The sequence below is a fragment of the Oncorhynchus keta genome, chromosome 27 (assembly GCF_023373465.1).
Source record: "Oncorhynchus keta strain PuntledgeMale-10-30-2019 chromosome 27, Oket_V2, whole genome shotgun sequence".
Lineage (NCBI taxonomy): Eukaryota > Metazoa > Chordata > Actinopteri > Salmoniformes > Salmonidae > Oncorhynchus > Oncorhynchus keta.
Window position 1 is genome coordinate 29406454 of NC_068447.1, and position 288358 is coordinate 29694811.

General features: G+C 43.0%; 12 protein-coding genes and 1 pseudogene across 34 annotated transcripts; 8 read left to right on the plus strand and 5 right to left on the minus strand.

The window, feature by feature from the left end:
- Window positions 1-12261: 12261 nt before the first annotated feature.
- On the minus strand, window positions 12262-18708 carry LOC118359733 (polyhomeotic-like protein 2). 4 transcript variants are annotated; one of them, XM_035738390.2, is made up of 7 exons: window positions 18574-18708; window positions 17675-17886; window positions 17312-17441; window positions 15415-15526; window positions 14432-14558; window positions 14012-14285; window positions 12262-13699 (listed from the first exon to the last, which is right to left on the minus strand). In XM_035738390.2, the coding sequence occupies exons 2-7, from the start codon at window positions 17825-17827 to the stop codon at window positions 13545-13547; spliced, it is 951 nt and encodes a 316-aa protein (XP_035594283.1). In that variant the 5' UTR covers window positions 17828-17886; window positions 18574-18708; the 3' UTR covers window positions 12262-13544. The 4 variants fall into 4 exon arrangements, with proteins under 4 accessions (XP_035594283.1, XP_035594282.1, XP_035594280.1 ...); XM_035738389.2 differs by having other exon boundaries at window positions 17675-17883; window positions 18574-18677; XM_035738387.1 differs by having other exon boundaries at window positions 18513-18669.
- A 58580-nt stretch (window positions 18709-77288) lies between these two features.
- On the plus strand, window positions 77289-96152 carry LOC118359441 (solute carrier family 2, facilitated glucose transporter member 1-like; annotated as a pseudogene).
- Window positions 96153-113614: 17462 nt separating this feature from the next.
- On the plus strand, window positions 113615-123839 carry LOC118359734 (targeting protein for Xklp2-like). 4 transcript variants are annotated; one of them, XM_035738392.2, is made up of 17 exons: window positions 113615-113780; window positions 114100-114223; window positions 114888-115031; window positions 115130-115262; window positions 117196-117282; window positions 117406-117447; window positions 117722-117835; window positions 118134-118243; window positions 119119-119264; window positions 119431-119599; window positions 119730-119868; window positions 120196-120415; window positions 120660-120926; window positions 121244-121390; window positions 121594-121705; window positions 122163-122350; window positions 123016-123839. In XM_035738392.2, the coding sequence occupies exons 2-17, from the start codon at window positions 114121-114123 to the stop codon at window positions 123124-123126; spliced, it is 2232 nt and encodes a 743-aa protein (XP_035594285.1). In that variant the 5' UTR covers window positions 113615-113780; window positions 114100-114120; the 3' UTR covers window positions 123127-123839. The 4 variants fall into 4 exon arrangements, with proteins under 4 accessions (XP_035594285.1, XP_035594287.1, XP_035594288.1 ...); XM_035738394.2 differs by having other exon boundaries at window positions 122184-122350; XM_035738393.2 differs by having other exon boundaries at window positions 113616-113780; window positions 114891-115031.
- An 11711-nt stretch (window positions 123840-135550) lies between these two features.
- Window positions 135551-144796, plus strand: mylk2 (myosin light chain kinase 2). Of its 2 annotated transcripts, none has more exons than XM_035738396.1 (17): window positions 135551-135704; window positions 135853-136162; window positions 136480-136592; window positions 136753-136831; window positions 136916-137097; window positions 137273-137351; window positions 139235-139577; window positions 139752-139939; window positions 140081-140186; window positions 140310-140403; window positions 140470-140579; window positions 140938-141079; window positions 141278-141348; window positions 141462-141590; window positions 141844-141996; window positions 142095-142227; window positions 142444-144796. In XM_035738396.1, exons 2-17 carry the CDS (start codon window positions 135901-135903, stop codon window positions 142549-142551), a joined length of 2292 nt encoding a protein of 763 aa, XP_035594289.1. In that variant the 5' UTR covers window positions 135551-135704; window positions 135853-135900; the 3' UTR covers window positions 142552-144796. The 2 variants fall into 2 exon arrangements, with proteins under 2 accessions (XP_035594289.1, XP_035594290.1); XM_035738397.1 differs by having other exon boundaries at window positions 139259-139577.
- On the minus strand, window positions 143118-148840 carry LOC118359736 (zinc finger protein PLAGL2-like). Its single transcript, XM_035738398.2, has 2 exons — window positions 147750-148840; window positions 143118-146897 (listed from the first exon to the last, which is right to left on the minus strand). Exon 2 carries the CDS (start codon window positions 146374-146376, stop codon window positions 145102-145104), a length of 1275 nt encoding a protein of 424 aa, XP_035594291.1. The 5' UTR covers window positions 146377-146897; window positions 147750-148840; the 3' UTR covers window positions 143118-145101.
- Window positions 148841-151909: 3069 nt separating this feature from the next.
- On the plus strand, window positions 151910-168613 carry LOC118359737 (polycomb group protein ASXL1-like). 4 transcript variants are annotated; one of them, XM_052482116.1, is made up of 12 exons: window positions 151910-152679; window positions 155908-155990; window positions 158264-158381; window positions 158533-158692; window positions 159370-159500; window positions 159717-159801; window positions 160712-160834; window positions 161555-161721; window positions 163453-163549; window positions 163901-164006; window positions 164155-165148; window positions 165457-168613. In XM_052482116.1, the coding sequence occupies exons 1-12, from the start codon at window positions 152623-152625 to the stop codon at window positions 168145-168147; spliced, it is 4812 nt and encodes a 1603-aa protein (XP_052338076.1). In that variant the 5' UTR covers window positions 151910-152622; the 3' UTR covers window positions 168148-168613. The 4 variants fall into 4 exon arrangements, with proteins under 4 accessions (XP_052338076.1, XP_052338078.1, XP_052338077.1 ...); XM_052482118.1 differs by lacking the exon at window positions 160712-160834 and having other exon boundaries at window positions 151912-152679; XM_052482117.1 differs by lacking the exons at window positions 151910-152679; window positions 155908-155990 and adding an exon at window positions 156026-158087.
- Window positions 168614-168795: 182 nt separating this feature from the next.
- pcmtd2a (protein-L-isoaspartate (D-aspartate) O-methyltransferase domain containing 2a) lies at window positions 168796-175994 on the minus strand. 3 transcript variants are annotated; one of them, XM_035738403.2, is made up of 6 exons: window positions 175648-175994; window positions 174601-174907; window positions 174184-174286; window positions 173695-173866; window positions 170975-171098; window positions 168796-170468 (listed from the first exon to the last, which is right to left on the minus strand). In XM_035738403.2, exons 2-6 carry the CDS (start codon window positions 174905-174907, stop codon window positions 170026-170028), a joined length of 1149 nt encoding a protein of 382 aa, XP_035594296.1. In that variant the 5' UTR covers window positions 175648-175994; the 3' UTR covers window positions 168796-170025. The 3 variants fall into 3 exon arrangements, with proteins under 3 accessions (XP_035594296.1, XP_035594294.1, XP_035594295.1); XM_035738401.2 differs by having other exon boundaries at window positions 174601-174916; window positions 175832-175993; XM_035738402.2 differs by having other exon boundaries at window positions 174601-174916; window positions 175648-175992.
- An 8697-nt stretch (window positions 175995-184691) lies between these two features.
- Window positions 184692-200047, minus strand: LOC118359740 (myelin transcription factor 1-like). 4 transcript variants are annotated; one of them, XM_052482120.1, is made up of 23 exons: window positions 199614-200047; window positions 196219-196313; window positions 195945-195999; window positions 195753-195783; window positions 195437-195502; window positions 194688-194920; window positions 193450-194514; window positions 193219-193338; window positions 193013-193103; window positions 192782-192907; window positions 192263-192477; window positions 189878-190086; window positions 189263-189481; window positions 188791-188945; window positions 188506-188568; window positions 188125-188193; window positions 187630-187692; window positions 187431-187514; window positions 187040-187264; window positions 186651-186742; window positions 186315-186418; window positions 186011-186154; window positions 184692-185867 (listed from the first exon to the last, which is right to left on the minus strand). In XM_052482120.1, exons 3-23 carry the CDS (start codon window positions 195997-195999, stop codon window positions 185727-185729), a joined length of 3570 nt encoding a protein of 1189 aa, XP_052338080.1. In that variant the 5' UTR covers window positions 196219-196313; window positions 199614-200047; the 3' UTR covers window positions 184692-185726. The 4 variants fall into 4 exon arrangements, with proteins under 4 accessions (XP_052338080.1, XP_035594302.1, XP_052338081.1 ...); XM_035738409.2 differs by having other exon boundaries at window positions 184692-185870; window positions 199614-200043; XM_052482121.1 differs by having other exon boundaries at window positions 184692-185870; window positions 195437-195499; window positions 199614-200001.
- Window positions 200048-207189: 7142 nt separating this feature from the next.
- Window positions 207190-213577, plus strand: LOC118359741 (protein-serine O-palmitoleoyltransferase porcupine-like). Of its 4 annotated transcripts, none has more exons than XM_052482123.1 (14): window positions 207190-207337; window positions 207413-207490; window positions 209501-209660; window positions 209915-210110; window positions 210208-210251; window positions 210410-210591; window positions 210869-210999; window positions 211316-211440; window positions 211631-211732; window positions 211873-211949; window positions 212167-212230; window positions 212334-212419; window positions 212624-212734; window positions 212870-213577. In XM_052482123.1, exons 3-14 carry the CDS (start codon window positions 209528-209530, stop codon window positions 212969-212971), a joined length of 1353 nt encoding a protein of 450 aa, XP_052338083.1. In that variant the 5' UTR covers window positions 207190-207337; window positions 207413-207490; window positions 209501-209527; the 3' UTR covers window positions 212972-213577. The 4 variants fall into 4 exon arrangements, with proteins under 4 accessions (XP_052338083.1, XP_052338086.1, XP_052338084.1 ...); XM_052482126.1 differs by having other exon boundaries at window positions 209918-210110; XM_052482124.1 differs by having other exon boundaries at window positions 207219-207337; window positions 207416-207490.
- Window positions 213578-215769: 2192 nt separating this feature from the next.
- Window positions 215770-218709, plus strand: LOC118359442 (organic solute transporter subunit alpha-like). The gene is made up of 8 exons (XM_052482127.1): window positions 215770-215844; window positions 215924-216028; window positions 216430-216581; window positions 216684-216757; window positions 216888-217043; window positions 217275-217386; window positions 217577-217829; window positions 217984-218709. Exons 2-8 carry the CDS (start codon window positions 215962-215964, stop codon window positions 218406-218408), a joined length of 1239 nt encoding a protein of 412 aa, XP_052338087.1. The 5' UTR covers window positions 215770-215844; window positions 215924-215961; the 3' UTR covers window positions 218409-218709.
- A 1800-nt stretch (window positions 218710-220509) lies between these two features.
- Window positions 220510-225821, plus strand: LOC118359742 (histone-lysine N-methyltransferase SUV39H1-like). The gene is made up of 6 exons (XM_035738414.1): window positions 220510-220612; window positions 221241-221386; window positions 222107-222769; window positions 222985-223131; window positions 223512-223641; window positions 224676-225821. Exons 1-6 carry the CDS (start codon window positions 220594-220596, stop codon window positions 224807-224809), a joined length of 1239 nt encoding a protein of 412 aa, XP_035594307.1. The 5' UTR covers window positions 220510-220593; the 3' UTR covers window positions 224810-225821.
- Window positions 225822-231993: 6172 nt separating this feature from the next.
- Window positions 231994-243446, minus strand: LOC118359443 (probable G-protein coupled receptor 173). Its single transcript, XM_035737964.2, has 2 exons — window positions 242424-243446; window positions 231994-233395 (listed from the first exon to the last, which is right to left on the minus strand). The coding sequence occupies exon 2, from the start codon at window positions 233163-233165 to the stop codon at window positions 232002-232004; it is 1164 nt and encodes a 387-aa protein (XP_035593857.1). The 5' UTR covers window positions 233166-233395; window positions 242424-243446; the 3' UTR covers window positions 231994-232001.
- Window positions 243447-250824: 7378 nt separating this feature from the next.
- On the plus strand, window positions 250825-270900 carry LOC118359744 (forkhead box protein P3-like). Of its 5 annotated transcripts, none has more exons than XM_035738416.2 (14): window positions 250825-250882; window positions 252235-252274; window positions 259029-259200; window positions 259478-259552; window positions 259738-259858; window positions 268004-268172; window positions 268449-268553; window positions 268644-268731; window positions 268891-268965; window positions 269119-269287; window positions 269512-269588; window positions 269905-270006; window positions 270116-270237; window positions 270388-270900. In XM_035738416.2, the coding sequence occupies exons 3-14, from the start codon at window positions 259036-259038 to the stop codon at window positions 270443-270445; spliced, it is 1326 nt and encodes a 441-aa protein (XP_035594309.1). In that variant the 5' UTR covers window positions 250825-250882; window positions 252235-252274; window positions 259029-259035; the 3' UTR covers window positions 270446-270900. The 5 variants fall into 5 exon arrangements, with proteins under 5 accessions (XP_035594309.1, XP_052338088.1, XP_035594308.1 ...); XM_052482128.1 differs by having other exon boundaries at window positions 269122-269287; XM_035738415.2 differs by lacking the exon at window positions 252235-252274 and having other exon boundaries at window positions 250835-250882.
- The last annotated feature ends 17458 nt before the right edge of the window (window positions 270901-288358 follow it).

Below are 288358 nucleotides of genomic sequence, written 5' to 3' on the forward strand. Positions count from 1 at the left end.
ACAGGCCAGTACATCAGGAGACGTGGAGGAGGCCAACAACCCAGCAGCAGGACCGCTACCTCTGCCTTTGTGCAAGGAGGAACAGGAGGAGCACTGCCAGAGCCCTGCAAAATGACCTCCAGCAGGCCACAAATGTGCATGTGTCTGGTATGAGGGCCCGACGTCCACAGGTGGGGGTTGTGCTTACAGCCCAACACCGTACAGGACGTTTGGCATTTGCCAGAGAACACCAAGATTGATAAATTCGCCACTGGCGCCCTGTGCTCTTCACAGATGAAAGCAGGTTCACATTGAGCACATGTGACAGACGTGACAGTCTGGAGACGCCGTGGAGAACGTTCTGCTGCCTGCAACATCCTCCAGCATGATCGGTTTGGCGGTGGGTCAGTCATGGTGTGGGGTGGCATTTCTTTGGGGGGGCCGCACAGCCCTCCATGTGCTCGCCAGAGGTAGCCTGACTGCCATTAGGTACCGAGATGAGATCCTCAGACTCCTTGTGAGACCATATGTTGGTGCGGTTGGCCCTGGGTACCTCGTAATGCAAGACAATGCTAGACCTCATGTGGCTGGAGTGTGTCAGCAGTTCCTGCAAGAGGAAGGCATTGATGCTACGGACTGGCCCGCCCGTTCCCCAGACCTGAATCCAATTGAGCACATCTGGGACATCATGTCTCGCTCCATCCACCAACGCCACGTTGCACCACAGACTGTCCAGGAGTTGGCGGATTCTTTAGTCCAGGTCTGTGAGGACATCTCTCAGGAGACCATCCTCCACCTCATCAGGAGCATGCCCAGGCGTTGTAGGGAGGTCATACAGGCACGTGGAGGCCACACACACTACTGAGCCTCATTTTGACTTGTTTTAAGGACATTACATCAAAGCTGGATCAGCCTGTAGTGTGGTTTTCCACTTTCATTTTGAGTGTGACTCCAAATCCAGACCTCCATGGGTTGATAAATTTGATTTCCATTGATAATATTTGTGTGATTTTGTTGTCAGCACATTCAACTATGTAAAGAAAAAAGTATTTAATAAGAATATTTCATTCATTCAGATCTAGGATGTGTTATTTTAGTGTTCCCTTTATTTTTTGGAGCAGTGTATATAAATATAAAATAGTAATTAGTAATTGGTTGCCCATACAGTGACCCAGTTAACATAATCAGTTTAGAAAGGTGCAACATTACCCTTGAATAAATATTGTTGGAATTGAGTGCATATTACATATGTCATTCAAATGTAATCCTTCTTCCAAAGCAACATATACAGGCAGTGGTAATCTTGGCACCCCAAACCAAATCTCAGCTACAGTGGCTGTCACGTGAAGAGGTGAATTATAATTTGTCTCTAGCTGGTGTAAATCCTCATCCTCAATGCTGTAAGTACATCACTTCAACCAGAGGCAAACCTAATGGCTTGGTGGAAGTAGAGAGAGACAGTGTGATAGATTAGTGTTACAGAGAGACATTATTACATGTCAAACGTACATGGCCAATTTCTAATTAGAGCACATCTACAATCATCAACGAGTATTTCTCCATATATCTCTAATGGTCACACCAACCATGTGCAATTAAGAGAATGGTATAGATGGTTGATTTGTGTAGTGAATCAATTTGCCCTCCCCCTGTTTGTCGTGAACTGATTTGATTGCTGAGGATGAGAGCTGAGCTTAAGGGTTCCCTCCTCTCCTAGACGTTCTCCAACATGGCTTTACAGCAGAATCTCTGCAGATTATGACATCACATCCCCTAGTTGGCGGACAGGGAATAGAATCACCCGTTCAGGGATCACCGGATGGGATTAAGTGTGGGTAGATAGCAATGGACAGTACATTTGATTGCATTAGCACCTGGGATTGACAGTGTTCTGGTTTGTTTTGCTATTGGTTTGTATTGCTATAGACTGCCATGTGCTTGATGCAACAATATTTTGGTTCAATGTCATGTTTACTTTTGAAAAGATATTAGGCACTGTTGTGTTAATCAGACACTTCTTGTCCACTAACCAATGTATCCTCATCTGCCAAGGAATGCTTAGTTAGGTAAAGTCTTTGATTGAGGAAAATACTTTAAGAGGTGCAATATCTATAAGATAACTGGAGACCAACTTGAATGTATTTTTCATCCACAGGTTGCAGGAGGAATAACACTAGACAATTGTTTTCCCCGCAGCATCGCTAGTCTCTCGAATATCTTTCCGACACTGATGCTGTACAAGCTATGGGAGGAAGGGAAGGTGGCCTTCTTGGATGACTCTCTGGAGAAGTATGCAGCAAACTTCACCATCAAAAACCTGCTGGGGAAGTGGCGGGATGATGTGGATGTGAAGGTTGGTTCAGAGATACCCAGCCTCACTCAAACCTCTGTCACCCTGATGGCCGGACAGCTCTCCTGTAAAGGCACTCTTCCTCATCATGACTTGCTTACCCTGGCCATTACTTGATTAGAGAAGAGAGAGGCTATACTTAGAGGTTAATGAGCTCCTGTCTTGTTAGCCTTTTCTCCTGACCAGATCCCTCTGTATGTGCTGTATTGTACTCTACTGTACTTTCACTGGATTAAACCTGAGGAAAGTTCCCTTGTACATTCCTTTGACTCCAGAACTCAAACTCAAATTTGTGTTTCCATTTCAGGGTTACCGAGGCAGCTTCGGGCAACAAATCGACTGTGGGGTGGAGACACAGAGGTTGCTATAGATCTGTTACAGGATGATGTCCTAATGGCAGACCCAAGCACCAAGTAGGGTACACCTAATTCCCCTTCCTGTCAACATCTTTTCCAGTACATTTTTGTAAAGGGTGGTTGGCCATGGTGATTCTGGGGGCTTACAGCCGGTCCCTCCTCTAACAGGACACCCTAAAGACCCTGCTGACCCCTCTGTTCCGCTGTCACAAGGGCTACTTCACCAACTACACTGGCACACCCTGGGAGGTCAATGAGCAGCTGGGCTATGCGGTGGTCCGTAAGGACGCAGAACAGGACGGCTACGCCGCCACCTTCTCCCTGGTTCTCCGGTTGAAGGTGGGCCTTGTGGTGCTGATGGCCGGAGTGAGGCCGCCAGCAGCAGACAGGGACCTGGTCATGCAGGCCTCCTTGTGTCTTTTTGCCAAATGTCTAATGCTGTTCTTGCCCAGGTAAGTACCAATCCTACTTAGGGAGAATTTAGCTTTAATAAAAATGTACTGCAAGGTCATTGTAGGAAATGAAAACTCAAACAAAAATCATTAAAAAAAGAGACATTGTAAACTGACATAAAATAACTTGAGAAATCTGTTTGAAAAGATACATAAAATAAAAACCATAATCAATTAGATTCAGTTTTAGTATTTTTTTCATCTTAGTTTTGGGCTAAAATCTAATGAGGTTTTTAAGCTTTAAAAAAAGCTTCTGAAGCTGGCAGGGTAAATGCTGCCAGGAGATTGCCATGTTTCAAATAGGCCTAGCTTGTGCATAACGGCCGAGATCAGTAAAGCATGTTGGGGGGTGATGAAACAACAGAAGCCCATTCATTTTCAATGACAAATCGAAGCTCACTATAGCTTCAAGCCCCTACTGGATTGGCTATTGATAAATAGCACTACCTAGCATTCTAGCTAGCTTGCTAGAACCCACAAGAGGGTGACGCTTGCGTTGCTCTCAGAATAGCCAATTAGCGGAAAGAGAGAAGATGGCGATGCGTACTGTAACGGTTTTGACTTGAGGTTATTATTTATAGGGGTGCCAGGTAGGTTGTGCCTACCAGAGAAAACATTGGTTTTTCCTTTTAGTTTGGGTGGGAATGAGTCCCATCTGGTCCGTCAAGTCTACACCAATACAAAGGACTTATGTAAAAGTCAGGATGGAAATAAACTTTTCATAAACCCTTAAAACATTGGAAAGAACTTCAAAAACAACTATATTCTGTTGCGTGGGTTGTATTAGCAACAAGAATGATTACACACACACATATAATAATATCACAATGAGTTCTGGTTCCTCCAGAAATGTCCTGTACCTCGGGCCTAAAAAGAGTCCAGCCCGGTAAAGGAGTTCAGTGAACTCAAGTGACTTTTGTCACGCGATGTTTGTCCGTTCATTCAGTGTAGCGTAAACCCAGTACTAAACATACAATCAATATAACAATTATTTTACCACAGAACTTAAAGCGTATCAACTCTTACTAAGTCCTCAACTACAACTAACTACATCAATCATCACAGTATACCTCACATCAAAACAAATGAAATACCGTATACAAAAAGTTGAACAAATCCTCATGCACGTCTCCATCACAACCCCACTTTTGCGTAGCTGATGCTGGCTATTTAATTTGGAATTAAAGGGAACGCGCCCTATTGGAAGGAGCTGCACTGAGACGGTTCAGAAAACTTAAGGGCCGTCACAGTACAGACGGTAATTTATCTTACTCCAAGTAACCTAAACTTTTATCCTTCTCAAACTGACATAAATGTAACAAAACTCGGTTTATAGTTAACACAACAGAGAACAACACTCAGTAAACTGCTAATTTAATCTGAAACTTGGCTAAAGGGAAGAAAGATATGTGTGAAAAAGCACTCAGCTAATAACCCTGATCCTTCTTGGATGGGTACTTCTAATGTAACTCTATGGCAGCACCCAAGGGGCTTGAATTTTCAAGCTCTACCATTAGACTTGGCGGTGATGTAGTGTCCCCATGAATGACAGAGCCCTGAGCCAATAACAGTGCAACTCTCCGTATATTTTCTGCCCTGAATGACAGGTCGCCAGTCCATACACCTGAGAGACACCGCCACCAGACAAGTTAGCCCCTTCCTCCACAATAAACTACTGTTCTAGATTTTAATTGTGGTGTTATGGTTTACAAGTTGACTTCTGTTAATACATTTATGAAGCATCTTTCTATAGAGAGGGTAGAGTTGAGATTGTATATGATTTTCCTTTCTATTTTGTATATATGGACATGAAGTTTGTAAATCAGTGCCAGGGGGATATGAAACTAGTTGAAGAGGAAAGCATTTCTACGTTTTGTGAGGACTACAATGCAGATCTTGTATTCGTGCAAGAGACACATTCATGCAAAGAGGACTATATTTTTGGGAAAAATCAGTAAGGCAGTGAAATTTTCTGGGCCCACGTGATTAATCATTCAACTGGGGTTGCAATTTTAGCACACAATTTTAACTGTTTTTTTTTACTCAAATGGAAACCAATGGACATTGGCTAGTGGACATATCATTTTTGTTGTGTAATGTACAGTATCAGTCAAAGTTTGGATACACCTACTCATTCAAGGGTTTTATATTTGTACTATTTTCTACATTGTAGAATAAAAAACAACAACTATGAAATACACATATGGAATCATGTAGCAACCAAAAAAGTGTTAAACAAATCAAAATATATTTTAGATTCTTCAAAGTAGCTACCCTTTGCCTTGATAACACCTTTGCACAACCTTGGCATTCTCTCAACCAGCTTCACCTGGCATGCTTTTCCAACAGTCTTGAAGGAGTTCCCACATATGATGAGCACTTGTTGGCTGTTTTTCCTTCACTCTACGGTCCAACTCATCCCAAACCATTTCAACTGGGTTGAGGTCGGGTGATTGTGGAGGCCAGGTCATCTGATGCAGCACTCCATCAATCTCCTTCTTGGTCAAATAGCCCTTACACAGCCTGGAGGTGTGTTGGAACATTGTTATTTTGAAAAACGAATGATAGTCCCACTAACCGCAAACCAGATGGGATGGCGTATCGCTGCAAAATGCTGTGGTAGCCATGCTGGTTAAGTGTGCCTTGAATTCTAAATAGATCACTGACGGTGTCAACAGCAAAGCATCCTCACACCATCACACATCCTCCTCCATGCTTCATGGAACCAAAAATCTCAAATTGGGACTCATCAGACCAAAAGACAGATTTCCATTGTTTGTGTTTCTTGGCCCAGGCAGGTCTCTTCTTATTGGTGTCCTTTATATATTCCGGAGTTCTAAATTGAGCAGCTGCTGAAAAATGAGCTCCTGTATATATTGAGATTTAAATGGTTTTTTAGAGTGAAGTACATCGAAAAAATCAAGAGAAAACTGCAAGACTCAATAGAAGACAAAACAAGGAACAAACCAAAAAAGACAGGCTTTTGAAAAATTAACTATTTTTCATAAAATTGTACAGTTATCTTAGCTAGCTGAATTGCTAGCAGAATTGTTTACTTGTTGCTAAGCAGTTGCTAGGGACTCTCCTGGAAGAAGCTAGCTAGCTTACAAAGAATAACAACAAAAAATATCTAGTTAACAGAAGAAAGGAAGACAAAATAAGGACAAAAGAAGGACAGAAGAAAAGGAAAAGAAAGAGGACAACAAAGTGAAACAGTCAGCACTTCTATTGCAACTTCGTATTTCGTCGTCCTAACGTAGTCTACACTGCTATCTGCCCAGCAGCTAGCCAGCTAGCAAACGTCCACCGTCTACCGAATAGCAGCACTGTAGAAACTATTACACTCAACTGAACGACTTGATTAGTGTAGTGTTAGCTAGCTACATAGTTGTCTTTGCTGTCTTCGTATCCAAGATAATTGTGTAGTTTAGAGCGTGTAGTCTTAGAGTGATTATCTTAATTTACCGAGGTTAGCTAGCCAGCTATTTGTCGTCCTTAACGTAGGAGACACTGCTAGCTAGCCAACAGCTAGCCAACGTCTACTGAATAGAACTTCCGCACTCAACAACCCGGTCGCATTCCGCTTCGCTCCACAGGTAGTATCACATTTTCATTTCATTTCATCACAGCACAACGGTTTGATTTGTTTGATCGTAGCTAGCTACATAGCTAGCTACATAGCCGTCTATGTATCAAAGATAATTGTGTAGTCTAGAGCGATTTTCTAGGTTAGCTAGCCAGCTATTGTCGTTCTTTTAACGCAACGTAACGTAATCAACACTGCTAGCTAGCCAGCTAGCCCCCGAATAGCAGCACTGTAGAAACTATTACACTCAACGGAACGACTTGATTAGTGTAGTGTTAACAACGCAGCCACTGCCAGCTAGCCTACAAAGTCAACAACGCAGCCACTGCCAGCTAGCCTACTTCAGCAGTACTGTATCATTTTAATCATTTTAGTCAATAAGATTCTTGCTACGTAAGCTTAACTTTCTGAACATTTGAGACGTGTAGTCCACTTGTCATTCCAATCTCCTTGCATTAGCGTAGCCTCTTCTGTAGCCTGTCAACTATGTGTCTGTCTATCCCTGTTCTCTCCTCTCTGCACAGACCATACAAACGCTCCACACCGCGTGGCCGCGGCCACCCTAATCTGGTGGTCCCAGCACGCACGACCCACGTGGAGTTCCAGGTCTCCGGTAGCCTCTGGAACTGCCGATCTGCGGCCAACAAGGCAGAGTTCATCTCAGCCTATGCCTCCCTCCAGTCCCTCGACTTCTTGGCACTGACGGAAACATGGATCACCACAGATAACACTGCTACTCCTACTGCTCTCTCCTCGTCCGCCCACGTGTTCTCGCACACCCCGAGAGCTTCTGGTCAGCGGGGTGGTGGCACTGGGATCCTCATCTCTCCCAAGTGGTCATTCTCTCTTTCTCCCCTTACCCATCTGTCTATCGCCTCCTTTGAATTTCATGCTGTCACAGTTACCAGCCCTTTCAAGCTTAACATCCTTATCATTTATAGCCCTCCAGGTCCCCTCGGAGAGTTCATCAATGAGCTTGATGTCTTGATAAGCTCCTTTCCTGAGGACGGCTCACCTCTCACAGTTCTGGGCGACTTTAACCTCCCCACGTCTACCTTTGACTCATTCCTTTCTGCCTCCTTCTTTCCACTCCTCTCCTCTTTTGACCTCACCCTCTCACCTTCCCCCCCTACTCACAAGGCAGGCAATACGCTCGACCTCATCTTTACTAGATGCTGTTCTTCCACTAACCTCATTGCAACTCCCCTCCAAGTCTCCGACCACTACCTTGTATCCTTTTCCCTCTCGCTCTCATCCAACACTTCCCACACTGCCCCTGCTCGGATGGTATCGCGCCGTCCCAACCTTCGCTCTCTCTCCCCCGCTACTCTCTCCTCTTCCATCCTATCATCTCTTCCCTCTGCTCAAACCTTCTCCAACCTATCTCCTGATTCTGCCTCCTCAACCCTCCTCTCCTCCCTTTCTGCATCCTTTGACTCTCTATGTCCCCTATCTTCCAGGCCGGCTCGGTCCTCCCCTCCCGCTCCGTGGCTCGACGACTCATTGCGAGCTCACAGAACAGGGCTCCGGGCAGCCGAGCGGAAATGGAGGAAAACTCGCCTCCCTGCGGACCTGGCATCCTTTCACTCCCTCCTCTCTACATTTTCCTCCTCTGTCTCTGCTGCTAAAGCCACTTTCTACCACTCTAAATTCCAAGCATCTGCCTCTAACCCTAGGAAGCTCTTTGCCACCTTCTCCTCCCTCCTGAATCCTCCTCCCCTCCCCCCTCCTCCCTCTCTGCAGATGACTTCGTCAACCATTTTGAAAAGAAGGTCGACGACATCCGAACCTCGTTTGCTAAGTCAAACGACACCGCTGGTTCTGCTCACACTGCCCTACCCTGTGCTCTGACCTCTTTCTCCCCTCTCTCTCCAGATGAAATCTCGCGTCTTGTGACGGCCGGCCGCCCAACAACCTGCCCGCTCGACCCTATCCCCTCCTCTCTTCTCCAGACCATTTCCGGAGACCTTCTCCCTTACCTCACCTCGCTCATCAACTCATCCCTGACCGCTGGCTACGTCCCTTCCGTCTTCAAGAGAGCGAGAGTTGCACCCCCTTCTGAAAAAACCTACACTCGATCCCTCCGATGTCAACAACTACAGACCAGTATCCCTTCTTTCTTTTCTCTCCAAAACTCTTGAACGTGCCGTCCTTGGCCAGCTCTCCCGCTATCTCTCTCAGAATGACCTTCTTGATCCAAATCAGTCAGGTTTCAAGACTAGTCATTCAACTGAGACTGCTCTTCTCTGTATCACGGAGGCGCTCCGCACCGCTAAAGCTAACTCTCTCTCCTCTGCTCTCATCCTTCTAGACCTATCGGCTGCCTTCGATACTGTGAACCATCAGATCCTCCTCTCCACCCTCTCCGAGTTGGGCATCTCCGGCGCGGCCCACGCTTGGATTGCGTCCTACCTGACAGGTCGCTCCTACCAGGTGGCGTGGCGAGAATCTGTCTCCTCACCACGCGCTCTCACCACTGGTGTCCCCCAGGGCTCTGTTCTAGGCCCTCTCCTATTCTCGCTATACACCAAGTCACTTGGCTCTGTCATAACCTCACATGGTCTCTCCTATCATTGCTATGCAGACGACACACAATTAATCTTCTCCTTTCCTCCTTCTGATGACCAGGTGGCGAATCGCATCTCTGCATGTCTGGCAGACATATCAGTGTGGATGACGGATCACCACCTCAAGCTGAACCTCGGCAAGACGGAGCTGCTCTTCCTCCCGGGGAAGGACTGCCCGTTCCATGATCTCGCCATCACGGTTGACAACTCCATTGTGTCCTCCTCCCAGAGCGCTAAGAACCTTGGCGTGACCCTGGACAACGCCCTGTCGTTCTCAACTAACATCAAGGCGGTGGCCCGTTCCTGTAGATTCATGCTCTACAACATCCGCAGAGTACGACCCTGCCTCACACAGGAAGCGGCGCAGGTCCTAATCCAGGCACTTGTCATCTCCCGTCTGGATTACTGCAACTCGCTGTTGGCTGGGCTCCCTGCCTGTGCCATTAAACCCCTACAACTCATCCAGAACGTCGCAGCCCGTCTGGTGTTCAACCTTCCCAAGTTCTCCCACGTCACCCCGCTCCTCCGCTCTCTCCACTGGCTTCCAGTTGAAGCTCGCATCCGCTACAAGACCATGGTGCTTGCCTACGGAGCTGTGAGGGGAACGGCACCTCAGTACCTCCAGGCTCTGATCAGGCCCTACACCCAAACAAGGGCACTGCGTTCATCCACCTCTGGCCTGCTCGCCTCCCTACCACTGAGGAAGTACAGTTCCCGCTCAGCCCAGTCAAAACTGTTCGCTGCTCTGGCCCCCCAATGGTGGAACAAACTCCCTCACGACGCCAGGACAGCGGAGTCAATCACCACCTTCCGGAGACACCTGAAACCCCACCTCTTTAAGGAATACCTAGGATAGGATAAGTAATCCTTCCCCCCCCCTTTTAAGATTTAGATGCACTATTGTAAAGTGACTGTTCCACTGGATGTCATAAGGTGAATGCACCAATTTGTAAGTCGCTCTGGATAAGAGCGTCTGTTAAATGACTTAAATGTAAATGTAAATGTTTGACATATTATTTTACAACACTGATTCCACAATTGAATGTCAGTAGGTCATACATCTCTTTATTTTATTAGGAAATATGTTCATACACAAATCAAAATGCACCATTTTTATTATCTGATTTGGAAAACCATTTATAATAATTAAAACGTATGCAAAACAAAATGTTTAAAAAATGTAATCGCTACATGTCTGTATTTGATTTGGTCTGTATTTATCCCTCTGGTTGTTCTGATTTTTTTTGTGTTTTGCATGTTACTGTTTAATAAAATAAAAAAAATAGTAGATTACCACTAGCTAACAGTGAATAAATCTGCTAGGTACTTAAGCTAGCCAAAGGGCGCACAGAGCGTGAACAATGGCAGCAGCAAACCCTAAACCACCAGTGTTCGGTCAATAACGACAAGGTTATTATTTTGATTATTTTGAGTACATTGATGAGAGAGACACAAGTAAATGTATTGTCATGTGAGATGGTAGCCTGTGTGGTATAGAGTTCACCTGAACAGCATTAACAAAGAAGAATTCAAATAATTAGAGGAAAAAGACTAAGTGAAACAGCCATCAGGTAGCTACATATCAACTATGCAAATGGGTACCTCTTCCCGCGGACAACAGAACAGAAACCTGGAAACCTCAAATCAATGAGTATAGACAGTGCATTAGGAAAGTATTCAGACCCCTTGACTTTTTCCACATTTTCTTACGATACAGCCTTATTCTAAAATGGATTAAATAGTTTCCCCCCTCATTAATCTACACACAATACCCCATAATGACTAAGCAAAAACAGGTTTTTTGATTTTTTTTGCAATGCTTACACAAATAAGCTGTTTTTCATTTTTTATACATTTGCAAAAATATAAAAACCTGTCTTTGCTTTGTAATTATTGGGTATTGTGTGTAGATTGATGAGGAACATTTTAGAGTAAGGCTGTAACGTAAAATGTGAAAAAAGTCAAGGGGTCTGAATACTTTCCGAATGCATTGTATTTCTCTGTTGCGGTTTTTCCAAAACCACTCCTAGAGAGTGAGCTGGGCACTACTATGCACATGATGCTGCTGCAATGATCAATTTTTGTATTCTATTTTCTCCATAGGAAGCAGACTTCATATTCTCTCTGGAAGTGAAGGGACCGTTAAGCAGAATCTTCATTTGGCGCAGACCAACACAGTGGCTGTGTGTGCCAAGTCTTCTCTAACCGAAGAATTCATGCCTTTGTACCAGGCTAGGTGAGTTGAAGCTGCACTCCATAACATTTTCCACTAGGGGCACTCATGACTAAAACTGGATCAGGGATCCGCAGTTTGGGGTCCAGGTTGGAAACCATGCTAATTAGCAACTAAACTCCCAGACTAATTTTAAAGGAAGTTTGTGGGAGTCACGAGAAGAGGGAGTAACCCGAGGATTGATTGGTATTTTCACATTTATCTTCAAAAGGCTAATAGTGCGGTCTAGTTCATTTGCTGATTAGTGGATTCTTACTGTAATATTGTGAGCACCGATAAATACAGCGCATGCTTGTGTAAATACTGAAGAATAATCTGTAGTAATTTGAATGGTTGTGAACATTTGTGGCTGCCCATCCTCATGACTCTGAGATCTGCATGTTTGCTGCTTGTACCTGCTGTTGAAATAGACAGCTGCCAACCTTTCTAAAATAAGACAGTCTAGATATATTATTTTTCTATACAAATTGTCATCTTCTTCCATAATGTCTGATTGAAAAATATTAATCTTCAATTGCTGTTCTCACGTGTCTTATTTTTATAATACAGTAGAGGAGCATATTTGTGAAAGATATTATTCTATTTTTAAAATCAGCTAGTTGAATAGTTCTTATTAACTGATTATTTGTATGGGATACACCACTCAAAATGTATTTCAATTAAACATTCAAACAGTCAAATCTTTATCTGGATTTGTCACAATTGAATATATTTGTAATAAATGACAGTATGGTCTGGTGAAGAAGAGTAAACACATACCATTTAAATGTTTATTTTTTAAGTACAAAATGTGGTATGAGAGAACTAGTTCCATAACTACAAATACTCAACCAACAAGTTTAGAACTTGAAAAACACGTGAGTTTCTAATGCTAAACATCAGATAAACATGATGCTGCTTTGGTTTAAGCGTTACAACAGGCTTCAATAGTCTATAAATGCCTACTAGACATGTTGCAGTGATGATCAAAAATAAACTAAATTCAGAGCGATTTAAATCTAATAACACCTGCTTTTCCTTGTGTGAACTAACCCTTTAATTCAATACGGAGTACAAAATGGAATGGTGATGGTCTGGTAAATCGATTCCTTTATCATTTTAACCCACCAGTCTATTCAAAATGTCACTGAGGTATTTCATCCACAACAGGTGAGGAAAAATTAAACCTTAATAGTACATCACACAGAATAATTCAAAGTTGGAATGAGAGTTACTTTTTCTGGCTTTCACACAGAGTTCATAATAGTAAATCCATTTCTATTAGCCCTGATTTCTGGAGGCCAGGGTCACGACTGAGGCCAGTTAGGACAGACAATTACATATTGTTTCAGCTTGTCCCTTTGAAAATGGCCTTCACAGAAGTAGGAAGAATATTGAGAAAGTGAACAAAGTAATTCCAATTTACAATCCTCAAAACTGGTTCTGTAGAGAAAATACCAGACATTTTTTTAAAGGATGCAATAATTTGAGAATATTTTGTTGAATTTATATATATATATATATAAAATACTTAATTACAACATTCCAAGGCATGAACTGTAAAATACAGTCCTAGGCAGGTTTTCAATCACTTTCCACCAAGACCAAAATGCCCTAAACAACAACTTCCAGTCAAGAACCAAAAATATATTATCTATGGAAAAGTTATACGATGCAACTACCTCACAATTGTTAGAAACTGACTACGAGTAATGGCATTTCCTTACTTAAGTACCACGTTGTCCACTTAAGAGTCTGGCTGGGTGAGCTACTTGTGCACAGTACAACATCCACAGTACAACTCATACAGTAGCAAACTGTTCCTGCATGGCATGGGAGACAGTCCAGAGTCAAAGCTCTAAAATTCAATAGCGCTGTCTATATCCTGTGGACCATCATCTTCTATGGGACAGAGACACAACCGTCGTCCATCCGCCACCACCCTGGAACGCACCTGCAAGAGCAGTAGGCTTGAGCATGGTCGGAGTTGAGGACAGAGAACATTGCAGAAAAAGACCGTGTGTAGCGACTCCAGAGAGGGGCTACGAGTCTCTCAGCACACTGATCTGGGCAAAGATCTTGAGTGCGGGCCCCAGTTTAATGTTCATTGTGCCCATAAGGTGGTCCTCTTTAAGCAGCAGCAAGGACTGGCCGTCGATCTCCTGGGAGCGGAACTCCTCGGCTATCGCCAGGCAACCTGGGAACAAATCAAACAGCCACTGCATTGCTAGGAAAGAGATTGGAAGCAAGCATTTCACCGTACTGTTTTACACCTGCTGTATCATGTGCAAAATAAACATTAACTTCAACCTCTAAATAAAGTTTGATTTCATTTGGATTTGAACTAAGTTTGTTGGCTGAAGTAGGTGTTTTACTACAGGGCTAAAACAAAAGCCTGCACAACTCCAATACCAAGGTTGGTGACCACTGCTGTATGGGGCTGCTACTCCACCATTTTGGCTGATATTAAGCATCTGTTGGGGTATGTGGAAAATGTGGCAATGCCAACCTGGCAGGGAGCAGATGAACCCGTAGACGTCCTCCACGTTCCACTTGGCTGGATCGCTGGGCAGGAAGTGCTTTGTGAGGTTTTGTCCACAGCCTTCCATGTGCTCGGGCCCTCTGTCCACCTGGGGCCTGTGAACACCGGAGCTGGCAGCAGACAGGGGGGGCGAAGGAGGACCCTCGTAGCTAGACATGTCCGAACACTGGCTGGACTCCCCGTGAGAGGGGTGGCTGGACGTCAACGATCCACCCCCAGTTTGTTGGCCAGTGGTGGGAGTCTGAAAGCACAGGAAGGGTTTAGCTTTTAAGTGATCATATAGGACAGGTCCTGCTTCAACCTGCCTTGCAAAGAGGGCATCAATGGAAATACATTTTTAAAGTCATACTGCATTTATTCTCTATATTTTGAACAGTGCCATTTCACCCGTTTTTTGGTTTCTGAACTTGAGTTCTGTTGGTTTCCATCCAACATTCTTTGCTTCTTCAGTTTCTCCATGGTGGTTTGTCGATTTGGAAAGAGGCCCATTCGCTTTGTACAGCCCACATTATACCTGCACAAAAATGAAATTGTGTGTGGGGGTGGAGAATGGACAATGTATCAACAAGTAGCTTGGGTAATCAAGTATGTCAGAAGCTGAGCAAGCCATTTAATTGTGGGTCTACATTTGTCAGAGAAACAAATTATAGGCTAAAGTAAAGAACAAGCCATTTATTTGTTATTTCTACACATATAAATGTGTACTACTGCTATAATTACTACAGCAACAACTGCTGACAAACATGTCATTCAGAAAGCCAGCGTTGTATTATTTAGACCAGGGGTTCCTAAACTTTTCCAACAATATTGGAAAAAATCCTGCTTCCACCCTGCACACACCATGTCTATTTCTATGGGCACAAGCACTGTTCATGACAACTTGTTGATGTTGAGATTTGTAAGTTTGAAGGTTATTTAGTGCAATTCTTACACATCGTCATGGGGTGCAAATATCCTCTTGCAATTCTATACATTTTGCCAAGTCTATAGTGTATTCATGTGGTACTGTATTTGAGTGACAAAAAAAAAGACAAAAACAGCTGACATGGGCTAGTTGATCTGGACATTTCTGATAGAGCTATTTAACTTAACGTATACAATAACTAACATGACAAGAGGAAATGATGCACTAGCCAATTTCAAAATTGCACATTCTACTATTACAACTTTCAAGAGTAAGTTTAAAGCTGGTACGCCCCCTACAGTTTGTGAACCACTGCATTAGACCACATCTAAGGAAGATGTTTTAAAATGGGAAAAGGAAATTGGTTCGAATAGTCCCTCCCTGTTGCAGTCTGTATCCTTCCATTTGGTGCCTAATGAATACACCTCAGATTTCAGTCCCAGCATGTTCTCTACCCAAGCCTTACCGTTTGGCACATACGGTGGAGCAGAACCTCTTGGATCTCTTGAAGTTGTAGGCAAAGTCCACTCTGCCACATAGCTCACACGTCAGGGTGGGCTCCTCCTGCTGCTTCAGCTCTGCCCAGCAAAACAGATACACATCAACAAACAGGAACCAGGGATGCAATGGTTAAAAATACAGTTGGTATAAACACTGAATCCCAGTTGACATGGCAGGCAGTGAGTGGCATGGTTACATGGCTCAGACATTTGTACAGTATGTGCCACATATCAAGGCACTTATCAAAGTGCCAATTTGTGCCAACAATGAGCCAATGAAATTCCAGCTGAAGTGAGATTATGAAGCCAGGTAGCCAATGACACAATAAGAAACTTGTAGTTCTGGTTTTAGAGTGGGCCAAGCAAGATGTCCTCCTTGGGCTGCACAATAAGGGCAAAATCATTATTATAAAAAATGTAACCAAATATTGCAATTGGGATTTGACTTGCTGACGGGCCACCTCCAGGTGGTGAAGGTAGGAAACAATATCTCCACTTCACTGATGCTTAACACGGGGGCCCCACAATGATGCATGCTCAGCCTTCTCCTGTACTCCCTGTTCACCCATGACTGCGTGGCCAGCTCAATCCTCAAGTTCAGACGACAACAGTAATAGGCCCGATTACCAACAATGACGAGAGCCTACAGGGGAGGTGAGGGCCCGGGCAGAGTGGTGTCAGGAAAATAACTTCTCCCTCAACAAAATTAAAAGTGTAGGAGAAAAACTTCAAGTTCCTCAGCATACACGTCACTGAAAATCTGAAATGGTCCACACAGAGTGTGGTGAAGGCACAATAGTGCCTCTTCAACCTCAGGAGGCTGAGGAAATGTGTCTTGGCCCCCCTAAGACCCTCAAACTTCTACAGAAAGACAATTGAGAGCATCCGGTCAGGCTGCATCACCACCTGGTACAGCAACCGCACCGACCGCAAAGCTCTCCAGAGGGTGGTGCGGTCTGCCCAACGTATCCCCAGGGACACACTGCCTGCCCTTCAAGACACCTACAGCACCGATGTCACAGGATGGCCAAAAAGATCATCAAGGACATCAACCACCCGGGCCACGGCCTGTTCACCTGCTAACATCCAGAAGGCGAGGTCAGTACAAGTGCATCAAAGCTGGGACAGAGACAAAAAAAAAAACTGCTTCTCTCTCAAGGCCATCAGACTTAAATAGCCATCACTAGCTGGCTACCACCTGGTTACTCATCCCTGCACCTTAGAGGCTGCTGCCCTATATACATGGAATCACTGTACACTTCAATAATGGAACACTAGTCACTTTAATAAATGTTTACATACTGCTTTACTCATCTCATATGTATATATTGTGTTCTATTCTACTGTATTTTAGTCAATACCTCTGACATTGCTCGTCCTAATATTTATACATTTCTTAATTACTTTATTTTACTTTTAGATTGGTGTATTGTTAGATACTTTGCACTGTTGGAGCTAGGAAAACAAGCATTTCGCTACACCCACAATAACATCTGGTAAATATGTGTATGTGACCAACACTTGGGTGAACTGGAATCATAAAAATAGCCATTTACATTAAAACAAAAAGTAGAATCGTTCTTGTTTGGAACAATGTGTTGACTGCACTTGACCTATAAGAACATCATGCACATTTATAGTGTATCTAACAGCGAAGAAGAACTACACTGCTTGAGTGAGTGGGGAGGGCTTTATATGTGAGAAGCAGCCGCAAGAAGAGGGAGAGAGACAAAAAACGGATTAAACAAAATATTGCATGCGATATGAACTCTTTCAATATGGATATTGCACATGTCAGTATTGCAATTTTGATGTGAATTTGATTCATTGTGCAGCCCTATGTCCTCCAGGCTGGCCCTTTACCTTCGTGTGATAAGTCCTCCATCTCAGAGTCTGTGGTGCTGTTGGAGGAGGTCGTTTTCTCTGAGTCGGAAAGTGTTTGCTGTTTGTGTTTCTTCAGGTTCTCGATCAGCAATGCCAACGGACGTTCCACCTAAAAGGACAGACACTTTAGACATGCTGCTTTACCCCCATAGTAAAATGCTGAACAGTACAGAATGGAGGGTTTAGTCAAATGTTGTCCACTAGAGGGAAGTGCACTCCTTCTCGTGGACAGGGCTAACTGTGTCCTTATGGTTCAGTTGAAAGCCCACCTTACATATTGTGTGTTTCTGAACAGCCATGTGCCCAGTGGGTGGAAAGCTTCTTCATTATCTTACTACTTACAGGGAAAGGCTCGGCTCCCTCCTGGATCACAAATCCCTCAATGACGTGGGTGAGGATCTGGGGTTTCACTATTGCCTGGGGCGGTTTGCTCTCGCCATTATGAGGGGTGCTGCCGGTCACCGTGGGCGCATTGTTCCCATTCCCCGAGGTCATGACTGGAAGCGAGCCTGCACCTGGTTGCGCATTCAGCCCCTCAGCGTCTCCCTTACCTGCTGGGAATAATAATATTCGAACGCGAGTAAATAAAATTATATATTGATATGTCAAATGACTGACATCATGCAAGAGTCGGTACTGATGTATACAAAAATAAAATGGTTCAAAGTGAATGACCACTCATGTCGTTGATTAATCTGTTAACATTTTATACAGTGGAGAATATTTTCAGCAGAATATCTGGACCACTTAGTAAATTGTTTGTTTACTTTTCTTCCCACTTAATTCTACACCTAGGCCAACAAAAAAACAATTAGTTGTATTTCATACAATGAATGTGTACTATAACAACTAAATGATATTACACGATTTGATTATCCCAAATTCGTATTGTTAATCCATTATAACAAAAAGCAAAGGTTTCGTCGACATCTGCTTGAAAAGTAAATGTGACCACATTTTAACACTAACTTAAATTGAGAAACCTGCCACAAGAAATTACAAATATAGGGGATCTGATAACTGATTCAAACGCCCCGACAATGGTCAACACGGAGCGAAAGAACACCCTTTTGTTCCAATGCTCCAAACAACCTTTCCTTTCATATCCTCTCTGCCGAGGCAACATGAAGCAAACAAATCATGTGCTCAAAAATCTCAAATATTCCGTGGAAATACGCACCCGTTACATCAGTAGAAGTTACACAAGCAATGCAATCATTCCAACGTTTTAACGTGCTTACTTCTGTTTGTTCGGTCGCTATTACCCCTGCAGCAAGCACACAGTACACACTTTAATCGCTTTGTATGCGGGAAGTGAATAGGAAATAAAGCGCCCCCACCATTGGCCCGTGCTATTTGGAATGTGATCCAATGGCGGCGAGTATCTCAAACGGACTTCCTCTCTGATTGGTTGGACTATTTTCACCTCCCACTCATTTCAAGTTTAATCTACCACATTATTTGAGAAATATAGTGTCAAAACAGAAGTGAAAGTCTATGTAAAAATACAATTTTCCTTGATTAGAGACAAATCATTGGAATGGGAATTGTTGAAAGATGGATTTTCTCAACTTTTGAGCTATGGCCCTAGAGGTAGGGCCTCTAATGTTTTCATATCTTATCATTATATATATAAAAAAAACGACATAAATGGTAAAGACAATGTTCATTGTATGTCAGACAAGCAGACATGCTGGGCCTTGAGAATTAGTCCAAGGCACCACTGGTCTTGCTAGATCAAGGCTATAACATGGACCACCTAATAATAACACTTTAGGGTTAGTGCCCTGATCACATGGTGGTCTAACTCGAAGTAGCCAAGTTGCACTGTTGGACACTCTTCAGTATACGCTGAGTAACAGCCTCCTGGCCCTTTGAAAGTACTGTATATCACAGGAGGTTGGTGGCAAGTTTTGGGAAGGACAGGCTTGTGGTAATGGCTGGGGCAGTATAGGTGAAATGGTATCAAATTCATCAAACATGGTTTCCATGTGTTTGATGCCATTCCATTCGCTCCGTTCCAGTCATTATTTTGAGCCATCCTCCCCTCAGAAGCCTCCACTGCTGTATATTATTCATGTTTGAATGTGGATGGGCCTTGCGCGTATACACCTGCCAGACATTACAAGTGCTCCTTTCTTCCCCCTAGCCCATGGGGAGAATGACAAAGCCCGGCCCCTCTCCCCTAATTATGGCTAAAGCTGTCGCGTTCCCCCAAGGGGCAGGGCAGAACAATGGACTCTGGGGCGTGACAGATTTAGTCTTCCGCTTGAGGGGAGTGCTGGAGTGGGGATGGCCATTGTGCCTGGGCTGCCTAGGCCTACAGACGGAATGAGTCTGAGGGAGGGAGGGAGTGTGAACCCCTCTCTGCCATGTGGGTGGACCTTCACATTACTGTATCAAATTGAACAGCGTCAGGGCTTCTGGTCATCCATAAGTCCAATGACTTTGAAATGCAACCTTATGTGAAATATTAAATATACAGTAATATCTACCTCCAGTGTGTGCGGTGGGGCTGCTGGGGTCTGATGGGCATTACTCAGTAGTGATGACCTCAAGGGGCTGTTGGCTGCTGTACGAGGGAAGTTAAACTGTTCTCCGTGACTACCTCAGATGTGGGCAGCTCCTTGCTGGCACTGTCCTGAACCAGCTGAGAGTCCGGGGCAGAAACTGTTGGCTGGATCTGGAGGTTGACTGCAGCTAGCTTCCCTAGCTTAGTATTGTTTCCGGTTCCGGTTGGAGCGAGCGGTCGCATTCGCACTTCGCTCTGCAGGTTGTATAACTTTTTCATTACATTTCATTATAGTACAACGGTTGATTTGTCTAATCTTAGCAATTCTTCTTAGCTAGCTACATAGCCGTCCTTGTATCAGAGATAATTGCATAATTATCGTATTTCGTCGCCCTAACGTAGCCTTCACTGCTATTCGCCCAGGAGCTAGCTAACGCTAGCTAACGCACACTAGCTAACGCACACAGATTAGCATCACTGTAGTGCTATTCACTCAACTGTACGACTTGATTAGTTTACTGTTAGCTAGCTACATAATCTTAGCCATTCTTCTTAGCTAGCTACATAGCCGTCCTTGTATCAGAGATAATTGCATAATTATCGTATTTTGTATTTCGTCGCCCTAACGTAGCCTTCACTGCTTTTCGCCCAGGAGCTAGCAACGCTAGCTAACGCACACAGATTAGCATCACTGTAGTGCTATTCACTCAACTGTACGAGTTGATTAGTTCAGTGTTAGCTAGCTACATAGCGGTCTTTGTTTCCAAGATAATTGTGTAGTTTAGTGTGTGTAGCCTTGGAGTGATTATCTTAATTCACTGAGGTTCGCTAGCCAGCTATTTGTCGTCCTTAACGTAGGAGACTCTGCTAGCTAGCCAACAGCTAACAGCTAGCCAACGTCACCACACACACGTCTACTGATTCGAATTCAATCACCGGTCAGGGAGTATCACATTTTCATTTCATTACAGTACAACGGTTTGATTTGTTTGATCGTAGCTAGCTACTTAGCTAGCTACATAGCCGTCTTTGTTTCAAAGATAATTGTGTAGTCTAGACCGATTTCCTAGGTTAGCTAGCCAGCTATTGTCGTTCTTTTAACTCAACGTAACGTAATCAACACTGCTAGCTAGCCCCCGAATAGCAGCACTGTAGAAATTATTACACTCAACGGAACGACTTGATTAGTGTAGTGCCAACAACGCAGCTACTGCCAGCTAGCCTACTTCAGCAGTACTGTATCATTTTAATCATTCTAGTCAATAAGATTCTTGCTACGTAAGCTTAACTTTCTGAACATTCGAGACGTGTAGTCCACTTGTCATTCCAATTTCCTTGCATTAGCGTAGCCTCTTCTGTAGCCTGTAAACTATGTGTCTGTCTATCCCTGTTCTCTCCTCTCTGCACAGACCATACAAACGCTCCACACCGCGTGGCCGCGACCACCCTAACCTGGTGGTCCCAGCGCGTACGACCCACGTGGAGTTCCAGGTCTCCGGTAGCCTCTGGAACTGCCGATCTGCGGCCAACAAGGCAGAGTTCATCTCAGCCTATGCCTCCCTCCAGTCCCTTGACTTCTTGGCACTGACGGAAACATGGATCACCACAGATAACACTGCTACTCCTACTGCTCTCTCCTCGTCCGCCCACGTGTTCTCGCACACCCCGAGAGCTTCTGGTCAGCGGGGTGGTGGCACCGGGATCCTCATCTCTCCCAAGTGGTCTTTCTCTCTTTCTCCCCTTACCCATCTGTCTATTGCCTCCTTTGAATTCCATGCTGTCACAGTTACCAGCCCTTTCAAGCTTAACATCCTTATCATTTATCGCCCTCCAGGTTCCCTCGGAGAGTTCATCAATGAGCTTGATGCCTTGATAAGCTCCTTTCCTGAGGACGGCTCACCTCTCACAGTTCTGGGCGACTTTAACCTCCCCACGTCTACCTTTGACTCATTCCTCTCTGCCTCCTTCTTTCCACTCCTCTCCTCTTTGACCTCACCCTCTCACCTTCCCCCTACTCACAAGGCAGGCAATACGCTTGACCTCATCTTTACTAGATGCTGTTCTTCCACTAACCTCATTGCAACTCCCCTCCAAGTCTCCGACCACTACCTTGTATCCTTTTCCCTCTCGCTCTCATCCAACACTTCCCACACTGCCCCTACTCGGATGGTATCGCGCCGTCCCAACCTTCGCTCTCTCTCCCCCGCTACTCTCTCCTCTTCCATCCTATCATCTCTTCCCTCTGCTCAAACTTTCTCCAACCTATCTCCTGATTCTGCCTCCTCAACCCTCCTCTCCTCCCTTACTGCATCCTTTGACTCCCTATGTCCCCTATCCTCCAGGCCGGCTCGGTCCTCCCCTCCCGCTCCGTGGCTCGACGACTCATTGCGAGCTCACAGAACAGGGCTCCGGGCAGCCGAGCGGAAATGGAGGAAAACTCGCCTCCCTGCGGACCTGGCATCCTTTCACTCCCTCCTCTCTACATTTTCCTCCTCTGTCTCTGCTGCTAAAGCCACTTTCTACCATTCTAAATTCCAAGCATCTGCCTCTAACCCTAGGAAGCTCTTTGCCACCTTCTCCTCCCTCCTGAATCCTCCCCCCCTCCCTCCTCCCTCTCTGCAGATGACTTCGTCAACCATTTTGAAAAGAAGGTCGATGACATCCGATCCTCGTTTGCTAAGTCAAACGACACCGCTGGTTCTGCTCACACTGCCCTACCCTATGCTCTGACCTCTTTCTCCCTCTCTCTCCAGATGAAATCTCGCGTCTTGTGACGGCCGGCCGCCCAACAACCTGCCCGCCTGACCCTATCCCCTCCTCTCTTCTCCAGACCATTTCCGGAGACCTTCTCCCTTACCTCACCTCGCTCATCAACTCATCCCTGACCGCTGGCTACGTCCCTCCCGTCTTCAAGAGAGCGAGAGTTGCACCCCTTCTGAAAAAACCTACACTCGATCCCTCCGATGTCAACAACTACAGACCAGTATCCCTTCTCTCTTTTCTCTCCAAAACTCTTGAGCGTGCCGTCCTTGGCCAGCTCTACCGCTATCTCTCTCAGAATGACCTTCTTGATCCAAATCAGTCAGGTTTCAAGACTAGTCATTCAACTGAGACTGCTCTTCTCTGTATCACGGAGGCGCTCCGCACTGCTAAAGCTAACTCTCTCTCCTCTGCTCTCATCCTTCTAGACCTATCGGCTGCCTTCGATACTGTGAACCATCAGATCCTCCTCTCCACCCTCTCCGAGTTGGGCATCTCCGGCGCGGCCCACGCTTGATTGCGTCCTACCTGACAGGTCGCTCCTACCAGGTGGCGTGGCGAGAATCTGTCTCCTCACCACGCGCTCTCACCACTGGTGTCCCCAGGGCTCTGTTCTAGGCCCTCTCTTATTCTCGCTATACACCAAGTCACTTGGCTCTGTCATAACCTCACATGGTCTCTCCTATCATTGCTATGCAGACGACACACAATTAATCTTCTCCTTTCCCCCTTCTGATGACCAGGTGGCGAATCGCATCTCTGCATGTCTGGCAGACATATCAGTGTGGATGACGGATCACCACCTCAAGCTGAACCTCAGCAAGACGGAGCTCCTCTTCCTCCCGGGAAGGACTGCCTGTTCCATGATCTCGCCATCACGGTTGACAACTCCATTGTGTCCTCCTCCCAGAGCGCTAAGAACCTTGGCGTGATCCTGGACAACACCCTGACGTTCTCAACTAACATCAAGGCGGTGTCCCGTTCCTGTAGGTTCATGCTCTACAACATCCGCAGAGTACGACCCTGCCTCACACAGGAAGCGGCGCAGGTCCTAATCCAGGCACTTGTCATCTCCCGTCTTGATTACTGCAACTCGCTGTTGGCTGGGCTCCCTGCCTGTGCCATTAAACCCCTACAACTCATCCAGAACGCCGCAGCCCGTCTGGTGTTCAACCTTCCCAAGTTCTCTCACGTCACCCCGCTCCTCCGCTCTCTCCACTGGCTTCCAGTTGAAGCTCGCATCCGCTACAAGACCATGGTGCTCGCCACGGAGCTGTGAGGGGAACGGCACCTCAGTACCTCCAGGCTCTGATCAGGCCCTACACCCAAACAAGGGCACTGCGTTCATCCACCTCTGGCCTGCTCGCCTCCCTACCACTGAGGAAGTACAGTTCCCGCTCAGCCCAGTCAAAACTGTTCGCTGCTCTGGCCCCCAATGGTGGAACAAACTCCCTCACGACGCCAGGACAGCGGAGTCAATCACCACCTTCCGGAGACACCTGAAACCCCACCTCTTCAAGGAATACCTAGGATAGGGTAAGTAAGGGTAAGTAATCCTTCTCACCCCCCTTCTCCCCCAACAAGATTTAGATGCAAGTGGCTGTTCCACTGGTTGTCATAAGGTGTATGCACCAATTTGTAAGTCGCTCTGGATAAGAGCGTCTGCTAAATGACTTAAATGTAATGTAAATGTATTGGGCAGAGGGGCAGCCTGGGTCTGGCACATTGTGGGTAAGGATCTGCTGGCTGGGAACAGGAGCATAAACAGGGGGTTTGGGCAGCACAGGGACAAGGCCCTGCTTGGGCTGGTGCTGGATAAACAGGGCCTGTAGCATCTGGGCTTTAGAGTGGCTGTGGATGGAGGATGTGTACAGCACTAGGGCCTGGCCCCTCAGAGGAAGCTGCTGGGTCTGGTGATGCTGGAACAAACTGCTGCTGTTTATGCTGCTGCAGGATCTGGTGTGTCTGGATTTATGTGTACTCTGTAAAAACAACGCAAATCAACATTAGTCTTTGCTTTAAACTAAGAAATGTCAGGTTTCTTTCACAAAACGAACAATAAACTACAAACAGTCCTTGTACACAATTATAAATTGATCACATTGAGTTAGGATTTGGCCCCAAGTGTGTATGCCTATAAAGCCCCAGGTATATTGTACAATGGTTACCACAGCAATAACTTCCCAAACAGACAGACACCCCCGGGGATGTTTAGTCTTGGCTTTAGTCGGTGAAGCCTGGACTGAGGCTTCCGCTCATAGAAAGTGTTTATAAACCAAACAGTAGATGCCCTGAGGCCTAACACATTATCATGGTCTATGGAATTTAAAGATAATAAACATCTGGGGATAAAGATAAAGATTTAACTGCTTTTAATAAACTGATACTTCAGCTAGCAATATCCTTGTGTAGCCATCCAATGCATACTTCTAACTACCCCCATCCTCGCATAGATTGCTGGGTAACGTAGTCTTCATGTTATTAAGAAATAACACATATTCCTTCCTTTAAAAAAACACATTTTCTCTGTAACTAAACATGTCACATATCAAATCGCACATTTGTTTACTCAACCTGCATAACATACAATTTAGGATCTCATAGGATCGCAGTGCAACTTCTCTCTGCACACACCCTTGCTGCATCCAGGTTCCTGTAGTGATGTCTCAGAGTCATACATGATCTCCAGGTTTCAGTTCAGATAAATGTCTTGCACTGTTGTCATGTCGCTGTTTTTGTTTGTCTTTGTTTTTCCCTTTGCGAGTTTGACTTGTGAGTACCTCTGGGTGTTAGCCTGTCCTCATGGATGGGTAGGTTGGTTCTGATGCAATGTCCCATCAACATTTGTCTGTTCTGCAGCTGTGCGCTGCGGTAGATCAGACTTTTTAGGAAATTCTCCTTTCCATCGTGTGCCTTTTTCATCAGACCTTTGACAATTTTGACTGAACTCTCTGCTAAGCCGTTGGACCTTGGGTAGCTGGGGCTGGAGGTGTTGTGTCGGAATCCCTCGTTGTAAGCGAACGATCAGAATTAGGAACTTGAGAACTGCCATTGCATAATCCAAAATCACCAGGCTGTATTGGTGCCCTCGGATGCTCTTGGGTAGAGGTCCCACCAGGTCTATTGCGATCCTGCTGAAAGGGACTGAAATAATCGGTAGGAGAATTAAGGGGCTGATAAAGTGTGGTTTTGGAGCCACCTGCTGGTACTCCAGGCTACTGCGGCAGTAATCTTCCACTGCTCTCTTCACACCTGGCCAGTAAAATCATGCCTTGATCTGGTCTAAGGTCTTCTCCACCCCTAGGTGAGCCCCAAGAAGGTGTGAGTGTGCCAACTGCAGGGCAGATTGTACAAAGGGATGGAGCACCAACAACAATGCCATACATTCATCATTCTTCTTCATGACCTGATACAGCAATTTCTTCTTTATAGAAAAATGGGGGTAGGTGATCTGACTTACCCCCTCCATGGGCTTTCCATCCACTAAGGTCACCTGCTGGAGAGCGCTGGCCAGGTTAGGATCCTACAATTGGGCCGTGCAGAACCGGACCGCTAGGAAGGCGTGCTCTGGCGCCACCTCATGATCCATCGGGAACATGTCTTCCAGACTCACCACACCTTCCTCCAGTCTTGCTTCACCCAAGTCACCCTCAGAGAGGGGTTCTGTTGACGCCTGGGGGTCCACTTCCTGGAATCCACACATCCGGTCATCCCTCCTTCTGGCATCCCTCCCACCTCTCTGGCTTCCTCGTCCCTTCTGGTACCCCATGTCTCTGGACATACTGGTCCACAGACATACCGGTCCACAATAAGGACCGGCACAGGCAGGTTTGGGACGACTCCCACTGGCCCTATGTGTTGTTCCTTAGTGGTCTGTAGGTGGATGAGTGTGGTAGGGTAGTCCTTGGTCTCACCGTGTATGCATGTGATGGCCACAGTGTCAGACAGGTTCGGGGACTGGGCAAAGTCAGGATTGATCAGGGTCACCATACTCCCGGAGTCCAAAAGTGCTGTGGTGTCCTTTCTGTTGGCTCTTACCGGGGTGACAGGGGAAGGACCACTCTCCTTAGCCCAGCATGCCATCAGCAAGCCGCAGAGACTCCCGGTGGCTACCTTAGTGGCTAAGGCATCGGCATACATCGCGGTATGGACAGTTCCAGGTGATGTGTCCCTGCTCGACACACTTGTAGTTCTTCCTGTTGTCCAGGTTCAGGAAGGGGCGTTGTCTCTGGGAGCTGGCTGTTGTTGGGGGTTCCGGCATGGTCCTTGGCCTGGGTCGCAGCGTTGTCCTCCGCCCTTTTCCGCTCCATTGGGTGAGTGGAGGGTTCAGCCTTCCGTGGTTGTCCGCTGTGCAGGACCTCCAAAGCCACCTGTTGACCTTCCACCAGTTCCACCAGCTGATCTGCGCTCTGTGGGTTAGCTTGCTAACGTTTTAGCTTTGAACTGGATAGAGCGTAGAAATGTATCTATGACCACTTTCTCGATAGGTGTGAGCTTCAGTGGTTCAGCAGTTAGCCAGCTCTTGGCCAGCCTAATTAGGGTGTAACCATACCGGCTCAGGATTTCCTTTTTCAGCCCCTTGTAATGCATCTCCTGGTCAGCCGTCAGATCCTGATAGGTCTTCTGTGCTGCGCCTGACAAGAAGAGTGCTAGCAGGCTGGCCCATTGCTCATGGGGTCATTTCTCCATAGCCACCATCCTCTCAAAGGCTTGGAGGTAAGCCTTGATGTCGTCAGCCTCTGTCAGCTTCAGTATAAACCTACTGAGTTTGGAACAAGAGACTGCTGCGCCTGCAACCACACCAGCCTGGGCGGCTGTCAGCTGGCCGAGTCCAGCTCACAGGAGAGCGGTCTGCTGACGCTGTTCCTCCAGCAGCTACCGATGCATAGCCTGCTGCGCTAGGTTTGCCTCCACCAGCTGTTACACCAATGCTTCCATTGTGCTCTGTGTCTGTTTAGTTATTGAGCTTGGTTTGCCCGCATTCTCCACCACATCTAGCAGGCTTAAGGGGGGTGGGGTTTCCACATCACCAAGTTCAATAACCAAAAACGCACACAAAGCACAACTAGAACACAAATGGGGAATTTATTAGGGAAAATTGCACACTGTAGGAAAGGGGGAATTCAGCAACCAGTTCACAGTCTGTTCTCGTTGTCCGTTCCATTCTCCAGGGGTAATCCTAAAATTCGGCTCCTCAGCCAAACCAGTTCGGTACACAGTGGAAGGGGGTGGGCAATTACACAGCTAATTCTCTCTTCTCACACTCTCCATAACACTCTCAGTCCTCTCCCAATAAGTGCAGCCCGCTTCCTCTTTTATCCCCAAGCACTCCATGACTTAATGATGCAAAGGCTTGACTCGTTGGGGCAGGAAGTCCATATAAGGCACGGGGGTGGAGCCAGCAGGCTGCAAGATATCTCCCTTCAATCACCACTCCCCCCACCTCTCCCTGCCATCTGCCACAATATTTAAAATCAAATACTTTTACTCAAGTAGAATTTTACTGGGTGACTTTCAACTTTTACTTGACTATTGGGTACTTTTTCCACCACTGACATTTTTGGGGCTGCCTCTCGTCCCAGCCGTGCTGCCTCCTCATACCACCGCCTCTCGGCTTTCGCTCCCTCCAGCTCTGCCTTGGGGCGGCGATATTCTCCCGGCTGTACCCAGGGTCCCTTGCCATCCAAGATCTCCTCCCATGTCCAGGAGTCTGGAGATCGCTGCTGCTGCCGGTTACCACGCTGCTTGGTCCTTTGGTGGTGGGTGATTCTGTAACAGTTGTCCTCCTCCTCCTCCTCTGACGAGGAGGAGTAGTAGGAAGGATCAGAGGACCAAGGAGCAGCGTGGTAAGTGTTCATGATATTTATTATAACTCAGAACACTAAAGAACAAAAACAATAAAGTGACTACGAACTAAATGAAACAGTCCTATACGGTGAATATACAAAAACACAGTACAGAAAGTATTCACCCACAACTCAAAGGTGAAACCAGGCTACCTAAGTATGGTTCTCAATCAGGGTCAACGAATGACCGCTGCCTCTGATTGAGATCCATACCAGGCCAAACACAGAAATCCCAAATTATAGAAAAAATAACATAGACTGCCCACCCCAACTCACGCCCTGACCATACTAAAACAAAGACAAAACAAAGGAACTAAGGTCAGAACATGACAATCAAAATATATTGATGCACCGATATGACATTTTTGGCTGATACCGATATCCGATATTTTTCTTGCCAAAAAAACCTGATATCGATGTAAAAAAATGTTTGCGTCCTTTTAAGCATTCTATTACAGTTAAATTGTTAACACACTGTCAAGACGTGCCCTGGGGGGAGGATCATAGCCCCCCTCTCTCTCTCGCTCCACAGTTTTATAACCTTACGACAGGTCATAAATACCTGGTAGAAACTGGCATGCAGCATTGAGAGAGTATAAGATAACAAAGTCCCTCTCTTGGCCAAACTCCTAATCCCCAACATGGGAGAATTAAACAATATTTCTACTTGTGAGAATGTGGGAGTGGTCCGTGGACACTTAGGGGACAGTCATGACGAGTGTGTTTCATTTGGTGATCTCATGAAGGACAGGAAACACACATAACTGTTTCTCTTCAAGTGTACATTTCCCAGCTGTTAGGTTTACATCTAAATATTGTGAAACATATGCGATTAATCATGAAGCTATTTGTGAAAAGATGTAATGTGATGTTAACCTTCTAAATGAGAGTATGGGGTTTCATATAAAGTTAACCAAATCAATGGCCACGCCCATGTGAGCGTAGACATCAGGTTGAGAGCTTCAAATTCCTTGGTGTCCCCATCAACAACAAACTAGAATGGTCCAAACACACCAAGACAGTCGTGAAGAGGGCACAACAAAGCCTATTCCCCCTCAGGAAACTAAAAAGATTTGGCATGGGTCCTGAGATCCTCAAAAGGTTCTACAGCTGCAACATCGAGAGCATCCTGGCCAGTTGCATCACTGTCTGATACGGTAATTGCTCGGCCTCCAACCGCAAGGCAGTTCAGAGGGTAGTGCGTACAGCCCAGTACATCACTGGGGCAAAGCTGCCTGCCATTAAGGACATCGACACCAGGCGGTGTCAGAGGAAGGCCCTGAAAATTGTCAAAGACCCCAGCCACCCCAGTCATAGACTTTTCTCTCTACTATCGCATGGCAAGCGGTACCGGAGTGCCAAGTCTAGGACAAAAAGGCTTCTCAACAGTTTTTACCCCCAAGCCATAAGACTCCTGAACAGGAAACCAAATGGTTACCCAGACTATCTGCATTGTGTCCCCCCTAACCCCTCTTTTTACACTACTGCTACTCCTTGTTCATCATATATGCATAGTCACTTTAACCATACCCACATACCTCATTAAGCCTGACTAACCGGTGTCTGTCTATAGCCTTGCTAGTCTTATTTTCAAATGTCTTTTTACTGTTGTTTTATTTCTTTACTTACCTACACACACACACACACACACACACACACACACACACACACACACACACACACACACACACACACACACACACACACACACACACACACACACACACACACACACACAGTAAGCATTTCACTGTAAGGTCTACCTACACCTCTTGTATTCGGCGCAAGTGATGAATAAACTTTGATTTGATTTGATTACAGTGGCGTCATGGAACCAGCCTTTTCTACTGAAGTGTATTAAACCCACACCTGATGAAATTCACATTAGACTAGAAAACATGTAGCTGAAGCTACGTGTGAAATGGTTTAAAACTACAAGATCGGAGACCATAAAGCTGTAGTTTGGCTACACTGGCTGGAAATGGATAAACTGAGACTATCGATCACTACAGAATAAGAGCAAATCTTAGATGTATAATTACTAGTCTGCAGCTAGAAATTACACAAGCCTAGAACAAGAATACCGACAACCGACGAAGCATCTATCTATTGGAACATTTCCGAATGGTACTCTAAAGTATCCATTCTAACCACCTACAACCACGAAAGACATTGTGACATCTGGGAAAGTTAACCAGAGACTCTGAGACTCTCTTGAAAAAGCCAAACCTTGACCCAGAAAATATAAAAAACTATCGGCCTATATCGAAGCTTCCATTCCTCTCAAAAATCTTAGAAAAGGCTGTTGCGCAGCAACTCACTGCCTTCCTGAAGACAAACAATGTATACGAAATGCTTCAGTCTGGTTTTAGACCCCATCATAGCACTGAGACTGCACTTGTGAAGGTGGTAAATTATATTTTAATGGCATCAGACTGAGGCTCTGCATCTGTCCTCGTGCTCCTAGACCTTAGTGCTGCTTTTGATACCATCGATCACCACATTCTTTTGGAGAGATTGGAAACCCAAATTGGTCTACACGGACAAGTTCTGGCCTGGTTTAGATCTTATCTGTTGGAAAGATATCAGTTTGTCTCTGTGAATGGTTTGTCCTCTGACAAATCAACTGTACATTTTGGTGTTCCTCAATGCTCCGTTTCAGGACCACTATTGTTTTCACTCAATATTTTACCTCTTGGGGATGTAATTTGAAAACATAATGTTAACTTTCACTGCTATGCAGATGACACACAGCTGTACATTTCAATGAAACATGGTGAAGCCCCAAAATTGCCCTCGCTAGATGCATGTGTTTCAGACATAAGGAAGTGGATGGCTGCAAACTTTCTACTTTTAAACTCGGACAAAACAGAGATGCTTGTTCTAGGTCCCAAGAAACAAAGAGATCTTCTGTTGAATCTGACAATTAATCTTAATGGTTGTACAGTCGTCTCAAATAAAACTGTGAAGGACCTCGGCGTTACTCTGGACCCTGATCTCTCTTTTGAAGAACATATCTACGTAACATTGCAAAAATCAGAAACGTTCTGTCCAAAAATGATGCAGAAAAATGTATCCATGCTTTTATCACTTCTAGGTTAGACTACTGCAATGCTCTACTTTCCGGCTACCCGGATAAAGCACTAAATAAACTTCCATTAGTGCTAAATACGGCTGCTAGAATCTTGACTAGAACCAAAATATTTGATCATATTACTCCAGTGCTAGCCTCCCTACACTGGCTTCCTGTCAAGGCAAGGGCTGATTTCAAGGTTTTACTGCTAACCTACAAAGCATTACATGGGCTTGCTCCTACCTATCTCTCTGATCTGGTCCTGCCGTACATACCTACACGTACGCTACGGTCACAAGACACAGGCCTCCTAATTGTCCCTAGAATTTCTAAGCAAACAGCTGGAGGCAGGGCTTTCTCCTATAGAGCTCAATTTTTATGGAATGGTCTGCCTACCCATGTGAGCGACGCAAACTCGGTCTCAACCTTTAAGTCTTTACTGAAGACTCATCTCTTCAGTGGGTCATATGATTGAGTGTAGTCTGGCCCAGGAGTGTGAAGGTGAACGGGAAGGCTCTGGAGCAACGAACCGCCCTTGCTGTCTCTGCCTGGCCGGTTCCCCTCTTTCTACTGGGATTCTCTGCCTCTAACCCTATTACAGGGGCTGAGTCACTGGCTTACTAGGGCTCTTTCATACCGTCCCTAAGAGGGGTGCGTCACTTGAGTGGGTTGAGTCACTGATGTGATCTTCCTGTCTGGGTTGGCGGCCCCCCTTGGGTTGTGCCGTGGCGGAGATCTTTGTGGGCTATACTCGACCTTGTCTCAGGATGGTAAGTTGGTGGTTGAAAATATCCCTCTAGTGGTGTGGGGGCTGTGCTTTGGCAAAGTGGGTGGGGTTATATCCTTCCTGTTTGGCCCTGTCCGGGGGTGCCATCCGATGGGGCCACAGTGTCTCCTGACCCCTCCTGTCTCATTTATGCTGCACTAGTTTATGTGTCGGGGAGCTAGGGTCAGTTTGTTATTTCTGGAGTACTTGTCCTGTCCTATCCGGGGTCCTGTGTGAATTTAAGTATGCTCTCTCTGATTCTCTCTTTCTCTCTCTCTCTCTCTCGGAGGACCTGAGTCCTAGGACCATGCCTCAGGACTACCTGACATGATGACTCCTTGCTGTCCCCAGTCCACCTGGCCGTGCTGCTGCTCCAGTTTCAACTGTTCTGCCTGTGATTATTATTATTTGACCATGCTGGTCATTTATGAACATTTGAACATCTTGGCCATGTTCTGTTATAATCTCCACCCGGCACAGCCAGAAGAGGACTGGCTACCCCATATAGCCTGGTTCCTCTCTAGGTTTCTTCCTAGGTTTTGGCCTTTCTAGGGAGTTTTTCCTAGTCACCGTGCTTCTACACCTGCATTGCTTGCTGTTTGGGGTTTTAGGCTGGTTTTCTGTACAGCACTTTGAGATATCAGCTGATGTACGAAGGGCTATATAAATACATTTGATTTGATGAACCCTACAGAATGATCGAGGATTCCAACAGAGAAGACAACAACGAGATAGAGGAGTAAATATAGATACATTGCAATTATTCTCGAAGTGGCCGTGCATGTGCAAAGGATTAGCATTTAAATTAATGTAATTATAGACTGTGTGCAGTGAATCCACTTGGTCTTTTCCGCTCTTTCTCAGGCCCCATCCCTTTCCTTTGACTAACAAGCCGTCATATCAGCTTAACCCACTAGGGACTTTTCTATCATTGTTCGTAACCAATATGTACTGTTTGTTTGTTATGTAATTCTGTGTGATTATTTAGTTAGTTAGTAAATAAATAAATAATTAAGCCAATTTGTATATTGCTGATTCATTATGGAAACAACGTTTTGTGCAGATAACCATTAATTTTCTGACGTTTGGAATGAGACTAATAAGGTAACGATTCAGAATTCATTAATAGAAGACTAATTGATCAGATATTAAAATATCTGAAGAGTTACATTCGGAAAATTATAACTTTGTAATCAACATTTCCCGTGGTGCCCCGACTTCCTAGTTAATGTTTACATGATTAGTTTAATCACGTAATAATTAAACCTAGAGTACTGATTTGATATACAGTTGAAGTTGGAAGTTTACATACACCTTAGCCAAATACATTTACACTCAGTTTTTCACAATTCCTGACATTTAATACTAGTAAAAATTCCCTGTCTTAGGTCAGTTAGGATCACCACTCACATAATTGAATAGATCATGCTAAACGAGGTTGGAATGTTGTTATATAAAATCAACAAAAGGCAATAATTTGTTAATTTGACAAAAATCTGTTGAAATCACACTGGATGTATTATACTTTAGAATTGCATTGGGGGCATACTTATTTCACTGTACTGCCTTACCTATGGATTGTGGATCAATGACATGAGGTATCAGTCTACTCAGTGACACCCAGAGATCATTAGCATCGTAGCTCTTATTGCGGGACTCTGAAACAACTGTGAATTGAGACACATTTATTGTCAACCTATGTGTATTGAACACTATCCCCGAGGAAAAACAATACTGCGTGGATGGTTTGGAGTCTGATAACTCTGAGGAGGACGTTGGGGAAAAAATATCTTGGGTATTGAGTAGACTGTTACCCCATTTCATTGATCCCCAATCCTTAGGTAAAGCTGTACAGTGCAATATGAATGTCAATACACACAATGGGCTGACTGGGGAGGTGATTTCACACAGTCACTGTCCCGCGATAATTATTGTGGCTAGCTTCACAACACATAACCCGGTCAGGTCACTCCTCACTAGCCAGATGAAGCTAGCTGGCTGCTTATAACGTTAGGTTTGGGCAACAGGGTTGAGTAGCTGCCTAGCTATTTATTTTTCATGAACTAAAGTTACATTTCAATTGGCAAACAACAAGTGGCTACCTAGCTAATACTTACTCACAAGGATTCCAAATTCATTGCTAAGATTAGTGAAAATGACTGCAGTTTCTACTGGTCATTGTTTTCAGGTTGGTTGTATTGTTGCTAGCTAGGTACCCCAAAGCTAGCTACCCCAGAAGTTGTGGTCGAACAAATAATGCTTAATTACCAACGCGGTATTGTAAACACATTGTTTGTGGCCGGTGTTTGCTTGTTTGCAGACTTTTTGTACAGCTTTGACAGTACTACTGATAGTAGTGGTGAGGCTTGCACATGCAAATTCATAACACCCAACTATCTATAATATAACTGTTATTTGATGTGTCAAAATTAAAAGCGAATTTAACACGACAAGTAGTGTTATTGTCAAATATGTTATTTGACATGTATCTTTTTTGACACGCAAAGACCCAAATGGCATTCCATAGTATGTCGTGAAGCTAATAGCAGTGAGCTATTACTGTGTAACTCCGGCAGGGCAACATCTGAACAATAGCGCACTTGGTAACATTAGTGTGTACCGGTGCTCAACCAGTCACGAAAGCCATCACCCACGACAGAACGGTTGATTGTCAAGGGCAATGAATCTCATTATCTTGGCATTAATGGATTTTGTCTTTGTTGTCTCGCTGAAATTTTCTTACTCTTTCAAATGACTGCTCGACTTGTTGACTGCTCGATCCACACTGCAGACATTGTGGGCTAGGTTAGGCATACTGTGTTGCAGCGCAAAATTTTATGTGGCGTCATAACGTCATGTACCTACGTTATATAGGTATGCACGTCAGCTTTGACATCGGTTTATCACAACAGCGTTAAACTAGACAGCGGCCGATACCGATGTTGGCATTTTTAGCTAATATCGTCCGATTCCGATATGTTCACCAATATATCGTGCATCCCTATAAGAAATGCTCCATGGTCGAATTCGTATTGATAAAAGGAATCACTTGAAGCCATTACATATGGTCAGTTCTTTCAGTTTTGACCAAACGATTTTGTTGTTAGTTTGCGCCTCCTTTTCAAAAAGGCCCGCCTTGGGGGAGGGATGGGGGCCAGACCACGAAGCACCGCCCAACACAAGTTGTAGGCTTTCAGAGACTGGAAACAAATGGTCTGCTTGTATATTTAGCAATGAATCCAAATATCGCTGAAATGGCTCTATCGAACAAGGACAATCATATCTACATGCACAAAAAAGTATAGTGCAATTAGTATAACATAGAGCCTTCGCGAAATGCCATAAAGCAGGACTACATTTATTTTTAGATCTCACCCCCCGCAGTATACTTTTGGTTTTACACATATCAATAAATAATCAAATCCAGCACACAATGTTCCATACATGAACCAATTGAGCCTGTTAAAATAACCCAACAAACACAACTAAATCAAAAGCAAATACCACCAAACAATTTAAAGAAAAACAGTAGCGCAACTATCGTGGCATGCATTTTTATCAAAAACAGAGAATCCTGCCTCTGATCTATTGATTTTGGTCCCTGAGATGGGGGGGGGGTTTCCTGTGCGCACATGGTGGCAGAGAGGAAGATGTGCTGCGCTGAATGGCGTGCACCCAGCCAACCCCCATCTGGTATTAGCTGATTTGGAGTACCTTAGCTCGGTTGTGAAGACCCATGGGTCAGGCCTCCGCTGCAAGCTTGTCCTCCTCACCTTTAGCTTCACTACGGAAACAGTCTGGTTCTGCTTAGAGCTTCTTAAAGCTACACTGCTGCAGGAAGGAGGTGATTGTGTAAGACAGTGTTTGGGAGATCCGCTTTATCCCAACTTCTAATTAGATCCACATGAGGAAAAAATTGAGCGGAGAGATTCAGCACAAAACTGTCAACATTTCTAAAGAATTCTACCAATAACAAGAAGGACGGAATTGGATCACTGTCTGCACATAGTGTTGCATACTGGACACAGGCAGTAGAGGTTGAATGTTGATGTTGATGGACTATTGGAAATCTAGTTAAAGTCAAGGAACTCTTCATATTAGAATTATGCTGAGTGTACTGCTGCTGCTGCTGTGTTTTGAAGCTGTCATTCCTCTTGCCATTAAGATACTTTTAGGATTCATCTCTGCCATGTTTGCTCAGTATAGGAGCTGTTACTGGGGTCTGGCTGAGGCTTTCTGACTGATTAGGCTATTTCCCCTTTAAGTCCTGTAATAATAATCCATTTCCTCTGTTAGTGGGTTCACGTGGATAGGGCTGTCTGTCTAATGAAGGGCTGGCATGCATTTACAGAAAAGCCTTTGGATAGGTCTGACAGACAGCCCTGTCCCTGGTGATGTGGTTAGGAAATACTGTAGAACTCAAAAGGCCCTATAGTGGAGACGAGGTTATGGAAGTGCCTTTTGACAAAATGATGAAAGAACGCGTGAAATGTGATGTCTATATCACAAAAGTAAAAAATCAACAGCAGAATGATTCTCTTTTGAATGTGGACACTCATGTTGCTTAACACTTCTCCAAATCTATTCAGCATGGCACAGAAATAGCAGCTCTGGCTGCAGCCACATGCACTACAGTTGTCATGTTTATGAAAACCCATGCTTCTCTGTTATGCTAACCTAATAATGTGTTTGAGCATGGAAGTCCTGACCAGGGTGCTTTGAATGCTATCTACCTGGGTTGACTGCTGACAGCTGTCAAACTGTGTCTCACACTCACCAGGTGGGCACTCAGCTCCATGTGACCCTCACCCTTCTGCCCGCCCTCTGAAGGGGCCTACAGGGGCCCCAGCTGGGCTCCCTGTGGCCCCAGGGTGGGACTCCTGAGCTGGCCAGCCAGGGAGAGCTGGGCCTCTCCAGACATCTGTTTGAGATACAGGCCCTGGAGCTGAGAGGAGGAGGAGGGAGCCTCCTGCTGGCTACGGATGGCAATGTTCTGCACCTGTGGGAATCAGGGTATTTAGAGCGACAATATAGTGTCCATGGTATGTGTGTGGTGAGGATGTGTGTTGTGTGATAATGTGTGTAGCTGTGTCTGTGCATACAGTATGTGTGCTCATTGAGGTTGTGAGTGCACATGGATGTGCATGTTGTGGGGTGAATATTACCTTGCACTATTAGACTGTTGGTTGATGGCGACTGTACGGAGGCCTCTGATTGGACAGTGGCAACAGCTGCAGTTGGGGTGAAGATGAGCTGGGGGGACAAAGAACAACAAATATTGGCACTAACACTGCTCCAAATCAGGACCAGCTAATCCCTCAGCCAAGGTTGTGTTATCCCACTGTGCTAAGACAAAAAATAACAACAGTAACAAAGCTCTTTCAACTGGATCTCGCACTCCATGAACTACATGGCTAAGGCATTTTCTTCCATGGCAGCAATTTTATTTTGAATAAGGCCAGTCATGTGCAGCATTGTACCTATTGTGTTACTCTGATCTAAAAATGGATAGCAACTCAGTGGCACTTGATGGTTACAGATTGCAACATTGTCAAAAAAAAACATTACTCCAAAAATCATACGAGGAACCTCAATATTTCTATCAGGAAAAATATGACTGACACTCAAGTCTTGAGTTTTGTTTTCCACCTAAATTAGCCTCTGCTGTGCCACAGTTCTATACCCTGGCCACATGAAGGAAAACATCATATTGAATCATATGGAAAACAAAAACTAGATGGGGTAGACAGAGTAAGGAAAGTTTTCAGAAAATAAAGCCATATCCAAACTTTCCATCACTATTCAGATGAAGGGTGCCCATCCAGTCATGTGGAGAGGAGATGACTATTGACCTTGGAGAAATAGGAATGAGAAATGTGGAGTGTGTGTGCGTGTGTGCCATTTCCTTACAATCTGAGCCCGCAGATACATCTGAGCTTGGCTGGTGGTGAGGGCGGGACTGGAGGCGTTGCCCAGGAGCATGGCCTGCTGGAGGATACATGTGGGGGCAGAGCTAACATTTTGGGCTCTGCTGATTAGCTGGGCTGCTGCTGGAGGCGTGGCCAGGTTTACCTGGGAGAGGAGGAAGGAAGTGTACTGTTATGACTATACTAACACAATTCCAAACATATTTCTTCAGCACAATATGTTAATGTAATGAACGTTTTGTAAGATTGCCCCTTCATGAACACGCCCTATATATAATCAGTCACAGAAAGTCCTGAAAAAGACACAGAGATGCAGGAACAAACTTACAGACATGGACATGCAGCACACACCAAGATAAACAAGAATACAAGCAGGCAGAAACTGGGACAGTCATTGAACTCAGTGGACTAGCTACAGACAAAGACAGCTATATCACAACAGTTCTACTTACAGTGGTCTGTGTGGAACCTGTCTGCTAAGAAGTGTTCCCACTCAGATTGTAGCTCTGTCGTCCTGCCACTATGGTAACCTGGGAAACGTAGGAAATGAAATGGTTCCAATATCAAAACCATCAATAGATAATTTGTGCCACCCTGCAATATACTAAATATTCATTGATGTTGTCCCTTATAAGTAGGCCATGCTATAGATTAGCGTCCTGTCCAGAGAATGTACTTGTAAGCTGCCTCAGGCTACAGAAACAGGACACGAGCTAATGCTCTATGGACTATTCTGGCTCTGAATGGCTCTACATACTTAATTACTTATATTTGCCACTACATAGGGAAAATCCAATACAGGCCAGAGTAATGGACAGTTTTAGCCCCCAAGTGTAGCCTACGCTTCTCTAATGGAGGGTAAAGACCTTCATAAGGTGTAAGATGAGTGTGCCACCAGGGAGGGACTGACACGTCGGCCATCAAGAGCCCATGTTGACCAGCCTGTCACGCCCTGACCTTCGAGATCCTTATTTATTCTCTATGTTTGGTTAGGTCTGTGTGTGACTCGGGTGGGAGAATCTATGTTTTCTATTTCTTTGTTGTTTTTGCCTAGTGTGGTTCCCAATCAGAGGCAGCTGTCTATCGTTGTCTCTGATTGGGGATCATAAGTTGTGATTTTCCATTTGGGTTTTGTGAGGAGTTATTTTCTGTTTAGCTGTTTTGTTGCCTGACAGAACTGTGCACTTTCGTTTTTTCTACTTTGTTATTTTGTTGCGGTGTTCAGTTAATTAAAAATCACGCTGCACCTTGGTCTCCTTCTTCAACCCACGAGAGCTGTTACCCAGCCAGGCCTCATACTGATGGAGAACCAATTCATGTTATGTTGGGGGAAAATATACGGGAGTCTTAAGTTGGCTAGTTGTGAGCAACCAGTAGTTCTCTTTAGCTATAGCTGTAATGGGGCTCATACATGCTTATAGCAAGTTATAAAGCATTATAGCCCAATTTGTAAGTCGCTCTGGATAAGAGCGTCTGCTAAATGACTTAAATGTAAATGTAATTATGCCGGCAGGCTGTGAAGTGTTACTGCTATAATGACTGCTGTCAATGCTGGACTGTCCATTGTTTTAATCAATGTTGTTAGGAGGATAGATACGCGATTCACTGACCACTGATCAGATAGGTTCATTATTAACCATCCCTACTGAGCACAGGCGGCCGGCGGCACCGTAGCCCTCTCCTGCAGTCAAATGACCATATTGCCCTCTAGTGGCCTCATGTGTAACGTTATTCATATTTTTCATAATTTCATAATTAATTTCATAATTAAACATACATACAAATGTTAAAAATCAAACTATTTTTGTTATATTTCAGTCTTCTGTGATATATATAAAGTGTAATGTTGGGATTCAAATGCTAATGTAATACATTTCAACTCTATATCCGACATGGTAAAGGTTTCCTCTTATTTTAAGCCCATAATCATGTGTGTGAGGTGTATACTTTTGTTTCAAAGTAGATTTATTTAAGACTACCAAGACACTCTGTGACCCTGATTTAGCCCACTGCAGTAAAATGTTAATGGGGAGGACGGCCTCATAGAAATGGCTGGAATGAAATAAATTGAATGGTATCGCACACATCAAACACATGTTTTCCATGTGGTTGATACCATTCCATTTACTCCATTCCAGCCATCTAAACAAAAGTCGATGCCTTGAACCCCAGGATAGTGAGACAGAGACATAGGCAAGGACTCCATTCTCCATTCAACTGACGTGTTAACTTAGACGTACTGCGAGAGTTATCATCTCTGTGTGTTTAGAAAATGGCCGACCTTTGTATTCCTGTTTCTGGACCTTCCCTCGTTTCCCCAAACAAAACAAAACCCTTTCTTTCTAACAAGGTACTGTATATGAAGTATGCTGTGGGTCCCTTGACACTGGTATATGCCTTGTAGTCTCCCAGCTATACATACATTCTCCCTCTGAGCTTTGACAGTGATGAGAGAGAGAGAGAGAGAGAGAGAGGTACTGTAACAATGTACAAACAAATGCAGTGTACAAAAGAGGGCTCTCCATCCATCCATCCATCCACACATTAGCCCACAGGAAGCATTGCCATCGCAGATAAAAATGGAGAGAAGGAAGGCAGCGTGGGGAAGTATTTTTGGCATTCTGTCAGCTAGCAAGTCAATAGCGCACACAACCTATGCCTTGTTTAAAAAATGTCCCTTAAAACCATAAACGCTATAAATGACATGTCACTGTCACACTGTTTTTGAATAGGTTTGTTAGGCTCAAAGAGCACCCCCTATTAGTAAGGTCATTAATATGCACCCTATTTCTAAATAACTTCGAAACAACTAATGCTCTAACAAATACAGACAGACACACACACACAAACACCTGCTGCACAGCGACTAGACTTTGGAACTGAGCGTTGCTTAGTTGCTGCTGCTGTTGGAGGGCTGCTGTCTGTAACATGAAGTGTTGCTGCTGGGCTGCGTACATCTGCTGCAAGTACTGGACTGTCTATGATGCGCCTGTTGCATCACCTGCAAAGAGAGAGGGATAGAAAGAGAGAGCGAGAGAAACAGAAAGAAAGAATGACAGATAAAGAATGAGGGGAGAGAAAGAAAAAACGAAAGAAGGAAAGAAGGAGCATAATAAATATGGAGGCAGGATTTTACATTACATTTAGCACACATCACAGTCGTAGTAAGTACATTACTCCTCAATAAAGAAGTTATCAGCAAAGTCATTTCTAGTTGGAAAAGAGGAACAGCGCAGCAGATAGCTTAGCGAAAAAGAGCATTGGGCCAGTAAACAATAGGTCACTGGTTCAAATCCCAGAGCTGACTAGATGGAAAATCTGTTGATGGCCCCTAGCTAATTGCTCCTGTAAGTTGCACCATATAAGAGTGTCTGCTAAATGACAAAATTATATGAAAGATGGATAATAAGCATAGAGATATGAGTCCTCAACTGGCAGCTTCATTAAATAGTACCTGTGAAACACCAGTCTCAATGTCAACAGTGAAGAGGTGACTCTGGGATGCTGTTCTTCTAGGCAGAGTTGCAAAGAAAAAGACATATCTCAGACTGGCCAATAAAAAGAAAAGATTAAGATGGGAAAAAGAACACAGACACTGGACAGAGGAACTCTGCCTAGAAGGCCAGTGTCGCCTCTTCACTGTTGTCATTGAGACTGGTGTTTTGCGGGTACTATTTAATGAAGCCGTTAAGGACTTGTGAGGCGTCTGTTTCTCAAACTAGACACTCTAATGTACTTGTCCTCTTGCTCAGTTGTGCACCGGGGCATCCGACTCCTCTTTCTATTCTGGTTAGGGCCAGTTTGCGCTGTTCTGTGAAGGGAGTAGTAGATAGCGTTTAACGAGATCTGCAGTTTCTTGGCAATTTCTCGCATGGAATAGCCTTCAAGAATAGAAGAATAGACGAGTTTCAGAAGAAAGTTGTTTGTTTCTGGCCATTTTGAGCCTGTAAATGAACCCACAAATGCTGATGCTCCAGATACTCGGGGCGGCAGGGTAGCCTAGTGGTTAGAGCGTTGGACTAGTAACCGAAAGGTTCGAATCCCCGAGCTGACAAGGTGACAAATCTGTCGTTCTGCCCCTGAACAGGCAGTTAACCCACTGTTCCTAGGCCATCATTGAAAATAAGAATTTGTTCTTATCTGACTTGCCTAGTAAAATAAAGGTAAATTATTTTTTTTTAAATGTAAAAAAAATACTCAACTAGTCTAAAGAAGGCCATTTTTTTGCATCTTTAATCAGGACAACAGTTTTCAGGTCTGCTAACATAATTGAAAATGGGTTTTCTAATGATCACCTTTTAAAATAATAAACTTGGATTAGCTAACACAATGTGCCATTAGCACACAGGAGTGATGGTTGCTGATAATGGGCCTCTGTACTCCTATGACGATATTCCATAAAAAAATCAACAATGTCCAGCTACAATAGTAATTTACAACATTAACAATGTCTACACTGTATTTCGGATCAATTTGATGTTATTTCAATGGACAAAATTTTTGATTTTCTTTAAAAAACAAGGACATTTCTAAGTGACCCCAAACTTTTGAACGGTAGTGTATATATATATAAAAAAATAAATGTTCCTTTTTCAGGACCCTGTCTTTCAAAAATAATTAATAAAAATCCAAATAACTTCACAGATCTTCATTGTAAAGGGTTTCAACACTATTTCCCATGCTTGTTCAATGAACCATAAATAATTAATGAACATGCACCTGTGGAACGGTCGTTAAGACACTAACAGCTTACAGAGGGTAGGCAATTAAGGTCACAGTTATGAAAACGTAGGACACTAAAGAGGCCTTTCTACTGACTCTGAAGAACACCAAAAGAAAGATGCCCAGGGTCCCTGCTCATCTGTGTGAACGTGCCTTAGGCATGGTGCAAGGAGGCATGAGGACTGCAGATGTGGCCAGGGAAATAAATTGCAATGTCCTGCAATGGCCTCGCAAAGGCAGACCACATGTAACAACACCTTCACAGGATCGGTACATCTGAACATCACACCTGCGGGACAGGTACAGGATGGCAACAACAACTGCCCGAGGAACGAACAATCCCTCCATCAGTGCTCAGACTGTCCGCAATAGGCTGAGAGAGGCTGGACTGAGGGCTTGTAGGCCTCTTGTAAGGCAAGTCCTCACCAGACATCACCGGCAACAACGTCGCCTATGGGCACTAAACCACCATTGCTGGACCAGACAGGACTGGCAAAAAGTGCTCTTCACTGACGAGTCGCGGTTTTGTCTTACCAGGGTTGATGGCCGGATTCGCGTTTATCGTCGAAGGAATGAGCGTTAAAGCCAAGGCCTGTACTATGGAGCGAGATGGATTTGGAGGTGGACGGTCCGTCATGGTCTGGGGCGGTGTGTCATAGCATCATCGGACTGAGCTTGTTGTCATTGCCTGCAATCTCAACGCTGTGCATTACAGGGAAGACATCCTCCTCCCTCATGTGATACCCTTCCTGCAGGCTCATCCTGACATGACCCTCCAGCATGACAGTGCCACCAGCCATACTGCTCGTTCTGTGCGTGATTTCCTACAAGACAGGAATGTCTGCCATGGCCAGTGAAGAGCCCGGATCTCAATCCAATTGAGCATGTCTGGGACCTGTTGGATCGCAGGGTGAGGGCTAGGGCCATTCCCCCCTGAAATGTCCTGGAACTTCCAGGTTCCTTTGGTGGAAGAGTGGGGTAACATCTCACAGCAAGAACTTGCAAATCTGGTGCAGTCCATGAGGAGGAGATGCACTGCCGTACTTAATGCAGCTGGTGGCCACACCAGATACTGACTGTTACTTTTGATTTTGAACCCCCCTTTGTTCAGGGACACATTATTCAATTTATGTTAGTCACATGTCTGTGGAACTTGTTCAGTTTGTCTCAGTTGATGAATCATGTTATGTTCATACAAATATTCACACATGTTAAGTTTTTTAATTAATTAATTTTATTTGACCTTTATTTAACCTAGTAGGCCAGTTGAGAAAGAATTCTCATTTACAACTGCGACCTGGCCAAGATAAAGCAGTGCGACAAAAACAAAAACACATAGTTACACATAAACAAACGTACAGTCAATAACACAAAATAAAAATTTTGAAAAATCTATGTACAGTCTGTGCAAATGTAGAAGACTAGGGAGGTAGGCAATAAATAGGCCCGAGGGGCAAAAATAATTACAATTTAGCATTAAATCTTGAGTGATCGATGTGCAGATGATGATGTGCAAGTAGAGATACTGGGGTGCAAAAGAGCAAGTGGGTAAGTTATAATATGGGGATGAGGTAGTCGGTGTGCTATTTACAGATTGGCTGTGTACAGGTACAGTGATCGGTAAGCTGCTCAGACAGCTGTTGCTTAAAGTTACAGAGGGAGTTATAAGACTCCAGCTTCAGAGATTTTTGCAATTTGTTCCAGTCACTGGCAGCAGATAACTGGAAGGACAGGCGGCCAAAGGAAGTGCTGGCTTTGGGGATGACTAGTGAAATATACCTGCTGGAGCACGTGCTACGGGTGGGTGTTGCTATGGTGACCAGTGAGCAAAGATAAGGCGGGACTTTAGCTAGCAAAGACTTATAGATGACCTGGAGCCAGTGGGTTTGGCGACGGATATGTAGTGAGGGCCAGCCAACGAGAGCATACAGGTCGCAGTGGTAGGGCTTTGGTAATAAAATGCATGGCACTGTGATAGACTGCATCCAGTATACTTAGTAGAGTGTTGGGGGCTATTTTTTAAATGGCATCGCCAAAGTCAAGGATCGGTAGGATAGTCAGTTTTACGAGGGTATGTTTGGCGGCATGAGTGAAGGAGGCCTTGTTGCAAAATAGGAAGCAGATTCTAGATTTAATTTTGGATTGGAGATGCTTAATATGAGTCTGGAAGGAGAGTTTACAGTCTAACCAGACACCTAGGTATTTGTAGTTGTCCACATATTCTAAGTCAGAACCGTCAAGAGTAGTGATGCTAGTCGGGCGGGAGGGTGCAGGCAGCAATTGGTTGAAGAGCATGCACTTAGTTTTACTAGCATTTAAAAGCAGTTGGAGGCCACGGAAGGAGTGTTGTATGGCATTGCAGCTCGTCTGGAGGTTAGGGGGTGTCCAAAGAAGGGCCAGATGTATACAGAATGGTGTCATCTGCGTAGAGGTGGATCAGAGAATCACCAGCAGCAAGATCAACATCATTGATGTATGCAGAGAAAAGACTCGGCCCGAGAATTGAACCCTGTGGCACCTCCATAGAGACTGCCAGAAATCCGGACAACAGGCTATCCGATTTGACACACTGAACTCTGTCTGAGAAGTAGTTGGTGAACCAAGCAAGACAGTCATTTGAGAAGCCAAGGGATTCGAGTTGGCCGATAAGAATGTGGTGATTGACAGAATTTAATGCCTTGGCCAGGTTCGATGAATACAGCTGCACAGTACTGTCTTTTATCGGTGGCGGTTATGATATCGTTTAGGACCTTGAGCGTGGCTGAGGTGCACCCATGACCAGCTCAGAAACCAGATTGCATAGAGGAGAAGTTACGGTGGGATTCGAAATGGTCGCTGATCTGTTTGTTAACTTGGCTTTCGGAGACCTTAGAAAGGCAGGGTAGGATAGATATCGGTCTGTAACAGTTTGGGTCTAGAGTGTCACCCTTTGAGGGTGAGGGGGATGACCACAGCAGCTTTCCATTCTTTGGGGATCTCAGAATATGAGAGATGTATTGTCTCTAGAGACACAATTTAAAGGAGAGTCTGTTGAAACCCCCACAGACGGGTCGGTAGACCAGTCATGAAGGATCGGCGGGGCGCCGTGTCAGCAGCAATGGGTCCAGGCCAATTGGCAAAAGAGGTAATTGGAGCCCAGGGATTGCTTGATGGAATCTCTTCGGCTAGCCGGGAGATGGGCCTAGTTCGAGGCTAGCCCCAGGCTAACTGGTGCTTTCTTCGGAACAGAGACATTAGACGGAGTAAAGGTTCAGACCTTGCAGTAGGAATCCGGAGAAGTGGTAGAGAAAAGCAGTCCGATATGCTCTGGGTAGATTTCGCGCTGTGCAGGCTGGCAGGAGTTGTCTGGGTTGAGGCAGCCAGTCCGGGTTAACGGTGATGACCACTAGCAGTAGCTAACTGACTACTAGCTAGTAGCTAGTTAGCTGGCTAGCAGGAGAGTATGTTCAGTCCGTAGATGGAAAATGAGATTTAAAAAAGAATACAAATAATTACAACATATATACGAATAAAAAAATGAGGGTCGGGACAAGACAATTAAAACAGACATCCCCACTGCTATGCCATCTTGGATAAGTTTGCTGAAAATAAATGCAGTTGAGTTTATATATATACATACATACAGTACCAGTCAAAAGTCTGGACACACCTACTCATTCAAGGGTTTTTCTTTATTTAGACTATTTCTACATTGTAGAATAATAGTGATGATATCAAAACTATGGAAAAAACGCATATGGAATCATGTACTAAAAAAAGTGTTAAACAAATCTAAATAGATTTTATACTTGAGATCCTTCAAATTAGTGTTGGAGAATAATCAGAATTAGTTGGTAACATAGGTAAGATGTTTTATATTCATCATATGTTTGTAAGTTACTTCTCATCAGAATGTGTTTGTATAATACTGTGGCAGGGTTGCAGTATCTGTTCTCTGTCAAGACTAAGTTATTTGGGCCGGAGAGAGGGGAGAGGTCAAGCGTGTATCTCTTGGCTCCACAATGTCTGTGTGCCAGTCAATGTGTCTCTGTGATCTTGTCACAAGATAGGATGGATTTGATATATGCCTGTTGATATGGAGGATTTGTTTAGGTTCTGAGTTTGAGAAAAGATAATAGTTTAGGAGACAAAGCTGAACGATAAATTATGCCGATGCTGTCTGGCTATGTGTGTCTTTGCTATAAAGGATCTCAGTTGTAATGTGTAAGGGACTCTCAGAGAATTCATTGATAGACACTGAATTGATCTGAGAGTCACAGGGTTGTGATGGAGCTCATATAATTAAAGATGGACTTTGTGATAACTAACTCTGACTTGTGTGTGGTTTGCTCTCATGATTTGGTAAATAAAGGAAATTTCCACGACATTTGGCGACGAGGATGGGATGTGAATCTTCACTCTGTGACCGTTCCTGACGATCTAGGTAAATAAATCGTGCACGAGGGATACCCTAAACTTGGGATCCTAGGGAAACCACACTTCGGGAACGAAGCAGATGGACCAACCTTTGATCTGAGAGGAAGCGAGCCGAGTGGATACCACAACTCGAACTGAGTTTTTTTTAAAGAAAAAGGTGAGCGAACCACACACAGATTTAAAGTCAAGTTTTTTAATTATGCCTGTTACGTATACTCTGAGCGTGAATTCCTTTGTAAGGAAGGCACCTTGGCGGCGTGAGGGTTAGTGGACTCAAAAGATACTCTGCCACTGTCTGGTTGCCAGTGACCAAGAGCCGTCCTGACACTGAATTGATCACAGTGGGGATTTGGTGAGGTCTGTCGGGGTGAGGGGCCAAAGGGACTGTGCATTCTAGGTGAAAACATGGCATTTGGTGAAGCCCTATTGGAAGAAGGACCTCATTTTGTGCGTCTGTGTGATTGTCTAAATGACCCTCAGAGGTGGTGAATTCCAATTATTTTAAATGTGCTAGCCAGGTATGCCCTGGGTTACTCTGTGTGAGTATTTTGTTATGGGATCACTAGGTAATAGTTGTCGGACTGATCTGTGTGAGCGGGGTAGGTTGACTCTGTGTGGGCAAACCTTTTTATGTTCTGATGTTCTGTGTGGACGTCTGACCAGTTCTGTGTGAACATCTGACCAATCCTGTGTGGGTGATCCTTAAAGTTCTGTGTGAGTACCTAAGATTTCTTAAGTTTTATATGGATTTAGTGAATTATTTGAAATTATGATCAATTGTATGTGTGTATAATCAATTACTAGAGATTTGATAAAGTAATGCTGAGAATGATTAGATACAATTTAAACCACCCATTCGTAGACGTACGTAGGTTTTGAGTTGGTATCTTAAATGGATAATTTGATAAAGATGAGGTTTTAAGCACTATTAAAATAATCTACAAACTCTGGGAAATTGAGCTCTAGAAACTGATTAGAGTGTGTCCACTTTTGGTTATCTTACCCTAACGATGTAACTATAAAACGCATATAGGATTATCTCCGTCTGGGTGAAACATTGGAAATGTAACTGCCCTTAAGGTCTGAACATGTTATATTTTTTCTTCCCAGTATGAGAGAAGTTGTGGAATTTATTGAATAAACTGAATAAAGTTAGAGAGAATTAAGAGGGAATCCCAGTCAATGCGCTGACTGAATTCTGAGTTTTTGATTGTAAAATAATCTATTTGTATATTTTGCCTGGAAAGTTATGGTCGCTAGTGTTTGTATAAGATATAAACTGAACGTTTTAATAGCTTGTCTGGTTCAAATTGATAGAAGGGATAAATTGAACGTTTTCAATCGATTGTTTAGGTTAAATTGATAGACTAATTCAACTTAAAATAATTGACAGAAACAGATCAAATGATAATGTTTTTATACTGTTGCTAAAAAGCCCAGCAATGGAACAGTAAAGTGAATAATTATTATGATCAAATTGAATAAATTATGTGCATTGATACTAGAGATTGAGATCAAACATAATACTTTGGCTAGTTCAATTATCTTTTTTCAAACCACAGACTGGGAACAGGGACATTTTTATTAAAAAACTCAGCAAAAAAGGAAATGTCCTCTCACTGTCAACTGTGTTTATTTTCAGCAAACTTAAAATGTGTAAATATTTGTATAAATATAACAAGATTCAACAACTGAGACATAAAATGAACAAGTTCCACAGATATGTGACTAACATAAATGGAATAATGTGTCCCTGACCAAAGGGGGATCAAAATCAAAAGTAACAGTCAGTATCTGGTGTGGCCACCAGCTGCATTAAGTACTGCAGTGCATCTCCTCCTCATGGACTGCACCACATTTGCCAGTTCTTGCTGTGAGATGTTACCCCACTCTTCAACCAAGGTACCTGCAAGTTCCCAGACATTTCTGTGTTGAATGGCCCTAGCTCTCACCCTGCGATCCAACAGGTCCCAGATGTGCTCAATGGGATTGAGATCCGGGCTCTTCGCTGGCCATGGCAGAACACTGACATTCCTGTATTGCAGGAAATCACGCACAGAACGAGCAGTATGGCTAGTGGCATTGTCATGCTGGAGGGTCATGTCAGGATGAGCCTGCAGGAAGGGTACCACGTGAGGGAGGAGGATGTCTTCCCTGTAATGCACAGCATTGACATTGCCTACAATGACAACAAGCTCAGTCCGATGATGCTATGACACACCGCCTGTTATGAGAATTATGTTCTCAAGGTTCATAAACCAATTCAATTATACTACTCAGTATGCAACCTAGAATTTGTAAGATACTGGTCGAATGAAACAGACGGAGGCCCAGCTAAAATAGTCAAAAAGGTTTATTCACGAGAGCGCTGGTATGTTGTACAAAACCATTCATTTTAAACTGGCTTCTTACGAACATACTTTCACACACAAACATCAGGTATCCTACACACATACTGTCTCCTTACTCCGCCAATATAGATTAGGGAAGGCCGTGAGACCAAATCTCTCAGTGGCCCCCAGCCAAGGTCGGCACCGAATCTTGCTCAGACAGTCTGTGTTTAAGATACTATAATTTACATATTGTACAGATATATTGTTATACCCTAATTCTAATTAAAACTACACTCACGGATATATAATTCCACTGACTAAAACCACACACATCATTAGAATAATCTCATGATTCTAATCAATTTCATACAATCATATGGTTTCAGGGTGGAATATTCTAACCGTTCATTTAAACATATAAATCCCATTAACACCGCCCCAGGTCATGACGGACCCTCCACCTCCAAATCGATCCCGCTCCAGAGTACTGGCCTCGGTGTAAAGCTCATTCCCTTCAACAATAAAAAGCAAATCCGACCATCACCCCTGGTGAGACAAAACCGCGGCTTGAAGAGCACTTTTTGCCAGTCCTGTCTGGTCCAGCAACGGTGGGTTTGTGCCCATAGGCGATGTTGTTGCCGGTGATGTCTGGTGAGGACCTGCCTTACAACAGGGCTACAAGCCCTCTGTCCAGCCTCTCTCAGCCTATTGCGGACAGTCTGAGCACTGATGGAGGGATTGTGTATTCCTGGTGTAATTCGGGCAGTTGTTGTTGCCATCCTGTACCTGTCCTGCAGGTGTGATGTTCGGATGTACCGATCCTGTGCAGGTGTTATTAAACGTGGTCTGCCACTGCGAGGACGATCAGCTGTCCGTCCTGTCTCCCTGTAGCACTGTCTTAGGCGTCTCACAGTACGGACATTGCAATTTATTGCCCTGACCACATCTGCAGTCCTTATGCCTCCTTGCAGCATGCCTGAGGCACGTTCACGCAGATGAGCAGGGATCCTGGGCATTTTTCTTTTGGTGTTCTTCAGAGTCAGTAGAAAGGCCTCTTGAGTGTCCTAAGTTTTCATAACTGTGACCTTAATTCCCTACCGTCTGTAAGCTGTTAGTGTCTTAACGACCGTTCCACATGTGCATGTTCATTAATTGTTTATTGGTCATTGAACAAGCATGGGAAACAGTGTTTAAACCCTTTACAATGAAGATCTGTGAAGTACAAATTATCTTTGAAAGACAGGGTCCTGAAAAAGGGACGTTTCTTTTTTTGCTGAGTTTATGTAATCACTATAGACAAAACATTAGCACACCTTAGAAAGAGGTGAGATGTCTACTACCAAACTGCATAGGGCTTCATATTATATCTTTATTAAAAGCGGCAATATCCCATTTAATTTGCTTGGTGAATGATTGGTTTGAAGAGTGCGGTCCTATAGGCTGTTTGCACAGCGGCCTGCAGTGTCAGTTGATGACAGAGGTGGTAGGGGATGAATGGGAGCTCTGACACACAAACACACACAGACCCTGTGGGATCCAGCCAGGATCAGACAGCTGCCTCTGTCTCTCCCTGCTGCTGTACCACCACCGGCCCTTCAGCCACTCAGATTCCCTCCACTACCAGGTCCATAGGACCAGAGGACCATGTCCACCACAGACGGGGTCAAGACCCCCATCCCTGGCCCCACAGAAGCCACCAGGCTGGTCAGGGGGCCAAGCCAAGAACAGGTAATGGCCCTTCCCGGGGATTCATTTAATCTCTTACAGCTTTTTCATATCATATCTTTTTTTAAAAGGTGTGGGTGGTAACAAGCTAGAGTTTTTTTGGTAGAAAGTGTTTTTATGTTTAAGTATTCCTAGGGGAATGATATTGCCTCATGTTGATGAGCTCGACTGATTGTTTGGGGGTTATCAAAAATGATTTTAATATTGTATTGTGTTACAGCGTTTATTGTGTGTAAGTAGTTGTGTTTTTGCAATACAAAGAAGATTTCATGGCTACATAGATACAGCCGTCTCGGTTGATATAGACCATAGCGCGGTAGCTGGTGTGATTGTGGTATAATCTGATTACAGTATGGTACTGCACGTATGAAGCTGATGACTGAAATTAGGCATGCGCATACTGCGTAATCCCGTTATAGCAGGCTAGTTATGACCTAGCTAGGACCTATTTGTACAATGTATTATATTATGTGTATCCTATCTGCAGCTCTACATTAACTTTTTATCCGACTACAGCATAAACGACATGGCTGGTAGCCTGGAACAATGCTGAGCAATATGTAATCTAATCACAAGTATAGTCCATTAGTGCCACTGAGATGTATTTGTCTGGGGGCCATATTGCTCTTACCTTAATCTGCTAAGAATAGAATAGAATTAATTTTTGTATAGCCTCTGATGGATGAAATGTTTTGAAGTCAATGTCATGACAGAATTTTGGATGAGAAAAAGTACTCTATACTGAATAAAAATATAAACACAACATGTAAAGTGTTGGTCCCATATTTCATGAGCTGAAATAAAATACATCTTCCATGCGCACAAAAAGCTTAGTTCTCTCAAATGTTGTGCGTTAATTTCCTTACATCCCTATTAGTGAGTATTTCACCTTTGCCAAGATAATTCATCCACCTGACAGGTGTGGCATATTAAGAAGATGATTAAACAGCATTACCATTACAAAGGTGCACCTTGTGCTGTGGACAATAAAAGGCCACTCTAAAATGTGAGTTTTGTCACACAACACAATGCCACAGATGTTGCAAGTTTTGAGGGAGCACAATTGGCATGCCTACTGCATCAATGTCCACCAGAGCTGTTGCCAGATAATTGAATGTTAATTTATCTACCATAAACTGCCTCCAACTTCATTAAAATATTTGGCAGTGTGTCCAACTGGCCTCACAACCACAGACCATGTGTATTCATGCCAGCCCAGGACTTCCACATCTGGCTTCTTCACCTGTGGGATGGTCTGAGACCAGTCACCCGGACGGCTGATGAAACTGAGGAGTATTTCAGTCTGTAATAAAGTTTTTTTGTAAGGAAAAACTAATTCTGATTGACTGGGACTAGCTCCAGTGGGTGGGACTATGCCCTCCCAGGTCTACCCATTCTCACATGTTTATTCTACAATTTAGACGTTTTCTGCAATTCCATTTCATCTACTCTTAATATTTAGGAACACAAATTGTGTTTCATGTAGCCTTGTGTTTATCTGTCATCATGTGATAGAGCTGTGAGCGTTAAAGGGAAGTATTTGATTTGGCATCAAAGTAATGGGGAGTTGCTGATTGGCTGATTGGAGGATTTTTGCTTCATAATCTGATAAAGATAACAGAAGAAGGGAGTGTGTGTGTGAACAGTGACCTATCGTGAAATCGTACACCACTACATGCTGTGTACCACTCACTGGCTATGTTGCTCCACCTGTTGCTCCATTCCCTAAATGCATTGACCCTTATCCTGACCTGATACAGCCAAACCTATTTATTGTCCTTAAAAACACATCTGTTTCATTGTATGACGCTTATTATGAAAACCATGTTTTTGAGTTTCTAATAATCTGAAATTAGATTGAATCGAATATATAAGGAAAGTAAATGTTCAATTTTCTAATTTTACTTACTACTGCGGCAAGATCCTATTTTCACATACAAATTAGTTTTATGGCAAACTGTAAATTTGCAGCAACTTGTGATCTTCTGGAAAACAATTCTTGGAAACATTCTATTCGCTGCAAACTCAGCGTGAAAATGCAAATTAGATCTGGTTTTTGGTTACTGTGTGTTAAACATTTAAATGTATCTCCATAAATCAAATCACATGAACTTACTTCAAAGAGAAGAAAAATGTACATCCTAAATGTGGTAAATATACTCAATTCTTTCTGTCTTCAACAGAAAAATACAACTGCAAATACAACTTGAAATCATCAGCATGGTGTCACATCCTGACCTTAGTTCCTTTTTTATGTCTCTGTTTTAGTTTGGTCAGGGCGTGAGTTCAAATCAAATCAAATCAAAGTTTATTTGTCACATACACATGGTTAGCAGATCTTAATGCGAGTGTAGCGAAATGCTTGTGCTTCTAGTTCTGACAATGCAGTAATAACCAACAAGTAATCTAGCTAACAATTCCAAACTAATGTAAGAAATAACACGTAAAAAACTAAAAAAAACTGCATAGTTTCCTAGGAACGCGAAGCGAGGCGGCCATCTCTGTCGGCGCCGGAAGTACTGTTACATAACTGTAACTATTGCAGCAGCAATGCATTTTTGGCAATGATGTTCTACACTGCCTTTTTTTGTGTCCCACATTTATTTATATATAACAAAAAAAAGTGTTAACAACCCAATATTGTTAATCTACCAGGTTGTCACAAAATACATACAATATAATAGTTAATCAATTGTCACGCCCTGACCTTAGTATTCTTTGTTTTCTTTCTTATTTTGGTTAGGTCAGGGTGTGACATGGGTGATATGTGTGTTTTTGTCTTATTCTAGGGTGTTTTACTGTCATGGGGTTTTTGTAGATTTATGGGGTTGTTTTCATCTAGGTGTTTATGTTGGTCTATGGTTGCCTAGGTTGGATCTCAATTGGAGGCAGGTATTTATCGTTGTCTCTGATTGGGAACCATATTTAGGCAGCCATCTTCTTTGGGTATTTCATGGGTTATTGTCTATGTTATGTTGCATGTTAGCACAGTGTTTATATAGCGGTCACGGTCATCCTAATCGTTTTGTTGTTTAAGTGTTCTTCATTCAATAAAGAAGAATGTATTCTAACCACGCTGCGCTTTGGTCCCCTCCATACGACAATCGTGACATTAATAAATGTGGAGAAATAGAAGACCTGCAAAAATGGCTGTTAGAGCTCACTTTGCCATGCATGAGCCCTAGTTAGAGTCCCTGTTGCAGCTTTCACTTTCTTCTGCTACATTGCTGGCAGCGTTGAGATCACGTCTAGCTCACATCTAGTTATGTGATCTAGTGTTGGAAAGTATTCTGTTTTTCAACATTGTGTTGGGTGTTCTTACATTGATATATCTAATGAACAATGGATAAGTAACAATGGATTTGACAGATAGAAATAGTCACTACAGATGTGATCAAGCCTTGCTGTACATCAAAGTTGCCTGAAGCTGAATGGAAAGTACTATGCCCTGACCAGTTATTCAGGAGAAAATCCTCTGTAACTAGACATTTACATAAGTTAACTTACCAGTGTGGACCCAAAACAAACACATTATACCTGTTTAAAGTGCGATTAAAACCATGGTGTTACTGAAGCTTATCTAATCTAATAACCTGACAATGATCCACATCATCTGGGTAGACGATGTGTTATGCAGCAAGACACAACTAACCTTTTTTTAGGGTGAAAACCAGTAATATAAATCACTGTTGTAAGTAGTAAGTAGTAAGGAGTACGTTTTAAGTTCCTCGGCATACACATCACAGACAAACTGAATTGGTCCACTCACACAGACAGCATCGTGAAGAAGGTGCAGCAGCGCCTCTTCAACCTCAGGAGGCTGAAGAAATTCGGCTTGTCACCAAAAGCACTCACAAACTTCTACAGATGCACAATCGAGAGCATCCTGGCGGGCTGTATCACCGCCTGGTCCGCCCACAACCGTAAGGCTCTCCAGGGGGTAGTGAGGTCTGCACAACGCATCACCGGGGGCAAACTACCTGCCCTCCAGGACACATTTACATTTACATTGAAGTCATTTAGCAGACGCTCTTATCCAGAGCGACTTACAAATTGGTGCATTCACCTTATGACATCCAGTGGAACAGCCACTTTACAATAGTGCATCTAAATCTTTTAAGGGGGGTGAGAAGGATTACTTTATCCTATCCTAGGTATTCCTTAAAGAGGTGGGGTTTCAGGTGTCTCCGGAAGGTGGTGATTGACTCCGCTGTCCTGGCGTCGTGAGGGAGTGTGTTCCACCATTGGGGAGCCAGAGCAGCGAACAGTTTTGACTGGGCTGAGCGGGAACTGTACTTCCTCAGTGGTAGGGAGGCGAGCAGGCCAGAGGTGGATGAACGCAGTGCCATTGTTTGGGTGTAGGGCCTGATCAGAGCCTGGAACTGAGGTGCCGTTCCCCTCACTCCGTAGGCAAGCACCATGGTCTTGTAGCGGATGCCTTCAACTGGAAGCCAGTGGAGAGAGCGGAGGAGCCGTGACACCACACCACCCGATGTTACAGGAAGGCCATAAAGATCATCAAGGACAACAACCACCCGAGCCACTGCCTGTTCACCCCGCTATCATCCAGAAGGCGAGGTCAGTACAGGTGCATCAAAGCTGGGACCGAGAGACTGAAAAACAGCTTCTATCTCAAGACCAGCAGACTGTTAAACAGCCACCACTAACATTGAGTGGCTGCTGCCAACACACTGACACTGACTCAACTCCAGCCACTTTAATAATGGGAATTGATGGGAAATGATGTAAAATATATCACTAGCCACTTTAAACAATGCTACCTAATATAATGTTACATACCCTACATTATTCATCTCATATGCATACGTATATACTGTACTCTATATCATCGACTGCATCCTTATGTAATACATGTATCACTAGCCACTTTAACTATGCCACTTTGTTTACATACTCATCTCATATGTATATACTGTACTCGATACCATCTACTGTATCTTGCCTATGCTGCTCTGTACCATCACTCATTCATATATCTTTATGTACATATTCTTTATCCCCTTACACTGTGTATAAGACAGTAGTTTTGGAATTGTTAGTTAGATTACTTGTTGGTTATTACTGCATTGTCGGAACTAGAAGCACAAGCATTTCGCTACACTCGCATTAACATCTGCTAACCATGTGTATGTGACAAATAAAATTTGATTTGATTTGATTTTATATATCCTGTTCTGACCTAATAAGATGAATGTAGGATTGATTTCCTGCGGCCTAGAATTGAGGCCTTTCCCAGTCATAAAGGACGAAACTCGGCCCCTCTTGGTTATCATTGCCGAAGATAGGGTTAGGGGCTATACAATGCATTCGGAAATTATTCAGACCCCTTTACTTTTTCCACATTTTGTTACATTACAGCCTTATTCTACAATGGGATAAATCGTTTTTTTCCCTCATCAATCTCAGCTATCATAGCACAGGTAAATGCATCTTAAAAAATGCTACTCTCTTATTTTGAAATAAATTGTCTTCGTAGCATGTTTTTATTATGACCTTTCTAGACAAAATATGAATGGATTTCTTTGTGATTGTGTATATTAAATGTATATATTAGACTAGCAGCTATTGGTAGGCTACTCATCGAGTCCCAGCTATTCTACTCTTAGTATGCATATGGTGCAGGAAACATCACATGCGTATATTCCCCAGCCCTTTACAATATGAATATGATGGAAAATAACAGAATACAATAGAAATGATATTTTCCCAAAATCGGTATTTGCTGATTGTCATCAGTAGTCATGGAGCTGTGGTTATTCTAGGAAAACATTGTATTTTGAAAGAGAGACCATCTGTAAAATATTTTGTGTTTCGTGGCAAAACTAGGCTCATTAAAAACTGTGGAATATGCTTTTCCGGAGAGGGTATAGCAATCAAAATGTCTGGCTTGCATTTGGAAAAGTAAACAAGCACCAGCAAGCTTCTCAAAGACGCCCTCTGGTGGTCGAACTATCATTAAAGGCAACAGTGGCTGACAGTAAAGACTATGCCGCCATGCATTCCTCCATGCCATATAATTCCCCAGCTTCCCACAAGCTGTGTTATTAAAACCATGGTGTTACTGAAGTTTATATATCTAATATCCTGAATGTATGTCACAACTTTTAAAGGAAACCCCACTTTATGTAAATAAGGTATTTCTGTTTGTTTTTTTCAATACATTTTCTTTGTCATTATTGGGTATTGGGTGTAGATTGATGAAGATTTATTTTTTGGCCTTATCCATTTTGTATATTGCCTGGTTTCTACAGTTAATATAACTGTCATAATCTTGTTGTAGATTTGTCCTTCTGAATCTGGCCAGGTAGCGATCCCTTTTCCTTATGAGGACTAAGATCTGGGAAATGATCTCCCTGACCGCTGTTAGATTCGAATTTGACTCTGACAGCTGGTGCTTAAAGTTAGTGAGGGAGATGAATCTCCAGCTTCAGTGATTTTTGCAGTTCGTTCCAGTCATTGGCAGCAGAGAACTGTAAGGAAAGGTGGCCGAAGGAGGAATTGGCTTTGGGGGTGACCAGTGAAATATACCTGCTGGAGCGCGGGTGGGTGCTGCTATAGTGACCAGTGAGCTGAGATAAGGCGGGGCTTTACCTAGCAACGACTTATAGATGACCTTGAGCCAGTAGGTTTGGCGAAGGATATGAAGCGAGGGCCAGCCATTGAGCGCATACAGGTCGCAGTGGTGGGTAGTATTATGGGGCTTTGGTGACACAACGGATGGCACTGTGATAGACTGCATCCAATTTTCTGAGTAGTGTTGGGGGCTATTTTGTAAATGACATTGCCGAAGTCAAGGATCGGTAGGATAGTCAGTTTTACGAGGGTATGGTTAGCAGCATGAGAGAAGGATGCTTTGTTGCAAAATAGGAAGCCGATTCTAGATTTAATTTTGGATTGGAGATGCTTAATGTGAGTCTGGAAGGATAGTTTACAGTCTAACCAGACACCTATGCCTTGTTAATTTGTGGAATTTCTTTCCTTCTTAATGCTTTTAAGCCAATCAGTTGTGTTGTGACAAGGTAGGAGTGGTATACAGAAGATGGCCCTACTTGGTAAAAGACCAAGTCCATATTATGGCAAGAACAGCTCAAGTAAGCAAAGAGAAATGACAGTCCATCATCACTTTAAGACATGTAGGTCAGTCAATTCTGACATTTTCAGGAACTTCGAAAGGAGTGATCTATCAGCCAGAGTGTTACCAGCTACAATCTCTGTATACTGCTATTGTGCCCATGAGCTTCGCCCAGCCTGTGATGTGTATGTTGTGTGTCAAGTTAAGTCACTGACACTTTCAGTTCAAATGACCAATAAAGCAAGTATGGTAAAATTAAGGCCAGGCTGACTATGGTATCTGTGCGTGTAATGTATCTAGTCCCAAATGGTCTACATGGTTCTAAGAAGTTCTAGTGAAGTTGAGTCTTTCAAGTTTCCATTAAGGTTGTACTATTGGTTATCGATGACAATGTGGAAGAAGTAGATGCTATTTTACATGGGGTCAATGAAAATGTGACTGACTACCTCAATTCGGTCTTACAGTATGTAGCAACATTTGAAATGGTGTTTTACATTGGATAGAAGTAGAGACTCTGAGCTACAAAATGGTATACTTCAGTTGAGGAACCATGGAAAGTAATTTTGCTTTGAAAGTTAAACATGTAACCCCACTTGAGAAAATGGCCCCACCAATTTCTTTAAGGATTCACGTGAGGACTTGTGCTAAACAGAGTGAGTAGGGTAGTAAACAACAAAAGATTTCATGACTAAAAGTGGTAAAAGTAACAGCCTACAATAATCAAATCAAAGTTTGTCACATGCACAGGATATAGGTGTAAACTGTGCAGTGAAATGGTTACTTGCATATTTGCGTAGTAGCAATATCAAAAATAATGTCTCAATGTACAGTACCAGTCATAAGTTTGGACACCTATTCATTGAAGGGTTTTTCTTTATTTGTAATATTTTCTACATTGTAGAATAATAGTGAAGACATCAAACTATGAAATAACAGATATGGAATCATGTAGTAACCATAAAAGTGCCTTTGCCTTGATGACAACATTGCACACACTTGGCATTCTCTCAACCAGCTTCATGAGGTAGTCACCTGGAATGCATTTCAACCAGTGTGCTTTGTTACTATGAAATAACACATGTATCTAACAGCCAAAGATATTAGCACTGAAAATGACTAACTACACTAGCTTACAGTTAGCTAGCAAGCGGTTGTTAGCTAGCTAACGCTCAAGCTAACATTTGCAAGCTACCCAATTATGATACGACAAACTATTTAACCTCAACGACCATCACATGCATAATTCGTAGTGATTGTTCAGTCAGCCAAAACACCCTTGATCAGAATAACGTTAGCCATTTTCCACTCGTCAGTCACTCAGTCACACTAGAACTAGAGTACTTGCAAATATTCTGGTGAACCTCACGTGCTGGTGGCGGGTAAATTAACCCACTGGCTGGGTCAAATATCCATAACCCAGCACCAACAACCAAACCTTGTTGTATTTACAGAAAACAACCCAACGATTGACCCAATGCCTGCAACCCAGCAATTGGGTCATCCAAACAACTCTTACATCTCAAAGCCATGCATGCAAGAAGCCTTACCCTGTCATGTGTACACATACTGTATTTCTCTGTCCTCAGTTTGATTGAAGGCCTATATCTGTATTTTTGCCTTATACCTGATTGCTTCTAGAAAGTGAGAAGGAACAACACATGATCAGGATGAGCTAGCTACTAGTTTAAAGTGATGAAATATCTCATTCTTACAAAGAATGAATATATGGGCTACATTTATGAGAATACACGCATTGAGGTGCTTCAACACCTGCATTGCTTGCTGTTTTAGGTTGGTTAGGTTTCTGTACAGCACTTTGAGATATCAGCTGATGTACGAAGGAATTATATAAATAAATTTGATTTGACTTAGAAATCTTGAAGACGATACACTCATTTATCACTCAAAATAAGTGTTGCGTGAGTGCACCACAAACATATTTCCAGGGTGTTGATGCATCCTCCTCCCAAGCCTCTTCCAACACATCGGGAAGGGAAAGGTATCCATCTGTCAGAATTAAGGTTTGCTTTGATGTCAAATCATATCATATTGTTGCTAGCTAGCTACCTTAGCTGCTGTGTCCAATTCTGTACTACCATTAAAAGGGGGACACATCACAAGCCAACTTCACTGGCATTTCAGGGTCGTAATGCATCAGGACCTGTTCAGATGATATGAGCCGTTTTGCCTCCAGAAATGCATTTTCACACTGCTCTGTCCACCGCCATGTCCTATTCTATTCCAGGAGCTGATATAGAGGCTGGAGTACTGCTGAAAGGTTTGGAAGGAATCTTCTGTAGTAATTGATCAGTCCCATGAAAGATCTCACTTCTGATATTTTGTGGTCGTGGTGCCTGTACCACTGCCTCAATTTTGTCCTGTGTTTTGTGCAATCCATTGCAGTCCATTTCATGTCCACAGAAGACAAGCTTGTCTTTGAAGAACTCACACTTCTGTAAATTTACCTGTAGACCATACTCTTTCAGTCTTTTCAGGACCTCTTTCAGGTTAGCCAGGTGCTCTGTCGGTGCGTCCTGTTATGATCATGTCATCCAGGATACACTGGGTTCCTGGGATTCCTTGCAAAATCTGGTCAATAGTTCATTGCCAAATGGCTGGGGCTGATGCAATGCCAAAAACCAGGCGGTTATACCTGTATAGACCTTTGTGTTTATTGTCAGGTACTGTTTGGAGCTCTCTTCAACCGGTAGCTGCAGGTAAGCCTGTTTCTGATCGATTTTACTGAAGTGTTTCCCACCAGCTAGTGCAGCAAAGATGTCATCCAGATGTGGTAGGGGGTATTGGTCCACATGCAACATTGAATTCAGTTACCTTGAAGTCCCCACACATTCTAACAGACCCGTCTTTCTTCACAATAGGAACTATGGGTGTGGTCCATTCGCTTCTGTCCACTTTCGTCAGGAGCCCTGTATCCTGCAAGCGATCGATTTCCGCTTCCACCTTTGGTCTCAGGGAGTATGGAACAGATCTGGCTTTGCAGAATTTTGGGGTTGCGTCATCTCTTAGTAGAAGTTTTGCTGTGAAGCCTTTTACTGTTCCCATCTGAAAACTGTGTTGTATTTCTTCCGCAAGTGTTCCAGTGTTTGGTCTGTGCCTTTCTCTTTGGACTGGAACATGTGGAGCATTTAAGTCACACCAGTTCAGCTTTATTTTTGAAAGCCATTCCCTGCCAAATAATGGGGGGCCAGTTCCAGGCACCACATACAGCTGTAACTGCTGTGTTTGCCCCCCATAACGCACTCTGACCTGCAACGCCCCCATTGGGCTCAATCTCTCTCCTGAGTAGGTCTTCAGCAACACATTTGTGTTCTTCAGCTTGAAATCATAGACACTGCAGATCCTGTGTCCAGCTCCATTTTGAGGTTTGCCTTCGATATCTGGTGTCACCCATATTATGCTACTGCTGGGAGAAGTCACTGTTAACTCCATTGTACCAATTAATCGTTCATCTGAATCACTGCCACTGTTCTCTGCTAGTGCATTCACAGACCCTTTAATTTTCTCGGTTTTCCTTTTGTGACTGAATTTTGCTTTGCATGCTCTTTGAATGTGCCCCCTTCTACTGCATTTGTCACAAATTTCCTCTTTGAAACGGCAGTCCTCTGCTCTGTGACCATCTCTGTCACACCTGTTGCATTTTTCGGCCACACGGGGTCGCTGTCGGCTGCATGAACTTGTGCAGGGAAATTTGTGACAGGTCAGTACTTCTTTTACTTTGCAACGCAAATGCATCTTTAGTCGCGATTTCCATAGCCACAGCAATTTCAACCGCCTTTGCAAACGTGAGCTCTGATTCTGTGAGCAAACGTTTTTGAATGTCATGGGCAGTGTTCTATGTTATTCTGGTACTAACTCGTTTGAGTAAATGTGAAGCTCCAGTTCAATTACTTTAATTCAGAGTCTTTCTTATTATATAAATGAGTACTAAGTGTTAAATAACTACAATGGCGACCAGGATGATTACCTGCAGTGTGCATCACGAATACAGATTGAGCTCGTAGGAAGAGGAATATTTTGACTATGTAGCACAACAGCTAGCAAGCAGTGAAGACGAGGGGAGAGCTGACGAGAACGAGGCGGCAGATCAAAGACCCGTGGAGCCAGAGGTAAAGAGAACCGCTAGCATCGGGAAAATAGATGTGTTTGACGACACGCAAGAAAACTGGGAAACTTACATTGAACGACTGGAACAGTACTTCATTGCAAATGACATTGCTGATAACAAGAGAGTGCCAGCGTTGTTGAGTTTAATTGGTCCAAAAACATACAGTTTGCTAAGAGATTTGACTGCCCCTCTGAAGCCCTCAAATAAAACATTCACAGAGATTGTGGAGATATTGCAAAATCACCTATCCCCCAAACCACTCCTCATCGCAGAACGTTTTCGTTTCCACAAGAGAGATCAGAATGAGGGGGAGGGTGTTAGTACATATGTAGCAGAGTTGAAGAAACTGTCTGAACATTGCCAGTTTGGAGAGAACCTAAATGACACATTAAGGGATCGATTTGTTTGTGGACTGAAACAGAACAACACTGCACATGACCAAGGGTGCTCCATCCTTAAAGGGGACATCAGTAATTAACAGAACTTTTCTCCCACATTCACCGTAATCATGTTCCCCTCCACACTTGGCACGTCTTTCCCTCCTTTACATTGAAAAGCTCCATTACCCACTCTTTCGCATTTAAAACACCACAATCTCTGACATTGAAACTAAGGAATCCTATCTGTACTTTTCTTGTCCCATAACCTTCTCAAACCTCAGGAGCATTGATAGGCTTTCATTTCTTTGACCCACTTGGCCTCAATCACTCTTCCTCCCTTCAAATTTTCTATAATATCATCTATGGACATAGATATTGGGACCCCAGTAATGACTCCAATCTAGCATAAGCACCAATGACATGGGTTTTTATTTTATTTGTATTTTTTTGCCCCTTTTTCTCCCCAATATCGTGGTATCCAATTGGTAGTTAGTCTTGTCCCATCGCTGTAACTCCCATACGGACTCAGGAGATGCGAAGGTCGAGAGCCGTGCGTCCTCCGAAACACGACCCAGCCAAGCCGCACTGCTTCTTGTGACACAATGCTCGCTTAACCCGGAAGCCAGCCGCACCAATATGTCGGAGGAAACACCGTACACCTGGCTACCGTGTCAGCGTGCATGTGCCCGGGCCTGCCACAGGAGTCACTAGAGCGTGATGGGACAAAGACATCCCGGCCGACCAAACCCTCCCCTAAACTGGACGACGCTGGGCCAATTGTGCGCCACCCCATGGGTCTCCTGGTCGCGGCCAGTTGCGACAGATCCTGGACTTGAACCAGGATCTCTAGTGGCACAGCACCTTAGACCATTGCGCCACTCGGGAGGCCCACCAGGGACATGGCTTTTAAGCTTATTCCCATTAAGCTATTCAATTTTCAGAATCTTCTCTTGCTGAGCCTGGCTTTCACAAATATTAACAATCTACCATTTCCAATGAACTGAGCTAATTTGACTTTCTACTGTCGACCATGCTTGTCCTTGACCATCATCCTCCTGCTCCATACTATCAGAACTGACACCCATATTGTTCACATTCCAGCACAGCTGTTGCTTCACTGACTTTTTCTCAATTTCCTCCATTTTGTCCGCAGTACTCGCCGCCATTTCCCCTTAACAGCTCACGGAATCTCCGCCAGTTCTTTTGTGTCCCTGACCTGTATGAAGCTACCCACAATAAGGATTAGCTTCTGGTAAACTGTTTGCCACTAGTGGCAATAAATGTTGCTGCCACAGGTTTGCCACAGATTCAAATAGAATCTTGAGAGAATTGTCTGCCACAAAAAAAACTCCGGTGAACTGTTTGCCACTAGTGGAATTAACTATTATTGTTGCCAAAGGTTCGCTGCAGATTCACCACTAGTGGCGAACATTTGCAACATTTTTGGCACACGTTTTAGGTTTGCAGCAAATTTGCCACAAACTTGCGTGAAGTTTGCATCAAATTTATTTTTGTAAGGATTGGCTATAGATATAGATGCATGATTGTATTTATACAGTCAAATTAATTGGGATTTCATCATAATGTAGCTTTCCAATATTGTTTGAATAGCTCAATGTTAATATATTCTTATTTTCTGTATTAAATTGCCAGTGTACGTGGCAATATTGTATTAATGTGCAAGACATTTTCTACAATGGCTTTCTGTTCCATGGTGTTCTGTTGGACCAGTATTTGGTCCTGCTTTCCTGTGCTCAAAGTTATAGGTGCTATTCTACACAAGATGGCAGCAGCATACACAAGATGGCAGCAGCATACAGTACTGCTACCAGGTTCCCCTAATAGCTCTGCATAAGTCTATGGAAGGTTGCTGGGGTGCTGCATAAGGGGCCTGTGTTCAAACATTTTCTCACATTGAAAGCAAAGGATCACTTGCTGTGTTCCGACAATGCTTAGTTAAACATCTATTTTCATCTACATCCCTCAAACACAATGACTTCAAATAAATATGCAAATGTCCCATTTGCTGATATGCAAAACTCACCACCTTTCTTTTCACATCCCCTTTAGAGCAACTTCCTGTTGTTTTTATAGGGGCTTGACCAACGTTTTCGATCTTTTCATCTAGGAACCATTTGAACTTTTTTAAGGATTGTTCTGAACTTTCACTCTCGTGGATGGGATTTTATCTCCATCTCTGTTCGATAACTTTAGAAAGATCCTTCAAGGCTGGAACAAGTTATTTTACTGTCACATGTAGATTTCCAGTTGCTGGTGTCAGTCATTAAAATTCCAAAGCTGATGAAGCAGATTCTCCATTTCATTACATAGATTGGTCAGCACATTTACCAGCTTGTCCCTAGCTATGACTCATTGCACTGAATGACTGGTAAAATTCAGGGTGACAGCCTGTTCTCCTATTTGTCCCAGTGGCAGGAAACAAAGAGGCAAAGTTGTCCTAATTGGGAAAGGGAATAATGGCCCTACAGTATTTCGCCAACAGAGCAAACTGAGTACTCTTGCCACATAATTGTGGCTTGAAACTGCATGCACTGTGCTGATGTCATGTCACCATCTTTGTGGGAGTGATGGGTTCCATTTGACACCCCACTTTCATGCTGTGCAACGAACCTTTCGACAGTGTCAACCTCTATTACAAAATGGTACCCTTGATGACAGGGACAAGAGCAGGAGAGAAAGTGAATGTGGGGGTACTTGTTTTGGGTACACTGGTGTCGTGTCTTTGGCTGTGCCGGATTAAGTGATATGACATGCTGTTCTATAAAATAATTTCTCCGTAATTAATATCACCTGATTGAGCTAATCATGTAAATGTAATTAACGAGAGTCGGGGCACCACAAAATAATATTTATAGAGCTGTTATCTTCCAAATAAACTCTTAAAGACCTAGTAATATTTTACATCAATAGCAGTCAATATTTATCGACACCTTAATTCAGTCTCATCTGAAAGTTGTAAATTCTTGGTTATCTGCACGAACCCTGGCTAACAAGTTGAATCAGCAGTACAAAATTGGGTTTAATTATTTATTTACTAAATACCTAACTAATTACACATAAATCATAACTTAATGAATAATTATGTCATAAAGGAAAACGTCCCTAGCGGGCGGAACAGATATGACAGCTTGTTACACAAAAGAAAAGGGGCTGGGTTTGAGTGAAAGAGCGGGAAGAATGAGGAACAAAGGGCGAAGCTGTGCTATCGTAAATACAGTATCTTATACATTCTAAATTACCGCCCATTTGGAACAGGAAAATGCAATAAATATTTACTCTGAGCTGCGCTTCGGTAGGTTGGTGGTAGATGGAAGGCCGTGTTGCCAAACCGAGTCCTTTGAAGAATGACTCTGGTGGTCAATTGGTTACGTTGCAGTAACGTCGTCGTGTGGTAGACAGTAGACTGTCTGTTCCTTCCTAACCTGCGTTTGCAGCTGTTGTTGCTAACTCAACAGCTAGGAGGTATCACTTCTGTAGTGAATAAGAGTTCAAAGTTCATGCCATTCGCAACCAAAGCTCACGCTGATGTTGGCTTCGTTCTGTAGTTATTATCTGAACCATTCTGACATCGAACCGTCATCCTCGGAACCGGAGGTTATATTGTCGTCAAGGCTTTATATAGGAAGGGTGAGGAGGGCGTGTTTGAAAAGTTTTATAGCCCATGTCCCTTCACAGGGGCAGGCCACTGATTGAGCAGCCCTAACCTTATGAAAACCCAAATCTCACATTTAAGAAGCTAAAATCAAGTTTCATCCCATCACGAATAATTTCATATAAAAACATTTAAATTGGACAACAATTTAGAATCCGATACCTCTGTGTAGACATTCCACTGTAGATTTTGTCATCTTATCATTGATAAGAATGTCTTGGATGACAACCGAACATCGTATTCATTAAGTACCACCACATATGTTCAATTGGTTGGATTACCAGAATATAGTTAATTTCCCCCCACCTTCTGATGTTCCCAGAATCTCTATGTTAACCAAGGGTTTTGCAAATCTAACATCAGTAGGGTAGAGAGAGGAAAAAGGGTGGAAGAGGAATTTGACTGTCATAAACCTACCCACAGGCCAACGTCATGACACTGAGTCTTTTGCCGCCACCAACCTCCGGATCAGGTCTTGATCTTCCTGTTTGAACTCAGTGAACTGGCAGATCCCATCCCATTCAACTTTACAGTAGGTCCAGGACAGAGAGAGAGAGTGTCAGAAATGATGGCAGGCAAGGCTACCCAGTAAAAAGTTAAAATCGCCACTACTGTACAATATGCTTGCTAGGCACTGGTTTAAAAGAGTGAATAACCGTAGTTGTTTTGAGGGGAAAAGTCCTTGCACCAGCCTTCCTCAATATTTGTGCTCTGCCATGCCACCTATACATCTTCCTTGACTGTTCTACCCATGGCCTTGTGTGTATTTACTAGGCCTACTTTCATGATTTATTAATTGTGCATAGTGTCTCAAAGCACTTATACCATGTGTCTTTTCTCTGTACTCTGGATTGGCCGGTTTGGATGTCTGTCTCCTGTGCTAGGCTGGGATTGGAGGCAGGATGGAGGCAGGATGCTGGATTAGGCAGCGGGAGTAGGTGGGTGTCAGAGCAGGCAGGTGGGGAGGGGGATCAGGTTCCCGTCATGTGAAGTTGAGTCATCCTGGAGGCAGGGAGTATTCCCATGAGCCAGCAGCACTATGGAGGTCACATGACTGTCTGGATTAGGTGTCATGTTTGTAGCCGAGCTCATCCTCTCTCAAGGGAAGTCGAGGTGGCCATCGGCCAGTTCACACCCAGCCTCAGCCCTCACCAACAACAACTGCAAGACAAAAGTGTGTGTTTCAAACTCGCATTGGTCTCACATGCAAGATGTTCAGCAAAAACAATTGCGCTGGTGCAAAGTTTGAAGTTCTATTTTTTTTCAGAGGGAATCAAATTAAACACAAAGGTAAAATAAACGTTAGGATTGAGGTTAAATGAAAACAATATGGTTTAGCTTTAAGAAATGATTCCCTTCTGAAAATGATAGGTGGCAACTTTGCACAAGTGTAAATGCTTAGTAAATCTGGTCCTAAGACCTGTATGTTACATCCTACCACAGCATCATCCCAGTGTCAGAGGTGCTGGTATCAAAGCATTTCCTTAAAATAGCAACTGTACCCAGGGTGATTACAGTCAGCACTAGGAACTGTCCAGATAAGCACTCTCTCACCTGTACTTAGATGAGAGAAACAATGCGACACTGCCAGGACAGGTGAGAGGGAGGGACAGACATATATTATCAAATGATCCTGGAACAAATGAGTAATGTCATTATTATGAAAGTGCAGACCTTGTTCTTCCTTGTGAACATCAGATGGCTGCCCTAGCTTGTTCTGCTATCCCGGTGAGAGAGTCAGGCTCGTTCATTCCAAATAAAGCTTTTTAGAAGTTTTGTCTCGTCATGAAAAAGCTCTTTGTTTGGCTAGCACACAACTTGGTAAAAACGTAATGGGCTCTCTCTATAACTGTAGCCTCTGTGTGGTGGAAGTCCTTTCAGTGGTAGATGACGCCATGCAGATATTGGATTGCAAACGCCCATTGTGCTCTCCACCCTACTGTTTCCATTCTAGCATTGTGGCCCGTAGTGGGTGTAATGACCCAATACACAAAATATTTATCACAGAAAAAATATATAGCTGCAGTAATAAGTCAAATGTTATTTGGGGGAATTTGTTTACAGGACAAAATGACTAAACTAGACATTGCTTAGCTTATTATGTACGCAGGTGTAGTAGTAGTTCACCAACCAACTAACATGTAAACAGCAATAAGGAAGTCATTTCCTTTCTCTGACTACTAGGCCATACTGTTGTGGATGTGGTCTGTTTATTGTATTTTCTTATCCTGAACTGTTGCTATGTTCACAATGTGTTGCTGTGTTTATCATTGTTGGTCCATCAGTCAGTCAGTCATGGTCGGCTAACTAACTAAGGTGACCCTTGCGAATCCATTAGTCCTATTATCATGACAGAGGAGGACCCCGTGTCTTGCATGCAAGGGCTATCTATATCTTCACTGGTTACAGCACAACCAAAGCAGAAACCCATTCAATAACAACCAGTCTGGTAGGTGGAAAATGGGATTCCTGTTTCTGCTAAATGACTCATTACCTGTCAGTTCTGTCTTTCATTATATACTGTACTAGTTTAATACAAAGCAAACTATCAGCTGTACTGTTTTGTATAAATGTATTTTCCAAACCTGGATGTTTTTGATCATGTTGTTTGGCTTTTGACACAAGGTGTTCGCAATGGCTTGTATTCAAGAATTCTCTTTTGATATATTAAACAATACTGATCCCACCAAACCTCCACCCATTCTTTCTTTTAACATTATTGTTTATGTTCACTTTTAAAAAGTATTGATTAAGTCATATGGACCCAAGTTTTGCATTAATTTGCTCTTGGAGCTGTAGTCTTTGCACGTAGGTCTTTCCTGCACCTCGCGAAAGATGTTTTCTTGATTTTGGGACAGCTCCCTACTGTCAGGAACAAATGTTGGCGTCAATACAGCCAATGATCTCAACACATTTACCCTTTCTGTGGAAAAGTAGTGTACTTCAGTCCCATTTTTTTATTAGTAGTAAGACCAAACCTATTGATATTTTTGTCCTATAGTTAATGTTCCTCTGGTGGCTTTGACCTGTAAACCAGATCTACTCAATGTCCCATCCCTCCACTTGCAAAGCTCCAATCCAGTGTTATTGCTGTGCGTGTCTTTTTGAAGTGTCTTGTACCCATTTATGGAATTGGCCTGTTTTCCTTTTTAATACAAGCAATGACCATTGTTACATTTTACATTTTAGTAATTTAGCAGACACTCTTATCCAGAGCACCTTACAGTTAGTGCCTTCATCTTAAGGTGGCTAGGTGGGACAACCACATCACAGGCATACAGTAGTAAGTATACATTTCCTCAAAGTAGCTATCAGCAAAGTCAGAGCAAAGAGGGGGCGATTCAAGTGCAAGTGCTGTTTTATTTTTTAGGGGGAGGGGTTGAGGTGAGGGGGATTATTTCAGATATTCTTTGAAGAGGTAGGGTTTTAGGTGCTTTCGGAAGATGGGCAAGGACGCTGCTGTCCTAGCTTCAGGTTCCACCATTGGGGTGCCAGGACAGAGAAGAGCTTGGACTGGGCTGAGCAGGAGCTGGCCTCCCGTGGGGGTGGGAGGTCCAAGAGACCTGAGGTGGCAGAAATTATGTGCCTGGGTTGGGGTGTAGGGTTTGAGCATAGTGGTAGGGAGAGACAGTTCCTCTTGCTGCTCCGTAGGCAAGCACCATGGTCTTGTAGTGGATGCGAGCTTTGACTGGAAGCCAATGGAATGTGCGGAGGATCTGGGTAGCATGGGAGAACTTGGGAAGGTTGAAAGCCAGTCTGGTTATAGCATTCTGGATAAGTTGCAGGGGTTTGATGGCACAAGCGGGGAACCCAGCCAGCGTGTTACAGTAGTCCAGACGGGAGATGACAACTGCCTGGATTAGGACCTGTGTGAGGTAGGGTCGTACTCTACGGATGTTGTAGAGCATGAACCTGCAGGAGCGAGTCACTGCTTTGATGTTTGCAGAGAACGTGACCCTGGTGTTGTCCAGGGTCACGACAAGGTTCTTTGCACTCTGGGAAGGCGACACTGTAGAGTTGTCAACCAGGATGGAGAGGTCTTTGAGCAGGCAGGTCTTCTCTGGGAGGAAGAGCAGCTCCGTCTTGTTGATCTTGAGGTGGTGGAACGACATCCAAGCTGAGATACCAGTCGCCTCCTGGGTGTCAGGAGGGAAGGAGAAAAGTAGTTTTGTCATCCACATAGCAATGATGGGAGAGGATATGACAAAGCTGAGTGACTTGGTGTAGAGAGGGAAGAGGAGAGGACCTAGAACCAAGCCCTGGTGGAGACCAATAGTGAGTATTCTTTCCACGTCACATGGTAGGATGCAATCAAAGAGTGTGCAGAGCCTGAGACGCCCAGCCCTGAGAGCGTGGAGAGGAGGATCTGATGTTTCACGGTGTCGAAGGCGGCGGCTAGATCTAGGAGGATAAAAATAGGAGAGTCAGCTTCGACAGTGCGGAGAGCCTCTGTGACACAGAGAAGAGCATTCTCGGTTGAGTGACCCGTCTTGAAGCCTGCCTGGTTAGAGTCAAGAAGATCATTCTGAGAGGGATAACGAGAGAATTGATCAGAGACCGTGTACAATAGTGAAAATTCACTTTGTCTGAGAAATACAATGAATTAATGTAGATGGTCTATGACCCTAATATGATGTACTATCTATTATTGTTTGAAGGCTATAGGCCCATTATCATGTCTAGTTGGTATAGCCAAGGTTGAGAGCCCTGCGTCACCACCCGGAATACTATAAGATGCACGTGCCTAGGTTAAATGTCATGCAATTATTAAGAGGCTCTGGAACAAAGAGCTAATATCTTGCAATGTCCTTCTCAATGTCCTAGCATTAAATAATTTAGTTAACCTTAGCTCAGAGAAGCACAGTTGGAGACCGAGCATACATGCTATGTATATTGCTAATAACATTTACTGCTAGACACTTCACCTAATAATAAGTAGTAGTCCTCAGAAATGTGAGGACTACGGTTCGTATCCATTTAAAGATAATCTGATTTATTACAGTTATGCAATAAGAACACATTTAACAAATGGTACATATCAGAAATCTTTGAGAAAAAGAATACAAAATGTCCTAAGTCTTAGCAGCATAGTGGTGTATTTTCTATGACATACAAATGTACATCAGGAGATCGGTTTTCCTAAGACTCCATAATCAATGTTTAAACCCAGTTTTTATTATTATTCCAAGAGCGCCAAATCCCAGCATCTCCAGTCTAATTAGCATCACTTTGCATGGCCCAAAACATTAAAACAAAGACATGAAAACAACACACAAATTCTTGGATCTAGTCATCACAACTCTTGTCTAAATTATACAGGCACATCCCTGTGTCGCTCCTCTTTGGCGCAGGTCCTAATCCAGGCACTTGTCATCTCCCGTCTGGACTACTGCAACTCGCTGTTGGCTGGGCTCCCTGCCTGTGCCATTAAACCCCTACAACTCATCCAGAACGCCGCAGCCCGTCTGGTGTTCAACCTTCCCAAGTTCTCTCACGTCACCCCGCTCCTCCGCTCTCTCCACTGGCTTCCAGTTGAAGCTCGCATCCACTACAAGACCATGGTGCTTGCCTACGGAGCTGTGAGGGGAACGGCACCTCAGTACCTCCAGGCTCTGATCAGGCCCTACACCCAAACAAGGGCACTGCGTTCATCCACCTCTGGCCTGCTCGCCTCCCTACCACTGAGGAAGTACAGTTCCCGCTCAGCCCAGTCTAAACTGTTCGCTGCTCTGGCCCCCCAATGGTGGAACAAACTCCCTCACGACGCCAGGACAGCGGAGTCAATCACCACCTTCCGGAGACACCTGAAACCCCACCTCTTTAAGGAATACCTAGGATAGGATAAGTAATCCTTCTCACCCCCCCCTTTAAGATTTAGATGCACTATTGTAAAGTGACTATTCTACTGGATGTCATAAGGTGAATGCACCAATTTGTAAGTCGCTCTGGATAAGAGCGTCTGCTAAATGACTTAAATGTAATGTAAATGTAAAATGTTTTAACTAGTCGCCATCCGACAAACAGAATAACGGTTACTCTAACAATAAATCCATAGCACTTACCATACAATGAAACATGTCAAAATTCATAGCTCTTTATGAACTCTTGAAACAATCCAAACATGACAATCTAATTGTTTTAATTAATTTAGTTGGTTCAAGTTGCATCAGTCTTCACCCCTCCTGGCTTCTGTGACCCTAGAACCTCTGTGGTAATGTCTCTTCATTGAGACTGCCACATAAGGTGTTTGACCCCTGTGATAGCCCAAGGATGGTGTCATTCTACCAATACTCAGCGTCAGCAATTCACTAGGCGTATCTTCGCCACTGGCCATCATCGTTCACATTTGTTCACTCTCTTTATATTTCCACTACAACCGCATGCTCAAGTGTTTTGGAAAGAACCTAAAGAAGGGATACAGGTCTATAGTTTTTGACATCAGATGAGTCGAGTGTTGGTTTCTTGAGGAGGGGATTAACTCGGGCCATTTTGAAGTCAGAGGGGACGCAACCAGTGGTCCGGGATGAGTTGATGAAACAGGAGGGAGAAGGATTTAGCAGAAGGGAGAGATGATAGGATAGAAGACGATGGAGTGGTGGGAGAGATTGTGACAGCTCATGACCATCTGGGTAGGGGCTGAGTGGCTAGGGTTGGTGGAAAGGGAGACAAAGGGAAACAAAATAGGGATCAGGGGGGTTGCAGTGAGAATACTAGGTGAACAGCCTCTAGTATTGCTTGCCTTGTGAGCGTATTGCTTGCCTTGTGAGCGTATTGCTTGCCTTGTGAGTTGGAGGGGATTGGGAAAGGGTGAGGTCAAAAGAGTGGAAAGATAATCGAAGGCAGACGTCTATAGAGGTTGAATTCGCCATGAAACAAAGAGTGATGTGCCATTGTAAGGAAATTAGCTTTTCAAGGTGTCAAACTCATTGAGGAACTCTCTAAGGGCACCTATTGGGTGATCGAAGACAACAATGTTAAGCTTTAGTGGACAAGTGACAGCATTGAATTCAAATGAGGAAATGGACAGTTGAGAGAAGGAGAAAATAAAACCTCTTCACTTAGGAGAAATTAGTAGCCCTGTGCCACCACTGCGGCGACCAGATGCACTTGGATGATGAGAGAAAACGTAGTCTGATGAAGAGAGCAGCTGGATTAGCAGTGTTCTCTGGGGTGATCCATGTCTCCGTCAGGGCCAAACATTCAAGGGACTGAGGGGCAGCATAGGCTGAGATGAACTCAACATTCTTGACCACAGATTGGCAGTTCCAAACGCTGCCAGGGACCCATAATTCCACATGGATTGTGTGCGCAGGGTACAATACATTTACATTTACATTTAAGTCATTTAGCAGGTTGCAGCCAATGTGTGTGGAGTGTCTGTAAAGCCTATAGGGAGAAGAGCAAACGGGTATAGAACACACACATAGTTGCAAAGCTACAAAAGTGTCATTAATTTTCAGGCATTTTCAAGACTGAGAATTTACAGTCACCTCGGGCTCCATATTCACATAGTTATATCCATAATGTTCATTATTTGTTTTAAAAGTGGACATTGCCAGGCCACTGACAGTAACATGATGCCGTAGCCTACGCAAACAGATTTTAAGAGTCTATATGAAACATGTAATGTTCATGTGAGGGACAGTTGCTCCTCCTGATGTTAAACAGGTGTAACGAAATTCCTCTTCTTCAGAGGAGGAGTAGAGTAGCAAGGATCAGACCAATGTGCAGCGTGTCCATAATTATATATTTAATAAATCAACAGAACACTGAACAAAAGTACAAACAAACAACCGAAACAGTCCGTATGGTGAAACACTAACACAGGATACAACCACCCACAAAACACAATAGAAAACAGGCTACCTAAATATGGCTCCCAATCAGAGACAACGACTGACACCTGCATCTGATTCAGGACCATACTAGGCCAAACACATAGAAATATAACAGAACAAAACATCGAAAAACAACACAGAATGCCCACCGCAACTCACGCCCTGACCAACAAAAATAAAGACATAAAAAAGGAACTAAGGTCAGAACATGACAACAGGCTCACTTCCAAAAATATTTACAATGCCAATCTTGTATTAGTGGTGTGGCTAATTTGGCAAAGAGGTAGATTTATGTGTTCAGAAAATATTTTGATATCATGCCATCACAGATCTGGCATGTGAGGGCTGTGGCACCCATCTTAAAAATTAAAGGTTGAATAAAAAAATAAATAAACACATCCAGGAAAGAGCAGCTTAGCATTACCACGATGCAGGGAGTAAACAGCATACGACTGACAAGAACAACTCCTATGGAAATTTAGCCGTGTTTTCAACATTATAATTTCTTGCAGTTCTACACTTTTTGTCCAAGGGGTGAAGAGGAAATTGTACAGTTTTAAAGCATACGTCCTGCCAATGTCCTGCCATTCACAGATCACTGCACCTGCACATAGCCCATCTGTAAACAGCCCATCTGTAAACAGCCCATCTGTGAACAGCCCATCTATCTACCTACCTCATCCCCATACAGTATGTATTTATCTTGCTCCTTTGCACCCCAGTATCTCTACTTGCACATTCATCTTCTGCACATCTTCTGCCAGGTCGCAGTTGCAAATGAGAACTTGTTCTCAACTAGCCTACCTGGTTAAATAAAGGTCAAATGAAAAACCATGAGTTATGCAATATTCATATGATATCTGAGTGAGCGTGACAAACAAAATCAATTGGGGCCCACTGGAGGTCAGGGCCCCTGGGCACATGCCTTGCATACTCGGTTAGTAATTCTGCCACTACCAGGTTTAGATTGCTAGGTGAGTCTAGCCAGCTATCTATAAAATGTTCGTTGACATTGCCTAATTAAGTGACTATCAGTGACTGACGCAAGAGAATAACTGCTGCTTTTTCATTTTATTTTTGTTTGGGGTCCCCTAGCGGATGGTTGTTGCTTATGTCTAGAAACGGCACTGCTCAAGACATTGCTGCCAGTACGACTGTTCCTGTCAGTCGTGTGCTGTTTACTCCTGCATCAACGTTCATGCCAAGCTGCTCATTCAAGGATTTGTTTATTTATTTTAGTCAGTCAACCTGTATTATGCTGGCCCAAAACAATGTAGGGAATGTTCTGATCAGTGGTATAGTGGTTGGTAAACACACATAAAACACCCTAGTGACATCTTATCAGAACAATCTGACATTTAGAAAAATCCAGAATAATTATTGTGGGAGTTTGTATATGAATTAAAAGCTCCATCACCTATTTTGGAAGATATCTGCCATGGAGCCAGACCTGCGATTGGCACAATATCTAAATATTTTTATACAATATGTGCCAAATTTGGTGCTTTTATCTCAAAACTGAACAAGTATTATGCTTAGTCACCCCAAGATATGGTCTGATTCATATGTCCTCACTGCTTGAACATTTAATGAATCTAATCCCCAAGTAACTCAACAATGGCCATGTTCCTAAATCAACGCTATGCTACTATTCACTTCCACCAGAGCACATGCCACTCAGTTACTTTCAAACCAGCCCTACATCTAAACAGCTTGTCTGTCTTTATCATTGAACTTCAAATCAAATGTTCACCTTACAGTGAAATGCTTGCTTATGAGCCCTTAACCAACAATGCTTTAAGAAGTTATGAAAAATAAGTGTTAAGTAAAATATTGATATAGGTAAAAATAATAGAAAATAAAAGTAACAAATAATTAAACAGCAGCAGTAAAATAACAATAGCGAGGCAAATACAGGGGGTACCCGTACAGAGTCAATGTGTGGCTAGTCGAGGTAATTGAGGTAATATGTACATGTAGGTAGAGTTAAAGTGACTATGCATAGATAATAAACGGAGAGTAGCAGCATTGTAAAAGAGGGTTCTGGGTAGCCATTTGATTAGCTGTTCAGGAGTCTTATGGCTTGGGGGTAGAAGCTGGTAAGAAGCCTCTTGGACCTAGACTTGGCGCTCCGGTACCGCTTGCCGTGCGGTAGCAGAGAGAACAGTCCATGACTAGGGTGGCTGGAGTCTTTGACAATTCTCGGGCCTTCCTCTGACACCATCCGGTATAGTGGTCCTGGATGGCAGGAAGCTTGGCCCCAGTGATGTACTGCGCTGCACGCACTACCATCTGTAGTGCCATGAGGTCGGAGGCCGAGCGGTTGCCATGCCAGGCAGTGGTGCAACCTGTCAGGATGCTCTCGATGGTGCAGCTGTAGAACTTCATAACAATTTCATGAAAGACATTTGATGAAGGTAGGCTTTATCAAGCCTTTATTTCACCTCATGGATATGCCTCCTTTAATGTATAATACCTTCTGCATACATTGAAGGCTTTACCTTTTTAAAGTAGCCTAACAATACATAATATTACAGTAATAAGTTAGTTACTAATGGATAATTGAATTGCTAATCTATTAACAAGTACTCTTGCCTTAGATACTAGAATTACTTTTTCAAAGTAGCACATGCAACATATAGCTCTGTCCATCAGAACTTTCTTCTACAGTAGTACGCAATGATCTACGTCATCTGCCGAGCTATCCACAGCCAATAATAATCATATTTTACGAACAGGCTCTCTCCCACTCCTCGGAATCGTTCGCTCCGAAGATGCCGACAGTCAATAACATTGAAAGCTGATTGAATAATATTAACCGGTTTATGTTCAATAAGAACGTATCAATGGGAACCTATAACGAACGGTAGGTACACTCGCGTATCATATAATAGATAAGTAAAGACCGCATAATGAAATTGTAATAATGAATTGTGGATTTTCAATGTTTTTTAAAACTTTAATATCCGTATTTACAAAGGCTAACGATGGTGTAGTAAGCACTGGATTGTAGTTTCCCCACTGGAGATAAAAGGATACTAGAAGACTCTTCTGCATAATTGTGTCCTGTCTTCTGCGAGGTATCCCGACAACCATCGATACTTCGTTGATCAATCACCATGGAAGGCGAAGGAAAGGTAATGACAAAGAGAGACCCAGAAACTGGTCAAATTAGCCGAGTAGCCAAAGTATGCTGATGGGCAAAGATAGTCTTGTTAGCATGTACAGTTTGGTTTGTCTACATGATTTATGGATAGTCTACTAATGTTAACTTTTTTTGCAGAGTATATGGAATAGCCTGGGCAGCACTTGGGCGCATGCCATGAAACGACCCGACACAAAGGATGTTTGTAATGTAAACATTTGACAATAACTAATGTGGTTGGGTTAGGGTTCAACGGGATGGTTAAATTTGTTTGTGGGACCAAAGTCTCAAACTTGCATATCAGTCTAAACTGGATCCTTATACTTAAAGCAGAGTCTGATGGATTGTTTATTTTGTGAATTACATAAAACGAAATGCTTACAATTATTTACTTTATTTGAGGTTGACCAAGTGTCAAAACATCTACAGTTGAAGTCGGAAGTTTACAAACACTTAGGTCGGAGTCATTAAAACTCGTTTTTCAACCACTCCACAAATTTCTTGTTAACAAACTATAGTTTTGGCAAGTCGGTTAGGACATCTACTTTGTGCATGACACAAGTCATTTTTCCAACAATTGTTTACAGACAGATTATTTCACTTATAATTCACTGTATCACAATTCCAGTGGGTCAGAAGTTTACATACACTAAGTTGACTGTGCCTTTAAACAGCTTGGAAAATTATAGAAAATGATGTCATGGCTTTAGAAGCTTCTGATAAGCTAATTGACATCATTTGATGTACCTGTGGATGTAATTCAAGGCCTACCTTCAAACTCTGTCTCTTTGCTTGACATCATTGGAAAATCAAAAGGACTCAGCCAAGACAAGAAAACAAATTGTAGACCTCCACTAGTCTGGTTCATCCTTGGGAGCAATTTCCAAACGCCTGAAGGTACCACGTTCATCTGTACAAACAATAGTACGCAAGTATAAACACCATGGGACCACGCAGCCGTCATACCGCTCAGGAGGAGACACATTCTGTCTCCTAGAGATGAATGTACTTTGGTGTGAAAGTGCAAATCAATCCCAGAACAACAGCAAAGGACCTTGTGAAGATGCTGGAGGAAACCGGTACAAAAGTGTCTATATCCACAGTAAAATTAGTCTTATATCGACATAACCTGAAAGGCCGCTCAGCAAGGAAGACGCCACTGCTCCAAAACCGCCATAAAAAAGCCAGACTACGGTTTGCAACTGCACATGGGGACAAAGATCGCACTTTTTGGAGAAATGTCCTCTGGTCTGATGAAACAAAAATAGAACTGGTTGGCCATAATTACAATCGTTATGTTTGGAGGAAAAAGGGGGAGGCTTGCAAGCCGAAGAACACCTTCCCAACCGTGAAGCATGGGGGTGGCAGCATCATGTTGTGGGGGTGCTTTGCTGCAGGAGGGACTGATGCACTTCACAACATAGATGGCATCATGAGGACGGAAAATTATGTGGATATATGTGGATATATTGGAGCAGCATCTCAAGGCATCAGTCAGGAATTTAAAATCAGGAATTTAAAGCTTTAAAGCATACTTCCAAAGTTGTGGCAAAATGGCTTAAGGACAACACAGTTAGTATTGGAGTGGCCATCACAAAGCCCTGACCTCAATCCTATAGAACACTTGTGGGCAGAACTGAAAAAGCGTGTGCAGCAAGGAGGCTTACAAACCTGACTCCGTTACACCAGCTCTGACAGGAGGAATGGGCCAAAATTCACCCAACTTATTGTGGGAAGCTTGTGGAAGGCTACCTGAAACGTTTGACCCAAATGAATTATTCTGACATTTCACATTCTTAAAATAAAGTGGTGATCCTAACTGGCCTTAGACAGAGAATTTTTACTTGGATTAAATGTCAGGGATTGTGAAACTGAGTTTAAATGTATTTGGCTAAGGTGTATGTAAACCTCCGACTATATGTGTGCGTGTTGCCGTCCTATGTCAATGGTGCTTGCATCTCTTCTGACTGACAACATTTTAAACAAATCATGTTATTTTATTACTTATTGCTCACCCTGAGAAATTATAGGCATAATCCTAGTTAGATAAACACCTTATGTTATAATCACCAGTATTCCACTTCATCATCCTTATTCGGTGCATTCGGAAAGTATAATAAGTCAAAGACCCTTTGACTTTCTCCACATTTTGTTACGTTACAGCCTTATTCTAAAATGGATTAAAAATAAATAAAAAACGCAATCTACAAACAATACCCCATAATGAGAAAGAAATCAAGTTTTTTTTTTAGACATTTTGCAAATAATTTAACTTCAGACTCTTAACTCAGTACTTTGTTTCAGCACCTTTGGCAAAGATTACAGCCTCGAGTCTTCGGTATGACGCTACAAGCTTGGGACACCTGTTTTTGGGGAGTTTCTCCCGTTTCTTCTCTGCAGAGCCTCTCAAGCTCTGTCAGGTTGGATGGGGAGTGTCGCTGCACAGCTATTTTCAGGTCTCTCCAGAGATTTTCAAGTCTGGGCTCTGGCTGGACCACTCAGGGACATTCAGAGACTTGTCCCGAAGTTGTCCTAAGTTGCACCGGTCTGAGGTCCTGAGGCCTCTGGAGCAGGTTTTCTTCAAGGATCTCTCAGTACTTTTCTCCGTTCATCTTTCCTTCGATCCTGACTAGTCTCCCAGTCCCTGCCACTGAAAAACAATCCCACATCATGATGCTGCCACAATGCTTCACCTTAGGGATGGTGCGAGGTTTCCTTATTTTGACTGGGCAGCCAGCTCTAGGAAGAGTACTCTTCCATTTAAGAATGATGGAGGGCACAGTTCTTGGACCTTCAATGCTGCAGAAATGGTTTTGTACCCTTCCCCAGATCTGTGCCTCGACACAATCCTGTCTCGGAGCTCTACGGACATTTCCTTCGACCTCATGGCTTGTTTTTTTGCTCTGATATGCACTGTAAACAGGATGCACTTGTGCTCAATTTCGAGTCCCATAGCAAAGGGTCTGATGTTTACCTTTCCGGCAAAGCCCCCCCCCCCCACACATCAAATTTTATTTGTCACACACATGGTTAGCAGATGTTAATGTGAATGTAGCGAAATGCTTGTGCTTCTAGTTCCGACAATGCAGTAATAACCAACGAGTAATCTAACCTAACAATTCCACAACAACTACCTTATACACACACAAGTGTAAAGGGATAAAGAATATGTACATAAAGATATATGAATGAGTGATGGTACAGAACGGCATAGGCAAGATGCAGTAGATGGTATCGAGTACAGTATATGAGATGAGTAATGTAGGGTATGTAAACATTATATTAAGTGGCATTGGTTAAAGTGGCTAGTGATACATTTTTTACATCAATTTTCCATTATTAAAGTGGCTAGAGATTTGAGTCTGTATGTTGGCAGCAGCCACTCAATGTTAGTGGTGGCTGTTTAACAGTCTGATGGCTTTGAGATAGAAGCTGTTTTTCCGTCTCTCGGCCCCTGCTTTGATGCACCTGTACTGACCTCTCCTTCTGGATGATAGCGGGATGAACAGGCAGTGGCTAGGGTGGTTGTTGTCCTTGATGATCTTTATGGCCTTCCTGTGACATCGGGTGGTGTAAGTGTCCAGGAGGGCGGGTAGTTTGCCTCCGGTGATGCGTTGTGCAGACCTCACTACCCTCTGGAGAGCCTTACGGTTGTGGGCGGAGCAGTTGCCGTACCAGGTGGTGATAAAGCCTGACAGGATGCTCTCGATTGTGCATCTGTAAAAGTTTGTGCTTTTGGGGACACGCCAAATTTCTTCAGCCTCCTGAGGTTGAAGAGGCGCAGCTGCGCCTTCTTCACCACGCTGTCTGTGTGGGTGGACCAATTCAGTTTGTGATGTGTACGCCGAGGAACTTAACTTTCTACCCTCTCCACTACTGTCCCGTCGATGTGGATAGGGGACTGCTCCCTCTGCTGTTTCCTGAAGTCCACGATCATCTCCTTTGTTTTGTTGACGTTGAGTGTGAGGTTATTTTCCTGACACCACACTCCGAGGGCCCTCACCTCTTCCCTGTAGGCCGTCTCGTCGTTGTTGGTAATCAAGCCTGCCACTGTAGTGTCGTCCGCAAACTTGACGATTGAGTTGGAGGCGTGCGTGGCCACACAGTCGTGGGTGAACGGGGAGTACAGGAGAGGGCTCAGAACGCACCCTTGTGGGGCCCCAGTGTTGAAGATCAGCGGGTTGGAGATGTTGTTACCTACCCTCACCACCTGGGGGCAGCCCTTCAGGAAGTCCAGTACCCAGTTGCACAGGGCGGGGTCGAGACCCAGGGGGTGCTGGGCCATGTTGACTACAATGCTTCCCACAGTTGTGTCATGTTGGCTGGATGTCCTTTGGGTGGTGGACCATTCTTGATACACACAGGAAACTGTTGAGCGTGAAAAACCTGGATTCACTTGTCATGGAAAAAGCAGTTGTTCCTAATGCTTTGTACACTCAGTGTATATTGCTGTTGAACTGGATGGTTAAATTTGTCTGTGGGACCAAAGTCTCAACTGGCTCCTGATACCTAAAGCAGAGTCTGATGGTTTGTATATTTTGTGAATTACATGAGGTGAAATGCTTAGACAGAGATTCATGTCGATGTGAGTTTGAGGGAAACTTAGTGTGACTGCAACTATTTCACATCTTGGAGGGGGTGTCACTCACTAAGAAGAGCCTACGCACTTAGGTGTGATTCTTACGTAAGTTTAAGTGTTCGCGTGTGGCTTTGCACCGTGTGGCCTGTGTAAGCAAGCTGTCCTGTTAGCTTGCCTTGGTTCTGATGTTCCTCATTCCTTAAGGGGATTATACTGAATGGACCACCAGTCTCAGCCAGTGCTTACCATAGTGTCACAATGGTGGTGCACCTGCGAAGCTCAAGGATATGACAGTTGTCCAGATCAATTAATACTTTTAATAAAGCGGATACTCTTTGTGAACAGTTTAGTCTTCAGATGTATTGTTCCAACATTAGACATTGCTAGAACATTTGTCATCAACAGTTCCTAAGGGGATTACACTGAACGGACCACCTGTGTAAGCCAAGTGTTACCGTAGAGTCACTATCACTTGTAAGTATGTTAACACAGAGTCCAAGTCAGGTCTCAATTTCTTGTGCACATTTATTAAGTCTTAGTCCCAATTCACCTGTCATCTCATCCAAGTCCAAGACCTCTTAAATAAAAATCAGATTAGGCTAAATATACCCTCTCTCAAAGATAGTAAAAAAATATATATATATTACTTGTAGGCTAATGCTTTAATGCATGTGTTCTGAAGGCAGATGGAACACTTTAGCTATTCTTTGTTAAACTGAAGAGATCTTTGTTTTTCCTCTGTGCCCACAGGGGTTGACGCTCCAGCTGATGATGGCAGTGGGAACAGCTGTGATTGGCTCGCTGCAGTTTGGCTACAACACAGGGGTCATCAATGCTCCCCAAAAGGTGAGTGAGAAAAAGAGTTTCAAATGGCACCCTAATCCCTATATGGTGCACTATTTTTGGACAGAGCCATAGAGGCCCTGTATAGAGAATCAAGTTACATTTTTTTATGCATATTCTATGTTTGTGATCCTTAGAAGCCTGTCCAAATCCATTGAATGCGAAAACAGTATTGTTCCTATTCTTTCTTGATACCTCTGACTAGCTCAGCAGGTTAAGATGTTCCTCAGAGATGCATGGCGCTCATAGATCTCCTTCCCAAAGGTGCCGTAATGCATGTTCCGACAGATTGCATCTCATCTCTCCAGCAGGAGCCCTGCCAGGTCAATCGAAGGTGATACATCACATACATGTAGGATCTTTGACTGACGTGGTGAGACTCGCTGGTGAGATGCAGTCCTTCTACTGAATTTAACACTTGGCTAAGTGACAGTCTGGCAGATATACTGGAGAGACTCTGGTACTGTATGTACTTCACGCCAGCAGCTTCTTAAGAAAGTTCCTCGAGGTTTCGCTGATGCCTGCTCTGTAAATAAGAATTTTCCTGAAATCCCAGTTGGAGGAGTCACAGATTTCCATCTTATTCCAGGAAGCCTTCAACTGGGAAGTTTGGGAAAGGTTTACCATTGTGATCAATTCACTTGTGGTGTGTCCATTACACCTGGTAGAGATAACAAGGATTACTGTCAAATACACAGGATTTAAGGGGAGGCTAGAGGAGTGTAATTGAGTTGTCCGATGAAACGAATGTCTTTTGCATCCCTCTGATTTTTTAAGTTGACATTGTGCACCAATATAGCATTTTAAAAGCCGGTTATATTAAATGAAGTGCCCTTCTATAAATCTCATTCAGCATTTTGACATGTCCTTCTGTGTGACTTCTGGGAACATCTTAACCCACTTAACGAAAAATGTTACCATGTCATTGGATTTAAGTTCAAAGTTGGGTGAAAAAAAAAGATTAAATTAACTATTTTGGTTGAAACATGCTCCAATGTTTTGTCACGATCATTTGGACAAATCACAATATTGCAGATGTTTGCATTGTTCCAATTTCGGAAGGGGAGGGGACATTTGACACAAACTTGCAAAGAGGGGGGGGGTGGAGCGTCCACCCTACTTCTGCTCCTCGTTCTAGTATCTTTTATAACACATCTGCCCCTAGAATTTAAACAAGCACCTGACTCAATTATGCAAGATTTTAGTTCTGGGTAATACCTATAATTTCACTGTATTGTTGGTAATTTACTATAAAGTGAAATGTGACTGTGTATGTATGTATGATCATTATATTATTTAACGTCTCCATCAACCTTCAATGATGACTATAGTTTATGTATATTCTTCATGTGTTATGTTGTATTGTACCGTAGATCATCGAAGGCTTCCTGAATGACACGTGGAACAGCAGGTACTCTGAGCCCATCCCTACTACTTCCCTAACCACCCTGTGGTCCATATCCGTGGCCATCTTCTCTGTTGGGGGCATTTTCGGCTCCTTCTCCGTGGGCCTCTTTGTCAACCGCCTGGGCAGGTAAAACTGCAGTGTTAATGTATTTTAGGCTGGTATTCATATTAAAAGGTGATTTTAGCATGTAAATCTTGGTGGGCCAAACTCAACAACAAAAAATGTGATGCATGCCAACAAGACCCACGACACAACACAACACTAAACAATACATTAATTACTGTCAAGGGTGTGTACAGGAGGCGGAGTCAGGTGCAGGACAGCAGAGTGTAGTGAACAGGTGCACTTTAATTCCGTTCCAGAAAATATAGCACATAAACACAATAACGTGCCAAAAACACGGAACATGGCAAAAGTAAAGCGCCCGACAATAATCCACATCACAAACAAACAATTACACACAAAGACATGAGGACTAAATACATTCAGTAATTATGGAATGAACACCAGGTGTGTAATGCAACAAGACAAAACCAATGAGATATGAGAAATGGAGCGGCGATGGCTAGACTGCCAGTAACGGCGAACACCGGCCGAACGCCGGCCGAACAAGGGGAGAAGCCAACTTCAGTGGAAGTCGTGACAGGGCCCCCTCTCCCCCTTGACGCGCTGCTCCAGTGGCGTGCCGACACCGGCCTCGTGGACGACCCGGAGGGCGAGGCGCAGGGCGATCCTGCCGGCAACGGTGAAACTCCCACAGCAGTTCGGGGTCCAAGACATCCGCAACTGGAACCCAACACCTCTCCTCCGGACCGTACCCCTCCCATTCCACGAGGTACTGAAGGCCCCCTGCCTGACACAAATCCAGGATGGAATGAACGGAGTACGCCGGGGCCCCCTCGATATCCAGAGGGATCTCCCGCACCTCAGACTCCTGGAGCGGACCAGCCACCACCGGCCCGAGGAGAGACACATGGAACGAGGGGTTAATACAGTAATCAGAGGGAAGCTGTAATCTGTAACACACCTCGCTCACCCTCCTCAGGACTTTGAATGGCCCCACAAACCGCGGACCCAGCTTCCGGCAGGGCAGGCGGGGGGACAGGTTTCGGGTTGAGAGCCAGACCCGGTCTCACTGCGGTGACAGTCCGCACTGTTCTTTTGGCGAAGCACAGCTCGCTGGAGGTGAACATGGGCGGCCTCCCATGTCTCCTCCGTGTGCCTGACTCAGTCATCCACTGCAGGAGCCTCGGTCTGACCCTGATGCCATGCCGCCAGAACCGGCTGGTACCACAATACGCACTGAAAGGGGGAGAGGTTAGTGGAGGAGTGGCGACACGAGTTCTGTGCCATCTCGGCCCAGGGCATGAACGCCACCCACTCCCCGGGCCGGTCCTGGCAATAGGACCGCAGAAACCTGCCCACATCCTGGTTGACTCTCTCTGCCCGTTACACTCGGGGTGAAAACCTGATGATCGAGACCCCCAGACGATCCATGAACGCCTTCCAAACTCTCTATGTGAAATGGGGACCCCGATCAGACACTATATCCTCAGGCACCCCGTAGTGCTCGGAAAACGTGAGTAAACAGGGTTTCCGCAGTCTGTAGGTTCGTAGGAAGCCCGGGCAGAGGGAGGAGACGAAAGGACTTAGAGAAACGATCCACAACAACCAAGATAGTAGTGTTTCCCTGCAAAAGAGGCAGATCGGTTAAAAAATCCACAGATAGGTGTGACCAAGGTCGTTGTGGAACGGGTAAGGGGTGTAGCTTACCTCTGGGCAGGTGTCTCGGAGCCTTACACTGGGCACACACTGAGCAGGAGGAGACATAAACCCTCACGTCCTTAGCACTGTCCGACCGATCCCCGGATGACCAGAGGGAGACGCGTGGGCCCAAGAGATCATCTGGTCATGGACAGCAGACGGAATGTACACACGCCCTACGGGACACTGGAGGGAAGCGCGCTCTGTACACAACACCTGCTCAATGTCCGCATCCAGATCCCACACGACCGGTGCTACCAGGCAGGAGGCCGGGAGTATGGGAGTCTGATCCATGGGCCGCTCCTCTGTGTCATACAGTCTGGACAGTGCGTATGCCTTCTTATTCTGGGAACCTGGCCTGTAGGATAAGGTAAACAGAAAACGAGTAAAAAAACATGGCCCACTTTGCCTGACAATGATTCAGTATCCTCGCTTTCCGGATGTACTCCAGGTTGCGGTGGTCAGTCCAGATGAGAAAAGTGTGTTTAGCCCCGTCAAGCCATTGTCTCCATGCCTTCAACGCTTAAACGCAGCCAAAAGCTTCCGGTCCCCCACATCATAGTTGCGCTCCGCTGGGCTGAGCTTCTTTGAGAAGAAAGCACAGGGGCGGAGTTGTGATAGCGTACCCAAGCACTGTGAGAGCACGCTTCCTATCCCAGCCTCGGACACGTCCACCTCCACTATGAATGACAAAGAGGGATCCGGATGGGCCGGCACGGGAGCCGAAGTAAACAGAGCGCTTAGCTGCCCAAAAGCCCTGTCCGCCTCAGCCGACCACCGCAACCGTACAGGACCCCCCTTCAGCAGTGAGGTAATGGGAGTGTCCACCTGGCCAAAACCCCAGATAAATCTCCGGTAGTAATTGGCAAACCCTAAATATCGCTGCACCTACTTTATAATGATGGGAGTCTGCCAATTATGCATGGCTGCAATGCGGTCACTACATCTCCACCCCTAATGTGGAAATGCGGTATCCTAGGAAGGAGACGGACTGCTGAAAGAACAGGCATTTCTTGGCCTTGACATACAGGTCGTGCTCCAACAGTCGTCCAAATACCTTGCGTACCAAGGACACATGCTCGGCGTGTGTAGCGGAGTATATCAGAATGTCATCGATATACACCACAACACCCCGCCCGTGCAGGTCCCTTGTCTACAAAGTATTGGAAAACTGATGGAGCATTCATCAACCTGTATGGCATGACTAAGTACTCATAATGGCCTGAGGTGGTATTAAACGCTGTCTTCCACTCGTCCCCCTCCCGGATATGCACCTGGTTATACGCACTCCTGAGATCCAGTTTTGTGAGGAAGAGCGAAACAGTTCATTCAGCCTCATTTACTGCCTTTTAAAAAAACATAGCTGACATGTCTGCCGTGCTTAAACAAATGTGGTTTCTACTGACAATTGAGATGTACAAACTATGGCATAAGGTGATGACGAGTGGATAAGAGGCAAACCGTATTTTCGATTAAGACATTAACCTGTTGCAACGAGCCATCCCGGATCCGGGATCGTGAATACAGCCTCAAGCTCATTACCATAACGCAACGTTAACTATTCATGAAAATCGCAAATGAAATAAAATCAATATGCTTGCTCTCAAGCTTAGATTTTTGTTAACACTGTCATCTCAGATTTTCAAAATATGCTTCTTAACCTTTGCAAAACAAGCATTTGTGTAACACTATTGATATCTAGTGTAGCATTTAGCGTAGCATTTAGCGTTAGCATTCAGCAAGCAACATTTTCACAAAAAACAGAAAAACATTCAAATAAAATCATGTACCTTTGAAGAACTTCAGATGTTTTCAATGAGACTCTCAGTTAGATAGCAAATGTTCAGTTTTTACAAAAATATTATTTGTTTCGGACAAATCGCTCCGTTTTCTGCGTCACGTTTAGCTATGAAAGAAACCTGTATCCAGGATTGTGTAAATCTATCCGCAAGCTCATTAGCATAACGCAACGTTAACATTCATGAAAATCGCAAATGAAATTAAATAAATCTATTTGCTCTCAAGCTTAGCCTTTTGTTAACAACACTGTCATCTCAGATTTTCAAAAATATGCTTCTCAACCATTGCAAAACAAGCATTTGTGTAACACTATTGATAGCCTAGCATAGTATTATGCCTGACATGCCTGACATTCAGCAAGCAACATTTTCACAAAAACCAGAAAAACATTCAAATAAAATCATTTACCTTTGAAGAACTTTGAAGAACTTCAGATGTTTTCAATGAGGAGACTCTCAGTTAGATTGCAAATGTTCAGTTTTTACAAAAAGATTATTTGTGTTGACAAATCGCTCCGTTTTCTCCATCACGTTTGGGTAAGAAAAAAATGAAAATTAAGTCATTAAAACGTGAACTTTTTTCCAAATTAACTCCATAATATCGACCGAAACATGGCAAACCGATGTTTAGAATCAATCCTCAAGGTGTTTTTCACATATCTATCGACGATAAATCCATCGTGGCAGTTGACTTTTTCTTCTGAAGAAATGGAACGCACATGGACCTAGAGATTACGCAATAATTTCGACACAGGACACCGGGCGGACCCCTGGTAAATGTAGTCTCTTATGGTCAATCTTCCAATGATATGCCTACAAATACGTCACAATGCTGCAGACATCTTGGACGAACATTTCTCTAAAACAGGCTATAGGCTACATGTGCACCATCAAGTCAGAACAGTAGGCTGTTATGAGGGACGAAATGGATCAAATTATTAGGGTGAGGCACATGGGCTAACAGCTTACTACACAACATACACTTAGTATTACTTTCTTGGCTACAGTACATATGTCCCTGGCATATTACATCATTCATGCAGCAGCATACAATACATTTTTGGACTCACTTTGTTGTGCTGTGCTCACTTGAACAGGAAGGTGGCCCGGCAGTCCTTCTTGTGGGCTCCAGAAAGAGGTCCAAAATTCAGTTGGTTAACAGTCATTTTATTTTCCCAGTCGGAGCTGGTTCCCAGTTGTCTTGAACTGAAGTCTGAGATTTCCCGGTTCTGAGTTTCCAGTTGATTTGAATGCGAAAGAAACTGATGTTGGATTGACAGCATGGCAAATGTTTTCAAACTTTTCTGGCCCATGGCGTTACTCCTTTATTCGTGATATCCAATTGGTAGTTACAATCTTCTCTCATCGCTGCAACTCCCCTACCGACTTGGCGAAGGTCAAGAGCCAAGCCGCACTGCTTCTTGACACACTGCTCGCTTAACCCGGAAGCCAGCCACACAATGTGTCGGAGGAAACAATCGACCTGACAACTGAGGTCAGCTTGCAGAAGCTCGGCTCGCCACAAGGAGTCGCTAGAGCGCAATGAGACAAAGACATCCCGGCCTGCAAAACCCTCCCCTAACCCGGATGACACTGGACCAATGGTCACTGCCGGCTGTGACACAGCCTGGGATCGAACCCCGAGCTGCAGTGGCGCCTTAGCACTTATTCTTGAATTTGCAATTTCCAACTTGTGTAATGTTTATGTCCAATGGCCGATGAGCACCTATACGCTTTATCTATAATTTCTCTTCATATGACAAGGATTGAAAAAGTTTTGCCAGTAGATTGTCGACTTGATTCATGATGAATGCTAGCTAAGATTTTTAAAGTATGATGTTGACATGATCAGTCCAATCAAGGCTACTGTAGATATAATGTGATTTGATGTCATTTTAACTGTGGCCAATGACCTTGAGCCTTCTTGGATTGGCACTTCTAATGTAAGTCTATGGCAGCACCCAGGGGGCTTGTATTTTCTAGCTCTACCCATAGATTTTGCGGTGACGTAGTGTCCCCATGAGTGACAGAACATTGAGCCAATCACGGCGCAACTAGAGAACTGGCTGTCTCACCACCACAAAAAAGCACTGAGCTAGGCTGAATCACCTGCAAAAAAGAGACCATGTTTGTATGCGTCTTTATTAACTCAATTATTATATATTTTTTTACATTGTTTGCAAACTGATATGTGACACGTATTAATGGCAAAATAATATGCTAAACAGGCAAAAAAACAATATATATATATATATATATTAGCTAAACAGGTGGGGTTCCCACCTGCCATGAATGATGCGTCGCCGCTGGTGGTAATCATGGGTAATTTGGGTTTGTTGTGCTGTCCTATGCACCTCAACAACAGTATAGCGTTGTTGTGCCTTTAGGAAGTGAAGACGACCTCTGTGAATGATTTGCAGGAGAAACTCGATGCTTATTGCCAACGTGCTGGCGTTCATCTCCGCCGGGTTCGTGGGCTTCTCAAAGCTGGCGGCGTCGTGGGAGATGCTGATTATCGGGCGCTTCATTGTGGGGCTCTACTGCGGCCTGTCCACTGGCTTCGTACCCATGTACGTGGGGGGGAGATTGCTCCCACCTCGCTCCGCGGGGCGCTGGGCACTCTGCACCAGTTGGGCATCGTCCTTGGCATCCTCATGGCACAGGTAGGCACTGGCCGTCGGGTGACTTTAAAGCTAGTGATACAGCACAGTACTCAAGTACCCTCACAACCTTACCACAGTGTATTTCCATGGTAGTTTATCTTTCATTGACAGCATAATTACAGTGTAGTTAAATATTGTTTCTTACAGGTGTTTGGGATCGAGTCGATCATGGGGAACTCCACTCTGTGGCCCTTCCTGCTGGGCTTCACATTCATCCCAGCCATGCTGCAGTGTATCCTGTTACCCTTCTGCCCCGAGAGCCCCCGCTTCCTCCTAATCAACCGCAACGAGGAGCTCAAGGCCAGAGAAGGTAAGCCTCTGACCAGCTACTGCTACACCCTACACCCCTCAAACTCAACTCTGGACCTCAAAGCCAGTTCCACTGCATTTTTTCATTGTTCCCCTTTTATTCAGGGACTGATTTAGACCTGGGACACCAGGTGTGTGTAATTAATTATCAGGTAAAACAGAAAACCAGCAGGCTCCAGACCCCGTATGGTAACACAAGGTCACGAAAAGCAAGAGAGCTCTTGGGTGTGCTGGCTTTTGTTGCAGCCCTGCTCTAACACACCATTGAACTTGTCAAGGTCCTGACCAGAAGCTTATTAATAGAATCTAGTGTGTTAGATTAAGACTGTAACAAAGGGCTTCACCTCGAGTAGCTCTCCAGGAGGGAATGGAGCTGAGTTTATTTCCCTGCAGTGCTGGAGAAGCTGCGAGGCACTGAGGAGGTGGGCGCCGACATGCAGGAGATGAAGGAGGAGGCCAGGCAGATGATGAAGGAGAAGAAGGTGACCATCCTGGAGCTGTTCCGCTCGCCGCTCTATCACCAGCCCATCTTCATCGCCGTCATGCTCCAGCTCTCCCAGCAGTTGTCTGGCATCAACGCTGTGAGTGTGGGACACTCTGGGAGACGCACACTGACTTGCAAATACACACATGCTAACTCGGGCACAAACACACACACACACACACACTTCAAACTATATGGTCCAGTCAATTATTACATTTTTGTGCAGGTTTTCTACTACTCCACCAGGATCTTTGAGAAGGCGGGAGTCTCTCAGCCAGTCTATGCTACGATTGGTGCCGGAGTGGTCAATACAGCCTTCACTGTTGTGTCTGTAAGTCAGAAACACTGTACAACATCCATAAACAGGAGCCCAGTCCCAGTGATCATATGAGCATCTCAACAATGAGTATTACGATTTTTGGGTGGGAATGGAATTTATCAAATATGATTATTGTTTCCATTATGATATATTCTGAGATAAATGTATAGTCCATCTGACTGTAACAGAAATTAATCCACTTCCCAACCCCCACAAACACCACCGTTCTTCTCTTCTTCCTCTCTCTCTTTATTTAGCTATTCGTCGTGGAGCGTGCTGGGCGAAGATCCCTTCACCTCACTGGGTTGCTGGGGATGGCATTCTCAGCTGTCCTGATGACAATCGCTATGGCACTACTGGTATGTATAATGGCGCAATAAACATTTTTTTTATATCACTGGATTTGCGTATATCATATTTTATGTAGACGACTACCTCAGCCAGCCTCCTCCACTGATGTTCCCCTGTGTTTTTCCTCAGGACCAGCTGCCATGGATGTCCTACGTCAGCATCGTAGCCATCTTTAGCTTTGTGGCCTTCTTTGAGATCGGCCCAGGCCCCATCCCCTGGTTCATCGTGGCTGAGCTCTTCAGCCAAGGTCCTCGGCCCTCTGCCTTTGCCGTTGCTGGATTCTCCAACTGGTCGGCTAACTTCATAGTGGGCATGACCTTCCAATACGTTGAGGTAAGAAAAAAAACTCTCAGATTTTGGGGTTATTGCCTTGATGGCTCTATTACATATGTACCGGTATATCAATTATTACAAACCGTGTAGTTTGTGTCCTGGGTGCTGATTGGCTGAAACAGCATATCAGCCGTGTCTATATCCAACAATATACCACAGTTATGAGACAAAAATAGTTGTTTCCTATTCTATTTATGTTGGTAACCAGTTTTATAATAGCAATAATGCATCTTGGTTTGTGGTATGACATAGCGTCGTGCCTAAGAACAGCTCTTAGCCGTGGTATATTAGCCATACTGCTTAAATATACCACACCCCCTCTGGCCTTTTTACTTAAATATACGCAGAGTATACAAAAGATTAAGAACACCTGCTTTTCGATGACATAGACTGACCAGACGAATCCAGGTAAAAGCTATGATCCTTTATTGATGTTACTTGTTAAATCCCCTTCAATTAGTGTAGATGAAGGGGAGGAAACAGGTTAAATATGGATTTTTAAGCCTTGAGACAATTGTGACATTGATTGCGTATGTGTGCCATTCAGAGGGTGAATGGGCAAGGCAAAAAATGTAAGTGCCTTTGAACGGGGTATGGTAGTAGGTACCAATCACATCTGTCTGTCTCAAGAACTGCAACGCTTCTGGAGTTTTTTCAACAGTTTCCTGTGTGTGTCATGAATGGTCCACCACCTAAAAGACATTCAGTCAACTTGACACAACTGTGGAAATCATTGGAGTCAACATGAGCCAGCATCCCTGTGGAAGGCTTTCAACACTTTTTAGAGTCCCATGTCCCGTCGAATTGAGGCTGTTCTGAGGGCTAAAGGGGGTGGGGGTGCAACTCAATATTAGGAAGGGGTTCCTAATGTTTGGTTTACTCAATGTACATTGATAGTACAGTATATATTATATACCTGTAGTTTATAATAGCCCTGATGACTTCCATTTTCAATTTGAATTTGAAGTCCAATTTATGAATGGAAAAATGTGAAAATAATGTTACTTTCTGTCTTCTCTGTAGCAACTGTGTGGCCCCTACGTCTTCATCATCTTCACTGTGCTACTGCTGGGCTTCTTCATCTTCACTTATTTCAAGGTGCCCGAAACCAAGGGACGGTCGTTTGACGAGATCTCAGCCGGCTTCCGCCATGAGGCCGGACAGTCAGGGGAAAAGTACGCTCCTGATGAGATGAACAGCCTTGGGGGAGCCGACTCTCAACTCTAAGATCTCCGACAACACCCCCAACCTCCTTCAATACTACTGATAGACTGGGTGGGCAACATACGCCTGGGCATTTCTAGTTTAGGGACGAGTGCCACTCCTATAGGCCTTCAGAGTCCCACCTCTCCTGCTCTCTGTGGTAAACTGATGACTGCAGTATGCATGGGGTTCCAGGAGGGCGCAATGAGAGACTGCAAATTCACAATAGAGATGTGTAGAGATCGCAACGTTGTATGTTTCATTATGGTGTCTGTGGCAGCATGGGCAGCACCATTGAGGCCAACTCCATTTTAAAGTAGTACATTTTCTTCTTTTGATGTTTAAAAAAAGTGAAATGCTATTGTGATTTACCACCACCTGCAGTGCTGTAGTCTTGAAACAAATCTGGGGTGTCATTCATTTATTATGTCAACCAGATGGCTGTGATATAGCTTAAAAGCCTGTTACAAACTAGACAAAACAATTTGAAGACAATGCTCTGATCATTGAGAGAATCTCAATTGCATTGTCCTCGCGTCCTCTCGTCTCCTTTTCAAAATCCATTGGAAGAGGTCAGAGGCGAGGGACCTCTGACTTTTTCATCCAATGGGTTTTGAGAAGGAAGAGAGGAGAGAGAACGCAATTGAGATTCTCCCATTGGCCTTCCCCACCCAGCTGACTACTTTAAAATGGTGGAAGACCTCAATGGCACTTGGTTATTTCCAAGTAGCGATCTCTATACATCTCTATAGTATTCACGGGAAGTAGAGGCTCTCCTTGTAAACCCTTGGGTAATATTGGCAGATATCCATATCAGAGATGGAAGAGAAAGCGAGACATCTCACAGGCAAATTCTTTCATCTCCGATCGGGTGGCGCAAACGGGGGAGAGGGGAATAAGTAGACCAGAGCCAGCTGTTATAAAAGGGCATTTAAGACATCTTCATTATCTTGTTGGTTTAAATCCTCATCAGCCTGAAAGGGAAAATAGCTCTCTATCCTCTTTTGGTCTCTTCCTGCAGCTTAAAAGGGCTGACTTGGTTGCTATTAAGATAACAAAGTGAAACACTGAATTAAACAATGCTTTCCATTCCACTTATCCAATCCTTAATATCACCACAGACTATGCAGTTAGTGAGACACATTCTCAATTCCAACTGTTCATCCACAATTTACTTCAGCAAACTCTGACAATAAAAACAAAAACCCCCGACCAATCTTATTGACAAAAGGTTATAACAAGGCACCATATCCCTGACCAAGCCGAGATATTGTAAAATGTATGTCAATATTTGACTTATTTGTGTCTTGGCTCTTCTGTTACTGAGGAGCAATATGAACAATCTTTGCTAAAGCATTCTATTTACGCCATGAGAAATTAATGAATTATGAAGCCAACTCTATTCATGGTGGTTTGATTTATATATCCCTCAATTATTTTCTTTATTTGGTGAAGTGTTATATTGTATCTTAATATATGACTCTGGTAGGAGTGCTTGTATGTAATGGAATACCAACGGTAATGTCTTTTTAATCCCTTTATTTAATTAATTAACTTCATTTCAAGTTTTACAATAGTCGTGATCTTTGCACAAAACCTTCCTTCGACTAAGTGGGACTTAGTAGTTTTAGCACACCATTCCCTGAAAATAACCTTACATTTTCTAAACCACTTTTGGCATAATAATACTGCACATTTGGTTTGAAATGAAATGTCAAACTATACTAGCAACAGTGGTATAGTGGAGGGTAAACGCAAGTAAACACAGTTTACCCAGCTTTTTTTGCCCAACAGTTTACCATGGTCTTGTCAAATTGTTGAACTAGATCACATTTTATAATTATTTAATCTGTTTTTTTCTCTCAACACAATTGATTTACAGTATATAAAACAATAAAATAGAAACTTTTAAATTATATTGCATAATTAGATAATGTCAACTAACCAGGCCTATCAAGTGTATTATTGAACTATATTTATATTATTTCTGTATCTGCCCTTTGATCTGTTTAACAAATTGTAGCTGTTCGTTGATCCTCAATGTTACTTTTGAAATATGCATTTAAATGAATGAAATCTCGCGTCTTGTGACGGCCGGCCGCCCAACAACCTGCCCGCTTGACCCTATCCCCTCCTCTCTTCTCCAGACCATTTCCGGAGACCTTCTCCCTAACTCTCTCTCCTCTGCTCTCATCCTTCTAGACCTATCGGCTGCCTTCGATACTGTGAACCATCAGATCCTCCTCTCCACCCTCTCCGAGTTGGGCATCTCCGGCGCGGCCCACGCTTGGATTGCGTCCTACCTGACAGGTCGCTCCTACCAGGTGGCGTGGCGAGAATCTGTCTCCTCACCACGCGCTCTCACCACTGCTGTCCCCCAGGGCTCTGTTCTAGGCCCTCTCCTATTCTCGCTATACACCAAGTCACTTGGTTCTGTCATAACCTCACATGGTCTCTCCTATCATTGCTATGCAGACGACACACAATTAATCTTCTCCTTTCCCCCTTCTGATGACCAGGTGGCGAATCGCATCTCTGCATGTCTGGCAGACATATCAGTGTGGATGACGGATCACCACCTCAAGCTGAACCTCGGCAAGACGGAGCTGCTCTTCCTCCCGGGGAAGGACTGCCCGTTCCATGATCTCGCCATCACGGTTGACAACTCCATTGTGTCCTCCTCCCAGAGCGCTAAGAACCTTGGCGTGATCCTGGACAACACCCTGTCGTTCTCAACTAACATCAAGGCGGTGGCCCGTTCCTGTAGGTTCATGCTCTACGACATCCGCAGAGTACGACCCTGCCTCACACAGGAAGCGGCGCAGGTCCTAATCCAGGCACTTGTCATCTCCCGTCTGGATTACTGCAAAGAGCTGTTGGCTGGGCTCCCTGCCTGTGCCATTAAACCCCTACAACTCATCCAGAACGCTGCAGCCCGTCTGGTGTTCAATCTTCCCAAGTTCTCTCACGTCACCCCGCTCCTCCGCTCTCTCCACTGGCTTCCAGTTGAAGCTCGCATCTGCTACAAGACCATGGTGCTTGCCTACGGAGCTGTGAGGGGAACGGCACCTCAGTACCTCCAGGCTCTGATCAGGCCCTACACCCAAACAAGGGCACTGCGTTCATCCACCTCTGGCCTGCTCGCCTCCCTACCACTGAGGAAGTACAGTTCCCGCTCAGCCCAGTCAAAACTGTTCGCTGCTCTGGCCCCCAATGGTGGAACAAACTCCCTCACGACGCCAGGACAGCGGAGTCAATCACCACCTTCCGGAGACACCTGAAACCCCACCTCTTTAAGGAATACCTAGGATAGGATAAGTAATCCTTCTCACCCCCCCCCCCCTTTTAAGATTTAGATGCACTATTGTAAAGTGACTGTTCCACTGGATGTCATAAGGTGAATGCACCAATTTGTAAGTCGCTCTGGATAAGAGCGTCTGCTAAATGACTTAAATGTAAATGTAAATGTGTTCACCACCCCAATATAAACGCAGCAAAAAAAGAAACGTCCTCTCACTGTCAATTGCATTTATATTCAGCAAACTTAACATGTGTAAATATTTGTATGAACATAAGATTCAACAACTGAGACAAACTGAACAAGTTCCACAGACATGTGACTAACAAAAATGGAATGTGTCCCTGAACAAAGGGGGTGTCAAAAGTACCAGTCAGTATCTGGTGTGGCCACCAGCTGCATTAAGTACTGCAGTGTATCTCCTCCTCATGGACTGCAGCAGATTTGCCATTTTTTTCTGTGAGATGTTACCCCACTCTTCCACCAAGACATTTCTGTGGGGAATGGCCCTAGCCCTCACCCTCGGATCCAACAGGTCCCAGATGTGCTCAATGGGATTGAGATCGGTGCTCTTCGCTGGCCATGGCAGAACACTGATATTCCGGTCTTGCAGAAAATCACGCACAGAACCAGCAGTATGGCTGGTGACATTGTCATGCTGGAGGGCCATGTCAGGATGAGCCTGCAGGAAGAGTACCACATGAGGGAGGAGGTCTTCCCTGTAATGCACAGCGTTGAGATTGCCTGCAATGATAACAAGCTCAGTCCGATGATGCTGGGACACACCGCCCCAGACCATGACGGACCGTCCACCTCCAAATCAATCCCTCTCCATAGTACAGGCCTCTGTGTAGCGCTCATTCCTTTGACAATAAATGCAAATCCGACCGTCGCCCCTGGTGAGACAAAACCGCGACACGTCAGTGAAGATAACTTTTTGCCAGTCCTGTCGGGTCCAGCGACGGTTGGTTTGTGCCCATAGGCGACGTTGTTGCCGGTGATGTCTGGTGAGGACCTGCCTTACAACAGGCCTACAAACCCTCAGTCCAGCCTCTCTCAGCCTATTGCGGACAGTCTGAGCACTGATGAAGGGATTGTGCGTTCCTGGTGTAACTCGGACAGTTGTTGCCATCCTGTATTTGTCCCGTAGGTCTGATGTTCGGATGTACAGATCCTGTGCAGGCTTTGTTACACGACGTCTGCCACTGCGAGGACGACTAGCTGTCCATCTTGTCTCCCTGTAGCGCTGTCTTAGGCATCTCACAGTATGGACATTTATTGCCCTGGCCTCATCTGCAGTCCTCATGCCTCCTTGCAGCATGCCTAACCACATTCACGCAGATGAGCAGGGACCCTGGGCATCTTTCTTTTGGTGTTTTTCAGAGTCAGTAGAAAGGCCTCTTTAGTGTCCTAAGCTTTCATAACTGACCTTAATTGCCTACCGTCTGTAAGCTGTTAGTGTCTTAATGACCGTTCCACAGGTGCATGTTCATTAATTGTTTATGGTTCATTGAACAAGCATGGGAACAGTGTTTAAACCCTTTACAAGATTTTACGAATTATCTTTGAAAGACAGGGTACTGAAAAAAAAAATGTTTTTGCTGAGTTTATAATAATACAATGGGGTGTTCACAGGGTAACCTTAACAAATGAAATATTGAGCAATAAAACCTTTTATTACGGTATTTTCTCATCTATACACCATAGACTAAGTATCAACATTCGTAAGAAGGACAATGATATCAGCAAATGTGAATATATACTTTTACTAGTAAATGTTACATACACTCCACTTGAACCTATGTATTTTAGAGGGTGACTTCTTTGTGATGACAAATGGAGATTTGTAGTGTGTCCTCTGATTTTCAGAAGTATAGCTACTGTAGTCTTTCAATCATCTGAGGCAAAACATTTAGGAATTTACTGATTTTATCTTAGTCTTTGATCAATACAATGTATCATAATTTCCCTACTTGTTTCAAGCTGTGTGTGTCCATGCATGCATGTAATTGTGTCCCTCTTTCTCTTGTGTGTTTCTGTACACACGCCACCAGTTACTAGGCAATTGACTTTTCTTTAGTATTGAACACTTCCTGTAAATAACATAACATTTAAATAATTGTAGTTGTATAACCAGAACAAAAGAAAATCCCATGTAAGCTCTAACTTGTCAATTATAGAGTGGGGACATATATCATTTATAAAACAAATCATTTATTAGTGAGCTGTACAAATTTACTGTATAATAAAGATACAATCTATGTGTTGTGTCTAGTGGTTGGGGGTTTAGATTTTTAGCTTTCTGTTTTTTACATAAAAATGTGCCAAGACTGCTATATTCAGTTTTTCCCCTTTTTATGAGGTATTGTATAGCTGGATATTTGGCTCAATAAAAACAAGCTGCACCCAGGGAACCATGTTCATGGTTGTGTCTTTTCTGTTCAACACATTTAAACAGAGTTGAAAGTTATCCAAATAATATCATATAAAACTGTATTTTTGCTGTACAATTTTGACATATTTTTATCAAATTGTATTGGTTACACACATGGTTAGCAGATGTTAATGCGAGTGTAGAGAAATGCTTGTGCTTCTAGTTTCGACCATGCGGTAATATCTAACAAGTAATCTAACAATTTCACAACAACTACCTTTTACACACAAGTGTAAAGGAATTAATAAGAATATATACTGTGCCATACAGCAGGTCAGCCACCAGGGGGAGACTCGTCGAGGCCTGGTGACAGACGGAGTATACATCACGAGGCGATGGCTCCATCTGCTGGACGTGCCAGGTCTCGACGGGCTCTGCGGGCAGGACTATTTGGGGCTGATTGGGAGTTGGTGAGTAAATCAAGGGTTGATTGCTCACCAGCTGTACAAGTCCCATAAAGCTGCCAGAAGGGCAGCACACAGGAGGAGACTGGGGGAAGAAGGACTCCCGTATAGTTGGGGATGGTTACAGAGGTAACAGGAGTGAGTTCACAGGAAACAGCAAGACCCAGAAGACGGTATCCCGGAGAGGGTCTCATGAACTATTATTTTTAATAAACACCTTTGAAACTGAGCTAATCTTACTCTGTCCGTGTCTGATCTGTGTAAACGTTTTGACCCAACCCCCTGGTCTGCCACAGTACATATAAATATATGGATGAGCGATGGCCGAACAGCATAGGCAAGATACAGTATATACATATGAGGAGTAATATAGGGTATGTAAACATTATATAAAGTGGCATTGTTTAAAGTGACTAGTGATATGTTTATTACATCAAATTTGTAATAATTAAAGTGGCTAGAGATTTGAGTCAGTATGTTGGCAGCAGCCACTCAATGTTAGTGATGGCTCTTTACAGTTTTTTCCAACTGCTTACACACAATCTTTTCATGTCACACGATTTTTGAAACCTCTCACTCAAAGTGCAAAACTACACATCAAATATCCAAAACCATAAGCTATTTCTCAGCCTTTGACTTAGTTGTCAATTGCATAAAACACTTTTTTCAAAACACTACACACAATTCTTTACCTAAAACACATATCTAACAGGAAGTGACTTGCTTTCCTTTTTCCAAACCCAACCAATCAAAATGCTACAATTATTCACCAGGTCACACACTCCTCACATGTGCAAACACTAACAGCTTAACTGATCACTTACCATTCACTGCTTTACTGTAGTATAGGCCAAAGGTCAGATTACCTGTTTTGAATAATGGACAGAGAGCAAGAGGAGTAGGAGGAAGAGGAAGAAGATGACGAAGGCAAAGAAGAGAAGGAAGGAAAGCCATCTATGATGAGATTAGGGCAACACTTGTTGATCATGTGATCAACCACAGTTTGACCATGAGAGAGGCTGGACTGAGAGTCCAGCCCAACTTGAGTCGATTTACAGTGGCGTCCATAATTCGAACCTTCAGAAATGAGAACAGGTATGCAACTATATAATGACTATTTTAGCATTACAGTAATGTACTGTAAAATATGTATGACTGCATAGTATTGCATAAACATTTGTAACTCTAAGCCATCCATTTACTGCACTGCATTGAATGAATGAGGTTGGTTATCATGCTGTACTACATTTTTTTGTACATTGTTTACAGTTCCTATGCTGAACACATACTGTGTTTGAATTCTGTACAGAGTGGAAAGGCAAAGACATCATCGAGGACGAGGACGCTTGTTTATAGATGTACAAGAAACTGTAATTATAAATATGGTTTTGGCCAACAATGCAATTAGTATTCGAGAGATAAGAGAGCATATCTTGAATAATGACACCATATTTAACAACATCAATGCTGTAAGCCTGTCGACCATACAACGCATCCTCCAACGGCACCGAGTGACGATGAAACAACTTTACAAGGTGCCATTTGACAGAAACTCTGACAGAGTCAAGAATATGCAACATAAATTTGTAGAGGTACGTATGCAACAGTACTTCAGACATACCATATTTACTCATCTGTATATCCTTTTGTCTGTTACAGAGAGTATTGGAGCTGGATGCCCATGTAAATGTAAATTAATTTATGTGGATGAGGTTGGCTTCAACCTCATCAAAACCAGGCGCCGCTGAAATAATGTAATAGGACAGAGGACAATTAGCAATGTCCCTGGACAGCGTGGGGATAATATAACTATGTGTGCTGCCATCACTCAAAACGGGGTCCTCCATTATAATGTCACACTGGGTCCGTACAACACCGGCCATATGCTCACTTTTCTGGATGCAATTTACACAATGCTTGTCCCTGATCCAGATCAGGAGCCTGCTAGATTTGTCGTTTTATGGGACAATGTTAGTTTTCACCGGGCTGTTCTGGTCCAAAACTGGTTTGCCACCCATCCACAATTTGTAGTTTTGTACCTACCCCCATATTCACCTTTTCTAAATCCCATAGAGGAATTCTTCTCAGCCTGGTGCTGGAAAGTGTATGATCGTCAACCCTATGCCCGGATGCCGCTTCTCCAGGCAATGGAGGACGCATGTGGGGACATAGAGGTTGCCTCTGTCCAAGGTTGGATACGCCATGCTAGGAGATACTTCCCTCCATGTTTGGCAAGAGAAAACGTATCTTGTTATGTGGAAGAAGTATTGTGGCCAGACCCAGGCCGGAGAAGAGATGAAGCATAACTTAGCACTGGTAACTGCCCCCCCCCCATACCAATTCCTAGACTACCCCCCCGGGACCCCACACAAACAATTGTGTTCTTTACTGTATTATAAAGAATATACTTTTGGTTTACATATGTTTATGGTTTTGTTGTATGCTACAGTATACAGCAGTAATGTTTGGCCTAATAAATATATTTTGTTTCTACATTGCATTGGTGTTTACAGTGTACTTGTTACCCCTCTCAGTAGATGACTTTCACTGTAGAACATTGTATTGAAATGTAGATATAGGCCTATGAAATACCAAAGAGCATTAGATTTAGAACAACAGTGTTTACATGATATATCCAAAAATGTACTATTATGAAAGCAGTTTGACCGGTTTGCCATTTAATGCAAATGCTTCATTATGAACATGTGTTTATGGTATTTTGAATGCAGTGGTACATTTTGAAGGAGATGTGAGGCATTTTACATTTTGTGTGTGCAGTTTTGGGAATTGTGTGTAGAGTTTTGAAGAAAACGAGACAGTTTTGAAAACATGTGTAAGCAGTTGGAAAAAACTGTAACAGTCTGATGGCCTTGAGATAGATGCTGCTTTTCAGTCTCTCGGTCCCAGCTTTGATGCACCTGTACTGACCCTGCCTTCTGGTGTAGGTGTTCTGGAAGGCAGGTAGTTTGCCCCAGGTGATGCGTTGTGCAGACCTCACTACCCTCTGGAGAGCCTTACGGTTATGGGTGGTGCAGTTGTCATACCAGGCGGTGATACAGCCCGACAGGATGCTCTCGATTGTGCATCTGTAAAGGTTTGTGAGTGTTTTTTGTGACAAGCCGAATTCCTTCAGCCTCCTGAGGTTGAAGAGGCGCTGTTGCGCCTTCTTCCCCACGCTGTCTGTGTGGGTGGACCATTTCAGTTTGTCCATGATGTGTATGCCGAGGAACGTAAAGTCCACGATCATCTCCTTTGTTTTGTGGACGTTGAGTGTGAGGTTATTTTCCTGACACCACACTCCGAGGGCCGTCACCTCCTCCCTGTAGGCCGTCTCGTCTTTGTTGGTAATCAAGCCTACTACTGTAGTGTCGTTTGCAAACTTGATGATTGAGTTGGAGGCGTGTATGGCCACTCAGTCATGGGTACCACCTGGGGGCGTCCCGTCAGAAAGTCCAGGACCCACTTGCACAGTGCGGGGTCGAGACCCAGGGTCTCGAGCTTAATGACGAGTTTGGAGGGTACTATGGTGTTAAATGCTGAGCTGTAGTCAATGAACAGCATTCTTACATAGGTATTCCTCTTGTCCAGATGGGTTAGGGCAGTGGGATTGTGATTGCGTCATCTGTGGACCTATTGGAGTGGGTCTAGGGTGTCAGGTAGGGTGGAGGTGATATGATCTTTGACTAGTCTCTCAAAGCACTTCATGATGACGGAAGTGAGTGCTACGATAGTCGTTTAGCTCAGTTACCTTAGCTTTCTTGGGAACAGGAACAATGGTGGCCCTCTTGAAGCATGTGGGAACAGCAGACTGGGATAGGGATTGATTGAATATGTCCGTAAACACACCAGCCAGCTGGTCCCGCTTAATTAATTAGGGTCGATTTCAAGTTTTCATAACAATCGGAAATCTGTATTTTTGGGTGACAATTTGCCAATTTTTTAAAATGTTTTATACCTTTATTTAACTAGGCAAGTCAGTTAAGAACACAATCTTATTTTCAATGATGGCCTAGGAACGGTGGGTTAACTGCCTTGTACAGGGGCAGAATGACAGATTTTCACCTTGTCAGCTCGGGGGATTCAATCTTGCAACCTTACAGTTAACTAGTCCAATGCAATAACGACCTGCCTCTCTCTCGTTGCACTCCACAAGGAGACTGACTGCCTGTTATGCAAATGCAGTAAGCCAAGGTAAGTTGCTAGCTAGCATTAAACTTATCTTATAAAAAAAATATCAATCATAATCACTAGTTAACTACACATGGTTAATGGTATTACTAGATATTATCTAGCGTGTCCTGCGTTGCATATAATCTGACTGACCATACAAGTATCTAAGTATCTGACTGAGCGGTGGTAGGCAGAAGCAGGCACGTAAACATTCATTCAAACAGCACTTTCGTGCATTTTGCCAGCAGCTCTTCGTTGTGCGTCAAGCATTGCGCTGTTTATGACTTCAAGCCTATCAACTCCCGAGATGAGGCTGGTGTAACCGAAGTGAAATGGCTGGCTAGTTAGCGTGCGCTAATAGGTTTCACACGTCACTCGCTCTGAGCCTGTGGTTGTTCCCCTTGCTCTGCATGGGTAACGCTGCTTCGATGGTGGCTGTTGTTGTGTTGCTGGTTCGAGCCCAGGGAGGAGCGAGGAGAGGGACGGAAGCTATACTGTTACACTGGCAATACTAAAGTGCCTATAAAAACATCCAATAGTCAAAGGTTAATGAAATACAAATGGTATAGAGGGACATAGTCCTATAATTCCTATAATAACTACAACCTAAAACTTCTTACCTGGGAATATTGAAGACTCAAGTTAAAAGGAACCACCAGCTTTCATATGTTCTCATGTTCTGAGCAAGGAACTGAAATGTTACCTTTCTTACATAGCACATATTGCACTTTTACTTTCTTCTCCAACACTTTTTGTTTTTACATTATTTAAACCAAATTGAACATGTTTCATTATTTACTTGAGGCTGAATTGATTTTATTGATGTATTATATTAAGTTAAAATAAGTGTTCATTCAGTATTGTTGTAATTGTCATTATTACAAATAATTACAAAATAAATCAAAATCGGCCGAATAATCGGTATCAGCTTTTTTGGTCCTCCGATAATCGGTATCTGCGTTGAAAAATCATAATCGGTTGACCTCTACTCTATACTGATGCTTAGCCTTGCGGAGGGAATAGCTACACTGTTTGTATTCAGTCATGTTTCCGGTCACCTTGCCCTGATTAAAAGCAGTGGTTCGAGCTTTCAGTTTTGCCCGAATGCTGCCATCAATCCACGGTTTCTGGTTTGGGAAGGTTTTAATGGTCGCGGTGGGTACAAGATCATCGATGCACTTGCTACTAAACTTGCTCACTGAATCAGTGTATACATCAATGTTGTTGTTCGACGCTATCCGGAACATATCCCAGTCCAGGTGATCGAAGCAATCTTGACGCGTGGAATCAGATTGGTCTGACCAGCATTGAACAGACCTGAGCATGGGTGTATCCTGTTTTAGTTTCTGTCGAGGGGGGATATACACGACTGTGATTATAATCGAAGAAAATTCTCTTGGTAGATAATGCGGTCTGCATTTGTTTGTAAGAAATTCTAGGTCAGGTGAACAAAAGGACTTAAGTTCCTGTATGTTGTTATGATCACACCACGACTTGTTAATCATAAGGTATACACCCCTGCCCTTCTTCTTACCAGAGAGATGTTTGTTTCTGTCGGCGCGATCAGTGAAGAAACCAGGTGGCTGTACCGACTCTGATAACGTATCCCAAGTGAGCCATGTTTCCGTGAAACAGAGAATGTTACAATCTCTGAAAGGCAACCCATGTTCGGATTTTGCCTTCCTTGTTGTCAAGAGACTGGACATTGGCGAGTAGTATAGTCGGGAGCGGTGGGCGATGTGCCCGTCTATGGAGCCTGACCAGAAAACCGCTCTGTCTGCCCCTTCTGCGGCGCCTTTGTTTTGGGTCGCCTGCTGGGATCCAATCCATTGTCCTCGGTGGTGGACCGAACAGAGGATCTGCTTCGGGAAAGTCATATTCCTGGTCATAATTTTGGTAAATTGACATTGCTCTTATATCCAATAGTTCCTCCCGGCTGTATGTAAAAAGACTTAAGATTTCCTGGGGTAGCAGTGTAAGAAATAATACATGAAAAAAAATACTGCATAGTTTCCTAAGAACGCTAAGCATAGATTAAGGACGATCCAACTTGTAGTGACCTGGTATACTTATTTTAAGTATTATGTTTATAAATAGATCGCAGTATCACCGCAATATGGAATTTGCTTTCCGCTATATCTAGCCCTTAAAATGTCTGCCATATAACTGTGCTCAAGAGAAGCCTCAGGTAGCTTACGCCAGGTGCATTCATGTAATGTTATTTTTAAGTTACAATTAAATACTAAAAGGTACTTACGTGTCCGAAGTCATCGATCTAAGAAGTATCCTAAGATACTAATATACACTACATTGATACTAATATACTCTACAAAAGTATGTGGGCACCCCTTCAAATTAGTGGATTCGGCTATTTCCACCTTCCAACAAAACAGTTCATCACATTTCTGCCCTGCTCGAGCTGCCCCGGTCAACTGTAAGTGCTGTTATTGTGACGTGGAAACGTCTAGGAGCAACAAGGGCTCAGCCGCCAAGTAGTAGGCCACACAAGATCAAGAAGAGCGTAGTGCGTAAAAATCATCTGTCCTCCGATGCTCATCGGATATGGCAGGGCTTGCAAACTATTACAGACAACAAAGGGAAGCACAGCCGCGAGCTGCACAGTGACATGAGCCTATCAAAACGAGCTAAATTACTTCTATGCTCGCTTCGAGGCAAGCAACACTGAAGCATGCATGAGAGCATCAGATGCTCAGGACGACTGTGTGATCACCTCTCCATAGCCAATGTGAGTACGGCCTTGAAACTGGTAAACATTCACAAGGCCGCAGGGCCAGACAGATTACAGGTGTCTTCACTGACATTTTCAACCTGTCCCTGACTGAGTCTGCAATACCAACATGTTTCAAGCAGACCACCATAGTCCCTGTGCTCAAGAACACTAAGGTAACCTGTCTAAATGACTACCGACCGATAGCACTCACGTCTATAGCCAGGAAGTGCTTTGAAAGGCTGGTCATGACTCACATCAACATCATTATCCCAGAAACTCTAGACGCACTCCAATTTGCATAACGCCCCAACAGATCCACAGATGATGCAATCTCTATTGCACTCCACACCGCCCTTTCCCACCTAGACAAAAGGAACACCTACGTGAGAATGCTATTCATTGACTACATGCTTTCCACCTGGCTACTCCTACCCCGGTCAACAGCACTGCACCCCCAACAGCAACTCGCCCAAGCCTTCCCCATTTCTCCTTCTCCCAAATCCATTCAGCTGATGTTCTGAAAGAGCTGAAAAATCTGGACCCCTACAAATCAGCCGGGCTAGACAATCTGGACCCTTTCTTTCTAAAATTATCTGCCGAAATTGTTGCCACCCCTATTACTAGCCTGTTCAACCTCTCTTTCGTGTTGTCTGAGATTCCCAAAGATTGGAAAGCAGCTGCGGTCACCCCCTCTTCAAAGGGGGACACTCTTGACCCAAACTGCTACAGACCTATATCTATCCTACCATGCCTTTCTAAGGTCTTGAAAGCCAAGTCAACAAACAGATTACCGACCATTTCGAATCTCACCATACCTTCTCTGCTATGCAATCTGGTTTCAGAGCTGGTCATGGGTGCACCTCAGCCACGCTCAAGGTCCTAAACGATATCTTAACCGCCATCGATAAGAAACATTACTGTGCAGCCGTGTTCATTGATCTGGCCAAGGCTTTCGACTCTGTCAACCACCACATCCTCATCGGCAGACTCGACAGCCTTGGTTTCTCAAATGATTGCCTCGCCTGGTTCACCAACTACTTCTCTGATAGAGTTCAGTGTGTCAAATCGGAGGGTCTGCTGTCCGGACCTCTGGCAGTCTCTATGGGGGTGCCACAGGGTTCAATTCTTGGACCGACTCTCTTCTCTGTATACATCAATGAGGTCGCTCTTGCTGCTGGTGAGTCCCTGATCCACCTCTACGCAGACGACACCATTCTGTATACTTCCGGCCCTTCTTTGGACACTGTGTAAACAACCCTCCAGGCAAGCTTCAATGCCATACAACTCTCTTTCCGTGGCCTCCAATTGCTCTTAAATACAAGTAAAACTAAATGCATGCTCTTCAACCGATCGCTACCTGCACCTACCCGCCTGTCCAACATCACTACTCTGGACGGCTCTGACTTAGAATACGTGGACAACTACAAATACTTAGGTGTCTGGTTAGACTGTAAACTCTCCTTCCAGACCCATATCAAACATCTCCAATCCAAAGTTAAATCTAGAATTGGCTTCCTATTTCGCAACAAAGCATCCTTCACTCATGCTGCCAAACATACCCTTGTAAAACTGACCATCCTACCAATCCTCGACTTTGGCGATGTCATTTACAAAATAGCCTCCAATACCCTACTCAACAAATTGGATGCAGTCTATCACAGTGCAATCCGTTTTGTCACCAAAGCCCCATATACTACCCACCACTGCGACCTGTACGCTCTCGTTGGCTGGCCCTCGCTTCATACTCGTCGCCAAACCCACTGGCTCCATGTCATCTACAAGACCCTGCTAGGTAAAGTCCCCCCTTATCTTAGCTCGCTGGTCACCATAGCATCTCCCACCTGTAGCACACGCTCCAGCAGGTATATCTCTCTAGTCACCCCCAAAACCAATTATTTCTTTGGCCGCCTCTCCTTCCAGTTCTCTGCTGCCAATGACTGGAACGAACTACAAAAATCTCTGAAACTGGAAACACTTATCTCCCTCACTAGCTTTAAGCACCAACTGTCAGAGCATCTTACAGATTACTGCACCTGTACATAGCCCACCTATAATTTAGCCCAAACAACTACCTCTTTCCCAACTGTATTTAATTAATTTATTTATTTTGCTCCTTTGCACCCCATTATTTTTATTTCTACTTTGCACATTCTTCCATTGCAAAACTACCATTCCAGTGTTTTACTTGCTATATTGTATTTACTTTGCCACCATGGCCTTTTTGCCTTTACCTCCCTTCTCACCTAATTTGCTCACATTGTATATAGACTTGTTTATACTGTATTATTGACTGTATGTTTGTTTTACTCCATGTGTAACTCTGTGTCGTTGTATCTGTCGAACTGCTTTGCTTTATCTTGGCCAGGTGGCAATTGTAAATGAGAACTTGTTCTCAACTTGCCTACCTGGTTAAATAAAGGTGAAATAAAAATAGTGCCCTCAAAGCTCATCACTAAGCTAAGGACCCTGGGACTAAACTCCTCCCTCTGCAACTGGATCCTAGACTTCCTGACGGGCCGCCCCCAGGTGGTAAGGGTAGGTAACAACACATCTACCACACTGATCCTCAACACGGGGTAAGTGCTCAGTCCCATCCTGCACTCCCTGTTCACTCATGACTGCATGGCCAAGCACGACTCCAACACCATCATTACTTTTGCCAACGACACAACAGTGGTAGGCCTGATCACAGACAACGATGAGACAGCCTATAGGGAGAAGGTCAGAGACCTGGCTGTGTGGTGCCAGGATAACAACCTCTCCCTCAATATGATCAAGACAAAGGAGATGATTGTGGACTACATCACCAACAACTTTCATGGTCCAAACACATCAAGACAGTTGTGAAGAGGGCACGACAAAGCCTATTCCCCCTCAGGAGAAAGAAAAGATTTGTCAAGAGTCCTAAGATCCTAAAAAAGTTCTACAACTGCACCATCAAGAGCATCCTGACTGTTTGCATCACTGACTGGTATGGCAACTGCTCGGCCTCCGACGGCCCAGTACATCACATACTGGGGCACAACTCAGCAGACAGACCTCATCTTATCGTGTGACGCCTCATCTATGGTGTGGGGGTGGTTCTATCACACCAGATGGAGAATGGAGCTTTACATTCACTATTGTGACTGACCATAAGCCTTTGAGTTCTATGTTCCATGAACAAAAGCCAGTACCACAAATAGTATCTCCAAGAGTTCATCGTTGGGCTGTGTGGCTCAGGGCCTACGAGTACAGAATAATCTACAAGCCAGGTAGATACCATGGGAACGCTAATGCTCTGAGTAGACTGCCCGTTCCAGAAATCATCGCTCAGGAAGGAGAAAATTAGCAAGAAAATCGCTATCACAAGTGCATTAATTTATCCTGAAAGGAATGCCTACAGTGACAGAGCCTGAGATAATGCCTTACTACGCTCGCCTCTTGGCCTTGAGTGTTCGAGATGGGTGTGTACGTACTATGGGGTTCAAGAGTAGTTATCCCACCACAAGGGCGGAGTATGCTACTGTAGTTGTTGCTCCGGTCGCATCCAGGTACATCGAGAATGAAAGGCCAAGCAAGGTGACCAAAGATGGACAAGGATGTGGAAAATGAGGTCAGCCTGTGTACAGATTGTCAGAGTAACAGGAAGTCACCCCCCACCGTGCCATTACATCCATGGAAATGGCCAGGAAACCCATGGACATGACTACATGTGGACTACGCTGGATCCTTCCTAGGAAAAATATTCCTTGTGCTGATCAATTCTCATTCAAAGTGGATGAATGTTACCCCATGAGCACATCACCATCACACGCTATGATTGAGAAGTTGAGATAAAGCTTCAGTGTCATGGGATTGCCTCAAATGTTGGTTAGCGACAATGCTACTTGTTTCACAAGCACACAAGTTTCATGAAGCAAAATGGAATTCAGCATGTAACGTCATCATCCCCTTTTCACCCATCTTCAAATGGATTAGCAGAACGTGCGGTTCAGAACTTGAAATCAAATCAAATCAAATATATTTATATAGCCCTTCTTTCATCAGCTGATATTTCAAAGTGCTGTACAGAAACCCACCTGAAACCCCAAACAGCAAGCAATGCAGGTGTAGAAGCATGGTGGCTAGGAAAAACTCCCTAGAATGGCCAGAACCTAGGAAGAAACCTAGAGAGGAAGCAGGCTATGAGGGGTGGCCAGTCCTCTTCTGGCTGTGCCGGTTGGAGATTATAACCGAACATGGCCAAGATGTTCAAATGTTCATAAATGACCAGCATGGTCAAATAATAACAATCACAGTAGTTGTCGAGGGTGCAACAAGTCAGCACCTCAGGAGTAAATGTCAGTTGGCTTTTCATAGCCGATCATTTAGAGTATCCCTACCGCTCCTGCTGTCTCTAGAGAGTTGAAAACAGCAGGTCTGGGACAGGTAGCACGTCCGGTGAACAGGTCAGGGTTCCATAGCCGCAGGCAGAACAGTTGAAATTGGAGCAGCAGCACGGCCAGGTGGACTGGGGACAGCAAGGAGTCATCATGCCAGGTAGTCCTGAGGCATGGTCCTCGGGCTCAGGTCCTCCGAGAGAGAGAAAGAGAGAATAAGAGAGAGCATACTTAGACAGGAACCCAGACAGGAAGGTCACGTCAGTGACTCAACCCACTCAAGTGACGCACCACTCCTAGGGACGGCATGGAAGAGCACCAGTAAGCCAGTGACTCAGCCCCTGTAATACGGTTAGAGGCAGAGAATCCCAGTGGAGAGAGGGGAACCGGCCAGGCAGAGACAGCAAGGGCAGTTCGTTGCTCCAGAGCCTTTCCGTTCACCTTCACACTCCTGGGCCAGACTACACTCAATCATATGACCTACTAAAGAGATGAGTCTTCAGTAAAGACTTAAAGGTTGAGACCGAGTCTGCGTCTCTCACATGGGTAGGCAGACCATTCCATCAAAATTGAGCTCTATAGGAGAAAGCCCTTCCTCCAGCTGTTTGCTTAGAAATTCTAGGGACAATTAGGAGGCCTGCATCTTGTGACCGTAGCATATGTGTAGGTATGTACGGCAGGACCAAATCGGAAAGATAGGTAGGAGCAAGCCCATGCAATGGTTTGTAGGTTAGCAGTAAAACCTTGAAATCCGCCCTGGCCTTAACAGGAAGCCAGTGTAGGGAGGCTAGCACTGGAGTAATATGATTTTTAAAAATGTTCTAGTCAGGAGAGTGGCAGTGGTGTGGATAGGGGGGGGCAATGCAATTAGTCTGGGTAGCCATTTGACTAGATGTTCAGGAGTTTTATGGTTTGGGGGTAGAGGCTGTTTAGAAGCCTCTTGGACCTAGACTCGGCGCTCCGGTACCGCTTGCCGTGGGGTAGCAGAGGGAACAGGCTGTGACTAGGGTAGCTGGAGACTTTGACCATTTTTAGGGCCTTCCTCTGACACCTCCTGGTATGGAGGTCTTGGATGGCAGGAAGCTTGGCCCCGGTGATGTACTGGTCAGTTCGCACTACCCTCTGTAGTGCCTTGCGGTCGGAGGCCGAGCAGGTTCCATACCAGGCAGTGATGCAATCAGTCAGGATGCTCTCGATGGTGCAGCAGTAGAACCTTTTGAGGATCTGAGGACATATGCCAAATCTTTTCAGTCTCCTGAGGGGGAATAGGTTTTGTTGTGCCCGCTTCACGACTGTCTTGGTGTGCTTGGACCATGTTAGTTTGTTGGTGATGTGGACACCAAGGAACTTGAAGCTCTCAACCTGCTCCACTGAAGCTCCGTCGATGAGAATTGGGGGCGTGCTAGGTCCACGCAACTTATTATGTGACTTGTTAATCACATTTTTACTCCGGAACTTAATTAGGCTTGCCATAACGAAGAGGTTGAATACTAATTTTTAAACCTCCAATATGTAACTTTTTGGGAGATCTGATCAAATTTACATAGAAATTTGTTTTATAGATATGTCATTCTCATTGAAAGTAAGTCTAAGGAATGGTCGATTTGTTCTATGCACACAATTTCTATACTTGCCGGTTTTAAGTTTCATTTTGGCATCTTTTACTTACGGGTTTTGTACACTAGCTTCAAACAGTTTGAAAATACAATTGTTTTTGGTAATGAAAAGATATTTCACAGAGGTTTAGACAGCAATTCTCCACACTATACTTGCTTGTTTTGTCACATACACTGAAATTAGGCAAACTATTTGAATTTTAGCAATCAGGAAATGGCGGAGAGATTTCTTCATAGTGAATCTTTAATTAATTAGTTTTAAAAAATCTAAAAACCGAATTCCACTTTGACGTTATGGGTTATTGTGTGAAGGCAAGTGACAAAAAAAATGCTGAATGCTGAATTGAATGTCATTGACAAAACAGAAAGGTGTCAATGTTTTTCTTCTTTTTTACAAACATCCTTTCTGAATTTTAAAGTAATCCAATAAGTAATCTACTATTTCAAAAGTATCTGTAATCTGATTACAATATTTGTGCTTACATTTGTGATTACAATATTTAAAAATCAGATGTAGAGGTTATTCCTCCTAAATGAGCAAAATATAACTAAATGAAAAAGGATAGAATGTGGGTAGAGAAAAAAACTAAACAATACGGCCAGAGATGGATTGTTTTAAAGTTTTGGGGCGGCAGGTAGCCTAGTGGTTAAAGCGTTGGACAAGTAACCGAAAGTTTGAAGGATCGAATCTCCGAGCTGACAAGGTACAAATCTGTCGTTCTGCCCCTGAACAAGGCAGCTAACCCACTGTTCCTAAGCCGTCTTTGAAAATAAGAATTTGTTCTTAACTAACTTGCCTTGTTAAATAAATACAAAAGTTACAGAAACTCCTCACGTGACAGGAAATATAACTTGAGTGTGACGTAGACAACCGGGAGCCAATGGAAAACCGATTGATCTGGACGAGGTTGTTGATTGGCTGGTTCAAATGGCGAGAAACTTTAAACGGTTACGCCAAACCTCATTTGTTATTTTGCGCTCGCGACGGTGCAGTTCAGCTGACTGCTCACTCGTTTTCCATTACGCGTTGGTTGTGTTTAAGAGGTACGTTATAGTATTTTGTATTTGAATGGACATCTCTTTTGTATCTAATTTACCCACATAATTTAAACAACAGTGAACTTACAATAGCTAGCTAACGTTACCTGGTAGACTAATGCTAACTAACATTACTTTTCATAGCTAACTTCAATACACAATTTATGGTATTAATTTGGATTTTATATAGCTCTCGCGTGTTTACTGTAATAACTTGTATTTTGTCGCTACTCAGTTAAATGTGTTTGAATGAATAACCTAAGCTAACTAACTTTGATAGCCCCATTTGAACAACTCGCAACATGCATCTAATCTGCTTGTTTAGGTGGAGACAATAGGTGCTGAGATGGCGCAGAGTGAATCGGCTAGTCACTACGAATTCGATGCACCGTCACATGTCATTGATTTCCAAGCATTGGATACGGAGGACAACGCAGATATTTGGTTTGGTAAGATGGTTAGCAACCTATGCTTGCGTGCTTGTGAACAATATTTTGAATATCACTTAATTCTACGTGGGCCTCAAGTAGAATTCAATGAAATTAAAAATGTGAGTGCACAAGTGATCGTTTGGCTCAGTTGCTCAGGAACGTTTCTTCTAACGACTTCAAGTCAAAGTTGAATAAAAGTATATTTGAATTTGACCTGTTTTGCGTGTGTTTGGTCCTTTTTCAGGTAGAAATGAGACAATGAGCACAAGATTAAAATGCATGCAGGAGACTCACTCATGGGTGTAGAGCTCCTGCACATGCTTCAGGTGATCCCAGTCTTAATGACCTACCAGGCTTTGAAACGTTTATGTAATTACACTTTCTGGTGGAAATATGGTCTCACAATCCTACCTGCAGAAGGACCAACTGCATGGGTTCAGTCAATTAAGTTAACCATTTTATCCAATATACTGGCTTGTAGCGGTCCTGAGAACTTTAGCTGACTGAATGCAATTCAACTTCAGGCCTCCAGGCTAGTAAGAATGGTGCTTCCTGGGATGAATGCATGTATTTCAATGTTTGTCAGCATGCTCCAATGGGGGCCGACTACATGCTTTTGACGTGGCAAACTTGCCAAATTCTTGAATATCCACAATGTGTTCCTGAATCATTTTATGCTCAGCAGACCAATGTGATGGTCAGGATGAGAGACTGTTTGGCCGTCTTGCCACCCCAAACAGAAACAACATACCATTTGGTGCGACCCCCAAAGCACACTTGCCCAGGGCGATTGTCTCTCCCAGGGTGAAAGAGAACTCAGACTCGGGTTGGTACTTCAGACAGTTGTGATCTATCTAGGCCAGATACATTCACAAGTTGCCTGACTATTGTGTAATGTGCTAATTACTCATGTTTCCACAATAGAAGCCCCAAGCACGTCCTCAGTACCCGCCACAGCAGGTGCTCAGAGCACGTATTCCAACATTGTCACATCCTGGGGAAATAGGCCAGCACCGGTAGCTGCCCCACCAAAGGGACCGCCTGCCCGAACACACAGGTATTTTGTTTCTAGAACACTTAGCTAACATCTTGTTTGAGAGTTCTGTGAGGCTCCACATTGAGTTTTCACAAACCCATAGATCATTTATTGTAGCTTTTGTCCTGCTACATTTATGGAAATTCAGAATATTTTGTTTATTGCAAAAGTTAAAAGGAAAGATCACAAGGATAAAAAGGTTTACTCTAATGTATTGTCTCTGTTCCGAAACGAGTTTCTGCCTGTTTAGCTGTAGACCAGTCCAGGAATAAATTAAGTTCTAGTTGTCTTTGACCGACAGTGGGGGGGGGGGAGTATTTGATCCCCTGCTGATTTTGTACATTTGCCCACTGACAAATAATTTTAATGGTAGGTTTATTTGAACAGTGAGACATAATAACAAAAAAAATTCCAGGAAACGCATGTCAAATGTTATAGACTGATTTGCATTTTAATGAGGGAAATATTTGACCCCTCTGCAAAACATGACTTAGTACTTGGTGGCAAAACCCTTGTTGGAAATCAGAGGTTTCTTGTAGTTGGCCACCAGGTTTCTTGTAGTTGGCCACCAGGTTTCTTGTAGTTGGCCACCAGGTTTCTTGTAGTTGGCCACCAGGTTTCTTGTAGTTGGCCACCAGGTTTCTTGTAGTTGGCCACCAGGTTTCTTGTAGTTGGCCACCAGGTTTTCACATCTCAGGAGGTATTTTGTCCCACTCCTCTTTGCAGACCCTCCACAGATTTTCTATGGCATTATGGTCTGGAGACTGGCTAGGCCACTCCAGGACCTTAATGTGCTTCTTCTTGAGCCACTCCTTTGTTGCCTTGGCTGTATGTTTTGGGTCATTGTCATGCTGGAATACCCATCCACGACCCATTTTCAATGCCCTTGCTAAGGGAATGAGGTTCTCACCCAAGATTTGACGGTACATGGCCCCGTCCATCGTCCCTTTGATGCGGTGAAGTTGTCCTGTCCCCTTAGCAGAAACATCCCCAAAGCACAATGTTTGCATATTTGATGGTGTTCTTGGGGCCACAGGCATCATTCCGACTCCTCCAAACACGGCGAGTTGAGTTGATGCCAAAGAGCTCCATTTTGGTCTCATCTGACGGCAACACTCTCACCCAGTTGTCCTCTGAATCATTCAGATGTTCATTGGGAATGTGTATGTGCTTTCTTGAGCAGGGGGACCTTGCGGGGGCTGCAGGATTTCAGTCCTTCACAGCGTAGTGTTACCAATTGTGTTCTTGGTAACTGGTCCCAGCTGCCTTGAGATCATTGTCAAGATCCTCCCATGTAGTTCTGGGCTGATTCCTCACCATTCTCATGATCATTGCAGCTCCATGAGGTGAGATCTTGCATGGAGCCCCAGGCCGAGGGAGATTGACAGTTCTTTTGTGTTTCTTCCATTTGTGAATAATCTCACCAACTGTTGTCACCTTCTCACCAAACTGCTTAGCGATGGTCTTGTAGCCCATTTCAGCCGTGTGTAGGTCTACAATCTTGTCCCTGACATCCTTGGAGAGCTCTTTGGTCTTGGCCATGGTGGAGAGTTTGGAATCTTGATTGCTTCTGTGGACAGTTTTATTTTATGCAGGTAACAAACTGAGATTAGGAGCACTCTCTTTAAGAGTGTGCTCCTAATCTCAGTTTGTTACCTATATAAAAGACACCTGGGAGCCAGAAATCTTTCTGATTGAGAGGGGGTCAAATACTTATTTCCCTCATTAAAATGCAAATCAATTTATAACATTTTTGACAGGTGTTTTTCTGGATTTGTTATTCTCTCACTGTTCAAATAAACCTACCATTAAAATTATAGCCTGATCATTTCTTTGTCCGTGGGCAGACGTACAAAATCAGCAGGGGATCAAATAATTTTTCCCTCACTAACTTGTCAGCATTAGACCAACCAACTGTATGCTTCCAAGTGGCAATCCTGTTTCTTCACTGAAGGGTGTTAAAACGCAAAGATGCAGCCAGCAATGAGGAAGGACAGCACATGGCCCCTGAAGCCGCACCACCTGTTAAGAAGCTGAAAAGGTCTGTAAACATTTGCACTATCCTACCACCTGTCTATTGTTATCATGAGCAACTTTGTGCCTAGGATTATTAAATCTAGCCCTGGATGTAATAATGGTAGTCATCAGTCTTAACTGTTTACAGCTCAAACCCAACTGCTGTAAGAACCTTTCGCCCACGTCGAAGGTAAACAACTGGCTTCCCCCTTTCCACCATGGTGAAAATGTTTAGGGGGGGCTGTTTCGGCATGGTCGAAACTCTTCATTTTTGGGATTGGAATTATAAACAAACATTGTCTGTTGGTCAATAGTGACTGTGCCAATGTATTGTTTTTTCACATGCAGTTTTGTCCCCTTTGCATGGAATACGCTTTTGGTGTAAGGACTGTTTAATAATTAACCTTGACCAATTGTCTTGTGGAGAAAAGTAACCCGACTGTCTTGGTTTGTCTGTTTCCCAGGAGCTTATTACTACCCCCCAGACGCAGTGGTGGTGGTGTCCGTTCTAGTGTGCGACTCAACCCCAGAGCAGCCAACCAGGCCCGGCCCGCTGCAGCTGCTGCAAACACCACACAGTAAGGCATTCTATCTCTAATGGATTCAGCAATTAGCCAAGGAGGCACCATGACCTGACATTGGTGCCCGACAAGCCTGTCAGTCCTTTCGTCCATGGCTACGTTAAGGAATTTGAGTTTACATTTCCTTGGGCACATCCAACAGTGTTATAGCCCTAGCATTAACACCTTGTGCAACTAACCAAGTGTTTGCACATATGGCTAGGACAAAAGCCTCCACAACCAGTAGTTCTCTAGGACCAGGATTGTAGAATACTGCCTTTGAAGGTTAATATCCCTACATTGTGTGTTCACCCAGGCATAAGAGCTCTGAGCAGCAGGAGATGGTGACCATCAAGACTCTTCAGAAGGAGGTGGCTGACAAGCGGAAGAGGAACATGGCCAGCTACAGGGCAGCCTTGGCAGGCAGTAAGTAACCCTTTCTTACTACGAGTGTAGCGTTGCAAGTCTTCCTGACTTAACCTCTCTGGGATAGGCGGGATGCTTGCGTCACACTTGGCCAGTAGCCAGGGAAAATGCAGAGTGCCAAATAAGACTATAAAAAATCTAACTTTCATTAAATCACACTTGTAAGACACCAAATTAAAGCTACTTGTTGTCAATCCAGCCAACATGTCAGATTTCAAAAAGGCTTTTCAGCGAAAGCATGAAATGCGATTATCTGATGGCACAACAGTAAACAAAGAGTAGCCTATTTCAACCCTGCAGGTGCGACACAACGCATAAATAAAATATAAATCATGCTTTACCTTTGCAGAGCTTCTTTTGTTGGCATTCCAATATGTCCCATAAACACCACAAATGGTCCTTTTGTTCGATTAATTCCGTCGCAATTTATCAAAAATTTCCATTTTATGTGGCGGGTTTGATCCAGAAAAACACAGCTTCCAATTTGCGCAATGTCACTACAAAACATTGCAAAAGTTACCTGTAAACTTTGCCAAAACATTTCAAACTACTTTTGGTAGGAACTGCAAACACATACCCTTAGAAATCTGGTTCCCCAATAAACTCATTGAATAGACAGTAACTTAAAAAAAATAATCTGAATGGTTTGTCCTCTGGGTTATGCCTGCTACATAAGTTCTGTTATACTCAGACATGATTCAAACAGTTTTAGAAACTTCTGGGTGTTTTCTATCCAAACTAATAACATGCGTATGTTTATATTCTGGGGATGAGTAGCAGGAAGTTGAATTTGGGCACGCTATTTATCCAAAAGTGAAAATGCTGCCCCCTATCCCAAAAGTTGTTATTAAGAGGGATTTCATCTTATCATTCAGGTCAGCTCCCTAAGAAGCTGGCTCTGGCCACCACCGTACCCAAAGAGTTCAACTTCAGCACAGATGGACGTGTCAAGGCGGGCACTGCATCAACCCACAGGGAGGTGGACTTCACTGCTCAGCTCCGCAAGCACCCGTCCTCCCCCGTAAGTAGCTTGCCTTCTGTTTGGCCACATCTCTGATATGGCTGTTAAAAGGATGGTTCACACAAGCAAATATGTAATTTTCCACTTACCTGGGTTGTTAATTCACCAGACATATTTTGGATTATTTGTTTATTTTAATTCATCTCCTGAATTATTTCCTTCTCAGACGAAGGCGCCAAAGGGTGCCACTGTCCCCAAGCCCTTCAACCTGTCCACTGGCAGCAAGAAGGTGGAGGACCCTGTCCCCTTCATGCCCATGGCCCAACAGATCGAGCTTTTCCAGAAACGGACTCCGACCCGCTACCACCTTCGTAGTCGACAGAGCCAAGAGAGGGGTGCGTATGGTAGCTTTGGCATTGTTGTACATTACAGATGAGTGGCTTTCACATAGCATGGCTGGGATTCATGAGAAGTGTGATGTTGGAGGGGGGGTGGCAACAAATTACAATCTATTATCTTCTTCAGGCCCGTCGCCTGTGAAGAGTGAGCAGCTTAAGATCACCCACCCTCACACCCCTCAGCTGATGACCCGACAGAGGAGCCGTCCCACGGCGATCAAGAGCAGCGCTCAACTGGAGGCTGAGGAGCTCCAGAAACTCCAACAGTGAATCCACACTTAAGGCTTATTCACACTATCCTTGTACCCTCTGCATAGTAGTTATTAGTCTGTTGGGTTACTTTTACCTGTGTGTACTCCCAATGAGACTTGAACAAAGCCAAAATGTTTACTGGTGCTCCAGCTCATCCATAGTCCAACAACCTTCAGCTTGAGGCCTGTTCAGGAGGACAGAACTTTCAGATAGTAATACATTGTGTAGAACCAATATGATTGTTTGACCAGGGAATTGTCTCTACTTATTCTATTGCTATTTGCAATGTTCAGAACACTGTCATTTAATACATTAATCCACCCCTGTCCTGTATATTCCAGGTTTAAGTTCAAGGCCCTGGGGCTGAACAGGAAGATCCTGGAGGGGGCACTGAACCCCAAGAAGCCTACTGTGAAGGAGTCCACGCACCCAGAGGTATTCCATATGCACATGGACAAAAGACTTGCGGAGCGGCAAGCCAGCAAGAAGCCAGATGAGCCTGAGGAGCAGCACACCTTCCACTCCCGCCCGCTGCCTGTCAGGATCCTAGAGGAGGTGGTGGTGAGTGCTACATGACCAACATGTTTTAACTGGATTGTCATTACTTTTTACACTGGATTGGTTGTACAGTTTGTTTCATGTCTGCTATTTAAGCAAAGGAGAACCGAAGAATGGCACCCAGGCTAGTAGTATGAGGCGTTCCATACTATCTATTTAAAACGTTCTGGTACTGGTGGAACACTGACTGTATTTAAGATGTGATGGCTCCGTTATTAATGGTCTACCCACACCTTTTGGGTCACAGGGTGTCCCGGAAAAGAAGGTGCAGTGTCCCACTGTTCCAGAGTCTCCTGCATGGGCCCTGAAGAGGAAGTGCATGGACAGAAAAGTGGAGGAGGTGAAACCCCCAGCCCCGCTCAAGGCCCATGCCGTGCCCCACTTTGGCCTGCCCTTTCTGCCTAAGCTCCAGGACAAGACCCAGGTGGAGGTGTGCCCCTTCTCTTTTGAAGAGCGGGAGCGTGAGAGGCGGGTGCTGAAAGAGAAGAGGCTGGAGGAGCTGAGGCATGAAGAGGTAGCCCCACTAACTGCCTTAAAATTGTTCAGATTTCTCCTCTCGTATCATTTGCCTTACATTCTATCAATATGGGTAGACCTGATGAATGATGCCACTAATGGCATTACAGATGCAGTTGCCTGTCATTAGATGGCGGTGAGAGGTCTTTATTTTTGAGCTCTTTGTAAGACTTCAAAATCATTTGTTTGGGATAAAGAATCATAGCCTTTTGCTGCAAGTCGTAGAGCTAGGAAATGTTGTCCTAACTAGGTGTTGGTCTGACAATATAGCCTAAATGGTTGTCCGTTAATTATTTAATGTTCTTAACCCCTCAGGCACCAACGTTCAAGGCCCAGCCACTGCCAGACTTCCATGCAGTGGTCCTGCCAGAGAGAAAGGTGGTTGAGCCCACCAAGCCTGAGCCCTTCAAGCTGCTCCTCGACGAGCGGGGAGCCGCCAAGAATGACCGCTGGGAGCAGATGGTAAGACGACCCTTTATTGAATTCATGACCTTCTGTTTGAAATGTCATGCTGTTGCTTTCATACTTTGACCGTATACAGTGCAAGGAATAACTAATGGTTTGATTCTGGCACCGAGTATGTCAGTCTTCATGCATGTTTACAACAAATAGTACAAAATCCTATTCCCTGCCCCCATACAGTATTTCCTCTGTTTTGTTCTCAGATGAAGGAGGAACAGAAGCACCAGGCAGAGGCAGCCACCTTCAAAGCTCGACCAAACACTGCAATTCACAAAGAGCCGTTCATGCCCAAGAAAGAGAACCGCTCAGTCCTGGGTACGTATGACCACCACTGCCTGCTGCGCACCTCTGCTTTCTGCACTATGGTGGCCATGGACAACCCTGGTCCTGAACCTGTTAGACTTCTTTATTCAACCCCTGAAATGTTGCCACCATTTTTATTTAAGGGATTCCAACAATTTGTCACCCTGAGCAGTTCTGTTGGATCATTACCCATGTATCAGTTGAACTGGAGCATATTTCTTCCACCACTACGAATAACTGTCTTGTTTTTCTTAAGTCTCTAATTGCTGGATCAGGGTTGCCTACTCCCTTACATGGGCTTTGTTTGGGAAACACTGAGCTTGGCTTCTGCACCCCTAACCCTTTTCTTTTTGCTTCCCACCTTTTCCTTTCCAATTTTTCTCCCACCTTTGAGAACACCTCACCACCCAAACCCTTTTCACCCCCACCCTCTTTCTATTCCAACCCCTTTTCCTTGGCACTCTTTTAGAAGAAATTAATAATTCCGTAGTTCCAGAGGTCTTCCAGCTATCCACAGAGCGCCGTGCCAAGGAGCGGCTGGAGTTTGAGCGGGCGGTGAGCGAAAAGGAGGCGTTGAGGGCCCGCCTGGAGGAGGTGCAGCGGATGGAGCTGGAGGAGTGCGAGAAGGAGAAAATGGCCAGGCTACGCCAAGAGCAGGTAACTACGAAAACCTTAGACCAGCCCCCAAAAAAAAGTTGGTTATGCACTTACAATAACTTTTATTTTACACTTATTTAACTAGGCAAGTCTGGTAAAAACAAAGTCTTATTTTCAATGATGGCCTAGGAAGAATGGGTTAACTGCCTGTTCAGGGGCAGGACAACAGATTTTTGTCCCTTGTCAGCTCGGGGATTTGATCTTGCAACCTTCCGGTTACTAGTCCAATTTACAGTAAAATGGCTAATGGGAATCCAAACAGGAGGAAACAATTGTTGCAGCGTGGTAACACTTGGTGTCCATAGACTATTTATAAACCAGAGCTATTGAAATTAATCTTTTTCTCTACCTGGGGTGCTGGCTTTTGTTCCAGCACACACTCCTGGGGTATTATTCCTTGGCACAAGCTAGGGTATAATCTAGGAGGGACTACCTGAACCTCTTCATGAAACGGTTGTCTGTTACTAAATGTTTACCCTAATTCATACGTCTCTGGTGTCTGCTCCAGCACCAACACACCTGATACAACTAATTAATTGCCCTTTGATATAGTTGAATTGGGTGTTAATGTTTGACTTGTTGGAACAGACGCCCTGCTTGGACCTTGACGTAAACGGGTGCGTGTGATTTGAAGTGCGTCTTAATGTCCCCTCTCTGTCCCTCAGGTCCACAAAGCCCAGCCCATCAGACGCTACAAACTGCTGGAGCTGAAGAAGAGCGACGTCACACTCACTGTGCCCCAGTCCCCCAACTTTTCTGACCGTTTCCGCATGTAATGGCTGAGGGAAAGATTTTGTGTATATATCTCTGTGCTCCGTTTTGTCTGCCTTCTTAATTAGTTTGTAGCTGTACATTAACTGCGGTTGTGAATTTGTCCACTAGTGTTTTACCTTGACGAAAGGGTCTGAATCCATTTTTCTCAACCTGTTCTTGTCTATACTTTCATCAGCCTTGATTCAGAAAAGTACATTTGACACGTTTTCAGTTGCAGGTGGTTTTTAACCAAAAATAATAATCTCAAGAGCTGGTGAAATCCTACGTTTTGCCCTTAGTGAGGATTTCCTTTGCCATTTTAGCTACTAGGCATGCAGTTCCTAACCTCAGATGGAACGACACATTTCTATGTGACGTGGCCACGTAGTTCTACACAAGGCATTTCTCACGTGATGTGAAACGCATGTGTTGTAATCTTTCTGAATATTCGCTTGCTTTTGGAGAACCGCCTGCAACTGAACATAAGATACTTTTGTGCTCAATTTGGAAGTAATGTATTGTCAAGTGCAAGTTTTGAAAATGTGCTTCTGACCCCTTTCTACTAGGCAAAGTGTAACGCTATTATGGGACAATTCACAAATGTATTGTATAGCGAAGTAACTACTTCTAATCCCATTTTCTCATTCCCATCTTAATTGTACATGGCCTGTACTTGTTTGTTCTGATTTACTGTCCAATTTCAATTATGTATAATAAAGTTTACTTTTAATGTAAAGATTTAGTTCATACACCAGAATTGACATCCTTTACCATCTTTAGAAGTAAATCTGCATACTAAACCAGATTTTAAAGAGCAATGTCATAGTTTTTTAATGAGTTACAGTTCATGAGAAAATCAGTCAAATGAAATGTATTCACAAGGTCCTAATCTATGGTTTCACATGACTGGGAATATAGATATGCATCTGGTCAGATATACAGTGCTTTAAAATAAATGGGTGTCGGGATCTTGTCACAGTATTTTTGTTCGTTGACTGTTCCATCACTAATGCAATTGTGTCCACTTATTCCTGCCCATACCATAACCCCACCTCCACCATGGGATGACATCAGCAAACCGCTCGCACGCATGACGCCATAGACGTGCTCTGCAGTTGAGGCCGGTTGGACATACAGCCACCTTAATGACCGACTTGTAGAGAAATTATCATTAAATTGGCAGCGGGTCTAGTGGCCATTCCTGCAGTCAGTATGCCAATTTCATTCTTATGAGATGTCTGTGGAATTGTGTTGTGGCAATTCTTGGATGCCCAAAACTATAGACTGTCTTCATCAAACACTGTTTCATGACACTTCAGTGACATGGCAGGAGATGTTTTGAAACAATTACTGCTTTGCGTACAAGCCAGTGAATTATAAGCGTTACAGCTGGATGAGTCGACGGACGTGGCCAGGCGGGCACAGCTGGTATGTCCTTTTATGGTGCGTCAATTAACCCTTGTATAGTCTAAACATTCTGTATACACTCCTTGTCCTCGGGGTCAAAAATGACCTTTCACTAAACCCCTCAAAGCGGATTAGTTGAATTTTAAACCCCAAATCTAATCGTATGAAGAAACAACCTGTCATCAAACTTTGAATATCTGGGTTTAATCACTCGTTTATTACAACACACCTGTCATTGTTTTCTTTAAAGTAGAGGATTATTATTATTGCTAAAGGTACTGCATAGGTGTAAACATTTTTTTGCAAGAGATAGCACTTGTATAGCCTAAGAAAGTAGTTGTTTTGAAAGCATTTTATTGAAGGGAAACAACAGTCTTGAACTTTGTTGCCAACATAGTGATATATACTGTACAATGAGGAATTCAACTACAAAATACTAGTCTTCTGTTATTTTAACCATTGCCCCCACCCACAAGCTGTATAAACGAGAATAAGATACAAAAAATCTTAAGGAGCTGCTGGCTGAGTTCATAAGAGGTGAAGAAATTGTCACAAGTGACATTGTGCCCCCTCAGTCCATCTGTCACATCAAGCACAACCTGCATCCCCTGGTTCTGCTCTGGGCCTCCACTGGTCGGCTTCCCTGTGTAGACATGCATCTTCCAAGTGTACCTGGATTGCGCGTCACAGGCCACCCATATCTTGATGCCATTCTTTGCTGGCTTGCTGGGCATATACCGCTGGAAAGGAGAGTGACCTTTTGACAAAAGAGATTACTATCAGTAATTAGTATCAGTGTCATAGAAAACAATCACATAAATCAATATTACAGCAATACATAATACAATGACAATCACTTACACTACAGATATAAAAATGTTCCTCTGAATGGAACCATTTGCTCATCCACTGTTATTTCAGGCTCAGGGTTGTAGAGGTATGGCAGACGCTCCACCCACTTCTCCCAGATCTCTCTTATGGCCGCCAGTTTATCTCACACGTCTTGCAGGTCTTGTCTCACAGTTATCAAATCGTAGCATTCTTGAGAAAGTGTGAAAGACTTTCAGTGGAATCGTGGCACAGAAAATCGCCCTTCCACTCGGCATCCCAGAGACTACATGTAGCCTTGCCTTGGGACCTATACAAACCCGCTAAGATTAGCAGCCCTATGTAGGCATGCAGGTCAATCATTTTCCAGTTGTCTCTATATTTACAGAAACCCTCCATATCTGTCATCTCCAGGATGATTTTTTTGATGGCTAGTGTGATGAACATGTAGAATGTTGAGGCGATGTCCTGGGCATGGGCAACTGCATGTCTTGTGGGCCCTAGGGTCATCTTTATGACATTTTGTGCTGCCATCCTGCCCTGGTTGTCATATGGTGACAAGGAAATTTTGTTTTATTTTGTCTGTGAACTTGGGTCATGTGTGGGGTCATGGAGGGGAGGTGCTGCACATGCACAAGAAAGTTTTAGTTTTGTCTGAGTTCAATCAGTAGCACACATAATCTAAATTTCTCATTGTGCGTGTGTGTTTTTGTGGTGTGTAAATTATTTTATAACTGCCGGGTCAAAAATGACCCTAAGACAATCTTTGTACTAGAGGTCGACCGATTATGATTTTTCAATGCCGATACCTAGAGGTCGACCGATTATGATTTTTCAATGCCGATACCAATACCAATTATTGGAGGATCAAAAAAGCCGGTACCGATTAATCGACCGATTTTTAAAAAATGTATTTATTTGTAATAATGACAATTACAACAATACTGAATGAACACTTATTTTAACTTAATATAATACATCAATGAAATCAATTTAGCCTCAAGTAAATAAGGAAACATGTTCAATTTGGTTTAAATAATGTAAAAACAAAGTGTTGGAGAAGAAAGTAAAAGTGCAATATGTTCCATGTAAAATATGTGCCATGTAAGAAAGCTAACGTTTCAGTTCCTTGCTGAGAACATATCAAAGCTGGTGGTTCTTTTTAACACGAGTCTTCAATATTCCCAGGTAAGAAGTTTTAGGTTGTAGTTATTATAGGAATTATAGGACTATTTCCCTCTATACCATTTGTATTTCATTAACCTTTGACTATTGGATGTTCTTATTGGCACTTTAGTATTGCCAGTGTAACAGTATAGCTTCCGTCCCTCTCCTCGCTCCTCCCTGGGCTCGAACCAGCAACACAACAACAGCCACCATCGAAGCAGCGTTACCCATACAGAGCAAGGGGAACTACCACAGGCTCAGAGCGAGTGACGTGTGAAACCTGTTAGCGCGCGCTAACTAGCCAGCCATTTCACTTCGGTTACACCAGCCTCATTTCAGGAGTTGATAGGCTTGAAGTCATAAACAGCGCAATGCTTGACGCACAACGAAGAGCTGCTGGCAAAACGCACGAAAGTGCTGTTTGAATGAATGTTTACGTGCCTGCTTCTGCCTACTACCGCTCAGTCAGATACTTGTATGCTCAGTGAGATTATATGCAACGCAGAACACGCTAGATAATATATTTTTATTTCACCTTTATTTAACCAGGTAGGCAAGTTGAGAACAAGTTCTCATTTACAATTGCGACCTGGCCAAGATAAAGCAAAGCAGTTCGACAGATACAACGACACAGAGTTACACATGGAGTAAAACAAACATACAGTCAATAATACAGTATAAACAAGTCTATATACAATTTGAGCAAATTAGGTGAGAAGGGAGGTAAAGGCAAAAAAGGCCATGGTGGCAAAGTAAATACAATATAGCAAGTAAAACACTGGAATGGTAGTTTTGCAATGGAAGAATGTGCAAAGTAGAAATAAAAATAATGGGGTGCAAAGGAGCAAAATAAATAAATTAATTAAATACAGTTGGGAAAGAGGTAGTTGTTTGGGCTAAATTATAGGTGGGCTATGTACAGGTGCAGTAATCTGTAAAATGCTCTGACAGTTGGTGCTTAAAGCTAGTGAGGGAGATAAGTGTTTCCAGTTTCAGAGATTTTTGTAGTTCGTTCCAGTCATTGGCAGCAGAGAACTGGAAGGAGAGGCGGCCAAAGAAATAATTGGTTTTGGGGGTGACTAGAGAGATATACCTGCTGGAGCGTGTGCTACAGGTGGGAGATGCTATGGTGACTAGCGAGCTGAGATAAGGGGGGACTTTACCTAGCAGGGTCTTGTAGATGACATGGAGCCAGTGGGTTTGGCGACGAGTATGACGAGTATGAAGCGAGGGCCAGCCAACGAGAGTGTACAGGTCGCAATGGTGGGTAGTATATGGGGCTTTGGTGACAAAACGGATTGCACTGTGATAGACTGCATCCAATTTGTTGAGTAGGGTATTGGAGGCTATTTTGTAAATGACATCGCCAAAGTCGAGGATTGGTAGGATGGTCAGTTTTACAAGGGTATGTTTGGCAGCATGAGTGAAGGATGCTTTGTTGCGAAATAGGAAGCCAATTCTAGATTTAACTTTGGATTGGAGATGTTTGATATGGGTCTGTAAGGAGTTTACAGTCTAACCAGACACCTAAGTATTTGTAGTTGTCCACGTATTCTAAGTCAGAGTCGTCCAGAGTAGTGATGTTGGACAGGCGGGTAGGTGCAGGTAGCGATCGGTTGAAGAGCATGCATTTAGTTTTACTTGTGTTTAAGAGCAATTGGAGGCCACGGAAAGAGAGTTGTATGGCATTGAAGCTTGCCTGGAGGGTTGTTTACACAGTGTCCAAAGAAGGGCCGGAAGTATACAGAATGGTGTCGTCTGCGTAGAGGTGGATCAGGGACTCACCAGCAGCAAGAGCGACCTCATTGATGTATACAGAGAAGAGAGTCGGTCCAAGAATTGAACCCTGTGGCACCCCCATAGAGACTGCCAGAGGTCCGGACAGCAGACCCTCCGATTTGACACACTGAACTCTATCAGAGAAGTAGTTGGTGAACCAGGCGAGGCAATCATTTGAGAAACCAAGGCTGTCGAGTCTGCCGATGAGGATGTGGTGGTTGACAGAGTCGAAAGCCTTGGCCAGATCAATGAATACGGCTGCACAGTAATGTTTCTTATCGATGGCGGTTAAGATATCGTTTAGGACCTTGAGCGTGGCTGAGGTGCACCCATGACCAGCTCTGAAACCAGATTGCATAGCAGAGAAGGTATGGTGAGATTCAAAATGGTTGGTAATCTGTTTGCTGACTTGGCTTTCGAAGACCTTAGAAAGGCATGGTAGGATAGATATAGGTCTGTAGCAGTTTGGGTCAAGAGTGTCCCCCCCTTTGAAGAGGGGGATGACCGCAGCTGCTTTCCAATCTTTGGGAATCTCAGACGACACGAAAGAGAGGTTGAACAGGCTAGTAATAGGGGTGGCAACAATTTCTTCAGATAATTTTAGAAAGAAAGGGTCCAGATTGTCTAGCCCGGCTGATTTGTAGGGGTCCAGATTTTTCAGCTCTTTCAGAACATCAACTGAATGGATTTGGGAGAATGAGAAATGGGGAAGGCTTGGGCGAGTTGCTGTTGGGGGTGCAGTGCTGTTGACCGGGGTAGGAGTAGCCAGGTGGAAAGCATGGCCAGCCGTAGAAAAATGCTTATTGAAATTCTCAATTATGGTGGATTTATCAGTGGTGACAGTGTTTCCTATCTTCAGTGCAGTGGGCAGCTGGGAGGAGGTGTTCTTATTCTCCATGGACTTTACAGTGTCCCAGAACTTTTTTGAGTTAGTGTTGCAGGAAGCAAATTTCTGCTTGAAAAAGCTAGCCTTGGCTGTTCTAACTGCCTGTGTATAACGGTTTCTAGCTTCCCTGAACAGCTGCATATCACGGGGGCTGTTCGATGCTAATGCAGAACGCCATAGGATGTTTTTGTGTTGGTTAAGGGCAGTCAGGTCTGGGGAGAACCAAGGGCTATATCTGTTCCTGGTTCTAAATTTCTTGAAAGGGGCATGTTTATTTAAGATGGTTAGGAAGGCATTTTAAAAAAATATCCAGGCATCCTCTACTGACGGGATGAGATCAATATCCTTCCAGGATACCCCGGCCAGGCCGATTAGAAAGGCCTGCTCGCTGAAGTGTTTCAGGGAGCGTTTTACAGTGATGAGTGGAGGTCGTTTGACCGCTGACCCATTACGGATGCAGGCAATGAGGCAGTGATCGCTGAGATCTTGGTTGAAGACAGCAGAGGTGTATTTAGAGGGGAAGTTGTTTAGGATGATATCTATGAGGGTGCCCGTGTTTAAGGCTTTGAGGGGGTACCTGGTAGGTTCATTGATCATTTGAGTGAGATTGAGGGCATCAAGTTTAGATTGTAGGATGGCTAGGGTGTTAAGCATGTTCCAGTTTAGGTCGCCTAGCAGCACGAGCTCTGAAGATAGATGGGGGGCAATCAGTTCACATATGGTGTCCAGAGCACAGCTGGGGGCAGAGGGTGGTCTATAGCAGGCGGCAACGGTGAGAGACTTGTTTTTAGAGAGGTGGATTTTTAAAAGTAGAAGTTCAAATTGTTTGGGTACAGACCTGGATAGTAGGGCAGAACTCTGCAGGCTATCTTTGCAGTAGATTGCAACACCGCCCCCTTTGGTAGTTCTATCTTGTCTGAAAATGTAATTTGGAATTAAAATTTCAGAATTTTTGGTGGTCTTCCTAAACCAGGATTCAGACACAGCTAGAACATCCGGGTTGGCAGAGTGTGCTAAAGCAGTGAATAGAACAAACTTAGGGAGAAGGCTTCTAATGTTAACATGCATGAAACCAAGGCTATTACGGTTACAGAAGTCATCAAAAGAGAGCGCCTGGGGAATAGGAGTGGAGCTAGGCACTGCAGGGCCTGGATTCACCTCTACATCGCCAGAGGAACATAGGAGGAGAAGAATAAGGGTATGGCTAAAAGCAATAAGAATTGGTCGTCTAGAACGTCTGGAACAGAGAGTAAAAGGAGGTTTCTGGGGGCGATAAAATAGCATCAAGGTATAATGTACAGACAAAGGTATGGTAGGATGTGAATACAGTGGAGGTAAACCTAGGTATTGAGTGATGAAGAGAGAGATATTGTCTCTAGAAACATAATTGAAACCAGGAGATATCATTGCATGTGTGGGTGGTGGAACTAATACATTGGATAATGTATAGTGAGCAGGACTAGAGGCTCTACAGTGAAATAAGCCAATAAACACTAACCAGAACAGCAATGGACAAGACATATTGACATTAAGGAGAGGCATCCTTAGTCGAGTGATCAAAAGAGTCCAGTGAGTGGAGTGGTTGGTTTGGGGGTCACGGCGATTTAGACAGCTAGCCAGGACATCGGTAGCAAGCTAGCATAGGATGGAGGTCTGTTGTTAGCCACCTCTTGCGTTCCGTCAGTAGATTAATGGGGTTCCGTGTGGTAGAGGGGATTAGTCCAAATCACACAACAACAAAAATAAAATAAAAACAATATATATAGTTAGAGGCCCAAGAAGAAACATAATAATAATAAAAATAAATAAATTGTCTGATTGTCTATTCTGAGAGCAGCCGGTAAGACAGCTAACGGTTAGCAGGCCGCAGATGGGCGTTCAGGTAACCTCGCGACGGAGGAGCCAGCCGGATCTCCTTCGGGTTGATAACGTCGGCAGTCCAGTTGTGAAGGCCCGGTGGGGCTCCGCGTAGGCAGTAAAACGGGTCCGGATAGGTGACTGTAGCCCAGGAGTGATTGACGGAGCTCAGGAGTGATTGACGGAGCTGGCTAGCTCCGGAGTAATTGATGTTTGCTCCGGAATCGACGAGCAGATAGACACACGGATAGCAGCTAGCTAGCTGTGAGATCCGGGAATGAATGTCCAGAGAGCAGTTGAAATCCAAGGACATGGAGAGAAAATTGGTCCGGTATGTTCCGTTCCGAGCCGCTGCGCCCGTACAAAACTGGCGATAGATTTTCGAGCTAAAGGATAGCTGATGACCACAAACCGTGGTTAGCTGAATTACTAACGATTTGCCAGTAAAGAACCTAACTAGCTTCTGAACTAGCTTCTGATTAGCTTCTAGCTAGCTCCTGGCTAGCTTCTGGTTAGTTTCTGGCTAGCTTCTTGGAGTTTCTGGCTAGCTTCTGGCTAGCTTCTTGGAGGATTGCAGATTTGAGGTAAATAATACTTATTTATAAATATAAATTGGTGAGGCGGGTTGCAGGTTGCATATAGTAACATCATCAACCATGTGTAGTTAACTAGTGATTATGATTGATTGTTTTTTATAAGATAAGTTTAATGCTAGCTAGCAATTTACATTGGTTTACTGCATTCGCGTAACAGGCAGTCAGTCTCCTTGTGGAGTGCAACGAGAGAGAGGCAGGTCGTTATTGCGTTGGACTAGTTAACTGTAAGGTTGCAAGATTGGATCAGTTAACAGTTAACTCACCGTTCCTAGGCCGTCATTGAAAATAAGAATGTGTTTTTAACTGACTTGCCTAGTTAAATAAAGGTATAAAAAATATTTTTAAAAAACAACAACAAAAAATTGGAGTGGTAACGCACGTGAAAGCAGTTGCTCCCGACGCCACTTGGGTACACTGCAGCATCCACCGAGAGGCTCTTGCTGCCAAGGGAATGCCTGACAGCTTGAAAGACGTTTTGGACACTACAGTGAAAATGGTTAGCTTTGTTAAAGCAAGGCCCCTGAACTCTCGTGTATTTTCTGCATTATGGGCAGCGACCATGTAACACTTTTACAACGTACAGAAGTGCACTGGATGTCTTGCTCCCAGGCAGACAAAATAACTTTTTTGCCCGCTTTGAGGACAATACAGTGCCACTGACACGGCCCGCAACCAGAACATGCGGACTCTCCTTCACTGCAGCCGACGTGAGGAAAACATTTAAACGTGTCAACCCTCGCAAGGCTGCAGGCCCAGACGGCATCCCCAGCCGCGCCCTCAGAGCATGCGCAGACCAGCTGGCTGGTGTGTTTACGGACATATTCAATCAATCCCTATCCCAGTCTGTTGTTCCCACATGCTTCAAGAGGGCCACCATTGTTACTGTTCACAAGAAAGCTAAGGTAACTGAGCTAAACGAGCTAGCACTCACTTCCGTCATCATGAAGTGCTTTGAGAGACTAGTCAAGGACCATATCACCTCCACCCTACCTGACACCCTAGACCCACTCCAATTTGCTTACCGCCCAAATAGGTCCACAGACGATGCAATCTCAACCACACTGCACACTGCCCTAACCCATCTGGACAAGAGGAATACCTATGTGAGAATGCTGTTCATCGACTACAGCTCGGCATAACACCATAGTGCCCTCCAAGCTCGTCATCAAGCTCGAGACCCTGGGTCTCGACCCCGCCCTGTGCAACTGGGTACTGGACTTCCTGACGGGCCGCCCCCAGGTGGTGAGGGTAGGCAACAACATCTCCACCCCGCTGATCCTCAACACTGGGGTCCCACAAGGGTGCGTTCTGAGCCCTCTCCTGTACTCCCTGTTCACCCACGACTGCGTGGCCACGCACGCCTCCAACTCCATCATCAAGTTTGTGGACGACACAACAGTGGTAGGCTTGATTACCAACAATGACGAGACGGCCTACAGGGAAGAGGTGAGGGCCCTCGAAGTGTGGTGTCTGGAAAATAACCTCACAATCAACGTCAACAAAACTAAGGAGATGATTGTGGACTTCAGGAAACAGCAGAGGGAACACCCCCCTATCCACATCGATGGAACAGTAGTGTTTTAAGAACGCCATAGGTTTTAAGTTCCTCGGCGTACACATCACATACAAACTGAATTGGTCCACCAGCAGCAGCGCCTCTTCAACCTCAGGAGGCTGAGGAAATTCGGCTTGTGACCAAAAGCACTCACAAACTTCTATCAGTATCACCGCCTGGTACGGCAACTGCTCCGCCCACAACCATAAGGCTCTCCAGAGGGTAGTGAGGTCTGCACAACGCATCACCGGGGGCAAACTACCTGCCCTCCAGGACACCTACACCACCCGATGTCACAGGAAGGCCATAAAGATCATCAGGGACAACAACCACCCGAGCCACTGCCTTTTCACCCCGCTATCATCCAGAAGGCGAGGTCAGTACAGGTGCATCAAAGCTGGGACCGAGAGATTGAAAAACAGCTTCTATCTCAAGGCCATCAGACTGTTAAACAGCCACCACTAACATTGAGTGGCTGCTGCCAACACACTGACTCAACTCCAGCCACTTTAATAATGGGAATTGATCGGAAATGATGTAAAATATATCACTAGCCACAAAATGCTACCTAATATAATGTTTACATACCCTACATTATTCATCTCATATGTATACGTATATACTGTACTCTATGTCATCTACTGCATCTTTATGTAATACATGTATCACTAGCCACTTTAACTATGTCACTTTGTTTACATACTCATCTCATATGTATATACTGTACTCAATACCATCTACTGTATCTTGCCTATGCCGCTCTGTACCATCACTCATTCATATATCTTTATGTACATATTCTTTATCCCCTTACACTTGTGTCTATAAGTTAGTAGTTTTGGAATTGTTAGCTAGATTACTTGTTGGTTATTACTGCATTGTCGGAACTAGAAGCACAAGCATTTCGCTACACTCACATTAACATCTGCTAACCATGTGTATGTGAAAAATACATTTTGATTTGATTTGATTTTATCAAGGGGCAAAGTATTGAGAGACGAGCTTAAAGTTTTCTTTACTGACCATAATTTTCAATTGTCTGACTGCTTGCATGATGACGAGTTTCTCACACCACTGGCCTAACTGGGTGATGTTTTTACTTGCCTGAATGATCTGAATCTTGGATTACAGGGACTCTCCGCAACTATATTCAATGTACGGGACAAAATTGAGGCTATGATTAAGAAGTTGGAGCTCTTTTCTGTCTGTATTAACAAGTACAATATACAGGTCTTTTCATCGTTGCATGATTTTTTGTGTTTTTCAAATTAACTTAGCTCACGGACAATGTCAATGTGATATAGCGAAGCACCTGAGTGAGCTGGGTGCTCAATTACGCAGGTACTTTCCCAAAATGGACAACACAAACAACTGGATTCGTTATCCCTTTCATGCCCTGCCTCCAGTCCACTTACTGATATCTGAACAAGAGAGCCTCATCGAAATTGCAACAAGCGGTTCTGTGAAAACTGAATTAAAAAATGTCTGGATAGGGCTGAGCTCAGAGTTTCCTGCCTTGGAAAGTCGCGCTGTTAAGACACTGATGCCCTTTGCAACCACGTACCTATGTGAGAGTGGATTCTCTGCCCTCACTAGCATGAAAACTAAATACAGGCACAGACTGTGTGTGGAAAATGATTTATGTGCATCCTTTCAAGCACACCCACAATTTTTGATGAACAAATAAGGTTTTATATGTAAGATGCCTAAATAAAAAGCAAAATTATTGATTATTATTATATTATTATTTGTGCCCTGGTCCAATAAGATCTCTCACTTCCCACGAGCCGGGTTGTGACAAAAACTCACACTCATTCTTATGTTTAATAAATGTATAGTGTGTGTGTGGCAGGCTTACAATGATGGCAACAAAAAAAAACATTTGACAGTGTGCTGACCCTGGTGCTAGAGGGGGGTACGCAGCTGGAGGTTGAATGTTTGAAGGGGTACGGGACTATACAAAGTTTGGGTAGACTAACCATCGTGGGGACCAGAGGTTGAGACACTGGTTGGATGGAGGCCAAACTGTGTCATTTCAGTAATCAGCTCATTGGGAATAGTTTAATTGGGGAACCGTATCTGATAGTTTAGTGAGACTATTAACACGCCAATAAATATGCAAATTAGGAGTCTGGTCCAAGCCTGGAAAGGATTGGTTGCAACTTGATTAGCCAAGACCCAGACATTTGGATCACTGCCTTTTATGCCCAAATAAAAAAAGAATTGTGTGCACATGCTCTCCTTCATCAGAGGAACTGCGTATGTCCTCTTGACGTCTGTCTGGCCTGACATGCATACCTTCATTATCTTCTACTGTTTCGCAACCCTCGGCGCCCTTGCCCCTCGCTTGCCTATTTCTGGACCATGAGGCTGTCGCTGGAAGAGATAACGGAGCAAACCAGCTCACTGTGGCATTCTGCTCTCTGGACAGGACCAACCCCTACTCTCTGACTCTCACCAATACTGGTCTTTCTTGATCTGAGATTCTTCCTACTCTGCCTTCTACAGCTTTCATTGATCTAAGAGGTAGGTACAATTTTAAGAGCTCTGAGAGGAGGCCTGAAGAGTGCCAACCTTTATATTTTTGGAGGGAGCTGTTACCAACTGTACTGACTTTTATAATCTGTAACCAGCCTTTTCATTTCTTGAGGATAACTCTGCCTATGTCTTCTAGTCTAGAGGCTTGTGTTTTGCGGAGGCCTATTGAGGACCACTGTTCATCATGGGTTCCGTGCGGTGTACGCCACCTGTCCCACTCCCCACAAACCTACCTGTCCTAGAGGCCAAAGTAGATGACTTGAGTCACAAGTTAGATGAGCTCCTCTCCAGACAAATAGGTTCCTGTTCCATCTGCTCCACCTGCAGTCTGCACAGCGGCCAGCCAGAGGCAACAGAAAGGCAGCTTGTGGCCCAGTCCAGGCTGCTAGAGAACTTTGAGAGGAAGATCGGTGAGATGCAGAGGACCTTAGAGGCCCTGGCCAAAGGTAACGTTCAATCGATCTGAAATGACACATGGAAGTATTGTATTGTTATTGACAAGCTAAGTTTGACTGAGCTCACTACAGGATTGACCCATGGTTTAGTATTTCAATGTCTCAACCAATACCGTGTATCTGCATTAAAGTTTCACACTGCATTTCAAAGGAGATTAATAACTGTGAAGTGGACATGAATTACAATGATTTTGCTCACACAATGTTGATGTTACAACAACATCCATGCTACTGTGAAGATGCCAGAGGCTTGTAGGAATTGTGTCCAATTTCCTTTGAGGATAATTCCATTTTGTCTTGTAAATGAGGTCTGGCGCAAAGGAAATCCCACACCTGCCAGGAAGCTGCCCCAGCCCCACCCATTGAGCCATCACCTAGAACAGTATATCTGCCAGCCAAGACCTCACTAGTCACTTCTAAGGTACTTTGAGTCTGTTTCCTTATTGTGTGAATGGTTGTGTATACACTGCATTGTCTTTTTCCATGTTGATACATGTCAACATGGGAAACATGTATATCTAAATGACAATACATAAAGCAACCGTTTTAGTCTGTCCGGTGCTATGTTCTCTCATGGTCAGGATGAGATCTCGGATCAGTTGGAGACAAACAGACAGCAGGATAAGACACAACACACTCCTACCACCCCAGCAAAGAAAGGTAACTATTCATACTCAATGAGCTCCAGGCAAAATGTAGGTGACCATAATCCAGGGTGGATTCAATTGGTGTGTTATTTGATAGAGACGGATGCAAAGAAAACATTGACACGGCTGGCAGTAGCAGTTTTCCCATCAATGGCGGACACTCAAAAGATTTTGACTCAGACAAGGACCACAGTGACGAAGAACCAAGCGGTGACATCCATCGAGGAGTCACTTAGGACAGCATCTCTGCCAGTCAGTGATTCATTAAGCACGGAAAAGGTACTCTTATAATATGTTTCTTCATTGTGTCAATGGTTTTGTGTATACATTGCATGGATATGTGTCTACTTCATATCTCTAATTGGCAAAACATAAAACAAGCCTTTTAGTTGATGATTGGTCAGTGGCACACCTTGTGATATGCTCAAGCTGCCTCTGTTTCTCTCATGCTCAGGCTGAGACCCTGAATCAGTTTGAGACGAACAGACACCAGGAAACAAAGCAACAGACTCCTATCGCTCCTGCAAAGAAAGGTAACTCACTTCCATTTTAGTGGTATGACTATAGTCATGTCATACTCTGTGAGCTCAAGACCTACATTTGGCTAGATTGAGCTGACCAACATTCATGGATTCAATGGGTGTTTATGAGTTATATGATAGATAGGAACACAGAAAGCATTGCCATATGAATGGATAGACATACAGTTGAAGTCGGAAGTTTACATACACCTTAGCCAAATACATTTAAACGTTTTTCACAATTCCTGACATTTAATCCTAGTAGAAATACCCTGTCTTAGGTCAGTTAGGATCACCACTTTATTGTAAGAATGTGAAATGTCAGAATAATAGCAGAGAGAATGATTTATTTCAGCTTTTCTTTCATCACATTCCCAGTGGGTCAGAAGTTTACATACACTCAATTAGTATTTGGTAGCATTTCTATTAAATTGTTTAACTTGGGTCAAACATTTCAGGTAGCCTTCCACAAGCTTCCCTCAATAAGTTGGGTGAATTTTGGCCCATTCCTCCTGACAGAGCTGGTGTAACTGAGTCAGGTTTCTAGGCCTCCTTGCTCACACATGCTTTTTCAGTTCTACCCATACATTTTCTATGGAATTGAGGTCAGGGCTTTGTGATGGCCACTCCAATACCTTGACTTTGTTGTCCTTAAGCCATTTTGCCACAACTTTGGAAGTATGCTTGGGGTCATTGTCTATTTGGAAGACCCATTTGCGACCAAGCTTTAACTTCCTGACAGATGTCTTGAGATATTGCTTCAATATACAGTATCCACATAATTTTCCTACCTCATGATGCCATCTATTTTGTGAAGTGCCTCAGTCCCTTCCTGCAGCAAAGCACCCCCACAACATGATGCTGCCAACCCTGTGCTTCATGGTCGAGAGGGTGTTCTTCAGCTTGCAAGCCTCCCGCTTTTTCCTCCAAACATAACGATGGTCATTATGGCCAAACAGTTCTATTTTTGTTTCATCAGACCAGAAAACATTTATCCAAAAAGTATGATCTTTGTCCCCATGTGCAGTTGCAAACCGTAGTCTGGCTTTTTTATGGTGGTTTTGGAGCAGTGGCTTCTTCCTTGCTGAGCAGCCTTTCAGGTTATGTCAATATAGGACTCATTTTACTGTGGATATAGATACTTTTGTACCCGTTTCCTTCAGCATCTTCACAAGGTCATTTGCTGTTGTTCTGGGATTGATTTTCACTTTTCACACCAAAGTACGTTCATCTCGAGGAGACAGAGTGCGTCTCCTTCCTGAGTGGTATGATGGCTGCGTGGTCCCATGGTGTTTATACTTGCGTAATTTTGTTTGTACAGATGAACGTGGTACCTTCAGGCGTTTGGAAATTGCTCCCAAGGATGAACCAGACTTGTGGAGGTCTACAATTTGTTTTCTGAGATCTTGGCTGACTTCTTTTAATTTTACATTTACATTTACATTTAAGTCATTTAGCAGACGCTCTTATCCAGAGCGACTTACAATTTTCCAATAATGTCAAGCAAAGAGGAACTGAGTTTGAAGGTAGGCCTTGAAATACATCCACAGGTACACCTGCAATTGACTCAAATTATGTAAATTAGTCTATCAGAAATTTCTAAAGCCATGACATCATTTTCTGGAATTTTCCAAGCTGTTTAAAGGCACAGTCAACTTAGTGTATGTAAACCTCTGACCCACTGGAATTGTGATACAGTGAATTATAAGTGAAATAATCTGTCTGTAAACAATTGTTGGAAAAATTACTTGTGTCATGCACAAAGTAGATGTCCTAACCGACTTGCCAAAACTATAGTTTGTTAACAAAAAAATGTGGAATGGTTGAAAAACGAGTTTTAATGACTCCAACCTAAGAGTATGTAAACTTCAGACTATAACTGTATATTAATTAAGGGGTGTCTGCTGGTATGGGAGCAGAGCAAAGAGACTGTGTTGGAGAGCAGTGGATTGGAGGGAACCAGCAGGGGGTCAGAGGTCAACCAATGGCAGCAGATTCCCACAGACAGAGTGAAACTAAAAGGGGTTGGATGAGAGAAGTTCCAGCTGTAGCGGTTGTCCCATCAATGGCGGACACTCCAAGGACTGAGACGAGGACCACAGTGGCGGAGAACCAAGCAGCTGCTCCATCAAGTTCCACCCCCGCACCAAAAAAGCAGTCTGGGTTGGCTGTCCTTATGCCAACTGTGGAAAGCTCCTCCCTCAGACAAGTGCACAGCTGTCCAGAGTCCTTGCAGAGGTAAAGGCGCTTACTCATCACCTAACATACATACTAATAAAAATGATAAATGATTGGATATCGGATCTATATGTGAAAAACACATCCACCACCAATTTGAATCACATTGCTTTCCACCATACAAATTATAAATGCTACTCTGCTCTGATTGTGCTGGCCTTCTTTCTGGTCCAGGCTCCAGAGTTCAAGGCCCAAGCCCCAGTCTGTCTGCCCTGCCCGTAGACCTGCTGTTGGGAAGACCTGCAGTGTTTTGGGAGGGGCTAGTCCAGTTGCAGCCAGTGGAATACAGATCATAGTAGTCCCTACTACAGCAGAAAGGACCTGGCCCAAGTCCCCTACCAAAACTTGCCATAAGGTCATAGGTGATTGTTGACTTCCGTGCACAAAAGGCCTTAGTGTGTTTGATAATTTTGGGATTAGTATGCTATTATACAAAGATGTGTACTGACATTGTGCTAATGAGTGTTGCCCTCCCAATCTCTCTCTCTCTATCTATCTCTCAGATGACGTTCCCCCGCAGCCAGCTCCTTTCCTTCACCGCTGTGTGTCTTTGCGATCCAACCCCCCATCTGACACCTTCATCATCCACACCAGAGAGGTGCTGGGGAGGTAAACTGACATCTGTAGCCTACTGGTCTGGAATAGTGGTAGAACTAGTAATCTCCCAGATGTTATCTACTAGCTATTGGGTTTGTGTGTTAATGAGTTAAGAAAAACATATTTTTCCCTCAGCGGACGCTTTGGCAAGGTGCACAAATGCACTGAAAAATCCTCTGGACTAAAGCTTGCAGCTAAGATAATCAACACACGAACTGCTAAAGAAAAGGTGAGTGAGTGAGTGAGGTACATATTTGTATGTTCACATACACATTTGCCTGTGTTGTTCTCTCAGGAAAGGGCAAATAACGAGGTGCAGGCAATGAACCAGCTGAGTCATCCCAACATCCTCCAGCTCTACGAGGCCTTTGAGGCCAAGCACCAGCTGGTGTTAATTCTGGAATAGTAAGTGGCTCATATTCCACTCTGCTATTCAGTGTCATTGGTTAGCAAGATCTCCATTACACTGTAGTGCTTCTAAACATTCTACAAATAATTTAACAGGGAACAATACATTAACAATTAATTAATATACTTGAATGATCTCCTGAGGGGGGATTTGGTTTGCTGGCAGCAGACACTAAAGTACAAAGTACAGACACTCAGAGACATAGATACGGAACACTGAATCGCCACAAATATGGATACATTATTAAAACAAAGACAAAGTGCATTACATACAGTATACCTCAATCAAAAGTACACAATGGAAAGGGGAGAAAGGAGCAGTGGAGTTGGTCAACCTGATGTCTGTGTGTGGCAGTGTTGAGGGCGGGGAGCTGTTTGACAGGATTGTGGATGAGAGCGCACCACTGACCGAGGTGGACGCCATGGTGTTTGTCAAGCAGATCTGTGAAGGGGTCAGCTACATGCATCAGATGTACGTCCTCCACCTCGACCTGAAAGTGAGTATGGTGGACTGGATGTGCATTCCAGATTTCAAGGCTCACCATCTTCACAAATGCCAGGCACATTTTAATTACCACTTGAAGCACATCGTGGTCAGTCTCACCGTAACTCAGAGGCATCCATGTGTGTTGTTGTAAGAAAAGTAATCAATGGTTAATTTATCCAAATGAATTTGCACACTCCGATGTTCACAGCCGGAGAATATCCTTTGTGTGAATCGAACTGGCCATCAGGTGAAGATTATCGACTTTGGGCTGGCAAGAAGGTAATGCCTCTCTTCAGCTGTGGGTGTGATTCTGGGGGATTTATTGTGAGCATTGGTAGCAGCTTTCTCAAAACGAACCTTGAAAAATAATTTTCTTTCTTCCTCGGAATCAGATACAGGCCGCGGGAGAAGCTCAGAGTCAATTTTGGAACCCCTGAATTTCTGGCCCCAGAGGTGGTCAACTTTGATTTTGTGTCCTTTCCCACAGACATGTGGACCTTAGGGGTTGTCACTTATATGCTGTGAGTCTAAAATATAAGCCTCATATTCCCTAACATCTATGTTAAACCGTAAGTTGTATGGGGCAAATTTACTTCCACGTAAGTAACATTATTACTTAGTGTCCCATTTACATCAATGCATGACTAAGTAAAAATGTGACTTAAGTGGGAGTTAGGATTCACCCCCCCCCATGTCCCTACCATGCATGCTTTCATTGTGACCTGTTTCCCTGTGTATGTGCATGCGGCACTTCCTTCCTCTCATCCTCCGCAGTCTAAGTGGCCTTTCACCCTTCCTGGGTGATGATGAGAGCCAGACCCTCAACAACGTCCTCTCTGCCAACTGTTCTTTTGAGGATGAGGCCTTTGAGCACATCTCAGCAGAGGCCAAGGACTTTATCTCTCACCTTCTGGTCAAGGAGAGGGGGTGAGGGCCAAAGCTGAAATAATAATCATAACACTCATGATTGTGATGATTATTACAGTTTATTAGTTATACTTCTACCATGTTCCCTGTTTGGCCAGAGGGCGAATGAGTGCTTTACAGTGTCTAAGACATCCGTGGCTCAACAACATTGCAGAGAAGGCCAAGGGCAGCAATATAGTACTGAAGTCCCAGGTCCTGCTGAAGAAATACCTGGCCAAGAAACTATGGAAGGTCAGTAAAACAGAATTCCTGCACCACACAGTGTGGTTCATTTAGTTGGTTTTGTAGTTGGAAGGCACATTGTTCACATTATGGTAGTTTTATCCTCTTTCACTGCAATCAGCTGTGTCATGTCAATTGTTTCCGGCCAACCATTGTTGATGAGACGCATCAAACCTTCCTGCCCTGCTCACTTTGTTGTAAATGTGCTTCTGTGGTTGTTGACAGAAAAACTACATTGCGATAGCAGCAGCCAACAGATTCAAGAAGATCAGCAGCGGTGGGGAACTGACCTCTCTGGATACGGAGACGGATACAATACCTATAGCAACGTAACAATGTCACCCATTAATACAGTACCTGCACTGCCGCCTTACAATGTCAGCCCTGTGAAATCTGTACTGACCTACGCTGGACAAACTGCATACTTGTAAAGACCTCCCACATAATCAGTCAGAGAAGGTACTCTTGTCATGGTCTGTCTGTGTAAACAAAACTGAAGACAGTGTGTGAATAAATAGTGGCTACACAACATAATTTCACTCATAAAATGAACAGCAATTTTGTACTTTAATATTTTTTCTTGTGTGGAAATGTATGGAAGCGGATTCATGCCAAAAGATATGACACTACATCTATAAAGGAAATAGTGAAATTGTTTTGTAATTTTAAACGTAACCTTTATTTTACTAGGCAAGTCAGTAAAAAAAAAAATCTTATTTACAATGACGGCCTACCTCACTCAAACCCGGACGATGCTGGGCCAATTGTGTCCCCATGGGACTCCCATTCACGGCCGGATGTGATACAGCCTGGATTCGAACCAGGGTGTGTGTAGTGACGCCTCAAGCACTGAGGTGCAGTGCCTTAGACCGCTGTGCAACTCAATAACGACAAACCAATCCAATCTAATAGGTACTTTATTGTTTACATTCATACAATAAGAAAATGCTTCAAAGATAATATGATAAGAGCAGTTCAGCAATTCTTGTTTTGTATCTTCTTCTATAGGGTGATGGAACAAAAAGCTAGAGCCTTGTCCTAAGAGCTAACGAGGATGTGATGCCTGCATACTAGTAACGCTTCCAGCTAATTTTACTGCAGGCAACAATGCAATTGAATTAAATGGAATCCTCATTCAATACAATATGATGGGAACTTAACTATTGGGCATAACATCCTTTCGTCAATATGCTAAGCTAACCTCAATACAAATCTATTACTATAAAGTGTGCGTTCGTTGAACTGACAAAAATAATCTCTAAACAAATGTTTTCTCTGCAATTACAAGTTGCTCTTTTCTGAGGTAGTCAAAGGACGCGTTCCAGGCTGACTACATTTCAGACAGTTGCATTGCATCAACCAATGGTTGCATGCTACTTAATTGACTGCGCAGTCAGGCCTCAGATTGATATATCATATGATGTGGTTAGGTGATATGTTAAAACACCTGAAGGTGTTGAGATTTGGCAGGCGTCTGCAATGTAGTCTGTCTAAAACGCTGCCAACAAATATACAATCATCATGGGCGTGGAGGAACTGATCTCTACATATCAGGAAAGGATACAATACATAAGTACTGGTAAAAGAGACAATGTTCAAGGAGGAGAGATGTTATTCTGTACTGATTGTTCATTTTTATGTAACAGTTACCTCCACGCAAAGAAAGAAACGGGTACTGTAATAGGATAAGGTAGAGGTAGAGAGTTTATGGGTCAATCAATGTCACTGTCTGTTGTATCTAAACAAAACAAGCAATTTGATGAAGAAAATCTACATTTTCACTTTAGATCTAATGGCACAAGTTAGAGCCAAAGTAACTAGGAAAGAGATTAAAATGATATACCCTAACCCCAAAGGACAGAGTTCTGTATTCATCTCTTCATCTAGGAGAGCATGTTGTTGAGGTAAAAGGAACAAACATTTCATAAGACATCAATTCTATCCTTTCATAATGTCTTAAGTGCTTAAAGCCAGTCAATAGAGTAGACACCCAAGAGGCACAACAGTAGCATTTTTTTAAGACGTCGGTGCAACATTTCACTGAATAAAGGATAAAGTCAATGATATGCAGTAATATGAAACCCATTTCAGTAACACTCTCTAAAGCAGTGTTTGACAAACCTCTCCTCAAGTACCCCCTGCCATTCCACTTACTTGGTATATTCCAGAACAAGCACAGTTGATTGAACTGGTCAACTAATAATCAAGCTCTTGATTACTTGAATCAGGATTGCTAATACTGTCTGGAACAGACCAAATAATTGGAATGGGGGTCCTGGATAGAGGTTTGGGAAACTGCTTTAAAGGGATTTTAAAATCAAACATCTCTAGTTTTTGTATAAATAAGCAGAACATGATAACACAAGTACACTTTTACGTAAGCTGCTGTTAAATATCTAACATGACCATTGTCATACAAGTGACTAACATTATTGGAAAACAAGATGAGTGGCAGGTGTCATGCAGCACTTATGTCCACATTGTATAGACCTTATGCGGTCTTTTCTGAACAAAGTGCAACCATTTGGCCTATTTCTAACAGGTTTCAATAAAACAACATTTTGGTTGCTAAAACACACTTTCTATTCTCCTTCTGCTCAAGTTTCTTATTATCGGATGAGGTAATACTGATGAAGTGGTTCTTTGTGTTCAACATCATCATAACAAAAACTATTGCTACTGAAAGCTTAATTAGCATCATTAAAAAAATAAAATTCCCATTTTCTTCCCATAAAAAAAAATAAATGCAAGCACATTGGATGCCTATATGTATCACTCGTATATTCAAGACTTTCGAGACACTCGTCCTTTATGGGAGGCTTTATTCAAGAATATTTGGAGTGTTCCTTGGCCTGGTGCTGGGGTCACATGGTTTCAGGCTGCTCACTGTTGAAAGGTCTGGTAGTAGCGAGGTAGGGAGGTGGAAGTGCTCATTCCAGGATTGCTGAACCCCTGAGGTAGCTGGTTGTTGTTGTGGGCTCCGGGGACCTGGGGTGCGTGAAGTTGTGGGGGCTGCAGGAAGGTGAGTCCTCCTGGAGCCTGATAGGGTAGGGGGCTGGAGGAGGAGGGCGGCACAGTGGAGGTGGAGGTAGACGGGTAGCCCATCACCAGACCTCCCATACTCATATGAGCACTGTAGGGAGGCAGGCTGAACGGCAAGAAGCCCAGAAGAGGACCCAGGTCCATGTTAGCAGCGCACGACAGCTCGGCTGAGGAGAGAGCGGGGCTCCTGGACAGAAGGTGGGGGTCCCCAGCCACTGGGCCACCCTGGGTTTCTGAAAGCACTTCCCTCTGAGGGGAGGCGGAGGAGGAGGTAGAGGAGGAGGCTGTGGTCAGGTGTGGGGGCAGCCCGCTCTGCAGGTCCATAAGGAAGCTCTCCATGTCAGTGCGGGGATATGAGGTAGATCCATGCTGATACCTAGCCATGTGGCCATAAGGCTGCTGTTGCTGCTGGGGGAGGTGGTGGTGGGGATGGGGAGAGGGGCCTGGCATGTGGAGGCCCACCCCCATGGCCGTGGACAGGGAGCCCTGCATGAGGGAGTGGTGTTGATGGCCCATGCCTGGATTGGAAATGGTCTGCAGGGGGTAACTGCTGTACATGTCAATGGGGAAGGCCTCTACATGCTCCTTGGAGGAGGGTCCCATGCTGCATTGCACCGGACTTGGCTCTTCCTTTACGGGCCCAGGTGTGGTGGGGGCTGGTGTGGGGGTGGTGGTTGTGGGCTCCTGGACGTGGCTCTTCTTCAGGTGGCGCGTCAGATGGTCCCTGCGACCAAATCGCTGGGCGCAGCGCGGGCACAGAAAGTCACGGCGGCCCGTGTGCACCACCGCGTGACGCCGCACATCCTTGCGAGTGTAGAAGCGCCGGTCGCAGCGCTCACACGAATACTTCCTCTCCCTGACGGTGGCGGTGACCTCCAGTGGCGGAAGCCTGTCGGTGTGGCTCCCTAGCTGCTCCAGCAGGGCAGGCGCCCCCTCTTGGCAATGGAGCTCCCCAGGGATGGTGGCGCTGGAGGCAGGGGCATGGGCAGCCAGCAGGTGGCGCCGGTAGCCCAACTGAGTGCTGTACTGTTTGCCACACTCCTGGCAGTGGAAAACCTGCCTGTTGGCGTCGTGGGTCTGCAAGTGGCTCTTCAGGTGCTCCTTCTGTTGGAACATGCTCTAGCAGAGGGAACGGCGCTGGGTCTTCTGCAGAGGGCGACGGGCCATAAGCATGAGCAGACGGACAAAACACTCATGGGGTATTTTAAGAGAGGACCTTCAAACTTGACACCATTGGCTACACCATTAATGGAGAATAGGGTGTTGAATGCTGCTGAATGCTGCTAGTGGAGTGTTTCGTATTCTCTCCAGGTGAGGATCTGTCCGCCTGTCTCCCTTTCCAGTACGAGCTTCTATCAGATGGGGGGGTTCTGCAGCAGCAGCTGCCATAGCAACCCAATAGGGCCTGGGCAAAGAGAGCAGAGTCACTCACTCAGCTGCTAAGGCTCGGACTAGATATAGGTGAGCATCCCTGAGCTTGTGTGAGTTTTATGTTATTGTGTGTGTATGTGTGCGTGTCTCCGCAGGGTAATTCTTGGGTAAGGCCCAAAGTTGTGTGCTTCTTCTCCCTGTCTCATCCAGCCACATGAGCCAGAGGACCGGTTGAACGTGAGTGGCAATTTTGCATGACCACAGTCCTATAAAGAAGCACAAGGTTAAGATCAGCCTACAGTTGTTGTGTGATGAAATTACCAGGGTCAAGCTGATGCCGGACACACCCCATGTATAGCACCCATCCAAAGCGATGCACTTTACATTATTTTAACTTTGCCAATACTGTAATATTTAAAAAATATATATTACTTGGCTTTTTAAGTTGAAGATTTACTATGGTAATTCTAATTGTGCAAGTGCTGCAGATCAATATTCATCAAGTGAAACCTGGGGTGGCATGATATGAGCCTTGTATTCTATATTAGAAAAGTATCCTTTTTGCATCATTTGATGGGGAAACTGTGCAAAAGACACTCTGATCTGAACAATGAAAAGCAAGGTATGAGAGTTTCACTTGGAAACGAATCAAGAGTCTATATACAACGAACATATGGTTCATCATCAACTCGCGCTGATCAGCATGTATATGAAGTCAAAAACACACAAAAACGTATTCACGTAGTAACTTAAAAACACAAAGTAAATTAACTTAACTCAATAAATGGACTCGTGTAATTCATGAGCAATGATTGAAAAATAATGAATGGGGAAACGTAATACGAAAATAAGGACGTGATGATAACATTCAAAAACATTTTTTTTAAACGTTTGTATTCTGAAAATGTGTTGAGCGCTAACAAAACAGTTATGTTTTCCTTAATTACATAAAGTAATGAAAATAAATGTACATGTTGCACTACTATTTGAAAAGTGCTAAAGAAATTCAGCAAGTTCATGTCACCGAATTTGATCGGTATGAGTAACGTTAGATTTTTACTATCAGCCTGGCAGGCGTATATTTGGCACGTTTCCGTTAAAAATGGGCGTAAACGTACCTTTAAAACGTTCACGATTCGGTTCTTGGTCCTTTTCTCTCAGATGTTTTGTAAAACTATTTTTCCAATTTTTTAAAGTTTTATTATTTTCGGGGCCTGGGTTTTTCCTCCGCGGTGGTGGAGTTGCAGAGCGCTTGCATTATGGGAGTGTGACGTCAGACACACCACTTTTTGACAAACTTTTGTAGAGGTTGCCAACTAAATAAGGTTCACCAACACTGCGACCTAGTATGCAATACTTCATATTAAACCTTAAGACATGGGACAATATTTTAAAACTTGGAAAAATATAATTCCATAACATCATTGCATATACTCCTTTTTTCTGTAGAAAATTAAAACTGTTAAATTGAAGGTGTTGTACGCCCAAAAAACAAGAGGATGGCCATATGGGTCCCACATCATGACACTATATAGAGAGGAGGATGGAGGTAGCGGACTCACTTACGACGAGTATGAGGAGAAGATGCTCATCTCCATCAGATTTTCTGGTCATTATCTGGTTCTGGTCAGGTCTCAGGATGACCAAAAATCCTAATGTAACCTTAATCCATGTTTCAAACCGTTCCTTCATTGAGGAACTATTTGAAACATGGATTTAGGTTGCATTGATTGTGGAGTAAGGTTGCATAGCCTACTGCTTTTGTCATTTGTCTTGTACCAATAGCTTCAAACTATATCATGTCAATCTCACAAACTGTCTGTTAAGGTTTGCATTCATAGCTCCAGCTGCAAAATGTGTGGTTACATTTCCCCAGCCCCATCCCTCAGTTCACCAAACAATGTGGCAGGATCAGGCTGTTGAAATGACAGATTGCACCTATTTTTATTCATGTGGATGTTCTCTGTGTGACTTTATTTGGGGGCATGGGCAATTATAATGACTAGTACTCTATTTTTTACAGACTGTAATCTGTTTGTTTGATAATAACCGAAATTATTTTATTCACCCCTTACCCCAATTTTTGTGTGTGCTAATAAATAGGCAGTTAAGGCACTGTGATTTGAACAGCACTGCACACCCTAAGAAAACTAGAGTACTGGAACATCAATTAAAAATATGAAAAGGATTTTATTCTTAACGCTGTAGTAAATATAATGATGTTCCCTTATGTCTTTATGTAATTAAATAGTAGCCTAGAAAAATCTTATTTATTCTTTGATTTTTTAAAATCTCAAAACAGAATGTCCCACTGGACACACACTGGTTGAATCAAAGTTGTTTCCATGTCATTTCAATAAAATAACTTGAACCAACGTGGAATAGACATTGAATTGACGTCTGTGCCCACAGGGGTGGTCTCAGATTTTTCCTCTCCATGTTTTCCTTCAGGTTGATCTCTGCCAGGTTCGTCCATGGACAGGTTACATGATGCCATTGTGACCCGTGCTTGACTTGGAGCTGAATACCGGCACCTAAAATGTTCTACTGCTTGAGCTCCTGTTCCTCTTAGAGAATATTAGCTCAAAAGTATTGTGGAGCTTCTGCACCTAAATATAAACAGTACCGACACCCAAAATGAGTACCAGCACCTATTTCAGTCCAAGTGTAACACTGATTGTGGCTAATTTTGCAGATAGCAGAGCCACAATGGCTTGATCTCTGTCAATTCTCTCCCACTAGCGTTGGTTTGTAGAGTGACTAGAGAGAGAGAGGGGGTAGGGAGAGTTGTTTAGTGTTTCATTCCTGCAGTGTTTTGACCCTTGACCTCACTGTTGTGTTCTGTCCGCCTTGCATTCCAAAGTGACTCACTGGGCAAAAATTGGTTGAATCAACATTGTTAACATGTCATTTCAACCCCCCTGTGATGACGTTGAATCAAAGTGGGAACCTGATTGGGTTTGCAAAAATTCAACATAAGGGCATTTAAAAAAAAAAATCACACAACTTTTAACCTACAGGACAGCCAATGACATTTCACGTTAGTTGAAAGCTCAACCGAATGTAAATCAAAACTAGACGTTGAACTGATGTCTGTGCCCAGTATTTTTTGCATTAGCTTATGTGCTAACATGCATCTATAGGTACATTGCGGAGATATTTGAATGCAGCACCTATATTTTTTCTCAAAACAATTAAAGGAGAAGAGGATTGCAGATGATTTTGAGCATTAGCATTACATATGCAAAAAATAAGTTCATAGTTTCCTTGTTTTTTCTTATCAATACCAGTGTGGTCAATCTTAGGGACGTCCACGAGGGCGATGACAAGTTTCAAGTTGAAAGACCACTGAGGAGTGGATTTAGTGTTTTAAATGGAAATGTAAAATCTGATTTGTCAATATCTCAGCCATCTTGTGATCAATCCCTTTATTAGTAAATTCCAAATTTGTTTTTTATTCGATTTATGTATATTTTGCACATTTTAGCATATGTGCTAATATGCATCAACTGGTATAGTGTGGCCAACTTTGAATGCAAACTCTTTAGGGACTATTGTAATGAGTCCAAAAAATAGATTTGGAGTGAATCTGACATTTAGTCCATGAGAAGAATATCATTTATGATTATTTTAAGTATTAGCGTTACATAGTCAAAAAAAGTGAATTGTTAATAGTTTCCCTATTTTTTAAGATATCAATGCCAAACTTAACATGGTTCATCATGACAATGGTTTTGATGACCTTAAAACGTTACAAGTAGATAAGCCATTGTGGAGTGGATTTACAAAGGATTTAAATGGACACGTAAAATCTGATTTCCTGATGACTCCGCCATCTCTTAACCAATCCCTTTGCTTTTCTCCAACTTCGTTATGGTTTCCACATGGCCATATTTCCACGATACAGTGCTTGTTTACGGAAAAACGACGGGAGACAGAGTCTACTACCTGTGCTAATTAGTGTGAACGGAAGACACCCCAAACGTGATGTCACTGAAAAATACTGTCGGTTGCAACTTTTAAAACCGGTTAAAGTGTATATTTTGCATTTGTGAAATTATTGTTCATGTGTTATGAAAGTAGAGTGCTTTACGTTTTTATAACCTTAGCGCAATTGAGAATTGATTCACGTTTAGATTGAGTATTTGGCGGTTTTGGCTGACAGCCAATTCGCCTCTTAACAGAACTTGTAAGATCCTTGGATAATTTAAATGGGAGCAAATGAAGCATAGTTGTCAGAACAATCATTGTATTTGCATATTTCCGTTTCATCGTTTACAAGGAGTGCACACGCGCACTTCACAGAGAAGGCTTTCCCTAGTGGTAATATGCAAATACATGCTAGAACACACCAATCGTTTTTCGCTAGTTCGTGCATGGCTCTGCCCACCTCCTTGCTTGTTCTGACAACTATGCTTCATTTGCTCCCATTTAAACCAACACTGATGACGAACAATCCGTTACGAACAGAGTCCACTAAGTTTTGTAGATGTGACCCTTTTACTACAGATTGTAGTTTTGTGAACAGAAAACTTTATAGCACTAGCCCTTGTTCTATCTGGGTTAAGCAAAGGTCTGTATAACTAACCCAAGATAAACAACAGCCTATTTTTTCGATGCGAGCAAATTTAATCATAGTGGGCAAGGAGGTAGGCAGAGCCAAGCACGAGCAAGCGAGATCCTATTTGTGCGTTCAAGCATGTAATTAGCATATTTCGTTAGGGAAGCCTAGTCTGAGAAGTGCTCCTGTGCAATAACTCAATTCGCTTGTGCACTCCTAGGCAATGCCATTTAAAAAAAAACTTTGTCAAAGGGTAAAGTCTACAAAACGTAGTCCACTCTGTTCGTAGCATATTCTAGTTTTGGGAATAGAAAACTGTATTGAGATCAAATGTTTCATCGATGAGAACATTTGCAGAATGTCGGCCAAAATCCATCTGGCGCCATCTTCTCCAATGCAGGCCACTGGGCTTCCTCTCATCACCATATTTGGTGGTGAGTGGAAACGCCAACTGGATGCTTCAGATTTACAGTGAAACATCTGGCTCATTGTTCTATCTTCGGTTTCAGTGAGACTTCTTCATTCAATATGTCGGTCAGCAAACAAATGTTTAGTCTGCATGCCGCCACCTACTGTGCTGGAGTGTGTTAAGTGAGACTGCTTATAACAGCACCACCTGTAGGCCATTTTTTTTGTGACATTATTTTTTTACCAAATTACTCTGTGCCAGTTACTTTGTGCCAATTTAGAAAAAGTTACACATTTATGCTTGAGTTATTCGACCATGTCAAGAAAAATAAAATAAAAGAATTACAGGAGAGATAAGCAATAGCTTCGCCGTGAACCACTATTAATACAACAATATGGTTTAGTATGCGACGCTAGCTAAGCCATTGCGCAGAAACACGTCATCAGGTCTAACGGTCCATCGATATAAAGTAATTTTTGACGAAAATGAAAACGTGTCAGTTTGAGGTTGGAATTATAACACAATCAGCTACTTAAGACATTGGCTCGAATCTAAAGTTGTGCCTTCAGAAATCGAGAAAATGAACAATCGTCCACTTCCCAAACCCCAGTCTGGTCCGTTGAGTCCACGGAGTGAGTCTTGGGAAGTATCGCGATGTTGGGCCCTCTAGGTTAGAAACTGTGGTAGTAGCTTCAAGACGAGAGGCGCCCCCCGTATGTGTTTATTAGGTAACTAGCGTCTTACTAGCCTTTAGGCGCGTTACCGTGCACTAGCGTAGAACAACAATAGTTTATATAGCTAAATGATTTAGCTCAACAAGAGGCGTGCCTACCGAGCACCAGACGAGCGAGAGAACTAGCAATTACGTGGTGGGAAGGCTAGCGAAACGGAGAGAAGCAGTTCAGCTAACGTTAGCTTGCTAGTTCGGGGTTTCTTGATCCACCGACCGTATTTAGCTTGCTAAAAAGCTAGCTGCTGCTGGAGGCGCAACCGATAACTGCTAGCCACTAGAGGGGAGGAAATGAAGGACAAACAGAAGAGAAAGAAGGAACGCACGTGGGCTGAGGCGGCTCGCATGGTAATACTATCTTTAGTTGTAATATAGTAGCTAGCTAATGTACTGACAGGGAAGAGGAACACTCAGCAACCAAACACATATTAGTCGGAGCCTGTGCTGTCTGGTTGGCACTGCACGTTAGCTAGCAGGGAGTGCTCGGTTAATCTCCTAAATTAATTTAGCTAAATCGCCAGCATGTTAACAGTGAAATGAGTAAATGCACTGAGCCCCTGATAACAAAATACTTTTATTATTCATATGAATAACGTTAGTCATTCCAAGTGTGGTTGTAGCTAGAGTCGTGTATTTAGATGGCTCTGGTTGTATCTAAGCTAACGCTCATTGTTGACAGGAGCATAGCTAACATACGGGTACGTCTGCCTTCCAGTTTGACCCTTTGTTTGCTAGCTAGCGAGTTAGCATAACCCACTGTATTGGTAAATTAGCCAGACTACCAGTGGTACCACCATTCACTGAACATGTAAACAAATAACTATTTCAGAGTTATCCACTCAAGCAAACGTTAATTACACTATCTGCTCTTATTTTAACACATTTAGACAGGTCCCTCTGGTTATGGTCAGAGCAACGGTCAGGGGAATACCACCCCAAGCTTTAGCTAATGTTATCTAGGTGGTAGCTAGCGACAACCATTCAAAGTTGGATACAGTTGTCTTTATGTAGCTATCATAATGGTTATTGGATAGCTAAGCTGGTGTATGTATGTAAAGTTGTTATTTAGCCATATTGATAAATAAGACAGCTAAGAAGTTTCTTGTAGGCTTCCAGCTAACGTTACTACCCAATGGTATACAAATCATGTCTGTGTTCTTGTGTAATGCAAGTCCTCTTTTGGCTTTCTTCAATGACCATTGCAACATTTTATTGTAATTCAGTTTTCCATTATGGTTTCTTCCGCAACAAGACAGACACCCTATTCTCTATGCTTTGTAGAGTGGTCTAAATATACAGGTCTACTATATGAGGTAGATTAAATTATGTATATTGTATCAGAGTACTTGGATTAAAATTGTGTGTAAAAGGGATATACTATTGGGAATGTCATGAGGTTGCCAGTCAGAGCTGTGTCTTGATGCTGAGTAGGATAATCAGGCACCTACATTGTGTAGTTGTGCAGAACCCTTACACATAGTGCCCATTTACTGCTGTAAACGGTCTGCATTCGGCAACAGTCCATTAATTTAAATGGTAAGCAGACCCCTCTTCTGCGACTCAACTGCCAGATGAGGCTGTGTTGCATAGCCGTATCATTGGTGTTTCTTGAGGATTTAGAACTGGATGCAGTTAATGACACATTTTATTCAGTACACATAGCTATAAAGCCTACCATGTTTTATATTGTGCATGCATACTGCAGATGCATTATATCTCAACTTTGGCTAATTTCTCCTTTCTAATATGGGTGTGGAAGTTACTTAAATCTTAGGGTGGGGCTCTATTCCGTTGCCAGACCCTACTTTTCTGTTCCCTGCCTATCAGCATCCTTGCACGCCACGGCAGAGCTAAATAGCTCCGTGCCATTTTTGGTTTTCACTGTGTGGGGAATGCATGTATTTATAACCGAAGCCCATATGTCACTGCAGATCCTTGTGGTGCGAATGTTTTGGCTAGGCTAGCTTTTGGGGAGCCTAAACAATATTCATAGGCTGAGGTGAGTCCAGTGTGTTCCGAAACTTGTGCTAGGCCATGCTAGCTACTCATTATTCTCTGGGGCATACAGGAATAACAGACCGATTTAGTGATAAGAGACGTAAACAAAAATACAGACTTTCAAGCGTGTTTTGAGAACCGCCAGTGAGAAACACGCATACCTAGTTTGCACGCTCACACATTCAGATAAATGGGGATGGGCCGGTGTGACATTCTATCTTCAACGAGATAGAGGAACACGCTTTGACTGCACCCACACCACCATATGGAACAAATCCATGTAGGGTTGCATAACACCACATACAAAAAAGGAGAACTTTCAAGACACTTTTCATACTATTACCAACAATGTCATGTTGCCTAGACAACCATAAGCACAGTCTGTGTAGGCTAGTTTATCATTTTCATATAGGCCTATCTTCAGTAAGTCAAAATAATCTATCTGCCTTGGCATTAATCATGAGTTTGGTAGTGGTGTGTGATGGGTTTTCTCCATGCATGACTGGGCAGGTTCTTTTCTCCACAGATTGCAGAGAACCCTGATAGGTCTAACTTATCCACCATCTGGCCTTTTGAGTTCCTCAGAGACTGTTTTCGGTTTCCTTTTTCTGCAGGGACAAGGACAACATAATTGTTACATTGAATGCCACATGTCTTGGTATTCTGTAATCAACGCCTCACCGAATCATGGTGCATACTGTTGCTCTATTGTGATGTGCATCTTTAGTGTGTGCCTGTGTTGTGTGCTTGGAGTCGGCTTTGTCTGCTGGTCTCCCTGACCAAAATACCCTTTCCTCTTCTTCCAATTTCCTGCACGCGTGTCCTTGGGTTAATTTGAAGGAGCGCTCTACTACCCAGTCTGTATTATGTGTTGTTCCTTCTCATGCATCCTGTCATGACGACACACTGAGAGGCTCTGGATTGATCGCACAACCTCAAGCACCTATCTCTGGTCTTATTAATGGAAATGAATCAATAATTCACTGTATTTTTAAGGGAGTGGAGGTGGCACTTAAAACCACAAATGCTGCTAGGCTATGTAGTGATGTCACTTTATTAGAATTAGTGGTGTAGTGGAGGATAAACATTGTTTACACCTTTTTATTTTGCGTGTGTGTTTACCCACCTTTTGCGTAAAAATGCTTTGAAAGTATAGTGAGCATTACTTTCACCACAGCTGGCAATCAGCATTTATCCACTTGTTTTTTTATCACTTATTTAAATTGTTATAGTACGTTTATATGAATTGGTTCTCCTAGAGGGATAGGCCTAGTTGTGGGTGTATTGTGTGTTGTGCTATTTCACTGTCTTAGTGGATATTAAAGCCACATGCTTTCTGCTGACGAAGCTTGAGTGGTTAACTCAGGCATTTTGAAACATTTTAATAAATGGACGCTAGTTTAATACACTGCCTTTTGTGAATCTTCCATTCATAAGGTATCGAATTCACATTTTGTTGCCTTTTTTCACCAGATATTTCTGAAGCTGCTGTATTCACTTACTGGATGTATGTAGGTATATCTTAAATTGTATCTGTATGGGCTATAACATGTTCATGACTGACTGTAATTTTTCCAGGTTCTAGAGAACTTCTCTGATGCCCCCATGACACCCAAGCAGATCCTGCATGTTATTCAGACCAAGGGGCTCAAGGAAATGAGGTAAACAACCAACATACACACATTTAACGGAAGGGTGATATTCTGGCATTTAAGCCCTTGTTCTACCACTTACCAGAGTCAGATGAACTGCCATTTTATGTCTCTGCGGGCAGTATGAAGGAAGTTAGCATTGGCTTGCAAAACTACTGCTAACTTGTGTTAGCGCAATGACTGGAAGTCTGCAGGTACAATAGCAATGCTACAGTAGCATACTGCACGCAGAGACATACAAATGGTATCCACAATTTAATCTCATTCTGGGTAAGTACGGTTGAAGTCGGAAGTTTATATACACTTGGGTTGGAGTCATTAAAACTCGTTTTTCAACCACTCCACAAATTACTTTTTAACAAACTATAGTTTCGGCAAGTAGGTTAGGACATCTACTTTGTGCATGACAAGTGATTTTTTTCCAACAATTGTTTAGACAGATTATTTCACTTATAATTCACCGTATCTCAATTCCAGTGGGTCAGAAGTTTACATACACTAAGTTGACTGTGGCTTTAAACAGCTTGGAAAATTCTAGAAAATGATGGGCTAATTGACATAATTTGAGTCAATTGGAGGTGTACCCGTTGATGAATTTCAAGGCCTACCTTCAAACTCAGTGTCTCTTTGCTTGACATCATTGGAAAATCAAAAGAAATCAGCCAAGAGCTGATCTCCACAAGTGTAGTTCATTCTTGGGAGCAATTTCCAAATGCATGAAGGTACCACGTTCATCTGTACAAACAATAGAACGCAAGTATAAACACCATGGGACCACGCAGCCGTCATACAGCTCAGGAAGGAGACGCGTTCTGTCTCCTCGAGATGAACATATTTTGGTGTGAAAAGTGCAAATCAATCCCAGAACAACAGCAAAGGACCTTGTGAAGATGCTGTAGGAAACAGGTACAAAAGTATTTATATCCACAGTAAAACGAGTCCTATATCGACACAACCTGAAAGGCCACTCAGCAAGGAAGAAGCCACTGCTCCAAAACCGCCATTAAAAAGCCAGACTACGGTTTGCAACTGCACATGGGGACAAAGATCATACTTTTTGGAGAAATGCCCTCTGGTCTGATGAAACAAAAATAGAACTGTTTGCCCATAATGACCATATTATGTTTGGAGGAAAAAGGGGCATGCTTGCAAGCCGAAGAACACCATCTCAACCGTGAAGCACGGGGGTGGCAGCATCATGTTTTGGGGGTGCTTTGCTGCAGGAGGGACTGGTGCACTTCACAAAATAATGGCATCATGAGGGAGGAAAATTTTGTGGATATATTGAAGCAACATCTCAAGACATCAGTCAGGAAGTTAAAGCGTGGGTCTTCCAAATGGGCCTTCCGAATGGACAATGACCCCAAGCTTACTTCCAAATTTGTGACAAAATGGTCTAAGGACAACAAAGACAAGTTATTGGAACGGCCATCATAATGCCCTGAACTCAATCCCATAGAAAATTTGTGGGCAGAACTGAAAAAGCGAATGAGCAAGGATGCCTACAAACCTGACTCAGTTACACCAGCTGTGTCAGGGGGAATGGGCCAAAATTCACCCATCTTATTGTGGGAAGCTTATAGAAAGCTACCCAAAACGTTTGACCCAAGTTAAACAATTTAGGCAATGCTACCAAATACTAATTAGAGTGTATGTAAACTTCTGACCCACTGAGAATGTGATGAAAGAAATACAAGTTGAAATAAATCATTCTCTCTACTATTATTCTGACATTTCACATTCTTAAAATAAAGTGGTGATCCTAACTGACCTAAGACAGGGAAGTTTTACTAGGGATAAAGGTCATGAATTGAAACACTTCAGCCAAATGCATTTAAACTCAGTTTATGTAAACTTCCAACTTCAACTGTAGAACAAGGGCTTAAATGCCAGAATCTCCCATTATACCTTTAAAGCCCATCTTTATGGTAATGTATACCAGCAACAAAACCAAGAATGGAATTGCTCATGTTTTATGTAAAATAAGTCAATATGTTACGAGAATATCCATGAGAAAGGAATGTTTCAACTTCTACTCACATTTTTCACAATTCTTCCATGATCTCTACCTGGCCTGATCCATAATATGCTCAACACAAACAGAAGGTAAGATGGCACAAGAACAAAGGGACAATATTTCCATTTTATGTTTAGCTGTCTCTTTGCATACCATAGGTATTGTTCTGCTTCTCACAGTCATCTTCTCCCCACTCTTTCTCCATCACCCCACCCTGTCTCTCTCGCTCTCTCTCTCGCTCTCTCTCTCTCTCTCTGTCCACCAGTGGCACAGCCCCTCTGGCCTGTCTGGTGACCATGCTGCATTCCCAGGTGAGGGGGGACAGAGTAAAAAACAGCATCTTCTTTAAGCTTCCTGGCAGGATGAGTCTGTTTACCTTGAAGGTATGGAACCAGCCCAATCCACACACCCATATCTTAAACACGCACGTACCTCTAATCGCTACCCCTAATAAACCTCATACAAACCCATATCTGGAATACACACACATGCATGTTTGTAATAGCAATCTCTCTTCTGACTGTCCCTCTGCAGAAGAACGCTCTGCAGTGGACCAAGAGTTCGAAGGAGGCGGAGACAGCGGAAGCCAGCACACTGGCTACTGCTAACACAGCAACAGCAGGGCCAACGGAAGGTGCGGAGCAAGAGAGCTGTGACTCCATGGAAACGGTTGCAGCCAGTGGAGAGAACGATGGTGTGTGGTTGTGCTCACCACATGCTTTCATCAGTGATCATTTAGTGGAGAGTAAATGCCCTTTTTATTTGGTGTTTACTTCCACTGTAATTAACATTGTTGAAGTTTACATTACTCTCCTCCCATCTTATCAACCTCCTTTTTCCAGTTTATCCAGCGTTTGTTTATTCCACTACATCACTGGTCTTTATTAAGCACACACATCTAACACATCACTATTAAATCTCTCTCACTGCCCTGTTCAAAGGCACTTTGAAAACAACACAGGAATATGTGTCGTGATAAAGGTGGAAAGAGCATGCCTATGATAGAATAAATTGAAGTGTTTTTAAACAACTGCAAACCAGAGACATTTTTTCTTATTTTTAGGATGTGATTGTTGCTGTGGTTACGGGTGCACATGAAACTGCCAACCCATGGCATAAATCTTTTTTTATTTTATTTTTTTAAGAAACATTTTATTTGGGTGAGCTCCTGTTTATCTGAGTACATGGCTGAAAAGTGCTAGATGATAAACCCCACCAATTGTGATAATGGAAACCAAAACATATGCAGTGTAAAAAAAACTTATTGTCAGTGTTAGTGGTCCATGGACCATTTATCATCGACTAAACCATTTGGAACCCAATAAAGAGAATAATTTGGTGTCTGACCATAGCCCCCTCTACCCCTCACAGCGTCCATAGATGAGAACTCGTCCAGTGCCTCATGCTCCACAGAGCCCCAGACCAGGCTGAGTAGATCTGGAGTCTCTGGACAGGTGCGCTCTGAGGCCCAGGCACAGACCCGACTAAGTCGATCCAGACAGGTACACTTTACCCCCTCAACCTGGGCTGTCTGTATGTGTACTGTTGCTCAATAGGGATATTATAGGTGGTTGTGCATAGTGTGCGTAGGTCGAGTCATAAGAGGTTTTTATGAGTACTACATGCATAGGAAATTATTGCAGATCGCCATTGTCTGGCTTAGTGATAACCTTAGCATTCTATTACATCTCACCATGTCCGTTTCTCCTTCGCTGCAGTCGAGCAGACAGAGGAAGAAGGCTGTGATGATGCCGCGAGTGGTCCTCACTCCACTCAAGGTCAATGGTGAACACGTCCCATCAGGTGAGCACTTCTCTCTGCTAACCCCTTTGCTACCCTAACCTCATCTCGCTATGCCCACACACAACCTCTTCCTGGGCAAAACATTTTTGCGGAATTTGTAGCATTACACACACAGACACCTCTGAGTCATATTCCTACAGTGGGCTTAGACCATTTCTCACCCAGCATGGGCCTCTACTGCTTTGCCAGTCTTTTTATTTATGTGTTGCCTATTTACTTTTGCAGCAGCATTCTTAGACTGTAACCTCTTCAAGTTTCTCAGTAAGCTCTGGGTAACAAAAACATGAGTGGCCTAAAAAACAGTTTTAGTGCTATCTATGGGAAGAAAGTGTAGGAATGGCTAGTGTTCCTGCAGGTGTCGTGTTGACTGAAATGTGACCTGTGTGCAGTTTTGACTGTGCTCCTCGTGCACCCAGAGTCTTTCTCATTCTGAGGATCCCCTGAAACCCTCCCCTCTTGTGGCTGATTGTCTGTCAGTCTCTGCGTGCAGAATAACCCTCCTAGCCACTCATTGTCTGAGTGCAACTTCTGTCCTCCCTGCTTCTTTTTGTGTGCACCTGGAAATTCCAGTCTCATATCAGTCCTTCCCTCCCGCCTTACATTTAGCTGCCCAGTAAACCCAATTGCTATCTATGAGGTGGGGGAGCTCTTTCTGAGATTTCTGCTCCACCCTACCCCCCACTCTCCTCTCTCTGTGTTAATGTGGGACTGGGTGACTGCTCCCTTTGCTTTGTCTGTATTGCTCACCTGTCCCAATCCCCCCCCACCCCGTGCTATGGGCTCTGCTGCCTCCCCTTTTGGCTTGTCTGCCTGACCTGCCCACCCCCACCTTCCCGCTCGTAAGTCCTCCCTCAACCACGTGACCGGAGTGTCTCACCAGGCTCCCCCTCCCCCCACCTCTCCCCCTCAGGAGCAGCGGGGAGGCGCAGGGAAGACTCTAGGGGGGGTCCAGGCCCCACGCTTCGTGCCCGCCCCGAGCTGGCTAGCTGGAAACGCCCCCAGCACTTCAAGAGCTTGCGTGGCTACCACTCAGGTACAGGGGTTAGACCCGGGTATAATAAAACCCACCAACCCAACCAACCTCCCTCCAGTAAACCCTAAAACACCAACCCCTCACTCTCCAAGTTGTAACCCAGTTTATTTTCATCATTGTTCAGGACACCTTTGGCAAAGAGATATACCTGATGGAACCTGAACTGTAAACAACTTGACAAATCTGTATATCTTATGAATGTAGCTGTCACAAATGAAGAGGTCAAAGAACATAATCTGGACATAGTACACAATCTGTAGAACTATTAGATGTATGTCTCAGTTTCTACACAGGCCAGCTGTCTCCGAATAAGCGTCAAACCTGGACTTTGGGTCAATCCCAGACTGACAGGGTGATTTGGTAGCTAACCAACAATACGCTGGTCGCTATCATTGTCAGGGTTGCATTGGTCACTAATGCTAACTGAACAGCAGTGCATTGCAGGTTTCTAACTGAATGCCAGGGACGGCTAGCTATCCCAACACAGGCTACCCGGCCAGGACATACTTAACCGCTCACTGACTGATAGCTGTTGTGATTGTGTTGGCTGCTAAACTAAACGCCTGAATGACTGTGTTGATGGATCTTAACTGGAGTTGTTGGCTTGCAATGGAACGGCCATGCTGTGCTTGCTGTTAGTTGAATGAATGAATGAGTTTTAAACCATATCCATTGGATAGCATTAGCCACTTGCGGGCCTGTGGTTGTGTATGCCTGCAGGGCCCATGAAGAGGAGCCGAGGCGGGGTGGAGGTGGACTTTGAAACGCCCGGCTCTATCCTGGTCAACACCAACATCAGGGCTCTCATCAACATGCGCACCTTCTCTGCCTTCCCAGCCCACTCCCAACAGCAACTCCTGCAGCTCCTCCCCGAGGTTGACCGTCAGGTGAGGGAGCTTGCTCATAATTTATAATCCTAGTCATCATTTACAGTTGAAGTCGGAAGTTTACATACACCTTAGCCAAATACATTTAAACTCCAGTTTTTCACAATTCCTGACATTTAATCCTAGTAAAAATTCCCTGTTTTAGGTCAATTAGGATCACCACTTTATGTTAAGAATGTGAAATGTCAGAATAATAGTAGTGATTTATTTAAACTTTTATTTCTTTCATCACATTCTCAGTGGGTCAGAATTTTACATACACACTTAATATTTAGTAGCATTGCCTTTTAAACTGTTTAACTTGGGTCAAATGTTTCGGGTAGAGTTCCACATGCTTCCCACAACAAGTTAAGTGAATTTTGGCCCATTCCTCCTGACACAGCTGGTGTAACTGAGTCAGGTTTGTAGGCCTCCTTGCTTGCACATGCCTTTTCAGTTCTGCCCACAGTTCTGCCCACAAATTTTTGTCCTTCAGCCATTTTGCCACAACTTTGGAAGTATGCTTGGGGTCATTGTCTATCTGGAAGACCCATTTGCAACAAAGCTCTAACTTCCTGACTGATCCACATAATTTTCCTCCCTCGTGATGCCATCTATTTTGAAGCGCACCAGTCCCTCCTGCAGCAAAGCACCACAACATGATGCTGCTCGCCCCTTGCTGGTTGGGATGGTGTTCTTCGGTTGCAATCACCCCCCTTTTTCCTCCAAACATAACAATGGTCATTATGGCCAAACAGTTCTATTTCATCAGACCAGAGGACATTTCTCCAAAAAGTACGATCTTTGTCCCCATGTGCAGTTGCAAACCGCAGTCTGGCTTTTTTATGGCGGTTTTGGAGCAGTGGCTTCTTCCTTGCTGAGCGGCCTTTCAGGTTATATCAATATAGGACTCGTTTTCACTGTGGATGTAGATACTTTTGTACCTGTTTCCTCCAGCATCTTCACAAGGTCTTTTGCTGCTGTTCTGGGGTTGATTTGCACTTTTCACACCAAAGTACGTTCATCTCGAGGAGACAGAACGCGTCTCCTTCCTGAGCTGTATGACGGCTGCGTGGTCCCATGGTGTTTATACTTGCGTACTATTGTTTGTACAGATGAACGTGGTACCTTCAGGCGTTTGGAAATTGCTCCCAAGGATGAACCAGACTTGTGGAGGTCTACAATTTTTTTTCTGAGGACTTGCCTGATTTCTTTTGCTTTTCCCATGATGTCAAGCAAAGAGGTACTGAGTTTGAAGGTAGGCCTTGAACTACATCCACAGGTACACCTCCAATTGACTCGAATTACGTCAATTAACCTATCAGAAGCTTCTAAAGCCATGACATTTTCTAGAATTTTCCAAACTGTTTAAAGGCACAGTCAACTGAGTGTTGACTGTGATACAGTGAATTATAAGTGAAATAATCTCTGTAAACGTTACTTGTGTCATGCACAAAGTAGATGTCCTAACTGACTTGCCAATACTATACTTTGTTAACAAGAAATTTGTGGAGTGGTTGAAAAATAAGTTTCAATGACTCCAGTCTAAGTGTATGTAAACTTCCTACTTACACTGTATAACTCGAGGACAGATTCACGGACCCAGGTTAAACCTTTCCCTGGACTAAAAAGATTTATCAATGGAGATTCTCCATTGGAGTGTGCCTTTTTAGTCCAGCCCATAATGTGTCATCATTTCTGTGCCATATTGTCTGTGAATGTAACCCAGTATGTCCTGTCTTCCTTCTCCAGGTTGGACCTGATGGTCTGGCTCGCCTCAGTAACTCGGCTCTCAACAATGAATTCTTCACTCACGCCTCCCAGAGCTGGAAGGAAAGGCTTGCTGAGGGTTAGTACCTACTTACTTAATTATATACTATGGTTGGTATAAAGGTCCACTGATAACACGTGACATGGGGTTAGTGACTAGCTACACAGGTGGGGAACTCTTTCCTTTCAGGAGTTAATTCGCTAGCTATTTATTTTACCCGACAGAAATTGCCAGGTATTTTTCTAGAAATAACAGAGTGTACAATAATAACCCATGAATTACTGTCTCTTGGGTATTCAGTATCAGAAAGTACCCATTGATGCTATCACATAGCTTCCTACTAAATACCATGCAAATACCAGGGGAAACAGAATCAGTCAATACATGAAGTTATCTATATGTTAATCTAATATTGTTTGACCTGCTCAGGTGAGTTCACCCATGAGATGCAGGTGCGATTCCGCCAGGAGATGGAGAAAGAGAAGAAAGTGGAGGCATGGAAGGAGAAGTTCTTTGAGGAGTACCACGGTCAAAAGTAAGTCTTCTGAACATCCACAGCCACAACATCGGATGTTATTTTTTTTAAGCTGCCTTTTATTCCATGGACCATTTGCAAATCGACTTGATTATTTCCACTGTATAACAGTGTATATACTCTTTATACTAATGTTCTTTTGCTGCAGGTCTGGCCTGACCCGAGAAGAGTCTCTGAAGTTGACAATGAGCGAAGCGGCCGATGCTGCCACCAGCGTTTTGGACAGCAAAGTGGCCTTGGTGGCGGCGGGAACGCCCAAGCGCCGCAATGTGGGCAGGCGGAGGCGTGATGGCAGGATGAGACGGCGAACGCGGGCAGACTTGAGACGCAGGGCGCAACGCACCCTCTGTAAGACCAACTCCCCTACCCTGCAGTCCTGCAAGCAGCTGGAAGGCACGCTCACTTTAGATGCAGCTTCTGTTGCCTCTGTCCCCTTGCCCGTCCCAGAGGCCACAACGGTGCAGGGAGGAGAGGTGGTGTTACAGGCCGACTGTGAACTGGAGGATCCGGCCCAGTGTGCCTCCCTAGAGCCCGTGCCCTGCCCTTCCCCTGTGCCTGTGCTCCCGCCTGTGACCATGCCTGAGCCCATGCCTGAGCCCACCCCGACCCCCAGTCCCAGCCCTGTATCTATCAGCGCCTCCGATGAGCCTGAAGTCACCGCCCGCCTGCTCCCTGAAGAGCCTGCACCTGCCGTCGCCTCAACCTCCTCTCCCTCCTCCTCGTCTTCCTCCTCCTCCTCCTCGTCCTCCTCCCCTTCCTCATCTCCCTCCTCCAACTCAGAGAGACAGGGGGGGTTCACCGCCGGCTTGGATTCTTCCTCCTCGTCCTCTTCTTCCTCCACTGCCGCTGCTGCCACTGATCCACTGGACGACGGGGCCTCCATGGTCACCTCAGTCACGGGGGGCACAACCACCAGCAGCCGGGAGAGCAGCCCTGCAGCCAGCCCCGCCCCCATCATCGCCACCTCCGCTCAGGCCGCCAAGGAGCAGAAGAGGAGGCCAGACGAGCCCCAGGCCTTCTGCAGCTTCCCCGAAAAGAGGCCGCGAATGGAAGATCGTCAGTCCTTTCGTACCACAATCGACGGGGTTCACACGGAAAAGCCGCAGCCGACAGCAGAGGAGCCCAAGGTCCCACCTATCCGGGTATGAGGTCACCATTTGTAATTGTAACCCTTTATTGTGGCTGGAGTGGTGCAGTAGCAGGCACTCAATTTCTGACAACCGGAATCCACAATCTGTAAAGTAAGTTTGATTATTGTGAATTGTCTCCACCAAAAATGTCAAACCACGTTGCCAAAAACCAACTTCCTTCTCTGAAGATGGTAAATCATTAGTGATGATTGACTGGGTTTCGGTGTGGGATTCTTAGCAAAGCAATGGATGCGAATGTCTGTTATATGGCCTTTGTAAAATCCATGTTTGATATGCTCTCCTTGTCTGCGTCCCTCCAGATTCAACTCTCCCGAATCAAACCGCCCTGGGTCAAAGGGCCGCCAACCTACCAGATCTGTCCCCGCATCGTGCCCCCCGGCGAGGGCTCGCGGCGCTCAGGGACGGGGGCGCGCACCCTGGCGGACATCAAAGCCCGCGCCCAGCAGGCCCGGGCCCAGCGCGAGGCCGCTGCTGCTGTTGCAGCCACTGGGGACGGACCAGGGCCGGGCGGGGGCAGGGCTGGTGCTGGGCTACAGGATCGCAGCAGTGGAAGACGAACGCGAGAGCACCCAGGACCCGTCGAGCCCGGAGGAGCAGGAGACGTGGAGGAGCAGGGATCGCCTGCGGGCTCTCATCCGCCTGGAACACAACTACAGCAGTCTAAATTAGAGCCCTCTACCCCCACCCCCAACACAGCTGCCTCATCCCCCTCCCTGTCCACCTCTTCCAACCCCTCCCTGTCCTTCTCTGAGCCCCCGCAGACCCCCACTCCATCCCCAACCACCCAGGAGGAGCGACAAGGGGAGCTGAGTGGGGAAGAGGGGACAACACCACCACCAATCAAAGGCACCTCCAACGGACTCTCGGACAAGGCAGCGCTGCTGGAGCCTGAGTCTGTGTCCAGCCACTTCAGAGGGCGGGGCGAGGGGGACGACTGTGACAGGACAATGACCAAAAATGGTCCCCTGGCGCCCACCTCCATCCCAGATTCTCTGCCCAGGTTCGGGGCACAGGGAGTGGATGTGATCAGGTCCCTGGCTGGGGGAGGAGGGGGTGTCATCCAACATGGTTCCCACCACGTGGGGCCACAAGAGAACCCCGCCACCCCAGCCAGAGAGGGCCACAGCCAGAGCGAAAAGCATTCGCAGCCCTCGGAGAGGGGGAGAGATACAGCCTCCCTCCCTCGTCTCCCACCTTCAGTCAGAGAGGACGAAGCAGGGCATCACAGCGATTCCACGGAGACGGCCTCCGACTGCGAGAATGAGAGCCAGGAGGAAGAGCCCCACCTGAGCATGTGGAGCCACCGCCTGCCTGCTCAGCGCAACGGCAACATCCAGCACCTCCAAAGGTTGTCTCAGCAGGCCCACGGCCAGCCTGTGATCTGCAGCCCCTCTCTACAGCAGATCCAGCAGCCGGTCATCCAGACTCACGTGTCCAACCATCATGGCCACAGCCAAACGGTCATCCAGCCCTGCTTCCCCAACGGCCTGCCCAGCCAGAGTCTCATACAGCCAGGCCAAAAGCAGCCACAGCCTGAATGCACTCCCCACCCAGACCAACAGACTCTTGCTGCGCCACACTCTCAAACCCAGAGAGGGCACAAAACGGACCCAATGGATGACTACAAAGCGTCCAGCCGGGGCTCGGCTGAGGAGAACTGTAGGCTGGGGCTGAAGCCTTCTCCCATGCACCCCACTGCTGGCTCCAAGAGGCTCCCTAGTTCGGCCCGACCTGTGTCCACAGTGGAGGCCAACAATCCTCTGGTCACCCAGCTGCTTCAAGGCAGCCTCCCGATGGAGAAAGTCCTGCCGCAGACGCACTCGTCCAGCAAGCTAGAGATCAACCGCCTGCCAGGGGGGCCCCAGCCAGCCCCCCAGTCCCAGCTCAACTGGCAGCAACAGACCAGGTCTCCGGGCCTTCGCTTCAGGGGCCCCACAGAGGCCCATACGGGGGAGTCGTCTGAGTTGTCCTCTCAAAACCAGCAGAAGTCCCCTGTTGGCCGAGGAGGCTCCCCTGGAGCAAGCCGGAGCTTCGGGTCCTCTCCCCTGGGCACAGTGCCCTCCCGCATGGCCTGCCTGCTGGAGGAGGCCTCCTCTCGGGCCACAGCCATGCAGCAGTACCTGTCCCAGCAGCCAGGTGGCTCTGTGCCCCTCGGGGCCGTGCCCGTCATCACATCCCTCTCTTCATCCTCTTCCGCCAGACGGAACTCCCAAGAGTCGGCCGTTATCAGAGAGTCTCCAGAGAGGCACCACAACAACATTGCTCAGCCCCGGGCCACCCCTGACCTCTGCCCCTCTGAGGTGGTCCCCACTGTCAAGATAAACTGGCACCCTTCCAAACCCCACCCCCCGCACCAACAGCAGCTCTCGCCCGCACTCAATGTGAAGAGCGAGGTTTCCTCCCGGCCCTCTTGTCAAGCTCTTGCCAAAACCTCCCCCTCTGGCCCCATGGTATGTGGTGGGCCAGGTGTGGTGGTCACCAAAAAGGAGGCAGTGAACTCTATGGACGGTTACCTGGCTGGAGGAGTTGGGGCTATGGAGGGACTGCTGAACATGGAGATGTCTTTAGCCCGCATGGCTAAGAAGGAGGCGCAAAGCAAAGCTCAATACTCTTCCACCTCCCCCTCTTCATCTTCCTCTTCGATCTCCTCCCTCCCTTTCCAGCTCTACGGTAAGCTGCCCAAGCAGGGCGGGGGCAGCGGTGTGTCGGCCCCCGGCTTCAGCTACACGGCCAACGTGTCTGTGGTAGACGGCAGCGGCTTCTCGAGGAGCATCGCCGATGGTGTCCTTCAGCTGCGTCAGCGCCACAGTGCCAGCCAGAGCGCCACGCTCAGCATCCAGGCGTTTGCAGACAGTGCCGCTGAGGAGGTGGCCCTCAAGTGCTCCTGCCGCCTCAAGGCCATGATCATGTGCCAGGGCTGCGGGGCCTTCTGCCACGACGACTGCATCGGCCCCTCCAAACTGTGTGTATCCTGCTTGGTGGTCAGATAGGCGCTTTCTCTGACGTTGCTACAGTGTTGGTGGTTTGGTGTGCCACCTTCAGCTCCATGTATAAACTGTTAACTAACCTAACACACCCAGGACTTGTGAGAGAAACAAGGGTGTAGGACTTAAGGCTTCGACAAGTTCCACCCTCGGAAGAGGGTGGAACACAGGCAGGGTGATGCCTTGTATTATACAATCGGTCTGTATTTTTTGTTGCTTATTTTTTCTAATGCCTTTATGATTATTATTTTGTATTATAATTATTAATGTGAATTTACTTGGCACGGTTGATTTGTAAATTGTGCCTTTTTTCTTTTCTCCAAAAAACATTTACCTCATCTTGACACCTGTCATCAGTTCAGTGTGAAAATGGTGGCTGTTTATTGTTTTTGTTTTCCTCTCTGGGGAATTTGTTCTAGTCTTTCTTGCAAATAAATATTTTTTTAAATCATTAAAGCAAGCATAAATTACATTGTTTTTTTCTAATTGCTTTCTTTTAATTTTTCCCACACAAAGTGAAGACTACTCTGCAGCTAAGCACAATATTCAAAACTAATCAAGCAGTCTGGTCTTAAGCAATACAACTTTTTAATTTGCTTGCATTATAGTTTAACTTATTTGAATGATAGTCACGCTACAATTATTTTCCAAACATCTTGTCACACGTAGATATTTATTCTAAATACAAATGTTTACTTCCGCTGAACAACTTGACACATTGTAGAACGGAACCACAAACATTTGGAGCCGGCCATTGCTGGAGAAGTTTGGCACTGAGAACAGACAAAACATTTTATAAACAACCGATAAACACCATCAAAGAGCATTACACTGAAGTTCCAATGTAGACCAATTAGTACTTAAATTCCTTCACAGGTGGATACATACATTCTTCACTACTTTGACTACAGTTCTGCATTAAGAACCCAATGGTAAATTGCTATCCCACACTCATTCACTTTTTACCCCTAATCCAAGGGTGTTCTACAGTCTCCCATTATTTGAAAAGATGTGAATTTGGGTAATATTGTTTGACAATGTGGCCTTTCATTTCTATACCTACTGTATGCAAAAATGTGTTACTATACTTTAATGCCTGGAGCCCTCGACATTTGCCTGAACAGAAATGGCCTCTTCAACAAATCCCCTGCTTTCACCAAGTACATTCAATGCAGTAAGATATGAACACAGAATGAGAAAATATTTTCACAACATTTGGGGCTTTTAGTACTTGTAAGTCCATCTCAAAAGCTCCACTGAATTGTTCGGTCAGTCAAAAGTATAATTTTCCAAACAATCACATTTACAAAATTCAAAGGGAATAAAGAAGGACTTGGAGACTGGGTGCCCCGGTTAGGCACAAGACCGAAGATACCCCAAAAGATGGGTAGATGGAGTTCACAGGTAGGGAATTGAGTGAGATTATGAGAATTGAGTGTTCAGAGGAGTTGTTGGGATAGTCCTATGAGGCTGGTGGTGGTGACGTCTCTGGGGCTGACTAAGTAAGCTTCCAATCCCTAACTCGCCATCCTTGTTTTTCCAACTCAACTGTTACCTCCTAGGCACCTCTGGATAGGCTTACCTGGGCTGTCAGGGGAGGGGGAGATGGTGCCATTACCATATTTCTTCGACTTATCCAATTATTCTAGATATTCACTTCAACATGAAGTTTTTAGGGGTTGATTTCAAATTAGCCAGTTGTTGACTTGCAACTTATTAGGCTGTATAAAAAAATAGTAGGAACTCATTTTAGCCATTCCACTGGTTATCAGCCTATTTCTTACACATCCATTACTTCTGAATCCAGAAAGGGGAGTCAACAAGGGCATAGGGATGGGAACAAGTTAAAGAATGGGCGCACAGCTTCACGTCTTCTGTCCCTCCCTACTTCTCTCTGTAGTGAAGCAGGTACATCTTCAGAGGCTCAGGGAGCGGCAGACCCAAGATCCTCTCTCTTAGCAGGTTCACTGGAGCCTCATGTAGAAGGGCACCACCCTCCCTCCTCTCCTCCTCCTCTTCCTCAGGATCTCCTAGAACCCTGCAGTTCCCCTCTTCCACTTCCTCGTCCTCCTGCTCTTCTTCGGTGTCGGTTCCAGAGCGGTTGTTGTTGTTGTCCATCGGCCCGGGGATGAGGCGGCTCATGAATACGTAGCGGTTGGAGAGTAGGGTGGAGCCACGGTGTTGGGCCCGCCTCCGTCGGAACCGCTCCCCGCTGTGGGCCAGCCTCCTCCTGGGCAACGGCCCTGGCCCCGCCACTGTCTTCTTCAACGTCAGGCGGATAGAAATGCGAGCCAAGTCCTGCAGAGTCCGCACCTCAAACATGGTCGCTGGGGAGGCACAAACACCACACGATGAAACCATTTCACCCTCCCCACATAGTAAGTGATGGAAGTTCTGCAATCTCATTTTCTAACTATTCCAACATGCATTTTAGACAACAGTGTTCAGCTGCTTTCATCTCCTGCCTCCTTCCCCAGTATCTTGAGTCTGCAAGGCCTGTATTCACAAAGCCTCTCAGTAGGAGTGCTGAGCTAGAATAATAATAATTTAGAGGGTGCCTATATTTCTTATTTTTTGCAAATCTTAACTCCCCCCGAGACACCCTCGGAGAGTGGGGTGCCTTGCTTCTCCCTCCCCTATCAGGTCCCCCTGTTGTATTCTTTATAATCTAAAATAAAATGTTTTATCCTAGATCAGCACACCACTACTCAGACGCTTTGCGAATAGGGGTCCAGAACTCCAACATGGCTACTCATCACACAAAAGGCTCACTTTGAAAACTACCTCTGCTACAAAGACAATTATATGACAGATATGCTCGTACAGTACTTACGTAAAGGCACTGCTTTAGATTTACTGTTGTCTCTGTGTTTGGGCAACACCAGTGGGGCAAATGACACAGCAATGATCTTTTTGGTCTCCCAGCTGTTGTAGCCTGTTCGAGTAATCTTGGTCAACTAGGAAGGACAATGATGTGTTTATGTGTACTTGAAATGTGTTTGTATTAAGCAAGGTTAATAAATACATCTACAGAGCATTCGGGAAAGTATTCAGAACCATTCCCTTTTCCAAATGTTGTTACGGCCTTATTCTAAAATGGAATAAATAAATAAAAATGTCTCAACTTACACACAATAGCCCATAATGACAAAACAAAACAGTTTTTTAGAAATGTTTGCTAATTTCTCAAAAATAAACAAACACCTTATTTGGTATTTTATTAGGATCCCCATTAGCTTTTGCAAAAGCAGCAGCTACTCTTCCTGGAGTCCCCACAAAACATAATACAGAACATCAATAGACAAGAACAGCTCAAGGACCTACAGTACCTACATACATACATACATACATACACACATTTAAATACGTTTTTAGACCCTTTGCTAGGAGACTCGAAATTGAACTCAGGTGCACCCTGTTTCCATTGATTGCCCTTGAGATGTTTCTACAACTTGATTTGAGTCCACCTGTGGTAAATTTTATTAATTTAAAATTATTTGGAAAGGCACACACCTGTCTATATAAAAAAGGTTCCACAGTTGACAGTGCATGTCAGAGTAAAACCAAGCCATGAGTTTGAAGGAATTGTCCGTAGAGCTCAGAGACTGGAATGTGTCGAGACACAGATCTGGGGAAGGGTACCAAAACATTTCTGCAGCATAGAAGGTCCCCAAAAATACAGTGGTCTCAATCGTTATTAAATGGAAGAAGTTTAGAACCACTATGACTCTTCCTAGAGCTGCGCAATCGGGGGAGAGGGACCTTGATCAGGGAGGTGACCAAGAACCCGATGGTCACTTTGGCAGACCTCCAGAGTTCCTTAGTGAAGGAGATGGGAGAACCTTCCAGATGACAACCATCCCTGCAGAACTCCACTAATCAGGCCTTTATGGTAGAGTGGCCAGACGGAAGCCACTCCTCAGTAAAAAGGCACATGACGGCCCGCTTAGAGTTTGCCAAACGGCACCTAAAGGACTCTCAGACCATGAGAATCAACATTCCCTGGTCTAATGAAACCATGATGGAACTCTTTGGCCTCAATGCCAAGTGTCATGTCTGGAGGAAACCTGGCACCATCCCCACAATGAAGCATGGTGGCAGCATCATACTGTGGGGATGTTTTCAGCGGCAGGGACTGGAAAACTAATCAGGATTGAGGGAAAGATGAATGGAGCAAAGTACAGAGAGACCCCTGATGAAAACATGCTCCAGAGCACTCAGGACCTCCAACTGCGGCAAAGGTTCACCTTCCAACAGGACAATGACCCTAAGCACACAGCCAAGACAACGCAGGAGTGGCTTCGGGATAAGTCTCTGAATGTCTTTGAGTGGCCCAGCCAGAGCCCGGACTTGAACCTGATCAAACATCTCTGGAGAGTCCTGAAAATAGCTCTGTAGCGACACTCTCTGCAACCTGACAGAGCTTGAGAGGATCTGCAGAGAAGAATGGGAGAAACTCCCCAATTACAGGTGTGCCAAGCTTGTAGAGTCATACCCAAGAAGACTCAAGGCTGTAATCACTGCCAAAGGGGCTTCAACACAGTACTGAGTAAAGGGTCTGAAGACTTACGTAAATCTGATATTTCAGTTAACTTTTTATAAATTTGTAAACATTTCTAACAACCTGTTTTTGCTTTGCCAATATGGGGTGTTGTGTGTAGATTGAGAAGGGGGAAACTATTTTATCTATTTTAGAATAAGGCTAAAATGTAACAATATGGAAAAAGTCAAGGGATCTGAATACATTCTGAATGCACTATAATTAGAAGGGGAAAAAAGTGCATTCATATGGAACCTTTCTCTAAACCCAAGTCATAAATGAAGCACAGAGCATTAGCTACGCACAAAGGAAACAAGTGTCAAAATGTATCAATGGTATAAAAACCACTTCTAGGAGCAGGATCAAGAAAGATGAGACAACACAAACTCTACAACAGAGAATGCAAGGGACAGGGGAGATGAAACCACAAGACACCAGAATAGATTCAAGTTCTAAAAATAGCACTGGGTGAAGAGATGAGTTTATTCTAGTTTAGGGATCATCAACTAGATTCAGCCACGGGACGATTTCTTTCTTGAGCGAATGGTCGGGAACATAATTACAAATCATTTGTAGACTGTAAATTGACCACGAGAAGCCCAAACAGATCATGTTTGACTAAGACATAATCATTTCAAACCTTGCTTACATTTGTATATGATCACGTGTCTCTCTATTATTTTTGGGAACATATTTATTTTATTAAAATCACTTGGAGCTGATTTCCTGGTGGTTTTACAGTATATTATGCCCCCCCCCCACACACACACACACACAAAGGGTCTGAATACTTATGTACATGTGTTTTTTATATACATTGGAAAAAAGAAGAAAAAAAGTGTTTGCTTTGTCATTATGGGGTATTGTGTGTAGATTGGGGGGGGGGGATATTTAATCCATTTAAGAACAAGGCTGTAACGTCACAAACTGTGGAAAAAAATCAAGGGGTCTGAATACTTTCCGAATGCACTGTATAGTTTGGGTATAGTTTGTGGGTGTGCACAAATGCTGACCTTCTCCTCCAATGGCAGCACTAGGATTCCTCCTACTTTGAGCAGGTTCTTCATGTAGTCTTCCTGCTCCCGCTGCACCCCAGCTCCACAATACACCCGGTCATACTGACCACTCTCTGGGGCTATCTCCAGACAGTTCCCTATCACGAAACAGGGCTCGCAGAACTCAAACCTACACACACACAGACAGAAACACACGTTTCCCCCATTTCCCCCATTCCAGCCCCATTCCAAAACAGTTTTCTCGACAATCTTATCAACAACACCTAACCCAGAATAAATGTGCCCTGTACACCGAAGACACAGACTCTGTGTGGTGAGTAGCCTACTCACAATAACTGTTATCTTACTAGCTTGTTACAGAGTAATTACATTTAACTGGTTGTGCCTGATGGCATTATACCACAGTTATAGGAGCTTCTGCTCTGTTGAGCTCCTTTCTCTTTCTACCACCTTCTCTCCAGCTCTCTCATCATGAAACCCTCCTACCTGTCGAAGCTGTCGCTGGTCTTGATGAAGAACTCCAGTTTCTGGTATGCATACTCAATGACATCTTGGTGCAGCTCCACACCATGGTTCACTCCAAATGGACCTACAGTAAGGATGAGAAACAAGGAAAGAGTCAGTCCATCAACAAGGAGAGTCCATCAATAATTTACACTTCTCCATTTTCTTTCCCTTAACAGGGCACATCCACAGGCTTGTGTATAGCAGTGGAGACCACAAGTGGCTGAGAGTCTCAATGGCAAGAATTGTGCTCAGCCTCTCTTGCTCCATTGCAAAGCACTTTTCTAATTTAAGTCACCAAAGTTTTGAGAATATCTAGTGAATCTGGAACAAGTCTATCCTTTTTCACACAGCCTATATTTCACCTGGCCAGGTGAGGTTTGTGTTGTCCTGACTCACCCAGTATGAGTCCCACCATGGTGCTGAGGTAGCCTGTGCCACTGCCCAGGTTGAGGAAGGAAAGGCCAGGCTGGAGGTCCAGGGCCTCCATCACCTCTGAGTAGATGCAGGGGGCTGAGAGGTGGATGTTGCCGTGCCTCCAGGCCAGGTCCTTGTAGGCACTGTCTCTGAACTCTTCCAGATAGTAGTCGGCCCGGTCGATTGCCCTGAAGGCCTGCTCCACTAGGTCCGAACGGATGTACTGGGCCTGCTTCAGGTTGTCAATCAACTCGTCATTGTCCTCCCCAGCACTCACTGCTCCTCCCATCTTCACAGTCTCAGAGAGAGAGAGATTAAACAGAATGTAAGCTTGAGAGATCAGGTTGGTTTAACTAGGATTGAGTCAGACAAAAGGTGTCAAATATTGATCAATTGATTCATCATCCCCCTCGTCTCCCCAATGATCCGTACCAGCTTCTGTACTTTCCGAAATGCTGACCTCAGGCTCCAGATAATAACTTTTTTATTGCTATATTTGGATTAACCACTGACTTGGGACATTATAAAAAATAAATGTTATTTTCCATCTGCATTTAACAGAGCCAAGCAGTAGCTGGAGAAAATAGTGAGTCTTTTAGGGTCTTGAAGGTGTGTGCAAAATACAGGCCTGGTTTTATAACCACTTTCTTCAAGTCTTTCATTAAGTTCTTATATCATAAACAAGTCAAATAACCCCTTTCCCTGTGTTTTCACCAGTAGCCGGGCGGTGGCACTGCCACAGTACACGAGAATCCTAGTGACGGTGGTAGAGAGGCATATTTCGCACCAATCAACGGACACACAAAATACAGCTGCGCCACTGAATAACAAAAGAGTCTGTATTACATAAATATTCTCATTGCCACCAAAACTACTGCAACCAACATTTAGGTCATCATTTCATACGCATTCGTCATAGTGTTTTGTTATGCCTTATTTGAAATAGTTTGATAAGGCTTTGTTATCAACAACCAACCAAGACGTGCACAAACTGCAGCCGCAATGTAAGCTACATAAAAAAAGTATCACCTTTGTCTCTGTTGATCTCGTCTATGAAGAGCTGCTATGCAGAGAAGAAAAATTGTGGTCTGGTTGGAGCTAACAGAAATACGAAGCAGCTGTCTTTACCTTATGGAAGTGACGTTTAATCGACGCTGCTTTATAGTGTCAACTGTACTTCTCAAAATTATGTTGAAATCGTATATGTTGTTACCTTCTCGTTTCCCCCCATACACATTCAATAGATTTCACCACTATTATGGAAGTAAACATTGACCAGCTGACAATAACGTCACACGCAGTAACACCCAAATGTGCGCTCAGCACCCCCGGTGGGGTAATATTGTAAGATCTGACAGGCGCCAGCAACACCTGGGCAGAGGAACGCGCCACTGTGAAAGAAAACTATTTTTTAATGTAACCTTTATTTAACTAGGCAAGTCAGTTATCTTCGATGGAATATCCGTCTTGCACCGGCCTAGATGTAAAGAGGCAATTTTTCTCCAATAGAAACTATGCTTTAAATGCGATTTCGTAATAACCATTTAAAGTTATTTACCTTGTTTGACATGAAACATAAAGTAATATGTGGGATGGATATTGCCACGTTCATGTTCTATTCGGTACTGGGAAACCCTGACATTTCCAACATGCTGATAGTATTTATAAACGAATCATCAATTCGGACATTTTCGAGTTTGTTAGTGCCGACCAGAATACGAACGCGGCATAAGACAATTGTAAGCCTATATGGATACAGTGCCTATCTATAGACAGTCTGCACCCCTGTCGAAATGTTAATATTTTGTTGCATTATAGCCTGGAAATAAAATGCATATAGTTGTTTTTCACATTTATCTACACATCCTACCCCACAACCACAGTGTCCACAGTGTCTCCCGACCCCTCTTGTCTTAGCCTCCAGTATTTATGCTGCAGTAGTTTATGTGTCGGGGGGCTAGGGTCAGTCTGTTATATCTGGAGTATTTCTCCTGTCTTATCCGGTGTCCTGTGTGAATTTAAGTATGCTCTCTCTAATTCTATCTTTCGTTCTCTCTCTCGGAGGACCTGAACCCTAGGACAATGCCTCAGGACTACCTGGCCTGGTGACTCCTTGCTGTCCCCAGTCCACCTGGCCGTGCTGATGCTCCAGTTTCAACTATTCAGCCTGCGGCTATGGAACCTTGACCTGTTCACCGGACATACTACCTGTCCCAGACCTGCTGTTTTCAACTCTCTAGAGACAGCAGGAGCGGTAGAGATACTCTGAATGATCGGCTATGAAAAGCCAACTGACATTTACTCCTGAGGTGCTGACCTGTTGCACCCTCGACAACCACTGTGATTATTATTATTTGACCCTGCTGGTCATCTATGAACATTTGAACATCTTGGCCATGTTCTGTTATAATCTCCAACCGACACAGCCAGAAGAGGACTGGCCACCTCTCATAGCCTGGTTCCTCTCTAGGTTTCTTCCTAGGTTCTGGCCTTTCTAGGGAGTTTTTCCTAGCGACTGTGCTTCTACACCTGTATTGCTTGCTGTTTGGGGTTTAAGGCTAGGTTTCTGTACAGCACTTTGAGACATCAGCTGATGTAAGAAGGGCTTTATAAATGAATTTGATTTGATTTGAACTTCATAGTGAAAAAAACTGGACATTTGTAAAAAAAAAAAACTATATAATAATAATAATAATAAAAAAAAATAAAAAACGTTTTATCTATAAAAATTAAACAATTAAATAGTTGTGTTGGATAACTGTTCCACTCTCCTTGTAATAGCAATCCTAAATTAGCTCAGGTGTAACCGATCACCTTCAAAATCACACAAGAGTCCAATGGCAACTTTCTTATTTTATGGTATTACAGCGGTCTGCAAATAAGCTAACGGCAACTTTGAAAGAGCTACAAGCTTTTATGGCTAAGATTAGTCAAAGTGTGCATGTGACAATATCCCAAAGCACTCCACAAATTTGGCATGTATGGTACAGTTGCAAGAAGGAAGCCATTACTCAAGAAAGCCCACCTTGAATCCTGTTTTTAAGTATGCAAAAATATACTAATTCTGTATCCATGTGAAACAAGTTGTGGTCTGACAAAATTGAACTTCTTGGCCTAAATGCAAAGCATTAGGTTTGGCGCAAACCTAACATGGTACATCACCTAATGAATACCATCCTTACTGTGAAGCATGGTGGTGGTAGCATCATGTTATGGGGATTTATCTCATCGTTAAGGTCTTATCCAGATAGAAGGGGAAATTAATGGAGCAATGTACAGAAAAGTCCCTGAGGAAAACCCAGCATAAATCCAATTGAACATTTGTGGCATGACTTGAAGATTAATGTCCAATGCTCCCCAATGAACTTAACAGAGCTTGAACAGTTTTGTAAAGAAGAATGGTCTGAACTGGCCAAATCTAGGTATGCAAAGTTGGTAGACCTATCTGACTCACAGCTGTAATTGCTGCCAAATGTGTTTCCACAAAGTATTAACTCGGGAGATATGCAGTTATGATATCAGTTTTGTATTTTTAATATATATTTTTTTAAATCCACACATCCCCTTAAGTGTGGGGTATGGTGTGTGTAGATAAGTGGGAAAAATCCTCATGAATGCATGAAACTGAGGCACTGGCAAAATGTGAAAAAAGTTCAAGGGATTCTCTATAGGCACTATATATACAGTGCCTTGCGAAAGTATTCGGCCCCCTTGAACTTGGCGACCTTTTGCCACATTTCAGGCTTCAAACATAAAGATATAAAACTGTATTTTTTTGTGAAGAATCAACAACAAGTGGGACACAATCATGAAGTGGAACGACATTTATTGGATATTTCAAACTTTTTTAACCAATCAAAAACTGAAAAATTGGGCGTGCAAAATTATTCAGCCCCCTTAAGTTAATACTTTGTAGCACCGCCTTTTGCTGCGATTACAGCTGTAAGTCGCTTGGGGTATGTCTCTATCAGTTTTGCACATCGAGAGACTGAAATATTTTCCCATTCCTCCTTGCAAAACAGTTTGAGCTCAGTGAGGTTGGATGGAGAGCATTTGTGAACAGCAGTTTTCAGTTCTTTCCACAGATTCTCGATTGGATTCAGGTCTGGACTTTGACTTGGCCATTCTAACACCTGGATATGTTTATTTTTGAACCATTCCATTGTAGATGTTGCTTTATGTTTTGGATCATTGTCTTGTTGGAAGACAAATCTCTGTCTCAGTCTCAGGTCTTTTGCAGACTCCATCAGGTTTTCTTCCAGAATGGTCCTGTATTTGGCTCCATCCATCTTCCCATCAATTTTAACCATCTTCCCTGTCCCTGCTGAAGAAAAGCAGGCCCAAACCATGATGCTGCCACCACCATGTTTGACAGTGGGGATGGTGTATTCAGGGTGATGAGCTGTGTTGCTTTTACACCAAACATAACGTTTTGCATTGTTGCCAAAAAGTTCAATTTTGGTTTCATTTGACCAGAGCACCTTCTTCCACATGTTTGGTGTGTCTCCCAGGTGGCCTGTGGCAAACTTTAAACAACACTTTTTATGGATATCTTTAAGAAATGGCTTTCTTCTTGCCACTCTTCCATAAAGGCCAGATTTGTGCAATATACGACTGATTGTTGTCCTATGGACAGAGTCTCCCACCTCAGCTGTAGATCTCTGCAGTTTATCCAGAGTGATCATGGGCCTCTTGGCTGCATCTCTGATCAGTCTTCTCCTTGTATGAGCTGAAAGTTTAGAGGGACGGCCAGGTCTTGGTAGATTTGCAGTGGTCTGATACTCCTTCCATTTCAATATTATCGCTTGCACAGTGCTCCTTGGGATGTTTAAAGCTTGGGAAATCTTTTTGTATCCAAATCCGGCTTTAAACTTCTTCACAACAGTATCTCGGACCTGCCTGGTGTGTTCCTTGTCTTCATGATGCTCTCTGCGCTTTTAACGGACCTCTGAGACTATCACAGTGCAGGTGCATTTATACGGAGACTTGATTACACACAGGTGGATTGCATTTATCATCATTAGTCATTTAGGTCAACATTGGATCATTCAGAGATCCTCACTGAACTTCTGGAGGGAGTTTGCTGCACTGAAAGTAAAGGGGCTGAATAATTTTGCACGCCAAATTTTTCAGTTTTTGATTTGTTAAAAAAGTTTGAAATATCCAATAAATGTCGTTCCACTTCATGATTGTGTCCCACTTGTTGTTGATTCTTCACAAAAAAATACAGTTTTATATCTTTATGTTTGAAGCCTGAAATGTGGCAAAAGGTCGTAAAGTTCAAGGGGGCCGAATACTTTCGCAAGGCACTGTATATATATATATATATATATATATATATATATATATATATATATATATATATATGTAGATCGATCGATCTCTCATGGAAATCAATTGCTATTTGCATGTGACATTGGCATGGAATGCACTGGAATATGTATCCACCGTTAACATTATGGCTGGTGGGACGCACTCTTTGATGGTAAACAAAACGAAGTGGTTTTAATTTCATTGAACAATTGCAGATATGCTTCATGATATTAGCATTTCCTGAACTGGCCGACAGATGTCATCAGAGCTTAGCCATAGGTTATAAACCACCATGTAATATATGTCTGTTCTCCTTTAAAAAATATATATATTTGTTTTTTGTTGTTGTTATTTGTATATATATATATATATAATATACTATTTTTTATAGCATAAAAAATAGTATACATACAAGTATACAAACAGACAATGATAACATATGCTAGGGGGTACATTAAATTACAGATTATACAAAGACCTTAAAAGATGCACACATATTGATTGTTTTAACAGCTTTCTTATTAGAATAATGTAGTATGGTCTTAATGTACTGCTCGAATTCCTTATAGATAAATTTACATTTACATTTATGAATATGACATTTTGCCATTATCACAATTAGATTTGAGGTCAAATTGTTTTTCTTTATCCTTTTTATAGTTAAGGAAACAGAGCAGCACATTCTCCCATAAAAAAAAACTAAAATCATCAAGAAATTTAACAATTAAATTAAGCTATTAATATCTTGCCATCATTTCTTTACATGTAGACAATGCCAAAATCAATGCAAAACTTTTTCTGGATTCTCAACACAAAAAGTATTGATAATGTTAATGCATTTTGAGTTCCTTCATGATTCGCAGGGTAATACTTATGGATCATTCTGAAAGAGACCTCTTTGACCTTGTTAACAAGCAGGTATTTGTGTGGTAATAACCCAACTTTTTTCCCAACAGATATATATGTCTGTTCTCACCATTTCAATAGCTGCATTTCACAACCTGTGAAAACCTTTGGTGGTAAAAGGACTATCTTGCTGTAACTGTTGGTTTGAGATATAGAGGGCTATCGTGGTGGTGTGTCCATTAAAACACAGATGGTGGTTTGCGGTTCAATGGGCTGTTGCCCGGTTTGTTATTTCAATTTAATTGAAGATGAGAGATTTAAGGATGTGATGGTTAACAAGGATATAAAAACATACATGCATAAAGCAAACAAATTTATCAAACAGTAAATGTTCTCAATAAAATTATAGTATAAATTAAGAAATAAGAACAAACTTACTTTGTCATAAACTCATCCAAAATACACAATATTACAATAGAAAAGGTGCCTTGTAACCAAACACTGAAACTGAAATAGTACGGTCTGCCAAACAAATTCTTCTTCTTCTTTGGGACTAGGTTGGCGGATCACATCCAACTTAAAGGTGCCTACACTGCCACCTACTATGCTAAAGTGAGGCCAGTCACGGCGTACCTACATCCAATTATCTTAATTATTCCTGTTCCTAAAAATAAAATAAAAAGTGCAACACCAACTAACCCTACACCTATATACACCACTATTTCATACAAATATAAATCACCACCCCATTAACTCTTCTCCAGTAAAATATCATTGAACCAGGTACTTCTCTGCAGTTGCCATCTACACTCAATAAAACCCCACTACCCCGTTCCACTACTTTGACCATATCTGCCCCTGCCAACAGCCTGGGAGGATGGGACACAAATAACTGATGATTGGCTGAGAGAAATTGATGATAAAAACATTGTGGAGGCTGTTTTGTTAAACTTCAGTGTGACATTATCGATCATAGTCTTCTGCTGGAAAAACTTATGCTTTATGGCTTTACACAACCTGCTAAATTGTGGATAAAGAGTTACCTGTCTAACAGAACACAGAGGGTGTTATTTAATGGAAGCCTCAAAATAATCCAGGTAGAATCAGGAATTCCCCAGGGCAGCTGTCTAGGCCCCTTACTTTTTTCAATCTTTACTAATGACCTGCAACTTGCTCTGAGTAAAGCCAGTGTGTCTATGTATGCGGTTGACGCAACACTATACACGTCAGCTACTACAGTGACTGCAACACTTAAAGAGCTGCATTTCGTTTCAGAATGGGTGGCAAGGAATGTTAGTCCTAAATATTTCTAAAACTAAAAGCATTCACTAAACCCTAAACCTCAGCTAAATATTGTAATTTATAATGTGTAAATAGAGCAAGTTGAGGTGACTAAACTTCTTGGAGTAACCCTGGATTGTAAACTGTCATGGTCAAAACATATTGATACAACAGTAGCTAAGATGGGGAGAAGTCTGTCCATAATAAAGTTCTGCTCTGCCTTTTTAACATCACTATCAACAAGGCCGGTCCTACAGGCCCTAGTTTTATTGCACCTGGACTACTGTTCAGTCGTGGTCAGTTGCCACAAAAAGGGACTTAGGAATTTGCAATTGGCTGAGAACAGGGCAGCAAAGCTGGTCCTTGGATGTGCACAGAGAGCAAATATTAATAATATGCATGTCAATCTCTTCTAGCTCAAAGTGGAGGAGAGATTGACTTCATCACTACTTATATTTATGAGAGGAATTGATATGTTGAATGCACCGAGCTGTCTGTTTGATCTACTGGCGCACAGCTTGGACACCCATGCATACTCCACAAGACATGCCACCAGAGGTCTCTTCACAATCCCCAAATACAGAACAGACTATGGGAGGCAGTATTACATAGAGCCATGACTACATGGAACTCTATTCCACATCAAGTAACTGATGCAAGCAGTAAAATTAGATTTAAAAACATAAAAATACACATTATGGAACAGTGGGGACTATGAAGCAACACAAACATAGGCACAGACACATGCATATACACACACGTATACATGGATCTTCTATTGTAGATATGTGGTAGTGGTGGAGTGTGGGCCTGAGGGCACATAGTGTGTTGTGAATGTATTGTAATGTTTTTCAAATTGAATAAACTGCCTTAATTTTGCTGGACCCCAGGAAGGGTAGCTGCTGCCTTGGAAGCAGCTAATGAGGATTCATAATGAATAAAAATACAAATACACCACACCTCAACTCACCCTGTAACGTAGGGGTCCTCGAGGGCCTGATTGGTGGCCCACTTTTTCTCCATCCCTGTGAAACACAACTAATTGCATTCTAAACTGAAGATCATGATTAGGTGATTATTGGAGTCAGGTGTGTTAGCTGTAGCTGGGTAAAAACTGTGACACCAATCAGGCCCTCGAGGACTGGAATTGCCCACCCCTGCTGTAACGCTTCTGAAGTTAAATCTCATCTACCCAAATACTTCTCTGCAGCTGCCACCACAACATCTATTTTCTGTGATTTACTTTCCATTTCTGCGGTACAGTTGATAACCATTACTATGAACTCTAAGATGCCAACCTTACTGAAAAATAACTCACATGTTACCCTATCCCTCTGTATTGGCTCAAATCTACTTCTCACTGGGATCCTCTCAGGATCCCTCACCTTTGACCCATCCTCCTCCATTTTCTTCACTGCCTCAGCATATGACACCCTCTGCACTACTCTGACTCTGGCCACTTCTATCTGCCTCTCTCGCAGCTGACACTTCCGATCTCCAGCAACATGATCACCCCTACAATTGAAACACACACAACTTGATCCTCCGAACCTTCTCAATCCTCTGTCCTATGGTTGCCTCCACACTTCCCACATCTTGGAATCTCCCTCCTCCATACTGCTGCAACATGACCATAAACATTGCACCTGAAACAGCACAGTGGAGTCTGGACAAAAGCTCTAACAGGATAATTGATGTATCCTAACATGACTTTGTCTGGTAGACTGACTCAAAATGACTGACAACGACTCCTCTATCTCACCATGCTCCCCACCAGGTCTGCGTCGCACCAAATGGTGGGCATCACAAACACCAGGAATTTTCAATTGCTCCACACATAACTCAGAAATCACTCTTTTCGATACAAGGTCTTTGTTGCCAACCGTGTAACTAAACTCCTGGACCACGCATCACCTCAGGACTGGAGGTATGTTGACACACAGATCAACTCAGCAGATGACATCCCCAGAGGAAAGATTCTGGCTGAGTTGTCGGCTCCACACAGGTTGAATCATGGCCCTCCATTCCATCCCCTACCCCCTAATCAGTTACCAAAGACTCCCTCTGTAGCACCACTGGAGTAACTATCAGAGTTGAGAAAAACACTGTGACTCCGCTGCCAGACGCCACTCACTTCAATACCTGGAATGAACTGATTGAAGCCATTTACCAGTCCATCAACTGAACTCCCCCTCAAAACTCTGGTTCTACAGATATTGACGGTTCTCGATGTGAGACCCTGCTCCTCCAGCACTCCCAGAGAAATTGCTTCCCAGAAGACCTCCATATAACTGGAAAGTGGTAAAGTAGTCCCTTTGAAAAGCCGCCTCCAAAACCTCTCTCCTGAATTGGACAAGTCTACAGGTCTCATTCGAGTTGGGAGCATTCTCCGGAGAGCTGAGACTCTGGAACCAGAACCGGTGCACCCAGCAGTGCTGGATCCGAAGAACGCAATCACTCGCCTCATCAAACACTATGACAAGCTTTCCCATCCTGGTGCCGATAGGTTGTTTGCTGATATCAACTGCCATTTCTAGGTTCTGAAGGGTCAACAAAATATCTGTAGCCATAAACAATATTCATACACTTTCACAATAATTACAATTCATCATGAAATATTCCATGATGCTTAGTTATGTTAGCACAGGTTTTCCTTTATTTCAAAATCAACATATGGGCAAAGACTAATCCATACACAGCCATCATCACTAACACGTGACATAGACAATACAAAATAAATATACATCAACATCTCCATTCACTTTGTTCTTCATTATCAAATAAATATTAAATACGTTCATCATATTTTTCCTAGTTCATTGCAAAGGTGTCTCAAAATACTTTATGGAAATAAAAGAAATGATATAAACAAAAATCTAACTCTTTAAAAAATTATCAAAACTTGTCGGTTACAAAATATTTGCACTTAAAAAAGATCCCAGTATTTCAAATAAATAAGATATATAAAACAATTTATAGTTGATATTTTAAAATATTTCCTCTTTTTCAACAATGCAGAGGATAAACAAGTCCTCTCAGTTGCTGTTTAAAAATGTCTTCAGTGTCTTTTTTTTTTGTAAAAATAAATAAGTCAATAAATAAATGCTGAATAAATAAGCAAAATTAACACAACATGAATAAATAATATATTAAACAGACTCAAATTCATACACAACAATAATAATGAAACCACAAACTATTCCTGGAAGTGCAATATCTATGCCCATAAATACTATCAACATTACTCAATAGGGTTGGAACACAAGTACACTATTTTGGAGCGTATGTTATGATGGTGTATTAGAGCCAGTATACTGCATTCTTAGTCTGTTCTGTACAATTAAAGTGGATGTCTTTTTTTATTATACCCCTCGTAAGTTTCCCAAACACCCACACCAACACAGTTTACTTCAATGCGCACAAAAAACACTTGTGTGTCCATTGATCCTGTTAACCTTCATGCAAACAGGGAGGGGAGCAACATGAAATGGACAACATATTTTCTCAAAAACAAATAAGAGAAAAAACAAGTATATATTCCAAAAGCAAGGGATGATTATTTATGGTTGTTGGGTTTTGTATACCCAGACACCATGTCACCTTGCCTCCTCTACCCTCTTCTACCTCCCTTTCGTATGTTCCATTATGTCTCAACACACTTTTAGAGACTACACTTCGATGCCTTTTACTGCTTGGTTGATGGACTCCAACAGAGCGCGGTTCTCCGGGTTTTGGTAGCAATCTTTATTGGAGAACATATGGGTCAAGGTGTCCACGTAATTATCGAAGTTCTGGTCCGACATAGGTTCCTGCTGAAGTAAACACAAGTAATGCTTTAAAGACAAGTTGTATGCGTTAATTTGTAAGCGAGTGCCGTTGCATTTGTGGAGAGTATGTGAGTGTGCGTGAGTGCATGCATGCTCTGAGTGATCCATCCCTATGTGTAACTCACCATGTGTGGCAGCCGGATGTTGGACAGGCTGCGGATCAGAGCTTGGCTCAGGCCAGACAGCTCAATGTACAGGGCATCGTTCCTCTCCTCAATCTGCTTGTTTTCCTCCTCCATACTCTTCAGGTTCTTCTCCATGGATGAGATCTGGAGCAGAGAACCACCAATCAATCAACCACAGTTCTTCAGTCAGCCACAAACCAGTCAGAAACACTTTTTATACAATCTGTTTTTGATTTTGAATTGAATTAGGAATGTATGGTCGGGACAGTATTTAGTGGGTATTGTTAACAAGTGTCAGACTCACCTGTGTGTGCAGGTTCATCATATCATCCTCCATCTCTGAGTTGGACTCACTCAGTTCCCCGATCTCTTTGTTCAGCTGCTTGATATCTTCATCATTATCCAGAACTGGGGAAATTAAGCAACCAGTAACAACCAATAAAACAACTAGAAACAGTCAAACATAATTGAAGATCATCCCGTTTTACTGATGTATTGTTGACTTGACCCAAATCCTAACTTCCACTGAAATCAATGCATGACTAAGTGAAAATTTGAGTTAAGTGGAAATGACGATTTTCCCTGTTATGCAGAAACTGTCAGATGAAACATTTAAGGTACTGTATATCCCCAGACTTACCATCGCTGGCCTTGAAATTTGCTGTAATGTACTCGTCTCCAGGGAACCTGGTTCTCTTCTTATTGGCGGAGGCTCTGGGACAACCAGAGAGACTAGGAGCAACAGAAGAGGAAAAGAGAGATGAGGCTAGTGATGGAGCACTGCTAGAATAGGGCCAGTTAGTTTAGTTCATTTTAATATGCCAATCAGTTTTTTGTCCAATATGTTTTGCTGTGCTTTAAAAACCTGACTAGATGTAAAAATCTATCGAATGAAATTAAATCATAAAATAAACAAACTCAATAATAACCTATAATAGGTTAATTATATTTCAGGTTTAGGCCCAGCTTTGTGTAAAGTGTTTGCACGAACCCCGCCAAAAAACAATTGGATTTGATTGAGTGTAATACCTGCGGTGTGTGAGGAAGCTGCCGTTGGCGTGTCCTGATCCATCACAGCCGGGGGTGGGACAGATGGGGCCCTCCGTCTTGAAGGCCTTCCAGGAGAAAGGAGAACCGTTGAGGAGCCCCTCCTTCTGACGCCGTGCTGCCAGCGGGCACCCATAGGCACTACGGTGGGTGGCATACTTCCCACTGATGTGGCCCAGGCTGTCACAGCCGGGCACCGGGCATCTACTAATGGAGGGGGGAAATCCAGGGACGACAGGGAAGAAGAGGGGAAAGGATAGAAAGAGAGAGAGAGAGGAAAGCAATCAGTAATAGTTTGATAACTCGAGGCCCGAATAAAGGGTGGTCTGTTGTGTGGATGGTAAAGAAAAGGAATGGTTTGTCGTGGACCAACCTTAAAAGCTCAGGGTCTTCCTTGTCATCCTTGGTGGGTGTTGTCTTGACGGCACCTTTCTTAGCACGGGGGCATCCAGACAAACTGACAGAGACGTAGAGAGAATTTTGAATAAAGTCCTTTTTTAGATTATCCTCCAGTTGGATTTTCTAGGATTACATTTTTTTTTAAACAAAAGCAATAAATGATCTGTGCATACCTTCTATGGGAGGCGTAGTTTCCAGTGATGTGACCTGATCCATCGCATTCAGGGGTCGGACACCTGGGAGTCAACCAGAGAGAAGTCAGGTCAGCATAGCACTGCATGTGATATTCATATTTGTTGCAAATGTAGAGATGATATGAAAGCGCTTTGTCATAAAAATAGCTAACACTTTCTCTATGGGATATAATTTGTTTGATACAGATCGCAGAAGAGGGAAAACACATCCCCGCACATTGTAGTGACAATACAAAGGGTTCAGTCATGTCAGTATAAAGTAGGGTTAGAACAGGGATAGGAAACTCTGGTCAAGGAGGTCCGCAGTGTGTGAAGGTTTTTATTCCAGCCCAGCACTAACACACCTAATTAAAATCCTTGATGTCAGACAACAATTAAGTTTTTAGGTGTGTTGGAGCTGAACTGGAACCATTGCCTGCACACATGCCTGGGTCAGAAAGAAGGAAGGAAGGGGTAATACAAGCACAGACATACTTCAGTTCAGCAGAGTGGGCAGCCATGAGGGTCCGAAGAGACTTATCAGCAAGAGGACAGCCTGACAGACTAGAAGATATGGAAAATATATATATAGACAGAGTATATTGTGTAGTAATTTAATAAGGGCAGAATAAAGGAAAGATCTCGATCACAATCATAACAATGAATATTGTTTACAGGACTCATAGTAGCACATGATAAGAGCAATAGAGTATAGTAACTATTGAAAGTTCACAATTTTTTATACAGATGTGTAGATTAGTTAACATTCAGTGTCAGTGCTGAAAAACACTATGAATGCAGCTGTAAGACGTACAATGTGAATCAGCGCTACCGACTGCATTGGTTGTAATGCAGGGGAGTAGGGCTGTGTCATACCTCCGATGTGAAGCGTAGTTACCAGTGATGTGCCCACTGCCATCACAACCTGGGGTGGGACATCTGGAGATAATTGGGAATGATTAGAAATTCATTAATGAATTCGTTCAAAAACATGAGGTTGGATGGCAGTACTACTTTGAACTGAATTCTGTATAATGGTGATGTGTCAGACTTGATATTAGAGTACTAGGTAGAGAGACATAGATAATTCAAATGTAGGTTATTTTTTACTTATAACGTTGTTATGAATGCTGGATTGAAGTTATTTTAGAGTATTCTTACAGTAGAACCTCTTTTTTGCAGTCTTTGGGTGAGAACTGGACCTTGAAGCTGGACGTGGTGACCTCGCCTGGGTACTTCTTGTCCTCCATGCTCTCCTGGGTGATGTCATCATCTTCTGCGTCAGAGGAGGTGTAGGAGTGGGCCACATAGTCCATCTGGCAGAAGGTCAAACAAACACAGGTAAGGATGGAGATTATAGTTTATCATTTAATCCACCCTTTATTCAAACCAGGATGTCCCATTAAGGAAAAAAGGTATTTTACAAAGTACATCTGGCAAAGATGACAGCTCCAGTATAAAAAAAATCATGCAATCAGAACATAATCACACAAGTCTCACCTTGCCATATTTCCAATTCTCGTGTATCACTGGAAGCTGAGGCTAGAACACACACTAACCTCTCTCAAGACTATTACATGATCATAATTCCAATGGTTTGGTGTTAGTCGCAGACTTGGCATAAAGCAGTTACCTCATCCTGTTCCTCCTTCTCTTTGGGACAGTTTGGCTTAGTGAAGTCCAGAGGCCCCTCCAATTCCTCCTGTAGGTGGCCCTGGGGCGAGGGAACGTCTCCCGGGTGCTGCGAGGAGGAGGAAGAGCAGGGGTCTGGTGATTGCATCCCTTCCATCTTGATGGGCTTCTTCATGCTCAGGTCCAGCGTCCCATTCTCATCCACTTCAATATCTATGTCCTGAAGGTACAAGGACTATGTTAGTGTGTGTGTGTGTGTGTGTGTGTGTGTGTGTGTGTGTGTGTGTGTGTGTGTGTGTGTGTGTGTGTGTGTGTGTGTGTGTGTGTGTGTGTGTGTGTGTGTGTGTGTGTGTGTGTGTGTGTGTGTGTGTGTGTGTGTGTGTGTGTGTGTGTGTGTGTGTGTGTGTGTGTGTGTGTAGGTGTGTGTATAGGTGTGTGTATAGGTGTGTGTGTGTGTATAGGTGTGTGTGTGTATAGGTGTGTGTGTGTGTGTGTGCGTGTGTGGGTAGTAATGCAGTGTGTCTAATAAATCATTTCAAGAGGGAAGAATATATTCTTTATAAAGTCAACCACCAACAGGCTAGGCTGGGCTGAGCTGGGTAGCAGAGAGGCCTACCTTGCCAGCTGGGTCCTGCTGTTTGGTGCGAAGGTTCTCTGGACTCTCCCAGCAGCGTGTGGACAGGTTCAGAATGGCAGTGGCAGCCATGTGAGCAGCCTCGGCATCATGGGTGTAATCGTAGCCACTGGAGGACGAGGAGGAGCTGCTCTTTGCATATCCTCCCGAGAAGCTATGGCCCGGGGACGTGGCCTTAGGGAATGGTTTAGCTGTAGAGGAGAGAGAGGGTGGGTGTGTGCAAATGAGAATTTACCTTCACAGTATAACACGCACCAAGCCGCAATTACAGTTCTCCTAAAACCAGCAGGGTCGTGATCCTAGACTACCAACCAATTTCTCTCATGAATACTGATGTGAAACGAAAAAGTTATGTTTTGTTAGTTAAAGGGACAGTTCACCCAAATGACAAAATTACATTTGTTTCCTTACCCTGTAAGCAGTCTATGGGCAAGGTAAGACAGCAATAAATGCCATAGTTTAGTTTCCCTGGTACTGTTTTCACATGCTAACGTTTAAGGAAGTCATGAGACTTATGTTTGCATTTTTCATGCATCATGTTCAACTCATCTATAAGTGACTTTGTTGAGCTTCAAAATCAATTGGGGGAGATACTCTACACCCAAACAGCTACAGACCTATATCTATCCTACCCTGCCTTTCTAAGATCTTCAAACAGATTACCAACCATTTTGAATCCCACCGTACCTTCTCCGCTATGCAATCTGGTTTCAGAGCTGGTCATGGGTGCACCTCAGCCACGCTCAAGGTCCTAAACGATATCATAACCGCCATCGATAAGAGACATTACTGTGCAGCCGTATTCATTGACCTGGCTAAAGCTTTCGACTCTGTCGATTACAACATTCTTATTGGCAGATACAACAGGCTTGGATTCTCAAATGATTGCCTCGCCTGGTTCACCAACTACTTCTCTGATAGAGTTCAGTGTGTCAAATCGGAGGGCCTGTTCTCCGGACCTCTGACAGTCTCAATGGGGGTGCCACAGGGTTCAATTCTCGGGCCGACTCTCTTCTCTGTATACACCAATGATGTCGCTCTTGCTGCTGGTGATTCTCTGATCCACCTCTACGCAGACGACACCATTCTGTATACTTCTGGCCCTTCTTTGGACACTGTGTTAACTAACCTCCAGACGAGCTTCAATGCCATACAACTCTCCTTCCGTGGCCTCCAACTGCTCTTAAATGCAAGTAAAACTAAATCATGCTCTTCAACCGATCGCTGCCTGCACCCGCCCGCCCATCCAGCATCACTACTCTGGATGGTTCTGACTTAGAATATGTGGACAACTACAAATACCTAGGTGTGTGGTTAAACTGTAAACTCTCCTTCCAGACTCACATTAAACATCTCCAATCCAAAATTAAATCTAGAATCGGCTTCCTATTTCGCAACAAAGCCTCTTTCACTCACGCTGCCAAACATACCCTTGTAAAAAGGACCATCCTACCGATCCTTGACTTTGGCAATGTCATTTACAAAATAGCCTCCAACACTCTACTCAGCAAATATCACAGTGCCATCCCTTTTGTCACCAAAGCCCCATAAGAGCGTCTGCTAAATGACTTAAATGTAAATGTATATACTACCCACCACTGTGAGCTGTACGCTCTCGTTGGCTGGCCCTCGCTTCATACTCGTCGCCAAACCCACTGGCTCCAAGTCATCTATAAGTCTCTGCTAGGTAAAGCCCCGCATTATCTCAGCTCACTGGTCACCATAGCAGCACCCACTCGTAGCACGCGCTCCAGCAGGTATATCTCACTGGTCACCCCATAGTCAATTCCTCCTTTGGCCGCCTCTCCTTCCAGTTCTCTGCTGCCAATGACTGGAACGAACTGCAAAAATCACTGAAGTTGGAGACTCTTATCTCCCTCACTAGCTTTAAGCACCAGCTGTCAGAGCAGCTCACAGATCACTGCACCTGTACATAGACCATCTGTAAATAGCCCATCCAACTACCTCTTCCCCATACTGTATTTATTTATTTATCTTGCTCCTTTGCACCCCAGTATCTCTACTTGCACATTCATCTTCTGCACATTCTACCATTCCAGTGTTTAATTGCTATATTGTAATCACTTCGCCACCATGGCCTATTTATTGCCTTACCTCCCTTATCCTACCTCATTTGCACATGCTGTATATAGACTTTTAAAAATAAAACAAATCAAATAAAATAAATGCTAATATCGGTCTCATGACTTGAATAAGATTGGTGCCACAAATGTGGAAACAGTGCCAAGGAAACAAACCAGAGTATGAATTGCTGTGATACCTTGTCCATAGAATGCTTACAGGGTAGAAACAACTATGTCATTTTTGTTTCCAACAGAAATTCAACAAATGCCAAGATCATCTTACATTTGAAGGCTTTGGGTGAGGTTTGACTGGTGGCGGGTATCTTTGGAACCAGCAAAGGCTTCCCAAACACCTGGACGTCGAAGCTTGCATAGTCGAAGGAGACCTTGGAATATTTCTCCAGCTCTTTGGCCAGGTTGGCACGGGGTGTGGCAGGCACCATGTTGGGTCTGTAGCCGTACTGAGGGATCTCCAGCTGCTTCACAAAACACATAGGTCTGAGAGAGAGAGAGAGAGAGAGAGAGAGAGAGAGAGAGAGAGAGAGAGAGAGAGAGAGAGAGAGAGAGAGAGAGAGAGAGAGAGAGAGAGAGAGAGAGAGAGAGAGAGAGAGAGAGAGAGAGAGAGAGAGAGAGAGAGAGAGAGAGAGAGAGAGAGAGAGAGAGAGAGAGAGAGAGAGAGAGAGAGAGAGAGAGAGAGAGAGAGAGAGAGAGAGAAGGTGTAAAATATTAGTCAAATGCATCAGATGGACAGCTATTGTCGTAAGTGGAGATATGGAGAAAGGGGGGACCAGAGAGGGCTCACCTGAGAACTCTGTCTGAATGGGGGCTCCCAGTTGGGGGCTCGCTGACTGAAGGCTGGGGGTGACTGGGGGTGACATGGCCCCCCTTGGAGAGTTTCTCTGCAGCTGCTATGGGACAACCGGAAAGACTGAGAGGGACAAAGAGAGATAGTGAAAATGTATAAATTTTCTCATAGAATTCCACCGGAAATAGAAGGTCAATGTCAGGTTGTAATTGTTGGACAGTATAATACCTGCGGTGTGTGTTGCGATTGCTGTTTACGTGACCCTGGCCTATGCATCCTGGAGTTGGACACTTCAGCACGTTCTCATGCATGGCCAGTACTAGGGAGAGATAGACCGAGAGATATAAGAATGTGTCAATTGTTCAAAGGAGTATGTGTAATGTTTCGCTGTTAGAACTTTGGTATTAGAGTGTTAGTGCTCTGCTAGTACTCACTCTCAGGTGGGATCCTATCTTTGTGAGGGCACCCAGAGAGACTGCGGTGGTGGGGGTACAGCCCAGTCACATGGCCCGTCCCATCACACCCAGGGGTAGGGCATTTCACCTCCTTCTTTTCTGGATAGGAAGGGGAGAGATGTTGAGTGAGCAAAATTCCTAACAATTGGAACATGATTTTGATTCTGTGGCGGGTTAAAAGATATCCTGATAAAGCATAAACTGTCCTACCTTTGCTGTGGTGTCCTCTGTGTCGCATGGCTTGGTCCATGGCTTTGCTGGCCCTGTCATCGGGGCTGTGGTAGTGCTGGTGCTCTGGAGACTGTTGGTCGACATGCGGCCCTCTCACCTGCTCGGCCTTCAGGGCGATGGCTTGCTCCAGCAGTCCCAAATTCCCCCGGGTCATATCCCAGGTCTCTGAGTCATCTGTCACACCCGAACCCTGTGAGAGACAGTCATCTTCTTCCTCCTCTTCCTCCTCCTCTTCCTCAGATCGTATCTCAATGACCACTGTGGTAGGTGGGGCTTTGTGAGAGTCGTGGTCCTCTTCTTCCACCTCCCCTGCTTCTGTTTCCTCCTCTTCTTCCTCCTCCTCTTCTTCCTCCTCCTCTTCCTCCTCTTCAGTCAACGGGGAACCAATCTTTACCTCCCCCGCTGCCACTTCTGTATCCTCACATTCCTGAGCAGGAGTACTAGGGGCAAGAGGGATGGCAGGCTCCATGTAGACCACCTCATCCTCCTCTTCCTCCTTTTCTTCCTCTACCTCCTCTTCCTCCTCTTCCACCTCCTCCTTCTCTTCCTCCTCCTCCTCCTTTTCCTCTCCCTTCTTCTCTTCTTCCTCATCTCCCTCCTCTTTTGCCGGATGCCTGCTATAGTCGCCACTGGAATACTGGTGATCTGAGATCTCCTGACTCACAAATTGCCTCTCCTCCTCTTTCTCTTCCTCCCCTCCTCCCTCCTCCTCCTCCTCCTCTCCTACCTCCTCCTTTTGCTTCTCCTCACTCTCTGCTCTCCCTGTTTCATTGTCGCCTTTGGGATGCTCTATTGTTCTGTGTGCATCAACTGTATCCTCATCTTCCTCCTCCTCCTCCTCAGCGGCCTGTATCTCTGCCACTACTTGCATCTCCTCTTTGTGTCTGTCTGCCTCTGCCTCTGCTTCTTCCTCTGTGGAAGCTTGCTGTTGGGTTGTGGTGGCTGTGTCCTTGTGCGAAGTCCCTGCTTCAGGTGCAGCTATGGTGTCGGACTCGACAGATGTCTCTTTTTCGGTGTCTTCGGGTATCACCTGTGAGCAATCGGCTGTGTACAGTGCAGAGTTGATAGGTTATTGCTAAATAATGAGCTCTCCCTGTATTTGTCTTTCCATCAATACTTACTTTAGTATCATTATCAATCTGTACCACTGCAATAGCCAATAGCAATCCATGATAAATGTGATATGTTCCTTGGATTCTGGTCTTCTCTTGACTCACCTTTCATGGACATGGCTGGGTTTGGCATTTTGCTATTTTCCTTCTCTTTCTGCTCCTCCTCCTCTGACTCCTCCCCCTCCTTATGCTCTGCCTCACTGGCGGCGTCACTGTCTGCTATGTTGAAGCCCTCGTCCATGGCCAACTTCAGGGGCAGGGTCTTTTTCTTGGGGGCGGGTTGATTCTCTTCTGCCTCCACAAGTTTCCTCTTCTTCACTATTGGGCATCCAAGAATGCTATGGGTGCAAGGTGAGGAGATGGGTGTTAAAGTCTTACTCCAGTCTCCTTTTCATCTCATTTAACACCTGATTTACTTAACAAAAGGCACATCTCAATAGATGGTCCACGTATCCTCATGACATGGTCGCAAGTGGGGGGAGGAGCCTTTCCTCTTTGGTTCTCTACTGTTCCTTGAGCAAGGAGGGTGGCTGATGACATCACAAAGTCACCATCAGACCAATGCCCTACTCCTTGAAGTTTGCAGTTGTCTAAAAAACACTATTTTGCTCAAAACATATTTTTTTACCCTTTAGTGTATGTACTGTATTTATACATGGGATATTGTTTTTCAACAGGTAAAGTTAAAAAATCACTGGAGAACTGGAGAACGAATTACCCTTAATACCACTATATGTGGTATTTTTAATGGAGCTTTTTCTCAATTTAATAGTATCTGTATTTAAAAAACGGTGTTAGCAGAGGAACTTGAGAGCTCAGAGTTGGTGGTGGTTAGTCAAGTTAGTATATCATACCTTCTGTGTCGTGAATATCTCCCAATGACATGGCCTGAACCATCGCACCCGGGAGTGGGGCAGCTACTTGGTGATACAAACAGAAAACAAACATTTGTTTTATTCATTTTGCACAATGAATACGTTCAAACTTTGTATGTGCTTTTCAGTTCATCACCAGCCTAGTTTATTTGCTCTGAATTTCTGCATGCTCTGGTTTTAGTGCACCCAACCAGTCTAAAGCCATATTGTATTTTTCAGGACTACATGTATACAGTAATAAGACAACTGTGTGGCTGGATTCAATACAGTAGCAGAAAAAAAACTATTATCTCACCTTAACTCTGCTCCCACGAGTTCAACGGGTACTGGGGAATAAAAAGACAGAGAGAGAACATCATAAGACACACACCTATCCTAAATACACAACAAAGGAAGCCGTTTCAATTAGTGTGTGTGAATGTATGGCTGCGTGCGGTGGCTGCGTGCGTGCCTACTGTACGTGCATGTGTGTTTGGCCCCAGCTCACCTCTGATGCCTTTTGAGCGGGTCCGGGTTCTCGTTTCTGCTGTGTCCTGACTCATCTGAAACACACAGAGTGTCATGACACTGCACTTACTATCTGTCTCTCTTTCTCTTTTTCACACACACACACACACACACACACACACACACACACACACACACACACACACACACACACACACACACACACACACACACACACACACACACACACACACACACACACACACACACACACACACACACACACACACACACACACACACACAGCTTCTCACTTTGATTCGAAGGCTCCTCTTGGTCTCACAGAATCTGCTTATTCTGTCTCCTCGCGTCCACCTCTGGTTCAGCAGCTGCCCTCTGAACTCATGTTCTATTGGAGAGGAGAGACATAGGACACACAGTCAAGGTTATACAACAACAGCATACAGCGTACATCAGGGTTGGGCAAACCTTTTGGCTCGAGAGGCCCATCGGGATTTCGAAATTCAATGGAGGGCCGCACAGAGGCCTAGATATTGGAACATTGCTGTGGGGACTTGTTTCCATTCAGCCACAAAAGCATTAGTGAGGTCAGGCACTGATGTTGGGCGATTAGGCCTGGCTTGCAGTCGGTGTTCCAATTCATCCCAAAGGTGTTTAATGGGGTTGAGGTCAGGGCTCTGTGCAGGCCAGTCAAGTTCTTCCACACCGATCTCGACAAACCATTTCTGTATTGACCTCGCTTTGTGCATGGGGACATTGTCATGCTGAAACAGGAAAGGGCCTTCCCCAAACTGTTGTCACAAACTTGGAAGCATAGAATTGTCTAGAATGTCATTGTATGGTGTAGCATTAAGATGTCCCTTTCTTGTAACTAAGGGGCCTAGCCTGAACTATGAAAAAAAGCCCCAGACGATTATTCCTCTTCCACCAAACTTTACAGTTGGCACTATGCATTCGGGCAGGTAGCGTTCTCTCCACCAAACCAAGATTCGTCCACTGGACAGCCAGATGGTGAAGCGTGATTAATCACTCCAGAGAATGCATTTCCACTGCTCCAGAGTCCAATGGTGGCAAGCTTTACCGCACTCCAGCCGATGATTGGCATTGAGCATAGTGATCTTAGGCTTGTGTGCGGCTGCTCGGCCATGGAAACCCATTTCATGAAGCTCCTGACAAACAATTATTGTGCTGACGTTGCTTCCAGAAGAAGTTTGGAACAAGAGAGTGAGTGTTGCAACAGAGGACAAGAGGATTTTAAGCGCTTCACGCTTCAGCGCTCGGTGGTCCCATTCAGTGAGCTTGTGTGGCCTACCACTTCGTGGCTGAGCCGTTGTTGCTCCTAGATGTTTCCACTTCACAATAACAGCACTTATAGTTGACCGGTCAGCTATAGCAGGGCAGATATTTGACGAACTGACTTGTTAGAAAGGTGGCATCCTATGACAATGCCACATTGAAAGTCACTGAGCTCCTAAGTAAGGCCATTCTACTGCCAGTGTTTGTCTATGGAGATTGCATGGCTGTGTGCTAGATTTTATACACCTGTCAGCAACCGGTGTGGCTGAAATAGAAGAATCCACTAATTTGAAGGGGTATCCACATACTTTTGTATATATTGTGTACATACTTAGACAGGCCTATACTGGTGACTTCCTAACCTAACCTTCCTTCCTAACCTATTAGGAATACTGTGTGACATGCTTTATTTTTTTCGTGTATGGCAATTTCATTCCATGACATAATGTAATATTAATTGTTGGTGTTCTTATTCGTTGTTCTTATTATTTGTGTACAAAATGTTCTAAAAAGATTAAACACAAAACGATCCTTGAAGGGCACCCCTAGAAAATCATCACATGTTCAATCTGGACAGAGCTACAGGTAAAAATGGTTGATGGTTGATAACAGGGTGATAAATAACCATGACTGTTATTGCAAACACAACAAGCTCCCCATACACAATAGGGCTGTGTGGTTGGGATTCTCCCAGAGAAATATAAGAGAACAATACAGTAGGCCGAAAAGTACAGAAGGCCTGCCCATGTGCTATCACTAGCGCTGTTAAATCAATGACATTACACTGTTCCAAGATTATGTTGCGTTAAACATGCAGCAATGTGCAAACAAATATGTATCATATAGCATTTTAGGCATACTTATGATTAGGCCTACTTGGCCTATATAGTTGGACATTATAACCGGTGGTGATTATATTGTTTGAGGAATAGCCTTTAATGAACCAGACAGTTAATCAGTATATACTAAAATATTAAACTGCATTTACAACAGAAATGCAACTAGCCTACCCAAAGCCTCCTCCTCGACCATGTTAGCCTATTTTCCATCTCTCTTGCACATAATGGAATTAGACCTAAAGGCCTAGAGTAGGGTACATTTGAATACATTTAAATGATTTATGAATATGTGTTTAAAGAGAAAGAAAATGGCTTCGTGGCTTTGTTTATCGGCCTTGCACAAAAACACCACGGTGCTGTCCATGGTGCTGCTAACACGACCTCACACACTCCGCTATGACACAAGGTCTTCATGTTAATCCGTCTTGCTTTAGTGAGAGAGCCTTCAAATATCAAGTTTGGGTGTGTTTTTCTAGTGCTATTATAATAATAAGGTCGTTGTAATGGCACTCTTAGCGCACATAGCCCCGGGAGATGGTGACATTTGAGGGGCACATGATCATCGGCTCTCGGATATGTAGCTCCACCTCCCCCAGTTTCCTACTGACACATTTTACAGTCATTGACTACAAACACGACCCCCTGCGAGCCGAGTAGGAAAGCACAGGCAAATAGCACAGGCAAAGCAGCAGTAGGCCCATTGCAAAGCCACTTTGTAACCAAATAACATGCCGGTTTAGGCCTTGATCATCGATTGAACATCCACACACATAAATATAAAGACAAAAAACATACACGAGATAAGAACAAGAAAAGTAGGCTACATTGCACGTATAAAGGCATATGCCTCTCCGGATTGCAAAAACACAAAATGACTTTCACAATAGAACCCTAAACCGAAACAAATATGCCTAGTGGTTAAAATAATATTTTATATTATCACCCCGGTAGTCTACTTTTCTATAGGCTCTTCGTAATGGAAAGAAAGGATAAACCATAAAATACAATTACATGGCTATGTACAATGCCACACAATAGGCCTGCAGCTTTCAAACTTATCAACATAAGATCTATATGCCTCTTTTCTCGAAGTTTCAGAAACCCTAAGCAACACGAAGTCCGATACAAATCTCACATTAATGTTTTTACAAACTGTGAACAATATAGCTTATCTGAAACTCATATCAAAACGATCAACGTTTTTTTAAAGGGGACTATCAAAAGAGTTCGTCATTCGTCCGAAATGACATTCTCTGGCCGTTTGGATTACTTTTGGATTACCAAAACAGAACTGTGTGTTCAGTTTGTTCATGCCATACATCTATAGTACTGAAGGTTGTGTGAAATAAGATACAATTATGTTCTATATGAATTAGCATCCTAAAGAGGCTGCATCTTTAAGAATTAAGATCCATTAGGCGATAGAAACCAACAGCAATGGATGTTCGCGAAAAGATAATAAATATGTTTACAATCTGATTTCAAATACATTTGAGGAACACACGCATTTAACTATACTACAGAATTGGAAACCATAATATGATTATAAATACCATTATTGAATGGCTCTGGTTGCTTCGTTGTTTTCAAGTAGGTAAGGCGGGCCTCCTGAATCCTATTTCAACAACTTCTTCTCAGCGTTGAATACTACCTCCACAATATCCCCGCAACTCTTTCATTGACCGTTAGAGACATCAAACATAATCCGGAGCTCAGTGCTCTTCCACCAGTCTTCAGTTTACAAAAGCGGCATTACTCCAACTTTAAATCTAGAATAGCCTACTCCAAAATCCATAAGCAAAAAAACATGGCTTCATTTGCCTTTGTCAGCGAGAACAGGCCTACGTAATATTGCCTTACCTTTCGCTCATGGGTCATTGTTCACCCCTCCCCCCATGCTCTGACATCACCATAGCAAAGCCCACAACATAGCAAAGCCCACAATCTAAGAGGTGGCTTCGGGTACTCCGGTATTTTTTTTAGATCAGTTATCATGCTGCTGCATCAATCATAATTTGTTGTAGTCTACACCCTCCATCAGCATCAGTATCAAGGTCAATCTAAGCACCGTAAAAATATTTTGAAGATTTCAGTAGCCCGGGTGGTGCGTGCCTTAGTTTCAGCACCATGGACAGTAGCTAGAGCGCTCTGCTAAAACGCCGGTCCATAAACATACTATAACGTTGGTCCTTATAGATGTGGTAACTACTCTCAGAGCTAAATATAAACAATTTTCCAATTCACACCGATTTAAATTCCTTCAAAGTTAACTTAAATACCGATATTTTGTTGAAGAAGAAAAAAACTAGCGATTGCATGGTGTCTGTTAAAGGCAATGTCTTCGTAGCCTGTAGCACAAAAACTGAAACATTGGTGTCAAGGCAAAAAAAAAAGCCCTCTCAGAGGGAACTAGTTTTTCTTGGCATTACTCCGCAAAATATTATTAGGCCTACAGCCTGAGCGCCTCTGGACAATGTAGTAGTAACCCTACAGTGTTTATTTAACCAGGCAAGTCAGTTTAGAACAAATTCTAATATACAATTACGCTAGCCCAATTGTGCGCCGCCCTATGGGACTCCCAATCATGGCCGGTTGTGATACAGCCTGGCATCGAACCAGGGTCTGTAGTTCCCTCTAGCTCTGAGATACAGTGCCTTACCGCTGCGCCACTCGGGAGCCCAATAAGTATCTTTGCCTATATTTGTTATCTACTGATTTTGTTTTGATGAAAATCAAATAATGTTTCATAAAAAAATCTACCTTAGAACAATGTATTGTTTAAATAGAGTAGGCTAATGAATGCTAATATAACCACGAATATATAGGTTATGACCATAATCTAGGTCTAATCACAAATCATGAAGCCTATACCTATACACATTTGGAAAACCAATCAATAAACAAAACGAATATGCTATTAGTAGTTTTATAGTAGTATACACTTTGAATGCGTGTAAATAAATGCTTTTACTTATTGGGCATATAAAGTACCCTAGTAGGCCTAGTTTATACCCCTCAAACGTCCAGTTGTAAATATGGTGAAAGAATTATCAAGATTTTGGCACTGTTAAAGCTGGAGAAACTTCAAAAGAGTTTTGCATATTTAAAGACTCAACTCCTCTTCGGTTACCAGCTGGGGCCTTTTTCTCCCCCATCTCAGTCACGTTTTAAAGCCCCAGTGCAGATGGACAGCCCTGCTCTGGAATACAATCAGCGTCGGATCTGCTATGACTGGGACATGCTGTATAAATATTACATGGTGGGTGACCGACGAGAGGGTAGGCTGCTCTCTCGACTCCCCAAAAACAGATGGACCAATCTGACAGACTCCCCCACCCCGCACAAAAATGTTTAATACGCCTGCAGCCTGACGTCTCCTATACAGAGTTAAGAGCCACTAATCCCTGAGGGGACAAAACTTTCCTTTGTCTAACAAAGTGTCTGAACAGAGTGTGAGTTCAGGAAATCTTTGGTCAGCACAAAGGGCCTTGTGTGGTTAGGATTCAACATTGTTTTTCTGTTAATATATATTCGGCCATATACTAAAAAACTTTTCATAAACAGCTGAACGGTTAAAAGGCCCAGAAAATGCAGAAACTGGGCACAGTCTACAAATCAACCTTTTTTTTATAGGTTGTCGACAAGCTTATAGCTTCCGTACATTTTGGGTTAAATTTAGACATTGTGTAAATATAGTTGATGAGTTTTTGTTAATGAAATACGAAGAAGTCACATTAACATAATTCTAGTATGTTTAAAAAATGTTGACGCCACCTGTGAGTGTTTTGTAGTGGGTGGAAGATGCTTCTTTCTCATCACAAAAGCCAATACAAATACTTATACTTTCTTTACGATGAATAGGCTACTGTGTTTTTAAATGACTTTGAATAGAGAACATGCAATTTTAGGCTACTACAGAAGAGCAGGCAAGGCCTATCCTAACAGTCTAAAAAGTGACAGATGCGTAGATCGTCACACCTGCTCCTAACCATAGTTCAGTTAGCCATCAACACATTGCTTGCTGAAGAGAGAGCGAGAAACAGATGATAAATAGGTTACTCACCTAAAAAAGTTTTACACAGCTTCATCTTCATCTTTGCTGTGACTTTTCCCCTTGCACACCGCTTCCAAACACAGCAACTTTACTTCATACTAAGCAAAGTTGGGTAGAGAAACTTACGAGTCGGGAAGGGGGGTATTATTGGGCAGCTGTCGATTTGAACCAATCAGAGTCCACCGGTCCTTTTATTGTTTCCAAAAACAGCCAATGAGAGCGCCGCACACTCTTAGCGTTCCAAAACAATGCATTTGAAAGGGAACACAAAGGGGTCGCGGTATCCCTAGTAAGTCACAAGTGAAATTCAACTTTTTCCCGGCTCTCTCATTGCAACTCCTCAAAGATGCTTGAGCTTTCAAAGTGTCTCTGAAAGGAAGCTTTCATTTCTTAGAATACCTCCCTCAGAATCTTATCAGCAGGTGAAGGGAAGGCATACACTACCAATTTCCCATAATATGTAATGAAACGAATTATATAATACTGAAGTAGCATGTACAAATGCACAATCAGATGAATTTAGTCAATACAATTATGTTAGTAGCACTTTATAGAATAGCATGCAATAAAGTGGTTATAACATAGCAATAGTGTGGAAGCAAGTTATAGGCCTAGTATGCCTACTCATAGGCTAATGAAAACTCAGATAGCCTATACCCTTAATTTCAGTGTAATTATGTTCTTCTTTCAGGCTATTACACCACATGTGTTGTGCTATAGTACAGCAACATGCTACAGTAAGGTTGTGTTCTGTCAGAAAGGGATGCCAAACCCCGATCACTGAGTTCTAGTCAAGGTTTGACAGGTCTATCAATCAGTTAGTTACAAATCAATGAAGGACGTTTCTCAGACACATGCTTACCATTTGACACACTGTAGCATGACTGTCATCTACAAATGCCATCTTTCTCTCTTACTTGCTTCCCATTCTCTTATTGTGTTCAACTCTCTCCACTCACGTCTGTCTGTCTGTCTGTCTGTCTGTCTGTCTGTCTGTCTGTCTGTCTGTCTGTCTGTCTGTCTGTCTGTCTGTCTGTCTGTCTGTCTGTCTGTCTGTCTGTCTGTCTGTCTGTCTGTCTGTCTGTCTGTCTGTCTGTCTGTCTGTCTGTCTGTCTGTCTGTCTGAATGTCCCTGTGTCTCTGTTAGTCTGGCCCTTCTCCTCTCCCTGTGAATGGTGCTCTGTAACTTTATGGTTCACCATATGTCCTTCTCGTCCTGTGAGTGGAGACTGTGCGCCTCCATAGACCCCTATGACAGATGGCCTGCAGATATTGATGACCGCAGGCTGCAGCCCCCCCCCCCCACCTTTCTGACAGCGCTTCTGGTTGTTGTAAAGGTATTCTGCAGGCTCAAACTTTTGAGAGTTGAGATGTATGGCTGAGACCTGATTATGATTACCTTGAAATGTACTTTTTTTCCGATTTGTTGTTTTTCACATGGTTTTCATCAAAATAAACTTTATTTTGTAGTGTTTACATCAGTAGTTGTTTTTTAAAATCTGATGCTGTATGGGCCTACGGATGGGAGCTGTGAGGAGGCATACTGACGGATGGCCAAGTCTTGCTGCACTGCACACACGCACACACACGTACCCTCTGCCCCCTGCACACTAAGAGCCTGATTATAATAACAAAGGCTGCTCACACTTTGGGGAGGAGCCAGCGGGATGATTTCCAGGCCATTGGCTGCTTAATGAGGACTCTGTGTGTGTGTGTGTGTGTGTGTGTGTGTGTGTGTGTGTGTGTGTGTGTGTGTGTGTGTGTGTGTGTGTGTGTGTGTGTGTGTGTGTGTGTGTGTGTGTGTGTGTGTGTGTGTGTGTGTGTCTGCGTGTGTGTGTCTGCGTGTGTGTGTCTGCGTGTGTGTGTCTGCGTGTGTGTGTCTGCGTGTGTGTGGTTGTGTGTGAATAGTGAAAAAAGGCTCTTTGCCACAGCTGTCACTCTTCAGTGTAATATCACTCTAGTCTGTCTAAAGTTAGTGTGAAAAGATCAACTGCATCAATATCCCTGGATCATTTAAATAATTATTTGAAGCTCAAATACAAAAAAAGACACATTTCAGTATTTTCAAGTAAATTTTTCTGGAATTGTTTGTGTACAGCGATCTATGAAGTGACTCAAAGTTGTAAGACTGAAGTTACAAAGAGGGATAGCTTAAAAAGGTATGGTGTGGTAAACACAAACCGAACTTCAGATAATCATTTCATAAAAATGTTCTATTTGTAAAAATGTATCACACATAAAATACCAAAATATTGAGGACATATTTGGAGTTGTTAGAGAAACGCAATCAAGAGGAGTGTTCACCAATGGGTTTGTGCTCAAAGTTTTAGTACTGTGTGGATAGTATTCTGCCATGCCTTGCCGAATAAGCTCAGCAGATGTCGAAAAGTATAGGTTCACTTGTTTTGGTGGAGTGAATATGACAACGTGCCAATAGTCCTCTTTTTTCATTCATCCCTCAACTTCTCAATAGACCCCCCACCACACCCCTCCCAATAAGACAATTTGCCTTCTACTCTAGATGTTCATGCCACCTGCCCTCATACACCCTCCCTCCCACCCAACCCAGCCCCCCCATAATTAAGCACACTCACTTTCTAGTCTCCAGACTATTTTGTTTCATCACCTTGCCTCCGGCAATACAGCAGCCACCATTCCCCCTCATTCAAAAAGAAAGCCAGAAAAATATAAAATCTACCTGCAGACTGCTGAAGCCCAGTCAATATGACTGTTAGATTAGACATTTTCAAAGATGAATTAGTACCGGCCCACACTCCGAAGTATCCATGGTAATTTTAATTCCACATTCCTGTCGCCATGGCGCAGAGCCAAAGGACTGGGTGAATTGCCCCCCTTCTCATCCAACTAGCCAGGCTGAGTTGGCATCTGTATGCAAATAACCTTCATGGTATATAGATAATGTATGGAGGGTGAGGGGATGTAGGACTCCCCCATACTTATGCACTAAGATATAAATTGTGTGACATTATAAGCAGCTGCTGGCCTGCTTTCTATGGCTGTCATCCAGAGAGGCAAAGCCCCTTGCAATTGTGATTTGTAAAATATTGATTATGAAATTGTTACAAATGAAAAAAAAATCTTAATTAAGTCAATCTGCTTACATTACCACATTGTGAACATCTTTTAAACAGTACTTCAAAACCGGCCACAAGGTTATTACGCTGTTTCCCCATGCATGTTCCTACATCTGTTTAACACACACATCTAAAATAGACAATACAATAAAGAAAAAAATATTGCAGACAATGTTTTCATGTAGTATTATAATGGCTGGAGACATTTTGATGTTTAGACCTGCACAAATTTAGGAAATGTATTAATGAATGATTTACTTATTTGTTAAACAATGTATGAAAATGTTTTCTGATGATGACCAACTTTTCACTCTATTCTCTGTAGGTCACAGGGAAACAGGACACCTCTCCCAGAGAAGAAGTGTCACGATGGGCAGCCACACCGGTCACTCTTTGACTCCTGACCTCACGGAGGTGCGTGGTAACAGAGGTCGCCACCCCGGAGAGGCTTCTCTTTCTCCTCCAGTGGGAGCAGGTGTTGCAAAAGGGCTGACCTCTTGAAGAGAATGAAAGGGCTGTTTGATTATTTACTGGAGGTGAATGTGCCACACGTGCCTCTCTCCCTAGGGGTGAGGGAGACACTGCCAACATAGACACTGCCAACACTGTAACTCAATTAAACAAACCTAATAATCACATATGGCCTGCTTATCATTTATTATATACTGCATGAACAACAGGCTTAAAAACATATTAGCTTAGTATATATTGAATGTATACATGTGCATCTGTTTGAATTTAAAGTATTCATGACAAGGTTTCATGTCAATGCTCTCTGTTACCACTCACTGACAAACTTCTCTCACCAGGAAAGAGGGGATAGAAGGTGAAATGTGGACCTCTTCAGGGCCTGACTGTTCTCAACGCAGAACAAACAAACATGTGCAAAGCAGTGGGTCTACAGAGCCGACCACCTGGAGGTAAACTCATTAAGAGTCCTATAAAAACCTTCTGCCAGCACAGCAAGCCTTGCACCATTTCCCCACCAACAAAATTATAACAACCACTACTACTGCACTGAAAAAAGAAACCTGACACAATAGGAGCCTCTTATTAGTAGAGAACTGCCCAGTCTTAACATATGCTCCTGGAAGAGAGAGGGAAAGAGGAAGTAGAGAGAAGAGGCTCGGTCCAGGGCATTAAGACAGAAGGACAGGGGGGATACTGCCCAGGACCCTCAGAAGGAAAGGGGAGACGAAGGGAAAACATTTATTCTTTTCTCTCATCTTTCTTCCCTCTTCCAGATCAGTTTCAATCTCATTTCTCTATGACAAAAAATAGAAGTCTGAAGCTTACAGTTGTGAACACTGGTATTGAAATGGTGAATTTACAGTAATCTTTTGTTAACATACTAACAATATTGGTTTTCATTGTTTCTTAGGTTGATGGTGTACAATTGAATAGAATCGTCTATTTCATGCAAAGACATCTCATTATCTGTCACAAAGAGAAAAGTGTGAGTTAAGAAAGAGTGTTTTTTATTTCAATAAGGCAACATTCCATGGTATCAATAGCAGCTAAGGCTGAATTACTTGTAACCAAATGCAACATTTTCATTAATACACGATACACAAGAATTATCCATTGCATCGACACAATAAAATCTACACATTTAAAACATATAGTTTCTGGAATGACTGTCAGTGCTGTGGGTATGGTACATACAGGTGAAGGTAACATAAGTCTGACAAAAGTGACAGTTCATATCTCACGGGTTGAGCAGCCTTGTCATGTAGGATATTGTGCTGCTTTGCTAGAAATTAGATTCAAAGGTTTGGGTGCTGATGCATGTTTGGGTGCTGATGCATGTTTCAAGCCAGTGTAATTATGTTATTTGAGCAACTGTGTTTTTCACTTTTGCACTGTTTACAGCAGGGGCCATGCGTTTTCCCAGTGAGCAAAATCACAAAAATGGCAGTCCAATCCCTGTTCAAAGTGTGACTTGCATCTTAACCCTCTCAACACGTACATAAGGTTTATACAAAAACAGCTTGATCATTTGGAATATAGCATGTGGATTCCGCTTGCATTCAGTATGCAAACACACAGAGAGAGCTCAGAGAATGGTGTCCCCTGGTGGACAGTGTTTCCAGTGATTATGAAGAGTCGAAATACGAATGTCTTTCAAGGTAATGCGTTGCACGAGATTTCCTATTCCAAAACATTTTTTGAACATATTGATTCTAAAATAACTTCATTTTCAGTAGGAGACGAGAGGACGCGGACATTGGCATAGTACAGGACGAGTAGGACACGAATCAGACAAGTGAAAACTATTTCAGGTGAGCTCTGGCTGGCTAGCGAGTTAGCTAGCGTTTCACTTCGTCTGCTTTATAAGTTAGCCAGCAATGTTAGCTGCTTGTTAGCGAACAACTCATTAAAGTTTAAAGTTAGCTCGCGGAGGTTGGCGTTTCTTAAACTTTCGTCCAGATATCGAGATTTGGCACAAATACTCTGCAAGCTAGCTAGCTATCCGTTCACTCTTGCTGCCTCTGCCTTGTACCATTGTCTCGAGCAACAGGCAAGTTTGCTATTTTTGCCAACCCCGCCTTAAACTAGTAGCCACTGCCATAACATAACATGACAAAACCTCTTTAGAAATTACAATGTTTTAGAGGATTTTACATTTTTTATTTCAACAGTTTGACCCAGCTACTTTTGTAATGGAGTTCGGACATTTACTCAAATATGTTACGTTATTTACAGTGTTGGGGAAACTACTCTGAAAATATAGTTTACCAAGCTTGCTACCAATGACTTCACACTGGAACAAGTTAGCCTTTTAAACACAAAATCAGAATTAGGCAGGTCTGATGCTGAAAAAGAAAGAACATTATTGCCTACTTCACCTATCTTTCCTTTTTGCAAAACAAGTAGAGTATAGTTAGCTTCACCACTACATGGCAAAATAAACTACTGCAAACACTACCAAGGTTTGAATTTAGTTAAACTACCACCAAGCTACTGAATATTTATTAAATTACTTGTTGAACTACATAGTTCACTTCTCCCCAACACGGATTATTGACAACACAAAATACCGGTAATACAAATCAAATGAAATCTAATTTGATTGGTCACATACACGTGTTTAGCAGATCTTATTGTGAGTGTAGAAAAATGCTTGTACTTCTAGCTCCGACAGTGCAGTAATATCTAACAAGTACTATCTAACAAATTACACAACATATACCCAATATACACACATCTAAGTATGAATTAATTAAGACTATATACATATATGGACGAGCGATGTCAGAGCGGAACAGACTAAGATACAATAGAATATATTAGAAAACAGTATATACATATGAGATGACTAATGCCAGATATGTAAACATTATTAAGTGACTAATATATCGTAGAAGTATAGAAAACAGTATATACATATGAGATGACTAATGCCAGATATGTAAACATTATTATTGATTTGTTTTTTTATTTAACCTTTATTTAACTAGGCAAGTCAGTTAAGAACAAATTCTTATTTACAATGAAGGCCTAGGAACAGTGGGGCAGAACGACAAATTTACCATGTCAGCTCGGGGATTCAATCCAGCAACCTTTCGGTTACTGGCCCAATGCTCTAACCACTAGGCTACTTGCTAAGATACCATAGAATAGAATACAGTATATACATATGAGATGAGTAATGCCATATATGTAAACATTATTAAAGTGACTAGTGGCCACTATTCCCTATAGTGGCCAGTGATTTATAGTCTATGCCTATAGGTAACAGCCTCTAATGTGCTAATGATGGCTGTTTAACAGTCTGATGGCCTTGATATAGAAGCTGTTTTCAGTCTCTCGGTCTCAGCTTTGATGCACCTGTTCTAGTCTATGCCTATAGGCAACAGCCTCTAATGTGCTAATGGTGGCTGTTTAACAGTCTGATGGCCTTGATATAGAAGCTGTTTTTCAGTCTCTAGGTCTCAGTTTTGATGCACCTGTACTGACCTTGCCTTCTAGATGATAGCGGGGTGAACAGGCAGTGGCTCAGGTGGTTGATGTCCTTGATTATCTTTTTGGCCTTCCTGTGACATCGGGTGCTGTAGGCATCCTAGAGGGCGGGTAGTTTGCCCCTGGTAATGCTTTGGGCAGACCGCACAACCCTGATTACAACCTATTGTGGGCCATTGTAATAATATATAATAAGTTATACTCAAGAAAGCCAAGGCATTAATTGAAATTATATTGACAATTGAACAGTAGGACATTTTATACATTATGTCTTTTTAACATTGATCACTCACATACAGCTGCATTATTTTCATGTTTCTCCACTCCAGTGAGAGCCAGGCAGTTGAGGCTACACCATGGAGTTCAGCAGGATAGAGTTCTTCCAGGAGCTAGGGGAGAGCTGTGTGCTCCCTACGGCACAGCAGGGAGTGGAACAGGTCTGGCAGCTACTGCTCCTCTGCCTGCTCTGTCGACTCCTCTGTAGGCTGGGTGAGTTCACTTGAACACTTGACCAATAACATTATTTAATGAGGATTTAACAGAGGATGTGCCGAACTTTAGATACAAAGACTGAATCGTGTAATGTATACTTTGCCATGACACCATCCACAGTGTGTTGGACACATGTAATGATGACAGATAAAGCATTCAGTATTACCTTACAGATGTCTAGAAAAGCACCCCAATTTGTACAAAGGCCTTTGGTGGTGCCAGCCTGGTACTTAGTGTTTCCTGTCCTCCAGTAGGTCTCTCATCCTCTGTGAAACACTTGGGTTCAGTGTCAGCGGGTCTATATGCCCTCTACCTGTTCTTTGAGCAGTCCATGGTGTGGGTGTTAATGCTCAGTATGCTCTGCTACACGGTTCTGTTCCTCAACCGCCACTCCAGCAGCCGAGGAATCTTCCTCTCTGCCACTATCCTCATCTATCTACTCATGGGGTAATGAATAAAAATGATAACTCCATCTATTGCTAATGCTGCATCATAGGCAATGTTGCTCCACTTAACTGTTTTCTCCTGTTTTTTCTCTCTCTAGAGAGCTGCATATGATTGACACAGTGACCTGGCATAAAATGAGAGGTAAATGTCCTGTACAGATGTGAGTGATTGGATGGCAAGGCAGTATGAGACATGTACATGATTTTATAGAGACACAGACATCTTCATGTTACATTGTATTCGAGACCTTAGTGAAGGAACAACTGTGCATACTTTGCCTATCATCCCCACTTCCTCAGGTTCCCAGATGGTGGTGGCCATGAAGGCCATTTCTCTGGCCTTTGACCTGGACAGAGGCACTGTGCTCGCTGTGCCCAACCCTCTGGAGTTCACAGGCTACATTCTCTTTGTGGGCACTGTCATCTTTGGACCCTGGATTAGCTACTCAAGCTACAAAGAGGCCATTGAGAGCCGTAAACTAGTAAGCCACAGCTGAAGAGATGTGCTACTGTTTTGCAAAACAATTATGTATTCTCAGTCAACTTGTTAAAAGAAAGCTGAATTGATTCCTGTATAGTATCTGAATTTACATTTGACATATAGGCCTATGACATATTGGTCCAGATTTACTAAGTGTTTGCGCTGGTGCAAAGTTTACACCTCTTTTCACCACCGTTAGATCCACATACTGTAGCTGCTTTATGTCAAAATGTCTGCTAAAATCTGTCCTTTTTTAACTTGGCTTCTCTGTCCCCCAGAGTTGGTCCTGGCTCCAGAAGTTTTCAATCAGCTGGGTGAAATGCCAGGTATGCTTGGTGATATCCAACTGCATCGCCCCATACCTCTTCCCTTACTTCATTCCAATCCACGGGAGCAGAGGACTGCGCACGTGAGTGCACGTTTCACTGAACAATTCCTTGGTCATTCCAATGTCAGTCCTATTTTGATATGTGAATGTACACCAACTTTATGTTAGTGAGTTCCATTTATTTCTGTTTCTCTGCTTCCAAGAGGCACATAAGCAAGGTAAGGGCTATTGCGATGAAGAACATCAAACAAAGTTCTTCAGACAAGCTCTGATAGTAGCAATAGTGACCACTTCAATATGGTGTCAGTGCATAATACTATTCCTGGCATTATTGCTGAATGAAGAAAGGCTATAAACAGTATCTTAGAGCTATCTTGTCTATTTCCCCTGTGTACAGGTGGCTCCATGCGTATGAGAATGCTGTATCCTTCCACTTCAGTAACTACTTTGTGGGCCACCTCAGCGAAAGTACTACTGTGCTGGCAGGGGCAGGTTTCACTGAAGACAAAGACAATGTCAAATGGGGAGTTCAGTTCATGCGATCTATGGTTCAATTAGTGGTACACATATTTCATATATTATCAATTTGCCTGTAGGCTGAGTTTATAATAGCAGTATTGTGATAGACACTGTAATATCTGTCTAGATAAGATATGTGAAAATAATGTGTGCGTGCATGTGCAAATCCATGAATGCACAAAATGTGTTTTTAGGGATCTGAAAGTGGTTAAGCCTATGAATGTGGAGTTGCCCAGGTCCATGGTGCTGGTGGTGACCTCCTGGAACATCCCCATGTCTCGCTGGCTCAATATATGTAAGCATCATTACACCTTCAATTTACTATAAACAGATTAGACAGAAATGTTAGAACTATGGGCCCTGTTTAACCATATTTATTTTTTTACATATTAAAATGTCAACTGATTACTGGGTCTTTCCCCCATTTTGTTGTAGATGTTTTCAAAAGTGCTTTGAAACTTGGCACATTTTCTTCCATCATTGTGACTTACACAGCCAGTGCCCTACTACATGTGAGTATGAGTCAACCAACACAGTGATGTCATCTTACGTGAGGATTCAGAAAAGGTCACTCACCATTGCACTTTAATACTGGTTTTTTTGCTTTAGTAAGATTTGATCTGATTTTGAAAATGTCACTGCCTTAACCCTCTGGCTGAGGCCAAAGTGAATAGTTGGTTGATCAGCTTCCGATGTTGTAAAACCAATCTGCCATTTTGTTTTCTCCAGGGCCTCAGCTTCCATCTTGGGGCCGTGCTGCTGTCTCTGGGCTTCATCACCTACGTGGAACATGGTGAAATTACCGTGCCTATCTACTTTTCACATGCTTGCTTGTTTTATGTGAGTTTTGTTTCAAAGGTTGTACATCGCCTTATTGTCTTGTCATCCTCTGTCAGTTCTGAGGAAGAGGCTGGCAGCCATCTTTAGTGCCTGTATCCTGTCTAAACAGTGTCCCAACAATTGCCATCATCAGCAGAAGAAGGTACATGCTTGTTGCATCCAGGAATGCTTTACACTCAAGTTTGTATATCATGTTTTGAAGGTGCTTTCCATAAGATAACCTATTGTTAATTGCACATTGAATGGGTCCATGTGGGGTGAGTGAGCTAGCTAGTGCACATTGCGGGGAGGTTTGGGATTCAGAACACATCCCCAGTGTAGTGACTGATCTGTGCCACTCTCGTAGGAGCTGTGGGTGTATGGCATCAACCTGGCCTTCAGTGCCATGGCCATCTTCCACCTGACATACCTGGGCTCCCTGTTTGATGCTGAAGTAGACAACTTGGCTGCAGAGGAGGTAAGGCCCACCAATGACCTGCTACTGCTGGCTGGGGCCAAGTTAATGGAGAACATTAGAATTAAACAGTGGTCTATATGAACTGCATGAACGTATTACTTATACACATTTAGTCACCATTGTCCTCCTTCTCAGGGTTATGTGGCCAACCACACCATTCAGAAGTGGTCAGAGTTGAACTGGGCCAGCCACTGGCTGGTGTTCGGCAGCTGGCTCTTCTACCGCCTCATTCAGTAATCTCATTCTGCGAAGGTCTGTACTGAACAGAAGACAAAAGCTTGGTCCAAGAAGAACAGAAGACAAAAGCCTGGTCCAAAAAGAACCCTTAGTTCACAGGTGGGCCATCTTACCTAGCAAGGTCTGGTGTGGGTAAAGACTTAGTGGACACGGAGCAGCGAAGTGTAGAGCCAGGACAATTGTCCCACACCATCATGACTGGAAGAATGCTGCATTGTTTACCAGGGTCTTTCAGTATTTGTTTGTTGTGGTGAACTCTAACAAACCAGTCACATACAAGTTCATTGCTATGATGCATCACACTGTTGAGATTGAGAACCAGAGGTAGGCTGAATATTTGTCAGTGGCTTCTGTATAGGCTATTGTTCATCTTCAGGTCTTTTGGAGTTTGATCACACACAATCATTATGAATATTTATGCTTCTGTGTATATCAGTAGCACCTATTAGCCTTCTCACACTGCATTGTTCTTAGCCCCAGGCTAAGACTGGGCCCTGGGCTAGCTTATCCTGTGTTCATACAAGCACTTGTTAACCTGGGGCTAAGGTGCAGTGTGCCTTAAGTGAATGTATTATGTTGGACCATTGATGTTATATAATAAGGCGGGGGGGGCAGTATACCACGGCTAAGGGCTGTTCTTTTGCACGACGCAACGTGGAGTGCCTTGATTCAGCCCTTAGCCGTGGTATATTGGCCATATACCACAAACCCTGAGTTATCTTATTGCTATTATAAACTTGTTACCAATGTAATTAGAGCAGTAAAAATAAATGTTTTGTCATACCCGTGGTATATGGTCTGATATACCACAGCTGTCAGCCAGTCAGCATTCAGGGCTTGAACCACCCAGTTTATAATACATGATGTTCTCGATGGAGGTACTTTTTTTCTACTTGTATCTGTTTTTCTATTAAAGACATTTTATTTCTAGTTCTGTGGCCCTACTTAAACACGAATCAATGAAGGTTTTATTTGGAAATGGGAGGTAAAACACACCCTAGTAGTTACATTATTTATTCAACAATGTGAAGGATTGTACTGTATTTTTCAGCAAATTATAGAATTTAAAATGCCAGATCAAAACCATGATTAGTACATCAAGTATACTGAACAAAAATATAAATGCAACAATTTCCATTTTTTTTTACTGAGTAACAATTCATATATGGAAATCAGTTAATTGAAATAAATTCACAAAGCCCTAATCTATGGATTTCACATGACTGGGAATACAGATATGCCTCTGTTGGTCACAGATACCTTAAAATAAAAAGTAGGGGCATGGATCAGAACTAGTTAGTATCTGGTGTCACCTCCATTTTCCTTATGCAGTGCGACACATCTCCTGTGCATAGAGTTGATCAGGCTGTTGATTGTGGCCTTTGGAATGTTGTTGGAGGCGATTTTATGGTAGAGAAATTAACATTTATCTAGCAACAGCTCTGGTGGACATTCCTGCAGTCAAGATTGCCAATTGCACTCAACTTGAGACATCTGTGGCATTGTGTTGTGTGACACAACTGCACATTTTAGAGTGGCCTTTTATTGTCCCCAGCACAAGGTGCACCTGTGTAATGATCATGCTGTTTAATCAGCTTCTTGATATGCCACACCTGTCAACTAGATGGATTATCTTGGCAAAGGAGAAATGCTCACTAACAGGTATACATTTGTGCACAAAAAATGAGAGAAATAAGATTTTTGTGCATATGGAACATTTCTGGGATATTCTATTTCAGCTCATGAAGCCAACACTTTAGATGTTGCGTTTATATTTTTGTTCAGTGGAGTTAATCTTAACCACTCAGAAGGGTATCATGCTATTTACAAGTGTTGTGTACAAAGACATTTTTATCTAATTTATTGTCTTAATCCTTAAGAGTGTGTCAATCTAATTAACATAATAAAACAATTCCCATCAAAATCCATCAGTTTTAAGGTAAAGATATCTGTATGGGCTTTTTTGCATGGGCTGCATCTCAATCCGCCGATGTCGGCCTTCCGCATCTGCGGTGGAATGTGGCAGAGCTACAGCACTGTTTGTCAGACCAGTAGACATTGAAAATTGGTCTTCTCACGAAAACGTAGCGTCCGAACGGTTTAGCCGACTAACTAATATGACCACTATATTAAAAGATGAGACTCACGAACACGATGGTGTACTCCGTTTTTCTCCATGACCCCCACAAGCCCCATGGGACTGGTCTAAAATCAGTACCGCCGATGTGCCAACGTCTGTCTGTAGCATCTGAACCGTTTGGGCTACAAACTAATATAACCCACAGGAGGTTGGTGGAACCTTCATTGAGGAGAGCGGGCTTGTGGTAATGGCTGGAGTGGAATTAGTGGAAAAACAAAAAAACAGGTTAAATATGTGTCCAAAAAAAGTAAAATATTTCCTGAGTGTTTTTATACTGTATCTCCTAGAGACAATTATTTTTAAATGTTTTTTGATAAAAATAAAAAAACTCTTCCATTTATGAATGTCTTATTCAATGCATTTCTATGGGTTATGGTAGTAAAGTCCAAATCCAATATTTTATCAAATAATTTAAAACAATCGTAAACTTCTAAGTGTTCTAAATTCTAAGTGATACATGGTATGACAACTTTAAAACAATTTGTTATGTCAGTTTCACAACCGTGCTTGTTCAGAGACAACACAAGTTGACACATTCCAGAGTGGACTTGGCTCCCCATCTGTCGGCTTACCTTGGTTTAGTCAATCATTAATCACTGCTATCAGGAAAGCATCGTTCAGACGACAGGACGCCATCTCAACACGGAACTGACAAGACGCTCGTCAAGTGTCCGTCCTCTGAGAATAGAAAAACAAAGTCTCGTCCTTTATTACATCAGTCTTTCTATACGAGGTCAGTTAGTTCAAAAGTAATTGTCCCTCCCTAAATTTGAGACCTACTCTAAATTTTGTCCTATTCATAATACGTCTAGGGTTTGTGGTGTTAGTGGGAACTGTGCTCTCTGAGAGGATGAGGAGCGGAGTTAACTGCAGCTGGTTAGGAGCAGAGATCCCAATGTCCTGGGAGTTCTTCAGTGGTAAGACCAGCATTTATGTATTCACATAAACTGTATGGGCTATGTTTTTGACTGGCCAGAGATTTTACAGTCATTGGATCTGATACATATCAGGTTCTGTGTGATAAAGGTCTGTGCTTGAAGAGACCAACATTTTCTTTCTATGCCAAAAACGGCACAATGCTTTGTCTATGTGCAATATTGGTGTTTGCCGTCTTAGATTCTGAGTGATGCTAACTGAGCCATTCTCTGCTACACCAACCCTGCTAATGTGTTGGGGCATTTCTGCCTGAGACTTACCTCACACCAGTGTGTCACCAGTGTTTATGATAATGTTAGCTCTAGTGTTGTTTTCTGGGAACTGTATGTGTTGTATATGATTTGTCCCACCACAAGTCCTTGTGTTGTGCGTTTGTACCCAGTGATCAAGGATGAGCTATGGCTGTTTCTCATTCCTGCTGGGTTCGCTGTGGTCATGCTGGCCCTGTTCCTAGAAGAGGTGGGCTTCTTCCTGCGTCACGTGCCCTACTCCAGACGCCGGCACCTCTACCTGTGGATACTGGGCATGTACCCGGTAAAGGGACCTCTCATTTTTGCCACACATTTCAATTGTTTTGGATAAGTATTTGTACATTGTGTCATTGTTGCCTAACTAAACTCATTCTCTTTCGATCAGGTCTTTGGCTTAACCTCAATCATTGCGCTGTACGTTCCTCGCTCCTCCTCACTATGTAGCTTCATAGCTTCTCTGTAAGTATCGAGTACAACCTCTTTCTGACCATCACTTTGTTTTGTGCACTAATTTACATTGTTCACGTCATTCTGGGCTAAAACTTCCATCAGTAAAACTATCTCTCCATTTGTCGTTCTCGCTCTGAAGGTACCACTCCATTACTTTGCTAAAGTTTATGGGGCTCATCACAGACTTCTTTGGGGGTAAGGCCCGCATGCTGGAGATCTTAGCTGGAGAGCAGGTGTCTCCGGATCCGTTCCCATGTTGCTGCTGCTGTTGCCTCCCTATGATAGCCATCAACAGGTACTTTATAACTGGGTGTCCTCCTCATTGTGCGCATCCATATCGTGATAATGATAGATTCATAAGATGTGGCCACATTGCAATAATGATAGATAAACAATATTGCTGTAATGGCCCCATATCGCAATATTGATAAATGCACAATATATCACCATAATCTCCCATGTTGCGATAATGATAAATGCACATATATTGCCGTAATCACCTTGCCCACTACCTCTCCCTCCATAGGACCAGTCTGGGATGGATGATGGCTGCTGTGCTGCAACTGTCTGTGGTCAGAACCATCCTGTTCTTTGTCACTCTGGTCCTCTGGACAGATGAGCAGTATGACTATGGAGATGTGAGTGGAATGCATATATCACAAGACATATTTGCATTGTAACCAATTTATTTGTGTCCTTAATTTAACCAAATGAGTCCCTGGTTAATAAGTCAATTAGTTCATTTTATATATATATATATATATATATATATATATATTTTTTTTTTTTTTTTTTTTTTAATTACCATATCCATGCAATTTTTCACAGGTGGATTATGCCAATCCCAATATGTACATGAATGTCATCACAGGCGTGTCTACCTTCTTGTCCTTCTATGGCCACCTGCTGTTTTACAAGGCCACCAAAAAGGCCTTGCCTGGCTATGGGCTGAGGGCCAAATTTGTCTGTATCATTGTAGTGTTGGTGCTGTGTGGCCTTCAGAGTGGAATCCTGGAGACCATGGGGGCCCTGGAGGTGGTGCCCTGCACCCCTCCCTTCTCTGTCCTCATGCGTTCCCAGCGTAAGTGCACTGCGATGGAAGTCCTCCCCCATACATCTCCCTCTCAACATCATCTCCATGGCAATATTGTAACAGTGGAGATACATGTTTATTATGAAATTATCAATGTGACATTGGTGGTAACTTTTTCTATTTTATTCTCTTCCTCTCTCAGTAATTTACCACTACTCTGTGATTGTGGAGATGTTCTGCATATGCCTCTTTGCCCGCCACACGTTCCGTAAAGTGGAGCCTAGTCTAGAGGAGGGCTTTGGGCTGGAGGAGAGGCCCCCCAGAGGCATGCTGATGGAGCAGGCGGTTCAGACTGAAGATGTGGTGCCACTCAGGGAGAACCCCTGGCCTTGCTGGGAAGGCGCCGGAGTCTCCAATCCCGACTGTATTAGGGACAGCAGTGAGGACAGCCTCTGTAAAGTCGAACACGCCCCTTTGGATTGCTTCCCTTTCCCTCTTCAACCGAGACGTCAAGAGACGGTGAGGCCAGAAAACGTAACTGATGAAAGTGGCACTTTGGAGTTGCCCAAACTGACTGTCACTGCTGACATCAATGTTGTAAAGTCTAGAAATGTTACTGTTGTATGACAACATGGAATGTACTGTCCTGGAATCTCCTGGTGGGAAGACAACATAGGGGTCACCTCCAGAAAATGGATGAAACACACCATACCGCTTGAGGTAACCTTAACCAGTTTGTTCCTTTTTGCGTATATTGACTGAGACTCTGGCTCAATGCATTCCATCTATTCCTTAGCTGAATGAAGATGGTAGCTACTGGTGTGATAGGCTGTTTTTTCCTACCCAGAGTTTTTCCCTACTTTTTATACTCTATGTTTTGTTTTGCAATGTTATCTCAAAAAGCCAATAAACTCATTTTTAAAACGCCTGTTGCACAAATATTGCATATTTATTCATCGGTCTCTACGTCTCTAATGCCGTCTCTCAAAACGTACAAAAAATCTTTGGGGTTTGATATGAATTTGATTACCTTCATGGGTTAATGTAATGTTCAATTCAAAGTAAGCACTAATATAATCTGTTCATAACTGCCCCATGGGGTAGATGATATTGGCTCCCTATGAGCTTCTCACACCACATACATAGTAGGCTTCTGGCCTAACCCTCCCTCTGAAGTGCCTTGATACCAAAGATACACTATATATACAAAAGTATGTGGACACACCTTCAAGTGAGTGGATTCGGCTATTTCAGCCACACCAGTTGCTGACAGGTGTATAACATTGAGCACACAGCCATGCAATTAGCATAAACAAACATTGGCAGTAGAATGGTCTACTGAAGAGCTCAGTAACTTTCAATATGGCACCTTCATATGATGCTACTTTTCCAACAAGTCAGTTCATCAAATTTCTGCCCTGCTAGAGCTGCTCCAGTCAACTGTACGTGCTGTTATTGTGAAGTGGAAATGTCTAGGAGCAACAAAGGCACAGCCGAGAAGTGGTCGGCCACACAAGCTCAAAGAACTGGACCGCCAAGTGCTGAAGCGCATATCGCGTCTGTTTTCGGTTGCAACACTCACTACCCAGTTACAAACTGCCTTTGGAAGCAACGTCAGCACAATAACTTTTGGGAACTTCATGAAATAGGTTTCCATGGCTGTGCAGCTGCACACAAACCTAAGATCCCCATGCTGAATGCCAAGCAACGGCTGTAGTGGTGTAAAGCTCGCCGCCATTGGACAATGGAGCAGTGGAAACGCATTCTCTGGAGTGATGAATCACGCTTCACCATCTGGCAGTCCGACGGACGAATCTGGGTTTGGCGGATTCCAGGAGAACGCTACCTGCCCCAATGCATAGTGCCAACTGTAAAGTTTGGAATAATGGTCTGGGGCTGTTTTTCATGGTTCGGGCTTAGTCCCATTGAATGGAAATCTTAACGCTACAGTATACAATGACATTCTAGCTGATTTTGTGCTTCCAACTTTGTGGCAACAGTTTGGGGAAGGCCCTTTCCTGTTTCAGCATGACAATGCCCCCATGCACAAAGTGAGTTCCATGCATAAAATGTTTGTCGAGATCGGTGTGGAAGAACTTGACTGGCCTGCACAGAGCCCTGACCTCAACAGCATCGAACACCCTTGGGATGAATTGGAACGCCAACTGCGAGCCAGGCCTAATTGCCCAACATCAGTGCCCGAACTCACTAATGCTCTTGTTTGTGGCTGAATGGAAGCAAGTCCTCGCAGCAATGTTCCAGCATCTTAGTGGAAAGCCTTCACAGAAGAGTGGAAGCTGTTATAGCAGCAAAGGGGGGGACCAACTCCATATTAATGCCCATGATTTTGGAATGAGATGTTCAACGGGCAGGTGTCCACATACTTTTGGCCATGTAGTGTACTGTAGGTCTCATATTGTCAAATATAATGTCAAACAAATATGAAGTAGTTTACATCCCCCCAGGCATGTAGTGAGAGCCACGTTTTGAAACAATGTGTCTACTGTGACCTCTTAGTGATACACATTTTTCCAATGGTTTAATTAATAAATAAGAATATACATGTATTTTCCCCCCCAATATTATCTGAACATTAGAGTGAGAATATGCATATTCTTCTCTTTCCATACCTTGCTGACCTTGCAAAAATACTTACATCCTTACAAAGCTTCCCATGCAGCAACAGTTTTTTGCTGCTCCAATAGAAATACCCCTACAATATGCTTCATCCAATCAACAGCACGAAACAGCTGCTTCCTCGAAAGTCTTTACCCCAATCGAAGGATTGTTCCATTTTGGCGGTGCGGAAAACATGGCGGAAGATTTGAACGGTAAGGAGGGTGGGAAGTTAATACATGTATATTTGTTGCGTTTTGAGGTTATTGTGGCTGTTTGAACTGATCAAATGTTACACTTAATTCTGTGACCTTTAATACACGCTTGTCATGGAATATTTAGCATTGATAAAGCAATAACAATGACATTGAGTAAGCAGCTCTATCTGCGCACTTCGATTGTGTGGTCTTTTAAAAAAATAAATTGTAGCGGATAACGTTTTTAATTAAAAGCTAAACGAATGCATACGGATATCGAATAACTAGTAACTAAATGATCGTAAGCTGCATGGCACTATAAAGCGTAAATTCGAGGAAAATCGGACCTGTTTTCAGACAGCCACAGCTACTTGCAAACAACGGAGAACTTCATAACGCGCCAAAACACAGACCTCGTTGAGGAGCTAGTTAGCTAGAAATGTATGGCAGTGTCTGCAAGCTGTCTTGCAAGCGTTTCACATAACACGTTAGCCTGCACAATTCCAAATTAAAACAAATAAGTATATGTTTAAGCTGAGTATATGTAATTGTCTCGTTCATTTGTTGCCTTCTAAACCCAACTCAGTTGGCAACTATTAGCTAACGTAGCTAGCTAAACATGGTGGCTACAATTACAACATTGCAGGTTGCAGCGTATCCTGCAAGCTGTCTTTGGACGACCTGCAGGCTGTCTGCCGCCGGGAAAGGCTCCACTGTAAAGAACTACAGGTGAACAAGCATAACATCGATGACTATGAAGTTGAGTACCTCTGTGACTACAAGAAGTCTAAGGTGAGTGCATTAATTCACAATGGGACTATGATGGCTGGGACAAGTCCTCCGTAGAGTTATCTCGAGCATTGCAACTGTCAGTTGGTGTGGTTCCTTTTAACTTTTGGTTTCGTATGGATACTGAGAGAGACAGCAGTTACAGCACGCAATAACTACATCAAGCTTGTAAACTCGACAAATTTATGTGGTGCATTTTCAGTTTGTTTTGGTTTCAGATTATTTTGTACTCAATAGAAATGAAGGGTAAAAAATGTAGTGCTATTTTGGAGTACAGGCAATCCGGAATGAATTGTGAATAATGAGTGAGAAAGTTAGAGGCACGAAGGTCATAACCCCAAGACATGCTAACCTCTCACAATTACCAATAACAGGACAGGTTAGCATCTTTTGGGGGGGTTGTTGTGTATGATATTTATCCCTCTAACCTTCTCACTTATTAATAACTATTCATTAATGTAGAGGTGTTTTGAAACATACTCTATTCATATTTACAATAAGTGGCTCCAAAATTACTATTAAAGCTGACAGTGTGCACTTTAACCTCATAGGCATTGTATCATTTAAAATCCAAAGTGCTGGAGTACAGAGCCAAAACAACAACAACAAATGTGTCGCTGTCCCAATACTTTTGGACCTCACTGTAAAATGTACCACGATTAATATAATTATTTTGTGGCTTAATACGCAATCCAAGTCATGTGTCCTCTTGTCATCTATCAGGAGCAGGAGTTGTACCTGGTCAAATGGAAGGGCTTCCCTGAGTCGGCCAACACTTGGGAGCCCCGCAAAAATCTCAAGTGCAAGAAGCTGATGACTCAGTTCCATGAGGACATGGAGCGTGAGCTGAGGCGGCAAAAGAGACGGACCACCTGTCCCAAGCGGCTGGACAAGGACGTAGCCTGGATCCTGGTGCAGAAAGCCAAACTCCGCCAGAGGCTCCAGCGCTGGGAGGCCGACTTGAACAAGACGCGCAACCACCCAGGCCGCATCTTTGTCCTGAACGAGGTGGACCTGGACGGCCCGCCCAGGGACTTCACCTACATCAACACCTATAAGGTGGGCGAGGGCATCGTGCTCAATGAGATGGCCGTTGGCTGTGAGTGTAAGGACTGCTTCAGTGATCCGGTCGGAGGCTGCTGCCCCGGGGCCTCCCTCCACCGCCTGGCCTACACTGACAAGGGCCAGGTGCGAGTGCGTGCCGGGGAGCCCATCTACGAGTGTAACACCCGCTGCAGCTGCGGTTCTGACTGCCCCAACCGAGTGGTCCAGAAGGGCATTCCATTCGACCTGTGCATCTTCAAGACTGGGAACGGCCGAGGCTGGGGCGTGCGCGCACTACAGCACATAAAAAAGAACACCTTTGTCATGGAGTACGTTGGAGAGGTAAATAGTATAAAGTATTGGCTAATACTTTAGGTAAAATTTATTGGCCTATGTCAACTGCATTTACCAGAATGAGCTATTCTGTCATGAAAATGTATCAATTGGATTGGAGTAATGGACAAAGAACATTAGACAAACGTTGTGCTAGTGCTGTGTTTCTATTACGGGTGTTTGTGAACAGTTTCTGAAGTGGTGTGTGCATCTTGTTTGTCAAGATCATCACATCGGACGAGGCGGAGAAGAGAGGACACCTGTACGACCGGCAGGGCGCCACCTACCTGTTTGACCTGGACTACGTGGAGGACGTTTATACAGTAGACGCTGCTCACCATGGCAACATCTCCCACTTTGTCAACCACAGTGTGAGTGGCACATTATCATATATGTTCACCTTTCAAACCCTGAGGCATACCTGCAGAGTAGCCAAAGCACCATGTCGTACCTTTTTGGTAGTAGTATATTTTAGTATTCTAGGTGTAAATGAAAGCAGTCGCATCGTAGACACCGCAGAATGGAAGCGGTTCAACCCATGGATGTTATAGTGTTGCACTGTAATATGCTTCCTCAAACAGCAAATGTGTCTATTATAGAGCATGTTTTCTCAAAGTTGTATGAAAGTCTGAATAGAATTGTGTTTATGAATGTATTATAAGCAGTAGGCTATTCTGAAATAAAGCATTAATTGCTGTAATGTGACCTTAAAGTATGGACCTTTTTAAGTTGTCTCTTCTCTGTTTTGCAGTGCAACCCCAACCTGCAAGTATACAATGTGTTTATAGACAACCTGGATGAGAGGCTCCCGAGGATAGCTTTATTTTCAACACGCCCCATCAGGGCAGGAGAAGAGCTCACTTTTGACTACAAGATGCAAAGTAAGTGTGAAGTTTTACTGCCTGACATGTAGGGCTGTGACGATACTAGGAAAAATATATTATTTACATTTAAAAAATGTAAACACAAAGCAGACCAATTGCTTTGGTCCTTTAAAAGCCTGCTATATGTCAAATATATAGTGTATTATAACTTAGAAAATAAATACATGGGACTCTGGATGACAACATAATGATGTTTGTTTCCAACATTATGGCTGTTTTCTTAAAGAAGGTAAATCTGCTTTGTGTTTTGTTTACTTGTCACGATACTAATGAGTATCGCGATTCTGGTTTCGTCCCGGCTCTACTAGCATGACCTCAACATGACAGTTTACACATTAAAGGTACAGCTACTGTTGCTAATATCAACCAAAAGCAACAAGTCACTTGATTTTCCAACAGTTGATCACCACGTGGGTGATTCTTTCGAGCAGCAAGCCCACAGCATGATAGGTAGTGAATTTATCAACATCCAATATAGCATCGGCTGGAAGCTATCGTGAGCCTCTATTGGTAATCGTGATGCAATATCGCTGGAGATTTGCATAGAGTTCAGCTTTCTCAATTGTTTTGCATCGCTCTCTTCGCTTTGCACATTTCACCTGGCTCATTGAAAATGAATAGGCTCTTGTCATTTTGTCATCACCCATCACTGATAGTGTGCATTGCAGGTAACTTACTAGCTACTTTCACTAACTATAAAGGTGGGAGTGGGCACCAAATGTGTCATATTACCTAAACTCAGTCCTTTCAGGGCTAGGTAGGAGAGTGCAATTGGGAAAACCCTTTTTTTGTACTACAGTAACACATAAATTACATTGAGTTATACAATTTCAATGAACACTGGACATTTCAACATTAAACTTTATTTAGCGTTTCAGTCTTGAGTGTGTTTGATTGCTTGGGAAAAACAATTTTCATATTTGGCTTGTTAAGCAGTTTGACAATTATGTGGTGCATGTGAGCTAACCATAATGCATATATCTCAGATGTTCTGTCTTGGCTGAATTTGACTCTTGACATTGTCATTGCAGTTGATCCAGTTGATGCGGAGAGCACAAGGATGGACTCAAATTTCAGTTTAGCGGGACTCCCAAGCTCTCCCAAAAAGCGGATTCGGGTGGAGTGCCGGTGTGGATCTGACACATGTCGGAAGTATCTCTTCTGATATGGATTGTAAACGGAACATCAAAGCTTGAACAGACACTGTGTAATATTTCGGGGATTTATGAAAATTGTACCGCTTTATTTGTATTTGTCAACTTTTTTCTTTTTTTTAACTTTCATCAACTTTTAAGCCTCGTTGGTGCGTTGGGTGATATGCTGCATTTTTGTAATATTATTCTTTTTTTAAAACTTCATTTTAAATGTCCCCAAATGTATCTAGTATGTTGGTAAACCATTTTAGTAAAACAATGGCCAATATGACCTAAATGAACCCGCTTAAACATACATTTTACACATCTGGATTTTAGAATTTCTTCAGCGCTTACATATCTGTTGTGCACTTGTCATTTTGTCCGTGTTTGAGAATTCAAAATCTCAACCTATAAATTCAGTGGAACATAGTCACTGGAAATTCTATGGTGCCCAGTCATTTTCACTAGCAGTTCTTCCTGTCTCAAGTTTATTGAGCTTCAAGCCTCGTTATTGGAAAGAAACATTATAAGGTGTAAAAGGTGTGCTTTTATACTGATATGCTTTCAATGACTTGAGAAAATGATTAATTTTCCCCCACTTCTTGTAGATAGTGCTGTATTTTGTCCTGAAATAATGTTTTGGAATTTTGTGTACCTCCAAACTGTCCTAGTGCTTTTTTTGTTTTTGAATTGCCCTACTTTTTCTTAAATGTGAATGAATCCCCCCCTGACACTCCTGTTTTGTTGTCCTTCAATTGGTTGTTTGTGAGCTGCAGTATAATTTCACAACAAGCCACACCATGAAACAGCTCTCCATGGTTTAACCTATTCGTGAATCAGAAGAGAAATGTCCTTTGTGTGGAAGTCAATATTATTGTTCATGTAGTAATGTGATGGCCAAACAAAGCTGTTCCTTTTTTTTTTCTTTTTCGTAGTCATTTATATTTAACTTTTTTTTTTTTTTTTCACTTTCATTTGTATCAAAAATATTTCTTACGGTTTACAGCCAGCAAAACATTGTAAATAAAAGTTTTAATCTGATTTATTCTTCTGGACAATATTTTGAGTGATGCAGCACTAAAAGTGTAATGTAAATGTAGCTGAATCAAAATGTAATGTTTACAATTCATTTGAGTACAACCTCCACACCACTAGAGGGTGCAGCTGCATTCCTATGACTTCACATCAAATCCCCCAATAATATGGTGCTGCTGTAGCTACAGTGAGTCTACAAAACATTTAAGAACAACTTACTTATATTGAGTCCCCCTCTTTTCCTCAGAACAGCCTCAATTTGTCAGGGTATGTACTCCAAAAGGTGTCGAAAGCATTCCACAGGGATGCTTCCCACAGTTGTCAAGTTGGCTGGATGTCCTTCGAGTGGTGGACCATTCTTGATACACACGGGAAACTGTTGAGTGTGAAACCTAGCAGCGTTACAGTTCTTGACACAAACCGGTGTGCCTGGCACCTACTACCAAACTCTGTTCAAAGGTACTTAAATATTTTGTGTTACCCATTCACCCTCTAAGTGGCACACACAATCCATGTCTCAATTGTCTCATGGCTTAAATCCTTCTTTAACCTGTATGTTCCCCTTCATCTACAGCGATTGAAGTGGATTTAACAAGTGACATCAATAAAGGATAGCTTTCACCTGGTCAGAATGTAGATATTTTAGGTTTTTAAACTCAACATCAAGCAATGGTGTTCTCATTTATTATTATTATTTTTTTTTCTAAAAACCTGTAGCATGTTTTCTATACTGGTGATACCCAATAACTGAAAATGTATACTTTCCTTTTATAGTTGTCCTGACATTAAGTATTAGCACTAGCTCAATTGGCAAACATATGACATGTCTGTGTCGACAGTAATTTTGTTCTATCTACATTTAGACAGCAATACCTGTATTTTCCATTCGTTTTTCAGTGAAGAGTAGTGCTTGTCCCTCTATGTATGTCTCACACACAACACCCCTCCCTCTCTGTCCCTCCACTGCCTGTTCTTACCTCCCACTCTATCAGATGAAATCACCAGGCCACAGCTCCCTCCGCTCTTGGTTCAAGGATATGTACTGGAGCTCTTTTTAGTCAAGGATGTATAGGCAGTAACTGGCATTAGGGAGCACAGCACAGGGCCTTTTCCCTTCCCCTCTCAACGTAGAGGAACTTTTCCCTTTCCCTCTCAATTTAGAGGAACTACACGTGTAAAAAATGTGCAATTCAATGGTTTAAGAAGACACACTCGTTGCATCAGGTTTTTGAATGAACCTCGTTGGTTTTAGCACATTCAATTCTCTGTGTCAGGAACAGGCTGAGGGTGAAAAATACTTGAATAAGCTTTTGCAGGACTGACATTTTTCAAAATGCAACGAGGCTGCTCCCTGTTAGCTATCATGGACTATCATATCTCAGTCCTCAGAATCTTCTGGTCAGGCAGTTGGCTCTGGTTAGCATTAGCTTTACTTAGGAATTCAGATGTCTGCAGCAGAATACCCATGGGGGGCTGCATTAGGCTAGGTGTCTGCTGGGTGAGATGGCATGCCTGGGACCCTTATTGAATTGGCTAGATTTATGGAGGATCAGAGATGGAAATGGAGAATTAACCAAAGCACCCAGATTGCCCCTGTCTGGAACAGGCATGTGCAAGAACAGGGATTTGATTATATGAATGGACTGACTAGAGAGTTGTTTTCAGGTTGCTCATCAACAATGATGAGCAACCTGTATGAGGATATATGACAAATATTAATTCTCTAAAGAACCATTAGAAATATCTAGATTTGTTTAATACTTTGGTCATATTGTAGAAAATATATACATTATTTTAACCTTTATTTAACTAGGGATGTCAGTTAAGAACAAATTCTTATTTACAATGATGGCCTACCCCGGCCAAACCTGGACGACGCTGGGCCAATTGTCTGCCGCCCTATGGGACTCCTAATCATAGCCAGATGTGATGCAGCCTGGATTCAAACCAGGGACTGTAGTGAGTCCTCTTGCACTGAGATGCAGTGCCTGAGACCGCTGTGCCACTATGTACAGGTCTGTCTATTTAATTTCAAGCATGTGGGATAGCATCAGTTGTAAGTTAAATTGAGGGGAAGCTTCCCAAGTTTGATGCCAAAAGTAGGTATAAAGGAAAGATGACATCAAAAGTTGAAACATAGTTAATATTACGGATCTGCGAACTGATCATGAGCTTCTTTCTAACCACAAATGCTGATCATCTAAAAGACAGATTAAATGACAAAATGTATGCTAATCTGGGGTTTTGTAAACTTGACAACTTGGTGACCTTAAATATGGATAACAAGGCATGGAAAGGGAAGACTGTATGAACCCTGTGAACTCATACTTTTGTTGCGGGGTTATGTCCTCTTTCTGTTGTGTGGGCTAAAAAACATTATGAGTGCAATACACAAAATAAGTGTTAGAATTAATATCCCAGGTGAGGAGCAACATACTCTAGATGAGAATGTTTTATGCCCTGAATCAATATTCAAATGAATGTGACGTTAATCTTGACGACTGGTTGTAAATTTGGGTGTCTTGTCTTTGAATTCAAGGCATAGAATAAAATGTTGTACTTGCTCCTTACTTTTACATCTTGTGTCCATATCTGCACATAAGGAATGTGTTACATTTAGTAATTGCAATCTGTCAATAGTTTCAAAGAAATTTATTTTTCATTACAAAAACCAACAACAAAAATCCTAAATGGCCAGAGACATGCTTAACAGCTCAACCATTTTCTTTTTAAAAAATAATACAAGAAAGAAATGGAAATCACACACTCTGACTTGCTGCTTCCATAATATTTAGGGGTTTAAAGACATTTATATAGGTATCCTTCAAACCTCCTCTTGTATTTTACGTTTGATATTCATCTGCAGATTGTTCTGTGAGCTTTGACATTTTGGGGTCCAGTTTAAAGGGTAAAGTTTTTAAAAAGTGTTTAAGTTCTGAAATTCAGGATTTGTTCTACTATCCAGAGACTATTCTTATGATTCTGTATTTTCATAGATTTCATGTATAATAACACTGTGGATGCACACGTGAAATTTCTTATTTTAAATTCACAACATAAGTATGTATGTAGTCTCTCCACATACAGGGTCATAATAACTACAGCTACACTGTAAAATCCATGAACTTAGATGAAACATTAAATTAAATATTCAGAAGTCAAATTGTCTTTTGGATGGCTTTGGGCTTTTACAAAGCCCAAACACTACAGAAGAGATAGAAATTGAACCAGTTCTATGACTAACAAAATGCAGTGTATTTCAAACCAAACAAAAATCATGTATAACATTATTTTATATGATGTTATTCCTTTCACTGAGACACATTGGAAATTAATAAGAGTGCAATAATCATAGTGTCTGTGTGGATAGAACCACTCACCCCAAGACAATCTCAAACTGTCTTCAACCTTTATATTCCCATACAAGCAATGACATAATCCCCATTCAGACAGAAGGCTCTGTAGTCCAATTTAGAGGAACTGCACGTGTAAAAAATTTGCAATTCAATGGTTTAATTAAGAAGACACACTCGTTGCATCAGGTTTTTGAATGAACCTCATTGGTTTTAGCACATTCAATTCTCTGTGTCAGGAACAGGCTGAGGGTGAAAAATACTCGAATAAGCATTTGCAGGACTGACATTTTTCAAAATGCAACGTGTTTCTGGCCATTCCTATTCCCCAAATATCCTTGGTTTTCATCCCTCTAGTCTAGCCTCTAAACATACACACCATCATACTTACGTACAGAAACACTCACACACACATGCATGGTAAAAATATGATGACCGGGACCCCCCCCCCTCCCCACCCGCCTTCAATTCCAAGTTAGTCCATGGTCCATATAATACACATTAAATAGTACAGAGGTCACAGTTAATTTACAAAAGGTAGTGTGCCTGAAGCAAAAAAAGCACTGTCAGGCATTTCTGCTTATCAAAAAATCACTCCCGGTCTCCCTCCTTCCCCCCCAACACCAACCAACCCCAAAATTCACACATCTTTTTTCATTCCTTGTTTTCACAGATCAATACACAACACCAGACTCATCCCCTCCCACTGATAAGAGAAGAAACAACAACAAAAATTCTGAAAGAAATCCACAATAATCCAGGAAGGGCTTTTGTTAATTCCAATAATTGTCCGTTTTGGATTAAAGTTTCCTCTGTCCTTTGTACACTCCAGTGTTACAATTTGGTACAAAGTGTTTTTTCTCTAATACCATCCTTGTTAAAGTTTTTTGACAGGAGCTTTTACTTTTAGGTTGCGAGGGGGAGAGTTATGTGTTCCCACCGAAAGTCATTAATTACACAGTGTTGTGTTTCCCCATTAGTTGGAATAATCCCTTGATGTTTATTACTTCAACACATAGAGGCATACAGCTGTCAACTCTTTCTTGCATTGGTTAGAAACAAACCTTTTTTTCTTTTTCTTTTACAGAGTAAGGCCATAACCCAGATAATAGAAATAACAATTCAGAGTTATGTTGCTTTTTCACTGTTATTGTTAGTTTGTGTCATTGTTATTGTTTGCAGACAACAGTGGACAATTAGAAAACCAAAAGAAACATACAGTTGTACCCACAAAGGGATAGTATCACGTTCCAAAACTTTCTTTGACATTCACTTAAAATATTACATTCTCTGTGTCCTGGCCTACACCTGGTTAGCACTCTGGTTCAATTCTAAATCATGTTAAGAAAAAAAACAATTGATTTATCATACTCCAATGTGCAAAAACAGAAATGGGCAAGTTTCCCCCCCACCCCTCTTCCAAGACCTTCGTGTGAAGTGATGATGTCATCAAATATAAAGAACTTTATCCTATCTGAAGATATAAACATTCTGATTTAGCTTTTATGAACATAACTATCAACTGTCTTTTTAAACAATTTGCGAGATTTCCAAGGTGTTCAATCATCTGTAACAATACCACCTGCAGCAACAGGAATTTAGAAAGAGCACTGAGCATTTTCTGTCAATGTATCATTGGTTTTCTGTTATAAAATGGACTCAGATTCTCATAGTTTGTCCTTGATTGGGGCATTGTTTTGTTTAAAAGTTATCCTCAGGAATCATGGGATAACACAAATATCACCTAAACATGCACTTCATAATTCTGTCTGACTATTAACACTTCACAATTAGTATCTGCTCATTTCTGTTCAACGCTAACGAACACAAGATCAAACTTTTCTCCACGGCAGCTCTTGTTAACACGTGTTTTCCCCCCCATCTCCTATTGTTCGCTGATTTGAGGTGCTCGTTAGACCAAATGAGAATGTTACTTGCACATTTTCGTAACGTATCACCATGCCAGAATAACTCGTGCTGACTTTCTATGATAGCCTCTTGTCAGTTTCTACTTCTGCCGACTTCACTAAATCTTGCATGTTTTCTTTCAAGGGTATTAGTTGTTCAAATCATCAAAATGAATGTAGATCTCAAGGTGGACAAATAGATAAACATAATAATTCATCTGAGAAACACCACATAAACCCGTGAGAGTGCCTGAATATGCTATTCGTACAAAACTCATGTTTTGTATGTTTGACTGATGCCTTTGATTCAAGCAGTTGAAGGAAGCAGTTTCATATTTGTTCCACATTAAAAGTAAGAATACATACATGCATCTGAGATGGACACTTTTGTTGTTGGTTCAGTCTCCTATTCTTTCTGTGTGGAGAAGGCCATTTATATAAATAAATAAAAGTTTTAAAAATGGCAGTTAGCAGTTTAATGTAACTGATCTAAAAATTAATCCAAATCTATAAGCTGAAGTCAAAGGTGTTTTTGGTTTGATAATAGAATGTGGAAATCATACATTCTTTCTATAATAATTTTAGACCAACAATTGGTTTCATGGTTTCTACACTGCAGCAACCACATGCCTGTTACTGTGTGTAATAATCCCCCAATAAGACTTTAGAAAAACAATTTAGAACACCCCAAATGAGCTTGAAATACCTCTGCTCTCCTCTGACAAGGAGAAACCCAGATACATCACATGGAGGTGAATGGAATTCTGACATTTTAACCTCTTCAACAGTTCCAGACTGACACCCACCCCTTTTAAATCATCTTGCACTGAATCAAAGGCCACAACAACTCAAATGGTCCCTCAGCCAACCAAACAACTCCCAGATATCCCTGTCCCCCCCCAGGTAACGACCGCCCACCGTCCCCCTCACATGACGCGATAAGGCTCTCGGGGCAGATGAGGTTTAGTCCTACAGCTGGCTGGCAGGTGTGCCAGGAGCCCCTTCTTCAGGTCCTTGTTGAGGAAGAAGCAGACAATGGGGTTTACCCCTGCCTGGGCAAAGCTCATCCATACGGTGGTGGAGAGGTACCGGTGCGGTATGGTGCAGGCCTTGACAAACACCCGCCAGTAGCAGGCCACTATGTAGGGTGACCACAGCACCAGGAACAACAGGGTGATCACGTAGAACATCCTGCCAAGCTGCTTCTCCGCCTTGAACTCCTCCATGCCCAACAGGCGCCGGTTCTGGTTGTGCAAGTTCTGCCGGATGCCCAGCAGGGTGGGCGGCATGGGGCCCCGACCAAAGCCTGCGATCCAGTTGGCTGCTGCCTGGCCGGTGGCGCCAGGCCCGTGGAAGGTCCAGTTTTGGCTAATAGCTGGCACCATCTGAACGGGCTTCATCTTGCGGTGCTTGTACTCGAAGAGCAGCAGTTTCATGTAGACCACGTGCGTGGCCAGGATCAGCACAGCCAGCATCAGCATAAAGCCCAGTGTGTCGTTTGCCTTGAAGTAGCGGTGCTCGAAGATGCACTGATCCTCCTCGCGGATGAACTTGTAGGTGCCCACATCAAAGACAGGTGGGAAGGCCATGGCCACTGACAGCGTCCACACCATGCACACCACCGCCACGCACGTCCAGAAGGTCATGCGCTTGGAGTAGAAGCGGTGGTGGGCGATGGCCATGTAGCGCGTCACGCTGATGCAAAACAGCATGAAGGCGGCATGGAAGCAGAAGAGCACAGCCATGAAGGCCACCACCTTGCAGCTGAGCACGCTGTAGGTCCAGGCCGAGCCGTTCTTGATGGACACCAGCACGAAGGGGAAGCAGACGGCCGAGCGGATGGTGTCGGCCAGGCACAGATCCAGCAGGAAGTAGTAGGGGGCCTTGTGCAGTGCCCGGTCCCTGAGGACCAGCAGAGACACCACCAGGTTCCCCACCAGGCTGATGCAGATGATTAGCCCCAGTAGGACCAGTTTGATGTAGGTGGACACAGCTGACGATGGGCCCCCGACTGCCATTCCTCCCGTTGTGGCCACCACCGCCGCCAGGGGACCGCCGAGCCCCTCACTGGTCTCGTTGCCATTGGCCATCCCTTTGTCTCCCAGGTTATGCCCTCTTCTCTCCTGAAATCCACTCCTCCTTCTCCCTCTCCTCCTCCGCCTCCTCCTCCAGCTGCCCTTTTGTTCGTCCTCGTGGTTGCCTCTCCTTTTGATCTCACATGGAACCGGAGCACTTCAGTCCGCATTGCCCCATTTTTCACTAAGCCCCTTGTTTCCTGTAGCTCTACCTCTCGTGCCTCTTCTTCTCACAGTTTCAGCTCCTGTAAACAGGAAGTAAGAACAGCAAGCATTAAACGTTTGGATGGACTTCCATGTCTGACATCAGTGTGGAATAATACAGTGTAAGCGTTTGCAGGGAGTATACTGTTTAAGGTTAATATGAGAGGTGTGTGTCTCTTGGCTTTTCTAATAGTAAAATACAATGCTTTTATGATTCCAGCATTGGCCTAGCTGGACTGCAGCAGTTGTTTTGTAAAATGTCATAATTTCCAGGAAGTGGTGGTTATGATATGCAATGATTACCTAACTGTCAATATCGTGCTAGGCCAATATGGAGTTAGGTAAGAGTATGAAGTGTTAGACAGAGCAACCGTGTAACTAGCTATATGTAGATGATTAGCCCTAGTAGCCCCAGTTTACATACAGCGGGTTCCAGAATGATTGGATCCCTTGATAAGGATGAGCAAAAAATACGATATCATATAAATAATACAAATACTGAGCTAAATTGTATGCTCATTTAATACAAAAAATATGGAAGATATTTGTCAAAATTATTATTTGTCAAAATTGTTTTCAATACTCCAGCAGCATTTTTTACATTTCTATGTATGTCATTTAGCACAGTGGTTCCCAAACTCTGGGGCCTGTGGGTCCCCCCTCCCCCCCAAAATAAATAATACAACAAACTCACGCTGGCTTTCAATTTACTCTTAAAAGTTATAATAGTAGAATGCACAAGGTGCAGTTTTGAAATTGGGTAGTGTATCATCAGTTCCTCTTGTCATGTCAGTCATTGCAGACCTTAGAGAGCTGTTTATAATTTTCAGAAATGTCCAGATCAACTAGCCCATGTCAGCTAACATTTTTTTAGCCCATACATACTGTTGTACATTTTTTGTCACTCAAATATCACATGACATGGCAAAATTTATAGAATTGCAAGAAAATTTGCTTTAAAACTGAAAAATGTTCTTTGCACCCTGACAAAATGTGTGGAATTGCAAGAAATAAGCTTTAAACCTGCAAAAATTCTCTGAACAGTGATGAACAGTGATTGTGCCCATAGAAATAGACGTGATGTTCCCCAATGCTGGAAAGGGGGGCCCCGAATGAAAAAGTGTGGGAACCCCTGTTTTAAGAGGGCTATTTATAACTATTCAGAAATCTCCAGATCAACTAGACCATGTCAGCTAACGATCCCTTAATAAAGATAAGGACAAAAGACTGTATAAAATTAATAAAACAAATACTGAGCTATACTGTATGTTACCAAAAAATAGAACAATTATATTATTTTATACTAATACAATTGCTCAGAGAAAGAGGTTTTGTTCAACAAGTAATAACAAATATAGAAAAGATATTGATCAAAATGATTGGATCATCTGTTTTCAATACTCCAGCACCCTCCACCTGCGAGGATAATGACACTGAGCCTATTCTAAAATGTTTTATGACATTAAAGAACACATTGGGAGGGATCTTAGACCATTCCTCCATTCAGAATCTTTCCAGATCCTTTATATCCTTCATCTGTGCTTATTGACTGCCCTCTTCAATTCAAACAACACATTTTCAATGGGGTTCAATTCTGGAGACTGAGATGGCCATTGCAAAATGTTGATTTTGTGGTAAATTAACTATTTCTTTGTGGATTTTGGTGTGCGCTTGTGGTTATTGTCTTGCTAGAAAATTCACTTGCGGCCTCCGGGCAGAGGTAACCAGGTTTTCGACTTGGAATGGTCTAATGTCCTTCCCAAAATGTTCTCCAATCTCATAAACATTTTAGAAAAAGGTTCAGTGACTTTATCCTCGCAGCAGGAGGGTACTGAGCAGCTCGGCAAAAATGGAGGAAAACTACAATTCCGGAGAACCTATTATCCTTTCACTCCCTCCTCTTTACCGTCTCTTCTGTATCCTCTGCTAAAGCCACTTTCTATCACTCTTAATTCCAAGCCTCTGCCTCCAACCCTGGGAAACTATTTTCCACCTTCTCCTTCCTCCTTAATCCTCCACCTCCTCTCCCTCCTTCCTCTCTTGATAAAAAGGTTGATGACATCCACTCCTCATTCACTCAGCATACTGAGTCCACTGGTCCCACTCCCACAGAACTCCCCTACGCCTTGACCTCTTTCTTCCTTCTCTCTTCAGCTGAAATCCTGCTGAAATCCAGCTGCCCGACAACCTGCCAACTCGACAGCCATCCCCTCTTCCCTTCTCCAGACCATCTCTTGAGACCTTCTCTCATTCCTCCCTCATCAACTCATCCCTGACCACTGGCTGCGTCCCCTCTGACTTCATGATGGCCAGAGTATCTCTTCTCAAGAAACCAACACTCAACCCCTCTGATCGGTATCCCTTCATTCTTTTCTTTCCTAAACACTTGAGCGTGCTTTCTCTGACCAACTCTCTCGTTATCTCTCTCAGAACGATCTTCTTGACACTAATCAGTCAGACCTCAAGACGGGTCACTCAAATGAGACTGCTCTTCTCTGTGGCAAAGCTGACTCTCTCTCTGCTGTTCTCATTCTCCTCGATCTACTGTATCTGCTGCCTTCGACACTGTGAATTACCAGACCCTCCTCTCCACCCTCTCAGGATTGTGCGTCTCATGCTCTGCACACTCCTGGATTGCATCCTACTTGGCATGTGCTCCTACCAGGTGGCGCGGAGAGGATCTGTGCTCTCACTACTGGTGTTCCCCAGGGCTCAGTTCTAGGTCCTCTCCTCTTTTCTCCATACACCAAGTCACTCGGCTCTGTCATATCCTCTCATGGTCTCTTCTATCATTGCTATGCGGATGACACTCATCTGCTTTTCTCATTCCCCCCTTCTGACACCCAGGTGGCAACACGCATCTCTGTGTGCCTGGCAGATATCTCTGCGTGTCTGTCAGCCGGCCACCTCAAGCTCAACCTCAACAAGACGGAGCTGCTCTTCCTCCCAAGACCTCTCCATCACGTTTGAAAACTCTACTGTGTCCCCCTCCCAGAATGCAAAAGACCTTTTGCGTAACCCTGGACAATACCCTGTCGTTCTCTGCAAACATCAAAGCAGTGACTCGCAGGTTCATGCTCTACAACATCCATAGAGTACAACTTTTCCTCACACAGGAAGCGGCGCAGGTCCTAATCCAGTCACTCGTCATATCCCTTCTGGACTACTGCAACTCTCTGCTGGCTGGACTCCCCGCTTGTGCCATCTAACACCTACAATTTATCCAGAACACTGCAGCCCGTCTAGTGTTCAACCTCCCAAGTTCTCTCTTCACCCCATGCCTCCATACTTCCACTGGCTTCCAGTCGATGCCTATGGAGCAGCAAAGGGAACTGCCCTGCTCTACATTCAGGCTATGCTCAAACCCTACATCCAAACCCGAGCGCTCTGTTCTGCCACCTCTGGTCTCTTGGCTGTCCCACCCCTACGGGAGCAGTGGTCAAAGCTCTCCTCTGTCCTGACACCCCAATGGTGGAACCAGCTTTCCCCTGATGCTAGGACAGCACTGTACATGCCCATCCTACGAAAATGTCTGAAAACCTACCTCTTCAAAGAGTATCTTAAATAATTAATCTGCCTTATGTCTCAGCTAGTTTAAGATGAATGCACTAATTTGATCTGGATAAGAGTGTCTGCTAAAAAAAGAAGAAGATTAAAATGCAAATGTAATTATATGGTTCTGGAGTATTGAAAACAGGGGATCCAATCATTTTGACCCATATCTTTTTTATATATTTTTTGTATTACTTGTTTAACAAATGAGCACACAATTTAGCCAAGTATTTGAATTATTTATTTTATACAGTATTTTTTGCTCATCCTTATCAAGTGATCCAATAATTCTGGACCCCACTGTATTTAGTACATCGTAATAATAAGGTATGTTATTCTATTTCAGTAAACTCTTTACGGGATAGTTTGGGATTTTGACAATGAACCCCTTTATCGACTTCCCCAGAGTCAGATGGACCCGTAGATACAATTATTATTATTTTTCACTAAGCTAACGCTAGTTAGAATTGGCTCGCAAAACTACCTCTAACTTCCTTCATACTGGACGCAGAGACATACAAATGATATCCTGAACTATCCCTTTAACTCATTTTCCATCTTTATGTCCAAGTCTGTCCCACCTTCCCCACCCTTTACCCCAAAATAAAGTTCTGACTGTAGTTGTTTACAACATTAATACATTGTATTATAGCCCCTATCTTCGCGCATTGTACAAGGCCTGTAATACAGAATCAAATGTCATAATAGTAGAGGGAGATGTTCAAATCATCATCCTCGGAATTACACAAATCATTTGTCCCATGGAATCAATCACTTGTTTCTACAAGGGGTGAAACAGGGCTCACATAGGCATCTGCTGTAGCATGCTGTGGAACATCTTCTCCTTCCCCCTCAACACCAATCATATCAGCTGTTTTCTCCACACGCTACATGGCATGCCAGCAACTAGTCTGTCACGGTAATTACCTCGCTTGTTGCTAGGCTACAACACCTTACATTATTTGTGTGTGTGTGTGTGTGATGCGTGTGTGTGTGTGTGTGTGTGTGTGTGTGTGTGTGTGTGTGTGTGTGTGTGTGTGTGTGTGTGTGTGTGTGTGTGTGTGTGTGTGTGTGTGTGTGTGTGTGTGAGAGAGAGAGAGAGAGACCGTGTGTGCAGAGAGGGGGTTGTGTGTGTGTGTGTGTGTGTGTGTGTGTGTGTGTGTGTGTGTGTGTGTGTGTGTGTGTGTGTGTGTGTGTGTGTGTGTGTGTGTGTGTGTGTGTGTGTGTGTGTGTGTGTGTGTGTGTGCGTGTGCGTGTGCGTGTGCGTGTGCGTGTGTGAAGGAGATGTGGGAAAACAAATCACTTGTGAAGTTGAGATGGCATTTGCTTGATGAAGCCTCATTGGTGCTGTCACTTTGGGGACCACTGACCGGGCATTTCCAAAATAGGTTGAACAGTAACACTTTAGATGTACAGTATGTCTGATAGCTCAGTGGTGTGCATGTGTAGGTGTATGTGCTCTCTTGTGTATGAGTGGGTGTGTGATGGAAGTCAATCGGTATTGACCCCTCCACCACCATCATTTGTATTGATGTAACCTTCGGAAGTGATCGGGGGAATGCACAGGTGATGATTATGGAGTATGTGAGTCCTACAGGAGAGAGAAGGGCTTAGAACCATTGTTTCACTGCAGGCATACTAATATATTTCTGTCACAGTAATTACAGCCGCTTGTTGCTAGGCTACAGGACCATTCTGCCTTGTGCTGTGTTATTCTGTCTGTCTGTCTGTCTGTCTGTCTGTCTGTCTGTCTGTCTGTCTGTCTGTCTGTCTGTCTGTCTGTCTATATGAACTATTGTGATGAATGGTGGGGGCATTGATAGTTTCAGATGGAGAATAAGAGCTGAAATACATAAATGTACACTACTGGTCAAAAGTTTTAGAACACCTACTTATTCAAGGGTTTTTCTTTATTTTTACTTTTTGTTATTACTATTTACCATTGTAGAATAATAGTGAAGATATCAACACTATTAAATAACACATATGGAATCATGTAGTAAACAAAAAAGTGTTAAACAAATCAAAATATATTTTATATTTGAGATTCTTCAAATAGCCACCCTTTGCCTTGATGCCAGCTTTGCACTCTCTTGGCATTCTCTCAACCAGCTTCATGAGGTAGTCACCTGGAAAGCATTTCAATTAACAGGTGTGCCTTGTTAAAAGTTAATTTGTGGAATTTCTTTCCTTCTTAATGCATTTGAGCCAATCCAGTTGTGTTGTGACAAGGTCGGAGGGGTATACAGAAGATAGACTTATTTGGTAAAAGACCAAGTCCATATTATGGCAAGAACAGCTCAAATAAGCAAAGAAAAACGACAGTCCATCATTACTTTAAGACATGAAGAGCCAGTCAACCCGGAAAATTTCAAGAACTTTGAAAGTTTCAAACTGCAGTCGCAAAAACCATCAAGCGCTATGATAAAACTGGCTCTCATGAGGACCGCCAAAGGAATGGAAGACCCAGAGTTACCTCTGCTGCAGAGAACAAGTTCATTTGAGTTACCAGCCACAGAAATTTCAGCCCAAATAAATGCTTCACAGAGTTCAAGTAACAGACACATCTCAACATCAACTGTTCAGAGGAGACTGAGTGAATCAACCATTCACGGTCGAATTGCTGCAAAGAAACCACTACTAAAGGACATCAATAAGAAGAAGAGACTTGCTTGGGCCAAGAAACATGAGCAATGGACATTAGACCGATGGAAATTTGTCCTTTGGTTTGGAGTCCAAATTTGAGATTTTTAGTTCCAACCGGATGGTCTCCGCATGTGTAGTTCCCACTGTAAAGTATGGAGGAGGAGCGGTTATGGTGTGGCGGTGCTTTGCTGGTGACACTGTCTGTGATTGATTTAGAATTCAAAGGCACACTTAACCAGCATGGCTTTCACAGCATTCTGCATCGATACACCATCCCATCTGGTTTGTGCTTAGTAGGACTATCATTTGTTTTTCAATAGGACAACGACCCAACATACCTCCAGGATGTGTAAGGGCTCTTTTACCAAGAAGGAGAGTGATGGAGTGCTGCATCAGATGACCTGATCTCCACAATCACCAGACCTCAACCCAGTTGAGATGGTTTGGGATGAGTCAGACCGCAGAGTTAAGGAAAAGCAGCCAACAAGTCCTCAGCATATGTGGGAACTCCTTCAAGACTGTTGGAAAAGCATTCCTGATTGAGAGAAGCTGATTGAGAGAATGCTAAGAGTGTGCAAAGCTGTCATCAAGGCAAAGGGTGGCTATTTGAAGAATCCCAAATATAAAACATATTTTGATTTGTTTAACACTTCTTTGGTTACTACATGATTCCATATGTGTTATTTCATAGTTTTGATGTCTTCACTATTATTATACAATGTAGAAAATAGTACAAATAAAGAAAACCCCTTGAATGAATAGATGTTCTAAAACTTTTGACCGGTAGTGTACCTTTAAACCAATTTCAAATGGCATATTTAAAAAAAGAAACCTATATGGGCCTATATTGTTGTTAATTGCCCAATCTCTCATATACATATATTTTTCCATTTTTGATTTGTTATAGTAAATCCAATATTTCAGATATTAACAGGGGCTTACCTAATTAGTCATGAGACATGTTTAAACCAAAGTAATGTTACAGTTTTGTATTGCTAGCTATAGAAAGGGACTGTGGTATCATTTGACTCTGTTCACATGATGTAATACTATGATCATGTAGACATAATGTCTTCTATATTACCATTCCCCATGGTTACATTTGTGGAATACTATAGATTCCAACAAGCGACCGGGGGCCCTGTTACTGCTTATGTCGCTTATGCCTGGGGCCAGCCCTGGGTGGCACCTGATATGTTGAGTTAGTAGATCAACAATAGCTAGATGGAGTATGTGGTTGAGTGTCACTTGTCTGCGTCAATAGCAGAATCACAGCAGAAACACACACCTGTCATAGGCTAATAATTGGTAAATTATTAGAATCGTTCTTTTTTTAAATTGTAGCATACACTATTGGTGTCTCCTATTCAATCACCTCATTACACTTTAGGCCTATGTTATTTAGAATGAATTAGGCTATTCCAGAGCCTTATATTGAGATAAAGAATCTATAATCCAAATATAAGGCTCTGGTCTATTACATTTCATGTGACTTTATTAGTCTATGTGGCATGAACCTTGGTGGCTAGAGCATGAGAACAGTTTGTAGAAGCCCTATAGTCAGGGCCGGCTCTAGTCTTTTGGAGGCCCTAAGCAATACTTGGTTTGGGGGAATGCTAACAAGCAGAGAGTTTTAAAGTTAATTTCCTGCAATTCTACAAATTTTGCCTCGGGGCAGAGAGACATTTTTGCTGTTTTAAAGCAAGTTTTCTGCAGTTCTACCCATTTTGCCATGGGGCGGAGAGAGCATTTAGCAATTTTATAACACATTTCTTGCAATTCTACTCATTTGGCCGCTTATGTTGCTTATGCCTGGAGGCCAAAAAGGTATAAAAGAAATAGGCATATGAAGAATAGATTATTAATATACAGAAAGATGTGAGTGGAAAAAGAGTTCAAACGATGGGAAAAAAACAAAGATATTGATGAGGTAAGATTACATCATCATGTGTAGGCCTATATAATTTTGATTGCAAAATTAATATACTGGCTATAGGGATATAAGAGCTTCACAGGAATACCGAAAGGCTATACATCATGAAGGGAGGGGCCTGGAGAAATTGGAGTGGGTTGTTGGTAGCTGAGCCATTGTCAAGAACTGGATAGCAACAGCAATAGAGTACCGCTGCCATGGTCGCTGTGGGAGGAGGCGACGCGGAATTCACCAACCAAAGGAGCCGGAATCACTCTGACACTGTTCAACACCGACCGAATGCAATTATAAACAACCGTATTAGAATATGAATAAACACATCCGGGGCTAGGGAAAATACAATAGGTTTAGTGGTGGGCTTGACACGTCATGTTTGAAGTAAATGCATGAACAATTGCGAATAGGCCTAGAGCCTATGGTAGACTGGGTCATTTGAAGCATTCAACTTGATTCGATCCTTTCAGAATTCATGAACAGATGATGTTGATAATAATTCATCAACGAGGGCTGATGACGAGACCCCAACACCCCAGTTGCATCGCATTCGCAAATGGGTAGACCTGTATCGATGCTGTCATAACGGAAATTCGCCCAGTGAATAATATAGCTACCGATTGTTATAGCCTCGTGTCCATAATGCGGTTCCCTGTTGTAATTTACCATAGGGCATAGATCACACAAATGGCACTTAAATCTGCAGTGGTGTGTGTCGACTATAATAACCAGATGATATTACGAGCCTTCGTGTACAGTTTGTCTATGGCATGCGTCATGGGGCTGCATGAATCATAACAGAAATAGGCTATGTTGTAGCCACAAAAAATGGGTTTCACAACGTTAACGAATTAACCAGGTACCTGAGGGGAAAAAAATAAGGCTACGTGGGGCCTAGAAGTAATAACAAAAAAATGACATAGGAAGGTGAAAGGAAATCTTACCTTATTTATTATGCTTGTCCTCGAGACAAAGGCTTGGGATTTTATTCTAGGCCGCTTGTTGCAGTCCACATTAAATATAAAATGATTCAAAGATCATGGTAAAGCAACAGTAAATGGCATAGAGGGGTCAACAAAACGAGCATAAATTCCAAATATAATCCACAATGAATGTCGACATCCTTCACAATTAAATGACTGAAAACATAATGTATACAGGGTATTGTCACCTCAGTTGAATCAGATCTTAATGCACATATACTTTTACTTTTGCAAGGCTCCCCCGTCAATTAAGCCTGTTGCAGACTTCTTAAATTAACACAGGTTTTAAAGAACAAAAAGGATCGTTTCCTCTTTTTTCGTGTGCATGTCATGTCTTCGGGTTTTCCATAAAGCTCTCCCAATGTTCAGCAATACATTCCCATCACACTGACAGAATAGAACAAATCGGTAAATTCCAATTCTGACAATCTTTTATGTTTTCAAATACTTATTTATCGGTGTCATCAACTGGATCCTATCACTGGTAAACGCATCTCAATTTTGAAAATAACGGTGTTCATATTACAGAACATCACGCTTTTATTGTGGGTCTTGCTCTGCTTGTTGGATTCTCCATCAAAAAAAGAGACGCCTTTTTTTCGACCATTCTAGTATCCTGTGATTTTATACTTTCAGTGATAACCCATCCGCTTCCATATTCAACTGTAGGCCAATATGCGGACTCCGTTCAGAGTGCAGTCATCCTTTTTGAAAATATGTACACTGTGTCTGTAGGCGCCCTATATATTTAAAAATGCACCCGTCTGGTTTGGTCTTTGATGGGATTGAAAAAACGATTCATTGTTTGCGGTGATAAATCCCAAATCCCAGGTCTTTCACGGACATGTCAAGTCGTTCGGAATCCATCCTCAGTCATTGTATAAATAATGAAAACTAGAAATGACCTAAATGAAATGGCTGTTAGCAATGGTGAATTGGAAACAGCGGCTCTCGTCTATGCGCGGAGCCTCGGGTTTCCATCGGTTCCCTTCGGAATTAGCGAGGTAAAATTCGGGATCTTCCGGAATAGGACAGGCGCGAAGTACCGTGTTCGAGAGAAAAAAAGAATCGGTGTGATACACAATCTGTCCCATAACTTCACTACATGGAAAGGATATTGGAAATATTATCTCCCCTCTTCATGATGTGACAGTTTGAAGTTACTGCGCCCCTTTTTTTTAACAAAGCATATATTTCAATTGCTGTAGGCTATTGTTTTTTATGTTGTTGCTTTCCCATCATGGTGGTAGGCCCTATAATAAAGTATTACCTGATCATGTGATAGAAAAGTATATTTATATGTAAATATAGATTGTTTAAATAGTGAACTCCAAAAGTATTGGGACAGTGACAATTGGATTTGAAATGATATATGTTACCAGGATTACGGATATTCCTGAATGAATCGTGAATAATGATGAGTGAGAAAGTAACAGACGCCCAAATATCATAACCCCAAGACATGCTAACCTCTCACCATTACAATAACAGGGGAGATTAGCATTTTATATCATACCCCAAGACATGCTAACCTCTCACCATTACAATAACAGGGGAGATTAGCATTTTATATCATACCCCAAGACATGCTAACCTCTCACCATTACAATAACAGGGGAGATTAGCATTTTATATCATACCCCAAGACATGCTAACCTCTCACCATTACAATAACAGAGGAGATTAGCATTTTATATCATACCCCAAGACATGCTAACATTTACATTACATTTAAGTCATTTAGCAGACGCTCTTATCCAGAGCGACTTACAAATTGGACTAACCTCTCACCATTACAATAACAGGGGAGATTAGCATTTTTTGGTGGGTATGATATTTGTGCATCTGTTACTTTCTCACTCATCATTATTCACGATTCATTCAGGACTATCCATAATCCTGGTAGCATCCACATTAATGTAGAAGTGTTTAGAAACATATTCTATTCTTATTTACATTAAAAGTGTCTCCAAAATAACACAATACATTATTTACCATAGCCATTGTATCATTTCAAATCCAAAGTATTGGCGTACAGAGCCAAACCAACAAAAAATATGTCACTGTCACAATACTTTTGGAGCTCACTATATATCAAGGGTCAGACTGAAGCAACAGCTGCCACTAGAGAGCTAAAGAAAAAGTCAGGTGCACTGCTATTTCTCATCTCACTGCTATTTCTCATCTCACTGCTATTTCTCATCTCACTGCTATTTCTCATCTCACTGCTATTTCTCATCTCACTGCTATTTCTCATTTTGGACTTGAATCATCCTCATCCTCATCATCATAATAATCATCATCATGGTAATTATAATCATAATAATAATCATCGTCATCCTCAACCCCATCCTCATCCTCATCATCATAATAATCATCATCATGTTAATTATAATCATAATAGTAATCATCGTCATCCTCAACCCCATCCTCATCGTCATCCTCAAACCCATCCTCATCCTCATCATCATAATAATCATCATCATGGTCATTATAATCATAATAATAATCATCATCATCCTCAACCCCATCCTCATCATTATCATCATTATTATCACCATCATCACTGTCATCATCTCTACAAATACTTCCATAGTATTAGTGAAGGTCAGACTGCATTGTGGATGCATCAGACCACATGGCTTCACCAGGTGATGTTGATATTGACATAAAAAGCGGTGCTGTAAGTCACTTCCCTTGTAAGGCTCTTGGTGCCCAATCATTTAATCCTGCTCTAAATCCCTGGTAAAAAGGTGTTTTGTCTCGGCATGACACAACACTGTGCCGAGTGCCGTCATGCCTGCCTCGACAGCTGTCTAAACCGCTGGAAGCTAGGGGACCAGATGGCATCGCCTGACAAAGGGAAATATTTAGGAAAGAGAACCGGACACAGAGTAACTCTCCCAAAAATCATAGCAACAATCCATTGGAGGTTTTCTTCATTCTCTGGGGCCAGGGAAGAATGTAAAAATGTATCTTTTAAATTCAATTTGTGTCCTAGTATAAGCTTGTTCAGCCAAGGTCAATGTCAAAGTAAATGGTGAATATGACATAATAATGGACTTCTAGGAACTTCTTGCCATTGTGTGTATGGCAAACGAGGCATATAGTGTGCATCCACCAACTGGGAAGCCTGGTCCCAGGTAAGATCTTGGCTGGGAGGCAAAGTGAACTGTAGCCTGTCCCTACTGGTCATGATTCCTGGACAACTGTTCCTATCTTTGTCGACAGACCATAAAAATAGCTGAATATCATATGGAGTAGTCTAGGAACCTGCAGTCTTTGATGTGTAGGCCAAGGATCTGGTGAGTCTATGATCCAATGCTATCTGGAAGATCTGGGCTTATTATACCCCCCATTGTTTTATATTGTATGGTACTAATATTAAGATGAGAATATAGTATTAAGCTTCGCAAAACTATGGATTGCAGATTCTGTATGTCTTTAGAATACTTTATTAATACAATTACTTAAATCTGTAATTTGGGTGAACTTTCCCTTTAACAGAGATGGTTCATCTCTCTCAATAGCCTTGTACTCACATGTTTATGTTTCATCTGTTGGTATGACAACAGTGTTATCTGAATGGTCTGTTAAACTGATGGGTATTTCCCTAGAAAGGGGGCCAGACTTAAGTTTATATCGAATGAGAATATAAAATACTGTTGTGTAATGTTTACCATTGGGTAGTTATAATTAAATCAAATGACCTCAAGGTTGTTATACTGTATACGGTGGTACTGGAACTAAGACATCTCAATTCCATCTGCATTAATCAACATCAATGTTAGCTCTGTACAGGATGAACCACATATGAGTATTACCAAGTAAAGTCATTATCTAACTCTATATAACCCTGTACTAAATTACTAATATTGTATGTTGGCCATTGTCATAAAATAGTAATAGAAAAAGGCCACCTTGAAATTTGATGAGACTATTTTCAATGACAAGCTATTAATACAGCAAGGCCAATGAGTTCTGAAATATGTTTTAGGTCAAAACATTTGGTCAATCTGTATTCAGTCAAAGTCATGTGATATCAATGGATATATTTCTGTAATTTTCAGTGTATTTTGTTGCTTCAGTTAGCAGATTAAACTCTTGGTTTAAAACAAAATGATTTGTGATGATGAATGAAAATAGGCCTACTATCATACAGTAGCTCTTACAGAATTTCCAAATTATATCCTAACATTTTGAAAAACACACCATGGCATTAATTTTAAAAAACATTTATGAAAAATAAACCCCCCAAAGGTTTTTGTCAAGGCCTGTATTCAGTTGTTATCTAATAAGGGTAACGTTTGATAAGAATTTATTGAAAATGAAATTGAGATGCTCAAGTCAACAGCTTCCTTGCAACTTCCTGTGGTGTATTTTAGATAGATGACCTTTGAAAACTTGAAAAATAACTTTTCAGAACAAAGTGTTTACACCTGCTTAGAATACCGTACTTTACCTCGCGTGGGCTTCCCCGTTGCGTAATGGACTATTTTTCGTTGGTTATGCTAATGTTTCCTCTGTAAAATGCCTTGCTAACAATTTTCGGTGGTGATGGTGGTATTAACGATAATGATGATCATCATCTTCATTACAGCATAAAAGATGAAGTAAAGTAGACACAACAACAGCAAGAAATTACATTTCTCATAAGAAATACACATTTTGATGTCATCAGTTGTAACATTGATATTTTCATAAACTGTTTAATTCTAAAATGATACTGATGGTAAACATTGCACAACTTCTTGCAGTAGCTTATATTCTCATTCAATATAAACCTACGTCTGGCCTTCATTCCAGGGAACTTTTCATGCTATTACTGTTTTGAGCATATACTACTGTTTGTCACAATGAAAATTTAACCTTTCAGCAAGTCACGATTATGACACACTTGAGGTCAACAACTGCCTACTTTCACCACCACTCCTCTCACGCGAGGAAAGAGGAAAAGTTGAATCAGAGACATATTCATTTCATTATGAATCACTTTCAAATCAATATGTAGGAGGTAAGGATGCAAATTCACAAAAAAGTACTTTTCGAATGTCTTGTCAGCAAGTATCAATACACTATGTGTGGTCAGGAATGTCAGAATGTGTGGTAAAAAACAGAACAATCTGTGTCCTTTCTCTGTTCCACCGCAGAATGAGGTTAATTTCATTGTTTTCCCTCAGCTGTGTTTTACATTCACACGAGAATACAAGTTTCAGGCGAATGTGTCTTGGTACACATGATAAATCCTACTCTTCATAGCCAGTCCAAGAGTTAAATGGGTAAAAGGAGCTAGGAGAGTACTCTGGAAAGTTATTTAGGGATCTGGTTTGGAGACAGTGCTGGGTAATTGTAGGCTAGATGCAGGGTTTAGAGCCTGCAGAGGGCACTGCAGAGAGTGTAGGCCCCTCAGGGTCAATGTGTCTCGTAACGTGGTCTGATAGACTAGACATAACATAGTAAATGTAAATCCGGGACACTCAAATTTGTCAAATATGTTACATTTTTTATGGTTACATAAGACAGATGGTTACTTAAGACAAAAATGAAAGTGGTTGGTCAGCGTGGATGGGTGGGTGTATAACCCGAATGTCTAGCAAACCAAATGTTGCAAGTTCTCATCACGAGTAACTTTAGCATTTAAGCTAATTAGCACATTTTCAACTGCTTATTACTTGTTAGCTACTTTGCAACTTAGCATGTTAAGTAACACAAATGTCTAGCAATCCAAAGGTTGAGAGTTTGATTCTCATCACAGACAACTTTAGAATTTTAGCTAAGAAGCAACTTTTCAACTACTTACCACTTTTTAGCTACTTTGCAACTACTTAGCATTTTAGCTAACCCTTCCCCTAACCCAAACCTTAACCCTTTTAGTTAACCCTTCGCCTAACCCCAACCCTTTAACCTAACTCCTAAACTAAACCCTAACCTTAACCCTAACCCCTAGCCTAGCTAACGCCAGCTAGGTAACATTAGCCACCTAGCTAGAATTTGTAACATATCATAAGTTTTGCAAAATTTGTAACATATTGTACATTTAGCAAATTCGTAACATACACTGAGTATACCAAACATTAGGAACACCTTCCATGTCGCATGCAGACAACCCAGGTTCATTTAACTTACTTATGCTAATTCAGTGCAATACGGTGGATTACCCAGTTAATCAACAGTATCACGACACAAACTCTTTCTGTACACTGTCATTGTCACGCCCTGGTCTTTTCACCTGTCCTTGTGATTGTCTCCACCCCCTCCAGGTGTTGCTTATTTTCCCCAGTGTATTTATCCCTGTGTTTCCGGTCTCTCTGTGCCAGTTCGTCTTGTCTGTTTCATGTCAACCAGCGTGTTTTTCCCATGCTCCTGCTATTCTTTCTTTTACTAGTCCTCCCGGTTTTGACCCTTGCCTGTTTTCTGGACTCTGTACCCGCCTGCCTGCCCTGACCTCGAGCCTGCCTGCCACTCTGTACCTCCTGGACACTGAACTGGTTTTGACCTTTTGCCTGTCCACGACATTTCTCTTGCCTACCCCTTTTGGAACTAATAAATATCAAAGGCTCAAACCATCTGCCTCCTGTGTCTGCATCTGGGTCTGGCCCTGAGCCCTTATAGCCATTGTGGCTTGAAGGATTTGTTTTGAATGAAATAAGTTGTGTTTCAGACTATTGAGGGTAGGGTAAGTCACTTAAATCATGCAAGCCCTATTTGTGTCAAACCTGTCCCAGTTACAGTTACAGTCACCTCCCAAATTATTGGAACGCTTGATAAAGATGAGCATAAAAGACAGTATAAAATAGAAATTCCAAATACTGAGCTATATTGTATGATATATATATTTTTAATTATATTATTTTAAACGAATACAACGATCAGAGAACTTGTCAAATGTATTCCCTCCTCAAAAAGATAGGGATCGAAATTATTGGCACCCCTGTTTTCAGTACCTTTCTATACATCACCTTGCGAGGATAAACGGCACTGAACATTTTTCTAAAAAGTTTTATGAGATTGGAGTACACATTGGGAGGGATTGTAGACCATTCCACCTAAAAAATGTTGATGTCAAAATATTGTGACCTTCCATAGCTTCCTGTTTCACTGGGGTATAGTTCTTTGGCCACGCAGTGTTTGGCCTCAAATGAAGGATGCATATGCTGAAAAGAATCTCATACCTATTGTATAATATGGTGGTGGATCTTTGATGTTATGGGGCCGTTTTTCTTCCACTGGTCTTGGGGCCCTTGTTACGGTTAATGGCATCATGAACTCTACCTAGTACCAGGATATTTTAGCCAACAACCTGGTTGCCTCTGCCAGGAGGCTGAAACTTGGCCCCACGTGAATCTCCCAACAAGACAATAACCCCGAGCACACATAAAAATCCCTAAAGAAATGTTTAATTGACCCACAAAATGAAATTGTTATTTTATTATATTGTTAAACAAAATATTTTTTTCTGAGCATTGTACTAGTATGAAATAATATAATTTTAAAATGTTTTTGAGGATTCAATATAGCAAACTATTTGTATTATTTATTTTATACAGTCTTCTTTGCTCATCTTTATCAAGGCCAATAATGTTGGATGTGAATGTTTGTAGTACATTTTTATTCTGTTGGCAGGCTCAAACTTTTTTGAGAAAGTTTTTCTTACCTTCAGTAACTTCCAGGTATAAATACAGACTGGATTCTGCAAACACACATTTCACACATCTGTTCCCTCTCACACATTGCGTGAGGCATCTTTAGGTGAGTGTTGAATGAAGGGGATCATGATTTTGCATTGTTCATGGTCTCTGTAATCTTAATTTGAGCATGTTATTGCTTTTATCCAACTTTATTTCAAGAATGCAACTCCTCATGGCTACCCACTGTGTTAACACACACTGAATTATACAAGGCCACATGATTATGTTTAGTCAGTATCAATAACTTTCAAATATAGCTATTGTAAAAGTTACCTGAATCTGATGTATTGGAAATGTAACAATAACATACTTTTGAAAGAGATTAGCATCAATGTTAAAATATACTTAAACAAAAGACAAAACATGCAGATAGGTTTTTGTTTACTTGCCTAAAATAGTAATAATTAATGATGAATTAAAATATGAAGTAATTGTAATATCATCTCATCGCAGAAATATACTATTGATAAACCTTACATTGTGTATATTTATAAACCTGTTTCAATAAACATTTCAATTTCAAAATGCCTATGCTCTTACCATAACCTACTTCACCATTACTGTATATATTGCTGGTAGTATAAGTGTTCTTTTACGCATAATAGACGTCAAACATCATTAGTGGAATACTACCCCCCTTCCTCTGACACATTTCTTACCTTTTGTCATTTTCTAGCATCTCTTCCTCCTGAGAACAGGAAGACAGAAAGTGAGCAGGAGATACAGAGTAAGGTGAGAAAACTGTCTGTTTTAGTGTCTGGCCTTTGCATTTTAGGAATGTACTTCTTTGCTTTCAGCTAGAGTATTTGTTGGCAAACCATTTTGAGCATCAGAAGGGAGATAATTCAGTAGGCAAGTGTCTATCAAATTGGGGTGCGTGTTCACCAGAGGTATGCTAGGTACGCAAAACTCCAGACGGTGGTGTAATCTGGAATGGTGGATTGTATGTAGCTGTGGTGTATGAGCTATTTTATAGTGTAGTCTAATGATCATGGACCTTACTCCTTTAAAAATGTAAAAAGTATCAATATTGTATACCAGTTGGGTAACATAGATGAGAGATTGTAGGCATATAGCAAAAGAGTGAAAAATGCATGTTTTGTGAAAAGCGGCTGATAGATTTGATTAAGTACACACGAAAAGTTTGCAATGGCTGATGTAGTGATGAACCTGTTAAAAGATGTTAACAGGTGTAAAAGTAAGCATTTAAAGCATCACTAATCATTTAGGCTAAAACAATCCAATCATTCCTCTACACATTGAAACATTATGTTCAATATCTTTTTTTTAACTTCTCAGTGAATGGATTATTCAATGACACCCCAGTCGACACAGTTCTGACACAATCATTCACAAATTTGAAACGACTCTGGAATGATATCTATTACATTTTGGGTATATTATTTGACTTCAGTATGTTCAAGAGAAGAATAAATAAAAAATGATTGACAATCTCATCCAATATAATTCTTCAATTGATTTGGGTTAAGACCCAAGACCTGATATTCATAACACAATGAACTGTTGATGGATTGAACTCTTCACTTGAATGGTAGTCATGATGCGAAAAGTCCTTTGTGACTAACATGGGGTCTTGTCCTGGATGTGTCTTTTATTATTAACCCATTAATGTCCATAATGGACATTTCTAATTTAATTTGGTTAACTTGTTCTCTGAGCTTACTGATGGACAAATCTGAAGATTTTTTTTTAAATCGACCAAAGCGTTCGTCTACTATGTACTTTTTTGATATTGTACAATATTTAGTCCTTGGCTACATGTGGTTACAGTTTTTACACATTTCATGAATCAAATCATGTGAATGAATACATGTTCAAATCATCAGAGCTTAAACATGTTTGGTATATATATTGCCTGGACCAATATACAGTGCCTTCACTAAGTATTCATAACCCTTGACTTATTCCACGTTTTGTTGTGTTACAGCTTGAATTCAAAATGGATAAAAAAAAGTGTTTTTCTCTCATCCATCTACACACAATACTCCATAATGACAAAGTGAAAACAGGTTTTTAGAAATCATTTATATAAGTATTCACAACCCTACACCCCTACTTTGTAGAAGCACCTTCGGGAGTGATTACAGCTGTACGTCTTTCTGGGTAAGTCTCTAAGAGTTTTCCACACCTGAATTCTGCAACATTTGGCCATTATTATGAAATAAATAGTTTGTTTTTCATTGCTAGACAACCATTTTCCCAGCCCTTAACAATTACAAGCATACCCTTAACATGATGCAGCCACCACTATGCTTGAAAATATGGAGAGTGGTACTCAGTAATGTGTTGTATTGGATTTGCCCCGAACATAACACTTTCTATTAAGGACAAAAGTTAATTGCTTTGCCATATTTTTTGCAGTATTACTTTAGTGCCTTGTTGCAAACAGGATGCATGTTTTGGAATATATTTATTCTGTACAAGCTTCCTTCTTTTCACTGTGTCATTAGGTTAGTATTGTGGAGTAACTACAAATGCTCTTGATCCATCCTCAGTTTTCTCCGACCACAGCCATTAAACTCTGTAACTGTTTTAAGGTCACTTTTGGCCTCATGGTGAAATCCCTGATCGGTTTCCTTCCTCTCCGGCAACTGAGTTAGCAACGACACCTGTATATTGTAGTGACTCGGTGTATTGATACACCATCCAAAGTGTAATTATTATCTTCACCCTGCTCAAAGGGATATTCAATGTTTACCAATAGGTGCCCTTGTTTGCGAGGCATTGGAAAACCTTCCTGGTCTTTGTGGTTGAATCTGTGTTTCAAATTCACTGCTCGACTGAGAGAATATATAGATCATTGCATGTTTGGGGTACAGAGATGAGGTTGTCATAAAAAAATAATGAAACAAAAACTATTATTGCACACAGAGTGATACCATTCAACTCATCATGTCCCTTGTTAAGCACATTTTTACTCCTGAAGTTGTTTAGGCTTTCCATAACAAAGGGGTTGAATACTTATTGACTCAAGACATTTACGCTTTTCATTTCTCATTAATTTGTAAAAAATATTTGAAAAACATTATTCCACTGATATTATAGGGTATCTTGTATAACCCCATGCCCCAAAATAATCAATATTGAATCAATTCTAAGTTCAGGCTGTAACACAACAACATGTGGAAAAAGTCAAGGGGTGTGAATACTTTCTGGAGGCACCGTAAACATATCTAAAGAAATCCACAAACACTCTTTCTCTCACACACACACACACACACACACACACACACACACACACACACACACACACACACACACACACACACACACACACACACACACACACACACACACACACACACACACACACACACACACACACACCTGTAGTGTATATTAAGCAATATAAGCAAATCCATCGTTTTTACAACGTTTCCTCTCCTTCTCAGATCTTAAACATGTTCAGATCTTAATACATTTTGGTGTATATATTGCCTGAACCAATATATATATATAAAAACAATATCTAAAGAAATACACACACACTCACACTAACACACACTCCTAGAGTATATTGTACAGTATAAGAAAATCCAATGCACATCAATAGAGAATGAGGCATGCTAAATAATTCGCCCTATTTATCTCCCTCTCTCACAAGCACGTGTACACACACATACCACAGACTTGATCCATGAAATGTGTAAAAAAACAGTAACCATATGCCCATAGACTAAATATAGTATGATACAGAAACGGCTGTATTTCACAATCGACAATAAGTTGAATCCTTCATCGAGTGTACAAAACATTAGGAACACCTTCCTAAAATTGAGTTGCATCCCCTTTGCCTTCAGAATAGCCTCAATTCACCCACCAGTGTTGACTCCAAGACTTCCCACAGTTGCGTGAAGTTGGCTGGATGTCCTTTGGGTTGTAAACCATTCTTGATACACACAGGAAACTGTTGAGCGTTAAAAAAAAACAGCAGTTGCAGTTCTTGACACCCTTAAACCGATGCGCCTGGCACCTACCTTGTTCAAAGGCACTTCAATCTTTTGTCTTGCCCATTCACCCTCTGAATGGCACATTTATACAATCCTTTTTTTTTATCCTTTATTTAACAATGACAGGTTAACTGCCTTGTTCAAGGGCAGAACAGCAGATTTTTACCCTGTCAGCTAAGGGATTTGATCTCACAACCTTCTGGTTATTAGTCCAACACTCTAACCACTAAGCTACCTGCCGCCCCAATATGCAGTCCATGTTTCAATTGCCCCAAGGCTTAAAAATACTTATTTAATTAACCTGCCTTCACCTTTATCTACACTGATTGAAGTGGATTTAATAAGTGACATCAATCAGGGATCATAGCTTTCACCTGGATTCACCTGGTTAGTCTGTCATGGACTTAGCAGTTGTTCCTAATGTTTTGTACACGCAGTTTATATTTGGCATATTTGGGCTTAGAACAGGTCAAATAACAATAGTATTTGTTTCTTTTGTATTTAAAAAAATAAATGCTTTAGTATTTTAGATTTGTTCATATTTTCTCTAAATCCCAACTTTGATTGACACTGGAAGTGTGATCGATAATGATCATCTTAAAATCCAATGTGGCCTGTCTAGACACTTTTACTGTTGATGCCAAATTTCATGTATTTACACCAAACAGAATTTGTTCTGTGGCACATTTGGATATTATACCTAATTATAAACTGGGTGGTTCGAGCCCTGAATGCTGATTGGTTGACAGCCGTGGTATATTAGACTGTAAATGTATGACAAAACATGTATTTTACTGCTGTAATTACATTGGTAACCTGTTTATAATAGCAATAAGGCACTACTGGGGTTTCTGATATGTGGCCTATATACCAAGGCTAATGGCTATATCCAGGCACTCCGTTTTGCGTCGTGCGTAAGAATAGCCCTTAGCCGTGGTATATTGACCATATACCACAACCCCTCATGCATTATTGCTTAAATATAGTACAAGAATGTCATTTTTTCAAGAATGTGTACCGTTATCATCACATGTTGCAGTGTAATCAAAATTACCCTACATTCTGGTTTATCTGACTCTGTCAATAACTGTACTTTTTTTTACCACAAAAAAACAAATGATGGAATATGGTAATGTTTTCGGTACATCAATGTCAAAAACTATGAATCACCTTGCAGAATTTGTACTGTTATACTTTGGTCTTCAATTGTATTACTTTTGATCTGTGAGATATACATTTTTAGGTTAGAAACCAAGAAAGCATTTAGTCTCTATGATTTATTTGCAGTGAGTCTAAAAAGAAAGTATTGAGGCTTCACAACATGCATTTAATCAGAAACTCATCAAAACATTTCAGGACGATTAGGTTGTGTTTCTAATGGACATATTGATGCTTAACCTAATTTAAAGATCAGATTAGGATGAACAGATTAATACATGAGGGAATGAGCACAATTCTTTGTATTGTAGTTTATAGAATAGTAAATGTAGGTTAAATTCTGGTAAAAGCCAATAACGATGTACTAGCCATAGTTATAAATGGAAGCTCTGAGTCAGTGTGACATGATTGTAGAGTGTGGGTTCGTAGAATGTGAGAACTGCTCATTCCAGCATTTACACCCCTCACTTGTTGTGGCTGGATTTACGCTGCATGCTAATGCCACATGAGTAATCGTGAGTAGTTGTTTATGTTCTAGCTCTATTGCTTTTTAAACGTTCCTTTACAGCCCAACATCTGGAAATATAGAAGCTGGACATAAATGTTCAAGAAATATCCTGACTCTGTCATTTAATCTGCAAAAATGTTAGCAAATTGCTAATTTGCTCAGTATGATATAAAAAAGCTGTAGAACTGGTATTACATGAAACTGGTATTACATGAAGATCAAATTCATAGTTTGGTTTCATACTGATTTTGCTATTTAGATTCATTCAGTAAATTTTGGACATGATAATGTCATCACTCCAGTATACTCAAATCTATTTTTATATATGTTTTGTTCTCATTCAAATATAACTTTTTAATTAAAAGAAAACATATTATGAGTTAAAGGTAAAAGAATTGAGAAAAATATACATTTCAGTCATGTCTTTGTGGATCAAAGATTAACAATAACATTTCCTCTGCTTATAATTTCTCCCTCCCCTAGTGTAGTGTTATAGGCCAAAAAAAGCTCCTCTTCAAATCAATGTCACCCACAGGTTCATACCAAAGCGCCAACAACAGACAGATATCCTAGATATGGGAGATTAGTGAGTAGTAAGAAAACTCGAAGAGAAATACTTTAGATATGACACACAATGAATAGCTTTATATACAGTACGTAACTGATTGCAAATATGGTATTTTGATCATCAAACCCACTCCTAGACTACAGTAAAAGCTGAATGTCATTGCCCTCAGTTGAGAGAAGTGTTGAAAGAAATGTTAATATCTTCTACTTGTAATGATATTGTAGCACATCCATTCATCAAATCACACTCTACGAATCTGTGTGATATCAACATGTAGCTCTCAATTCCAAATAAAAAAGATTTGCTTATTCATTTAATGCCTGTTATGTGACTTGTTGATTCAGTCTTCTCTTTACTTTGATCTGAGCTCTCTCTACAGGAGATATGTTTGGTTTTGCTCGTGAAGTGGAGATAAAAGCGAGAAACCACAAAGAGCTTCAGTACTTTCTATTTCTACTGAATTCCTGTTTCCTCTTCCTGGGTTGCTGGGTAAGAGTGTGCATTTGTAATTGTATACGGTGGTCTGGTCTTTTTCCACATCTTGTTATGTTACAGGCTTATTGCCTAAATAGTTTATTTTCCTCGTCAATCTACACACAATACGCATAATGACAAAACAAAAACAGCTTTTAGAATTTTTGCAAATGTATAAAAAAAACAACTGAAATATCACATTTACATCATTTTCAGAACCTTTACTCAGTACTTTGTTGAAACACCTTTGGCAGTGATTACAGCCTTGGGTCAAATCAAATCAAACTTTATTTGCCACATGCGCCGAATACAACAAGTGTAGACCTTACCGTGAAATGCTTTCTTACAAGCCCTTAACCAACAGTGAAGTTCAAGAAGAGTTAAGAAAAATATTTACCAAATAAACTAAAGTAAATCATTATAAAAAGTAACACAATAACATAACAATAACGAGGCTATATACAGGGGGTACCGGTACCGAGTCAGTGCGCGGGGGTACAGGTTAGAGGTAATTTGTACATGTAGGTAGGGGTGAAGTGACTATGCATAGATAATAAACAGCGAGTAGCAGCAGGGTACAAAACAAATGGAGGGGGGTCAATGTAATAGTCTGGTGGTCATTTCATTAATTGTTCAGCAGTCTTGTGGCTTGGGGTTAGAAGCTGTTAAGGAGCCTTTTGGTCCTAGACTTGGCGCTCCGGTACCGCTTGCCATGCAGTAGCAGAGAAAACAATCTTTGACTTGGGTGACTGGAGTCTCTGAGTATTTTATGTGCTTTCCTCTAACACCACCTATTATATAGGTCCTAGATTGCAGGAAGCTTGGTGCCAGTGATGTACTGGGCCATACGCACTACCCTCTGTAGCGCCTTACGGTCAGATGCCGAGCAGTTGCCATACCAGGCGGTGACGCAACCGGTCAGTATGCACTCTCGATGGTGCAGCTGTATAACTTTTTGAGGATCTGAGGACCCATGCCAAATTTTTTCAGTCTCCTGAGCGGAAAAGATTTTTGTCGTGCCCTCTTAACGACTGTCTTGGTGTGTTTGGACAATGATAGAGTGTTGGTGATTGTGGTCCGCAAAGTACTTGAAACTCTCGACCCACTCCACTACAGCCCTGCTGATTTTACTGGGGGCCTGTTCGGCCCGCCTTTTCCTGTAGTCAACGATCAGCTCCTTTGTCTTGCTCACATTGAGGGAGAGGTTGTTCTCCTGGCATCACACTGCCAGGTCTCTGACCTCCTCCCTATAGGCTGTCTCATCGTTGTCGGTGATCAGGCACACCACTGTTGCGTCATCAGCAAATTTAATGATGGTGTTGGAGTCGTCATTGGCCACGCAGGCGTGGGTGAACAAGGAGTACAGGAGGGGTCTAAATACTCACCCCTGAGGGGCCCCAGTGTTGAGGATCAGTGTGACAGACGTGTTGTTGTCCACCCTTACCACCTGGGGGCAGCCCATCAGGCAGCCCAACTATGTACAAAAAGGGATGTAATTTCTAAACGGTTCACCCTATATGGATGAAAATACCCTCAAAATAAAACTGACAGTCTGCACTTTAACCGCAAAGTCATTGTATCATTTCAAATCCAAAATGCTGGAGTACAGAGCCAAAACAACAACTAATTATCTCACTGTTCGAATCACTGTATGTTTTTGAGATACCTGCTGCTATCAGTTCTGTCTCTGTACGCTTCAATGACTGTGTAGTTGCACCTGTGCACAACCACAACATCTCTCAGCCCAGACTGTGTTTGAACTCCTTTACCTTTCATTATGTCTGATAAGGGAACAAAAGACACCATGCCTCCAAACCTGCTGCTGTCTAACATTTATCAAAGAGCACATTTGTATGCCCCACCCCCCCTTTCTCTCTGTCTCTCTCTCTGTCTCTCTCTCTCTCTCTCTGTCTCTCTCTCTCTCTCTCTCTCTCTCTCTCTCTCTCTCTCATTGTAGCTATGTGTTGTTTAATGTCATATGTTGAAATATATGCAAGACCAAATACAACATATCCTTACAAATATGGACATCTCTACATAATTGGTGCCCTGTGTGGGGACGATCTACTGTGACTTATGATTATTTGCAATTGTGTATGTTGTCTACACATTCACAACTTTTATCCACCACCACCCATGCATTCCTGGCGGTAGCATGCACTTAGCACTAACCATCCATTTCCTCTCTTCTGCACCAAGCCCAGGGATGCCACAGACTGAGAGTGAGAGGTTGAAGAGTGGGCGACTGAACAGTGGTAGACAGCAGCAGCAGCGAGATCGGCGGGGTGAACACGGAGAAGAGCCAGACACACGTACCAAGCCAAATGATTCTGTCTCACCTCGGCTCTATGCTCGTACCTCTGTTACTCAGGTATTGGTTGAACTGCTGCTGTGGTTTCAATCAACATGTAACACATAATTGGAAGAAGACTAAAATAAATATCAATGGAAAGTATAGAGCTAAAGTGTAAATCAAGTCAGTTCCATACAGTTGGCTTTTTCATGTTTTTTTTTGTCTCTTATATTTTGCATAATAATGCTAATTTAAAGACACGTTCCCAGGAGGCAATATCTATATTTTCATTACATGGAGTTTTTCCTAATAGTGAGATAGATGAATGATATAAATAAATGTCCATTATTTATAGATGGGTTTCCCATTGATGATTGGACCTGGAGGTCCACTGGCCTCATCTCAGCTCCAGAACATACTGTTACAGCAGGTAGGATATTATCCTATTCTTATACCTCCTATTATAACATGTTTCAAGGCCCTATTCTGACCAGAGATTCATGTAATGCATACACTGATATTAGCAAAAAAGCTGCTTGTGTTTGCTCAGAGCACTCCCTGCTGGTAAAAGGGGGGTACTGTAAGTGTGAGCATGTTGTTATGCGTCCTTCCTAGTGTTCCAGTGAGGAGGAGAGGAGACCTTTCCTGCAGCGGGTGTCTCGGTGCCCCCAGTTGAGCCAGCACAGACCCTCTGTCCTACGCCAGGCTGTGCTGGCTGCCCACGTACGACCACAGGGTAAGCTCTGCTCTGACTGACCCTCTGCAGCAGCACCCTTACAGTACATATACAACTGAACTATCACGTCGTATGAGAAGAATAAAACAGCTCTTGATGGAGAAACAATGTCCTTGACACTGCTGTGTAATAATGTAGAATGGATGTAGAATGGATGTAGAATGGATGTAGAATGGATGTATAGAATCCAAAACCAACTCCATAGTTCACTTCTCTCCGCTCTTCTCTCCTACTGCAGCATCCTTACAACCAAACCATTATAGCTTTTCATTGTCAAAACATTTTTTAAATTCCCCCTTCCCAAAATAGGTCATTTTTATTTAACTAGGCAAGTCAGGTAAGAACAAATTCTTGTTTACAATGACGGCCTGGGAACAGTGGGTTAACTGTCTTGTTTAGGGGAAGAACGACAGATTTGTACCTTTTCAGCTCAGTGATTTATTCTAGCAACCTTGCAGTTACTAGCCCAACACTCTAACCACTAGGCTACCTGCTGCCCCAGGTAATGTGGGTGTAGGGTCGCACCTTTGAATGGAAACACTGGTGGCTTAAAAAAATAGTGTCATTACATATGTTGTACACAATTCTATACAGTCATTATGCGTAATTCATATAGGAGATTCATGGAAAGTGTTTCTACAGTGGCAAGAAAAAGTAGGGGAACCCTTTGGAATTACCTGGATTTCTGCATAAATTTGACAAAAATTTGATCTGATCTTCATCTCAGTCACAATAGACATACACAGTGTGCTTAAACAAATAGCACACACATTATTGTAGTTTTCTTGTCTATATTGAATACATAATTGAAACGTTCACAGTGTAGGATGAAAAAAGTATGTGAACCCCGAGGCTAATGACTTCTCCAAAAGCTAATTGGAGTCAGGAGTCAACTAACCTGGAGTCCAATCAATCAGACGAGATTGGAGATTGGATATTGGTTAGAGCTGCCCTGCTCTATAAAAAACCCTCACAAAATTTGAGTTTGCTATTCACATGAAGCATTGCCTGATGTGAACCATGCCTCGAACAAAATAGATCTCAGAAGACTTAAGATTAAGAATTGTTGCCTTGCATAAAGCTGGAAATGGTTTCAAAAGTAAATTCAAAAGTCAGTCCACGGTAAGACAATTTCTCTATAAATGGAGAAATTTCAGCACTGTTGCTACTCTCCCTAGGAGTGGCCGTGCTGCAAATATGACTGCAAGAGCACAGCGCAGAATGTTCAATGGGGTTAAGAAGAATCCTAGAGTGTCAGCTAAAGACTTACAGAAATCTCTGGAAGATGCTAACATCTCTGTTGACGAGTCTACAATACGTAAAACACTAAACAAGAATGGTGTTCATGGTTGGTGTTACGAATCCCTTTTGGCCCGACAGTCTAGGGGGATGGTAATGAGACCCGTAACATAACTCATGCAAATTATTATTGTGACAAAGTAAAAGTGTGCACGAAATAACCACGACAACAGAAATCTACCGTCAAACTCTAGGTTTATTTATAAACACACGGTAATGGGGGAGCAGGAAAAGGGGCTGAGCTGGACCCAAGGAAAGAAACAATAAGTATTCAAAAACACCCCTAAGCTAGACTAGCCTACTTTAACAACAGCTAACTAACCAACCAAAAATACAGTGGGTGGTCCGCCCAGTTCTAACTAGTGTATTTAACAAAGTTCACCTACGGGTAGTGTATGCCCATGGGCGACTTGTCTTGGTTTCCCCCTTTTCCCACCAGCAACAAACAAACACCATAACCAAAAACAATACTCACAGGTGATGACAAAGTGCTATGGAGGTGCTTTAAACAAAAGAGAGGTTTAAGACAAAGCGAGAGTGAAACAGAGACCTACAAACATGGCATTTACAGAGAGATTGAGCTGAGCTGAGCTGAGCTCTAGAACAAACAAATGATGGGGTTTTTAAACCATGGGGAAGGAACTGTGATAGGTCAGGAAATAGGAGGTGTGTCTTCTGATTGATGATTGATTGGGGAGTGATGATTTTCACCTGTGAGGGGAGAAGGAGAGAAAAGAAACACACAGGATACACACAGACACAGGATAACTGTATCCGTAACACTCCCACCCTTAAAAGAGCAACCCTAGGGGTTGCGACTACAGTATTTCAATGAATACTTACAACAAAGCAACAACTTTGCAAAACATTCAGAAATCATTTTCACACACATGAGACAATGCATCTGCCAACACATTGTCAGAACCCTTTGTGGCGGATCTCCAAATTATAATTTAGTACAATCAGCGCCCAACTCATAAGGCGCTGGTTCTGGTTGTACATTCGGTGGAGAAAAACTAAGGGGTTATGGTCAGTATATACAATTACGGGTAGGGCGCTGGAACCAATATATACTTCAAAGTATTGCAGAGCTTCTTGTTCTATTGTCGCATAGTTTGTTTGACATTTATTAAATTTACGTGAAAAATAACAAACGGGATGATCCACTCCACTCTTGTCCTGCTGCAGTAGAACAGCACCAGCACCTCTGGCACTAGCATCTACCTCAAGTTTGAACGGTTGTTCAAAATCTGGAGCAGCAAGTACAGGTGTACTACATAAGAGTGCTTTCGCTGATTCAAAAGCTCTCTTACAATCAGGGGACCACACAAATGATCTAGCCGGACTAAGCAAATCGGTCAATGGAGCAACTACACCATCCCTAAAAAGCAGCGTAGCTCTCGTCTGGTGGTAGGTGCAGGGAATGCAGTTATAGCCAAGACCTTGGCACCAACAGGGCGCACCTGTCCATGGCCAACCTCTTTACCGAGATAGGTAACAGTAGCCTTCCCAAACTCGCACTTTGCCAAGTTCAGGGTTAGAGAAGCAGCTGCCAACCGTTCACATACTACCCTTAGCGAGTCAACATGATCTGACCACTCAGACGAATAAATCACTAGGTCATCAAGGTATGCACTACAATTAGGAACGCCAGCTAATACGGAGTTAACCAGTCGTTGGAAAGTGGCTGGTGCATTTCGCATCCCAAAAGCCATAACTGAGTACTGTAGGAAGTTGTCTGGGGTCACAAAGGCAGAAATCTCAGAAGCACGTGAAGTTAACGGAACCTGCCAGTAACCTTATAAAAGTTCTAACTTGGTTACATACTTAGCAGCACCAATAGTGTCGATACAGTCGTCCAGTCGGGGTAACGGGAACGAATCTGGCATTGTGACAGAATTTATCTTTCGATAATCTGTACATAACCTGGACGTACCATCAGGTTTAGGAACCAAAATGCAAGGAGAACTCCAAGGGCTTGAACTTGGCTTAGCCAGGTCATTCTCCAACAAATATCTCACCTCATCCCTCATTATCTTCCTCTTGGAAGCGTTGATACGATATGGGTGTTGCTTGATAGGTGTAGCATTTCCAACATTAATGTCATGTTCCAACACATTTGTGCGAGTAGGAACGTCATTAAAGAGACATGGAAAACTGTGTAGTAGCCTCACAATATCATTGGCCTGTCCATCCGTTAAATGAACCAGACCGGATTGGATAGACAGCAGCATTTCTGAGTTGGGCAATCTAACACACTGCTGCTGAGTATTGCGCAACTCCAAGCCATCAACATCATCAATATGACAGTCCACTATCATCGCAGTAGTAGCAGAAGAGACAGCAGTACCTTCCTCTGTTTTTGAACTCTAACTGTGTGATGGGTCGGGTGTGGTAAGCTTTCAACATGTTAATGTGACACACACGAGATTGGCGTTGTCTATCAGGAGTTTGAAGCACATAGTCAGTTTCACTTATTTTATTTTCAATTAAATAAGGACCCGAGAAACGAGCTGACAGTGAAGATCCTGGAACAGGTAATAACACCAGTACTTGGTCACCTGGCTGTAGTGGACGAGAAACAGCCTCTTTATCATAGTGTCTTTTCATGCTCCTCTGTGAGGAAGACAGAGCTTCCTTTGCGAGAGCACAAGCTTGGTGTAGGCGCTCACGAAAGCGACTAACGTAGTCCAACACATTCTCATCTCTGGTACACAACTCTTGGGACAAGAACTGTTCTTTAAGGACTTTCATTGGTCCTCTCACTGTGTGACCAAACACCAGTTCAGCCGGGCTGAAACCTAGGGACTCCTGCACAGTTTCACGAGCAGCAAACAAAACTAGAGGAACTCCCTCATCCCAATCTTTCTCAGATTCCAAACAATATTTACGTAGCATAGACTTCAGTGTCTGATGCCATCTTTCAAGTGCACCCTGAGACTCTGGGTGATAGGCGCTTGACACATGGTGCGTAATGGACAAGGATTTTAGCACCTGCCTGAAGAGCTTGGATAGGAAATTGGTACCTTGATCGCTTTGTACCACCCTAGGTAACCCGAATGTCGTGAATCATTTTATTAAGGCTTTACTCACTACCGGGGCTGTAATCCTTCTCAGAGGAATGGCCTCGGGGTATCTTGTAGCCATACACATTATCGTTAACAAAAACTGGTTACCCGATTTTGTCTTCGGTAACGGTCCGACACAATCAACCACCAAATGCTCGAATGGTTCACCTATGACAGGTATGGGACAAAGAGGAGCGGGAGGAATAACCTGATTTGGTTTTCCTGTTATCTGACATGTGTGGCATGTCCGACAGAACTGAGCCACATCTTGTTTTAAACCCGGCCAAAAGAAATGTTGAAGGATCCGATCATAAGTTTGTGATTCCTAAATGACCAGACCACTGGTGATCATGAGCAAGGGATAACACATTTTGTCAAAAGGCTGTAGGAATCACTATTTGGTAAACAGCATTCCAATCTCCATCCGCGTCAACATGGGATTTCCATTTACGCATGAGGAGATTACCATCAATGAAGTAAGCCACGTTCTTCACATCTTCCAATGAGACAACACTAGAAAAACATTTAGCAAGCTTGTTGTCAACCTTTTGGTTAGCAATCAGCTGCTCACGAGTGACTGGTAACTGTATTGCATCAGCAATAAGTTCAACGTTCTTTGCTTCTTTCCTGGGCTGTTTGTCAGAGGTGATCAGCTTCTCAGAGGTATCACACAATCCATCCTCTTGATCAACCTCTTTGAACAGAACAGTGTTCCACAAATCTCTCATCACCCTCTTGTAGTGCCTGAGCACGAGTGACAGCACAAGCGGGAACACATGTGGATAACTCTGTGCCAGCTCATTCGAGAGAGAGTGGTCACTTTTATCCAATACGGGTACTACCTTTCCTTCGGCAATATCGTTACCCATTATAAAGGTCACACCTTTCACTGGCAACACAGGACGTACCCCCACTCTGAATATTCCACTGATTAACTCAGAGTGTACTTTCACAAACTGCAATGGCACTGGGACAAAACCCATTTCAATACCCTGCACTAATACACTGGAACCACAGTATGTATCGTCAGATAAGGGCAACACATAAGACAATATAAACGACTGCGCCGCACCAGTATCTCTAAGGATTTTAACCGGTCGCTGAGACGCTTCGTCATTCGGTCGGGGACTGAGACTTTCAAACTACAGTTACCCTGAGGCACCTGTTTTGTTGCAGACCTCACAACCGTACGAATTAGAGCAACACCTGTTGGTGGCTTGGCACGAAGAGGCATCCCTTGTTTGCGTTTAAGCAGGAAGCAATCATTAATCATATGTCCTACTTTATGACAATAGAAACAGGGACGCTCATTCTTCTGGCGTGCTTGATATATACTACTGCTGGCCGACTAGGGCTAAAGATAGGAAACTCAGTGGCTCTACTCTCGGTTTGAGCCGAAAACACACTCTTGTGCGTCAACACAAACTCGTCTGCCAACACAGACGCTTCTGCCAGACAGGATACTTTCTGTTCGTTTAGGTAAACTACAATGCGTTAGGGTAAGCAATTTTTAAACTCTTCCAACAAGATTAACTCCCGGAGAGAGTTGAAATCAGTTACCTTACTAGCAGCATGCCATTTATCAAACAGATTTCCCTTGTCTCTAGCAAATTCCACATAAGTCTTACTAGAAGACTTTCTATGAGACCTAAATCTCTGTCGGTATGCCTCAGGCACAAGCTCATAGGCACGAAGAACAGTAGCTTTGACCACTTCATAATTCAAACTGTCCTCCAGAGGTAGCGCTGACAAAACCTCTTGGGCTTTACCAGTTAATTTACACTGAAGTAATAGGCACCATACCTCTTCAGGCCATTTCAATGCTACGGCTATACGCTCAAATACACAAAAATAGGAGTCAACCTCTGACTCTCTGAACAAAGGTACTAAGGCAATCTGCCTACTAATGTCAAACGTGTTTGAGGACACAGTAGGTGAGGACAGCTCACAAACAGGCACAGTAGGACCGGAGGCTAGCCTCGCTGTCTCTGCCTCCAGTTCCATCTGGCGCATTTTGAACTCCAACTGCCTTTGTTCTGTCTGCCTCAATTTTACACATCTCCAAATGCCGTTGTTCTCGTTCTTTTTCTCTATTTTACACATCTCCAAACGATCCCGGACGAGCCCCCACTTATGTTACGAATCCCTTTTGGCCCGACAGTCTAGGGGGGATGGTAATGAGACCCGTAACATAACTCATGCAAATTATTATTGTGACAAAATAAAAGTGTGCACGAAATAACCACGACAGAAATCTACCGTCAAACTCTAGGTTTATTTATAAACACACGGTAATGGGGGAGCAGGAAAAGGGGCTGAGCTGGACCCAAGGAAAGAAACAATAAGTATTCAAAAACACCCCTAAGCTAGACTAGCCTACTTTAACAACAGCTAACTAACTAACCAAAAATACAGTGGGTGGTCCGCCCAGTTCTAACTAGTGTATTTAACAAAGTTCACCTACGGGTAGTGTATGCCCATGGGCGACTTGTCTTGGTTTCCCCTTTTCCCACCAGCAACAAACAAACACCATAACCAAAAACAATACTCACAGGTGATGAAAGTGCTATGGAGGTGCTTTAAACAAAAGAGAGGTTTAAGACACAAAGCGAGAGTGAAACACAGAGACCTACAAACATGGCATTTACAGCGAGATTGAGCTGAGCTGAGCTGAGCTCTAGAACAAACAAATGATGGGGTTTTTAAACCATGGGGAAGGAACTGTGATAGGTCAGGAAATAGGAGGTGTGTCTTCTGATTGATGATTGATTGGGGAGTGATGATTTTCACCTGTGAGGGGAGAAGGAGAGAAAAGAAACACACACACAGGATACACACAGACACAGGATAACTGTATCCGTAACAGTTGGTCATCATGGAAGAAGCCACTGCTGTCCCGAAAAAACATTGCTGCACATCTGAAGATTGCAAAAGAGCACCTGGATGTTCCACAGCGATACTGGCATAATATTCTGTGGACAGATGAAACTAAAGTTGTGTTGTTTGGAAAGAACACACAACACTATGTGTGGAGAAAAAAAGGTACAGCACACCAGCATCATGGTTTGGGGCTGCTTTGCTACCTCAGGGCCTGGACAGCTTGCTATCATCAACGGAAAAATGAATTCCCAAGTTTATCAAGACATTTTACAGGAGAATGTAACGCTGTCTGTCCGCCAATTGAAGCTCAACAGAAGTCAGGACAACATCCCAAAAGACAGAAGTAAATCAACAACATAATGGTTTGAACAGAAGAAAATACACCTTCTGGAGTGGCCCAGTCAGTCCTGACCTCAATCTGATTGAGATGCTGTGGAATGACCTTTCAAGAGAGTGCTTCACACCAGACATCCCAAGAATATTGTGAAACTGAAAACATTTGGAAAGAGGAATGGTCCCAAATTCTGTTGTGCAGGTCTGATCCGCAACTACAGAAAATGTTTGGTTGAGGTTATTGCTGCCAAAGGAGGGTCAACCAGTTATTAAATCCAAGGGTTCACATACTTTTTCCAACCTGCACTGGGAATGTTTACCCGGTGTGTTCAATAAAGACATGAAAAAGTATAATTGTTTGTGTGTTATTAGTTTAAGCTGTGGTTTGTCTATTGTTGTGATTTAGATGAAGATCAGATACAATTTTATGACCAATTTATGTAGATATCCAGATAATTCCAGGTCATTCTAAATGGCTCACATACTTTTTCTTCCCACTGTAGGTCTTTTTCAATAATATAAACATTTCTCTACCTTTCTTTTCCAACACCGTGCAATATAACAGCGGCCGGTTCAGCTCAACCCATATCACCGTGCAAGGTGGAGGTGGACACAGGGAGCCGTGGACAGTCCTCACCCCCACACTCTGAGCACTCTCCTGGGCCCACTCGTCACCCCTCTCCCCTGAGGAGAGCAAATCCTAAGCAGAGCTCCATCATCACCAGGCATCATGAGTGAGTTATGTGTTTGTGTCACAGGAGGTTGGTGGCACCATAATTGGGGAGGATGGGCTTGTGGTAATGGCTGCAGAGGAATGAGTGGATCGCATAAACTGCATCAAACACATGGGTTCCATGTGTTTGATGCCATTCCATTCGCTCCTTTCCAGCCATTATTAGGAGCCGTCCTCTGTGTGTGTGCATGTGTGAACAGACACGGCATAAACAATGCAAGGCTGGTTTGATTGCGTTCAGTCCTGAGTTGATAATATTCCTCCCTTCCTTCTGCAGGCCAGGTCACCCAACCCTACGGAGCTCCAGTGCTCTGTTTCTCAACGGACTCTGCTGCTGGCCAGGCTGCGATGCGGTATTTGAAGAATTTCCACGTTTTTTGAAGTGAGTCATGAGTACCAGTATATTTCATTGGTCATTGTTATGCAGTTGGTGTGCTGTTCTTTGTAGTCATGACTTTGATTACATCTCCAGACACCTCCACTCTGACCATGGCCATGGAGACAGAAGCATTGCACAGTGGAGGGTACAACAAGACATGGTGCAATACATGGAGACCCAGGTTTGTTCCTGTAGTTCTACATACAGTATAATAGACAGTTTTACAGAAAAGTCCCAAATAGTGAACACTGACAACAGAGAAAGGTTGTAAAGCTCCAAGTCCAACTAAGTGGAAATGTGGCCCCTAATGAACCTTGATTAATCTTCTCTCTTTCTTTAGCTGACTGTGGAAAAACAGAAACTCTTTGCAATGCAACTCCATCTGCACCTGTCTGAACACAAATCAACTAACATGGTAACTCCTCAAGGCTTCCCTATTTTGGTTAATGCCTTCAAATGCCTATAGTAACTCCCATGCCATTGCCCATTATCCTTCCCTTTTTAAGAAATGTACCCCAACCGCTAACCATATTGAATGTCTGTGTTGTTGGTTGTCTCTCCCTGTCAGAAGGCAGGTTCAGATCGGCCCTACAGCCACAGCCTGGCACTAGTCCTGCCCCAGAACCCATCCCCGGCCCTGGCAGCAGATGGAGTGCCACGCTGCTCCACTAAAGAGCCAGAGGAGCTGGCACAGCATGAGCATTGGCCCGCTGCCGCTCCCCACCATCTACTCCCAGGTAACACCATTTCACGCTCATCTTCAACACGGAGTAACATTCACATAACATTCACATAGCATGACTGCTGATTCACTTTTCTTAAGCTAGAGAAAGTTCCACTCCATTTTGCATTCCTCCAAGTGTTTTGCTTGTTTGTTTTGGTGATGATGCCTTTCGCGTTGCCACGAAATCTGATCCAAACTCAAGACCCAGCATGTTTGCTTTCGTTGGGCACCCCACAGATCTTGTCCCGAGTGTTGAGTGTTACAAATACAACAACATCCGGCCTCCGTACACCTACGCCTGCCTGATAAGATGGGTGAGTTGTCTGAATCAGACAGTAGAGTCCCTCTGAACACTCAGGTAAAGGCACACTTGAGTAAAGGAAAAGGTAGACTGTCGAGAGTCTGGCTGAGCGGCTGAGCAACTAATACAGTTTGATCTGTAGTTCATGCATCTTTGTTGAACTGAAAGACAGCAACATTCTACCTTTTCGTCTACACAAGTGGGACATTAATATCGAGTCCATTGTATTGGACTACATGAGTAGCAAGACTTCTATTTATGTCTAGACTTCATGTGAGCTGTTTCAATTGCACAAGTCTACTGTGAATGTCCACCATGTCTGTCTGCAGTCTATCCTGGAGTCTCCAGACAAGCAGCGCTCTCTGAATGACATCTACAACTGGTTCACCACAATGTTCTTCTACTTCCGACACAACACGGCCACATGGAAGGTTTGGCTTCTCCTTGGATCATTATGTTAACTTGGAGTCTTCCATTTGAGTTCTGAGGAATATTGACTCCCGAGATCCTAACACAAGCTGTATTCCTTTGCCACCACAGAACGCTGTCCGTCATAATCTTAGCCTCCACAAGTGTTTTGTTCGAGTGGAGGGAGGCAAGGGAGCTGTCTGGACAGTGGATGAAATGGAATATCAAAGGAGAAAGGGACAAAAATATCACAGGTAGGCCTCTGCTCTGGATGTGCTTTCTTGATTCATTCTTAGTGTTGCAACTTCATTCCAACTCAACAAGTGTTTGTGATATTGTTAACCCCACCCATTAACAAAGGCATGTTTTTTATTATATTGTAATAATATGGAAAACTATTTCAGGGATCATCATGTGAAATGGTTGGCACCCTTCTCCTTATTCCGTCCAGAGGAACCTTGAACATAGCCATCCCTTCAGTGAATTAAAAACTACAGGAAAAGGAGGTCACCAGGACCTATAACTGAATCAGGTATATTATAACAGGGCTGGACCAAAAGCCTCCATATTAGTTCTCCAGGCGGAGACCAGTCCTGGTCTACAGTATCTACAGCACCCAGCACCACCTTCTTTGTTCAGCAGCAGATGGTGCTATAATACATAGCATAGCCCCGGACTCTTTTGCCTCTCTAGACTGATTATGAAGAAGTGTGCATGGCTGGAATGGCAATATATTCTGCAGCCTTTGAAATAAAAATATACACTTAAAAATTATTTGTCAATAAAAAAACAGTGAAAAGGTGAACAATCATTTTGTTTTGTAGTGTTGGCTACATTTATGTTACAGCAAGCAAGTACAAATTGGACATTCTGTCAAAAATTCATAAAATAATGAATAAAATTAATATTTGAATGTATCTCTGATTTTGGATCACCTGTTGCAGTCATGACTTTATTATTTTTTGTAAGAAAACAAAATCAGTTTACCTACAAACCTTTAAATAACAGCTACCCTCCACAATCCCTTTTACATCATTCTCCATAAATCCAGATTAACTCTGTGAAAGACAAAGGGAGAATGTATCTTCCTGCAATGTGAAAGCCCTGTTTAATAATGTTTTCACCTGTGAGTAGCAGCCTGCTGCAGTTCTCTCAGCTCCCTGGTGAGTCTCAGTCAGAAGGTGAAGTATAAATAAAACCCATTCTCCTCGCTCCCACATGCATGATTCCTACAGTACATGTACTCCTCAATGCTCTCACAACCTTTGAGAGCCTCCGCCTTGCTTCAGTGCCTTCAGCCTCTTTTGTTGCTCCTGACACTCCTTCATTGCCATTGACCTTTAGCCACTTAATCTTTACCACAAACTGAATAATATCTCATGTACACAATGGGTCTAACTTTCCACAGTGTCACTGACATCAAGCAAAAATATTGCCTATACATTAGCCCTACGGTTTCTAAACGTCTCCATTGTGTTTTTCATATTTCACAGCTATTAGTCAGTTTTTCCACAGACCCAGCAGTTGTCCCTCTGTATGAATCAGTCTTTCCACTAGAAAGGAATATCCAGTTATTTATATCCAGAGCTTTTTTTCTAAAGGACAAAAGTTATTTATTTGGTGTGCATGGGTAAACATGAGACTGTGCGATATGAGGCTAAAACATAACTCCTTACTCTAGGCACACCTCAGGCTGGACCAGATCCATTTCCCAGGCCTGTCATTTAAAGCATTTCCTTTAGGAGAATCCTGTACAGTGTTACATCCTCTAAAACCTCTACTCGTATGGTTCATGCTGGCAGGTGCTTATTATTACCCATTCAACTTCCTCTGTAAACACTAGCCATCAAAACCCTTGGCAGCATTTACAATGACACAAACAGACTGCCAATACAAGATACAATCGAAAGCTATTTCCTTTTGAGGAAAACACACCATCTCAAAGTATAAGGTGTAGTCTTGAAAGTGAGGACAGTTTGAGCTAATCACAGTGTTTTCCTCATCTGCTTAAATAAGCACTTGGACCAGTGTTTTGTTTCTGTGGAGATGTGAAGTATGGAAAGTCCAATATATCCAGATGTTCAGTATGAAGTCCAATATATCCAGATGTGCAGTATGCTCATTCATGAGTAGACCTATAGTAGTTGTCACATTGACCTGATCGAATAAGATCACCTTGGAAGTGTTTTCATATGAGATTACTTTCATAGGAGATTACATTGCACATCTAGTCGATGTCTGTTTTATGTGCAATCCCAAAATGTAATTAAATTAAATTCAAGACTACAGTATCAAGTGTTTTTACAATGTACTTCTTAATATAAACATGCATGACAAAAAATATGCTCAATCATTGGGTAATGCAAATAATTATATATGGTGTAGATCTCTTTTTCTTTTGACTTGGATAATGCATGCTAATAATGCTTTCTGAACGCAAAAGTATACTACAATGTAAAAACCATTTCTATGTAACTCCATATGAGGTGGGTCATTTTGCACATTCCTTTTCGCTCTCTCTTTCCAGAGATATATGCATATTTCCCCCCATATTTTGTTTCAAGTCTAAAGTGTCTGCCTCTTATCTCTCACTGACAATCTCACATCCACAAATCTGCTAGCTCTCAGAAAAGTGCCTCAGGCAAGGTATTTTTGACAGGACAAAACAGATATGGAGTTCTGTGGAGATGACACTTTTCCACTTTTCAGACCTTGAGTCGTAAATATAAAAGTGTTCACCTGTAAAATAACCATCCAAAATATGGAAAATTGTTAACTAGCAGATACCTGTTCAAGGCAACCGCTAAATTATAAAAGTGTTTGCCTGTAAATCAATAACAAACTGATCTCATATCATGATTGACATTTTTACTCTTAACTCAGATACATATACTTCAGATTGTTTGAGGGGGTATGGAAACACAATAAACAAACAAAATAAAAACACAAAATAAAACTAGAAAAGTACATGTAGAAAAATACAGGAGTTACTTTTGGTGAGTTATATTATGCAAAAGTATGCACATTTATATATTTAAAGTTGATAAACATTTCTTAAGAATTTGAAGTTAGGATAGCCTGAACATGTGAAAGTTGGTTTGGTGTCTCTTGAAAGATTTTATGTATATTTATGCAAATGTATATAGTTATAATTGATCAAGTAAAAACTAATATTGAAGTTAGGATAGCCTGAACATGTGAAAGTTAGTTTGGTATTACTATAGGTGAGTTATGTTATGGTAATTTTGCTAATACTAATTTTGGTAATAAAAAAAAAAGTTTATAAAGAGAATTTGAAGTTAGGATAGCCTGAATGTTTTAAAGTTGGTCTTGTAGCTTAATTAACAAAGGAGCAGGATAATTCTGAATAGCTACCACTTTATTCCTATGGTTCTCATTCAAACCCATATTAATTTATTACAATTTAAAATGGTTATAGTTCCAAAAGTATGCATAGTATCAAATATCCTTTGGCAAGCAATCTAAGTTTGGGCAGTCTGAACATCTCAATGTTGGTTTGGTATTAATAGTTTAAACAGTGTAGAAGGAGATAGTTCTAGAATGTTTAGTTTTTTTTTTTTTACATTTAAGTCTATGGGACATTGGGAGCTCATTTAAATGATGTTATAGTTCAAAAAGTATAAATGCTATGATTTGTTTTCTTCTCAAACAATCACAGTTGGGGCAGTCTGGGCATTTGGAGTTGGTTTTGTATTAATTACTTAAATAATTTAAGCTCTAGATCGAACTAAAGAAATCAAATAATAATATGACTATGTAATAAATCTAGAGTTGTCTTTTGCTTTGCAAGCACACCTAACATTTTATTAAATAAAAACACAATAAAATGGCCCAGAAATGCCCTCAGAGAGTATTTACAACCTTCAACTTTTGAAGCACCTTTAGCAGCAATTACAGCCTCAAGTCTTTTTTTGGGTAGGACGCTACAAGCGTTGCACACCTGTATTTGGTGAGTTTCTCCAATTATTTTCTGCAGATCCTCTCAAGCTCTGTCAGGTTGGATTGGGAGCGTCTCTGGCTATTTTCAGGTCTCTCCAGTTTGATTGGGTTCAAGTCCGGGCTCTGGCTGGGCCACTCGAGGACATTCAGAGATTTGTCCCCAAGACACTCCTGCGTTGTATTTGCTGTGTGCTTAGGGTCTTTGTCCTGTTAGAAGGTGAACCTTTGCCTCAGTCTGATTGGTGGATTCCTGCAGAGATTGTTGTCCATCTGAAAGGTTCTCCCATCTTCATAGAGGAACTCTGAAGCTCTGTCAGAGTGACCATCGGGTTCTTGGTCACCTCCCTGATCAAGGCACTTCTCCCCCGATTGCTGACTTTGGCCAGGCGGGCAGCTCTAGGAAGAGTCTTGGTGGTTCCAAACTTCTTCCATTTAAGAATGATGGAGGCCACTGTGTTCTTGGGGACCTTCAATGCTGCAGACATTTTTTTGGTACCCTTCCCCTGATCTGTGTCTTGACACAATCCTGTCTTGGCGCTCTACGGACAATTCCTTCAACCTCATGGCTTGTTTGTTTCTCTGACATGCACTGTCAACCGTGGAAACTTATATAGACAAGTGTGTTCCTTTCCAAATCATGTTCAGTCAATTGAATTTACCACAGGTGGACTCCAATCAAGTTGTAGACACATCTCAAGGATGATCAATGGAAACAGGGTGCACCTGAGCTCAATTTTGAGTCTCATAGCAAAGTGTCTGAATACTTAAGTAAATGAGGTATTTCTGTGTTGTTGTTTTTTGTGTCATTATGGGTATTGTGTGTAGATTAAGGAGGATAAAATTAATTGAATCAATTTTAGAATAATGCTGTAATGTAACAAAATTGGGAAAGAGTCAAGGGGTCTGAATATTTTTTGAATGCACTATGCAATTATCAGCTGCGCAGTAAATTACAAATACAGATTCAACCACAAAGACCAGGGAGGTTTCCCAATGCCTCGCAAAGAAGGGGGCCTATTGGTAGATGGGTAAAACTAAACAAAGCAGACATTGGAGTTGCTTACCAAGACAAAATTGAATGTTCCCGTGTGGCCTAGTTATAGTTTTTTTTCCTTCTTCTTTATTTCACCTTTATTTAACTTGTTAGGCTAGTTGAGAACAAGTTCTCATCTACAACTGCGACCTGTCCAAGATAAAGCAAAGCAGTGCAACACAAACAACAACACAGAGTTACACATGGAATAAACTAACATACAGTCAATAATACAATAGAGAAAGTCTATATACAGTGTGTGCACATGAGGTAAGATAAGGGGGATGAGGCAATAAATAGGCCATTAGTGGCGTAATAATTACATTATGGCAAATTAAACACTGGGGTGATAGATGTGCAGAAGATGAGTGTGCAAGTAGTGTTACTGGGGTGCAAAAGAGCAAAATAAATAACAGTATGGGGATGAGGTAGTTCGATGGGCTATTTACAGACGGGCTATGTATTGGTGCAGTGATCTGTGAGCTGCTCTGACAGCTGGTGCTTAAAGTTAGTGAGGGAAATATGAGTCTCCAGCTTCAGTGATTTTTGCAGTTCGTTCCAGTCATTGGCAGCAGAGAACTGTAAGGAAAGGCGGCCGAAGGAGGAATTGGCTTTGGGGGTGACCAGTGAAATATACATGCTGGAGCTTGTGCTGCAGGTGGGTGCTGCTATGGTGACCAGTGAGCTGAGATAAGGTTGGGCTTTACCTAGCAATGACTTATAGATGGCCTGGAGCCAGTGTGTTTGGCGATGGATATGAAGCGAGAGCCAGCCAACGAGAGCATACAGGTCACAGTGGTGGGTAGTATATGGTGACACAACGGATGGCACTGTGATAGACTGCATCCAATTAGCTGAGTAGAGTGTTGGAGGCTATCTTGTAAATGACATCACCGAAATCAAGGATCGGTAGGATAGTCAGTTTTACTAAGGTATCCTTGGCAGCATGAGTGAAGGATGCTTTCTTGCAAAATAGGAAGCCGATTCTAGATTTAATTTTGGATTGGAGATGCTTAATGTGAGTCTGGAAGGAAAGTGTACAGTCTAACCAGACACCTAGGTATTTGTAGTTGCCCACATATTCTAAGTCAGAACCGTCCGAGTAGTGATGCTGGATGGGAGTGTATGTGTGGGCAGCGATCAATTGAAGAGCATGCATTTAGTTTTACTTGCATTTAAGAGTATTGAATCTCGTCTGGAGGTTAGTTAACATAGTGTCCAAAGAAGGGCCAGAAGTATACAGAATGGTGTCGTATGCGTAGCGGTGGATCAGAGAATCATTAGCAGCAAGAGCGACATCATTGATGTATACAGAGAAAATAGTCAGCCCGAGGTTTGAACCCTGTGGCACCCCCATAGAGACTGCCAGAGGTCCGGACAACAGGCCCTCCGATTTGACACACTGAACTCTGTCAGAGAAGTAGTTGGTGAACCAGGCGAGGCAATAATTTGAGAAACCAAGGCTGTTGAGTCTGCTGATAAGAATGTGGTGATTGACATTGTCGAAAGCCTTGGCCAGGTTGATGAATACAGCTGCACAGTATTGTCTCTTATCGATGGTGGTTATGATATCGTTTAGGACCTTGAGCATGGCTGAGGTGCACCCATGACCAGCGCGGAAACCAGATTGCATAGCGGAGAAGGTACGGTGGGATTTGAAATGGTTGGTGATCTGTTTGTTAACTTGGCTTTCGAAAGACGTTAGAAAGGCAGGGTAGGCTAGACATAGGTCTGTAGCAGTTTGGGTCTAGAGTGTCTCCCCCTTTGAAGAGGGGGATGACCGCAGCAGCTTTCCAATCTCTGGGGATCTCAGACGATACGAAAGAGAGGTTGAAAAGGCTAGTAATAGGGGTTGCAACAATTTTGGCGGATAATTTTAGGAAGAGAGGGTCCAGATTGTCTAGCCCGGCTGATTTGTAGGGGTCCAGATTTTGCAGCTCTTTCAGGACATCAGCTATCTGGATTTGGGTGAAGGAGAAATGGGGGAGGCTTGGGCAAGTTGCTGTGAGGGGTGCAGGGCTGTTGACCGGGGTAGGGGTAGCCAGGTGGAAAGCCAGCCATAGAAAAATGCTTATTCAAATTCTCAATTTTCATGGATTTATTGGTGGTGACAGTGTTTCCTAGTCTCAGTGCAGTGGGCAGCTGGGAGGAGGTGCTCTTATTCTCCAAGGACTTTACAGTGTCCCAGAACATTTTGGAGTTAGTGCTACAGGATGCAAATGTCTGTTTTGACTTAAGTCGTCTTGAAAATCTATGGCAAGACTTGAAAATGGCTGTCTAACAATGATCAACAACCAACTTGACAGAGTATGAAGAATATTTTAAATAATAATGTTCAAATATTGTACAACCAAGGTGTGCAAAGCTCTTAGAGACTTACCCAGCAAGACTCAACGCTGTATTCGCTGCCAAAGGGGTGTATTGACTCAGGGGTTTGAATGTTTATGTAAATAAGATAGTGTTTTTGGATATCTTTTTCAATAAATTAGCAAACATATCTAAATCCATGTTTTCACTTTGTCATTATGGGGTATTGTGTCTAGATGGGTGAGAAAAAACATCTATTTAATCCATTTTGAATTCAGACTGTACAAATCCTTTAAACTTTTAGCACTGTTTTTAGTAAATGTTTTCATGGCTATTTCCAATAGTTTACATATAAACACTCTAAAAAGTTATGCAGGTGTTCCCTGAAGTCTACTGATTGCAATGATATATAATATGATATTGTGTTTTGTTTAAATTTGAAGTAAAATGACAGGAAACCTGCTCTAGCTGTACCTGTCATTTTAGGTAAAATCTCATAGGAATGTATTATGTCCAGCAGAGAGACAGGTAACCCATTTGAACTAAATACTTTTATGATGAGACCTTTCAGCCTTTACACAAAGTAAGTAAAAGTCTAACAAAGATGTCTAGCTATATTGCCATTGCAGATTGAACCTAATTCTCAGTAGTGTAGTACTATGCACCTTAACCTGTTGAATAATATAATTTTATATGCATAAAACGCATCATACAAATGCAGTATCTGCCATTGGCTACACACACTGACTTGAATAAATGTTTGGACATTTAATACCCCCAAACGCCAAATTAGGCAAACCTAATTTCAAAATAGGCCATCATCACTGCTAATCGTGAATTATAGGCCTAATTCTTCTCATTTTAAAGGTGAAACATCCAAGCTGCCAACTATGCCAACTATAACCATTTGATCTCATGCAGTTTCATGACAATATGTATTTAGATCTTCTTGAGTGATATGAGTAAACACTCTTTGATCGGATTTCAGAGCAGGTGACATTAACAAGCTATAGCTTAGCCAACCTGTATTGCTTCCATCAAAGCACATTTATCCTATGTCGCGTGCTGTTTAGTTTTGGCCACACTATGTGAAAAAACATGAACATTCAGCACAATCATCCTTAAGTCTAATAACAAATTATGTGTTGTTTTTCGTCTTACAGTTACGTTATGGTATGTTACGCTATACCGTGCATTCAGAAAGTATTCAGACCCCTTCCCTTTTCCCACATTTTGTTACGTTATAGCCTTATTCTAAAATGAATATAAAAAATCCTCATCAATACCTCATAATGAAAAAGTTAAAACAGGTAATTGGAAATCTTTGCAAATGCATTCAAAATTGCAAACAGAAATACTTTATTTAGATAAGTACTCAGACCCTTTGCTATGAGACTCAAAAATGAGCTCAGGTGCATCCTGACAGAAGCCACTCCTCCGTAAAAGGCATATGACAGCCCTCTTGGAGTTTGCCAAAAGGCACCTAAAGGACTCAGACCATGAGAAACAAGATTCTCTGGTCTGATGAAACCAAGATTGAGTTCTTTGGCCTGAATGCCAACCATCACGTCTGGAGGAAACCTGGCAAACCCGAAGCATGGTGGTGGCAACATCATGCTCTGGGGATGTTTTTCAGCAGCAGGGACTGGAAGAATAGTTAGGATCGAGGGAAAGATGAACGAGGCAAAGTACAGAGAGATCCTTGATGAAAACCTGCTCCAGAGTGCTCAGCACCTTTAGACTGGGGTGAAGGTTCACCTTCCAACAGAATAATGACCCTAAGCACACAGCCAAGAAAACGAATGAGTGGCTTGTGGACAAGTCTCTGAATGTCCTTGAGTGGCCCAGCCAGAGCCCGGACATGACACAATCGAACATGTCTGGAGAGACCTGAAAATAGCTGTGTTGCGACGCTGCCAATCCAACCTGACAGAGCTTGAGAGGATCTGCAGAGAAGAATGGGAGAAACTCCCCAATTACAGGTGTGCCAAGCTTATAGCCTCCTACCCAAGAAGACTTGAGGCTTTAATCTTTACCAAAGTTGCTTCAACAAAGTACTGAGTAAAGGGTCTGAATACTTATGTAAATGTGGTATTTTGTTTTTTTATTTGTAATACATTTTACAACATTTTCTAAAAACCTGTTTTTTCATTGTCATTGTGGCATATTGTGTGTAGATTGATAAGGGGGAAAAACGATTGAATCAATTTTAGAAAAAGGCTGTAACATAACAAAATTTGGAAATAGTCAAGGGGTCTGAATACTTTCCGAATGCACTGTATATACAAAAGTAAGTGGACAGCTCTTCAAATTAGTGGATTTGGCTAGTTCAGCAACAGTGGTTGCTGACAGGTGCATAAAATTGAGCACACAGCATGCAAACGCCATAGAAAAACATTGGCAGTAGAATGACCTTACTAAAGAGCTCAGTGACTTTCAATGTGGCACCGTCATAGGATGCCTCCTTTCCAACAAGTCAGTTCGTCAAATTTCTGCCCTGCTAGGGTTCCCCTGGTCAACTGTAAGTGCTGTTACTGTGAAGTGGAGACTTCTAGGATTAACAAAGGCTCAGCCTGCGAAGTGATAGGCCTAACAAGCTCACAGAACGGGTCCGCCGAGTGCTGAAGTGTGTAGCGCGTAAAATCGTCTAACCTCAGTTGTAACACTCACTCCCGAGTTCCAAACGGACCCCAAAATCAACTTCAGCACAATAACTATTTGTTGGGAGCTTCATGTGGTCCTTCAGCTCAGTTGGTAGAGCATGGCGCTTGTAACAGGGTAGTGGGTTTGATTCCCGGGGTAGAATGTATGCACACATGACTGTAATGGATAAAACGCTAAATGGCATATATTATTATTATTATATTCATGAAACCATGGCCGAACAGCAACACACAAGCCTAAGATCACCAAAGCTCGCCGCCATTGGGCTCTGGAGCAGTGGAAATGCATTCTCTGGAGTGATGAATCACGCATCACCATCAGGTAGTCCGACGGACGAATCTGGGTTTGGCAGATGCCATGAGAATGCTACCTACCCAAATGCATAGTGCCAACAGTAAAGTTTGGCGGAGGAAGAATAATGGTCTGGGGCTGTTTTTCATGGTTCGGGCTAGGCCCCTTAGTTCCAGTGAAGGGAAATCTTAACGCTACAGCATAAAATGACATTCTAGACAATTATTTGTAAATGTAAATGTATTTGCTTCTAATTTTGCGGCAACAGTTTGGGAAGCCCCCCCTCAGAACAGCCTCAATTTGTTGGGTCATGAACTCTACAAGGTTTCGAAAGCGTTCCACAGGGTTGCTGGCCCACGTTGACTCCAATGCTTCCCATAGTTGTGTCAAGTTGGCTAGATGTCCTTTGGGTGGTGGACCATTCTTGACACTTGGGAAACTGTTGAGTGTGAAAAACCTAGCAGCGTTGCAGTTGTTGACACAAACCTGTATGCCTGGCACCTACTTCCTTTAAATATTTTATAGAAAAGTGGTTAAAAAGTGTTCAAAAATCTAACATTTAATTTTTTTTATTTTTTATTTCACCTTTATTTAACCAGGTAGGCTAGTTGAGAACAGGTTCTCATTTGCAACTGCGACCTGGCCAAGATAAAGCATAGCAGTGTGAACAGACAACACAGAGTTACACATGGAGTAAACAATTAACAAGTCAGTAACACAGAGAAAAAAGGGGAGTCTATATACAATGTGTGCAAAAGGCATGAGCAGGTAGGCGAATAATTACAATATTGCAGATTAACACTGGAGTGATAAATGATCAGATGATCATGTACAGGTAGAGATATTGGTGTGCAAAAGAGCAGAAAAGTAAATAAATAAAAACTGTGGGATGAGGTAGGTGAAAATGGGTGTGCTATTTACCAATAGATTATGTACAGCTGCAGCGATCGGTTAGCTGCTCAGCTAGCTGATGTTTGAAGTTGGTGAGGGAGATAAAAGTCTCCAACTTCAGCGATTTTTGCAATTGTTCCAGTCACAGGCAGCAGAGTACTGGAATGAAAGGTGGCTGAATGAGGTGTTGGCTTTAGGGATGATCAATGAGATACACCTGCTGGAGCGCGTGCTACGGATGGGTGTTGCCATCGTGACCAGTGAGCTGAGATAAGGCGGAGCTTTGCCTAGCATGGCCTTGTAGATGACCTGAGCCAGTGGGTCTGGCGACGAATATGTAGCGAGGGCCAGCCGACTAGAGCATACAAGTCGCAGTGGTGGGTGGTATAAGGTGCTTTAGTGACAAAACGGATGGCACTGTGATAAACTGCATCCAGTTTGCTGAGAAGAGTGTTGGAAGCAATTTTGTAGATGACGTCGCCGAAGTCGAGGATCGGTAGGATAGTCAGTTTTACTAGGGTAAGCTTGGCAGCGTGAGTGAAGGAGGCTTTGTTGCGGAATAGAAAGCCGATTCTTGATTTGATTTTCGATTGGAGATGTTTGATATGGGTCTGGAAGGAGAGTTGACTGATTCTTGAAAAAAAAATATTCGGCACTTTCAGGATTTGACATTTAAACACTTAAAACTGTCAAATTGGTGTTCCCTAAAGTCCACTAACTACAATGGTATAAAATATAATATTCTGTATTTTGTCAATTTCAAGAAATGTGATTTGTACAGCATTTTGGGCCGTATTTTCATTATTATTTTTCAAAGTATACATGATCCAATTGATAGCATTTCCACATTACCTTGTTCTTTTTAAGTCATCATTAGGCTTAATATGCCACTTATTAATAAAGTTATAGCCAAATTCAAATTACTGAACAGTAATTTAGGAGACATTTCCACCACATTTCTGCATAAAGTTTAAAGGACACAAACATAAGCCATACATGGGTCCATTTGTGTTCTCCACACCACCGTGAGCATGTTAAGCCACCATTGGCTTAATGTACGAATTATTTATGGAGATATGGCCATGTGAATCTTGTCAAATTAGAACCAATGTAGCTGGTTGGCGGTAATTTTGGAAAACTTAATGTAATGTCACGTTTACATGGTACAAGGTAGACCGCAAACCGGATGTCATTGTTTTCAATGAGAGCACAATGTTAAATGCCCTTGAGGCTGGCGGTGAATGCCGTCAGTTGCCACGGTAGACGGGTCTCTCCACCAAAGTACAAATATTTAAACTTTTGACGTCTGCCATAGCATTGTTTTCAACCGGAGGTTAATTTGCACTGTTTGTTTACTGAAATCACCATAACCACGTTTACTGTGGTCACAGACAGAACATTGAGATTTAGTTATGAAAATCTTTGCTTTCGTGTTGGTTTGCTTTTGCAGTCACCATCTGTCTTGCTTTCTTGTCCGGTTATGCCGACTGTTATGACAGTGTTTGCGTCCTTCGTCTAAACGCAGCATAAGGGATAAATAATGGGAATTTCTTTTTCCAACGTAATGTCCAGAACAAATGTGGTTATCCTGCTTATAGGACAATTGCCAAGAGAAACCATATGAAAGCCCACATTTACCAGTAGAAAAAAAAAATCATTGATATTATAATTTTTATAAGCAAATTCATACTTTCTCATGTTTTGGTTGAGACGTTCGTTCTATATGTTCCGTTGCTATGCTCGCTGGCAACGGTCTTATCCCTTGCTTGCTGTTATCTCGCCAGCTAGCCAAGGCTAACAGTCTCGACCTCTGCAGACAGAATAACAGCAAAGTAGCTGTTTTCTATTGACATTTATTTGGATACATCCATAACAATAAGCTGATAATGATGTCATCGGTAGAAAGATTTGCCTTCTCGTCAGGACACTCGCCAACACTGACTGTTAATTATGCAGAGATGGCAATGCATATCAAACACTAGGCTAGAAGCTAGCTAAATAGCTTGTTGCTAGCAAACCTCCCGACATGACAACCGAATTCCAAAATATCAGTTGCTGAAAACAGCTGGTCAAACTAGAAACATGTGGGAGGATTTGACAGCTTTTGCAGTGGAGGGGACCAGAGAAATTCATGTTCATCACTTGACACATTAGGTCTCCAAAGAAATATGTGGGCAAAACAAATCAACGCTAGCTAGTTTGCTAGCTACGTTTTTTCCTCTTTGGACCAATTTCAGTTTGTGTAGTTGTTGGTTAAGCTTTCTGTAACTTTGTAGCAATTACGGAATGCATGTGTAGGTGCGTATTGAGTAATGTTTGCATGGAGTACCAATATATTTTCCAACTGTCCCGTAATCAGTTTTTACAGTTTTTTTTACAATCGCTAGGACTCATTTCTCAATATTTAGGTCACTTTTTCAAAACTCTTCACACAGTGAGCATAACAGCAGTCTATGTGGGCTAAACTATGGATAATTTTTCGTTGCTTTGGCACAAAATGCATTCAATGACTACATCTTTCAATTTTCATGAACTCTTTTCTCACTCAGACAACCACCACCAAAACTCAAGGCATGCCAACTCTATATACCTACAGGACAATTTACACATGTTTACATACTCTTTTCAACACTGTTAATTAAACTTAAATTCAAAACCCAAAATTGAATAAGACATACATTTGCTATATTTCTACAGTAATACTGTATTGAAATATATTCTAAATCTAAAAAATGAAATACTATCAAAACAATTAGACCAACCACAGCTGATTCCCATTGTAGCTGAACACCTACACAGGTTAGTCATTCAATTACATTACCATCTATATAAAAGGGGACATCTTAGGAATAATGATATTCTGTAATGTAAACATGGACCCAGCCAGAGATAGAGAAGTGGCTGACAGAGGAGGAAGAGTGGCTGGGAGAGGAGTACGTATGCATGGTGGAAGAAGACTGAGAGGAAGATCAAGAGCTGTAGTCTCAAATGAGATTTAGGGCTACTATAATTGATCATGTACTAAATCATGATCTATCAATGGGAGAGGCTGGTCTGAGAGTGCAGCCAAATCTGCAAAGCTCAACAGTGGCATCTATTCTGGGAAATTTCCGGCAAAACAACAGGTAAGATGTGCATTCTGCAAGGGCATCTGACTGAACTACGCATTACATAAGTAAATTGAGCAAAGCCTCCTAACCTACTTGTGTGTAATTGCTTTTGTATTTCTGCTTAGTACCCAATGGTTACCTCCTACAGGCGGGAGAGGTAGGATTTTCACTGCTGGGCAGGAAACTGCAATCGTTGATATGGTCATCAGAAACAATTGAATAAAACTCACAGAGATTCGGGACAAGTGTTGGCAGACAATGTAAGCATATCAAATATTTCTAGAGTCCTGAAACAACATCAAGTCAGGATGAAGCAGTTGTACACTGTCCCCTTTGAGAGGAGCTCTGAACGAGTCAAGCAACTCAGGAACCAATAAGTCCAGGTAAGATGACTATAAAATACAGAACTGGTGTTGAACAAAACCAAACAGGGCAGAGGAACACAATGGCATGTTTTAAGGTATAATGTAAACTACTGTAATAGTCTAACTCTTATGTTGCCTTGTGGATTTATTTTAGAGAGGCATGGAGATTGAAGCCAGGCAAACACCCCACATATTCATCTTTGTTGATGAGGCTGGTTTCAACTTGGCCAAAATACGGCAGTGAGGAAGGAATGTGATTGGAAAAAGAGCCACAGTGGATGTCCCGGGCCAGAGGGGTGCCAACATCACAATGTGTGCAGCAATATCATCTGGTGGATTGTTGTTACACAAACCGCTATTTGGGCCATACAACACCGAGCATCTCATTTCATTCCTGGGTGACCTCTATGGAAGGGTTGTGTCAGGTGAGGAAAGGGTTGCAGTGAGGCGAAATCGGCCGACGTTTGTAATTATATGGGACAATGTGGCATTTCACCACTCCCGTGCAGTCACAGAGTGGTTTGCAGCCCATCCCAGGATGATGTCACGTTTCCTCCTTCCTTACTCTCTATTCCTCAACCCCATAGAGGAATTATTTTCCTCATGGAGGTGGAAGGTTTATGACCACCATCCACATGATCAAATGTCCCTCCTGGATGCAATGAATGCTGGATTCCTGGACATATCTGCAGAAGATTGCCAGGGATGGACAAGGCATGCCAAATGATTATTTCCTAGGTGTATTGCCCAAGATGACATAAGATGTGACGTGGATGAGAACCTGTGGCCAAATGGATAAGACAGGGTTGACTAGTATTGCTACTGTATCTGTATTGGTAGATGGTGTATATACAAATTATTGTATTTTGGAATCACTCAATGCCATTCAATGACATTAAACATATTGAAGCACATTGCATCATGTAGAGAGGTGTCATTCTTAATTTGTAAAGAAAACATTGTGTAATGTTACCTGTTAGTGTTGTTTAGGTCATTGTTTTATGAGTGACAACGTGTGCTTGTTGTGAGACGTTGTGTTATGGAAAAACGAGTTGATTTAAGACATGTATGAAGTGTTTTGGTAGTTTTAGGGCATTTTGAATGTGAAATTAACTGCTGTCCTAAGCTGAAAGTTAGTTAGGAGAACTGTGTGAAGAGTTTTGAAAAAGTGACCTAAGTTTTGAGAAATGGGTCCTTGCTACTGTAAAAAAAAAATCCATTCAGTCCATTCTAGAATGCCGTTCTAGCCAATCAGATACAAGTATTCAACAACGCTGTGGTATATTAGGTTATTACATCTGCAATGGCACTATAGCTAGACATCTTTATATACTATTTTATTCACTTTGTGTAAAGACTGAAAGCTCTCATTATAATGGGTCACATGTCTCTCTGCTGGACATATGGGATTTTAACTAAACTTAATATATTATTGCAATCAGTAGACTTCAGGGAACACCCATATATATTTTTTGAGCATTTACAAGTAAACTATTGGAACTAGCCATGAAAACATGTACATAAATTAAGTTGGCACATGTTTTTGCCACTTTTCTACTCATATTTTTAAGGATATGTACATTATCGTTCAAAGGTTTGGGGTCACTTAGAAATGTCCTTGTTTTTTAAAGAAAAGCAAATTTTTTGTCCATTAAAATAAAATCAAACTGATCAGAAATACAGTGAAGACATTGTTAATGTTGTAAAATGACTATTGTAGCTGGAAACGGCTGATTTTTAATGCAATATCTACATAGGCGTACAGAGGCCCATTATCAGCAACCATCACTCCTGTGTTCCAATGGCACATCATTTTAAAAGGCTAATTTATCATTAGGAAACCCTTTTGTAATTATGTCAGCACAGCTGAAAACTGTTGTCCTGATTAAAGAAGGAATAAAACTGGCCTTCTTTAGACCAGTTGAGCATCTGGAGCATCAGCATTTGTGGGTTCAATTACAGGCTCAAAATGTCCAGAAACAAATAACTTTCTTCTGAAACTCGTCAGTCTATTGTTGTTCTGACAAATTAATGCGTTAAATTGCCAAGAAACTGCAGATCTTGTACAACACTGTGTACTACTCCCTTCACAGAACAGCGCAAACTGGCTCTAACCAGAATAGAAAGATGAGTGGGAGGCCCCGGTGCACAACTGAGCAAGAGGACAAGTACAAACTAGAGTGTCTAGTTTGAGAAACACACGCCTCACAAGTCCTCAACTGGCAGCTTCATTAAATAGTACCTGCAAAACACCAGTCTCAACGTCGACAGTGAAGAGGTAACTCCGGGCTGCTGGCTTTCTAGGCAGCAATGGATTCAGATTCAGAGTGTTTAATAGTCACCAGAACAATTATTTCACCCATCTGCTGGACTACCCCAAAAAGATAATGTTCAAATAATTTGGTTTTGCAAGATAACATTTAATTGTTGGGTATGTTTGTGTATACAATCCTAAGTGTACCCTTTAGATAAGTTTACTGTTTGGATAATGTGGTTCTGTTATACTTCTGTCACAGCTCAGAAGCATACTGCATGACCTGGTGGCTGCAGTTTTGACAGTTGTAGTCCTTTCCCAACTCTGTGTTTTGCTGTTGGGGATTATGGGTTCAAAGGTCATGCTTAATCCCCAACGAGTTAGTCTGAATATCAAAGCCCTCCAAGCCAAGCCCATCCTATGGGGGACACATTGAAACCAAATCTTCAAACTAAATGCTTCAAGATGGTTCTCAGTTTTTTCCTGTTTTTCCAGGAAACTACAAACTATAAAGGGATTCATGTGTGATATGAATTCCTATAATGATTGCAAAATACATATTCAGGATTTAGTTCAGAGGAATGACATTGTCTGTGTTTTCCTCTGTTATGGTGCAGCTCCCACTGTCTTTGAGAGAGAAGATGCTGTATCTGAACAGAGAAAATGAACAGAGAGATGGTTTCCATTTCACTGGATGGGGTTATCCCACCGGAGGGCCTGACAAGCTCCTGATGCTGTCTGACAGGCCAGGACTTTCCACCACTTTGATGCCATGACATTTGAATGGAGCAGCCTGGGGGGAGACGGATGATAACTTGCATGAGTTCACCCATTTCTCTGTCTCCTGCTGGCGGGCTGTAGAAAATATAATTGCTCAGAGCATGATTAAAGTCCCTCAGCAAAGTGTGAACACATTAAACACACCCGTTGAACACACTTAGCAGTCAAAAGAGAGGTGCAACACACTTGTGACTTTGAAACATATCTCATAGAAAATAAAAATAACTGTGCTGTGCTTGACAACAGTGAACAAACAGGGACAGTTTGTCCTTTATTGAAGATTTATCCCTTGGGTGGATTTACATGTCCACCGTTGGTTCTGAGCTAGCAGTGGAATTGTCCCATTTTGGCACTAAACATGCTTTTGTAAACAGCAATACTACTGCCTGTGATTTCACACAGCAGAACTACACATAGTCATACATCCACAGTCATTGACTCACAAATACATATGCACACAAATACAGAAAGACAGACAACTCCCTCCCCCACAAACATATATTCTAGTAGAGAGCAGAATGGTTCGTAGTTGGGTAATTAGCCCCATCTCCTTTGATTTGACAGAGTTATGTACACCAGAAGAATGGCTTGATCTAACCATCCAACCCCCATTGCCTAACCCCCCCCCCACACACACACACCACCATTCCGCTAGGGTGATAGGTTGTTTACTTTCAAAGAAACCACAGTGGCGTCTTTTGAGTTGGCTAAATGAAGTCC

Coding starts and splice junctions, on each gene's coding strand:
- LOC118359740 (XM_035738409.2), bottom strand. CDS start 195,999: ATGAGTCAGGACACAGCAGAAACGAGAACCCGGACCCGCTCAAAAGGC. Junction 188,946..189,262: donor AGAAGGAGGAACAGGATGAG/GTAACTGCTTTA, acceptor ACCTTCTGCCAG/ATGGACTATGTGGCCCACTC. Junction 185,871..186,010: donor ACATCCGGCTGCCACACATG/GTGAGTTACACA, acceptor TGTTTACTTCAG/CAGGAACCTATGTCGGACCA.
- LOC118359736 (XM_035738398.2), bottom strand. CDS start 146,376: ATGTTCCAACAGAAGGAGCACCTGAAGAGCCACTTGCAGACCCACGAC.
- mylk2 (XM_035738396.1), top strand. CDS start 135,901: ATGGGTTCCGTGCGGTGTACGCCACCTGTCCCACTCCCCACAAACCTA. Junction 136,163..136,479: donor CTTAGAGGCCCTGGCCAAAG/GTAACGTTCAAT, acceptor CTTGTAAATGAG/GTCTGGCGCAAAGGAAATCC. Junction 141,080..141,277: donor TCCTCCACCTCGACCTGAAA/GTGAGTATGGTG, acceptor CGATGTTCACAG/CCGGAGAATATCCTTTGTGT.
- LOC118359744 (XM_035738416.2), top strand. CDS start 259,036: ATGCCACAGACTGAGAGTGAGAGGTTGAAGAGTGGGCGACTGAACAGT. Junction 269,288..269,511: donor TCCCCACCATCTACTCCCAG/GTAACACCATTT, acceptor GGCACCCCACAG/ATCTTGTCCCGAGTGTTGAG. Junction 269,589..269,904: donor ACGCCTGCCTGATAAGATGG/GTGAGTTGTCTG, acceptor GTCTGTCTGCAG/TCTATCCTGGAGTCTCCAGA.
- LOC118359443 (XM_035737964.2), bottom strand. CDS start 233,165: ATGGCCAATGGCAACGAGACCAGTGAGGGGCTCGGCGGTCCCCTGGCG.
- LOC118359737 (XM_052482116.1), top strand. CDS start 152,623: ATGAAGGACAAACAGAAGAGAAAGAAGGAACGCACGTGGGCTGAGGCG. Junction 158,382..158,532: donor TGAGTCTGTTTACCTTGAAG/GTATGGAACCAG, acceptor GTCCCTCTGCAG/AAGAACGCTCTGCAGTGGAC. Junction 160,835..161,554: donor CTTGCGTGGCTACCACTCAG/GTACAGGGGTTA, acceptor GTATGCCTGCAG/GGCCCATGAAGAGGAGCCGA.
- LOC118359734 (XM_035738392.2), top strand. CDS start 114,121: ATGGCGCAGAGTGAATCGGCTAGTCACTACGAATTCGATGCACCGTCA. Junction 114,224..114,887: donor CAACGCAGATATTTGGTTTG/GTAAGATGGTTA, acceptor TTTTATGCTCAG/CAGACCAATGTGATGGTCAG. Junction 121,706..122,162: donor AGAGAACCGCTCAGTCCTGG/GTACGTATGACC, acceptor GCACTCTTTTAG/AAGAAATTAATAATTCCGTA.
- pcmtd2a (XM_035738401.2), bottom strand. CDS start 175,855: ATGTGTATGGGGGGAAACGAGAAG. Junction 174,917..175,831: donor GTATGGGGGGAAACGAGAAG/GTAACAACATAT, acceptor TCTCTCTCTGAG/ACTGTGAAGATGGGAGGAGC. Junction 170,469..170,974: donor ATCTAAAGCAGTGCCTTTAC/GTAAGTACTGTA, acceptor GTGCCTCCCCAG/CGACCATGTTTGAGGTGCGG.
- LOC118359741 (XM_052482123.1), top strand. CDS start 209,528: ATGGAGTTCAGCAGGATAGAGTTCTTCCAGGAGCTAGGGGAGAGCTGT. Junction 211,733..211,872: donor GTCTCGCTGGCTCAATATAT/GTAAGCATCATT, acceptor ATTTTGTTGTAG/ATGTTTTCAAAAGTGCTTTG. Junction 212,735..212,869: donor ACAACTTGGCTGCAGAGGAG/GTAAGGCCCACC, acceptor CCTCCTTCTCAG/GGTTATGTGGCCAACCACAC.
- LOC118359442 (XM_052482127.1), top strand. CDS start 215,962: ATGAGGAGCGGAGTTAACTGCAGCTGGTTAGGAGCAGAGATCCCAATG. Junction 217,044..217,274: donor CCTATGATAGCCATCAACAG/GTACTTTATAAC, acceptor CTCCCTCCATAG/GACCAGTCTGGGATGGATGA. Junction 217,387..217,576: donor AGCAGTATGACTATGGAGAT/GTGAGTGGAATG, acceptor AATTTTTCACAG/GTGGATTATGCCAATCCCAA.
- LOC118359733 (XM_035738390.2), bottom strand. CDS start 17,827: ATGACCTCGGGGAATGGGAACAATGCGCCCACGGTGACCGGCAGCACC. Junction 17,442..17,674: donor AGGGAGCCGAGCCTTTCCCT/GTAAGTAGTAAG, acceptor CTGTCCTTTTAG/GTGGAACGTCCGTTGGCATT. Junction 13,700..14,011: donor GTTCATCTGCTCCCTGCCAG/GTTGGCATTGCC, acceptor ATTTGTTCCCAG/GTTGCCTGGCGATAGCCGAG.
- LOC118359742 (XM_035738414.1), top strand. Junction 223,132..223,511: donor CCCACTTTGTCAACCACAGT/GTGAGTGGCACA, acceptor TCTGTTTTGCAG/TGCAACCCCAACCTGCAAGT. Junction 223,642..224,675: donor TTTTGACTACAAGATGCAAA/GTAAGTGTGAAG, acceptor TTGTCATTGCAG/TTGATCCAGTTGATGCGGAG.